This window comes from Hemitrygon akajei, chromosome 14 (genome assembly GCF_048418815.1).
Source record: "Hemitrygon akajei chromosome 14, sHemAka1.3, whole genome shotgun sequence".
Classification (NCBI taxonomy): domain Eukaryota; kingdom Metazoa; phylum Chordata; class Chondrichthyes; order Myliobatiformes; family Dasyatidae; genus Hemitrygon; species Hemitrygon akajei.
The window spans coordinates 103,780,604-104,068,961 of NC_133137.1; the positions used below are offsets into that span (position 1 = coordinate 103,780,604).

Genomic DNA, 288,358 nt, shown 5'->3' on the forward strand with positions numbered 1-288,358 from the left:
TTCCAGCCACAGACTCCCGATTCGGAATCTAACGCACGTGGCTTCCTTCAGAATGGCTTCCCGCTACGACAGGATCACTATCGTGTCTCCTTGGTGCGTCTAAAGGGGTCGTCCCTCCCCAGACCCTCCTTTATACTTCCTCACGGGATCGCAGGTGCCAATCTCTCTCTCAACCAGCCCACTTTGCCCAAGGGCTTTACACGTGGTCTTCATGAGACAATAGCCAGGGTCGCTTTATTCTGCATCCCGGTGGAACGTGGTATTCAGCACGTCTCCCTCTCTCTCCCATTTCCTGTGGCTCTTGTTACGAAACCCCGTAACCAGGTAACTTACCAGCAAAGATAGATGGATCAGCTGAGTCCGATGCTACTATTTTCAAGCGTTTTATTCAAAAAGGGCACACGTATGGTTAATACAAAACATTCAGATCATATACATCGTCAAAACTCAATCTAAAACACCGGTGTAACCATAATCAATCAGAAATAAGCTCTACAGTTGTCTAGGGGTTAATACTGAGTCCAACGGAAAATATAAAGAGTCACTCAGAAGTTTGCAGGCTTTTCCTTTTTTTGGGAACCGCTGGGGTTTTCACGTTGTAGAGAGAAAGAGGTGATTTAGAAAAGATAAACACTTGCCCGTCGTCTTGGCAGAGCAAATCCTTGGAATCAGGGGAGCAGACTTCCCCGTTGTTATTTTAAAGCAGTCTTTCGTTGGTTCTAACCACAGATTCAAATTCGGAATCTAACGCACGTGGCTTCCTTCAACATGGCGTCCCGCTCCCACGGGAATCGATATCGTGTTTCCTTGGTGTCTGCTGGGTGCGTCTGAGGGTTTTCCCCCCCTCAGACCCGCCTTTATACTTCTTCACGGGATCGCAGGTGTCAATCAAGTTGCAGGTAATGCGATCTCTCTCTCAACCAGCCCACTTTGCCCGAGGGCTTTTCACGTGGTCTCCATGAGACAATAGTCAAGGTCACCTTCATTCTGCTTCTTGGGAGAACATGGTCTCTCTCTCTTTTTGGGTCAGTTGACCCCCCTTAACTAGGGTTCTTGCGATTTTCACAAAGGAGGGGGCCAACGGCATAACACCTACCCCCATAAAGGGTTTTTAACCAGCAGTTAAAAACAGGTTGACACAGGATTTTTTTGTTGAATCTACATACTACACAAGCTTTTCTCTTCAGAGTACTACTGTTATACATTCAAGTCGGTATCTAAACAGGTAACAAGTACAGTGCCCCTTTTCTTTAATACCTTACCCTACCGTGCCATGCTAACGCCTGGTAGCATCAAACTTCAGCTCAATAACCACCTTATTTATTTGCTTTCTTCAGCAACATAACTAAGGTGTGATCTTAGCTTACATACATCTACAAAGGTTCATGCAAAAGACAAATTTTTATGTTACTTTCAAACTTAACAGTCAAGCTTCCATGGGTGTTGTCTTTATTATTCACATACTTTGTCAAAATCCCTTAAAACCGGCTTCTGCTATTTTAAAAATCGCGTCCCCATTAACCCTCGCCTTTTTTCCGGTTAATTCCCTCGTGGCGATCTTGGGCACCCTGGCGAAATAGGCTTTCGCCCGCTCCTTTCATAGGAGTTATTTTATCAGCGTGTTCCAAACTTAGACCACCCAATTCCTTAATTTTAGGCAATTTGTCGTTTTTCTCTTCAGGACCCGTCATGCTATTAGTTTCCAATTTAAGATCCGCAAGCGATCCCGCTTTGTTCAGACAGCATTTCAAATTCTGCCTTTTCACACCACACTCTGGAATAACAATAGCGTGTGGGGCCCCTTTACCGTCCAACTCAACCTGTAATGGATTCACAGGTTTTGTGGTACCAAGCCATTGTCTCTGTAGCCTGGTTGTTGCTTTTGATATCAGTCCAGCCTTTAAATTTTCTTCATTCAATTTGGGAACTACACATCCCCCTTTCCCTTGAGTTCCGTGACTAGGTTCAGCACCACGTGCATCCCCATCTTGGACACACTCAAACGGGACATTGGCCTCTTCCAGGCTTTCAACACCCGTACCCTTTTCAAATTCTAACGTCCCCTCCTCCTTCCAGTTACTCTCCAGGCAGCCCCCTGTTGGGGAAGGCGCAACCCTGCGAGCTGAAACAACCTCCTCGGCCATGTCAGCTGACTTCTCCACAGCAAGGATACCCTTCTCCTCTAAGACTGCCCTCATTTCACTCTCGGGACCATCGAGAACATCTTTAGAACTCTCAACTTCTCCAAACAATTCTGCCAAACCAGACAGATCAACCACGTCCAACTCTGGACGTTTTAACAGCTTTATCCGTTTCTCATCTTTATTTCCTACCTCTAGGACCTTTCTCTTCACTAATGGGGGAGCTATCTCCTCGCCCTTACCCCCTTTTACTTTACTACTTTCTGTTTTACCACCCTCTGAACCCTCGTGGTGTAGGGTCGGTAAAAACGTCTGGGCCAATTTCAAACTGCGCGCTGTCCCAGCCGCCGCTCTCGACAGGCTGCGAGTGACCGCGCATGCGCGATAGCTCGGGGACTCCATGGGCGGGGCCTCAACTATCAGGGCGGTTCCCATCTTCCCACCCGCGAGGTCATTACCCAACAGGAGGTCCACGCCCTCCCCCGGTAACTCCGGCAGGACTCCTAGCTCCACAGGTCCCGACACCAACTCACAATCGAGAAAGACCCTATGCAAAGGCACGACCTCGGTCTGATTCCCGATACCTCTCAGGGCTACCTCGCCCGTGCGAGGGCCGAAATTTAACACGTTACAGCTAATTAACGATAGTTCCGCCCCCGTGTCTCTCCAAATTCGTACGGGGATGGGGGGGTCCCCTTCCCTCAAAGACACGGTTCCTTCGGAACTAAATGTCTCCCGCCCCTCCGGTACTCCATCTACCTGGGACCCTCTTGTCCATTTCCTGATTACCACTGCACGCCCGATAGGGGTCGCTGCTCTCTCCCTCTCTGGCTCCTTTCTCGGAGCAAAGCAGTTTGATGCGATATGACCCACCCTCCCACAATTAAAACAGGTTAAACCAGGAGATCTCCAGGTTTCCTGTCTGTTATCCTCACTTTTTCTGCTAGCTCCCGGCGGGATCTCCGCCTCAGCCGGCGGACTTTCCCTACCATTCCGACGGTCTCTCGGGTAACTTTTTGGCGAGGAAAACTTTGTCTTGTGGGTTAGGGCATATTCATCTGCAACCCTAGCCATCTCTGAGATGGACTGATTTGTCCTCTCATTTAAATACATTCGGATCTCTTCCGGAACGCAACCTTTAAATTCCTCAATCAAAACTAACTCCCTGAGACGCTCATAGTTCTCGGCCACCTTTTCAGCTGTGCTCCAACGGTCCAAGAGCACACCCTTCTCATGGGCTAGCTCGGTATATGTTTGATTCCACCCTTTCCTTAAATTTCGGAACCTTTGTCTATACGCCTCAGGTACTAACTCGTAACCTCGGAGAATGGCCTCCTTTACTTGATCATAACTCCCGTCCCTTTCTGGGGGCAGCGTGGCATATACCCGCTGTGCCTTCCCTCGTAACACACTTTGTAACAACGCCACCCACTGCTCTCTGGGCCACTTTTGATTCCTTGCCACCTTCTCAAAAATCAAGAAATAACTATCAACATCCGTCTCCTCGAACGGGGGGACCAACCTCAACGCCCGGCTAACATCAAACCCCTCCTCTCTCTCTTCCCCTTGATCTCTTCGCTCTTGCTTTCGCCTGTTCAGCTCCAATTCATGGCTCCTTTGTTTCTCTTTCTCTTCTGCTTCTAGCTGCTTTAGCTGGAGCTCACGATTCCGCGCTATCTCTAATTCCTTTAGTTTGAACACATGCTCTCTTTCCACAGCCCTTTCCTTCGCGGCTCTCTCCGCAGCCTTCTCAGCTGCTTCTACGTCCAGCTGCTTTACTTTAAGCTCATGGTCCAGCCTTGCTTTCTCCAACTCTACCTGATCTGCCCCACTCGCTAATCTCTTTTCGGGGATATTTTCCAAATCCTCAGCTGCAAACACCTTTTTCCCAACGTAATGCTGTTGTATGACCCTTCGCACTTCCTGCTTTTTCATTGCTGGCTTCACCGCTGTGAGGTCTAACGCCTGCGCCAAATTTACCAAGTCTGATTTTGTAGCCTTCCTTAGCGCCTCTACCGTCGGGTTTCTCATAAATTCACCCACATCCATCTTTGCTGGTTTCCCGTCTGGCTACCTGCGTAACCAGATTTAAGTTTGGACTTACAGCCCGATTCACTGACCCTCCCGTTTGGTTTCAAATCCGGGACGAGAACCCCACTTGTTACGAAACCCCGTAACCAGGTAACTTACCAGCAAAGATAGATGGATCAGCTGAGTCCGATGCTACTATTTTCAAGCGTTTTATTCAAAAAGGGCACACGTATGGTTAATACAAAACATTCAGATCATATACATCGTCAAAACTCAATCTAAAACACCGGTGTAACCATAATCAATCAGAAATAAGCTCTACAGTTGTCTAGGGGTTAATACTGAGTCCAACGGAAAATATAAAGAGTCACTCAGAAGTTTGCAGGCTTTTCCTTTTTTTGGGAACCGCTGGGGTTTTCACGTTGTAGAGAGAAAGAGGTGATTTAGAAAAGATAAACACTTGCCCGTCGTCTTGGCAGAGCAAATCCTTGGAATCAGGGGAGCAGACTTCCCCGTTGTTATTTTAAAGCAGTCTTTCGTTGGTTCTAACCACAGATTCAAATTCGGAATCTAACGCACGTGGCTTCCTTCAACATGGCGTCCCGCTCCCACGGGAATCGATATCGTGTTTCCTTGGTGTCTGCTGGGTGCGTCTGAGGGTTTTCCCCCCCTCAGACCCGCCTTTATACTTCTTCACGGGATCGCAGGTGTCAATCAAGTTGCAGGTAATGCGATCTCTCTCTCAACCAGCCCACTTTGCCCGAGGGCTTTTCACGTGGTCTCCATGAGACAATAGTCAAGGTCACCTTCATTCTGCTTCTTGGGAGAACATGGTCTCTCTCTCTTTTTGGGTCAGTTGACCCCCCTTAACTAGGGTTCTTGTGATTTTCACAAAGGAGGGGGCCAACGGCATAACACTGTTCAGCACATCGCTCTCTCTCTTGGGTCATTGACCCCCCCTTCACTAGGGCTCTTGCGATTCTCGCAAAGGAGGGGGCTGGTATCATAACATACTACTTCCAAAGTAGAAAGTTTTTAATTGAACTTATCGTCCAGGAGCTTCGACATAGCTTCCAAAGTGAGTGGAGATTGTTTAAGTAGTTTAGGATCTCCTTCCACTTCCATTACCGGCTTCCTTGCCTTCGGCTGATGCCTTTTGCCCTCTGGTATTCATTTTTGGCGATTAAAAATCAAAGTTCAGGCATATAAATGTGTTATAAATGCTTTAGTATAAATAGTGAAAGGATGGGAAAAAAATGGGAACTTAGCAGTTTCTGTCTGGCAACATCTGTGGAAGAAAAGTGCAGTCTATGTTTCGGGCTAAAACCCTTCTTCAGGACAGGAGAAAGAAAAGCCCAGGAGTAGATTACTGAAATATCAAGGTTGTGAAAGCCAGTTGGGGTGGGGGGGTGGAGGTATGGCGTGCACCTCAAATAGCCTCTGACAAAGGCTTAGCTGTTAAGCCCGGCGGAACTGTTCCTACTGACAGGAGAAGGGGCAAAGGTGGGTCACTGGGACTGTAAAACTGGTTGCTTCGGGCAGATGGGGCTCTTCAGCTTGTTATTTTTAAAAAAAACAATGGTTTCCAACAAACTCCAACAAAGCACAAAAAACTAAACCTGAGTCACAAGCTCAAGAACTCAAAGCTTGGCATCATCTTAAGCAGTACCTTAAAACAGCAGTTGATAATCAACAAGAGTGTCAGGAAAAAACAATGGTGATTATACGATATACTGCTAAGGAAGGGATGAAATGGTCATGAGCTGCACCCTATTTTCAGGGCTTGGAACATTATTTCTTACATCCTTGCTCTTCTGAAGAAGCTTGTTGATATTTGCTTTCACCTTTCTAACCCTAGCACAGGTACTTTGGTCAGGTAAGCAGCTCTCATCCTCCAGGTCTTTTAAAATTGTAGTCAGTATTTTCTGAAGCCATTCCTTGTCATATTTCGGATAGGAAGAGAGCAGTTCTCCGACTTGCGTTTCAACTCGGTGTAAGAGTTCTTCATCATCTTTGATTTTAGTGATGACTTGAAGCCCACAACATGACTCCTCAACCTGTGCAATGTTTCTTCGTGCCACATCACTGAAGTTGTTTGCACATATACTGAAAACAACAAGGAAATTATCTTTAGCAGATGCTTCAAGTGTATGTATATTCAGTACTGTGCAAAAGTTTTAGGCACATATATACAGCTAAGGTGCATAAACCTTTTCACAGCACTGTATTTGTCAACGTACAGCGGAAATCAAGTTTGTAAATCTAAAAAGTACACAGCAGATGCTGTGGTCAAAGCAACACGTACAACAAGCTGGAGAAACTCAGCAGGTCGGGCAGCATCCGTGGAAACATTGACTGCTCATTTCCATGGATGCTGCCTGACCTGCTGAGTTTCTCCAGCTTGTTGTACGTGTAAATTTGTAAATCTGGTGGGTGCAAAGGATGTTGGGAATGGTGAGGGAGAATTGCCGCTGGAAGGGTGTGGAACAGGTGGCAGAGAAGGAATTCTGGGGCTTTGATTACAAACAATTGGCTTATTGATCATTACAGAATATCTCTCTGATGCTTACCACTCCCTCCCCTCTCCTTTCCCCTTTTCCCAACCATGAGTCCACTCTCCCAGCCCCCTTCCTGTTCTCAGTCCATCAGGCCTCAGACAACAGTCTAGCAGGTTTATCATTACTCACCTACACCCATGGAATTGGGTTTTTTGCAATAATAACATTACTAACCTTAGCTATATACGTATGCCTGAGACCTCTGCACAGTACTGTAAACCAAAAATCAAGAAAACTCAGTTTTGACCACCTGTGCAGGTTGCAGTAAGGCAAGGGTTAACATAATGTCTGGGCATGGACAGACTGCAGAGAGAGTGCAGACAGACCAGGCAATAGAGGTCTTTGAAAAGCATAGCTTCAACGATATATAACAGATTACCAGAGCCATTTTGGCTTCTTGCAGATGAGAGAAGAATAGAACAAAATACACAGACCAACAAAGGGACAACTCCTTTACTAAATTCAAAGTAACATAGCTTGTAGTTTCTATTGACTTTTAACACCTGTATTGTGAATGTCGATTGATGTTGCAAGTTATAAAATTTAAGCATACATAGTTTACCAAATGGTCAATATACATAACTGTGCCTGAAAATAGCATTTTTCTTTCCTGACTTCAGAACAGTGTGGGTGACAAGGGTCACGCTGTTCTACTTGTGCACAAGTAAAATAAAGTATGTTTGAGGAATGGGTGTGTGCTTTCAGAGGCCAGTTGATCAGTGATGACACACCTTATTCACTTCATTGCCCAGGTTTTGATAAACTCAGAATTGTACAATGAGGAAGTGACCCATCAGCCCACTGTGCCCATGCAGACACTTCAAAACTTTCTAACTGGTCACACTTCCTGATCTTTCCAGCAAACACGTGAATCTATTGTTCACGTATTTATGAATCTCGTCTGAAAAGATGCATTAAATCTGCAGAATAAACAGAATTTTCCTTATTTCCTTGGATTTTATTTTTTGTTCAGTATTTTAATTCTGTCCTCTCAATCTTTGCTGAAACAATAGAAACAATTCATAAACACAAGAGATTCAGCAGATGCTGGCAATCCGAAGTAACATACACAAAATGCTGGAGGAACTCTGCAGCTTGGGCAGCACCTATGCAGAGGAATAAGCAGCTGACATTTTGTCCCTCATTAGGACTGGAAAGGAAGGGTGAAGAAGCCAGAATGAGAAGGTGGGAGAAAGGGAAGGATTGCAAGCTAGCAGGTTATAGGTGTGGGTGGGGAGAGGGGATGAAGAGAGATGACGGGAGGTGATAGGTGGAAGACGTGACGGGCTGAAGGAAACAGTAGACCATGTGAGATAGGGAAGGAGGAGGGGGCAGCAGAGGGTGGTGAGGAGAAGGAGTAAAAACAGAGTCAGAATAGGGAATGGAGAAAGAGAAAAGGGGGAGAGGGGAGTTACCAGAAGTTAAAGAAATCCATGTTTTGCCCTTTGTCCTCTTCTGTACAATATCCAAATCCACATCTCTTTTTTTTCATTTGATTACATGAAGCATGTCTCTGCTTTCTACTGAAATACCTCATTTTTGTCAGCCATTGATAACTTGAGGGTCAGTTAGAGATTTGAGTAAAAATGCACTTACAATCTTTCTCTTCTCCTTCCCCTGTACTTAGAAAAACACATTACAGCCATGTCTATCTCTGTGTTACCCGCCGCTCCTTGGCTGTTACGGAACGCCACAGAGGCAGTGATAGGAAAAGAACTCAACAGTTATATTACACGTCTCACACTCAGGGAAAGTGACACACGTTGAGTGGGTAGTTTTGAAATAAACTGCTTATCACAGGCACACACACATCTACCAAATACTTACAAGAGTTTCTCGAGAGTTGTGTTCAGTCTCAGGTACTGGGTCATATCCTTTGTGCCATCGTCTGTAATCCCATTGTCATACAAACGAAGCACTTTGAGACTCTTGTTTCCTGCCAGAGCTTTCCACAAAAACCCAGCTCCTGTGGAACCAAAACGGTTTGTACCACTCCTGAAAACAGAACCAAACAGCAAATATGAGGGATTATGGTTTCGATTGAAATATGAAAAATTTTACATGAAGATTTATGTGATGAAAAATCTCACGATAGCATCTCTATTCTGCATTTTGGGTCTTGAAGGATACCACTCAAAATCTCTGCTGACTTCTCGGTCAGTTTGTTGGAGCTTATCCTGGAAAACAAGGCAATGAAAGCGATTAATTTGGAGAACCCCAACATCACAAACCGCTGACCAGGAGGACTGTCTGAATCGAAACACTTGGGGCACAGTCAGGAGAGCGGAAATAACAAGCAATATCTGTCTATTATTTATAATCTTAGACGGTTAAAATGAGTATAATCTTCAGATGGCTATATGATTAAGAGATCTTGTTTCTGTCGGGGGGAGGAGGGAAATATTTACTACACAGATCAGTTTGAATTCAACTGTGCCCACACTGTGCCCGTATGAATACCCGGTGCCCACACTGTACCCGTACGCACACCCGGTGCCCACACTGTGCCCGTACGAACACCCGGTGCCCACACTGTACCCGTACGCACACCCGGTGCCCACACTGTACCCGTACGCACACACGGTGCCCACACTGTGCCCGTATGAACACCCTGTGGCCCACACTGTGCCCGTATGAACACCCTGTGGCCCACACTGTGCCCGTATGAACACCCGGTGCCCACACTGTACCCGTACGCACACATGGTGCCCACACTGTACCCGTACGCACACACGGTGCCCACACTGTGCCCGTATGAACACCCGGTGGCCCACACTGTGCCCGTATGAACACCCGGTGGCCCACACTGTACCCGTACGCACACCCGGTGCCCACACTGTACCCGTACGCACACCCGGTGCCCACACTGTGCCCGTACGAACACACGGTGCCCACACTGTACCCGTATGAACACATGGTGCCCACACTGTGCCCGTACGAACACCCGGTGCCCACACTGTACCCGTACGCACACATGGTGCCCACACTGTACCCGTACGCACACATGGTGCCCACACTGTACCCGTACGCACACACGGTGCCCACACTGTGCCCGTATGAACACCCGGTGGCCCACACTGTGCCCGTATGAACACCCGGTGGCCCACACTGTACCCGTACGCACACCCGGTGCCCACACTGTACCCGTACGCACACCCGGTGCCCACACTGTGCCCGTACGAACACACGGTGCCCACACTGTACCCGTATGAACACATGGTGCCCACACTGTGCCCGTACGCACACCCGGTGCCTACACTGTACCCGTACGCACACCCGGTGCCCACACTGTGCCCGTACGCACACCCGGTGCCCACACTGTGCCCGTATGAACACCCTGTGGCCCACACTGTGCCCGTATGAATACCCTGTGGCCCACACTGTGCCCGTATGAACACCCGGTGGCCCACACTGTGCCCGTATGAACACCCGGTGCCCACACTGTACCCGTACGCACACCCGGTGCCCACACTGTGCCCGTACGAACACCCGGTGCCCACACTGTGCCCGTACGAACACCTGGTGCCCACACTGTACCCGTACGCACACATGGTGCCCACACTGTACCCGTACGAACACACGGTGCCCACACTGTGCCCGTAAGCACACACGGTGCCCACACTGTGCCTGTATGAACACATGGTGCCCACACTGTACCCGTACGAACACCCGGTGCCCACACTGTGCCCGTATGAACACACGGTGCCCACACTGTGCCTGTATGAACACATGGTGCCCACACTGTGCCCGTACGCACACACGGTGCCCACACTGTACCCGTATGAACACACGGTGCCCACACTGTACCCGTACGAACACCCGGTGCCCACACTGTGCCCGTACGCACACACGGTGCCCACACTGTACCCGTATGAACACACGGTGCCCACACTGTGCCCGTACGCACACACGGTGCCCACACTGTACCCGTATGAACACACGGTGCCCACACTGTGCCCGTACGCACACCCGGTGCCCACACTGTGCCTGTATGCATACCCGGTGCCCACACTGTGCCTGTATGCATACCCGGTGCCCACACTGTACCCGTACGCACACCCGGTGCCCACACTGTGCCTGTATGCATACCCGGTGCCCACACTGTGCCTGTATGCACACCCGGTGCCCACACTGTGCCCGTACGCACACCCGGTGCCCACACTGTGCCCGTATGAACACATGGTGCCCACACTGTGCCCGTATGAACACACGGTGCCCACACTGTACCCGTATGAACACACGGTGCCCACACTGTGCCCGTACGCACACCCGGTGCCCACACTGTGCCTGTATGCATACCCGGTGCCCACACTGTACCCGTACGCACACCCGGTGCCCACACTGTACCCGTACGCACACCCGGTGCCCACACTGTGCCTGTATGCATACCCGGTGCCCACACTGTACCCGTACGCACACCCGGTGCCCACACTGTGCCCGTACGCACACCCGGTGCCCACACTGTGCCCGTATGAACACCCGGTGCCCACACTGTACCTGTATGAACACCCGGTGGCCCACACTGTGCCCGTATGAACACCCGGTGCCCACACTGTACCCGTACGCACACCCGGTGCCCACACTGTGTCTGTATGAACACCCGGTGCCCACACTGTACCCGTACGCACACCCGGTGCCCACACTGTACCTGTAGATACACTGGCTGGCCATTTACTTTTAGATAAACTGTAAACCTGCTCATTATTGCAAATATCTAATCAGATAGTCATGTGGCAGCAACTCAAAGCACAAAAGCATGCAGACATGGTCAAGAGGTTCAGTTACAAACAACGGAAAATCTGCAGATGCTGGAAATATGAACAACACACAGAAAATGCTGGAGGAACTCAGCAGTCCAGGCAGGATCTATGGAGAAGAGTACAGTTGATGTTTCTGGCCAAGACCCTTCAGAAGGACTGGAGAAAAGGAGATGAGGAGTCAGAGTTAGAAGAGAAACACAAGTTAATAGGTGAAACTGGGAGGGGAGGGGAGAAGTAAAGAGCAGGGAAGTTGATTGGTGAAAAAGACAGAAGGCTGGAGAAGGGAGATTCTAATAGGAGAGAACAGAAGGTCATGGAAGAAAGAAAAGGAGGTGGAGCACCAGAGGGAGGCAATGGGTGGGCAAGGAGATAGGGTGAGAGAGGTTAAATGGGATGGGAATGGAGAAGTGGGGGGGGGGGGGGGATTACCAGAAGTTAGAGAACTCGATGTTCATGCCATCAGGTTGGAGGCTACCAAACGGAATATAAAGCGTTGCTCCTCCAGCCTGAGCGTGGCCTCATTGCAACAGCAGAGGAGGCCATGGATGGACATGTCGGAATAGAAATGGGAAGTGGAATTAAAGTGGGTGGCCACTGGGAGATCCTGTTTTCCTGGTGGAGCGTGCATAGGTGCTTGGCACAAGGAACCTCACTCAGGTGATGACCTGCTAAATCTGAGACCATTCTCAGATGAGTATCTACTTATGTAAAATGCCAGACCTCCCAAAGAAGCAATCTGTAATCTCCATGTCTGGTTCGCCTCATTTAACTGGTTTGGACCGGTCAGAGTTGAGAGACACAAATATAAGGCTGGGGTGAGCGGAACTATGAAACGATGTTGGCTGTAGCCCTGTACAATGACCAGTAAGAGGGTGACCCAGGTAGGTCAGGTGACCTTGAGCCAATGGGATGGAGACCCAATGGTTCCATTGATGAGGAACACTATAAGACTCAGGAGCTCTAAATACGCAGGGGCAATAACTCTCCAACAACCAGAGACCAGCCATCATGGATAAGAAGGACCCCATAGACACGTGAAGATCGGGACCATGAGGAACACCTGAACAGCGTAGAATCCTCTCCCGGTAATACCTTTTCTCTTCATTGACTGTTCATAGAGGGTCAGGGATTTCAGAAGGGTGTACACACATCCATGTTCTTTTCAGCTTAGACAATAAAAGTTAATTGTCAGTAAATACAGATTCTCTGTGCCTCACTCTTCATTATTACAAGGGGTGATTCTTGAAACAGTGTGATGTGAGTAGTCAAATTGCTTTGATTCAGGAATAAATGATGAATGCGAATATTGCTGCTGTTCCGTTGAAAGTGCAGTGGACTGCGATTTACAGAAAGACCATATCCCCCAGCAAGTAAATTTGCACCAGACAAAGGAAACGAGACCTCTTTATAGAGATCAATAAAGTCTTTGCAAACAGAATGGTTATGCCATCAGGAATGGTCGAGGGGAGGGTTATGATGGCACCATGTAACTGGTGGAGATACAGTGTAGAACGGGCCTTCCTGGCCCTTCGAGCCGCACCGTCCAGTGACCCCAGCCTAATCATGGGACAATTTACAATGACCACTTAACCTAATAGCTGGTATAACCTTGGAGTGTGGGACGAAACTGGTTCAGCTGGAGGAAACCCACACAGAAACGGGAAGGAACATATAATCTTGCTCACTGAGGGCACTGGAATTGAGCTCTGAACTCCAATGCCCCGAGCTGTAATAGCATCACGCTAACTGCTACACTACACCGGTGGCCTGGTATTTATTGCACTGGTAGTGTCTATGCCATTCTTACTTTGAAAAGTGGCATCGCCACATGAAAGAAGAGACTTTGGTCAGGACAGAACAGAATCACCAAATTCAGGACAGAGAATGTGAACAGCATATACGCAGAGTACACAACAAAATAAATTACTGCAACTTGGGCTTACTAGTCTTAAGAAAAGTATTACTCACCAAAGTGTTTTGCATTTGGAAAGCACATCTGTCAGCTGCTTTATCCCCTCATCACCGATATTACAGAGCCTCAGATCCAACTTTTCCACTGCAGAGTGTTTCATGCAGTAACGTAAAGCAGACAGGTCCAGCGGGCTCAAAGACATATTGAAAAAATCTATACTTTTCATGTATGGAGACACATCAGTTGTGATGCACGGATCTTGCAATTCAAATAGACAATGCATTAAATTCAGGAATTCTGCCTTGTTAATATCTCGCTGAAAGCTGGTTTTAAACCATGTCCTGAGAGCTCTGGCCATAGAAGGAGTGAGAGGAACTGTATAGTTGCACAACTTGCCATCTCTTCCTGCTGTTAAGGAGCCCATGAGACACCTGGTAAAATTGTACAGCTTTTCGGTGTGTTCAGGGCGGAATGACGGCAGATAAAGTTGACTCAATTGATTTTGTGGCCTCTTCCCAAAGCACCAAAGATCCAGACATTTGACCAACTCTACGGGATCGTTATCCAGTAAGGTTGCACAATACAAAGCCGCAAATTGTTCTTTCAGCACCACGTGATGGAACTGAAAAGAACTTTCACCATTACATTCCTTTTCCAGGACAAGATTTGAGAGGTACTTTGAAAGCAGAGATTGGTCTATTCTGTAGGTTTTCAGATCAACTGCATTCATTTCAACTTTTGCTGAAAGCAGGGTGTTGAAGGACAGTTGCCCTACGTTCAGGATGGTGTCTTTAAACGATTTACACTCAGTATCATTGATATCACCAATATCATTGGTTTTACAGTTAATCATACAGTAAAGCAACAATTTAAAAACTTTACTGTTCGTCATTGATGAGTCTGCCGTTACTTCACAGGAGTGGAAACATCTGTCCAAAATGGTGCACAGAATGTAGCTGTTGAGGGGATTAGAAGCCAGGCATTTGATGGTCTCATTCTCTGTAATGCGCTGGTACATTATTGCTGCCTTCTCCTTTTCCCCATAAAACATATCACAATATCTTTTCAACCCATCATTGGAAAAGCCAGTGATAATAAAACGCAGATCAAAATGCTTCTCGTTAACTTCTAACTGCTTTGTATTCCATCGGGAGGTAACCAGCACCTTTGCGTCTCGAAGGAGATGCCCGGATATTAGTTTGGAAACAAGAACACTTACTTCAGCCACACTGTCCAGGTTCAGATCAGAACCCAAAGGATCGCATTGTAGCTGAAAGCCAAATTCATCAAGTCCATCCAAAATGATCAACACATCTTGAGGGTTTTGGAGGACCTGTGTTAGGACTGATGACAAAGGCTTGCACTGCTTCTTCAGAAGCTCCCGGAGAGTGGTCTTTCCGTTAACCTCATTTAAGTCAGAGAACTTGAGAACAATGACACAATACAACCCAGGGCTCGGATGAGATGCCCAGTCTTGCTCCATGCTGTCCACAGCCCAACTTTTTCCGACTCCTGTATCACCCACCAGCAGGAATCTCTTCAATGATTTATCCTCCTGAAGGAAAGGCAGCAGTTGCGAAACTTCCATTTCTTTTACAGTATTCAACTCCCATGCTCTGATAAGGTCACCGTCTGGGTCCTGTTTCTTTACAGTGATGGTATTAATGGGTCTGGCAAATGAGTTGTTGTTCATGAATCTTTTTCGCATTACTGTGCAACATGAACGTGCTTGGTCGTTCAAGATGTATTCCTTGTAATTCTGTATCGCAGCTGGACAGAAAAAGACATTTCTCAGAATGCATAAGTTTTCTATTACAGATTAACAAAATGCTAAAAATGCACAAATCAGAAATGGGCATCATTTATGACAGCAAATGCAATGCTAGCATTCATTTCAAGAGGACTACAATATTAAGAGCAAGGAAGCTAAAGTCAGATGTAACAGTATTACAATGAAGTAAAGGAAACGCTTGGCCAGAGGTGACAGGAAAAGAACACTGGCAGGGAAGACTGCAGACCAGCATCGGCTGGAATTTCAGGAAGCAATTCGGAAGGCACAGGATATGTAAATCCCAAAAAGGAAGAAGTATTCTAAAGGCAAGAGGTCACAACTGTGGCTAGCAAATGAAGTCAAAACCAACATCAAAGCTAAAGAGAGGGCATATAATAGAGCAAAAATTAGTGAGAATTTAGAGGATTGGGAAGCTTTTAAAAACCACCAGAAGGCAGTTAAAAAGTCATTAAAAAGATAAAGATGAAATACAAAAGTAAGCTAACCAATAATATTAAAGAGGATACCAAAAGTTTCTTCAGATACATAAAGTATAAAAGGGAGGCAAGTGTGGATATCAGACCACTGGTAAATGATGCCAGAGAGGTAGTAATGGGGGACAACAAAATGGTTTTAAGTATTTTGCATCAGTCTTCACTGTGGAAGGCTCCAGCAGTACGGTGGCAGTTCCAGGTATCAGGGATCATGAAGTGTGTGAAGTTACCTTAACTAGGGAGAAGGTTCTTGGGAAACTGAAAAGTCTGAAGGTAGATAAGTCACCTGGACCCAGGGTTCTGAAAGAGGTGACTGAAGAGATGGTGGAGGCATTAGTAATGATCTTTCAAGAATCACTAGATTTTGGAATGGCTCTGGAAGACTGGAAAATTGCAAATGTCTCTCCACTCTTCAAGAAGGGAGAGAGGCAGAACAAAGAAAACTTTAGGCAAGTTAGTCTGACAGTGGTTGGGAGGATGTTGGAGTCAATAATGAGGTCTCAAGGTACTTGGAGGTACATGATAAACTACACTGGACTAGAATATAAAAGCAAGGATGTAATGTTGAGACTTTATAAAGTACTGGTGAGGCCTCTCTTGAAGTATTGTGAGCAGTTTTGGGCCCTTTATCTTAGAAAGGATGTGCTGAAACTGGAGAGAGTTCAAAGAGGGTTCACAAATTTATTCCAGGATTAGACAGCTTGTCTCATGAAGAGCTTCTGATTGCTCCAGGGCTGTATTCACTAGAATTCAGAAACATGAGGGGTGACCTAATTGAAACCTATCAAATGGTGAATGGCCTTGACAGAGTGGATGTGAAAAGGATGTTTCCTATAGTGGGAGCTTCTAAGACCAGAGGACACAGCCTCAGAATAGAGGGGCATCCTTTTAGATAGATAGATGGATAGATAGATAGATATAGATACTTTATTCATCCCCATGGGGAAATTCAACATTTTTTTTTCCAATGTCCCATACACTTGTTGTAGCAAAACTAATTACATACAATACTTAACTCAGTAAAAATATGATATGCATCTAAATCACTCTCTCAAAAAACTGAGGAGGAATTTCTTTAGAGAGTGGTGAATCTAGGAATTTTTTTGCCACAGGAAGCTTTGGAGGCCAAGTCTTTATGTATATTTAAGACAGAGGTTGGTAGATTCTTGATTAGTCAGGGCATGAAGGGATACAGGGAGAAGGCAGGAGATTGGGGCAGAGACGAAAATTGGATCAGCCCTGATGTAATGGCGGAGCAGATTCGATGAGCCAAATAGCTTAATTCTACTTCTATATCTTCTGGTCTTATGAAACCTTTCACCATATTTGTCACTGACAGCACCAGGCTTTTCAGGGAAGAGGTCTAAATGGGAATGCAGAACATGAATCTTCAATGCAGTTCAGGGTTTCGTCTGCTTGAAGCACGTTGTCAACCAGCTGCACGTAGCCTGGTGCTCTGGAGTTGCCAAGATTTTCTCTGGTCACACAATAAGTTCTTTGTCATTAATGATCTGTTTGATTTGTAGACCAACACAAATGCCTTCCCTAATCTTGGCCTTATTTACCCTGGGAAACAACTATCTCAAAAGTCAAAATCCTTCGCGGAACTTGAGGGAAGAGCTAGGACAGACAGTGCCAGCGGTTTTTGTAGACCCAGGCGACTTCTTCCATTTCGTCCACAAAACAGCTTACTGTTCTTATCTTTTTCTTTTCTTTTCAAGGTGGCTGGGGTTCTGTCGGAATCCATGATCTACAATTACAGGTCAAACTACGGTTTTCCACAAGTGTCGGGTTTGCGAACCGGCTGTGCGGCCTGGCATTTCGATATCTCCAGGAGAGGCCTGGACGATGCGCACCACTGGGGACGACCCCATTCCTCACCAATTCTGCCAAATGAAGCATCATGGGAAACTGAAACATCAGGACATCAGGCAGTGTGTGCTACTGGCCGAAGAAGGCCATTGTACTCAAGTGATCCCTCTGTCGATCTCTCTCTTGATGGAGAGTGAAAGCCTGTCAGTCATCGAGCTGGAGAAACAACGCAGAAGATTGTAACATCAAAACAGCAAGCTGCTGGTCTCCTGCTGAATACACTGGAATTTAGAAGGATGAGAGGGGATCTGATTGAGACATATAAGATTATTAAGGGATTGGACACGCTGGAGGCAGGAAGCATGTTCCCGCTGATGGGTGAGTCCACAACTAGAGGCCACAGTTTAAGAATAAGGGGTAGGCCATTTAGAACAGAGATGCGGAAAAAACTTTTTCACCCAGAGAGTGGTGGATATGTGGAATGCTCTGCCCCAGAAGGCAGTGGAGGCCAAGTCTCTGGATGCATTCAAGAGAGAGTTAGATAGAGTGCTTATGGATAGCGGGGTCAACGGATATGGGGAGAGGGCAGGAATGGGGTACTGATTGTGTATGATCAGCCATGATCACAGTGAATGGCGGTGCTGGCTAGAAGGGCTGAATGGCCTACTCCTGCACCTATTGTCTATTGCTCTCATTGGTGCAGGAGTGATCTTTCTGTTGCTCACTAGTGAGAACAAGCCTGTCTGAGATACCAAAGTCCTGGGTGATGGGATGTACTATATAATGTACTCTAAATCAAGGCCTGTTCAGGGGCTTTTGCTATTGGTTGCATAGTGAGGGGTGGGGGGGGGGTCAGTGCTTCTGCTGGTACAAGTGGGGGGAGAATGGGGGGGAGGGAGAGGGAAGGGTCGATGCTTCTGCTGCTTGTGTGTGAGACGGGGAGGGGGTTTTATCAGGTTCCGATGTTAGTCATTCATTCTTTGGGGTTTCTTCTTTCATGGATGTCTCTGCGAAGAGTACAAATTTCAGGCTGCATACTGTATACATTCTCTGATATTAAGTTGAACCATTTGAAATTTTTGCAGTTGGTGACAGCAGATTCCATCCCTACAGTCTTGAACCCAGTAATTCTGCTCTTGCCTTTGACAAACCCGAGTCTCTGACCAGCTCATTTAACTCGGACTTAGTTATCAGAAGAGGCTCACTCAACGTAATGGATCAAAATCTGTACCAGTATCAGTGTTGTTTTGCATCCCTGCTCATGCATCATGGCATCTTTGTCTGCCTCCTCTAGACTCCATGTCCTGTTTTTCTAAAGCTGTCCTACCATACAGTATTTGCCCTGCCTTACCAAGCCCTGGAATCCTTGGACAAGATAGAAAACTTTTCAGCTTACATTGTGAGCAACATTTAATTAACTTGAATTATGAATGGGAATAACAAATTAAGGTCATTAAAAAATAGTGTGTGATTTTTTCTCTGGTCCCACAAGAAGTTCTTTGAATTGTCTGTCAAAGTTTCATGGTGATTTTCCTGATCAGCAGCCCAAAATCCCTAAGGTACACCCAAAAGTATTCAGGAAGCAAAATCTTTGTTTAATGTTATTAATCCAAAATGATGAAGAGATGACAAAATTCAGGGAACTTCACTTGCTACCTAAACCCTCATCAAAATGCCAGCATCTGCTATTTCACATCACACAGCAATTTGTGAGGTCATTATAAACTCATTACTAGATGCTGAAAGACATCTATAATTTTGAAACCAGGCTGAAATTCATACCCATGTCAAGAAAGTGAAATCTTTAAATTGTCCAGAAAATCTACATCAAATTTTCTAATTCAATTGGATATACTGGGTTCAAGTAAGGGTTAACAAGTTTGTCCAACAAAGCTTTGAAAGGTTACAGGCTTCCTTGTCTCCCCACTTGCATGGCTCTTCTCTCATGCCTTGAAGAATAAGTAACCACAGAAGAAGTTACTGGATGTTTTCTGAAAGGAGTATGTGTGTCTAAGCAAGTACTGGCCTTTTTAATTACTGGTCGATATATACTTCTAAACATTACTGGATTGTTAAAAATGTATATTTTGTGCCTTCTTTCAGAAGTCTTCATCTTAAACATTAATTCATTGCTAAAATTAGTAACAACACACAGCTCTATGGCTGATTATAGTAGTGGACAAGGAGACCACATATACTACTGTGGGTGGAAACTCTGTGGAATTCATCTCTTTACCTTTTGTGTCTTCTTCCAGTAAACAAACCTCTGAAAAAAAAACAGAATAAAGCACAAGTCAGTGTCTGTTCCCCTGAGAGGATGTTGCATTTCTGTGGCTGGAACTGGTGGGGAGTTGTGATAACGTCAGCACATTACACTGGGCATCTTCAGTCAGGATAATGAAGTTCTGGGCCAGAAAACAATGGGTTGATGGGGCTGAGGCCCACAACTAACGGGCTCCTGGATCAGCTGCAGTGATGACTGGCTTCGTGGCTGCAGACTCACTTTTGTGAACTTAAGTTATGAATGTTATTTGCTTACTTTTTATTATTTGTTGCTTTCTGTATATTGGGCGTTTGAAGGTCTTTTTAATGGGTTCTATTGGCTTTCTTTGTTTTGTGGCTGACTATAAGGAGACAAATCTCAAGATTACATACTTTGATAATAAATGTACTTTGAACTTTAATTAATTTGTCAGGGGTGAACTTAACATAAATATTTAAATACTTGACAAGGTTTAATAGCAACATTAGTAAGCTCTTTCAGAAGTCAAACACAGCACCTGAGTTATCATGACAGAAAACAAAGAACATTGTTATGTGACCTGTGTGGAACAGTATCAGAAGTGGTTCGATATCCCATTTGCTTGGCACTGATGCCACTTGGCTCCCTTTCTCACTGGTGGTAAGTCAATTCTGTAGTCAGGTGCTTAAAGAAGTGTCTTTCACTCCTCAGCCAAGTTACCTGCTGCCTTTCAACTCAACCTTCAGAGAAGATATTAAAAAATCTATGGAATGCCAAATGCTTGGTGGGGAAATCCGGACGACATTAATGCAGAATGCAACCATCACAATAATGTTTGTCATCTAAATACACACATCCAATGCTAAAGGCAATTTCCTTGGCTGATTAACCAATTCATGTAACTGAATCAATCACAGTCTATACCTTACACATTTAACATTCACCAATCAAAGGTGGTGATGAATCAGCATACAGGAGGGAGACTGAAAATCTGGCTGTACCTAATCTAAATGAATATAAGTTAATAATGGGTGGTGACTTTAATTGTTGTTTAAATCCTTTGTTGGATAGAGCTATATCCATTCAGACTTTACCAAATAAGTCAGCCACTTATATCAATTCTTTTTTGATTGACTCCGGAATTTTCGATACTTGGAGATTTCTACATCCTAAGGACAAAGAGTTTTCATTTTTCTCACATGTTTATCATTCTTACTCGAGAATTGACTACTTTTTCATTGACTCTCATCTCATTCCATCTGTAATTGGTTGTAATTATGACATTATAGCCATCTCTGATCATGCTCCAATGAAACTTTCTATTAAATTAATGGACTCAGCTCCTAGTATTAAGCATTGGCGATTTGACTCTACCTTACTGCAAGATCCAGATTTTATTAAATTTATGAAAGAACAGATTGATTTCTTCTTTTCAACCAACTCCATGGATGAAATTTCCTGCAGAACACTTCGGGATACTTTTAAAGCATATATACGTGGACAGATTATCTCTTATTCTGTTGGTTTGAGAAAACATATTAAGAATGAAACTCTTTTATTGGTTGATAAGATTAAAGAAATTGATAAGAAATATTCAATCACTCCTAGTAAGGAGCTTTATAACAAAGAGTTGAGCTTCAAATGGAACACAGTTTATCACTCACATCTTCGATTGAAAATCAATTAAAAAAAAACCAAAAATCAATTAATGAAAACCAGGTAAATTTTACATACATAGTGATAAATCGGGCAAATTGTTAGCTAACCAATTGAAGACTGTTTCGGTTAAACATCAAATTATTAAGATCCGTAAACAGAATGGTGAATTGACAGTTAATCATGATGAGATAAACAAATCTTTTCAAGATTTTTATACTTCTATCACTCTGAATTTCCTCATCTTAATACCATGCATGATTTTTTAGGGAAGCTGAAATTTCCAAAATTATCATCTGAAGAACATTTAATATTAGAAACTCCTATTACGGATGCAGAAATTAAAGGTGTTATTTCCTCAATTAACTCCGGAAAAGCACCAGGTCCAGATGGGAATACAGTGGAATTTTTCAAGTTTTTTTCCTCTATTCTTTCTCCTTGGTTATGTAGGGTTTTTGAAGAAGCAATTAGATTAGGTAAACTACCACGATCTTTTTTATAGTGCTTCCATTTCTTTAATGTTGAAAAAAGATAAAGACCCTACTGACTGTTCATCCTATAGACCGATATCCCTGTTGAATGTAGATTCCAAGATCTTTTCCAAGTTACTGGTGACAAGGCTGGAGAAAGTATTACCTCAAATTATCTCGGAGGATCAAACTGGTTTTATTAAAAACCGCTATTTTTTCAATATTAGGAGATTACTGAATATTGTTTATACTCCTTCACACAGCACCTCAGAATGTGTCATTTCATTAGATGCAGAGAAAGCATTTGATAGAGTTGAATGGCCATATTTATTTACTGTGCTTGAGAAGTTTAACTTTAGTCCGACATTTATATCCTGGATTAAATTGATATATCATACTCCAGTAGCCTTGGTTTTTACTAACAATCAAAGATCTCCCTTTTTTCGTTTATTTCGGGGGTACCAAGCAAGGCTGTCCTCTTAGTCCATTATTATTTGATATTGCTATAGAACCTTTGGCAATTGCTATTAGAGAATCACCTAACAATTTTGGCATTACTCGCAGGATGGATATACATAAGTTATCATTATATGCAGACAACTTGTTATTATACATTTCCGATCCTGAGAAATCCATTCCTGCAGTTATATCATTGTTGGCTCAGTTTAGTAATTTTTCCGGGTATAAATTGAATCTTAATAAGAGTGAATTGTTCCCCCTAAATAGGCAGGTTCCAATTTACGGAAATTTACCTTTTAAATTTGTTAATGATTATTTTATATACTTAAGGATTAAAATCACAAAAAAATAAGGATTTATTGAAGGTTAATTTTTTACCCTTAATTGATCAGATTAAATGTTTGTTTACTAAATGGTCACCATTGTCTTTATCATTGATAGGTCGAATTAATGCTATTAAGATGATTATTTTACCTAAGTTTTTTATATATATTTCAAGCGGGTACCACTTATTATTCTGAAATCCTTTTTTGATCATGTTGATTCCAAAATTTCTTCATATATATGGCAGAATAAAAATCCTAGATTAGGTAAAAAATATTTACAGAAGTCAAAAAAGGAAGGTGGATTGGCTTTGCCAAATTTTAGATTTTATTACTGGGCAATTAATATTCGATATTTGAAATGTTGGTTAAGGGATTTAGATTTATCTCCTAGCCCTCATTGGGTAAATTTGGAAATTAAATCTGTACAAGGATTTTCATTGGGTTCTATCTTAGGGACTTCTCTTCCTTTTGCGTTTTCTAAATTACATAAACGAATTGACAATTCGATAGTTAAACACACTCTACATGGTTTCAATTCCAGAAATTTTTTGGGTTGAATCAATTTGTTTTAGCAATTCCTATCGTATCCAATTTCTTTTTTTATCCCTCTATTATAGACCAAGCTTATTTAGTTTGGAAGACTAAAGGTATACTACGATTTTCAGAATTATTTTTGGATAATTGTTTCATGTCTTTTGAACAATTATCTAAGAAATATAATTTGCCCAGATCTCATTTTTTTTTAGATATTTACAGATTAGGAACTTTTTAAACACTGTACTTCCTATCTTTCCAAATATAGATTCTATGGGCATTTTGGAGAAATTGTTAGTATTAAATCCTTTTCAGAAAGGTGTAATATCAAATGTTTACAATATAATTATGAAAATACATTCAGAGGCCTTTTATAAGATTAAGAATGATTGGGAAAGAGAACTTAACTTTACTATCCCTATTGAGAACTGGGATAAAATTCTTCAACTAGCTAATTCATCCTCTATATGTTCTAAACATTCATTGATACAGTTTAAAGTTGTGCACAGGGCTCATATGTCCAAGGATAAATTAGCTCATTTTTATTCCCACATAAATCCCATATGTGATTGATGTCATTCTGAGATAGCTTCTCTAACTCATATGTTTTGGTCATGTCCGTCCTTGGAAAAATATTGGAAAGACATTTTTGATATTATTTCTACGGTACTGAATATTGATTTACAACCTCATCCTATTACTGCAATCTTTGGTTTACCAATGATGGAGTCAATTCATTTATCTCCCTCTGCTTGTCGGATGATTGCATTCCTTACATTAATGGCCAAAAGATCTATTTTGTTGAATTGGAAAGAAATTAATCCCCCAACCACATTTCAATGGTTTTCTCAAACTATGTTATGTTTAAATTTGGAAAAAATTAGAAGTGTCATATGACCCTTCTATTAATTTGAAAAGACTTGGAGGCCATTCATTCAATATTTTCACATGATGTAGTCGGACCCTGTTCCAATCCTACTTTTTTTTCTGGTTCTGATTTTATATATGTAGAGAGGATTGGAGTTGATGACACTGATGATTCTTTGTCTTTTCTTAGATACTATAAATAGACCTTTTTTTTTCTTTTCCATTAGTGGTTAGTTTGTTAGATTAGTTCTTGTTTTTTGGGGTAATATTTTTTCTCTTTTTCTCTTTTTCTGTTTTTTTTTATATTGATATACCTAGTTTTTTTGTCTTGTCTATATATTTGAATCACGTATGATTTGGGAAGACTTAACTATATTGTACTTATTGCATATGTATCCTTTTGTGCTCATTTTAATTTTGTAATTTTGTAATCCCAATAACTATGTATCAATCTTATCATGTTGATACTAATAAAAAGATTGAAAAAGAAAATCTGGCTAAGCAGTGTCGTAACAACTACCTCTTACTCAATGTCATTAAGACCAAGAAGCTCATTATTGACTTCAGGAGAGGGAAACCGGAGGTTCATCAGCTGGTCCTCATTGGAGGATCAGAGGTGGAGACGGTCAGCAGCTTTAAATTCCTCAGTGTGCAATTTTCCAGTCTTCTAGAACCATTCAGGAATCTAGTGATTCTTGAAATATCATTACTACTGCCTCCACAATCTCTTCAGCCACCTCTTTCATAACCCTGGGGTGTACACCATCTGGTCCAGGTGACTTATCTACCTTCAGACCTTTCGGTTTCCCAAGACCTTCTCTCTAGTTATGGTAACGTCACACACTTCATGACCCCTGACACCTGAACTTTCACCATACTGCTGGTGTCTTCCACAGTGAAGACCAATGCAAAGTATTTATTCAGTTCGTCCGACATTTTGGAATACTCTATAAAATTATTGGCTAGCTTACTTTCATATTCCATCTTTACCTTCTCAATGACTTGTTTAGTTGCCTTCTGTTGGTACTTAAAAGTTTCCCAATTCTCTAACTTCCCACAAATTTTTGCTCTATTATATGCCCTCTCTTTGGCTTTTATTTTGGCTTTGATTTCTCTTGTTTATTTTGGCTTCTGATTTCTCATCTTGCCTTTAACATACTTCTTCCTTTTTGGGATGTGTATATCCTGTGCCATCCGAATTGCTTCCAGAAATTCCAGCCATTGCTGCTCTGCTATCATCCATGCCAGTGTTCTTTTCCAATCTGACTTTAGCTTTCCTTCTCAAACTTCAGGGTGAATTTGATCATATTATGATACATCTCCTAAGGGTTCTTTCACCTTAAAACTCTCTAATCAATTCTGGTTCACTGAACAACACCCAATCCAGAATAGCTGATCCCCTGGTGGGCTCAACCACAAAAGCTGCTCTAAAAAGCCATCTTGTAGGAATTCTAGAAATTCCCCTTCTTGGAATCCAGCAGCAACCTGATTTCCCCAAACTACCTGCATATAGAAATCCCCCATGACTATTGTAACATTGCCCCTTTGACATGCATTTTCTATCTCTCATTGTAGACCACCACTGTTTGGGGTCTGTATACAACTCCCATCAGTGTCTTCTTACCCTTGCAGTTCCTTCACTCTATCCACAACAATTCAACACTTTCCGACCCTATACCACCCCTTTCTAATGACTTCATTTTATTTTTACCATCAGAGCCACCCCCACCCCACCTGTCTTCCTGCCGATCCTTTTGATACAACAGACAGACAGACAGCCAGACTTTATTGGTCCCGAGGGAAATTGGGTTTCGTTACAGCCGCACCAACCAAGAATAGTGAAGAAATATACAATATAAAACCATAAATATTAAATAATAAGTTAATCATGCCAAGTGGACAATATGACAAGCTACAATCTTCTTTCAGCCATGATTCAGTGTTGCCTACAGCAATCATACTTGCCAATTTGTAACTGTGCTACAAGTTCATAAACCTTATTGCATACACAGCGCGCATTCAGATATAACACCTTTCGTCCTATATTCACCCTTGTAGATTTTGTCTGCCTTTTACATTGTAATTCATCTTGTTGACTGTAATTTTGCCCTATGTTCAGCCTCTCCTTACTAGGAGTCTCAGTACACATTGCCTCTGTTTGTAAACCAACTCAACTTCTGTACTATCACTCCAGTTCCCATCCCCCTGCCAAATTAGTTTAAATCTTCCCCCAAACAACTCCAGCCAACCTGCCGCAAGGGTATTGGACACCTTCTGGTTCAGATGTAACCCACCCCAGAAGAGATTTCCACGATCCATAAATCTGAACCCCTGCCCCCCTGCACCAGTTCCTCAGCCACACATTCACCTGCTAAATCATTCTATTCTTACCCTCACTGGCAACAATGCAGAGATTACTACCCTGGAGATCCCATTTCAGAGCTTTCTACCTAGCTCCCTAAAACCTCTCTTCAGGACCTCCTCACCTTGTCTACCTATGTCATTGTGCCAATATGTACCAACACTTCTGGCTGCTCACCCCTCGCTCTTGAGAATGCCTTGGACATGCTCCTAGACATCCCTGATTCTGCTACCAGGCAAAATACCATGCGGTTGTCTCTATCGCTCCCACACAATATTGTCTCTGTTTCTCTGTCTAAGGAATCCCCCATCAACACTGCAGTCCTCTTTACCTCTCTGCTTTTCTCAGCCACAACACCACACTCAGTGCCAGAGACCTGGTCACTGTGGCTCCCCCATTGTACCTATAGTTGTACAGCTTGTGTCGTGAGTGCCCAATTTTCTCAACACGTTACTCACTTTCAGGATCTCCTTGCTTCTTTGATCTGATTTGGAAAAGTAAAATTACAGCTGCAATGAAAACAAATGTCAATACAGGTTGAAGTCCATGACGTTGTCTATCTGAAGCTGGATCAGCGCATCTGCTCCATTAATCCGTGATGTATCTAGGATATTCAGAACAAAACCAAATGGTTAAACTATCTCATAGGCAAAGGAGATGAAACATGATCACAAGACGTTCCACTCAAAAAGAGATGTATAAATGTGGATTACCTTATAGTTAGGAGAAGGATTATTAAAATCTGTCTGATAGCAGCTCAGATTCAGATTTATCATATGGTGTGAAATTTGTTGTTCTGCAACAGCAACTGAGTGTAAGGACATAAGCTTATTATAAATTACAAAAATAGTACAAAAAATGAAATGGGAGTAGTGTTCGTACAGAGTTACACGTAGACAGACGTGTTTCTCAATGACCTCCTGCACTGTTACAACAAGACCCAACGCCAACTTAAGGAACTAAACCTCACCTTCTGTCGCGGCACATTGCAACCTTCCAGGTTTATGGTCTAAAATTCATGAAGGCAACATGGTATAAAGGGATTACATGGAGTTCAGTAAGGCTTTTGACAAGGTCCTGTATGGTAGGAGGATTCCGGAAGGCTAAAGGACAGAGAACATGAAATACGGGGAGAAACTGGATCCAAAATTGTCTCAGAGATAGGAAGCAGAGGGTAACGGGGAATGGCTGATTCTCCGCCTGGAAAAAGACGCACTGTAGATCTTCTTGTTGGAAACTTAGTTGTTTGCAACGTATATAAACGACTTGGATGAGAATGTAGGTGATCTTATCAGAAAGTCTGCAGACTGTTAGAGTCACAGAGAGTGAAGGTGGTTTTCTAATGACAAAGGGACATAAATCAATTGGAAAGTGAGTGGCGGCAGATGGACTTTAAGTGTGAGCTAACATCATTTGGGAAGTTGAACTCTAGTTGGATATATAGTGAGTAGCTGGGAGCCGGTCCGGAGTGCTGATGTCCAGAGGAGCTTCGGAATCAAGTGGTGACATAGGTGGACAGAGCATTTGGTATGTTTGTGTAGCTGGTAGGAATCTTTCCCAGGGTGGGGAGTCTGAATCTAGCATACAGTGAAAGGAGAAATTTAAAGGTGATCTCTCAGAGGGAGGCGGTTATGTGGAACAAGCTCCAACAGTACGTGGCAGAGGCATGTTCAATTGTAGTATCTGAAAGGCACTTACAAACAGAAAGGTACCTGGGCAGGAAAGGCACAGAGGAATGTGAGCCTAGTGGCACTGGTGTAGACAGACACCACAATCGGATGTACAGAATCCTTTTCTGTATGGAGTGATTCAATGTAATTCACTTACTTTGCTTTTACTATCACACCATTTCTTGCACTCACCAATCAATCTTAATTCCACAATGTTCTCAATGTGCTCAGACCCTTCTTCTTCAAATACGAAGCAGGTGTAGTTACCCACGTCGAATAATGTCACGTTTTCCAATTTTAGGTTCGCATTCCCGTTGAAGAATTCCCAGTGAAACAGCTGAGTGCGACCTCTGAACTCTGCAGCTTGATGCTCTGGATGTTCCAATCCAGAGTAGAAGCTGTAAACCACAGCCAGAGTGTCTGTCCGCTGCCACGTGACAATCAGGTTGTGCATATTGAGGTTGGCCGAAACTGTAAAGGTGCAGGGCAACAAGACGTCTCCATTCAATTTCCCATAGGACCGGGAGAAAGACCCTATGCCTAGTAAAAATATCAGGAAATAAAGATATACACATTACTTGCAAATAAAGTTGGAGTTCAATAAACAATCTGGAATCTTGATCTTGAATCTCCACATTCTTGCATCTTGTAAAAGTAATAGAAAATTTTAAAAATGTATTATTTTGTGACTAAAACTGGGCTCATCTACCTCCATAGTCTTGTGCACTAAGGATTTTCACTATAACTTCCAGCACGTCACAAATAGCTCACTGACTTGTTTCCATGTCCCCTGGCTCTCTGTTACACTTCCTTCAGATGTTACTTTACAACAAGGGATGTTAGAACAGGAGACAAGTTACTGCAGGTCTACCCCATCAGCCAGTTGCTCATTGGCGGGAGAAACAGAAGGACATGGACTTGGTGCAGACAGAGGAGTGTCGGATGAGTCAGTCCGCGAAGGCAGTGTGCAGTCTAACAGAGAGTGAGCGTCTTAGTGGCTTCTCCTGTGATCGCAAGACCCTGTTGGACATTGCTAATGTGGAACGCTGCAAGTACCATTCACTGATTTACTGGCTGGATGGCAGGTGAGCTGCACGGATTCGGTCGTAGCGAGACTGGGCCTCAAGCCGCGGTGTCACCTGTTTACAGCCGCCCTGGAGAGAGGCGGAGTTGTTGTGTGCCACCGGAGACAGTTTGGTGCAGCTTGCTGGAGTCAGTCAGTGCTCAGCAGAAAACAAGCGTATTGTGTTCGACTGCAGACTCAGGGTCTTGGATGTATTTTTTTATATGACCGTATTTTACTGATATCTTATACGTGCTTGCTATCTTATTGATACTATATGTCCATTGTGTTGTCTGTGACTGTTGGTACTGTGTGTTGCACCTTGGCTGTGGAGGAATGCTGCTTCGCTTGGCTGTATTCATAGGCATTCATGTATGGTTGAATGATAATTAAACTTGAACTGAGCTGAGAATATCAGAAATTAAGATAAAAACAAGAGAATAAATGACAACAGAATGAACAAATAAATAAAAGGTGTGTTGTCTGCGTCCTGCATATGTATGTGAGTCTGTGTGTGCACGTGTGTGCGTGTCTGTGTGTGCACGTGTGTGTCTGTGTCTGCATGTGTGTGTGTGTGTCTGTGTGTGCATGTGTGTGTGTCTGCATGTGTGTGTCTGTGTGTGCATGTGTGTGTGTCTGTGTGTGTCTGCATGTATGTGCATGTGTGTGCACGTATGTGCGTGTCTGTGTGTGCACGTGTGTGTCTGTGTGTCTGCATGTGTGTATGTGTGAGTGTGTGCATGTGTGTATGTGTGTCTGTGTGTGCACGTGTGTGTGTGTCTGCATGTGTGTATGTGTGCGCATGTCTGCATGTGCATATGTGTGAGTTGTGTGTGTGTCTGTGTGTGCACGTGTGTGTGTGTGCTTGTGTATATGTGTGCTTGTGTGTTTGCATGCGTGTCTGTGTGTGCGCTTGCGCATGTATTATTTCGTTGAGCAAAGGGATTACTCCTCAATCCTTGAATTACTCAATGTCATGGTCCGGTCCGTGAAGTCCATGTTCCGGTCCGTAGACTCCAGACTCCGGATCTTCTGGCTGTCCCTTGTTTCATTTGGGCTTAATCATAGGCACCTGATTCTTGTCTTGGGGCCGGGAATAAAGTGGCCCTCGGTTCAAGTGTAGGCGCTAGTTTGTCTAGTCAGTATCCTGTTCTTGCCTCTGTGGGGTTTGTCTTGTCAGTATCCTGTCCAAACCCCCTATCTGTATCCCTTCCTTTCACCTTCCTCCTGGAGCTTTGCCTTTACTGCTGTCAAGTTCTACCACCGCAGCAAGATAAGGATCTGTCTTTTGTTGTTTTGAACTGTCTCTGTGTCCATGCCGCTAGGTAGGTCCGGCTGTTTGCCACTACCTAGTGTTGGGAACTGTCTCGTCATATTCTGCATTCTGTGTAATGAGTCCTGGCCCTACGTCCTGTACCCAAGGAGGGGTCCTGGCTCGGTGTTCCATGTTCCTGTCTCTCCCTCGACCAAGGCTCTGCATTCCTGACTCTTCCTCAACCAAGTCAAGGCTTCGGGGTCTCGTCCGGTCCTAGCCACGTCCAAGAACCTTGTCCTGTCCAAGCCACGGCTTTGTGTTCTCGTCTTGTCCATGTGCCTCGCCCAGCCCAGGAGTACCTTGCCCAGCCCAGTGCTGGGGTTCCCTTGTCCTGTCCAGGAGTCTCACGTCCAGTCCTGTTGCCTCTCCTCATCCTGTAGCCATGTCTTGTCCTCGCCGGGTTCTGGAGTCTGAGCCCAAGTCAAGACCCAGGTTCTGGGTCCTTGTCCAGTCTCTGGCTCGGAGTCCTAGCCCAGGCTCCTAGTTCCCAGTCCCATGTCCTGATTCCGCTATCCTAGTCAAGTCCTAGCCCAGGCCCGGAATCCTTGTCTTGTCCAGGGCCTGTGTCATGTCCAGCGTACTTTCTTCCCTACTTCCCTTGCTCCCTTCTCACGCCTAGTCCTGTTCCCGGTAGTTTCAGTGTCTGTGTCTTGCATTTGGGTCCGTTCCCAACGCCCCCGTTATGACACTCAAAGAACAACCACAGAAACTTAAGGTCACCTACCTAACTTGTAAGAATCAACCTGACAAACTTATGCAAATCTCTCCACGGAGGCAAACACTCACCCAGTTCAAACTCCCTGAAGAGAACGAACGCCAACAGCATCCTTTCCAAAGTAAAATCCATTGTCCTGAAATTAAAACTAGAATGAGTTACCTATTTTGAAACATCTTCTATAAATCTTTATCAGAGCTGAATTAGGACAAATAAATAATGAAACTAAGTGAACACAGAGAGCTGTGTGTCAGGAATAACCTTTAAATACTCTTGTCCTCAGATGACTCAAGATTGTGATGACACTGAAGGTGATACAGAATTTCAACACTGATGTCTACCTTCATCGAGAGGTGGCTCCCAAGAAAAGAAGTGATCTATACTTCCAGGGTCACATTGTGAACCTTCACTGTCAAAAGGCAGTATCGTAGAGCAGGGCCTGTTTGGTAATGGACTTTAGATTTAAGGATTTTAATTGCAAGATCTATTCTCTCATATTCCAATGCATCAGTCTATGGCGACTGAAGCTCAGTCTTGTGCTAACTACATACTGCCGCTCAGATGTTGAGCTGTAGTGGATGAGAAGAAGGTTGAATCAACACGTACAAACAAGCTGGAGGAACTCAGGTCGGGCAGCATCCATGGAAATGAGCAGTCAATGTTTTGGGGCCGAGACCCTTTGTCAGGACTGAAGAGGGAGGGGGCAGGGGCCAAATAAAGAAGGGTGGGGTGAGGGTGGAAGGTGTCAGGTTTAAAAACCAATCAGAGGAAAGATCAAGGGGTGGGGGAGGGGAAGCAGGGAGGGGATAGGCAGGAGGAGGTGAAGAAGGAATGTAAGGGGAAAAGCACTGATGGGTAGTAGAAGAAGGCAGAATCATGAGAGAGGTGATAGGCAGCTGGAAGAGGCAGAGTGAAAGTGAGATGGAGGGAGGGAATTACCACCCTCCCCCTGCCTTCTTATTGGGCCCCTGCCCCCCCATCAGTCCTGACAAAGGGTGTCAGCCTGAAATGTTGACTGCTCGTTACAATGGATGCTGCCCGATCTGCTGAGTTCCTCCAGCTTGTTTGTACGTGTTGATTTGACCACAACATCTGGGGTAATTATAGACCAGTGAGCCTTTCTTTAGTCTTCTAATGAAGTAGAGGCATTGGTGAGCCACCTTGATGACGACATCAAAGAGGTTAGTAAGGATAGGCTATTTGTGGTGTTCATTCCTAGAACATGAAGCTGTCAACCTCAACACCTTTGAGATAGAGAGGAGCAGATGCATTGCCACCCACCCTTCCTTCCGAAGCCAATGACCAATTCTTTTGTTGACAATGAAGGAAAGGTTGTTGTCATAATACTGTTTCACTAAGCTCTCTATGTCCTTCCTGTACTCCAACTCATTATTTGAGATGCGGCCCACTGCAGTGCTATCATCTGCGAATATATAGATGGGAGGATAGAATCTGACCACACATCATGACATAGGTATCTTTACAGTCCAGATGCTTCAGAGATGAGTGCAGGGTCAGGGAGATGCCATCCACTGTAAACCTGATTGGTCTGCAGGCAAACCGCAGTGGGTCAGTTACGTGGAAATGTGCGCCACGACCAGCTTCTTGAAGCACTTCATGATGGAAGATGTTAGAGCCACTGGAGAGTAGTCATTAAGAGACACTATCTTGTGTTTCTTGTGTAGTTTTTGTGCATCTCCACCACCTCCCCTTCCCTCTCCCACACTCCATTGGCCATGAAGGAATTAAAGTGTGGAAGGAAGCATTTTAAACGCTTAACTGGAATCAGTCAAGGGCAGTGGAAGTAGACAAACCAAGTGACTCTGTACTTGCCACACGGTTAAAGGAATCAAGGTCGCCAATTTGTGAAATTGTTCTGCAATCTCCATTTTGTGAACTGTTTTGTGAATTGGTTTTTATTCAGGAATACTGGATCAAAGAAATTAAATGAGGCCCCCTATTGATAATATGATGAACTAAAGACCTTTTCCAAGTAAGAAGCTGTCTGGGAGATGTTCTTCGGTAAGATAGAACACGCTGGTTTAAGAATAGGGTGATCTGTATCTGTCACCTGTGGATCACTAGAGGCGAGCAACTGACTGAACTGGCTGGACAGGCTGAACTGCTCTGCTTCACGGAAATCAAAGGGAACAATTGAATTCATGCCTTGTGTTGTTGGCCTGCATTCAACATAGTTACATTGGTAAACATGAGAAGTTCTGCAAATACTGGAAATCCAAAGTAACACACACAAAATGTTGGAGGAACTCAGCAGGTCAGGCAGTATGTATGGAAATGAATAAAGAGTTGACATTTTGGGCTGAGACCCTTCCTCAGGACTGGAAAGCAAGGGGAAAGACACCAGAATAAAAACGTGTGAGGTTAATGGGAAGGAGGATAGGGAAAGTGGTAGGTGAAGCCAGGTGGATAGGGAAGACAAAGGGCTGGAGAGGAAGGAATCTGGTAGGACAGGATAGTGGACCACAGGAGGAGGGGCACCAGGAGGAGGTGACAGGCAAGTGAGAGAGTGCAAGGGAATTTTTTTTACTGGGAAGAGAAATTGATATTCATGCCAAAAGGTTGGAGGCTACCCAGACAGAATATGAGGAAAATCTGCAGATGCTGGAAATCTACATAGTACTGGAGGAACTCAGCGAGTCAGGCAATGTCTATGGAAATGAATAAACAGTTGACGTTTTGGGCCGAAACCCTTCATCAGGACCGGGGGGAAAAAAGATGAGGTCAGACTAAGGTGGTGGGGGGGGGGGAGGGGAGGAAGAAGTACAAAGTGGTAGGTGGCAGGTGAAACTGGGAGGAGGGAGATGTGAAGTTAAGAGCTGGGAAGTTGATTGGCGTGAGCAATAACGGGCTGGAGAAGAGGGGAATCTGATAGGAGAGGGTAGAAGACCATGGAAGAAAGGGAAGGGGGAGGAGCACCAGAAGGAGGTGATGCGCAAAGTAAGGCGATGAGGTGAGAAAGTGAAATGGAAATGGGGAATGATGAAGTGGGGTGGGGCAATTACCAGAAGTTTGAGAAATCGATGTACATGCCTTCAGACTGGAGGCTACCCAGATGGAATGTACTATCTATGTTGGTCCTCCAACCTGTGTGTGGCTTCACCTCCATCGTGGCAGGGAGAGGAAGTCATGGGACTGACATGTCGGAATGGGAATGGGAAGTAAAATAGAAGTGCGTGGCAACCGGAAAATCCTGCTTTTTCTGGTGGAGGGAGCGTAGGTGCTCGGCGAAGTGGTCTCCCAGTCTGTCAGGTCTTAACCATATACAGGAAGCCACACCCCAAGCACCAGATTCAGTAGATGAATCCAAAAGACTCGCAAGTGAAGTGTTGCCTCACTGGGGGGAGGGGGAGAGGGAGAGGGGGAGGAGGGGGAGGGGGAGGAGGGGGAGAGGGGGGAGGGAGAGGGGGAGGGGGGGAGGGGGGGAGGGGGAGGGAGAGGGGGGGGAGGGGAGGGGGGGAGGGGGGGGGGGAGAGGGAGAGGGGGAGGGGAGAGGGGGAGGGGAGAGGGAGAGGGGGAGGGGAGAGGGGAGGAGGGGGAGGGGAGAGGGGAGGGGAGGGGGGAGTGGAGGGGGAGAGGGGGAGTGGAGGGGAGAGGGGGGAGGGGGAGGGAGAGGGGGAGGGGAGGGGGAGGGGAGGGGGAGGGGGAGGGGAGGGGGAGGGGAGAGGGAGAGGGGGAGGGGGAGGGGAGGGGGAGGGGAGGGGAGGGGAGGGGAGAGGGAGAGGGGAGAGGGGAGGGAGAGGGGGAGGGGAGAGGGAGAGGGGGAGTGGAGGGGGAGTGGAGGGGGAGGGGAGGGGGAGGGGGGGGGTGGGAGGGGGAGGGGGGAGAGGGGGAGGGGAGAGGGGAGAGGGGGGAGAGGGGGAGGGGGAGAGGGGGAGGGGGAGTGGAGGGGGAGGGGAGAGGGGGAGTGGAGAGGGGGAGTGGAGAGGGGGAGTGGAGGGGGGAGGGGAGGAGGAGAGGGGGGAGTGGAGGGGGAGGGGGGGGGAGGGGAGGGGGGAGGGGAGGAGAGGGGGAGGAGGGGAGGGGGAGAGGTGGTGCGTTGGGGGGGCAAAGCTAAAGATATGTTTGGTGGTCGGGACCCGTAGGAGATGGCGGAGTATGGTGTGTTGGATGCGGAAGCTCATGCAGTGGTAGGTGAGGAGAAAAATAATTAGTTACGTTAATATTTGTGTAGAGACGGTAAAGTGCAGGCTTTGAACTAATTTAGTTACGTAGTGAAGTTGCTGCCGCCTCTTTGCCCGCCATTACCTACCGCTCCGACCTTCTCTTCCGCGCCACTCAGTTCAGTCAGCGAATGCTGCTTTTACTTGACGACGATTTCAACATAGTCACAAAATTCACCGTGTACTATCGTCTCTCGTCGGTTAATCCGACCCCCGAATCCCTCTTGTTCCAAGAGCCAGACTTCAACATGTCTGTCAGAAACGAGCCACCAGGAAGTGAAGGGAAGAGAAACGCAGTTCAAAAAAAAACAAAAAATGAAAGTAAAACTAAATGTCAAACACAAACAAGAGAAAATCTGCAGATGTTGGAAATCTCTTTTCCATAGATGCTGCCTAGCCTGCTAAGTTCCTCCAGCATTTTGAGCGTGTTACTGGGGTATTTTGTCTGATCAACTATTTCTGTGGTAGTGTGTATTTATATTTCAGTAATATTTGAGTAATCTTGTAAATATACTGTTTGATCAAGCATTCTTATCCGTTTAAATAATTCATTAGGGTTATAAATATAGAGTTCAGAGTAAATTTTATTATCAAAGTACATATACAATGTCAAAGTACACCATATACTTTAATACCCTGAGGAGATTCGTTTTCCTCTGGGCATACTCAGTAAATCAATAGAATAGTAACTAATACAGGATCAATGAAAGGTCAACAAGAGTGCAGAAGACAACAAACTGTGCAAATGCAAATACTGTATAAATAAATAAATAGGGAAAACATAGAATAGTACAGCACAGTACAGTACAGGCCCTTCGGCTCACAATGTTGTACTAACCCTTAAACCCTGCCTCCCATATACTCCCCCCCCCCCCCAACCTCAACTTCCTCCATATACCTGTCTAGTAGTCTCTTAAGTTTCACTAGTGTATCTGCCTCCACCACTGACTCAGGCAGTGCATTCCACACACCAACCACTCTCTGAGTGAAAAACCTTCCTCTAATATCCCCCTTGAACTTCCCACCCCCTACCTTAAAGCAATGTCCTCTTGTACTGAGCAGTGGTGCCCTGGGGAAGAGGTGCTGGCTGTCCACTCTATCTATTCCTCTTAATATCTTGTATATCTCTGTCATGTATCCTCTCATCCTTCTCTCCAAAGAGTAAAGCCCTGGCTCCCTTAATCTCTGATCATAATGCGTACTCTCTAAACCAGACAGCATCCTGGTAAATCTCTTCTGTACCCTTTCCAATGCTTCCACATCCTTCCTATAGTGAGGCGACCAGAACTGGACACAGTACTCCAAAGTGTGGCCTAACCAGTTTTATAGAGCTGCATCATTACCTCGTGACTCTTAAACCCTATCCCTCGACTTCTGAAAACTAACACCCCATAAGCTTTCTTAACTACCCTATCTACCTGTGAGGCACCTTTCAGGGATCTATGGACATGTACCCCCAGATCCCTCTGCTCCTCCACACTACCAAGTATCCTGCCATTTACTCTGTACTCTGCCTTGGAGTTTGTCCTTTCAAAGTGTACCACCTCACACTTCTCCATGTTGAACTCCATCTGCCACTTCTCAGCCCACTTCTGGATCCTATCAATGTCTCTCTGCAATCTTTGACAATCCTCTACACCATATATGTCAAACTCAAGGCCCGCGGTGGAATTATCTTTGGCCCGCGAGATAATATCTAATTACTATTAAAGCTGGCCCCAGTAATCGAAGCGCCTATGGCGTATGATATGGCTAATGCTGAGTTTATTCAGGTACCAGGTTTTCAGGGTTTTTAGTGTTTATTCAGCAGTCTTGCTCGGCAGTCTTCTTCATAAGAAACGGAATTTATAAAGTGAAACACTTTGTAGTTATAGCAGAGACTGAGACACATGAGAGCAGGCTGAAAAAACGGAGGCAATGAAAGCTGCGTTCGCATGCGTCCGACTGATCCGGCCCGCATGAAGCTGCATTTTACTCAATCCGGCCCGTGACCTAAAATGAGTTTGACACCCCTGCTCTACACTATCCACAACACCATCAACCTTTGTGTCGTCTAAAAAAACTTGACAATCCACCCTTCTACCCCCCACAACCAGGTTGTTACTAAAAATCATGAAAAGTAGAGGTCCCAGAACCAATCCTTGTGGGACACCACTAGTCACAACCCTCCAATCCGAATGTACTTCCTCCACCATGACCCTCTGCTTTCTGCAGGCAAGTCAATTCTGAACCCACCTGGCCAAACTTCCCTGGATCCCATGACTTCTGACTTTCTGAATAAGCCTATCGTGTGGTACCTTGTCAAATGCCTTACTAAAATCCATGTAGATCACATCCACTGCACTACCCTCATCTATATGCCTGGTCACCTCCTCAAAGAACTCTTATCAGGCTTATTAGACACAATCTGCCCTTTACAAAGCCACGCTGACTGTCCCTGATCAGACCATGATTCTCTAAATGCCAATAGATCCTATCTCTAAGAATCTTTTCCAACAGCTTTCCTACCACAGACGTAAGGCTCACTGGTCTATAATTACCCGGACTATCCCTACTACTTTTTTTGAACAAAGGGACAACATTCGCCTCCCTCCAATCCTCTGATACCATTCCCATGGACAACGAGGACATAAAGATCCTAGCCAGAGGCTCAGCAATCTCTTCCCTCACCTCGTGGAGCAGCCTGGAAAATATTCAGTCAGGCCCTGGGGACTTATCCGTCCTAATGTATTTTAACAACTCCAACACCTCCTCTCCCTTAATATCAACATGCTCCAGAACATCAACCTCACTCATATTGTCCTCACTGTCATCAAATTCCCTCTCATTGGTGAATACCGAAGAGAAGTATTCATTGAGGACCTCGCTCACTTCCACAGCCTCCAGGCACATCTTCCCACTTTTATCTCTAATCGGTCCTACCTTCACTCCTGTCATCCTTTTGTTCTTCACATAATTCAAGAATGCCTTGGGGTTTTCCTTTACCGTACTCGCCAAGGACTTCTCATGCCCCCTTCTTGCTCTCCTCAGCCCCTTCTTAAGCTCCTTTCTTACTACCCTATATTCCTCAATAGACACAGCTGATCCATGCTTCCTAAACCACATGTATGCTGCCTTCTTCCACCTGACTAGATTTTCCACTTCACTTGTCACCCATGGTTCCTTCACCCTACCATTCTTTATCTTCCTCAGTGGGACAAATTTATCCCTAAACTCAACCACATGTCCATCGTACATTTCCCTGCAAAAACATCATCCCAATTCACACCCGCAAGTTCTAGCCTTATAGCCTCATAATTTGCCCTTCCCTAATAAAAAATTTTCCTGTCCTCTCTGATTCTGTCCTTTTCCGTGATTATGCTAAAGGCCAGGGAGTAGTGGTCACTGTCTCCCAGATGGTCACCCACTGAAAGATCTGTGACCTGACCCGGTTCGTTACCTAATTAGTAGATCTAGTATGGCATTCCCCCTAGTCAGCCTGTCAACATACTGTGACAGGAATCTGTCCTGGACACACTTAACAAACCCTGCCCCCTCTAAACCATTGGAACTAATCAGGTGCTAATCAATATTAGGGAAGTTAAAGTCACCCATGATAACAACCCTGTTATTTTTGCACCTTTCCAAAATCTGCCTCCGAATCTCCTCCTTGGTATCTCTGCTGCCACCAGGGAGCCTATAGAATACTCCCTAGAGCAGTGGTTCCCAACCTTTTTTTGGCCATGCCCCACCTAATCACCTCTAAAATCCTGATGCCCCCTGTGGTGATATATAATTCTTATTATTCAAAAAGTGAACTCCTATTCACCTGGAGGAAGCCTAAAAGACCATTAACTTGGTTTAAACAAGCTTCCAAAGAACATGGCATTCATGAAAGAGAAAAATAAAAGAACCAAAGGACTGTTAAAGTTCTGAGGAAGAAATTACTAAGAAATCGTAAAAAAAGAACATTAAGTGATATTAAAATAATAATAATAATAAATAAATAAGACAATGCCGATTCGTTTCTACAGCATACAAAGACAGATACACCGTTTAAAAGAGATGACGCAATGTACACACCTTCACACCACCAAGAACCGAAAGCTACTGCAAAAAGCAGCATTGGCGCGACCTCGTACGAGTTTCTTACGCGTTTGGACTTGTTCATTCGTTCCTTCCTACATCAGTCAATTCATTAATTTAATTATGAAAGCCATTTGATGGTTGTAATGATGGTGATACACTATGTATACAGTACATACGCAATTACACATGTACATACACACAAGTATTTTTATGTATGCATACTGTATATACACATATGTATTAACTCGCACACACACTCATACTCACACAGACTTACTAGAAAAAATTCAGTTAATAACTCATTCTCGAATTGCCCCCCTTAAAAATCAAATTACCCCCCTGTGGGGCATACGCCCCACGTTGGGAACCACTGCCCTAGAGTAAGTGCTTCCTTCCTGTTACTGACTTCCACCCATACTGACTCAAAAGAGGATCCTGCCACATTACCCACCCTTTCTGCAGCTGTAATAGTATCCCTGACCAGTAATGCCACCCCCCTCCCCTTCCCCCCCCCTCTCTATCCCTTTTAAAGCACTGAAATCCAGGAATATTGGTTATCCATTCGTGCCCTGGTGCCAGCCAAGTCTCTGTAATGGCCACTACATCATAATTCCATGTAGGTATCCAAGCTCTCAGTTCATCATCTTTGTTCCTGATGCTTCTTGCATTGAAGTACACACACTTTAGCCCTTCTACCTTACTACCTTTACACCCTTTATTCTGCTTCTCTTTCCTCAAAGCCTCTTTATATGTTAGATCTGGCTTTACTCCATGCACTATACTTGCAGTTCTCGCATTATCTTTATCCTCCTCCACCTCACTATCTGCTCTAGCACTCTGGTTCCCCTCCCCCTGCAAATCTAGTTTAAACCCCCCGGTGCAGCACAAGCAAACCTTCCCACAAGGATGTTAGTCCCCCTCCAGTTCAGGTGCAACCCAAGTTTAAGCGCCCTTAAAGTGAGATCCTTAGTTAGAAATATAGAACCATAGAACATTACAGCACAGAAACAGGCCTTTTGGCCCTTCTTGGCTGTGCCGAACCATTTTTCTGCCTAGTCCCACTGACCACCTGGGTCATATCCCTCCAAACCAAACAAAGTTGTGGGAACATTTCAATGATGAGGGAAGTGAGTGTGGTTATCCCCTTTTATTCAAAAGCCTAATGGTTGAGGGGTAGTATGTGACTGTTTTTGAACCTGGTGATGCAAGTCCTGAGGCTCTTGTACCTTCCACCTGATGGCAGCAGTGAAAAGAGAGCATGGCCTGGGCAGTGAGGATCTCTGATGATGGATGCTACTTTCCTGCGACAGCATTTCATGTAGGTGTGCTCAATGGTTGGGAGGGCTTTATCCATGATGTACTGGACCTAATCCACTACCTTTTGTAGCATTTTCTGTTCAAGGCCTTTGGTGTTCCCATACCAGGCAGTGACGCAGCTGGTGAATGTACTCTCCACTGCACATCAATAATAGTTTGCCAAAGTTGTAGATGTCATGCTGAATATCTGCAAGCTGTTAATGAAGTAAAGAGGCTGCTGTGCTTATTCGAAATTGCACTTATGTGAACTACATGTTATCTTGTGATATGTATGCACCTCGATTAAAGTAAATACAAAGTTAGACCCACATTCCTGGTCTCCCGTGTCTTCCTTTGAATTAGTTTGATGTTTTGAAGTTACAAAACGAACAGTTGTCTGAACCTTTCAACAAGTATTTGGATCAAGTGCTGCCCCACCCATTAAAGTGGGTCTGTGACTAAGACGCTAATATTGCTGTTGATCTGATCCTTGACATCGGACGTTTTTGCTCACGTGGACATTTAGAGGTTTGCAGATCCTCCTCACAAGAGTGTTGGGAAGGAGGAGGCACAATAGTGATCCAAATGGGAAGCAGAGAATGTAGGTGAGGACTTAATCTGTTTGTTCCCTTTTGGGAGAACTGAGAAGACAAGTTCTCTGCACCAGTAACAATGTTAATCATATTGACAACTATGTCCAAGCCTTGGTTCATCTTCTGCCCACACAGATATTGCTGCCTGACCTTGGCATTGAGGTAGACTTGAAGCCAAGTCCTGGGAAGACTCTCTTTAATTCCTGTCCATGTACACTACCCACTCCAGAAAGGTGTTACCACTGCCATGTGCCACCAAGGCCAGTGTGGAATTGACACTGGTCTCAGGTCTCCTTTCCACTCTTGTGCCGAGTGTCTTTACACAGCTGTTACTTACAGCCACCCAACTAGACCGATCTTAAAGAACTGGCATATCCCAACACGATGATTTCAGCAGATGTACACTCAACTAGAACCTAACGAGCAGTCCAGACCTGGCATCAGGGACCAGGCTCGAAGCTCTAACAGTCACTGCATGTTGGAGATGACCTTCACTTCCTTCATGTTCCTGGAAGTTGCTTTTGTTGAAGATTAAGTCTTTGATGTATTAGAATTCCCACTCAGCTCCTCATTTATCATAAACTCATCAGGTTTGGAGCTTGACTCTTGTCTAAAGGAGAAGAAAACAGCATCATCTTTACCCTAATGCTAAGAATCTCTTTCTACACTATAACTTGTGATTGTCATTGCTTAGATCAGCCTATATGTGACAGTGTTCAGCAACTTACAGGCAATGAACTCCCCGTGACTGTCACCACTGGTTAGCTGGACCCACAAAATTTGCATTCTTTCCTTAAACATACTTAATCTACTTGTGCACGAGGAGACGAGCATGCCCCCGTCACCAAACGGTTCTAAGGTCTGAACAAAAATGCTATTTTTATACAGAAATTGGCTAGTTTGATACAGATATTGACCAATTGGTAACCTTGTAACCTTGTGGATGCTCAAATTCCTTAATTGCATTATCACTGGCCAATCACACTACAGTAATACAGACATTAATAGCCAATAGAATCTACACACAAAAGGCCAATAATCTTCAGAATTAATAATTGACCACTAGTATCTGTCACCCAAGAATCCTTCTTTTGCACCCTTATCTTTGAATGCCAAATTGTTTGGCTGAGGCAGATCAGAATGAGCAATTTCAGTTCCTGGGTGTCAATATCTCTGAGCATCAATGATATGTCAATGCAGCTACAAAGAAGACACAATAGTAGCTGTAGTTCATTCAGAGTTTGAAGGGATTTGGTATGTCACCAAAGATGCTTGCAAATCTCTACAGATGTACCATGGAGAGCATTCTAACGGGATGCTTCACCGTTTGGTACGATTCTGTTTCTCTTACTTTTTCTCCCTTCTCTTTCTATGCCAAATTGTTTGGCTTTGTGGTGTGGGGTTTTAAAAGAGCTCAGGGCCTTTCAAGTCAAGTCAAGTCAACTTTTATTGTCATTTTGACCATAATTGCTGGTACAGTGCATAGTAAAAATGAGACAACATTTTTCAGGACCATGGTTTACATGACACAGTACAAAAAAATAGACTGAACTAGGTAATTAAAAAAAACGGAGAAAGCTACACTAGATTACAGACCTACCCAGGACTGCGCAAAGTGCACAAAAACAGTGCAGGCATTACAATAAATAATAAACAGGACAGTAGGGCAGTAAGGTGTCAGTCCAGGCTCTGGTTATTGAGGAGTCTGATAGCTTGGGGGAAGAAACTGTTATCTAGTCTGGTCGTAAGAGCCCAAATGCTTCAGAGCCTTTTCCCAGACGGCAGGAGGGAGAAGAGATTGTATGAGGGGTGCGTGGGGTCCTTCATAATGCTGTTTCCTTTGCGGATGCAGCGTGTAGTGTAAATGTCTGTGATGACGGGAAGAGAGACCCCGATGATCTTCTCAGCTGACCTCACTATCCGCTGCAGGATCTTGCAATCCAAGATGGTGCAATTTCTGAACCAGGCAGTGATGCAGTTGCTCAGGATGCTCTCAATACAACCACTGTAGAATGTGATGAGGATGGGGGGTGGGAGATGGACTTTCCTTAGCCTTCGCAAAAAGTAGAGATGCTGCTGGGCTTTCTTTGCTATGGAGCTGGTGTTGAGGGACCAGGTGAGATTTTCCGTCAGGTGAACACCAAGAAATTTGGTGCTCTTTACGATCTCTACCGAGGAGCTGTCGATGTTCAGCGGGGAGTGGTCGCTCTGTGCCCTCCTGAAGTCAACAACCGTCTCTTTTGTTTTGTTCACATTAAGAGACAGGTTGTTGGCTCTGCACCAGTCCATTAGCTGCTGCACTTCCTCTCTGTAAGCTGACTCGTCGTTTCTTACTGATGAGACCCACCACGGACTTTTCAATGGGCTTCATTCATCACGTGCACTTGCTTGTTTGGCTGTGGTGGAAGATGTGAAGTCCTTGTGGGTAGAGTTAAACAGCAAGAGTAAAAAGACCCTGATGGGAGTTATATAAAAGCCTCATAGCAGTGGCCAGGATGTGGGTTACAAATTACAATAGGAGATTTTGACAAATGCATGTAAAAAGGGCAATGTTCTGATACTCATGGGGGATTTCAATATGTAATAATGGAGCAGATTCAATGGACCAAATGGCCTAATTCCACTGCGATGTCTTATGGTCTTTTGGTCTTAAGGACAAAAGGAAGCTGTGGTCTCAAAGAGCTCCTTTGTCTGGCTTGACTGGACACTGTCTTTAAATTATTCTCGCCTGCACATTACCTTAGCAGCTGCCTAGCTGCAATTTCCGTACTGTTCCAACACCACTGAACATGGTGATCTGCAAACGGGTGAACCCCAGTCACACAGACCAAGGTGTGTGGAAGATCACCACACAGGATATGAAATTATCCTTCCAAACCACTGGTTAAATGGAAGAAAAAAGCACAAGGAAATGGCGCGTCTGTGAAAAGCAACTTGACTAAGAATACAGACTGTTCCATGCTATGTTACTACAAGTGATAGGTTATTTACCATCCACAAAATATTGATAAATATCTCCCTGTAAAGCTAACTGTTCATGTTGGAAATTGAGTTCGTCAGCTGTACAAGTGTATCATGGGATTGAAATCAAGCTTGCCTGTGAACCATGAACCCTGTGCACTATGGCCAGTATGCTCTCAAGCAGTAGAACTCATCCTTTTTCTGTTCATGGTCCACTTGCAACTGTCCCTTAGCTGCTAAAGTTTATTCTAATATACAGTTAATATTTAAGATTTAACAGGTTATATGTATGGTTTACATGATATGGTGGTTGCCCCCTACTTCAAAATGAAATCGATCATACAGGTGCGCAAGAAGAACAGGATGAGCGGTCTCAACAACTATCGCCTGGTAGCACTGTGCTTTGAGTGTTTGGTCATGGCTAGAACCATCTCCTGTCAAAGCAAAGACCTGGATCTGCTGGAAGTTGCCTACCACAATAACAGCTCTGTAGCAAATAGATTCTCTCTGGCTGTCTCCTTGGCCTTTGGACCAGCTGGACAACAGCAATACCTATGCCAGGCTGCTGTTGATTAATTACAGATCAGCGTTTAACACTATCATCCCCTTGATAAGCTGCCACACACGAAGCTTCTTAACAAGACAAACTCTCAGGCAGGAGGCAGTGAGTTGGAATAAAAGGGGCCTTTTCTGGTTGGCAGTCAGTGATGAGTGGTGTTCCTCAGGGGTCAGTATTGGGACTGCTGCTTTTCACAGTGTTTGTCAATGATTTAGATAGTGGAATTGATCGCTTTGTGGCAAAGTTTGTGAATGATATAAAGGTAAGGGGAGGAGTAGGTAGTGCTGAGGAAGCAATGCGACAATTTGGAAGAATGGGAATAAAGGTGGTAGATAGAATACAGAGTTGGAAAATGTGTGATAATGCATTTTAGTTAAAGGAACAATAGTGCAGACTATTATCTGAATGGGGAAAAGGTTCAATCATCAGAGGTGCAGAGGGACTTAGGAGTCCTCATGCAAGACTCCCAGAAAGTTAATTTATAGGTTGAGTCTGTGGTAAAGAAGGCAAATGTAACGTTGGCATTTATTTCAAGGGGAATAGAATATGAAAACAAGGAGATAATGCTGAGCCTTTATAAGGCACTAGTCAGGCCGCACTTGGAGTATTGTCAACAGTTTTGGGCCCCACATCTCTGAAAGGATGTGTTGTCATTGGAGAGAATCCAGAGGAGTCTCACAAGGATGATTCTGGGAATGAAGGAGTTAACATGTGAGGAGTGTTTGGCAGCTTTGGGCCTGTACTCACAGGAATTTAGAAGAATGCGGGGGTGGGGGGGGGGTATCTAATCGAAACCTACCAAATGTTGAAAGGACTAGGTAAGGTGGATGTGGAGAGGTTGCTTTCTATGCACCTCTGTTTGCATGAAGAAACTGATGTCCCTTTTAAATCTGTCGCCTCTGATCTTGTCTTTATTGCATCTTCCATGGGGAAAAAAGCAATGTGCTTTTACTCTGTATCCCGCATGATTTGATATAGAGTACCTCTATTACCACACCCCTCAATCTTCTATGGTCCAGTGAATGAAGTCTTAGTCTCTGCGACCTATCCTGTAACTGAGGCCCCCGAATCCAGTCAACATCCTGGTAATTCTCTTCAGTACTAATTGCAATATGACTTCCCAGATCCTGCATTCAATGCCTGACAGATGAAGGCCAGCATGCCACATGCTTTCCTCGCCTCTGTGAGGAAATAACAAGCAGAATAAACAAAGGAGAATTTATGGGGGACGTATTTGGATTTTCAGAAGACCTTCTGACAAGGTGCCACGCATGAGGCTGTGCAACAGGATCAGAGCCCATGGCATTACAAGAGAGGTATTAGCACAGACAACAGATTGGCTGACTGGCAGGAGGAAAAGAGAGGGGATAAAGAGGGCCTTTTCTGGTTGGCTGCCAGTGACTAGTGGTGTTCCACAGGGCTTGATGTTTGATCCATTTCTTTTTACGTTGTATATCAGTGATTTGGATGATGGAACATGCTTTGTGGCCTTGCGGACAATATGAAGATAGGTGAGGAGCAGGTAGTGTTGAGGGACCAGAAATTCTGCAGATGGAATTAGACAAATTGGGAGAATGGGCAAAGAAGTGGCAGATGGAATATAATGTAAGAAAGTGTCTGGTCATGCATTTTGATAGAAGGAGTAAAATAGGAGGCTAGTTTCTAAATGGGGAGAAAATTCAGAAATCAGAGGTGCAAAGGGACTTGAGAGTTGTCACGAAGGATTCCCGAAAGGTTAACATGCAAGTTGAGGTGGTGGTGAGGAAGTCAAATGCAATTTTAGCATTCATTTCGAGAGGACTAGAATATAAAAGCAAGGATGTAATGCTGAGGCTTTATAAGGCCTTGGACAGACAGCACTTGGAGTACTGTGAGCAGTTTGGGGCTCTAATTGAAGAAAGAACGTGTTGGTATTGGAGAGGGTCCAGAGGAGGTTCACAGCAACTGCTGGTGGTTGGCATCCATCTGACCCGAAGGACAATGGGTGATCACCATCACAAGCTGGGCAGAAGGTATGGAGATCCTGAGATGCCCAGTCATCAGGATCCCCCTCTCAGCCTCACCAGTGTAGTCCAAAGGAAAGCTTATGAAGCAAAATGTTTGGCACTGGCTTGGCTGCAGGAGCTGCTGGACGTCCAGCCATCTTAGGGACTCCACTCTGGATTTGCTGTCTGGGTTCACTGCTGTAGCCTTTGTCCCCCTTGGGGCCCATGATGCAGTGGGGCTATTTACCCGTATTTGGGAATCTGGTTCACGAGCACCAGGGTGTGTCCACACACCAGTTGGCCTATGTGTCACGTGTGCAGGGGCCAGACCTCCTCCCTGTCCTCTGTAGTTCAGCCTGAGTCACACACACACACACACACACACACATCCACACCCACAAAACAGTTTAGTCTGTGTGTGTGTGTGGGGGGTGGGGTGTGTGTATGGGTGTGGGGGGTGGGGTGTGTGTATGGGTGTGGGGGTTGGGGGTGTGTGTGTGGGGGGGTGTGGTGTATGTGTGTGTGGGGGGGGGTGTGGTGTATGTGTGTGTGTGTATGTGTGTGGGGTGGGGGTGGGGGTGTTTGTGTGGGGGGTTGGGGTGGGTGGGTGTGTGGGGGGGTAGGGTGGGTGTGTGTTTGTGTGGGGGTGGGGGTGTGTGTGTGGGGGGGTTGAAGTGGATGTGTGTGGGGTTGGGGTGGGTGTGTGTTTGTGTGGGGGGTTGGGGTGGGTGTGTGTGTGGGGGTGTTGGGTGTGTGGGTGTGTGGTTGTGTGGGGGTTGGAGTGGGTGTGTGTGGGGGTGTTGGAGTGGGTGTGTGTGGTGGGATGGGGTGTGTGTGTGTGGGGCGGTGGGCTATGTGTGTGTGTGGGGGGGGTGGGGTGGGTATGTGTTTGTGTGGGGTGGGGTTGGAGTGGGTGTGTGTGTGTATGTGTGGGGGGGTTGAGGTGGGGGTGGGTGTGTTTGTGAGGGGGGTTAAGGTGGGTGTGTGTGGGGGGGTTGAAGTGGATGTATGTGGGTGTGTGTGGGGGGTGGGGTGCGTGTGTGTGGGGGGGGTTAGGTGTGTGGGGGTGGGGTGTCTGTGTGTGGGGGGGGGTGTTAGGTGTGTGGGTGTGTGTGTGGGGGTGTGGGTGGGGGGTTGTTGGGGTTTTGGGATGTGGGGTGTGTGTGGGGATGGGGGGTTGTTGGGGTTGTGGGTGTGGGTGTGGGGGTGTGTGTGTGTGGGGGGGTGTGGGGGGGTGTTGGGGGGAGGTTGGGGTGTGTGTGTAGGGGGAGTGTGTGTAGGGGGAGTGTGGGTGGGGGTCTGTGTGTGTGGGGGGGTGTGGATGTGTGTGTGTGGGTGGGGGAGTTGTTTGGGGTGTGGGTGTGTGTGTGTGTGGGATGTGTGTGTGGTTGGGGGGGTTGTTGGGGTTGTGGGTGTGGGTGTGGGTGTGGGGTGTGTGTGTGGGTGGGGGGGTGTGGGGGGGTGTTGGGGGGAGGTTGGGGTGTGTGTGTAGGGGGAGTGTGTGTAGGGGGAGTGGGGGTGGGGGTCTGTGTGTGTGGGGGGGGTGTGGGTGTGTGTGTGTGGGTGGGGGAGTTGTTTGGGTTGTGGGTGTGGGTGTGTGTGTGTGTGGGATGTGTGTGTGGTTGGGGGGGTTGTTGGGGTTGTGGGTGTGGGTGTGGGGTGTGTGTGTGGGTGGGGGGGTGTGGGGGGGTGTTGGGGGGAGGTTGGGGTGTGTGTGTAGGGGGAGTGTGTGTAGGGGGAGTGGGGGTGGGGGTCTGTGTGTGTGGGGGGGGTGTGGGTGTGTGTGTGTGGGTGGGGGAGTTGTTTGGGTTGTGGGTGTGGGTGTGTGTGTGTGTGGGATGTGTGTGTGGTTGGGGGGGTTGTTGGGGTTGTGGGTGTGGGTGTGGGTGTGGGGTGTGTGTGTGGGTGGGGGGGTTGTTGGGGTTGTGGGTGTGGGTGTGTGTGTGGGGGGGTTGGGGTGGTGTGTGTGTGGGGGGGTTGGGTGTGTGTGTGGGGGGGGTTGGGGTGGTGTATGTGTGGGGGGTTGGGTGTGTGGGTGTGTGTGTGGGGGGGTTGGGTGTGTGGGTGTGTGTGTGGGGGGGTTGGGGTGGTGTGTGTGTGGGGGGGGTTGTTGGGGGTGTGTGTGTGTGTGTGTGTATGTGTGTTGTGTGTGTGTGTGTGTGTGTGTGTGTGTGTGTGATGTCAATCGTTATCTCTGCTGCTGCTTAATCTTGCACAAGTCGCCGTTCACATCCTGGAAGACACACTCCACATCCGCAGCCAGGCTGATCTGTGAGTCTGCGGCAGGCTGATTTCCCTTCCACCAACCCGTGCCTGTTAGAATACTGAGAAAACGTGACTTGAAGGCGGCTGTCACTGCAGTGAGGTCATTCGCCCTCTCACCATTGCTCCCGCAAAGTGGAGATGAACTGTTCTTGACTCCATACATGGCCTCTTGCATCTGGGCTGGAAGACATCAGAGAAATTGGTTGCACTAAAGTTTGTTTGACATGGCCTCAGACAGGACTGGCGTGATTGGACTGCAGATTGTGTGGAATACCAGTGGGCAAAAGTTAACTGTCAGGTTCATGTGCCGTTGAGTGACGGTTTGATCAAGTCAATGTGGAGCTTGCTGTTCCTGCCCCCCTCCCCCACGGATTCACGCACTTTCTTACCATGGTGGACAGAGGTCGTCCCTCCAGCATTGAAGATGGCCACAGATTTAGCTCGGGCACCTGGGTTGCTCAATTTGGCACCCCATCCAATATTTTCTCTGACCGTGGTCCTCAATTCATTTCAGACTTCTGGTCTGTGATGGCCCAGAACCTCGGTGTTCGGAGACGTCACACCGTGTTTAACACCCGCAGTCCAATGGCCAATGCGAGCAACTTCGCTGCTCCTTAAAGACTGCTCTGAGGGATTCCCTGAGCGATCAGTGTTGGCATGATCGGCTCCCATGGGTCCTGCTGGGGCTCAGAACTGCTCCAAAGGGGTCCTGCAGTCATCTGCGGCTGTGTTGGAATACAGGCAGCTGTTAGAGTGCCAAGTGATTCCATTCCTGATGCCACGACTGCCTGGTCAGCTCTCAACAGCCTTCCACTCTTCTCAGTGAATTCAGTTCCTTTCCACCTATTCCTACTTCCCATCATGGCGTACAGCACTCTGTATTTACAATGGCCTATTCGCCATTTTGGAATGAAAGAAAATACTTCAATCATAGATAAGAGGAGTAAACCAGAACATGTTTCGGTAGATTGCCTTAAGCTGGTCCACTGAGAATTGGAGTATTCCCCTGCAATGCTTCTGGAGTCGCGACATGACCATGAGTGTGTCAACGCACCTCTGGATGAGTCTGTTGTTCCTCCACCCATGGACACAGGACCCAGTTGGAGCTCCAGACAGGCCCACAATATCGGGTTTAGTGAATTCTGCAGGGGGCGGGTGCTGTATAGGGTAGCGTAATTGGTAGAAATGTACATAATTCACAACCACCAGCATTGAGTTCAGGTTTCACTTTAAGAGGCTGGACTGATGTGATAACATAATTAAGTTAAAGGTTTTTAGCAAGCTTTTGTTTTGTAGGTTTTGGAGTGCAATAAAATGTGTTACGGATTTCATTAAACATTAAACACCTCTCTTTGTTTAATTGCAGAAACCTACAGAGGTACCAGATTGGAGAGTGGCCACTGTTGTTCCACTGTTTAAGTCAAGTCAAGTCAAGTCGCTTTTTATTGTCATTTCGACCATAACTGCTGGTACAGTACACAGTAAAAATGAGACAACATTTTTCAGGACCATGGTGTTACATGAAACAGTACAAAAACTACACTGAACTACTTGAAAACAGCACAGAAAAAAACTACACTAGACTACAGACCTACCCAGGACTGCATAAAGTGCACAAAACAGTACAGGCATTACAATAAATAATAAACAAGACAATAGGCACAGCAGAGGGCAGTAAGTTGGTGTCAGTCACGGCTCTGGGTATTGAGTTTCGAAACTCAAAAGTTTCTAAAACTTTAAAAAAGTTTCTAAACCATAAGCCAGGAAATGATAGGGCGGTGAGTCTTTCACAAGCTGTGGGAAAGCTATTGAAAGACACTCTCAGGGACTGAATAGAAAGACATGGACTAATTTAAGATAGTCAGGTGACTTTGTGTGTGCTCGATCACATTTAACCAATCTTACAGAGCTTTTCGAGGAAGTTACCAGGACAGTGGATATCATCTACATGGACTTTAGAAAGGCCTTTGACAAGGTCCCACATGAATGGCTGATCAAGCAGGTTCAATCGCTTGGCTTTCAGCAAACGGAAAGCAGGGCATTGCTTATGACAAAACCATAAGGCATAGGAGCAAAAGTAGGACATTTAGCCAATCGTGTCTGCTCTGCCACAAGTTTTTAGTATATTTTTATATAACTTAAAAAGAGTCAGTCACAACACAGACCACTGTAGAACATCACTAGTCACTGGCAGCCAACCAGAAAAGGCTCCCTTTATTCCCACTCTATGCCTCTTGCCAATCAGCCACTGCTTTACCCATGCTAGAACTTTAAGTTCTTTTCAAGGTGAAACTACCAGAACTACAATTTATTCAGTGATACTAGACCCCTTTATCATTGATGCACCATCAATAACTCATGGAGACGTAAGGCGAGATAGGCTATTATTAGCTGGAAGAGAAAGCTCTGTCAGCAGCAAGAGACCATCACACAACATCCTGGAGACTGAGGGAGGAGCAGTGCCTCCAATCTCCAGTCTGTGGGAGGAGCCACAGGAGCAGTCAGCAGTGGGGGGGGGGGGGCGTGTCCAGACAGGTATATGTAGTTCACCACAATCATCAAAGGGATGTTCTCTCTCTGTTGAGATAAGGTAGGTATCAGTCAATCAGATTGAAACAATCAAATATTGAAAAAAAGCAGATTAGGCAAAACCAATTTCAAAAAAACCATCATACGTAATATGATACATTCCTAGACAGTCCCAGATTAATTCATTTTAATTTATTCAATTGTTTTTTGGTCTTTTCTAAATATTAAAAAATGTTAAACTTTTAAGATTTTTTAAAATAGTTTTTGAATTATTTGGAAAGTTGAACATATTTTGCCCCTTTCACAGGTGTCTTCTTCTTAGGCTCATCACTCCTACAGGGGCATAAGTCACCGACAGCAGCTCACCAGTGTCTTCTGTCCTGGGCCAGTCTTTCAAGTCAGGTGTAGTCTATCAATACATGTTCTAAGGAAAGATCCTTCTCTCCCAGGGATGAGGTATTTGGGACCATCTGTGGTGGTGTTCTTTCACAAGTGTGACAACTGGCAAACCTGGGAACATGACTAAATTGGCCATCAAAATGCTTTTGAGGTGATGTTGCCTTTTCTCAATAAAAAGATTCCAATGTTTGTTGTGCTTTGTTGTTCAACTGGAGCAGCTGAGCTGAGGGGGTTCTTATCTGGGGATCTGCTTCAGGTAAGGTTTGCTTTAGTGAGCAGGCTAACACAGGCAACAAGTTGGTACTTGACAGAATTGGGACAATAGTTTACATTAGCTGCAGAATTCAAAGTTCAAAGCAAATCATATACAACCCTGAGATTCATTTTCTTGCAGGCATTCTCAATAAATCCAATACCCATAATAGAATCAATGAAAGACCATAAGACGTAGGAGCAGAATGGGCCATTCAGCCCATTGAGTCTGTTCTGCCATTTGATCATGGCTGATCCCAATCCCACTCAGCCCCATACACCTGCCTTCTCGCCATATCTTTTGATGCCCTCACTGATCAGGAAATGATCAACTTCCACCTTAAGTATGCCCATAGACTTGGCCTCCACTGCAGTCTGTGGCAGAGCATTCCACAATTTACTACTCTCTGGGCTAAAAAAAAATCCTCCTTTATTGAGGCTGTGCCATCTAGTTCTGGATACTCCCACCTTAGGAAACATCCTCTCCACATCCACAACTAATCCTTTCAACATTTGGTAGGATTCAACAAGATCTCCCTGGATTCTTCTAAACTGAAGTGAGTACAGGCCCAAAGTTGCCAAACGGTCTTAATACGCCTTCATTGTTTGTGAATGATCCTTGTGAACTCCTCTGGACTCTTTTCAATGACAACACATCCTTTCTGAGATTTGAGGCCCAAAATTGTTGACAATACTTCAAGTGTGGCCCAACTAGTGTCTTATAAAGCATTAGCATTAGCTCTTTCCTTTTATATTCTATTCCCCTTGAAATAAATGGCAACATTGCATTTGCCTTCTTTACCACATCTGCCTCTTTTTTGCTTTTTCTTCCAATTTGTCTAATTCCTGTTGCAATTGCATTGCTTCCTCAGCACTACCTACCCCTCCACCTATCTTCGTATCATCCACAAACTTTGTTACAAAACCATCAATTCCATTATCTAAATCATTGACAAACAATGTGAAAAGTAGCAGTCCCAATACTGACCCCTGAGGAACACCACTAGTCACTGGCAACCAACCAGAAAAGGCCCTTTTCATTTCCACTTGCTGCCTCCTGCCTGTCAACAATTCCTCTATCCATGCCAGTATCTTTCCTGTAGTACCATAGGATTTTATCTTGTTAAATAGCCTCATGTGAGGCAACTTATCAAATGCCATCTGAAAATCCAGTAAATGACACCCACTGCCTCTCCTTGGTCCTCCCTGCTTGTTACTTCCTCAGTAGCTTTTGAGGACTCTGGGATGTAGTCCATCTGGTCCAGGTGACTTATACATCTTACAACCTTTGAGTTTGCCTCACACATTTTTCTTTAGGGTGGACAAACAGTGTGTGAAAGACAACAAACTATAAATATAAAAATAAAGAAATAATAACAATATACAGTAAATAGATAAATAATTAAATATCAAAAACATGAGATGAAGAGTCTTTCAGAGTGAGTCCATGGGGTATGGGAACAGTTCAGTGAAGGGGCAAGTGCAGTTGAGTGGAATAATCTTCTCTGGTTCAAGAGCTTGATGGTTCTGGGGTAAGCAAAGGCTAAATTCTTTGAAGAAATAACAAGCAGGATAGACAATGGAGAATCAGTTGATGTTGTGTACTTGGACTTTCAGAAGACCTTTGTCAATGTGCCACACATGAGGTGGCTTAACAAACTAATCTTAGACAGGTTAGGAGAATGGGCAAAGAAATAGCAGATGGAATACAGTGTCGGGAAGTGTGCACTTTTGTAGAGGAAATGAAAGGGTTGACTATTTTCTAAATGGAGAGAAAATACAAAAAAAAACTGAGGTGCAAAGGGTCTTGGGAGTCCTTGTGCAGGATTCTCTAAAGGTTAATTTGCAGATTGAGTCTGTGGTGAGGAAGGCAAATGCAATGTTAGTGTTCATTTCAAGAGGGCTAGAGTACAAAAGCAAGGATGTAATATTGAAACTTTATAAAGTACTGGTGAGGCCTCACTTGGAATAGTGAGAGCAGTTTTGGGCCCCTTATCTTAGAAAGGATGTGCTGAAACTAGAGAAGGTTCAAATGTGGCTCCCAAAAGTGATTCCGGGATTGAATGGCTTGTTATGTGAAAAATGTTTGATGGCTCTGGGCCTGTATTCACTGGAATTCATAAGAATGAGGGGTGACCTCATTGAAACCAATCAAACAGTGAAAGGCCTTGACAGAGTGAATGTGGAGAGAATGTTTCCTCTGGTGGGAGAGTCTAAGACATGAGGACACAGTCTTAGAATGGGGGGGGGGGGGGAGTGGTGTCCTTTTAGAACTTTAGCCAGAGAGTGGTGAATCTGTTGAATTCATTGTCACAGGCAGCTTTGGAGGCCAAGTCTTTATGTATATTTAAGACAAAGGTAGATAGATTCTTGATTGGTCAGGGCACGAAGGGATACAGGGAGGGGCTGAGAGCAAAACTATATCAACCATGATGAAATGACAGAACAGAATTGATGGGCCAAATGGCCTAATTCTGCTCCTATACCTACGGTCTTCTAGTCTAAAATATATCCGGAATTTTTCCCTAACATACATATGACATGACCTTTGACTTTTATTGGGTTTTTCACATTATAACTTCCTAAGTCTGAGGAGCCAATGGTAATCTTTAGAAGTATGGTTGCCGTTGCAATATACACACAGTGGCCACAGGAATGTCCTCCTGTACCTAATAAAGTGGCCACTGAGTGTATGTTCATGGTCTTCTGCTGCTGTAGCCCGTCCACTTCAAGGTTCAACATGTTGTTCATTCAGAGATGCTCTGCTGCACACCACTGTTGTAACGTGTGGTTATCTGAGTTACTGTCACCTTCCTGTCAGCTTGAATCAGTCTGACCATTCTGCGCTGATCTCTAAGCATTTTTGCCCATAGAACTGCTGCTCACTGGATGGTTTTTTTGTGCAATTTTCTGTAAACTCTAGAGACTGTTGTTTGTGAAAATCCCAGGAGATCAGTTTCTGTGAGACTCAAAGCGCCTTGTCTGGCACCAACAATCATTCCACGGTCAAAGTCACTTAGAACTTCCCCATTCTAACGTTTTCTCTGAGCAACAATTGAACCTCTTGACCATGCCTGCATGCTTTTATGCACTGAGTCGCTGCCACATGATTGGCTGATTAGATATTTGTATTAATGATCAGGTGTACAGGTGTGCCTAATAAAGTGGCCACTGACTGTAGCAAATCCAGCAAACAATTTATACACGGGATGTCCCAAAAAAAAGAACAGAGTTGAAAACAAGATAATCTTTTTTAATTATTTCTGTTGAAGGACAAATAATTAAGATGAATTCCTTTGTTCCTTCGATAACATTTACAAGTCTTTTAATATTCACCAGAATAGAACTTAGGAGCTTTGAACTTAAAGAACCCCTTCAGTCCCTTAGATTGAGACAATCAAATCTTGAAATCTCTCAGGAGAATAAGCAAAACCAATTTAGAAATACGTATCATGCAGAATATAGTATATCTTGGGCATTAGACAATAGTTTCACATTAGGCAACGTACGCAAAATGCTGGAGTAGCTCAGCGGGTCAGGCAGCATCTGTGGATGGGAATAAACATCGACCTTTCAGGTCAGGACCCTCTTCAGGACTGGAAAGGAAGGGGAGAAGTCCGAGTAACAAGGTGGGGGGAGGGGAGGAAGAAGTACAATGTGGTAGGTGAAGCTGGGAGAGATGGAGGAGGTGAAGTAAAGAGCTGGGGAGTTGATTGGTGAAAGAGATAAAGGGCTGGAGAAGGGTGAATCTGATAGGAGACAACCAGAAGACCATGGAAGAAAGGGAAGGGGGAGGAGTACCAGAGGCAGGTGATGGGCAGGTATGAAGAGTATGTGTGAAAGCGAAACAAGAATGGGGAATGGTGAAGAAGAGAAGGGAAGGTAATTATCTCAAGTTCAAAAAATCAATGTTCATGCCAACTTGATGGACAGAATATTTGGTGTTGCTCCTCCAAATTGGCAGTAGAGGAGGCCATGGACTGACATGTCGGAATGGGAGTGGGAAGTAGATTTGAAATGGTTGGCCATCGGGAGATCTCGCTTTTTGTGGCAGACAAAGCAAAGATTCTCGATGAACCAGATTAATTAATGTTAATCCATTTAGTTATTTTTCAGTCTTATAATGATTTCATTCTTAAAATATTATAAGAATTTTAGCTTTTTTAATAGTTTTTGAATAATTGTGGAAGTTGAATATATTTGATTGTTTTCACAGGTTTGACAGCTGGTAAACCTGGGAACATGGCTCAACTGGCCATCAAAGTGAAGTTGCCTTTTGTCAGTAGAAAGTTCGCAGTACTTTGTTGTTTAGCTGGAGCCAGCTGACCTGAGAGGGTTCATATCTGTGGAATGCTTCAGGTAAGAATGTGCTTTATTGAGCAGGCAAGTACTGGCATCAAGTTGGCACTTGATAGAATAGGGACAGTAGTTTACATTAAATTCTATCTGTAGAATTTAGATTACTTTTGAAGATTTTTGAAATAAATAGTTTGAAACAATGGCTAAAATATATCCATTTTATTTTACCTCATCTGATTGTATGCTCGCACAGAATAAAGAAGCATAATACAGAAACAATAATGGTACCACCACAATTTTGACCCAGAACATCAATAATTTCTTCCTTCCCCCCATCCAGATGCTGCTCACCCCATTTGGTTCTTCCAGCAGATTGTTTGTTGCTGAAGATTTCAGCATCTGCCATCTCTTGTGCCTCTAATACCGAGACAGCCAGACAGAACAGTAACTTTCAGCACAAGACTAATCCACTAAGGCAGCATGTACAGAACAGACCATATTTTCACCCAAACACAACATAAAGATGGAACAATATACTGACATGATTTAACTAACTCTCAGAAGATGAAAACAAATGATAAACTGTCAATGATATCATTAAAGGATTTGGATGCACAAGTTCGATCCAGGTTTTATTGAAGAATGTTCCGATTGATTTCTAATAAGCTGCTTCATTATTTACAGGTGCCTTCTCCGTTAGTCTTTCAGTGAAGAACTGGGCTGTAGACAACCTCCTCATGCATCCTTGCTCTCTGCATGGTTCCCCATTGTAGTTTAGCATAACAGACCTCTTCCTTACAGTTCTCATTCTAAAAAAAACAGGAAAAGCATGTGCATTCTTTTACTTTTGTCTTTTCATTTTACCATCTCAGGCCTTCTAACTACCAATGAACTGCAATTTAAAGCCAAAGGTTAATATTGTTAAATTTCACAGATGATAGAGAATTTACCTCATACAGAAAATACACCACAGGCAACAATATAATGAGAGAATAGGGATTTAAGTGTATAGTCCTAATTGATGTAAAGCCACTGTAGATACAGATCAAGATGCAACAACTGTTCTATTCAAAGGCAGGTTAAGTGTAAAAAGCAATTTGTACTGTAGATGAAGATTTTCTGATAAAAGCCAGTAAGATTGTTCAAGTACCTCAGAGGACCTAAAGATAGACTTAGAGGGGGTAGGTTTGTTTGGATGTGTCGAAATGAAGCTTCACAGCTATTCCATAATCTCAAGTTTGATTTATCAGCTAACCGAGGATGTTTAAAATGGTATCACATAGTTATACCAAGTGTTCAAAAGATAAGAGTTGTAGATGAAGGAGGAAGACAAAAGGCATGAAATTACAGGCTACTTAGCTTAATGTCTGTCAGAGGGAAAATGTTACTTAAGTCATTATAGCAGGGGACCAAGAAAAATGCAAAGCAAGGTTCACCAGATTGATTGCTGGGATGGCAGGACTTTCATATGAAGAAAGACTGGATCGACTAGGCTTATACTCACTGGGATTTAGAAGATTGAGGGGGGATCTTATTGAAACGTATAAAATTCTAAAGGGATTGGACAGGCTAGATGCAGGAAGATTGTTCCCGATGTTGGGGAAGTCCAGAATGAGGGGTCACTGTTTAAGGATAAAGGGGAAGCCTTTTAGGACCGAGTTGAGGAAAAACTTCTTCATACAGAGAGTGGTGAATCTGTGGAATTCTCTGCCACAGGAAACAGTTGAGGCTGGTTCATTAGCTATATTTAAGAGGGAGTTAGGTATGGCCCTTGTGGCTAAAGGGATCAGGGGGTATGGAGAGAAAGCAGGTACAGGGTTCTGAGTTGGATGATCAGCCATGATCATACTGAATGGCATTGCAGGCTTGAAGGGTCGAATGGCCTACTCCTGCACCTATTTTCTATGTTTAGTCAGGCATTGTCAACATGTCTGTGAAAGAGAAATTGTGATTTGTTGGAATTCTCTAAAGATGTAACAGGTCATAGAGTCATAAAACATGGAAACAGGCCTTGAGGCCCAGCTAGTCCATCCTGAATATGTCATGCGAATGTAACCACCCACCCTGGCATTACCATTGATGAGACTCCTGCAGATTTCTATTGACCAACAATCCAGCTGCCCAAACAAATAAATCCGATGGGCTCACTATGTGATACAAATCTACATCACCATTTCCAATGAGCTGTAACTGTGCTTGTTTGGTAGCTGAGTTTTTGTGTAATTGGAGGTAAAACTTAGCAGTACACCAGGAATCCTGAAGATCCATCCATTTTCATTGCCTATATCCAAACTTAAACTCATTTGAGCGTGCTTCTCCTGATCTGACTGTGTGGGAACACTACAGAATTTTGACAGGCAAATGAACATTGGCTTTGAATTACTAACTACAGAGGTTTAAACTTCTTAAAAATTAATTTTACACTTACCATGTTATTCTGTCCAAGGTCCAATGTTCGATTACTGGCTTGAATTCTCTTTTGCTCTTGAATTTTCTTCCTTTCTACATAAAATGATCATGAGAGTTAATGATTAGTTTTAAAGAATAGTCTTTGAAACTGTAGCAGTGTTGAGGTATAGACCAAACTGAAATATATATTTATGATTTCAAGGTAGTTACATCTGATATTAAAGAACATAGAACAATACAGCTCAGCGCAGGCCCTTTGGCCCAGCATGTTGTGCTGACCTTTTAATCTACTCCAAGATTATTCTAACACTTCTCCCACATAGCTCTCCATTTTCTTTCATACTTGTGCCTACTCAAGAGTCTCTAAAATGACCCTAATGTATCTACTTCTACTATCATGCCCACAGTGTGTTCTACCTCTGACAACCCCCTGTATTTTCCTCCAATCACCTTATAAGTATGTCCTCTCATATTAGGAATTGCCACTCTGGGAAAAAGGTGTTGACTGTCCACTCTCTCTTTGCCTCTTAACATCTTACACACTTCTATCAAAATTCCTCTTATCCTCCTTTGCCCCAAAGAGAAAAGCCCGAGCTCACTCAACTTTCCAAGTTATGATTTGTTCTTTAATCGAGGCAACATCCTGGTAGATCTCCGCTGCACCTTCGCTAAAGCTTGTACATCCAAGGTTTATAGAGTTGTAGCTTTACCTTATAGCACCACCATGGATGGTCTCAAGTCCGGCTGTGAAAGGAGGAGGGTTGGGCTTGGGGCTGTCAAAAGCCAGAATCAAAGAAACACCAACAGAGGTTCCAGAGACCTCATTCCTGGAGAGGAAGGATTTTGGTAGATGGGTTACACCTGGGAACAACTTGAAAGACTGGCCCGGGACAGAGAACTCTGGTGAGCTGCTGTCGGCAGCCTATACCCCCAATAGGAGTGATGGGCTTCAGAAGAAGGAGAAAATTACTTATGGATTTTGAACTTAATCCCCCAACTAGCAAAGGCCAACACTCCGTATGACACCTTAACCACCTTCTCAACTTCCATGGCAACTTTGAGGGATCTATGAATTTGGACCTTAAGAAGCCTCTGTTCCTCCACACTGGTAAGAATCCTGCCATTAACATCGGGCTCAACCTTCCAAAGTGTATCACTTCACACTCTTCAAGTTAGAATTCTACCTGTCACTTCTCAGTCTAACTCAGCATCATGTTAATTTCCTCTTGTAACCTACAATAACCTTATGCACTATCCACCATTCTTTGTGTCATCTGCAAACTCACTAACCTACCATTCCACTTCCTCATGTAGGTTACTGTAATTATAAAAGTCACAAGGAGCTTGGGTCCCAGATCAGATCACTGCAGAACACCTCTGGTCACAGACCTCCAGGTCGAATATTCTCCATATTCGCTCTGGAAAGCTCCCTGCCTTCCGTGGGCAAGGCAATTCTAAATCCTTGCTGCTAAGTTTCCCTGCATCCTGTATCACCTGAATTTCTGATTGAGCCTACCATGGGGAACCTTGTTGAGTGCCTTACTAAAATCCATGCACACCACATCCACTGCTCTACCTTCATCAGTTTGTTTTGTCACACCTTTGGAAAAATTCAATTAGACTCGTGTGACACAATCTGCCCCTCACAAAGCCACGCTGACTATCACTGATTACACTATGCTTCTACAAATGCTGGTAAATCCCATCTCCAAGAATCTTCTCCAACAGTTTGCCCACTACTGATGTCTATACTTCCTAGTTTGTTTAATATTATGATGTTGATTATTAAATAAGACATTGGATGCAAATACAGGTGGATTGAGGATTATGGTGCAGAGTTTGGATAAAAACTGAAAACGGGTAATTTTCCTGAGGGAGGGATATATTAAATTGCCTATGAAATAACATACCGCGTGCACATTTTCTAAGGGAGAGCAGAAGAAGGATAACACAAGTTGTTCCTCCACTTATGGAAAGTAAAATGGAAATCCATTTATAACCTATGGAAAACTGGAATTATTAAAACGCTCATTGCATTGATCATTTAGACAACACTTCAAATCAATTTCAATACATTCAATCTTCTTATCCAAAGCAACTTTATGCAGTGACTCATTACCCTGCACCATACTTTTTCAATTAATCCTTCCAATCTATCATTGCAAAATTAAATATCATTTATAGTTCTGCATTTTCTGAAAACAGTTTTTATATGGAACAAATATATGGATTTCTATACAACTATTATTTAAGTTCCCAATTAGAATCAGAATCAGAGTTAATATCACTGACATTTAAGTTGGGGGTGAATATTGGTAGCTCGGGTTCAGGATTTCCAATACTCACCACTATCCTAAACAACTTCAGACAAGCAACACTGAAACCAACAACAGCACACTGAGGATGTCACTTTGACTGGTGGTGAGACGTCTGTGCAGGCTAATTGCCGAGCTCAGTGAACTCCGCGACATCAAGTCACTGACACAAGTCATTAAATTTGTTGCAATACACAACAAATACTATAAATTACAATAATAAATATCCTGTATGTATTGAACAATAAATTAAATGAGTAGTGCAGAAAGGGAGCAAAAATAGTGAGGTCGTGTTCATGAGCTGGTTCGTTGTCTGTTCAGAAATCTGATGGAGGAGGAGTAGAAGCTGTTCCTAAAACATACAGTGTGTCTCTACAAAATGTCTGAATATTTTGACTTGGCTCATATTATGGATGCTACTTTCAATTGTTTGAATTGAATACAAGCTGCATTTTGACTTCAAATAGTGAAGGAGCACTGGACCTGAAAACTGGATGGAGGTTTGGGGAAAATGCCTCCAGGATAAGAGCTCATCACTGTGGGACAGTTCCCTGGCTGAAATGGTGAAAGTACACGCAGGAGTTGGGTGATGGATGAGCAAGAAAGCCAGTTTCAGGAAGATTATCATACTTTTCGTGGATCATGGACGCACTGGTAATCATTTTCCAATGTTCTATAGATTCAGGAACAGTTCCTGCTGATTGGAGGGTGGCTAATGTTGTCCCACTTTTCAAGAAAGGAGGGAGAGAGAAAACAGGGAACTATAGACCGGTTAGCCTGACGTCAGTGGTGGGAAAGATGCTGGAGTCAATTATAAAAGAGGAAATTACGACACATTTGGATAGCAGTAGAAGGATCAGTCCGAGTCAGCATGGATTTATGAAGGGAAAATCATGCTTGACTAATCTTCTGGAGTTTTTTGAGGATGTAACTATGAAAATGGACAAGGGAGATCCAGTGGATGTAGTGTACCTGGACTTCCAGAAAGCTTTTGATAAAGTCCCACATAGGAGATTAGTGAGCAAAATTAGGGCACATGGTATTGGGGGCAGAGTACTGACATGGATTGAAAATTGGCTGGCTGACAGGAAACAAAGAGTAGCGATTAACGGGTCCCTTTTGGAATGGCAGGCTGTGACCAGTGGGGTACCGCAAGGTTCGGTGCTGGGACCGCAGCTGTTTATAATATACGTTAATGATTTAGATGAAGGGATTAAAAGTAACATTAGCAAATTTGCTGATGACACAAAGCTGAGTGGCAGTGTGAAATGTCAGGAGGATGTTATGAGACTGCAGGGTGACTTGGACAGGTTGGGTGAGTGGGCAAATGTATGGCAGATGCAGTTTAATGTGGATAAATGTGAGGTTATCCACTTTGGTGGCAAGAACAGGAAGGCAGATCACTACCTAAATGGTGTCAAGTTAGGAAAAGGGGAAGTACAAAGAGATCTAGGTGTCCTTGTTCATCAGTCAATGAAAGCAAGCATGCAGGTACAGCAGGCAGTGAAGAAAGCTAATGGCATGCTGGCCTTTATAACAAGAGGAATTGAGTATAGGAGTAAAGAGGTCCTTCTGCAGCTGTACAGGGCCCTGGTGAGACCCCACCTGGAGTATTGTGTGCAGTTTTGGTCTCCAAATTTGAGGAAGGACATTCTTGCTATTGAGGAAGTGCAGCGTAGGTTCACAAGGTTAATTCCCGGAATGGCGGGACTGTCATATGTTGAAAGATTGGAGCGACTGGGCTTGTATACACTGGAATTTAGAAGGATGAGAGGGGATCTGATTGAAACATATAAGATTATTAAGGGATTGGACACGCTGGAGGCAGGAAGCATGTTCCCGCTGATGGGTGAGTCCAGAACTAGAGGCCACAGTTAAGAATAAAGGGTAGGCCATTTAGAACATAGATGCGGAAAAACTTTTTCACCCAGAGAGTGGTGGATATGTGGAATGCTCTGCCCCAGAAGGCAGTGGAGGCCAAGTCTCTGGATGCATTCAAGAGAGAGTTAGATAGAGCTCTTATAGATAGTGGGGTCAAGGGATATGGGGAGAGGGCAGGAACGGGGTACTGATTGTGTATGTTCAGCCATGATCACAGTGAATGGTGGTGCTGGCTAGAAGGGCCAAATGGCCTACTCCTGCACCTACTGTCTATTGTCTATCATCTATTTTCTTTAGAAGAGCTGGTGAGCTCCGAATCTGCCCATTTTGTCAGGTGGACTTTGTTAAAAGAAATGTCCTGTATACCTATAAATGAGGTCATCCACAAACCCACTATTTCTCTTTATGTTGAAGACTTTACAGTGGTGAAAAAAATTATTCCTCATGAACACGCTGTCTGTCTGACTTTGTGGTCAAACTGAACTAGGATATCTTAAATGTTATGCCTTCAATGTAGTTACACTTGATGTTTTGCTTATTATAATCACTACAAAATGGAACAATAGAATGCACAAGGTAAGTGGAATGTCAAGCTGTCTGTTCAGAGTCCAATCAAAATTTGTCATCATCTACTGGAAGGTCACCAACATTTGGGAATAGACTCCCTATTTGTTAAGGCTTTTTGTTTATACCACATATTACACTTAAAAATCAAATCCTTCTGTCCCCTCCTGGACACGTTATATATTGTTTTTATGCTTTCCATTTTTATAACTGTTTTCCATTTGCTGTTTTTAATTTAATTTCCTTTCTTACTAGTTGTTACTTTTTGAGGTGATTTAACAGTGAGACTTCCTATTTTTAATTTCAGTAAGTGAAGTTATTTGTTTCCATAAATTCCTAAATTTTAAAACTATTTTTGATTCTATCAACATACTTGAATAGTTTAATCTGAAAATCCACCTTCCACATAGTTCCATCGTTAAAAACTCAAATGTGTGAAGTTATTTGACTGGACTAGATCTGGTCCTACATCAATTGAATTTCAATTTGCTGACATTTTGATGTAGCACAGTACCCGAAACCACAAAACTTGTTTATCATTAAGAGACGGAAATGGACATATGTTTGTGTAGAAAATTAGCTCCATTTAACTGTTTTCTCGATCTTCTTGTGGTGCAGTAATGAGAATTGTAGTTTTTTATGTATAGAGTTTCTTTAATTTCCTCAGCATGTGCCAGTTACTTTACTATTAATTAACTACCTTGAAATTGCGTAAGAGGTGTGACTTTTAACAACTGAATGAAAGCAATGGGACAACCGCCATTTTCTATTTTGAAACTTAGAAGTGTTATATAAGCAAATATGGTGACTAATTCAAGTATAACAATATTTAGAAAATAGAAGGAAGTTGTTTAATAACATAATCTATTTCTGGTTGATCTTGAACTTGCTGCTGAAAAACCTGTTCTCCTTCACAATTAGTTGCACAAGATCTTTCACTTCCTTTTAACAGGCAAATGAGGTTTTGGGTTAGTGTATGCTCTCAGTTCTGTATTGGAGCGTTCGCCTAGATCTTGTTTATATAGTGTTAAGGGAGCCTGAACTCAATCTTCAAACTCAGCTTAGATGTTGCCAAGTGAATCAAACTTAAGGTTAAGGGGATATTTGCAGGCTTCCTTCAGAGCGTTGCAATACCTTGTTTTTATACTTGTGTTTGGTCACATTTGTTGTTGAACTGTGGTAGCACTATCCTTTGATCTACTGAAAGCACAAGAAATATTCTTTGACATTAAATTATTGGTTCCATTTGCAATCTACTTGTCAGCACTCAAACTTCACTGCCTACTTTCTCTTACTACGGAATCTAGCCTGCACTGTTAAACTTGAAATTTTATCGCTAGAATTCTTGTGGCAAAGTGCTTGAATACTCCATTTAAGAAAGTTGTTTGCATTGGTAAGGAGCTATATTTGCATGCATTCAATTTCTACGTGGCATAGGTTAATGGATGGATCCTCCTCAAATGTATCAGGAATTTCCAGTTTGAGCAGCCAGTGCAGCAGAAGGAATGTTACAACAGCATTTTAAAGGTTGCTTTCAGATATAAGAGATGGTAGGTTCAGACTGAGTTACTCATTAGGGAGTAGCCATGTTTGAGCTGTAAATGCTGTAATAGTGCTGAGAGTTTGATTCAGGACTCTTTCCTGGGAGTAGACTGAGCAACAGAATCTGGCAAGTGCATGCAAGATTCTCCTTAAAATTACTCTCCCTATTGGAGAGCTGAGATGGCAGTGGCAAGCACCTCCTGCAGGACATAGGAGATCAGGGAGAAGTCACTAGGAAGCTCTTGGTGACTTCACCTTTAGGAAGTTTGACTAATTGTCGCTCCGGCTGACTGCATTAGTTCATAGTTTTGTCTGGGATGCTGACGACATCATTGACAAGAGCTTCAGTGAGGTGGTCATGCCTACGATGCAGGTAGCGGTTTGTTGTGTGACCACTAGGAAAGGTAAAGTGACAGGTGGACAGTGCAGATCTCCCCAAATATATCAGGAGACAAACCTAACCAGAACCCCACACAAGTGCTGTCCAAACAACCTCCACATTTCTGTTGTACATTGACCTGAGGTCCCTCACGGCAGGCTCATCAGAAATTGAGCTGAATGGGATCCATGGTGACTCGGTCATTTGGATTCAGCACTGGCTTGCCCTGAGAAGACAGCGGGTAGTGGTCAATGGGACTTACTCTGTGACTAGCGATGTTCCACAAGGATCATATTGGGACCTCTGCTGTTTGTGATATGTTTAAATGACCTGATGGAAATGTAGCTGCATGGGTGAGTAAGTTCACCGCGATTGATGGTTTAGAAGGCATTGTCAAAGTGGGACATAGATCAGTTACAGATACAGGCAGAGAAATGGCAGATGGAGTTCAACCCAGACAAACGTGAGTTGTTGCTTTCTGGAAGACAGTGCAGAGGGACCTTGGGCTCCAAGTGCTGAGCTCTCTGAAAGTGGCTGCGCAGGTTAATAGGGTGGTAAAGAAGTTATGTACGTAAATGGTAAAGAAGACGTTTGAGGCAAGTCATTTACACAGAGATTGGTGGGTACTTGGAATACGTTAGTAGGAGGTAGTAGTGGGGGCAAATATGAAAGAGGCATATAAAATGCACAAGAATGTGCAGGGAAGGGAAGGACATGGACTTCATGCAGGGTGTAGGCATTAGTTTAGTTTAGCACAATATCATGAGCCAAAGTGCCTGTTTCTGTGCTGTAGAGTTCTATCGTCATGTGAATATTGTTGGTTTTATTAGACTTCATGTGTTTGAATAACATCATGTGCAAGTTATCTATGCGTTGTGTTGTAGAATTAAGTGTTCAGGAGAAAGTTCTTGTTACCACTGGCCACCTTTTTATCCTGCTTTCTCAAATATTGATGGCACAGTGCGTCTCCAAAGTATAAAGGCCGCAGAGTTGTTATCGGAGGACTGGGTGTTGAACTACATGTTGCACTGTGTGTTGTCATAGGTGTCTTGGGCATTGAGGGATTTGATTTTCTTCCAGCTGTGGTACATTTCAGCGTTGATATGTCAAGCAATCAATGTAATGTGGATGTAGTCAGTGACATTCTGCACCATTGTGACGACAACAAACCTTCCAAATTTGTGTACTCACTCCACTTGCTGATCTCAAGCAAGAATAAATATATGTTCTGCTCCATGGCAACCATGATTTCCCTCAAACAAAAGTGGAGAGGAAACTTTAAAATGACATGGAAATTTCCAACTATAGCCTGAAAGAAGCCTGACATATATTCCTTTGAGCAAACAGTTTTTATCAGGTGCAGGCAAACTATTTCACATATTTTTGAACTTTCTTAACAAAACACACTTGTGGCTGTACTTTGCAGCCAGAGAATTTTGATATGGCTTACAATAATGAAGAACTTTAGGACTGAGAATTTTTACCAGTTGTATTCCTTATTGATAGGAAGCACTGACAAGCTGCAAGCCTGAATGTTAACCCATTAATATCCAGAGCTGAATTTTAAATTCTAGATGTGTGAAATCTTTGACATTTCCTTCCTCAATATGCATGGTTTTACACCAGGTGTTTAGAGTATGAACTCTAATTTTGATCACTGTCCCACAATCATAAGTTCTTGCCTATTTCCTCAAGTAGACACAACCTTATTTCCTTCTCCCATGCAGCAACCACTGGTGTCATAAGTCAGGAAGAGTGGAACTTCTGCCCCTCGGCCAGAAGATTTCTGAATGGACAATGAACTTATGTAGATGACTTCACTATTTTTATTTTATTGCTCTCTCCTTTTTCACTACTTATTTAATTTACACATATACATATCTCTTATTGTAATTTATAAAAAAACAGCGGTGAATACTTACATTACTTACTGCCCATTACACTGCTAGCATGCCAGCATTTAGGGCAGCAAAGAAGGTCCTCCATCTCTGGAGGGTTTCAGGGCTTCCCTCATCATGTCAGTAGCTTCCACTCAGTTTTCATTACTATCAGCCATGCAAGTCCCGGGTGGAGACTCAGGAATACCATTGCAGTCAAATGCAGAAGAATTCTTCATTGCTGTTTCTGTAACAATTTTGTTTGACCAGTCGGGGTTGTTAGCCCTGAGCTGAACCCTGGAACCTGACAACCGATAGGCCACTCTTAGTCTGGCCTCTACCCTTTGACCTATTTGGCATGGGTGACCCAACCAAGAACCAAAGCATAAAGCCCTGACTCCAGCATGCAAGTTCCCCTCAAAAACAACAAACCTCAATATATACAAATAATATTAAATCTGATTCTGATTGCTCTGAAAAAAGAGCATATGGGAATACAACAATGAACTATTCAGAAAATTAAAGTGTTCCTTGTAACAAAGTAGAATTATAAAAACAGTTTGATTATAAAAAAGAACAAGCTAAACTGGTCTTGCTTATTTATATCTAGTTTGTTTATTTCTAATGAAATGTTCTTCAACATAGTTGAATGGATTCCACCCTACCTTCAGTACCTGCATGCACCTCAATGAGGATAGTAGCATTGATCTTGGTCTGTGATGCTGGGTGTTGAATTACACAAGTGAATTCAGTGGAGTTGGTGCAATTTTCACTGGAGATGCTCACAATTATTGTGCAGTTATAAGTTCCATTGGGATTGGATAAACAGCTTGTATTGATGACCCGTTCGCTGAGACATGTTGGCAATATCCGCCATGTAATACTATTTGGATAAAATCCATATACTAAACATGTGATAGTTGAAGACAAAGAAGCAATCTCATTAGAAGATTTGAAGATGCAAAGAGAAGGACGAGCTGAATGTAAAAAATAAGGCAGAAACATAAATTAGCAATGGGATCATTCTCAAATGACATGGGCTCCCGAGGAAGAGTGGAGAACTTGATTCACAACCATTCTGAACTTATTTTATAACCTACAGACTCTACAACTGTACAGCCTCACATGACTTCAATGCTAGAAACTTCAGTTCAAGGTAGTATATGATGATATATACATAGTCTGATAATACATTTACTTTGAACATATCATATTCAGATTCAGATTCAGTTTATTGTCATTTAGAAACCACAAATGCAATGCAGTTAAAAAATGAGACAACGTCTGAGCTATCAGGATTTCAAAGGTACTAAAACGACTTTATATTTTCTTATGTGAAAATTTCTAATTTTAAGTACAAATTTTCTGTTTTGATTTATGAACATTAAATACAGAATATTTAAATGTTTTCATTTTTGCCTAACCAATATCTTGGTGATTTTTTCCCAATGTAATAACTTTAAATGTAAAGTTTTGCTCTGTCCTCCATTCTAAACCATTCAATCTTGTCTCAGTCATCTTATCCCCACCACTGTTTCAATCCTGTAGGCACTGCCACCTGCCTTGACACTTGTATTTCCAGCCCAATTCCAAAACAATCTCTGCTGCCACATGTTTAATCAGTTTCACTCAAACAACCTTCATTTGGGCTTCTGTGTCTCTGGGTTTTGATCTTGTTACTTTTCCTTTGGTTGTATCAGCCTTTTCAAATTTGCTCTTTCCTCTTGTGTCAAGTAAGTGAAGCATAGTTTTCTCATACAATACCACAACCAACAAATGAATGCCATATTACTCCCATTCAGAGATGTGATTTAATACAAATTCAAGTGATTATTCTAACTGCAGGGATGAAATGGATCAGAATGACCTGTTTGTCTATCTAAAACTGTGGACAAGAAGCGTTTGCAAAAGCCTTGAGTAAATGCAAATCTGCTTTCATTTTCTTTTGTCTGTAGAGCATAAATAAATTGGTTGGTGTTTGTAGATTCTAATTCAAAAAATCACGTTTCTTATGATTTCCTTTTTTATTCCTCTATCTTCAAATCAGCTCCAGAAGTTCCTAACTTGGCCAGTAAGCACATATTGACAATGAGACAGTGAAGTGCCAATTAAATACAGGTAATGACAGAATTTCCATTTCCAGAAGGCAAAATACAACATAAAAATACCCAATGCTTGTCATTCATGAGGGAATGTGGGGATTAAAGGCTATAAACAAAACAGTCATAGCTCTCATACATAAACAAACTCGTGGTGTGTTCTGAATTCAAAGCCACTTATTTTGTAATCATTATGTAATCCTTCTGGCAATTTAGCTCTTACTTCCTAGACACTCGGTGGCCACTTTATTAGGTACACCTGTACATCTACTCATTAGATAGATAGATAGATACTTTATTCATCCCCATGGGGAAATTCAACTTTTTTCCAATGTCCCATACACTTGTTGTAGCAAAACTAATTACATACAATACTTAACTCAGTAAAAAAATATGATATGCATCTAAATCACCATCTCAAAAAGCATTAATAATAGCTTTTAAAAAGTTCTTAAGTCCTGGCGGTAGAATTGTAAAGCCTAATGGCATTGGGGAGTATTGACCTCTTCATCCTGTCTGAGGAGCATTGCATCGATAGTAACCTGTCACTGAAACTGCTTCTCTGTCTCTGGATGGTGCTATGTAGAGGATGTTCAGAGTTATCCATAATTGACCGTAGCCTACTCAGCGCCCTTCGCTCAGCTACCGATGTTAAACTCTCCAGTACTTTGCCCACGACAGAGCCCGCCTTCCTTACCAGCTTATTAAGACGTGAGGCGTCCCTCTTCTTAATGCTTCCTCCCCAACACGCCACCACAAAGAAGAGGGCGCTCTCCACAACTGACCTATAGAACATCTTCAGCATCTCACTACAGACATTGAATGACGCCAACCTTCTTAGGAAGTGCATTCGACTCTGTGCCTTCCTGCACAAGGCATCTGTGTTGGCAGTCCAGTCAAGCTTCTCGTCTAACTGTACTCCCAGATACTTGTAGGTCTTAACCTGCTCCACACATTCTCCATTAATGATCACTGGCTCCATATGAGGCCTAGGTCTCCTAAAGTCCACCACCATCTCCTTGGTCCTTAATGCAAGTATCCAACCAGCCAATCATGTGCAGGAAACTCAATACATAAAAGTATGCAGACATGGTCAAGAGGTTCAGTTGTTGTTCAGACTAAACATCAGAATGGTGAAGAAATGTGATCTACGTGACTTTGACCGTGGAATGATTGTTGGTGCCAGACAGGGTGGTTTGAGTATCTCAGAAACTGCTCTTGCCCTGACATTTTCATGCACAACAGTCTTGAGAATTTACAGAGAATGGTGCGAGAGACAAAAGACATCCAGTGAGCGGCAGCCTGTGGGCAAAAATGCCTTGCTAATGGAGGAGGTCGGAGGAGAATGGCCAGACTGGTTCAAGCTGACGGGAAGGTGACAGTGACTCAGATAACCGCGCCTAACAACAGTGGTGTACAGAAGACTATCTCTGAACCTCGAAGTGGGTGGGCTGGAACAGCAGAGACCACTAACACACACTCAGTGATCACTTTATCAGGCACAGGAGCTACATAACTAAGTGGCCACTGAATGTAAATTCAAAGCAAAATATTGTAATCCTTATGTCAATTCAGTTCTTGCTTATATGACAGAACTCTGGCCAGGTTTGGTTTTAAGGCTTGGCTATGCCTGATCCCGACGCGCTTGCTCTTTTTGCAGGATTTTGGAACGTGAATGGATCTCATTGTCAATCTGGACGCAGCACAACTACTCTGCTAAAGCAAGAGGTTGGACAAACTTCAGCTGTTTCCTCTGGAGTGGCAACACTGAGCGGAGAACTGATAGAATTTTATGAGATTATGCAAGACACAGATAGAGTAGACAGCTGGATCTTTTTTTCCAAGGGTTGAGATGTCTAATACTGGATGGTACACATTAAACTGAGGGGGTTAAGTTCAAAAGAGATATGTAGGGCAATTTTTGCAGTACAAAAATAGTGGCAGGTGCCTGGATGTGCTGCCATCGATAGTAGTGGAGGCAAATGTGATAGAGGCATTTAAAAGGCTGTTATAAAGGCACTTGTATGAGCAGGGAATGGAGGGACATGGACATTGTGTGGGGTTGGGTTAGTTCAGCATTACATTGTGGGCCGAAGGGCCTGTTCCTCAGCTGTACCGTTCTATGTTCCATATTGAGAAAAGTGAGCTTCACCAAAGTAAAATAAAAAAATGTAAGACATCAAGCAACATCTTTGTCCCATTTTTCCTCATTTTAAGCATAGGAGTAAACTAATTGGCATTGATTTGTAGCTATACCTCTCTCCACAGTTTTATTCATGTGTTGTACTCCTCCCCACCGCTGCAATATAAAACATACTTGATTTCTAAATTTTCCCATTTCTGAGAAAAGGACATTAACGTTAATTCTGTTTCCTTTTCTACATATTCGGCCCGACCTCCTCTTTCTAATGTTTCTTTTATTACTGTTATCTCAAAATTATTGTGAGAATTTGCATTAATTTTCCAAATAATACTATAAAAGAATAATTAAAATGTTTAAAAAGTTACCAGTTACACTCAGCAGGGTGCCATTTCCTTGTGCTCTAAAATTCGGTGGTGGTATCTTCCCAAACACCTCACAGAAGTAGGTTCCATTGTCACTGACTTGAACATCAGTAATTGTTAAGGTGAAGGTCTTCAGTGTAGAATTGTGCCTTACACAATATCGAGAATGAGACACCCAAAAATTAATGGATGTTTTGTTTGCAATTATCTTTGAAGTGCGTGACCCATCATTGGAGAAAGTCCACGAAACTTGAAATTTTGATAGAGTTGGCATGGAATAGGAGCAATTTAAAAGGATAGAGTTTCCTTTTGGAACAGTAAGAACACCTGGTTGCTGTAAATCCTGATTAAACCTGTGTACAGCTTAGAAAACAAAATAAGAAAGTGGCATGTTTCAACGTTAAAGTCTTCCGCTGCAATGATCAAACTAAATGTGAGTGTGCATGCTGACCACTTCTGACATTTTCATTTGAGTGATTAACACATTAAATGTCTAAATCAAGCAAAAATTGATGTAAGTTGATTGTAACATATCACACTTTCATCTGTAATTGGAGTACAATTTTAAAGCTGGTTCTGCAAGTTTTAAAAATGCATATGAATGGATTTAAGAATAACAAGCATTCAAATACCATATAACAGCACTGTTTTCGAAATATAAATCTTGAGTGCAGCACTGGAGTCTTTCACAAGATCCATTACTACCATGTAACAATATTACAAAGCATGGAATCGGGGAAATATTTGCAGCAGCTTCTCTACGAACTGAGACTGTAATGGTAATTTAGTGAGAGATCACAACATTGAAACAAATAGCCAAACAACATAACAGTAATGAGGATTCAAGTGACATGGGCGCAAATAATTGCAGCATCTGAGTTCATAAGTTTAGTTGTTACGGATCAACAGAATTCTGCAAGTTTTGGAATGCTTAAATCAATTTTTCACAAATGGTTGTGATATGCTACACAACAAGACATAAACATGACAACAAAATCAGATTAAACTCTAGTAAAGGAAATTATTAAGAAATATATATTCGACACAGTTGACTTATGAAAACTAAAACACAACTGCTGATACTCAAGCTTGTTTGGAATTAAAAGAGAAATTGCAAAAATCCGTGTTTGTAACCCCTATCGATGTAATTGAGCAAATTAAACTCAAACAACATTAGAAACGATAGAATTGCATTATTCTGTGTACATCTATTACAAATGTTGCATTCCACGTTTATTTACCATGTATAGTATAAGATCATAGAGCATAAGATAAAGGAGCAGAATGAGGCCACTTGGTCCAACAAGTCAGCTCCACAATATAAATGGAATGCCTACCCTAGTTTGATAAAGTCAAAACAAGCACAGGAAGTTTGAAGAACACAGTTAGTCAAACATTATATGTGGAGGAAAAGCTCTAAGTTTCAGCTTGAACCCTGATCAGGATTGATGCAGGGCCTTGGCCTGAAATGTTGACTTGCGCCTTTTGCCTCCGCAGATGATGCTTGATACTTTAATCTAAATTCGAAAGCACAACGTGAGTCCTATAACAAAATTCATTCTGTCACCTTTGCGCAAACAATCATCATAGCAATTATTGACCACGTCAGTAATAACAACAGAACGAGTTCTCCCGGCGTTCTATCTATTGTTCTAGATTCCAGCATCTGCCATTTCTTTTGGCTTGCTAAACTCACATTCTGACTGAAGTATCATTCATGGGTTTCATACCTGCACAAGGTATCAGCAGCTGTAGGAATAGATAAAATAAAGTCTCCATCAGACAGGAATCACCGGCGAATTGTGAAATTCTCAGCATACCCAGCACAGCTCACCCGATTTCTTGTAAATCACGAGACATGGACCAATAGGGGGAAAGGATATGAGTGTAGAAGTTGCAGCTATTACTTGACCACCTGCTTTTATGCAAAAGGGGTGGGTATATATGATTGCTGTTCAATTTGTTGACTGTGATTTTGATCTTTTTCACAAAATATAGATTGAAAGTAACAGAGGAGCTTTTGGTGTGGCTATGCAAGTAACTTACATTAAACAAACTTGCAGGATAATCTCTTGCACGTGTCAATGCAGTATGATAATTTAAAAAAATAACATTTAAATCCACCAAATAACGTTCAGGATTCAGGACTTCCTGCCTACCAGTTTGTGGGCTAAATTGTACATGCATCATTTTTCATTTGGAGAAATTCACACCTTCCACAGAATGTCATGCAAAGTTATCTATTTCCCCAGAAAAGACAACCAGAGACTGATACAACCAACATTACTTGCAGTCCAGTAACTATGACGATGCAACTACCTTCCCCTATAAAGGCAGCTGGGGAGTTCACTGTTTATGGAAGTAGTTTGAAAAGGTCTTCACTGGAGCAGCATTTTGAATACAATTATTTCCACTCAGTTTTATTCCTTTTCGTTCTGTTGTTATTACTGACGTGGTCAATAATTGCTATGATAATTGTTTGCACAAAGGTGACAGAATGAATTTTGTTATAGGACTCACATTGTGCTTTCGAATTTAGATTAATTTTTTTGTCATATGTACCAGAGTGTAATGAAATTCCTTGCTCACGCAAAGCTCAGAGTAAACAGCTGAACTTAGCTGCAGCGACCAATTCTAACAAACCAATTGCTGCCACTGGCGAACTAGCACGTGTTGTTATCTTTGTATGATGCGCCCTCCAATCGCTCTAGGAATGATGTTCCACAAAGTCGAAGAAATGTATTTGATCCTTTATTAGCAACTAGTAAAACATACTGTCTTAAAGCGATGTAATTAAGCACCTGTATTATCTCCCAGAAAGGCGAAGGGAGTAAAGGGAATGGCTAGACTGGATGAATGAGAAAGGAGAATGGGACATAATCAGGCACATGAAATTGAGCAATGGAACTCCCAGTGCCATCAAAATGCTGGAAGAACATTTTCCCCAGTCAGCATTTTCATTGAAAAGGTCTCTGGCCCAAAACATTACCCTGTTTCCCTCTTCACAAGTATTGCTTAACTGGCTGAATTCTTCCAGCATTTCTCTCTTTGCATCAGTAGTTTGATTTGTTTTCTGAAGCAAATCAGTTCAGCCAAGTTGTACATGCTTTATCATCCCTCGCAAAGGAAAACAGTGCAATTTCCCTCCCATCTGCTTCATACATCTGAAAAGCCCTAAAACTGGAAGGAGGCGTTGGCTGCCTCATGATCTACTCACAGGTTTCACGGTGATATCTCAATTTTGGATTTCCTTACATATAAGTTTTGGCCAGTTGTCATTTCCCTCTACAATGCTGTTGGCTTTATACCCTATTTTTAAAACAGGAAGCATTCCTTTTTAACATGGCCGAACAAATGGATGGAAATGCATTAAAACAGATGGAGGAGAGAGGCCTGTTGGTCAGGATCGACCGTGGATGTTGCGTCCCAGCTGACTAGATAAGCAAGCCTGGGCAGTGCGATATGGAGAGCAAGCGGTCCCTCTCCGCATGTCTGATGAATCCAAAGGAACAGCAGAGACCGATACAGTTTGGCACCAGCTGCATCGCAGGAGTTGCCAGTCAGCATCGAACCCAATGTAGGGACACCAGCCCCAGGCATTTCCCTCTGGGTTTATTCCCGAAGCCTTCCCCATGAGTGGGTGCAGCTGCAAGGCAGAGGAGGTTTGAGATCAGACCTTTCCTTCTCCTTGATGAGCTGCCAGCCCCGGCTGACGAGCCCCATCTACCCAAAGTGACTTCTCCACCAACAGATTCCCCAAAGGTCTGAGAACTCATGAACTGTACTTTGCTATTCCCCTTTTGCACTGTTTATTAATTTATTTTTATAATTTATAGTAATTTTGATGTTTTGCGCTGTGCTGCTGCCATGAAACAGCAAATTTCACAAGGTATGTCAATGATAATAAACCCCTGTGAACAGTCTGGAAACCTGAGTGTGCTCTCCCCGTATAGTGCCAACTTCAGTGTCGAACATACGAGACCAAGCTTTACAACACCCCAAAAAGTGCCTCCACTTTCAGAGATGCAGCCGAACATTAGATTAAGCTGTGCTGACCCCTCAGAATATTGGGGTCCCATTAATGTGATTTGTGTCAGCAACCTGTTGCAGTCATAGGCTACTTGAATAGGTGTAGTGCCTGCACGGGAAGTGAGTTGTTGAGGTTATCCTTTGGGTGAGAGGGTGCTGAATCAAAATGGCAACCGGAGTTTTTATATATTTATTGAGATCCAGTGGGGAACAAGCCCTTCTGGCCCTTCGAGCCCCACCACCCAGAAACCCTCCAATCCACTGGACAATTTACAATCACCCATTAACCTACCAACTGGTACGTCTTTGGACTGTGGGACGAAACCGGAGCACCCAGAGGAAACCCACGCGGTCACAGAGAGAACGTACAAAATCCTTATGGACAGCGGTGGGAATTGAACCCAAGTCAGCTGAACTGTTAAGCGTTGTGCTAACCACTGCACTACCATGCCACTATGGAACCAAGTTCTGGTTTCCTAGGTTATACACAGTCAATGGTTGTCCAGGACAGCTGAGTAGATTTACATTACCCTGCTTTAAATGACAAAATCAGTGTGAACAATAATAAATGATGCCACTAAGATCAGTTCACAAACTGGTTGGTCTAAATCCCTGACTCTCCCAGCATCTCCTGCAATAAGACCATAAAATATAGGAGCAGAATTAGGCCATTTGGCCCATTGAGTCTGCTCTGATATTTCATCATAGCTGATCCAATTTTCCTCTCAGTCCCATCTCTTGACTTCTCCTCATATCCTTTCATGCCATGACCAATCAAGAATCTATCAACTTCTGCCTTAAATGTACATAAAGACTTGGCATCCACAGCTGCCTGTGGCAAAGAATTCCACAGATACACCACTCCCTGGCTAAAGAACCTCTTCCTCATCTCCATTCTAAAAGGACACCCCTCTTTGCTGAGGCTGTGTTCTCTGGTCTTAAACTCTCCCACCAGAGGAAACATCCTCTGCACACCCACTCTGTTAAGGCATTTCACCATTTGATAGGTTTTAGTTAGGTCACCCCTCATTCTTCTGATTTCTAGTGAATACAGGCCCAGAGACATCAAACACTCTTCATATGACAATCTATTCAATCCTGGAATCATTTTCGTGAACCTCTTTTGAACCCTCTCCAGTTTCAGCAATCCTTTCCAAGATAAGGGGACTGAACCTGGCCACAATACTCCAAGTGAGGCCTCAGCAGTGCTTTATAAAGTCTCAACTTTACGTCCTTGCTTCTACATTCTCCCCATTTAGAAAATAGTCAACTCTTTAATTTCTTCTATCAAAGTGCATGACCATACACTTCCTGACACTGTATTCCACCTTCCATTTCTTTGTCCATTCTCCTAGTCCATCTAACTCCTTCTAGAGCCTCTCTACTTCCTCAAAACTACCTGACCCTCCACCTACCTTCATATCATCTGCAACAAAGCCTTCAATTCCATCATTGACATGTAGTGTAAAAAGAATCGGTCCCAACACAGACCCCTGTGGAGCACCACTAATCACTGGCAGCCAACCAGAAAAGGCTCCCTTTATTCACACTCTTTGCCTCCTGCCAATCGGCCACTGCTTTATATATGCTAGAATTTTAAAATTTTTATCTGCTTTTGTGGGCTCCTAAATTTAGCATCCAATGTCTTAGTTCTTTACTTTATGCTGGGGTAAATGTCAGAAGGCTTTTTCCACTGAGGTCGTGTGCATCTCAGAGGGTGGTGAGTGTGTTGTACAAATTGTGGGCGGAAGTGGTTGGATATGGGTTCGATTTCAACATTTAAGAGAAATTTAGATGGATGGGAGGGGTATGGAGGGCTATGGTCCAGGTGCAAATCGATGGCAGTAGGCAAAATAATAGTTCAGCACGAACTAGATGGAGGAACAACCTGTTTCTGTGCTTCTATGACTCTCTTAATTAGGCATAAATGATTGGCTTCCTCTGCTAAATTTTATTATCCCTTCACTGGTGTCAGGAAATTTCAATATTGTACATGAGATTCTTCATGCATCTGCATTGGGACACATTACAACATTGAACTTAGCAGAAAGAGAAACTAATTGTGATAAATTTGCATGTGGTATAGACTTTGCTTTTGAAGTTATATTAAAAGTCACAGTTCTTTCAACAAAACAAAGGTAAAATTACCACTGCCCACAGTTAAGCAGATTGGTTTTCTAATGTGCCATCATCTTGTTTTTATGTATATATCAGAAAGAAGTGATGAAAAGCAGTGTTTTTAATCTTTGTTTGAAAATGCATTTAAAATATATTGACAATTCATGAAATACTGCTTAAAAATAAAAGCAATAATTCTGACGGTTCTACACTTAGCAGGCAGCAGAGTGAGCTGGAAATAAATCAAAAGCTCAGGAATGCTTCCAAATAAATATATTGTTAAAGTGTTGTGAAATAGTCTCAATACCAAACATGGTCAGAGTACGAAAGCATAGTAAAGCAAAGACAAATAAAATTGAGATTTTGAAGGCTTAATTCAATTGCCTACAATAACAGATTTAAGCACCCAAATCTGTACAATTTCAGTTTTTAAAAGGATTGGGTTCTTCAATTATAAGCATAAGCAGGCACTTGTAGAAGATACTTTAATCAAGGTAGTGAGTGTTATAAAGTGGGAAGCAGAGCAGCTGGTTTGGCTTCCTTATCTATGAGCTAAGGTGTCCCAAAATTTGATCCAGAGACAGTGACGAAGGCTGATATGTAAGTGGGAGATTATTTTGATTCCCAAATGCCTTCTGATTTTGTATTCCTGAGTCAGTCACACCTAAATTAGGACCTGAAGTCCAGTCTGGGCAGCGGCAACTCCTGGACGGAATGCTGAAGTTGGCCAGTGAAGTCCTTCAATATGCAGCAGCTAGTAAATCAAGAATGGGGTCACCTGCTGCACACTCCTCCACACTGCATTCATTCCTGCAAGAGTTCAGTTGACATGCCAAAGAAGAAGCATTCTCTGTACAGCAAGAGGAAAAAGAAGAAGATACAGATGTTCTTACACCACAAGCTGAATACATTTCCGTGAGGCTCAGTTAGGCTTTGACAATGTCACCCGATGAAATTGCGATGATGATGTCTCTTTACCTTATTGTCTTCCATCAACCAACAAATTTGGCTGAGCTCTGATGCTTGGCTCGTATTCACATCTTGTTGAGAGACAACTCGTTTTCAACAAATTTAAGCTTGAGTGTTGAATGATTAGAGTTATCTTTGTACCACTAATGGTGAGATTCTGAAATATTTTTATGATTTTGTTATGGTTATCACCTGCATTTCAACATTTACTTAATTGCTATGTCTTACTTGATAGTTTTATTATTTGTGTTTGAAGGGGCTTTAACAAATATAGAAAGAGTGCAGAGGAGATTTACAAGGATGTTGCCTGGATTGGCGAGCATGTCTTATGAGAATAGGTTGGGTGAACTTGGCCTTGACTCCTTGGAGTGACGGAGGATGAGAGGTGACCTGATGGAGGTGTATAAGAACGATGAGAGGCATTGATCGCGTGGATAGTCAGAGGCTTTTCCCCAGGGCTGAAATAGCTAACACGAGAGGACACAGTTTTAGGATGCTTAGAAGTAGGTACAGAGGAGAAGTCAGGGTTAAGTTTTTACGCAGAGTGGTAGGTATGTGGAATAGGCTGCTGGCGACGGTGGTGGAGGCGGATACAATAGGGCCTTTTAAGAGGCTCCTGGATAGGTATAATGAGCTTAGAAAAGTAGAGAGCAATGGGTAACCCAAAGTAATTTCTAAAGTAAGTACATGTTCGGCACAGCTTTGTGGGCAGAAGGGCCTGTATTGTGCTGTAGGTTTTCTATGTTTCTAAATAGAAAGTTGCACCCTTTGTATATATTTTGAATAAAGGCAAGACCTAACAGACAAGCATCTACTATAGCCATTCAATCACTTTTGTTCAAACAAGTGAATATTGTGAAACTCAGCTTTAGGAACTTAAATCACACCATTTAATTCTGTTCAATAATTTGCGTATACAGCCCGAATATTATTCAATTGTTTGAGGATAGAACAAGTGTGTGCAAAACTGCTACTGCTTAGTTTAATTAGTGGCCAAGTGGATAAGGCATTGGTCTAATAATCTGAAGGTTGCTAGTTCGAGCCTTAGCTGAGTTAGCTTGTTGTGTCCTTGAGCAAGGCATTCAACCTCACACATCGCTCTGCGACAATACCGGTGCCAAGCTGTATGGGTCCTAATGCCCTTCCCTTGGATAACATCAGTGGCGTGGAGAGGGGAGACTTGCAGCATACAACCTTGCCCAGGCCTCAGCCACCATCGAAATTCAATGGACAGCCTAAGAATGAGGACTCTGAACAGCAGAAATTCAGGGCAGTAGCAAATTGTGAGGATGTGTTTGTTTCTTTTTCATAGTATTTTATAAATAAATTTATTTTATAATTGTTAAATGGATCAGCAAGGCAGTTCAGCATGCTTTATATAAGAGAGGAGGGTAGAAATTGGCCTTCAGTCATATGGTCTGTTTCGGGGCCAGGTCCATAGGAACTTTCTTTGACAGTGGTCAGACCAGCATTTGCTTGAATTTGCATTCTGCAAATGTTGTGAGCATCCCCATAATGCTCAGAAGATGATGTAATTAAGCAGGGTTACTACCAAACTGCAGAAACATCTCGCTCTCTGGTCTTAATGACTATTACCCAACCACCAACTATCCACCCTCCTGCCCTTCAACCATTACTTGGTCCCAACAATTATACCAGCTGAACTTGTGCGGAATTCCTAAGTCTTTTCCTGAGAAATTTGGTGAAGATTTCAGTTGCTCACATTATGCCGCCTGGTGCTGGCAAATTCTGGTCACTCATCGGTAGGATTGAACATTGTAGGATTGGACATTGTGACAATATTTCAGAATGATATGGTTCTAAACTCCAGCATTCTAAAAGGTCATGGAGAAGTATAGAACAGAAACTGTCCCTTTGGCCCATCTAGTTCATGCCAAAACCATTTAAGCTGCCTACTCCCGTCAACCTACACCAGGACTGTAGCCCTCCACACCCCTACTATCCATGTACTCATCCAAACTTCTCTTAAACATTGAAATCAAGCTTGCATGGACCACTTGTGCTGGCACCTCACTCCACACTCTCATGGCCCATTGAATGAAGAAGCTTTCCTTCATGTTCCTGTTAAACTTCTCACCTTTCACCCTTAACCCATGACCTCTAGTTGCAGTCCCACCCAACCTCAGTGGAAAAAGCCTGCTTGCATTTACCCTATCTATATGCCTCATAATTTTGTATACCAATATCAAATCTCCTCTTAACCTTCTACATTCTAAAGAATATAGAATTAACATATTCAATCTTTACTTATAACCAGGTCCTCTAGACCAGAAAATCCTTGTTAATTTTCTCTGTACTCTTTCATCCATTGACCTTATTAACTCTGGTGATCTCCCATCCACTGGCATCTGCCTGATAGTTCCCTTACTCCACACCTCCCCGTTTCTACCTTCTACCCAAGATTCACAAACCTGCCTCTCAAGTAGACCTATTGTTTCTGCTTATTTCTGTCCTGCTGAACTTATATCTGCATACCTTGTCTCTGTTTAAAGCCCCTGGGTTCAGTCCTCTCCTCCCTCCATCCGCGACATTTCACACATTCTGAATCCTTTCAATGACTTCAACTTCCCTGGCCCCGAACGTCTCCTTTTTACCATGAATGTCCAGTCCCTATACACCTCCATCACACATCAGGAGGACTTTAAAGCTTTCTGCTTCTTTCTAGACAACAGACCTAACCTGTTCCCCTACACCACCACTGTCATATAGAAGGCAAGAGTTGTTATTGGACCACTGGGAAATGATGCTGATGAGGTAGTAATGGGGTTCAAAGAAATGCAGATGTACTTAATAAGTACTTTGCTTCAGTCTTTACTGCGGAAGACACTAGCAGTGTGCCAGAGGTCCGTGAGTGTCAGGGAATAGGAGTGCTATTGCTATTACAAAAGAAAAAGTATGAGGCAAACAGAAAGATCTTAAGATGGATAAGTCACCTGGACCAGATGGACTACATCCCAGAGTCCTGAGAGAGGTTCTCAAAGAAATAATGGAGGCATTGGCCATGATCTTCTAAGAATCACTTGATTTTGTTATGGTCCCAGAGGACCAGAAAATTGCAAATGCCACTCCACTCTTTAAGAAGGGGGTAAGACAAAAGAGAGGAAATTATAGACCAGTAAGCCTAACCTCAGTGGCTGAGAAAGTGTTGGAGTCCATTATTGAGGACGAGGTTTCAGGATACTTGGAGACTAATGATAAGTTAAAGTCAGCATGGTTTCTGTAAAGGGAAGTCTTGCCTGACAAATCTGTTAGAATTCTCTGAGGAAGTAATAAGTAGGAGAGGCAGTTGATGTCATTTACTTAAATATTTGGAATGCATTTGAAAAGGTGTCCCACATGACGCTGCTTAACAGGATAAAGTCCTACGGTGTTACAGGGAAGATACTGGCATGGATAGAGGAATGGCTGACAGGCAGGAGGTAGTGAGTGAGAATAAAGAGGAACTTTTCTGGTTGCCTGCCAGTGACTAGTGGTGTTCCTCAGGGGTCATTATTGGGACCATCACTTTTCACATTGTTTGTCAATGATTTAGATAATAAGACCATAAGATTTAGGAGCAGAAGTAGGCCATTCAGCCCATCGAGTCTGCTCTGCCAGTCAATCATGGGTTGATCCACTTTATCCAGTCATCCCCACTCCCCTGCTTTCACCCCATACCCTTTGGAATTGATGGCTTTGTGGCAAAGTCTGTGCACGATATGAAGATAGCTGGAGGGGTAGGTAGTGCTGAGGAAGTACTGCGATTGCAGCAGGATTTAGACAAATTGGAAGAATTGACAAAAAAGTGGTAGGTGGAATATAGTGTTGGGAAATATATGATAATCCATTTTGGTAAAAGGAATGGTAGTGCAGACTATTATCTAAGTGGGGAGAAAATTCAAACATCAGAGGTAGAAAGGGACTTGGGAGTCCTTGTGCAAGACTCTTAGAAGTTTAATTTACAGATTGAGTTTGTGGTAAAGGCAAATGCAGTATTGCTATTTATTTCAAGGGAAGTAGAATATAAAAGCAAGGAGATAATGCTGAAACACTGTAAGAACATAGTCAGGCTACATTTGGAGTATTGTCTACAGTTTTGGGCCCCTTATTTCAGACAGGATGTATTGTCATCAGAGACAGTCCAGGTGAAGTTCACAAAGATGATTCTGGGAATGAAGGGGTTAACATATGAGGAGCATTTGGCAGCTTTGGGCCTATACTGACTGGAATTTAGAAGTATGTGAGCAATCTCACTGAAACCTATTGAATGTTGAAAGGGCTAGATGGGGTGGATGTGGAGAGGATGTTTCCTCTGGTGGAGATATCCAGAACTAGAGAGTACAGCCTCAAAATATGGGGGCAACCTTTTACGACAGAAGTAAGGAGGAATTTTTTTAGCCAAAGAGTGATGAATCTGTGGAATGCTCTGGCCACAGACTGAAGTGGAGGAACGTCCGTGGGTATACTCAAAGTGGAAGTTCATAGATTCCTGATTGGTCAGGGCATCAAGGGATATGTGAGAGGACAGGTGTATGGGTTTGAATGGAAACTGGGATCAGCCATGATGAAATGGCAGAGCAGACTCAATGGGTTAATTGGCCTCATTCTGCTCCTATGTCTTATGGTCTTGTGAATGGACTTTAGTGATTGATTTTAAAGGAAGATTTCTAAAAGTTAATGTATTATAGAAGGTATGGTTAATTTCAACTTGTGGTCCTAGTGCAATTACTCAGGTTGAGTATGGTGCTCTCCTATGGGTTGTCTATTGGTGGGTTTTCAGGTGGCTGATCTGGGATCCACATATTATGGTGAGTGTGGGCAAAGCTAAGTGGTACAGACCTCATAATCCTGTCTCCACGGGACTTAAGCTAGGATGTTTGTGTGGATTCCCTTAATGAAGAACACCCGTGTGTGACTTTGTTAAACTTGGGGAGGTTGATACACAGGCTGCCACCGTCCAATCTCTGGCAGATTGGGGTCAGAGTCCAGTGGCATGTAATCAGAATCAGGTTTGATATTACTGGTAAATGTGTTGGCTTTGTGGCAGCAATACCTGATAAATATAGAGAACAAAAAACACTGAGTTACTTTAAGTATATATGTTTACTAAATAGTTAAGTTAAAATAAGTAGTGCAAAAAACAAATCAAAAAGCAGTGAGGTAGTATTCATGGGTTCAATGTCCATTTAGAAATCAGATGGCAGAGGTGAATTGCTGATTGTTTGCCTCCAGGCTTCTGTACCTCCTTCCCAATGGTAACAGTGGAAAGAGGGCATGTCCTGGGTGCTGGGGATCTTTAATGATGGCTGTCGCCTTCCTAAGGCACCACTCGTTGAAGATGTTTTGGATACTACGGTGGCTAATACCAAACATGGAGCTGACTAATTTTACAAGTTTCTGCAACTTAATTCGATATTGTGCAGTACCCCCTGCCCCAAACCAGACGGTGATGCAGCCAGTCAGAATGCTCTCCACGATATGTGTGTGGAAGTTCGCAAGTGTTTTGATTGACAAACTGAACCTTCTCAAACTCTGAATTAAATATAGCCACTGTCTTACCTTCTACATAGCTGCATCATATGTTATATCCAGGTTAGATCCTCAGAGATATTGACAGCCAGGAACTTGAAGTTGCTTACTCACTTCACTGCTGATCCCTCTGTGATTGGTTGTGTTTTTTAACTTACCCTTCCTGAGTCCACAATCAGCTCTTTGATCTTGCTGACATTGAGTACAAGTTTTTTGTTGCGACACCACTCAACTAATTGGTATATCTTGCTCGGTATGCCCTATTGTCACCATCTGAAATTCTACCAACAATGATTGAATCATCAACAAATTTATAAATGGCATTTGAGTTACGCCTAGCCACACAGTCATGGGTGTAGAGAGAGTACAGCAGTGGGCTAAGCACACAGCCCTGTGGTGCACCAGTGTTGATTGTTAGCGAGGTGGAGATGCACAGTTCCAATCCGCACAGATTGTGGCCTTCCGGTTAGGAAGTTGAGGATCCATTTGCAGAGGGAGGTACAGAGGCCCAGGTCTGTAACTTATCGATCAGGACTGTTGGAATGATGATGTTAAATGCTGAGCTGCAGTCAATAAGCAGCATCCTGACATAAGTATTTACATGGTCATCATCTTCTACTAGCTCTGTAACTGATCTCTTTGTCTGGAAACTCCCCCTTGACCTTATGCCACGTATGACCCCGCCAGGACCAAAGTGCCAAATGGCTTAAGCTCCAGATGGCACTGCATTCAGAATCTCAGGAACTCACAAACCTCTCCAACATGATGAGCTAGTGATTCTTGAAGAATTTTAACTTGATTATATGGCAGCGTGACCTTTATTTTTGTTAAAATTCTGTTAAATTGTAAGCACCAATAAGTATGTTGAAGGTCCAAGTTTGGAAAAGTACTGAAACCAGTAGCAGGATAGAGGGAAATTAACTGACACGTATTGCTGAATCATCCTTGAGGGATTTAAATGTGGGATTAAACTCATGACTGAATTTACAAACAGAGCTGGGTGAAATTATAATGAAAAATGCAGAATAAGCAAAGGAATTACGCAATTGCTTTGTGCCTATGGCTAAATGACCTTGTGAAATTATTGATCAGTTACTGCATGCAACAGGGGCATATTTTCTGGTCAAGGTACTTCCACAATACAGATAAGGAGATGGGATCCAGGATTTCAATGTAGTGACAATGAAGGAATAGTGGGATATATATGCAGATCATTATGGTGTATGGCTGTAGGGAGACGGGCAAGTGGTGCTGTTCCCATTTGTCTGAAAACTCTTTTTCCTCTGACAGAGATTGGGGGTTTGTAAAGTGCTATTAAAGAGTTTAGATGAGTAACAGCACTGGAGACCCAAGGAAATGCTGATGCTGGAATTAATCGAGAACAACATGAAAGGCACTGAAGGAACTCAGCCGGTCAAGCAGGATCAACGGAGGGCAATCGACAGTGACCATTTCGGGTTGAGACCTTTCACCGTAACACAAAAAAATGTCGACTTGTCCTTTTCTCTCCATAGATGCTAGCTCACTTGCTGAGTTCATCCAGTGCCTTCTGAGTAACAAAATTCTGTAGATGGTGCACACTGCAGCCACTCTGCCAGTGCTACAGCTAATAAACTTTCATTGTGGTGGATGGGGTACTAATAAAGCAAACTGTTTTGTCATGGAGAGTGTTGAAATTCCTGGGTGTTGTTGGAGCAGCAGCCTTGGGAGTCATAGAGAATGGAACTAGGCTCTTCAGCTCCACTGGTTCATGTCAACCAAAATGCCCCATCCAAGCTAGTCCTATTTGCCAGCACTTGGTCCATAACCTTCTAAACCTCTCCAATCCATGTACCCATCCAACTGTCTTTTACAAGTTGCTATTGTACCTAGACATCCAGTAAGTTTCTGCAGATGCTGGAAATCTTTAGCAACACACACAAAATGCTGAAGGAATACGGCAGGTCAGGCAGCATCTACGGAGAGAAATAAATAAAAGGTTCAAAGATTTATTTTCAAAATATACAACTCTGAAATTCTTCAATTCTCCAGGTAGCTGTGAAACCAAGAAAGAAAAGGCAGCACGATCATTAACCTCCAATTCCCCTCTCCCCACACAAAAAAATGAAGAAAAATGGAACAGGCACATCAACCCCCAAATCTCCATCCTGCACAAAAATCAAGTAAAACAGATCAGGCACATTGACCCCCAAATCCCTCCTCCCGAACAGAACAGCTCAGGCTCATAGATCCCCAAAGCCCTCTCCCGCCCAAAAAAAAACAAGCGAAACAGATCAGGTACATCGACCCCTGAATCTCTCCTCCCTCCTCCCGAACAAAAAAAACAAATAAAACGGATCACTTGACATTTCAGGCTGAGACCCTTCCTCGGATCTCAACCAGTTGCTCAAGCAGCTTATTCCACAAAGATAATGTCCTTTTTATGAAAATGTCCCTCAAAATCCTATCAAAATTTTCTCTTTTCAACTTAAGCATATATTCTCTCATCCTTGATTCCCTAACTTTGGGAAAAAGACGGTGCATTCACCCTACCTACACCTCTTATGATTTCTTCACCTCTATAAGATCACTTCTCAGCCTCCTACATGCTAAGGAATATAGTCCTAGCCTGTCCAACTTCTTCCTATGTCAGTCCCTCATGTCCTGGTAGCATCCCTGTAAATCTTTCCTGCACTCTTTCCAGTTTAATAAGATCTTTTCTATAAGAACATAATACTCCAAGTGTGGCTTCATCAGCATTCTTGGCAACTGCACCAGGACCTCCCAACTTCTACACTCAGTACCCTGACTTACTAAATTCAGCGTGCCAAAAGCCTTTTTCACCACTCTGTCTACCTGTGACTCCACTTCAGTGAATCATGTACTTGTGCTCCTGTTCCACTACACTTCTAGGGCCTTGTGAAAGTTAAACCTGGACCTGACTTTCCAGACTGCAACATTTAGCACTTATCTGAGTTAAAATCAATTTGTCATTCTTCTTCGTTCTCTATACCATCTACCGTAGATTCCAGATTTTAAGCCGCTACTTTTTTCCCACATTTTGAACAGCTTTGAACTCTGCGGCCTTTAATCCAGAGCGGCTAATACATGGTTTTTTTTCATGCCGCCAAAAACATTTTGCCTCGTAACAGTAGACCAATAAAATTGATGAGTAGTTCACAGAGGTCCAATGAAATTGTACGATAAATCAAGCGCACTTTCACAATTAAATTATTGTAAATCAGTCATTTGTACTCACCCTCATCAACATGGAAAACACTCGAAGAAAAGCATTGTGCTGCCTTTATGGCAGTTACTTAGTTTATAATATTTTCGCTTAGTAATTCATGTTAGTTAAAGTTAGAACTGTTTTAACTATATTTGTTTTCTGTACTACATCGCGGGATGCTATGACGTCACAGCCGGTTTCGCCGCGTCTTGTGGGATACCGGTTTGCGATAAACGGGAAGGAGGGGGGCGAGCGGCGGAGCGAAAACGCTGCTTTTAAGTTAAAGGCGATCAATAACTTTTCCTGGTAGGCTGCAGTATATATATTTTTTACCAGTCGTTAGGAGATATTGGAATGTTGTTCAGTAAAGAAGTATACGCAACGTATATTTAAAAGTAGCTGCGTTACAGGCACGGTTCGATAAAAAGCATTTGCAATATGTATTTGTTTATGTTACCATATGGATTTAATTAAAAGTTAAAAAATCCTCACGTGTAATATCTTTCTGTGTAAATATCTCATATTACAACGTGGGACACCTGCGGCCGAAAATCCGGTGCGGCCTGTACAAGTAAAAAATTGATTTTATTTCTAAAATTAGAGCCAGCGGCTTTTAATCAGGTGCGCTCTGTAGTCCGGAATCTACGGTACTTTGGTGTCATCTGCAAACTTACTAACACGCACTGTACATTCTTATTCAAATTGTTGATACAGATGACAAACCGTGATGGGTCCAGTACCAGCCCCTGAAGCACACCACAAGTCCAAATAAAATCTTCTACCAAAACACTTTGCCTCCTACCATCAAGCCAGTTGTGTATCCAATTAGCCAGTTCGCCCTAGATTCCATGCAATCCAGCCTTTCAGAGCAGCCTGCCGTGTGGAATCTTATCAAAGGGCTTACTAAAGTACATATAAACCATATCTACAACCCTTTCTTCATCACCTTTGTTGGTTACATTATCAAAAAACTCAAGTTCTGAAGACATGATTTCCCATGCACAAAGCCATGTGGACCACCCCTAAACAATTGCCATCTTTCCAAATGCATTTATATCTAATCCTGCAGAATCTACTGGAGTATAAAAGTATAAACTTTAACTATGAAGTCAGTTATTTGCTATGCATGTACTCAATTTAGTAGAATGAAATCTTAGGAATGTAGAGGTAGCTAAAGAGCTAAAGAAATGTAGATTAGAACATTGCTCAGTTCTGAGTTTCCTATTTGCTATGCATGTACCCAATTTGGTAGGAGACTGCAGTCTTAAGATGACAATGGTGTGTTAATGAGAGGTATCTAAAGAACTAAAGAAATGTAGATTAGAACATTGCTCGGTTCTGAGTTTATTATTTGCTATGCACAATGTACGTGCAGCACGTGTAAAATGCAACTAGAGATTGCTATAAAAGCTGCAGTGTCCGAGGATCGGTGGGCAATCAGCGACTAGCTCAATGACTGTCTCAGCTTTGATTTGCAAATTAAAGTTTAACCCTTCTTGAAGAATCTTCTGCGTCTCCTGGTCATTTGTAAGGCACGAAAAACCACGACAAATCCTATCCAGGAACATACTTACCACAGATTTTAGACTTCTAGAGCAGAAGAGCATAGTTTCCAGGATGTTCTCTGGCCCTGCTTCAATAAAGGCAATATTTGCTTCCCTGCAGCCTACCAAGATTCAAGATTCAAAAACTTTATTGTCATTCTAACCATACATCAGCTCTGCAGGGCAGAATGAGACAGCGTTTCCCAGGAGCAGTGCAATCATAGCATAACAAACGCAACACTAAATAATAAACATAACAATAAATAGTAAAACACAACAGCCACATGTCAGTAAAATCAAGTTATAAGTGTCCAGTGCAAGTTAAAAGTGTCCAAAGCAGAGTCAGGTAGAGCAGCTATTTAGCAGTCTGACTGCCTGTGGGAGGAAGCTGTTTAGTAGCTTTGTGGTTTTAGTTTTGATGCTCCTGTAACATTTACCTGATGGCAGAAGAACAAACAGTTCATGCAGAGGGTGTGAGGGGTCTTTAATGATGTACCATGTCTTCTGGAGGCATCGACTCTGAAAGAGGTCTTGGACGGAAGGTAGGGAGACCCTGATAACCTTCTCTGCTCCCCTAACCACCTCTGCAAGGCTTTTTTGTCGGCAGCACTGCAGCTGGAGTACCAGGTTGTGATGCAAAAGGTCAGCACACTCTCAACCACGCCTCTCTAGAATGTAGTTAAGATGTTAGTGGGGAGTGATGCTTGTTTAAGCTTCCTCAGAAAGTGCAATCTCTGCTGGGCTCATTTCACAATCCCAGTGGTGTTCCTGGACCAGGTGAGATTATCCGAGATCTGCACCCTAAGGAATTTGATGTTTTCCACTCTCTCCACTGTGGAGCCGCTGATGCTGAGGGGTGTGTGCTCAGGCTGAGACTGTCTGAAATCGACAATCATCTCCTTGGTTTTGGTGACATTAAGCATCAAGTTGTTGTCACTGCACCAGCTCTCTAGGTGGTTGACCTCCTCTCTGTACATTGTTTCATCATTTCACCAGCGTTTGTCATTCCTGATGCACTTCCCAGATGGTGGAAAAGCTTTGGGGCGTCAGGTTACTTGTTACAGGAAATCCACCTCTTATTTTCTCTTGTAAGCAGGATATTTATGTGATTGGTCCATTGAAGATTCTCGTAGGTGGGATGTGGGTAATTCAGCAGTATGAATATCAAAGATAAATAGTCTCTCTTGCTGGAGAAAATCAGTAACTCGCAAATGGCATAAATGCTACTTGTTACCCAGCTGTATGCAGGCATGGTCTGTTAATTTGGGAACCGGAGTGAAGGGACTCAGGATAGGGCAGATAGTAAAAAAGCAAAAATAGCATGCAGTCTGACTGTTAGAAAGGGCAGTCAAAGCTGCAGCCTGCAAGGTGAGTATCAGTGCAATAGGGATGCAGAATCAAAAAGGGTAGCAAATATAGTACAGTACTCAAAGAGTTATATCTCAATGCATGGAGCTTAAGAAATAAGGCGGACGATCTTGTTGCACATTTACAGATTGTTGTGTATGATACTGTGGCCATCACTGAATCGTGGCTGAAGGATAATTGTAGTTAGGAGCTGAATGTCCAAGGTTAAACATTTTATCAGGAGGATAGGAAGGTAGCGTGGATCTGCTGGTAAAGAATAGCATCAAGTCATTAGAAAGATGTGACATAAGATCGGAAGATGTTGATCCTTGTGAGTTAAGAAACTGCAAGGGTAAAAAGACGCAGATGGCAGTTATATACAGGCCTCCAAGCAGTAGCTGGGATATGGACTACAGAATACAACGGGAAATAGCAAAGGTGTGTCAAAAAGGCAATGTTATGATAGTCATGGGAAATTTTAACATGACGGTCGATTGGTAATGGATCTCAAGAGAGTGAATTTGTTGAATGCCTATGAGCTGGCTTTACAGAGCAACTTGTCTTTGAGCCTACTGGGGATCAGCTATACTGGATTGGGTGTCACGTAATGAACTGGAGGTGATTATGGAGCTTAAGGTAAAGGAATCCTTAGGAAGCAGTGACCACAATATGATTGAGTTCAACTTGAAATTTGATAGGGAGAAAGGAAAGTCTAACATAGCAGTATTTCAACGGACTAAAGGAATTAACAGTGGTATGAGAGAGAGTCAAAGTAAGTTAGGAGATACTGGCAAGGGTGACAACAGAGTAGCAATGGTGTGTGTTTCTGGGGAAAATGAGGAAGGTGCAGGATAAATATATTCCAGAAACAAAGAAATATTCAAATGTCAAAATAGTACAATCACAGCTGACAAGGGAAGTCAAAGCTAAAGTAAAAGCAAAAAAGAGGGCATACAACAAAGCAAAAATTAGAGGTAAGACAGAGGATTGGGAAGTTTTTAAAACCCTACAGAAAGCAACTAAAAGAATCATTAGGAGGAAAAAGATAAAATGTGAAATCAAGCTAGCAAATAATATCGTAAATAGAAAAAGCTTTTTCACGTATGTAAAAATTAAAAGAGAGATGAGAGTGGAATGTTACTGGCATGGTTTGGGCATTGGCTGATTGGTAGGAGGCAGTAAGTGGGAATAAAAGGATCTTCTTCTGGTTGGTTGCCAGTGAGTAAATCATAAGACATAGGAGCAGAATCAGGCCATTTAGCCAACTCCGTCATTTCATCATGTCTGATCCCAGATCCCATTCAACTCCAGTCACTTGCCATCTCACCATATCCCTTGATGCCCCGACCAATCAGGAATCTAAGAACTTCCACTTTGAATACACCCACTGACCTGGCCTCCACTGCAGTCTGTGGCAGAGCATTCCACAGACTCTCCACTCTTTGGCTAAAAAAATCCTCCTTACTTCTATCCTAAAAGGTCACCCCTCAAATTCAAGGCTGTGCCCTCTAGTTCTGGATACCCCCACCAGAGGGAACATCCACTCCACATCCAGCTTATCTCATCCTTTCAACTTACGGTAAGTTTCAATGAGATCCCCATGCATTCTACGAAATTCCAGTAAGCACAGGCCCAAAGCTGCCAAACACTCCACATTTGTTAACCCCTTCATCCCCTGAATCATCCTCTGGACGCTCTCCTACTCCAATTATGCCACTTTGCCCCTTACCTGGTCTCACCTATCACCAACGAGGGAAAACCTGTAGATGCTGGAAATCCTGGCAAGACACACAAAAATAAACTCAACAGGCCAGGCAGCATATATGGAAATGAATAAACAGTCGGTGCCTGTGCTGCTGAGGAACACAACAATGTGTTCCATGACGGCCTCGATCATCCTGTCGCCGTGCAGCTCTGCGCGTGCGCGAAGCGATCACGTGATCCGAGGCCAGTTGAGGCGAAGCAGGCACCCCGGGGTGCGACGTGACGCGGTTTGTGGGCGATGAATAATTTATTGGGCGGAAGAGGGAAACGTGCATAGACTGTGTGTTTGTAAAGTGATTGAAAACGGCGGGTAGCAGCTAGTACGGAGTGACGATGGGGTTCATAATTGAGCTCTGGCCGCTGGTAATCATTCACTCAGGAGATGGTGCGGATCCGGTGAAACGCAGGCAGGCAAAACGCTGGAAGAACTCAGCAGCGCCCGTGGGAACGAATGGGGATAGGAACTAAGGTCGTTGGCCACCAGGAAGTTCTGCTTTTTTTGCGGCAGGTGTCTCGTCCAAGCTGTCGCCCGATTTACATCAGGGCTTACCCCCATTCGCGTCCCGATATTTCGGTCCATGCTTCCTCTTCTCCACTCTCAGGGCGGAGGAACAACACCTATTTCGTCTGGGTAGCTTCCAACCTAATGATATGAACATCGATATCTCCTTCTGGTAATGTTCTTCCGTCTTTATAATTTGTCGTCGTCCCTATTCCCCACTCTTGCCTCTTACCTCTTCTCCTCACTTGGTGCACCCTCCTCACTTTTTCTCACGTGATCTACTCTCCTATCAGATTCCTCCTTCTCCAGCCCTTTACCTTTCCCATCCACCTGGCTTCACCTATTACCTTCAAACGAGTCCCCCTTACCTCCCGCCCCCCACCTTTTTATTCTGACATCATCCCCCGTCCTTTCTAGTCCTGATGCAGGGTCTTGGTTTGCAATGTTAACTGTGTATTCGTTTCCATGGGTGCTGCCTCACCTGCTGAGTTCCTCAGGTATTTTGTTTGTGTTGCTCTGGTAATCATTGTTCACAGCTGCTTTCCATTTTGTTCTGTGAGGGAAAGGGGTTTGGGCTTTTTGTTGCGTTCTGTTAGTTTTCTGTGGGGGGGAGGGAGATTTGGGGCGGATGTTTTTGTTGTGTCTTGTGTGTGGGGGTTTGGGGTCAATGTTCTTGTGTGGGAGTGGGGGGGGTGGTTGGGGTCTGTTTTTGTGTGGGAGTTGGGGGTGATGGGGTCAATGTTCAGGATACTGTTATGTGCGGAGGGTGGGTTTGATTCTCTGAATGACAATAGACAATAGGTGCAGAAGTAGACCATTCGGCCCTTCGAGCCTGCACCACCATTCTGAGATCATGGCTGATCATCTACTATCAATACCCGGTTCCTGCCTTGTCCCCATATCCCTTGATTCCCCTATCCATAAAATACCTATCTAGCTCCTTCTTGAAAGCATCCAGCGAATTGGCCTCCACTGCCTTCCGAGGCAGTGCATTCCAGACCCCCACAACTCTCTAGGAGAAGAAGTTTTTCCTTAACTCTGTCCTAAATGACCTACCCCTTATTCTCAAACTATGCCCTCTGGTACTGGACTCTCCCAGCATCTGGAACATATTTCCTGCCTCTATCTTGTCCAATCCCTTAATAATCTTATAAGTTGCAATCAGATCCCCTCTCAATCTCCTTAATTCCAGCGTGTACAAGCCCAGTCTCTCTAACCTCTCTGCGTAAGACAGTCCGGACATCCCAGGAGTTAACCTTGTGAATCTACGCTGCACTTCCTCTACAGCCAGGATGTCCTTCCTTAACCCTGGAGACCAAAATTGTACACAATACTCCAGGTGTGGTCTCACCAGGGCTCTGTACAAATGCAAAAGGATTTCCTTGCTCTGGTACTCAATTCCCTTTGTAATAAAGGGCAACATTCCATTAGCCTTCTTCACTGCCTGCTGCACTTGCTCATTCACCTTCAGTGACTGATGAACAAGGACTCCTAGATCTCTTTGTATTTCTCCCTTACCTAATTTTACAACGTTTAGATAATAATCTGCTTTCCTGTTCTTACTCCCAATGTGGATAACCTCACACTTATTCACATTAAACGTCATCTGCCAAGTATCTGCCCACTCACCCGGCCTATCCAAGTCACCCTGAATTCTCCTAACATCCTCATCACATGTCACACTGCCACCCAGCTTAGTATCATCAGCAAACTTGCTGATGTTATTCTCAATGCCTTCATCTAAATCATTGATGTAAATCGTAAACAGCTGTGGTCCCAATACCGAGCCCTGTGGCACCCCACTAGTCACCACCTGCCATTGCGAGAAACACCCATTCACCGTTACCCTTTGCTTTCTATCTGTCAACCAGTTTTCTATCCATGTCAATATCTTCCCCCCCCAATGCCATGAGCTCTGATTTTACCCACCAATCTCCTATGTGGGACCTTATCAAATGCCTTCTGAAAATCGAGGTACACTACATCCACTGAATCTCCCTTGTCTAACTTCCTGGTTACATCCTCGAAAAACTCCAATAGATTAGTCAAGCATGATTTGCCCTTGGTAAATCCATGCTGGCTCGGCCCAATCCTATCACTGCTATCTAGATATGCCACTATTTCATCTTTAATAATGGACTCTGGCATCTTCCCCACTACTGATGTTAGGCTGACAGGACAATAGTTCTCTGTTTTCTCCCTCCCTCCTTTCTTAAAAAGTGGGATAACATTAGCCATTCTCCAATCCTCAGGAACTGATCCTGAATCTAAGGAACATTGGAAAATGATTACTAATGCATCCGCAATTTCCGGGGCCACCTCCTTTAGTACCCTAGGATGCAGACCATCTGGACCTGGGGATTTGTCAGCCTTCAGTCCCATTAGTCTACTCATCACCGTTTCCTTCCTCATGTCAATCTGTTTTATTTCCTCTGTTACCCTATGTCCTTGGTCCATCCATACATCTGGGAGATTGCTTGTGTCTTCCCTAGTGAAGACAGATCTAAAGTACTTATTAAATTCTTCTGCCATTTCTCTGTTTCCCATAACAATTTCACCCAATTCATTCTTCAAGGGCCCAACATTGTTCTTAACTATCTTCTTTCTCTTCACATACCTAAAAAAGCTTTTGCTATCTTCCTTTATATTCCTGGCTAGCTTGCATTCGTACCTCATTTTTCCTTCCCGTATTGCCTTTTTAGTTAAGTTCTGTTGTTCCTTAAAAATTTCCCAATCATCTGTCCTCCCACTCACCTTAGCTTTGTCATATTTCCTTTTTTTTTAATGCTATGCAATCTCTGACTTCCTTTGTCAACCACTGTGGCCCCTTTCCCCCCTTTGAATCCTTCCTTCTCCGGGGGATGAATTGATTTTGCACCTTGTGCATTATTCCCAAGAATACCTGCCATTGCTGTTCCACTGTCTTTTCTGCTAGGATATCCATCCAGTTAACTTTGGCCAGCTCCTCCCTCATGGCTCCATAGTTTCCCCTGTTCAACTGCAACACTGACACCTCCGATCTGCCCTTATCCTTCTCAAATTGCAGATAAAAACTTATCATATTATGGTCATTACCTCCTAATGGCTCCTTTACTTCAAAATCACTTATCAAATCCTGTTCATTACACAAGACTAAATCCAGAATAGCCTTGTCCCAGGTTGGCTCTCGTACAAGCTGTTCCAAGAATGCATCCCTTAGGCACTCTACAAACTCCCTATCCTGGGGTCCAGCACCAACCTGATTCTCCCAGTTCACCTGCATGTTGAAATCCCCCATAACTACTGCGACATTACCTTTGCCACATGCCAATGTTAACTCCCTATTCAACTTGCACCTAATATCCATGCTACTGTTTGGTGGCCTGTAGACAACACCCATTAGGGTCATTTTGCCCTTACTGTTCCTCAGTTCTATCCACACAGACTCTACTTCTCCTGATCCTATGTCCCCCCTTGCAAAGGACTGAATCTCATTCCTCACCAACAGGGCCACCCCAACCCCTCTGCCCACATTTCTGTCCCTACGATAGCACGTATACCCTTGTACATTCATTTCCCAGGTCTGATCTCCCTGCAGCCATGTCTCCGTTATCCCAACAACATCATAGTTACCCATTCACACCTGAGCTTCAAGCTCATCCGCCTTATTTCTGACACTTTGTGCATTCAGATATAGAATTTTTAGCCCATTTCTCCTCTCTCTGTTTGAATTGCTGCCTATTGTGCTTAACCCAGCTCCCCGAACTCCCTTCGGGCTATATGCCCCTTGAATTTTGTTGCCCTTTCTAAATTTACTTATTCTTTCAGCACATTTAACTCCATGTTCCATCAGACCATCCCTCTGTACATCTGTCCTCCTTATCACTTGTTCCGCCTCACCTTTCTCTACTACACACTTAATATTCCGGAACCGTGTAGTCCCCACCTGTCCTTTATTCTTCATCTCGCTATCCTCTCTCGCTTTCTGGAACCCTGCCCCCATGCAAATTTAGTTTAACACCCCCCCCCCCGAGAAGCACTAGCAAACTTTCCTGCAAGAATGTTAGTACTGCTCCAGTTCAGGTGTAAACCGTCCTGTCGGAACAGATCCCACCTTCCCTGGAACAAAGCCCGATTATCTAAAAACCTGAAGCCCTCCCTCCTGCACCATCCTCTCAGCCATGTATTAATCTGTATAATCCTTCTGTTCCTTGCCTCACTCGCACGTGGCACAGGTAGCAATCCTGAGATTGTTACCCTGGAGGTCCTGCCCTTCAGCTTCGCACCTAACTCCCTGAACTCACTACGCAGGACCCCTTTCATGTTCATGAAATGGCTTTCATGTTCTTTGTTTTGTGGCTACCTGAAGAAGACGAATCTCAGAAGTGTATATGGATAACTACTTTGATAATAAGTGAAGTTGGACTTGAACCAAATGTAGGCAGGTTGATTAGAGGAGAGGCCATTGTGGACCTAGTGCTGAGCCAGGTCAGGTGTCAGACCTCTTGGCAGGTGAGCATTTGGAGACAGTGACCACAACTTCCTGACCTTTACCATGACCTTGGAGAGTGATAGGAACAGAGTATTGGAAAGTATTTGTGTGTGTGTGTGTGGGAGGTGGGGATTATATTGCTTTTTGGCAGGAACTTAAGAGCAGAAATTGCCAACAGATGTACAGTGGGCCCTCCTTATCCGTGAATTCAACCAACTGCGAATCGTGAAAATCCGGAAGTGCTCTTCTAGCACTTGTTGTTCGAGCATGTACAGACTTTTTTTCCCTTGTCATTATTTCCTAAACAATGCAGTATAACAACCATTTTACATAGCATTTACATTGTTTTAGATATTATAAGTAATCTAGAGATGATTTAAAGTATAAAGGGAGGATGTGCGTGGGTTATCGTGGATCGGGATCGGAAAAAATCGGAAGTTCTCTTACTCAGTAAGTTGGAACAGGTACATCCGGTATTATTTAGCGTCAGTCAAACATTTGTCTTAGTACATAGTATATATTTTACCTTTCTATGCATATAAAACACTTAAGAACGTATGTTTCAGCGCCGGGCTCGGGAACTTATTCCCGAGTTCAATCCAGTGACAGATCGCTATCGAGTGCGTTCTCCAATGTGCCGGGTTGATGAGAGGATCAAAAACCCAAAACCCAGTCATTAAACACAGCCTTTCTCTCTTTATCCTTTAAAATTGTTCCGATAGTTGACTGACTGTAGCCTAACGCTTTTCCAATGACCGATGGAGTTTCACCTCTTTCCGATCGCTTTATTATTTCCACTTTATTTTCAATCGTTATCGTGATTATTTTCGTGAACAGAAACACTGTGGATTCAGATCTCTGCCGCTGGGTCCTAATGTCCACCGCACTGAGGTTAAATAAGGTCTGGGGTTCCGCTGGGTCCTAAGGTCCAGCGCATTGAGACAGGTTGAATAAGGGACTTGAGCATCTGCGAATCTTGGTATCCGCGAGGGGTCCCGGAACCAATCCCTCGCAGGTAAGGAGGGCTGACTGTACTCAGGGAAATGTACAATGGAAATATGGCAAATAGGATTAAGGAAAACTTGAGGTGTTGTAACGTATGCTCACACGGGAGGAAGACTGGAGTGAGGATGTAGAAGGAATTAGAGAGGGTCCTTAAGAACATGAGTAGGAGCAGGAGTAGCCGTCTGGCCTGTTGAAGCTGCTGTGCTATTTAATAAGATCATAGCTGATCTGGCCATGGATTCATCTCAAACTACCTGCCTTTTTCCCCTTAACCCTTAATTCCCCTACTATGCAAAACTCTATCCAACCTTGTCTTAAATATATTTACTGAGGTAGTCTCCACTGCTTCATTGGTCAAAGAATTCCACAGATTCACTCTCTTGAAAAGCAGTTGCTCCTCATCTGTCCCCTGAATCTTGAGGCTATGTTCCCTAGTTCTTTTCTCAGCTACCAGTGGAAACAACTTTTCTGCCTCTATCTTATCTATCCTTTTCATAATTTTATGTTTCTATAAGATCTCCTCTCATTTTTCTGAATTCCAGTGAGTACAGTCCCAGGCGACTCAATCTCTCTTCATAGTCTAACCCCCTCATCTCTGGAATCAACCTGGTGAACCTTCTCTGCACCGCCTCCAAAGCCAGTAAATCCTCCTTCAAGTAAGGAGACCAGAACTGCACACAGTACTCCAGGTGTGGCCTCACCAGTACCCTGTACAGTTGCAGCATAACATCCCTGCTCTTAAATCCAATCTCTCTAGCAATGAAGGCCAACGTCCCATTTGCCTTCTTGATAGCCTGCAAACTAACCTTTTGTAATTCATGCACAAACACTCCCAAGTCCTTCTGTACAGCAACATGTTGCAGTTTTTTACCATTTAAATAATATCTGCTCCCTTATTTTTCCTTCTAAAGTGGATGACCTCGTATTTACCAACATTGTACTCCATCTGCCAGGCCCTTGCCCACTCACTTAACCTATCTATATCTCCCTACAGACTCTCCGTATCTTCTGCACAATTTGCTTTTCTACTCAATTTAGTATCATCAGCAAACTTAGATACACCACACTCGGTCCCCTCTTCCAGATCGTTAAAGTATATCATGAATAGTTGCAGGCCCAGGACCAATCCCTCTGGCATACCGCTCACCATTAATTGACAACCAGAGTAACCGCCATGTATCCCAACTCTCTGCTTTCTGTTAGTTAACCAATCCTCTATCCATGCTAATACATCACCCCTAACTCGATGCATTCTTATCTTATGGATAGGTCTTTTATGTGGCACCTCATCAAACACCTTCGTTTCCATTTGTTCCCCTCTATCCTCTACACTCATTATATCCTCAAAGTACTCCAGTAAGTTTGTCAAACAGGATCTGCCTTTGCTGAATCCATGCTGTGTCTGCCTGATGGATCCATTTCTTTCCAGATGTCTCACTATTTCTTCTTTAATGATGGCTTCAAGCATTTTCCCAAATACAGATGTAAAACTTACTGGCCTATAGTTACCTGACTTTAGCCTACATCCTTTTTTGAACAGTGGTGTGACATTCACCATCTTCCAATCCACTGGGACCTGCCCAGAGTCCAGAGAATTTTGCTAAATTATCACCAAAGCCAATACTATAAATTCAGGCTCACAAGTTTGCTTTGCACTACCTCTTTAGTGATAGCTATTGTATTGAGGTCCTCACCTCCCATCACATCCATAACATTTCTCTTTGGCATGATAGATGCATCCTCCACCATGAAGACCAACACAAAATAGTCATTCAAAGCCTCTGCCATTTCCTCATTACCCAATATCAATTCCCCCTTCTTGACCTCTAAGGAACTTGCATTCACTTTAGGGCATCCACCCTTTTTTGCTATAGGTAATTATAAAAACTTTTACTATCCATTTTTATATTTTGTGCTTGTTTATGTTCATAATCTACCTTCCCTTTCTTTATTGCTCACTTTGTGGTACTTTGTTGCTTTTTAAAGTGTTCTCAATCTTTCAGTTTCCCACATCTCTTGGTGACTTTGTATGCACGAGCTTTTAGTTTGATGCCTTCATTTATTTCCTTAGTTATTGATGGCTGGCTCTCCCCACCCTTACTGTCCTTGCTTTTAAACGGAATATACTTTTGTTGAGCACTGCGAAAAATCTCTTTGAAAGTCTTCCACTGTTCCTCAACTGTCCCACCATATAGCCTGTGTTCCCGGTCTACACTAGCCAAATCCTCCCTCATCCCATTGTAGTCTCCATTGTTTAGGCATAATACACTGGTTTTAGATCGAACTGTTGCATCCTTCTTTTGTATGAGAATCTCAGTCATACTGTGATCACTGTTTCCAAGATGATCCCTAACTACAAGATCACTAATTTTACCTGTCTCATTGCACAGGACCGGACATAAGACAGCATGTTCCCTTGTAGATTCAGTAACACGCTGTTCAAGAAAACCATCACGGATGCATTTTATGAAGTCCTGCTCAAGACTGCCTCGACCAACTTGATTGACCCAATCTATGTGCAAGTTAAAGTCCCCCATGATAACTGCTATTCCATTCTTTCATGCCTCAGCAATTTCTCTTTTTATCTTTTATATCTTTTTATCATTTTTATCTTTTGCTTTTTCTTTATCTTTATTCACACTTTTTTAGCCCTATCCATAGCCCTAGTTATGTGATTCACTAGGATCCAGGTCCCATCACGGTTCAGATGGATCCTGTCCCATTGGTATAGCTCCCTCTTTTCCCAACACTGGTGACAATTTACCATGAATTCAACCCCACTTTTCCTTGAGCCACGCATTTAACTCTCTAATCTTTTTGACCCTATACCAATTTGTATGTGGCTCAGGTAGTAATCCAGAGATTATTACCTTTTTGGTTCTTCTTTTTAATTAGGTCCCTAGCTGCTCAAATTGCCTTAGTAGAACCTCTTTCCTTGTTCTGCCTTTGTCGTTGGTACCCACATGGTTTCAGTATTCACTAGTGAGAGGGAGATGAAGATTTGTGAGGATATCGTAAAATAGGCTGATGTGCTACAACAAGTTGATGTTTAGAAAGAGGAAGTGCTGGAACTTCTGGAAAACATTAGGATAGATGAATTCCCAGGGTGGGATATACCCCAGGTTATTATGAGAAGTGAAATGAGGGAAGAGATTGCTGTGCCTTTGGTTATTTTTGTGTCCTCACTGGCCACAGGAATTGTACCAGAAGATTGGAGGGTGACATATTATTCATTTGTTCAAGAAAGGGAATAGGGATCACACTGAAAATTACAGACCAGTGAATCTCACTGTAGTGTTGGGCAAATTATTGGAGAAGATTCTTAGATACAGGGTTTATGACCATTTGGAGAAATCAGCATGGCTCGGTGAGGGCAAAGGTATGCCCTACGAGCTTGATTGAACTCTGAGGATATGACGAAGTATATTGATGAAGGTAGAGTAGTGGATGTGTGTATTTGGATTTTAATAAGGTATTTGAAAATGCTCCCTACGGTTGACTCATTCGGCAAGTCAGAAGGCAAAGGATCCTGGGAAGCTTGGCTGCGTGGATTCAAAATTAGCATACCTATAGGAGGAAGAGGGGGTTGTATACGAAGCATATCGTGCGTATAGGTCATTGACCGTTGGTGTTCTGGAACCCTTGCTCTTTATGATTTTTTATAAATGACTTGGATAAGGAAGTGGAAGGGTGGGTTAGAAAATTTTCAGATGACGTGAAGGTTTGTGTTGTGGGTAGTGTAGAACATCATCAGGGATTACGATGGGATACTGATAGGAGGCAGAGCTGGGCTGGGAAGTGGCAAATGGAGTTCAACCCGGAAAAGTGTGAAGTGATTCACTTTGGAAGATCAGACTTTTGAAGGCAGAATACAGGGTTAATGACAGGATTCTTAACAGTGTGGTTGAACATAGGGTTCTTGGGGTTCACATGCATAGATTTCTGAAAGTTGCCAGACAAGCAGTTAAGAGGGATATGCCTACGTTGTTGGGGGATTGAGTTCAAAAGACACGAGGTAACGTTGCAGCTCTATGAAACCCTGGTTGGACCACAGTTGGAAAATTGTATTCTCTTCTGGTTGCCTCATAGAAAAGGTCTAGAAGCTTTAGCGAGGGTGCAGAGGAGATTTACCAGCGTGCTTCCTGGATAGAGAGCATGTCTTATGAGATAGGTTGAGCAAGCTGGGGCTTTTCTCTTTGGAGTGAAGGAGGATGAGAAGTGACTTGATAGAGCTATACAAGGTGTGATGAAAGGCATATATAGAGTGGAGAGCCAGAGACATTTTCGCAGGGTGGAACATCGGTAGCTGAGCGAAGGGCGCTGAGTAGGCTACGGTCAATTATGGAAAACCCTGAACATCCTCTACATAGCACCATCCAGAGACAGAGAAGCAGTTTCAGCGACAGGTTGCTATCGATGCAATGCTCCTCAGACAGGGTGAAGAGGTCAATACTCCCCAATGCCATTAGGCTTTACAATTCAACCGCCAGGAGTAAGATATGTTAAAGTGCCGGGGTTGATTGTATTTAACGTATTTAAGTAAACTACTTAAGAACTTTTTAAAAGCTATTATTAATGCTTTTTGAGAGAGTGATTTAGATGCATATCATATTTTTACTGAGTTAAGTATTGTATGTAATTAGTTTTGCTACAACAAGTGTATGAGACATTGGAAAAAATGTTGAATTTCCCCATGGGGATGAATAAAGTATCTATCTATCTATCTATCTAAATGGCTAACACCAGGGACATACTTTTAAGATGATTGGAAGAACATATAGGAGATGTCAGTTAATATTTTTTTTTACTCAGTGATGAGTGTATGGAACACCTTACCAGGGTAGTTTGAGAGGGAGATATATTAGAGGCATTTATGCAATTCCTAAATAAACCCATTGATTATAGAAAAATGGAGGGCTATGTAGAAGGGAAGGGTTAGATTGATCTTAGAGTAGGTTAAAGGTTGTCAGGACATCGTGGGCCGAAGGGCCTGTACTGTGCTGTAATGTTTGAAGTTCAGTGAGGTTTGATATCTCATAATTAACTTTTCCTCCTCCTACCCTGATTTAACTGCTCAGATCGACAGTAATTAGCAAATGTCTGCCACCCCTTCTCTGTCAGCATAGATCCATTTTTGTCATTCAGTCCTGTGATCTTCATCTTAACGTTCTCCTGTTTACCCTACCTTCACCTTTCTATGCAAGTTTAAATGTTTGATTTTAACCGTTAGCTAGTTCTGATTGAAAGATCAACTACAATATTTCTTTTTCTTGATCTCAGTGTTTGTTTTATTTTAGCTTTTCAACATTTTTAGACTTTTGCTTTTCAATTCTAGGTAATCAATAAAATGTTCAGTTTATAAATGAATGCAGAAATGAATTTGTAAAGGTGCCCTTTCCCATTGGTATGTTGACAGCTGTTGAAATTGTGGCAATTAAAAAAAAAATCTATATTGCTGGGTTTTTTTTTTGCTTAGCAGTTGTTTAAAATGTAACCTGGAGGATTGATTGTAGATTGAATATTTTGTTACAGGTTTATTTACTATGATTGTGTAATGTTTTTAGATTACACAGTTTAGATTGAAGGGGGAAAAGTTTAAAGGGAACATTGGGGGGGGCTTCATGCAGAGAGAGGTGGGAGTGTGGAATGAGCTGCCAGATGAAGTGGTGAATGCGGGCTCACTTTTGACATTTACAGGTATATGGATGAGAGGGGTTTGGAGGGATATGGCCCAGGTGCAGGTCAGTGGGACTAGGCAGAAAAATGGTTCGGCACAGCCAGGAAGGGCCAAAAGGCCTGTTTCTGTGCTATAATGTTCTATGGTTCACAACCATAGATAACACTTGTAGCAAATCAATGTCATAGAGTTAGAGCATTTGTAATTGTAATCATAATTAACATTTGATTCTTACACACTTTAACCATTATACTGTATCACTGGCTATTTTCTGTTCCTTCGAAGGTGTATTTTTAATCCTTCAAAGGTGAATACTTTTTTACTAAGATGATGGTTTTTTGAAAAAACATTTTTGGTGTTTTTTTAAGATGGCACTATTTTTTTCTCTTGTCTTCTTCCTACAATGCATCGCTTAACACAGTTTAAATATTTTTTGGTTTGTTTGGGTTTTAACCCGGTTTATAAGTTTTTAGTGATTATATTTTCTTCGTTTTTTTTCTACTACCAATTATATTAAGAAGTCTGGTTTTAGTATAGTGATTATAATTTTTAAAGTTTGGGTGGATTTTTTTTATATATATCCTTTATATACGGAGTGGTCTTCCACTGATATGGGGGTAGTGTTAGTTTCATTTTTTCTTTTTCCCAGCCTTTTTTTGGCTCTGGTTTTTTTTCTCTCTCTTGAGTGGGAGGTGGGTGGTCTTTTTTCTAATTCTGTATTTCTTTTACCAGTTTTTTTTAGTTTTTTTCATTTGGGTTGATTTTGAAATACAAATATGTCCGCGATGTCGTCACTTCCGGGTCTGCTTTTTATTTTTGTTCCTCTTCTGGGTGCATGAGTTTATAATTTGGTTAACCTTTTTTATACCAAAGGGTTGATTTTAGAAATATGGTTCAGACCATTAATTTTGTTTCTTGGAATACTAATGGTTTAAACCATCCGATTAAACGAAAGAAGATTTTCAAAGTATTCCAAAGACTGAAATGCTCATATCATTTTTGTACAAGAAACTCATGTGAGGAGGGAGGAGAACTATCGCTTTTTTAGGTTTTGGCGGGGTCAACAGTATCATTTGAATTCGAATGCCAAAGTAAAGGGAGTTTCAGTTTTTATTGACTCCTCTATTGCATTTGTCCAACATGATATCTTTTCGGATCCGAATGGTAGATTTTTGTTAATTACGGGTTTACTTTTTAATAAAAAGGTTGCTATGGTTAATGTTTATGCTCCAAATGTGGATTGTCCTGATTTTTTTTAAGTCCTTATTTACTTCTTTACCTAATCTAAATGAATATAAGTTAATAATGGGTGGTGATTTTAATTGTTGTTTAAATCCTTTGATGGACAAATCTATATCTACTCAGACTGTACCCAATAAGTCGGCCACTTGTATCAACTCTTTCTTGACTGATAATGGAATTTTTGATATTTGGAGATTTCGGCATCCTAAGGTCAAAGAGTTTTCTTTTTTCTCACATGTTTATCATTCTTATTCGAGAATTGATTATTTTTGTATTGACTCTTGTTTGATTCCTTCGGTAAATGGTTGTTATTATGATATTATAGCTATTTCTGACCATGCTCCATTAAAACTTTCTATTAAATTTACGGACACAGTTCCTAATGCTAGACAATGGCGATTTGATTCTACCTTATTGCAAGATCCGGACTTTATTAAATTTATGAATGAACAGATCGATTTCTTCTTCTCAACCAACTCCATGGAAGATATTTCTTACGGAACACTTTGGAACACTTTTAAAGCATATATACGTGGACAGATTATTTCTTACTCTGTTGGTCTGAGAAAACGCATAAAGAAGGAAGCTCTTTTATTGGTTGATAAAATTAAAGAGGTTGACAAGAAATATTTGATTACTCCTAGTAAGGAGCTTTACAAACAAAGGGTTGAACATCAAACAGAATATAGTTTATTACTTACATCTTCGATTGAAAATCAACTGATGAAGTCCAGATCTAATTTTTATATACATAGTGATAAATCGGGTAAACTGCTAGCTAGTCAATTGAAGAATGCTTTGGTTAAACGTCAAATTACTAAGATCCGTCAGCAGAATGGGGATCTGACAGTTAACCATGATGAGATAAATAAATCATTTCAAGATTTTTATACTTCCCTGTATCATTCTGAATTTCCTCAGGATTGTAGTACCATGTGTGATTTTCTTGGGAAATTGAATTTCCCAAGATTATCACCAGATGATCTTTCAATATTGGAAACTCCTATGACTGATGCAGAAATCAAAGGGGTTATTTCCTCCATGAATTCAGGGAAAGCACCTGGTCCGGATGGGTATACAGCAGAATTTTAAAAATGTTTTTCCGCTACTCTCTCTCCTTGGTTATACAGGGTTTTTGAAGAAGCAATTAGATTGGGCAATTTGCCACAATCTTTTTATAGAGCTTCTATTTCTTTAATATTGAAGAAAGATAAAGACCCTACTGATTGTGCCACCTATAGACCAATATCCTTACTGAATGTAGATTCCAAGATTTTTTCCAAGTTACTTGCATCCAGGTTGGAGAAGGTATTACCCCAAATTATTTCGGAGGATCAAACCGGTTTTATTAAAAATCATTATTTTTTTTTAATGTTAGGAGGTTATTGAATATTGTGTATACTCCTTCACATAATATTTCAGAATGTGTTATTTCATTAGATGCGGAGAAAGCATTTGATAGAGTTGAATGGCCATACTTAATTTAATGTGTTGGAGAAGTTTAATTTTAGTCCGACATTCATTTCCTGGATTAAACTGATTTATCATACCCCAGTAGCTTCGGTGTTTACTAATAATCAAAGATCTCCCTTTTTTCGTTTATTTCGGGGCACTAGACAAGGTTGTCCTCTTAGTCCACTATTATTTGATATTGCTTTAGAACCCTTGGCAATTGCTATCAGAGAATCACAGGATATTCTTGGTATTAATCGTGGGACAGATATTCATAAGTTATCTTTGTATACAGATGATTTATTATTATTTATTTCCAATCCTGAGAAATCCATTCCTGTAGTTTTATCATTGTTGGCTCAATTTAGTGATTTTTCTGGGTATAAGTTAAATCTTAATAAGAGTGAATTGTTTCCTTTAAGTAGACCGGTCCCAATTTATGGAAACTTACCTTTTAAATTAGTTAATGACTCTTTTATTTACTTCGGGATTAAAATCACAAAAAACCATAAAGACTTATTTAAGGTTAATTTTGTACCCTTAATTGATCAGATTAAATGCTTGTTTACTAAGTGGTCACCATTATCTTTATCTCTGATAGGTCGGATTAACGCTATTAAGATGGTTATTTTACCTAAGTTCTTATATATTTTTCAAGCGGTACCAATTTTTATTCCGAAATCTTTTTTTACTAATGTTGATTCAAAAATTTCCTCATATATTTGGCAGAATAAAAATCCTAGGTTAGGTAAAATATACTTACAGAAGGCAAAGAAGGAAGGTGGATTAGCATTGCCTAATTTTAGATTTTATTATTGGGCAGTTAATATCAGATATTTGATATGTTGGTTGAAAGATTGGGATGGATCTTTTAGCCCTCATTGGGTGAGCCTGGAAATTAAATCGGTACCAGGTTTTGCACTGGGTTCTATTTTGGGGACTTCACTCCCTTTTGCTCTTTCTAAATTGCCGAAATGAATTGACAACCCAATAGTTAAACATACTCTACATATATGGTTTCAATTTTGGAAATTTTTTGGGTTGACTCAGTTTGTTTTAAATATTCCTATTGTATCCAATTGTTTTTTCCACCCTTCAATTATAGACCAAGCTTATTTGACTTGGAAGACTAAAGGATTACTACGATTTTCTGATTTATTTGTGGATAATTGCTTTATGTCTTTTGAGCAGTTATTTAATAAATATAATTTGCCTAGATTTCATTTTTTTTAGATATTTACAGATTAGGAATTTTTTAAATACTGTACTTGCTACTTTTCCAAACTTTGTGTCTTCAGGCATTTTGGAGAATTTGTTTGAATTAAACCCCTTTCAGAAAGGGCTTATATCAAAACTTTATAATATAATTATGAAGATACGTTCAGAGCCCCTTTATAAGACAAAAAATGATTGGGAAAGAGAGCTCAACCTTATTATTCCTATTGAGAATTGGGATAAAATTCTTCAATTAGTTATACATCATCTATATGTGCTAAACATTCATTAATACAGTTTAAGGTTGTACACAGGGCTCATATGTCCAAGGATAAATTGGCTCTTTTTTATTCCTATATAAATCCTATTTGTGATAGATGTCATTCTGAAATAGCGTCTTTAACTCATATGTTCTGGTCGTGTCCGCTTTTGAAAAAATATTGGAAAGATATTTTTGATATTATCTCTGCGGTATTGAACATTGATTTACAACCTCATCCTATTACTGCAATTTTTGGTTTACCAATGATGGACTCACTTCATTTATCTTCTTCAGCTTGTCGAATGATTGCATTTCTTACACTAATGGCTAGAAGATCTATTTTGTTGAATTGGAAGGAAATTAATCCTACTGTATTTCATTGGTTTTCTCAAACTATGTTATGTTTAAATTAAAAAAAATTAGAAGTGGTGTATTTGACACTTCTACTAAATTTGAAAAGATATGGAGACCATTTATTCGATATTTTCATATGATGTAATATGACCCTGTTCCAAGCCTATTTGATTTTCCAGTTTTGATTTCATATATGTCAAGAGGATCGGAGTTGACGACACTGATGATTTTGTATTTTTGTGAGATATTATAAACAGCCCTTTTTTTTCTTTTTTCTTTTTTCTCTTTTTTGTTTTTCTTCTATTAGTTATTAGATTTTTAGATTAGTTTTTTGCATAATGATTTTTTCTTTTTTCCTTTTTCTTATTTCTTTTTATTTTATATTATGATACACCTAGGTTTGCCTTGTCTGTATATTGTATCATTTACGATGTGGGAATACTTATTTATACTGTAATTATTGTTCTTTTAATCTTTTATAGTTAGTTGAAATATGTACGTTTGTAATCCCATTATCTATGTACCAATTTTATTTTGTTGTTATTAATAATGATAATAAAAAGATGGAAAAAGAAAAAAGAACATTTGATTCATTTTGCATATTTTCATTAGCATTATTTTTGTTTCAACAGGTATGAAATACTTTTGGATGTTACGGTTTGTACGAAATAACTACTCTAATAGCTCCTGCAAAATGAAACCATCCTTTAAAAGACTGCTTACTTCAGGTACGTTATTATACTGTATGAACTTGTATCTTTTCATTCAAATTAAAAATTGACAGTTCCTTGTTTTTTAATGTTTGTAGTCTGCTCAAGTTATTTGTAGGATGAATCGATGATTGTACTTCTGTGACTAAATAACTTGTCAGATTTCTAGCTGGGTGGAATTAATGTTGCAGTTTTAATGTTAGCTAAGGAGTTGTTTAATGACATCTCTAATCCGAATCAGGTTTAATATTGTCGGTATATGTCGTGAAATTTGTTAACTTTTACAGCAGTAGTACAATACATGGTAAATAGCAAGGAAAAAACTAATTACGTTAAGTATACATGTATGGTTAAATAGTTAAATTAAATAAGTAGTGCAAAAACAAATTTAAAAAGTAGTGAGATAGTGTTCATGGGTTCGGAGAGGAAGAAGCTGTTCCTGAATCGCTGTATGGGTGTTTTCAGGCTTCTGTTCCTCCTTCCTAATGGCAGCAGTAAGAAGAGTTTGTGTGCTCACACACAGGGGGATTGCCTCCATTGTTGGGCCTTCTTCCCCTACTAACAGATCACCTCCAGCAATGTTGGGTCCTTCAGTGCTGAGGTTTCTACCTGGCTTTGGGTCCTTCTTGTCTGATCTGCTGCAGCAGTACAATGTTGCTGTTGGCCTTTATCGCTGCACTTCATTCTCCCCTGATGGACTCGTAGCCCCCAATGTATCGTCACGTTCTCCCACCCACACCTTCATTTCTGAAGAATCTTTATCTCCTTGTCTATATTTGTTCCAGCCGTTGTTATGTAATCCATCCTTTTGGGCGCATGTTTCATCCCACCTCTTGGAGGGCCTTCAGGTTGTCTTCTCTTAAAAGAATCTTATTAGAGACATAAATAATGTAAATGTGTTAAGTTGTTGAGAATTTATGAGGATGATGTGGGATTCTAGCCATAGTTAAATCTTTAGGGAAAATAGAAAAAAAATTGAATTAGAGTGGGATCATAATTCAAATAGTGCATTTTATTAGGAAAATGAATGTTCTCAATGTAGTCTAGTAAATTTTGAACAATTTGTCACAAAAGTTATTAAAATTTCTCAGTATTAGAATGTAGAATAGCATAACACAGGAACAGCCCTTCAGCCCACAGTGTTGTATCAAACTCACGACACGAAATGACTAACTACACTAATCCCGTCTTTCTATACAATGTCTATAACCTTCCATTTCCTGCGTATTCATGTACCTATCTAAAGCCTCTTAATCACCTTTTGCTTGCACTAGTTCAAGTGGTGGATGCAAGCACCCACCATTGTGTATTTGCAAAAACTTGCTTCAAAACACCTCCTTCAAACTTAACATGAGGAAATCTGCAGATGCTGGAAATTCAAGCAACACACACAAAATACTGGTGGAATGGAGCAAGCCAGGCAGCATCTATAAGGTGAAGCACTGTCGATGTTTTGGGCCGAGACCCTTTGTCGGGACTAACTGAAAGGAAAGATAGTAAGAGATTTGAAAGTAGGAGGGGGAGGGGGAAATGCGAAATGATTGGAGAAGACCAGAGGGGGTGGGGTGAAGCTGAGAGCTGAAAAGGTGATTGGCAAAAGGGATACAGAGCTGGAGAAGGGAAAGGATCATTGGACGGGAGGGGGAGGGGGAGGGGGCACCAGAGGGAGATGGAGAACAGGCAGAGTGATGGACAGAGAGAAAAAAAGAGGGGGGGAAAAAACTAAATATATCAGGGATGGGGTAAGAAGGGGAGGAGGGGCATTAACGGAAGTTAGATAAGTCAATGTTCATGCCATCAGGTTGGAGGCTACCCAGCTGGTATATAAGGTGTTGTTCCTCCAACCTGAGTGTGGCTTCATCTTGACAGTAGAGGAGGCCGTGGGTAGACAGATCAGAATGGGAATGGGACGTGGAATTAAAATGTGTGGCCACTGGGAGATCCTGCTTTCTCTGGCGGACCGAGCGTAGGTGTTCAGCGAAATGGTCTCCCAGTCTGCGTTGGGTCTCACCAATATATAAAAGGCCACACCAGGAGCACTGGACGCAGTATACCACACCAGCCGACTCACAGGTGAAGTGTCGCCTCACCTGGAAGGACTGTCTGGGGCCCTGAATGGTGGTGAGGGAGGAAATGTAAGGGCAGGTGTAGCACTTGTTCCGCTTACGAGGAACAAGTAATGGTTTCTTTACGCTTGCAGTTTCTTAACTCCATCCACACAGATTCAACATTTTCTGACCCTGTGTCACCTCTTTCTAAAGATGTAATTCTATGTCTTATCAACAGAGCCACACCACTGTCTGTGCCTTTCTGCCTGTCCTTTTGATACAAATGTTAAACTTCCAAATATGACCTCCTTTCAGCCATCACTGATGCCCACAACATTATACCAACCAATCTCTAAATGGGCAATGTGCTTGTCCACCACCTTCTGAATGCTACACACATTTCAATACAGCTCCTTCAGTCCTGCATTCTTCGCCCTCGTGAATTTTGCCTCTGTGGTACAACTTAACTCTTTGCTCTTTCTGCAGTTGAACCCAATCATTGGCTTGTCCTCCCTTACATGTTACATCATCTACTTGTAAACCTGCTGGCTCAGCTCTATCATCCTGGTTCCCAGCTCCCTGCCATATTAGTTTAAACCACTCCCAACAGCTCAGCAAACCTGCCTGCAAGGATATTAGTCCCACTCTTATTCAAGTGCAGCCCATCCTATTTCTGTCCCAGAAATCTGAATTCCTGTCCCCGCTCTAATTCTTCATCCACGCAATTCATCTGCCAACTCATTCTATTCCTATACTCATTGTCACATGGCACAGGCAGTAATCCTGAGATTAATATTTTTGAGGTCCTGCTTCTCAGCTTCCTTCCTAACTCCTTGTATTCTGTTCTCAGGACCTCCTCCCTTTTTCTTTTTATGTCATTGTTACTAATGTGTACCACAACTTCTAGCTATTCAGCCTCCCTTTTCAGGATATTGTGGACACATTCAGAAACATCGCGGACCTTTGTAACTGCTATTACTAATAAGTCCCCTATTACTGCTGCCATCCTCTTCAATTCCCTACCCTTCTGAGCCACAGGGCTAGATTCAGTGCCAGAGGCATGGCCGCTGTTGCTCCCCCCTCAGGTAGGTTCTGTCCCCCGCCCCCCCCCCACACCTTCCCAACAGTATGCAAAATGGAGTACTTGTTGTTGAGGGGATTGCCTCAAGAGTACTCTCCACTATCTGACCTTCCTTCTCCTGTAGCCTTGAGCTAACTACCTCCCTCTAGCTCCTGTTCAGCTTACTTTCCCAAACAAGCTGAAGGTCGTGGAGCTGCAGCTCTAGTTCCCTAACTCGGTCTCTGAGGAACTGCATCTCGATGCATCTGGTGCAGATGTGGCCATCAGGGAGCTGGGAGTCTCCTGAAAATCCTTCATCTGACACCCAGAACACAACACTGGCTCTGCAGACATACTCCCTATTCTCTCATGAGTCAATTCAGAAAATAAGGAATGATGAACTTACCTACTTGCCTTGCCTCTGCCTGTTCTTGCTGAAGCTTTACGTAGCCGAAGCCTTACACTCTGACTTGGACTACTCCAGCAACTGCTCCCACAGTGACTGCTCTGCCAGGCGGTACCTTTCTTTTGTACAGACAGGGCTTTTAAAGCTCTTCACCGGACTTGTGTGGGATCGCATCTGTTGCATGCACGCTGTACTCCAATCGAAGACCATTGAATTCCTCACTTTTGTGAGACTAATCAGTCTAGTTTCTAGGATTATCCCCATTTCTGTTCTTGATTAAAGGAACAACATTAGCTACTTGCTGAAACTCTGAGGTCTTGCCTATGACTAGAGGGCAGCAATCTCATTTCTTGCCTCTCTCAATAACCTGTGGTACATCCCATCAGGCCCTGGGGACTTGACCATCTTAACGTTCTCATCCCAGAATGCCCTAGCAAATTAACATGCTCTATCCTGATCCTCTTCCTCCATTGTTTTTGTTAACTATTGATGTTGTGTACTTATTTAGGAATTCGTTAACCCCATAAATCACCTTTGGAATATTAAAGCAAAAAGCCTGACCTTTTCTGGAGATAAAAATGAACAGAGGTTAGCTCAGGTAAATTAAGACCCCTGGAGAAAGATTCTCTAAGGCAGGGATTCCCAATCTTTTCTCTGCCATGGACCAATATCATTAAGCAAGGGGTAAGTTTTGTTGTGAATTTTGAGTGATCCTTTGAAGGGAAGGAATGGGGGTGATTAGAAAAGTGATTTTGGAAGGTTGAGGGAATGAAGAGCAAAGGGAATGGTGAGTAGCATGTCTAAGATGGAGATAATGGGATGAGTAAAGAAACAAAGGATGTGTTGAGAAGAAATACAGAATGCAATTGCAGAACTATCAACTGCTGTTGAAGTACTAATTTAATTTAATGTGAAATTCTTCTAGTTGCTTTTGATCTTTAGTACAACTGTATCAGAAGGCAAGGACCAAGAAGACAAAAAAGAAATGACATTGGGATGGAAAAACAAAGCAATGGGGAAGTGGAAGCTTGGGGTCATTATGTAGACTGAACAGAGTTCTTCTCCCTCAGTATTGAGGAAGCAATACAGTGAGTGACAAATACAGGCAACTAAATTGAAAGCTGAAAATCATTGTTTCAAATTCAAAATGTATTTGGGCTTTGTATTATGTGGCTTAGTGTCATGTTTAGCTGGTAATGCTTATGTAAAGCACTGAGGGACATTTAGTCACTTTAAAGTCACTGGATAAGTGTAAGATGTTGCAAATTAGCTTATTGTTGTATTATACCTTATTATTAGACCATGGTGAAAGTTAAATTGCTTTGAAAGGCTGATTTTAAAATTGATATTGTATGTAATATTCAAGAACTATTATCATTACATGGATATACCCATGTACACTCTTTGTTATTTAAATCCAGGTACAGCGATAAATTACAGTCAAAATGTGGCACCCATAATCAAAGCAGAGCCAACAAGAGGACTTGTGGATGAATCAGTCAAGATTGAGATCACACATTTGCTCCCAAATCAGCAGATTACATTGCACTCGAAGCTTTTGTCTGAAGATAATGATTGGTGGATGTCATACGCCCATTATGTCAGTGATGTGGAAGGGAACGTCCGAGGTTTGTGCAGCTGAGCTACACCATGCACTTTTTTGCTTTTTCAGAGCACTTTTGTGTAACAAAAATTTAGGAGAAAGTTTTAACTCATGATAGATACTTTCAGCATGGTTGGGAAGAGGGGACATAATCTATTTGTTCTCAGAAAGTGTGTCAGTAAGATTTCAAATTAGAACTTTTAAGGAGACATCCTATCTACATTGTTTATAGCTTATAGATCCTCCTTGAGATCTGGTGAGCATAATTAGCCAAATAATAGATTTATTGAGCCTGCTGCATCAGCCAATAATTTGGATTTGGAATGGGGTGTTTGTTTTACAGAAGTTAGTCAAGTAGGCAGGAAATAAAGTTAATTTATTTTAAGAGCAAGGAAAAGAATAGTGTAGCTTATTTTTTGATGAAAAGTTATACTCCACAATAATTCTGCAGATGGAGATGGTTACATATAATTGCTGTGTATTGAATAATTTTGTCTTTTGCTCTGTTGTGATCATCAAACACAATCAGAAAGGAACAACCCAGTTGTTTTCATTAACCAGCTATAGTGTTCTCATTATATGTAACCTTCCAAACATGCAATGATGATTCATCCTGGGAAGTAGTCAGTTTTTGTTTTCAGTAAAGTTCTGGTGAGTTTATTAATACTAGCACTAAAGGTTTAAAATTTGGCTGCATTAAGTTCAGATAAGATGGACAGGGACATAGATGGAATTTAATCCTGATGGGTGCAAAATGAGGCACATTGGCAAGACTAATAAAGAAGGGATATTAACAATGAATTGCAGGCTTGAAGAATAGAGGGGCCCTACAATGAGTTTCAGGAATGTTGAAGGTGGCAGCATGTAGATAAGGTAATGAAGGCGTATAGGATACTTGCTTTTATTTGCTAGGGCATAAAATATAGGAGTGCATAGGTTATGGAGCAATGGTATAAAATATTGGTTAGGTTACAGCTGAAGTATTGTGTACAGTTATGATTTGTTTGGAGCACAGGAGACTGAAAGGAGTTATGAGGAGCATGGGTAGCTTTTTTTCATAGTGAGTGTCTAAAATTGCTGTGCAAGTTGATAGGGTTGTTGAGGCATATGGGGTGCTGGCCTTCGTTAGTCAGGGAATTGAGTTCAAGTGCTACGAGGTAACGTTGCGGCTCTAAAATCCTGGTTAGACTGCACGTAGAGTATTATATTCAGTTCTGGTTGCCTCATAGAAAGGATGTTAAATCTTTACAGTGGGTGCAGAGGAGATTTACTAGGATGTTGCCTAGATTAGAGGGCATCTCTTATGAAGATATGTTGAGTAAGCTAGGTCTTTTCTCTTTGAGGATGAGAGCTGACTTGATAGAAGTGGACAGGATTCCTAGATAGATACATGGATTATCGAAAAATGGAGGGTTATGTAAGAGAGAATGGTTAGTTTGATCTTGGAGTAGATTAAAAAGTTGGCACAACATAGTGGGCCAAAGGGTGTCTATTGTCCTGTTCTGTTCTCTGTTCTAAATCTATAGAACTTGGCTTTGAGCAAAAGGTTAAGAGGTTTAGAGGGGATCTGATAAGAGCGTAGTTAGAATCTGGAAATGTGCTGCCCGAGTGGTTAGAGTGGTAAATATTCTTGCAGCATTTAAGATGTTTTTATACAAGCACTTGAATTGCCAAGGTATAAACATTATACATCAGGTTTCAGTGAATGGTGCAAGTGTAGATGAATATTTGATGCTTGGCATAGACTTGTTGCAGTGAAGGTCCTGTTTCTATGCTCTATGATTCTGTCTTGCGTAATCTTTTGCATTAACTATGCAATTAATAAATAAACTGCTGTTTAAGAAACCACAGCATGATGAGACTGGTATGACTATGATTATGACCTCGATTGCAAAACTGGGTAAAATGTAGAAGCCTCATTTGGACTAAATTACTTCACGCAATCAAAGTAGCTTGATCTTAAGGGTTTTATTGTGCGGGAAGCTGAAGGCTTTTCATTTGATGTAATCTGCCGTCAATTCTTTGAATTATTTAGTAAAGATTCATGTAATGCATTCAGTATCTAGAGTAAGTTTTCACTTGGATGGAATTTTTGCATGAGAAAACTTGGTTGAAGTTTTTCTAATGTTATTGTTCACAGTTAGCCATGATAAGTCATGGGGAGGCAGTTACACTGGCCAGGAACCGATGGGCTTCATCTGGAGCATGAAACTTGCACCTGGCAGTCGTGAAGGAATGAGGTATAATTTTTTTTAAAGTCACAGGCATTTATATGATATAGACTAGTCACTCTTTATATTAAATGTTGTAGAGGTTTGAAATCTATTTTTTTATAATCTATTCATGAACTGAGGATGTTATGACATGACTTTAAATGTCCTTGGAATAATAGCTGCAATCCTGGTAATGAAGGTGCTCCCAGAATGCTATAAAGTTGGGAGCTCCAGGACTTTGAGAGAATAATGGTAAAGAATCTGTTATATATCTGGGCAAGCATGGTTTGGAATGGAGTTGTTATAAATGCTATTTCTATATAGCCTTTCAGTCAAGATTGCTCCAGCGAACAATGATTCCTCAGAGGACATCTTCCAGAAAGCCAATCTCTTCAATTATTTTACTTGCTTTACATCATCTGTTTGTTCTTTTTGTCTTGTTGGAGCCTGTGATGTGCACTTTGGAATTTGATTGAGTGACCTTGTGCTCTGCTGTCCTGGAGAGGACTGAGCGCATGAGCTGTATCGTGGAGAAGACCAGAGACTGGGTGCGGGACCATGACCATGACCTCGAAGCATCGAGGCAAATGTGGAAGAGGTCAACAGTTGCTTCCTACGGAGGCCATGGGGTCAATGGTGATCGGTAGCTGGGTTGGCAGTGTTCACTCTTCACGGAAGGACTGAGTTCGTGCAGCCACTCTCCTCAATGCTGATGGAAGGATGTTTTTGAAATTCTGAGATTTGTGATTATTGGACTGTAGTTTATATTAATCTCCTTCAGTTTTGTGTTCTCTTTCCTGTTGCGGGTGGGCAGTGTTACTTTTTGTGTGAGGGAGGGGTTGGGGATTTGGGTTCTGATGTTCTTGAAGGTGTTTTTCTGAGTGGCCGATCTGTTAGCTTTTGTGTGGGGGGGTTGGGGTTTGATTCTACTGTCACTGTTCTTTTTTGCGAGGGAGGTGTTTGGGTTGATAATGTCACTTTTTTTGCAGGGAGGGGTATTGGGGGCTTGGAGTTCTTAATATTCTAGCTGCCATTTTCTGGATGGGCAATCTTAGTTTTTGTGCAAGGTAGGGGGTTTGGGGTTCAATGTTCCAGCTGCTGTTTTCCTTGTAGGCGTTCTGCTAGTTTTTTGTGCAAGGGAGGTTTTGGGATTTGATGTTCCAGGTGCCGTTTTCTATGTGTGCGATCTGGTTTTTTGTGCGAGGGAGGAGAAGGGGATTTCGGAGTTTACGTGTTTTATTTTACTTTTTCTTTTCCATGTGGTGGGGGGGGGGGTGGTTGATACATTTTCTTCCAAAAATTCCCATGTTTTTTCTGTCTTTCAGGGCAATCTGGAGAAGACGAATATCAGAGTTGTACAGTGGCTTGCAAAAGTTTGGGCACCCCTGGTCAAAATTTCTGTTACTGTGAATAGCTAAGCGAGTAAAAGATGACCTGATTTCCAAAAGGCATAAAGTTAAAGATGACATATTTCTTTAATATTTTAAGCAAGATTACTTTTTTATTTCCATCTTTTACAGTTTCAAAGTAACAAAAAAGGAAAAGGGCCCAAAGCAAAAGTTTGGGCACCCTGCATGGTCAGTGCTTAGTAACACCTCCTTTGGCAAGTATCACAGCTTGTAAACGCTTTCTGTAGCCAGCTAAGAGTCTTTCAATTCTTGTTTGGGGGATTTTCGCCCATTCTTCCTTGCAAAAGGCTTCTAGTTCTGTGAGATTCTTGGGCTGTCTTGCATGGACTGCTCTTTTGAGGTCTATCCGCAGATTTTCGATGATGTTTAGGTTGGGGGACTGTGAGGGCCATGGCAAAACCTTCAGCTTGTGCCTCTTGAGGTAGTCCATTGTGCATTTTGAGGTGTGTTTAGGATCATTATCCTGTTATAGAAACCATCCTCTTTTCATCTTCAGCTTTTTTACAGAGAGTGATGTTTGCTTCAGAATTTGCTGGTATTTAATTGAATTCATTCTTCCCTCTACCAGTGAAATGTTCTTCGTGCCACTGGCTGCAACACAAGCCCAAAGCATGATCGATCCACCCCCGTGCTTAACAGTTGGAGAGGTGTTCTTTTCATTAAAATTCTGCACCCTTTTTTCTCCAAACATACCTTTGCCAAAAAGTTCTACTTCAACTTCATCAGTCCATAGGACTTGTTTCCAAAATGCATCAGGCTTGTTTAGATGTTTCTTTGCAAACTTCTGACGCTGAATTTTGTGGTGAGGATGCAGGAAATGTTTTCTTTTGATGACTCTTCCATGAAGGTCATATTTGTGCAGGTGTCACTGCACAGTAGAACAGTGCACCACCACTCCAGAGTTTGCTAAATCTTCCTGAAAGTCTTTTGCAGTCAAACAGTGGTTTTAATTTGCCTTTCTAGCAATCCTACGAGCAGTTCTCTCGGAAAGTTATCTTGGTCTTCCAGACCTCAACTTGACCTCCACCGTTCCTGTTAACTGCCACTCCTTAATTACATTACGAACTAAGGAAACGGCTACCTGAAAACGCTTTGCTATCTTCTTATAGCCTTCTGCTTTGTGGGCATCATTTATTTTAATTTTCAGAGTGCTAGGCAGCTGCTTAGAGGAGCCCATGGCTGCTGATTGTTGGGACAAGATTTGAGGAGTCAGGGTATTTATAAAGCTTTGGCATTTGCATCACCTGACCTTTCCTAACGATGACTGTGAACAAGCCATAGCCCTAACAAGCTAATTAAGGTCTGAGACCTTGGTAAAAGTTATCTGAGAGCTCAAGTCTCTTGGGGTGCCCAAACCTTTGCATGGTGCTCCTTATTTTCACTCTAAAATTGTACAAAACAAAAATAATACACTTATCTTGCTTAGAATGTTGAAAAGAATGTTTTATCTTTAACTTTATGACTTTTGGGGATCTGTTCATCTTCTACTCACTTAACTATTCACAGTAACAGAAATTTTGACCGGGGTGCCCAAACTTTTGCATGCCACTGTACATGCATACTTTGACAATAAAATGTACCTTTGAACTTTTCCTCCAGATCATAATCACGTGTTTGAGAGAGATTATCAATAAAACTTGAGAGCTGCTGTAGTGCATCTTGCATCTGGCAGAATAAACAGGTGTTTTAGGTGCTGGATGCTCCGCTTGGTGGTGCAATAATATCAGCGCCGGACTCCGGAGCGAAGGTTCCCGAGTTCGAATCCAAGTCGGGCTGAGCGTCGAGCTAGCAACTCGGCCTCATAAAAACAAGAATAGCTTGCTACGGAAACACCGTCATGACGGTGCCACGATAACTCCACTGCCGAGTTAAGGGCTATTCTTCTTCTTAGGTGCAGGATAATATGTAGAAGCAGTCAGCATCGCCCTTTGTACTTCGTTTGGTCAAATGCTTCCTTGATCTCAAGGATTGGAACTCAGTGCTTGTTTTCTTTTATCTATATTTGGACTAAAGTTGTAATGGGACCTGAAACTCAAACTGCCCTTATTTCAGTTTTAATGGACAGGGGGGCATATTTTCTCACTGTAACTACCCCATTACCCCACTTACAATATGACTTTGTTAACAACTTATCCAATAGCAGCCTCGGGCTCGTTCTGAAAGATATTATCTTTGTCTTATCCTTCACTTCCTGACCCCCTCTGCAATGCATAACTTGATTTTCTTCACAGTTCTGAAATGTTTACTCTGTTTCCATGCAAGCTGTCTGACTGCCTGGTGTTTACAAGATATTCAGCATCTGCAGTTTTTACAATTATTGGCCTTTTCTAAACTTCTACTTTGACAGTTGCAGGTTGTATTTCTGTGTGTGCCAATTTATTTTTCAGGCTGAGAAAGAAGGATGTGACCACCCCACTTTCAGTAACTGTTTCTGTACACAGTGGATGGATTTCTAGTAACTTTGACATGGAAACAGTACTGGCATCAGTTGTGTTAGAACGTTTTTATATGGCCCCAGGCACCACCAAGTTACAGTTCAGAAATGGTCGTGTTGTTGGAACACTCTTCTTGCCACCAGGTAACAGAATGCTGTGCTGTAAAACAGTAATATTCCATTATTTGCCCTCGTACCTAGCTGGCCATGAGCTTGCCTACTGTTATTCTCCAACCTTTCTCGATACCTTTTTATATAATTTTGAGTTTTTTTTCCCCCTTGTCTGATTGCCTACCATGAAAATCTCAGGGGAAAAGAATTGTTTTGCATAGCACTTACTGTACATTTCTGTCTATCAAGGTGGCTTAAATTCAGTGAATTATATTGAGTTGCGTTGTTTGCCATTATGTAGGAAAAGGCAACAGCCAATTTTTAGTTTTCAATATCTTGTGTTCAGATTTTGGTTAATAGCTAGAATAGTTCTATTAGTGATGCTAATTTAGCAAGGAATGTTTGCTTGGGAGCCTGTAATCTGTGCCTTAGAAAAGGCAGATATCCATCGAACTGACTATGTCTTGGAAGGTGCATGTATTTAACTATTTGTCTAGAATTTCCTATTCTAGAATTCTCATTCTCTGGAATTAAGCTTAAATTTCAACCCTTTTAGGGGAGACACTGGTGCATCTCCTCTTCTTTTTCACCACTCTATAACACATAAGCCCATAAGATATAGGAGCAGAATTTGGCCATTTGGCCCACCAAGTCTGCTGTGCCATTTCATCATGACTGATTCAATTTTCCTCTCAGCCCCAATCTCCTGCCTTCTCATTCTTCTAAACTACTTTTGAGCATTGATCCTTTCCTCAGCAGTCAGTCCCATCACCCCAGGAATCGGCAGGGAACCTTCAGAGTTGTATAGTCTCCTTTTTTATTTATTTATTTATTAAATTTTTAGACAATTACAAAGAATAAATGTGATGATAAAATAGTAAGAAAAAGAAAAGTAATATTAATCCTCCCCCCTTCCCTTAACCCTTATCTAAAGAAAGAAAAAAAAGAAAGAAGAGAAAGATTGCCCGGATATCGGAGGATCCCCACATGCTCCATGGAGTTCAAAATAATTTTAATATTTATTTTTTCTTTCCCCAATTACTTTATAATTTTATCTTCAAAGGACCTATGTATTTAATCCTATCTTTTGTAGGTATGGGAGCCAAATTTTCAAAAATATATCATATTCATTTAGATTATATGTAATTTTTTCAAGTGGAATACAACTATATATTTCATTATTCCAATGATCCATAGTTAAATATAAATCAGATTTCCAAGTAACTGCGATAACTTTTTTGGCTACTGCCAATGCAATTTTAATAAATTTTTTCTGATACTTATTCAATTTAAGTTTCGGTATTGTCCCTTCAATATCTCCTAATAAAAATAATATTGGACTATGTGGGAGTTGTACTCCAGTAATTTGTTTCAATAAAAGTCTTAGATTTATCCAAAATGGTTGAATTTTAAAACAAGACCAAGTAGAATGTAAAAAACTACCAATTTCTTGATTACATCGAAAACATTGGTCAGACATATTTGAATTTAATCTACCGTAGATTTCGCACTACAGAGCGCACCTGATTAAAAGCCGCTGGCTCTAATTTTAGAAAGAAAATCAATTTTGTACTTGTACAGGCCGCACCGGATTTTAGGCCGCAGGTGTCCCACGTTGTAATATGAGATATTTACACAGAAAGATATTACATGTGAGGATTTTTTAACTTTTAATTAAATCCATATGGTAACAAACAAATATATATTGCAAATGCTTTTTTTCGAACCGTGCCTGTAATACGGCTACTTTTAAATATACATACGTATCGGTAACACAAACTACGTTGCATATACTTTTTTACTGAACAGCACGAACAACATTCCAATATCTCCTAGGGACTGGTAAAAATATATATACTGCAGCCTACCAGGAAAAGTTATTGATCGCCTTTAACTTAAAAGCAGCGTTTTCGATCGGGTCTAATCAGCTCGCGTAACGCGATCGGGTCTGATGAGCTCGGCTGATGTGCTCGCGTAACACGATCGGGTCTAATCGGGTCTGATGAGCTCGGCTGATGCGATCGGGTCTAATCGGGTCTGATCGGGTCTGATGAGCTCGGCTGATGCGATCGGGTCTAATCGGGTCTGATGAGCTCGGCTGATGCGATCGGGTCTAATCGGGTCTGATCGGGTCTGATGAGCTCGGCTGATGCGATCGGGTCTAATCGGGTCTGATTGGGTCTGATGAGCTCGGCTGATGCGATCGGGTCTAATCGGGTCTAATCGGGTCTGATGAGCTCGGCTGATGCGATCGGGTCTAATCGGGTCTGATCGGGTCTGATGAGCTCGGCTGATGCGATCGGGTCTAATCGGGTCTGATCGGGTCTGATGAGCTCGGCTGATGCGATCGGGTCTAATCGGGTCTGATGAGCTCGGCTGATGCGATCGGGTCTAATCGGGTCTGATGAGCTCGGCTGATGCGATCGGGTCTAATCGGGTCTGATGAGCTCGGCTGATGTGCTCGCTTAATGCCCCCCACTTTCGCGTTTATCGCAAACATTTCCCACAAGACGCGGCGAAACCGGGTGTGACGTCATAGCATCCCGCGATGTAGTACAGAAAACAAATATAGTTAAAACACTTCTAACTTTAACTAACAAATGAATTACTAAGCGAAAATATTATAAACTAAATAACTGCCATAAAGGCAGCACAATGCTTTTCTTCGAGTGTTTTCCATGTTGATGAGGGTGAGTACAAATGACTGATTTACAATAATTTAATTGTGAAAGTGCGCTTGATTTATCGTACAATTTCATTGGACCTCTGTGAACTACTCATCAATTTTATTGGTCTACTGTTACGAGGCAAAATGTTTTTGGCGGCATGAAAAAAATTTTTTTTTTACATTAGCCGCTCCGTAGTAAAGGCCGCTGTGTTCAAAGCTGATCAAAATGTGGGAAAAAAGTAGCGGCTTAAAATCCGGAATCTACGGTATTTATTTTCTGTGGTGTTATATATAATTGATGTAAAAAATTATATTGTATTAATCTAAGTCGAACATTTATTGTATTTATCATACTATCAGAACATAATCTTGACCAACTTTTTCCATCAATTTTAACATTCAAATCAGATTCCTATTTTTGTCTTGATTTATGAATTCCTGATTTAATTGTCTGTTTTTGAATCAAATTGTACATACAAGATGCAAATTTTTAAATTTTTCCTTTTTGAATTAATATTTCTATTTCACTAGGTTTTGGCATCAACATTGTTTGACCCAGCTTTTCTCATAAATAAGCCTTTAATTGAAAATAACAGAAAAGAGTGTTGTTTGATATTTTATATTTATTTTTTAATTGATCAAACGACATCAATATACCTCCTTCAAAAAAATCACCTATATAAAAGATAATCTTTGCAAAGATTGCAGTGGGTTTGTTAAATAAATCAAAACATCATCAGCAAATAAATTAATCTTATATTCTTCTTGATTAACTCTAAAGCCCCCAATGTCTGAATCTGTTCTGATTAATTCAGCTAATGGTTCTATTGCCAATACAAATAAAGCAGGTGATAATGGGCAGCCTTGTCTAGTTGACCTCGTTAAGCAAAATGGTGTTGAAATCTGGCCATTTGTAACTACTTTAGCTTGAGGATTAGTATTTAAGGTTTTAATCCATTGTATAAAAGATTTTCCTAACTCATATTTTTCCAATACCTTTAATAAAAAATCCCATTCCAATCTATCAAATGCTTTTTTTGCATCCTATCCAAAACTGGATCTAAACAAAAATTAAAGTCTCCACCTATTAATATTTTATCGTGTGCATCAGCCAAGTTCAAAAAAACTTCTTGTATGAATTTTGCATCATTTTCATTTGGTGCATAAATGTTCATAAAAGTCCTTAATTCTGAAAAAATTTGACAATGTATAATCACATATCTCCCCACAGAATCAATTACTACATTTTGTATTTTAATTGGTAAAGTTTTATTAACCAAAATTGCAACTCCTCTCGATTTTGAATTAAATGAAGCTGCAATGACATTTCCAACCCAATCTCTCTTTAATTTCTTATGTTCTGTTTCTGTTAAATGTGTTTCTTGTAAAAAAGCTATATCTCCTTTCATTTCCTTAATATATGTTAAAACTCTTTTTCTTTTCACAGGTCCATTAAGTCCATTAACATTAAAACTTTAAAAATTAAGTAAATTCATAATACCTTGGGAACTCTTTGAAATTCTCCATGTTGCTATGAGTCTCTCCCCAACCATCCAGGCAAAAAAGAAGAAAAATAGAAAAAAGATAACTAATATATAAGAAAAAAAACCAAAATAACCCCCAGTAATGTTGCGAATAAAAAGAACACAACATTACCCCCCCCCCCCCCCCATTTTACTGGTCATGGCAATCGCCATGATTGTACACGTGAAACTCGCAGCCATCGATCAGGAACTCCTCCAGCTCCCCCGCAAAAAAAAAAGAAAATGTATTAGTGAAGAGAAAAAAAAGAAAATAATTAATGTCTCTACTCCCAATTAATACTCCTCAACTATTTTTGTTTTCCTTATAAATGTCCGTCAAGTCCAACCTTATTTCAGTCTTCATCATTAGTTCACTTTATTTCTATAATTCTTTAGTCCTCTTCGTGGACATCAGGTAATTCTTGTACAAATTTCTCCGCTTTCCAGTAGTCAACGAAAAATCTTCTTTCTTCGTTATCCAGGAAAATGATCAATTTTGCTGGGTAGCTCAATAAAAATTTATAGCCCTTTTCCCATGAAGATTTTTTCACTGGATTAAATTCCTTCTGCCCCTTCAGAAGATCGTAACTTGTGTCTGGATAAAAAAAAAATCTTTTCCCTTCTATTATCAATGGCCCATTTCTCTTTTTAGCACCTTGAGTTGCTGCCTTCAAGATCATTTCTTTATCTTGGTACCTTAAGCATTTTATCAAAATTGATCTTGGATTTTGATCTTGTTGAGGTCTTGGTCTTAAAGCTCTGTGTGCTCTTTCAATTTCAATTACCGTAGATTCCGGATTTTAAGCCGCTACTTTTTTCCCACATTTTGAACAGCTTTGAACTTTGCGGCCAATAATCCGAAGCGGCTAATGCATGATTTTTTTCATGCCGCCTCGTAAACATTTTGCCTCGTAACAGTAGACCAATAAAATTGATGAGTAGTTCACAGAGGTCCAATGAAATTGTACGATAAATCAAGCGCACTTTCACAATTAAATTATTGTAAATCAGTCATTTGTACTCACCCTCATCAACATGGAAAACACTTGAAGCATTGTGCTGCCTACTTAGTTTAAACTATATTTGTTTTCTGTACTACATCGCGGGATGCTATGACGTCACACCCGGTTTCGCGGTGTCTTGTGGGAAAATGCCGGTTTGCGATGAAACGGGACGGAGGGAGGGAGCGCATTACGCGAGCGGCTTTGGATCTGAGCGAACTCTGCTTTTAAGTTAAAGGTATCAATAACTTTTCCTGGTAGGCTGCAATATATATATTTTTTTACCAGTCGTTAGGAGATATTGGAATGTTGTTCAGTAAAGAAGTATACGCAACGTATATTTAAAAGTAGCCGCGTACGGGCACGGTTCGAAAAAAAGCATTTGCAATATGTATTTGTTTTTGTTACCATATGGATTTAATTAAAAGTTAAAAAAATCCTCACGTGTAATATCTTTCTGTGTAAATATCTCATATTACAACGTGGGACACCTGCGGCCGAAAATCCGGTGCGGCCTAAAATCCGATGCGGCCTTTACAATTAAAAAAATGATTTTATTTCTAAAATTAGAGCCAGCGGCTTTTAATCAGGTGCGCTCTGTAGTCCGGAATCTACGGTACTTGGCTTCCTTCTTTCATTTCCAAAATTTTCGGAATCCATTCTTGAAAGAATTTTATTGGATTTTCTCCCTCTGTACCTTCCATAAGACCAACAATTTTAATATTATTTCGTCTACTAGAGTTTTCAAGCGCATCTATTTTTTCCAACATCCGTTTTCTTTCTATTGTCCAGGCAAGATTATTGTCTTCTATCTTATCTATTCTTTCAGTGTTTTCTTCCATTTTTACTTCCATCTCTTTAACTTTATTATCCATCTTTTGTTTTTCCACCACATTATCGAGTGTATTCTGCATCCTTCTTGTATCTGTTCTTATAGCTTTTAATTCATTCATCATATATATCAGGATATCTCTTATGTCTCCTTTAATCTCCTCCTCCTTTTCCTCTTCTTCATCCTCTGTATTTCCCAAAGAGTCTGATTCCACTTCCGATTCACTTCCAATTTCACTTCCAGCCGTAGTTGGGATTTGTAGTTTTGTTAATATCTGTTCATGCGTACTTGTTTCTTCGCACATGCATTGTTCTTGCCGTTTCTTCTCAGAGACCGCCGACATTGCTGCAACTTCCTGTCCCACATCATCAGAAGTGCCATACACTTCACCGGGAGGAGATCCAACTTGAGTCCGAGGCTTTGCCGAGACAGTTAGGCCTTTTTCCCCGCCGATTTGCGCAGTCTTCGAAGTAGTAACTTTCTTCTGTTTCGGTTTAGGAGCCATATCCAAAAATAATCCTGAGTTGCTTATAAACAGTTTCTAGTAGGTATTTATTAACTCTTCTTCATTTAAACCCTATTTCATTACTTTTTACGAGGGAGCTGGATTCCCAACATCTCGACCCTACGTCATCACGTGACGCCCCCATAGTCTCCTTTAATAAGGGAACCAAAATTGTACTTCATTGATTTTGAAGTACTTTAGGGCATACTGTGGGCATCTTATGTAAGATGTGTTGTCATGTATGTATAAATGCGAAGTGTTCCATAATATTTGCCTTCATTGTGTGCAGTGTTTGTCATTTAGATGCAGTACATAGTAAGACCATAAGGTAGAAGAGCAGAATTATACCATTTGGCCCATCGAATCTGCTCCATCATTCACCATGGGGATTTATTATCCCCCCAACCCCATTCTCCTATCTTCTCCCTATAACCATTGACACTCTGACTAATCAAGAACCTATCAGCCTCTGCTTTATATATCTAGTCAATGACTTAGCCTCCACACCTACCTGTGGAAATAAATTCCTGATTCACCATCCACTGACTAAAGAAATTCCTGCTTGTCATAATGTTCTACTATATTCTAGCAATGTGTTAACTCATTTTAAAGCTATGTATTCTAATGGCTTATTAGGACCTGGACCATTTCCTGCAGTTCTGGACATGTGGGGTGGTGGAGGCGGTCTTGTAGAATATCGAGCATCTCTTTTTGCATCCAGGGGATTTGCAGCCCTTGCCTTGGCACACACAGGACATAAGGACCTTCCACCAGCACAGGAAATCTTTGAACCAAGCCTTTCTTACTTTGAGGTAAAGAATATTTCATTGGATTTAAGTACCGTAGATTCCGGATTTTAAGCCGCTACTTTTTTCCCACATTTTGAACAGCTTTGAACACTGCGGCCTTTAAAACGGAGCGGCTAATGCATGATTTTTTTTCATGCCGCCTCGTAAACATTTTGCCTCGTAACAGTAGACCAATAAAATTGATGAGTAGTTCACAGAGGTCCAATGAAATTGTACGATAAATCAAGCGCACTTTCACAATTAAATTATTGTAAATCAGTCATTTGTACTCACCCTCATCAACATGGAAAACACTCGAAGAAAAGCATTGTGCTGCCTTTATGGCAGTTATTTAGTTTATAATATTTTCGCTTAGTAATTCATTTTCTAGTTAAAGTTAGAAGAGTTTTAACTATATTTGTTTTCTGTACTACATCGCGGGATGCTATGACGTCACACCCGGTTTCGCCGCATCTTGTGGGAAAAATGCCAGTTTGCGATAAACGGGAAGGAGGGGGCGAGCGGCGGAGCGGCATTAGATCTGAGCGAACGCTGCTTTTAAATGCCGTTTGCGATAAACGGGACGGCGGGGGTCGAGCGGCGGAGCGAAAACGCTGCTTTTAAGTTAAAGGCGATCAATAACTTTTCCTGGTAGGCTGCAGTATATATATTTTTTACCAGTCGTTAGGAGATATTGGAATGTTGTTCAGTAAAGAAGTATACGCAACGTATATTTAAAAGTAGCCATGTTACGGGCATGGATCGAAAAAAAGCATTTGCAATATGTATTTGTTTTTGTTACCATATGGATTTAATTAAAAGTTAAAAAATCCTCACGTGTAATATCTTTCTGTGTAAATATCTCATATTACAACGTGGGACACCTGCGGCCGAAAATCCGGTGCGGCCTTTACAAGTAAAAAATTGATTTTATTTCTAAAATTAGAGCCAGCGGCTTTTAATCAGGTGCGCTCTGTAGTCCGGAATCTACGGTATTTCCATTACAAAGGTGAGGGAGAAGGGCCAGCATCCTGGTGAGGTTGAGACAGCATGCTAATTGGCTGCCGGTCCCTAACATACTCCTGGCTAACTTTCAGTCCCTGGACAATAAGCTGTGTGAACTGAGAGCCAGAATCTCCAATCAGTGGGAAACAAAGGAGTGTAACGTTTTGTGCTTCGTGGAGACCTGGCTGACGGAGGAAATACCAGATCATGCCATTGTGCCCTCTGGGTTCTCCCCCCAGGCGGACAGGTCGAAAAGCCTCTCTGGGAAGAGTAAAGGAGGAGGGGTATGCTTCACTGTCAGTAATGCTTGGTGCGACCCCCGGAGTGTGCATGCCCTCAAATCCCTTTGTTCCCCGGATCTGGAGTGCCTTGTGCTGCTGTGTAGACCGTACCGCCTGCCTAGAGAGTTCACGGCTGTTATTATCACAGCTGTGTATATTCCACTGCAGGCTGATACTGACATAGCTCACAAGGAACTGTATGAGACCATCAGCACCCTGGAGACTGCACATCCAGAGGCTGCCTTTGTTGTTGCCGACTAAAGTCTCTCTGAAGTTTTGTCAGTACATCCAGGTGAGCAGACAGGGAGATAGCGTACTCGACCGCTGCTACTGTCCCTTCCGCAATGCTTCTCGGCACCACTGTGTGGAAAGTCGGATCACTCCTCCATCTTGCTGCTGCCAAGGTACAGGCAGAAGCTGAAGCGAGGTGGCCATAGTTAAAACCGTCCACTGTTGGGCCAACCCATTGGCCTCCATGCTACAGGACTGCGGTGATTACATCAACTGAAATGTTTTCATGATGAGGATGTTTATGAGTTCACGGAAGGGGTCATGAGTTTCATCCAGAAGTGCATCGAGGATGTTGTGCCCCTGAAATCGGTTGGGGTCTATCTAAACCTGAAACCCTGGATCAACAGTTCCGTGCGAGCAGCACTTAGCACACACACAGCTTGTGTTGCAGGTGACCAACAGGAGCTCAAGAAATGCAGCTACGATCTTCACAAAGTCATCAAGGCAGCGAAACAACAATACAGGAACAAGATCCAGACACAGTTCTCCACCAACACACGCAACCTATGGCAAGGTCGGCACACCATCGCAGCTAGACACCGGAGTTTCCAACATCGCTGCCTCTCTCCCAGATGAGCTAAATCTTGTTCACCCTGAGCCCCTGAGGCAACCTTCAGCTTGGTCATTCCTGAGGCTGAAGTACACAGGTGTTTCCAAAGAATGGACAGTCACCAGGCTGCGGACCGAACGGCATCCCAGGGCGGGTACTCAGGATGCGCACGGCCCAGCTGGCAGGTGTGTTTACAAACATTTTGAATCTCTCCCTCTCCCTGTGTAGAATGCCCTTCTGCTTCAAAACATCCACCATTGTTCAGGTACAAAAAAAACCCAAGGTAACATGTCTAAACGACTGGTGACCTGTCACACTCACCTCAATAATAAGCAAATGCTTTGAGAGGCTGGTCAAGGTCTACATCTGCACCTTGCTACCACCCACACTGGACCCCTACAATTTGCCTACCGACACAACCAATGGACAGATGATGTAATAGCCACAGCTCTACACACCATCCTTACACATCTGGAGGAGAAGGATGTTTATGTGGGAATGCTGTTCTTGGACTACAGTTCAGCATTCAACACCATAATTCCATCCAGGCTTGACAAGAAGCTCAGGGACCGCGGCCTTCACCCTGCCTTGTGTAGCTGGATCCTGGACCCCCTGTCCGATCGCCAGCAGGTGGTAAGAGTGGGCTCCCTCACCCCTGCCCCTCAACACAGGTGCCCCTCAGAGCTGTGTTCTGTCCCATCCTTTACTCCCTGTGTACCCATGACTATCGCCACCCACAGCTCTAATCTGCTAATTCAACTTGCTGACAATACCACATTGATTGGCCTAATCTCAAATAATAATGAGGCAGCCTACAGAGAAGTCGTCACCCTGACACAGTGGTGTCAAGAAAACCACCTCTCCCTCAATGTCACAAAAACTTAAGGAGCTGGTAATGGACCACAGGAGGAATGGAGACAGGCTAATCCCTATTGAACATCAATGGATCTGGGGTTAAGAGGGTGAACAGCTTTAAATTCCTTGGCATACACACCACTGAGGGTCCCACCTGGTCTGTAAACACCTGCTATACGGTGAAAAAGGCACAACAGTGCCTCTTACACCTCAGACAGTTAAAGAACTTTAGTATGGGCCCCCAAAATCCTAAGAACTTTCTACAGGGGAACAGTTGAAAGCATCCTGTCTGGCTGCATCACTGCCTGGTATGGTATGTACTTCCCTCTCTACTGGACTCTGTAGAGAGTGGTGCGGGCAGCCCAGCGCATCTATAGATGTGAACTTCTCACTATTTAAGACATTTACAGAGACGGGTGCGTAAAAAGGGCCTAAAGGATCATTGGGGACCTAAGTCACCCCAACAACAAACTGTTCCAGCTGCTACCGTCAGGAAACGGTACTGCAGCATAAAAGCCAGGACCAACAGGTTCCGGGACAGCATCTTCCACCAGGCCAGCAGACTGATTAATTCATGCTGATACAATTGTATTCATTTTCTTGCAGGCGTTCACTGTAAGAACAAAGATATACAGTATAATAAATGTAAAACTACACAGAAAGACTGACAAACAATATGCAAATGAAGACGAACTGTGCAAGTATAAAAAAAACAAAGTTCAAGAATGGTTCCGTTTAATATCTGAGAATGTATATAGTGTACAACCTGAAATTCACACTCTTCGCAGAGACGTCCGCAGAACAGAAAATTCTGTAAGGAATGAATCACAGGAACATCTGAACTCCAAAGCCCCCTCACGCACAAGCATCAAGCATCCCCCCAGTTGTGCCAACAAACACAATGACTCCCACCATGCCAGCAGTAGCAAAGCCACCTTGATCCAGAGACCATCAAAAATCACAGTCCATCCCAACACCTCGGCCTTTTAGATGCTCTCTCACTAGCAAAAAGACGTCTCTCCTGCAGCAAGAGTAAATTATTTAATTCTAAAAATGTAAACTGTTTTGAAGTAAAAAAGCAACAAGGGGATTGGAATGGTTCCTCTTTGTACTGTGAAAGCAATCAATGTGGTGGTGCTTAAAGGCCACCTACAAATAATTCTACCCAGAATCTAAATGGGCCAAATTCAGGCACACCCACATGACTTATGGCAGAAGTCATGTTCGGTCAAAATTACAATGTGTTTAATGTTAATCATTCTTGTTAAGTGATGATGTTGTTTATGTTGCTCATTGACACACAGGAGGCCTTTGTTGCTCTTGAGAACCATCCAAAGATTGCAAAAGGGAGAGTTGCCCTTGTAGGGCTTTCACTTGGATTTACAGTGGCACTCCTGATGGCAACGGAGCTCAGAAATATTCATGTAAGTTTAGTAAACTATGAAAATGGTTTGCAAATGAGGAATGTTAAGTTTGGCATCCAAATGGAAACTTGGTACAAGATTCAATTTAACATCTTAAGTCATTGTACTACTATGAGATTGAAACTCGTTTTAAGCCTGTTCACTAAATTTTAAGTGAGAATCCAGCCATTGCAAAGTATTTTTGAATCATCTGCGGAAAATTCGCAGTTTTAAGGGTCAAAATGAGAATTCTTTGTTCATAGATATATATTTTCAATCAGATTGTTTATTCACTTGTAGTTTTCAAACTAAGAATCTCTATGTTTTGAAATGAATCTCTATGTTTATTCAATAAATCTTGTCTTTGCAAAGTAGTTAAACTGACAAAGCAGTTAGTTTCCCAACTAAACTGAATTAATTTGCTGGAAATTGGTTTTGTGAATCTAGCGCTTTTTTTTTTACAAAGAATACAAACTTGTCTACAGATCTTGTTTGTTCATCCATTCCACTTTACAATTTTTCTTTCAGCCCAAATGTTTAGTCTGCATCAGTGGAAGTCATTTTAATCTGATCCAGAATGGAGATTCAATTTTGTTTCAAGATGAGAATGAGTAAGTTAATCTAATTTCTTGTAATTTTCTTCTTTTATATATTACAGCTGTTCTTCAGTAGCTATTGCATCCTTAGAGTGCAGACTTTATTGAATATATCATTGTATTTACGGTAAATAACTGAGTGAATTGGTTGCCTTCTGCAAGGAAGTTTCAATTTAGAAAGTTCCTACAGTGCCTCAAACTCTGTGAAATTGGTAGCCTGTGCAAACCTATATTATTTTAAAAGAGAGGAAGGATTTATAACACAGTATAAAGTAAAATGTATTTTGGACTAATTAATCGTGTATTTTTCTTGTCTTTTCACCAAGTCATGCAGATAAAGTTAAGTTTGCAGAGGATGGCGCTATGATATGGAAATACATCCCTTTGCCATTCACAGATTCAAAGTCCATGGTGAAGGTGAAAGCTTTTATTCATAATGTAAATAATAAAAAGGAAAAAAAAGGCTGAGAAATAAATTAGCATCTGTGCAGCCGACCAAAAAATATTTTGTTTGTGAACTTAATTTTAATTGGCCGAGTCAAGGAAGGGTTGTGGAAGGATGAGGAATAGACATGATTCCCTAGTACAATAAGATGGGCTGTTAACCTTACAGTCAATTTGGAATTGGATTTACAGTACAGGCAGTCCCTGAGTTACGAACGTCCGACTTACGGACAACTCTTACTTACGAACCGAGGAAGGAGAACACCATCTGCCATTTTAAGTCGGATTGTGACGCCGTCTGCCATTTTAAGTTGTTGCCGTTGTCACTGTGTTGAGTGTTTAACTTTGTATTTGGCTTAAATTTTTCTTACTAAGATTCACCCTGACCCCGCGCCCCCCCACCCGTTCCGGTTGGCTGGAGAGCACCGGGCTAGAGAACCGAGGTTCCCAAGTTCGATTTAGTGACAGACCACTCCCATGCCAGGTTGATATCGATCCAGTGATTTCCGTACCATCCGTGCTGGGTTGATGTCGAGCTCGCAACTCAACCTTGTAAAAAAAAAACACTCACACCTCCAGTTTAAATTCCCATGCGGAATATTGTGGAGGATCAAATACCCAAACCCAGCACAGCCCCCACTTGTCCCATTTAGCCTGTCTTAGTGCGGTGCAGTTTAGGACCTGGGGAATTCAGTGCTGTGGTCCTTAGGACCCAGCGGACCTCGGGAGCCGGCGCAGCTCGGGACCCGCCGCCCGTGGTGTTTCTGTTCCATTGACAGGAAGCGATCGTGATTGAAAATAAAGTGGAAATAATAAAGCGTTTGGAAAGAGGTGAAATGCCATCGGTCATTGGAAAAGCGTTAGGCTACAGTTGGTCAATGACCGGAACAATTTTAAAGGATAATGGATAAAGTGAGAATAATGGAGCATGTGAAAGGCCCTGCCCCGATGAAAGCTACAATTATTACTAAGCAACGCAGTGGTTTAATTATTGGAATACATACATTTCTTAAGTGTTTTATATGCATAGAAAGGTAAAATATATACTAAGACAAACGTTTGACTAACTGACGCTAAATAATACCAGATGTAATTGTTCCTACTTACATACAAATCCGACTTAAAGACGGACTCAGGAACGGAACTCGTACGTAACCTGGGGACTGCCTGTATTATTGTCTTAGGACATGAAATCTGTTGTTTGCAATAACAGTGCAGTACAAAGACATAGAACTACTATAAATTACAAAATAAATAATGCAGAAACATAGAAAACATACAGCACAATACAGGCCCTTCGGCCCACAAAGCTGTGCCGAACATGTCCCTACCTTAGAACTACCTAGGCTTTACCCATAGCCCTCTATTTTTCTAAGCTCCATGTACTCATTCAGGAGTCTCTTAAAAGACCCTGTTGTTTCCACCGCCGCCAGCATCCCATTCCACGCACTCCCCACTCTGCATTTAAAAAAAAATACTTACCTCTGACATCTCTGTACCTACTTCCAAGCACCTTAAAACTATGCCCTCTTGTGCTAGCCAGTTCAGCCCTGGGAAAAAGCCTCTGACTATCCACACAATCAATGCCTCTCATCATCTTATACACCTCTATCAGGGTCACCTCTCATCCTCCGTCACTCCAAGGAGAAAAGGCACTCAACCTGTTCTCATAAGGCATGCTCCCCAATCCAGGCAACATCCCTGTAAGTCTCCTCTGCACCCTTTCTATGGCTTCCACATCCTTCCTGTAGTGAGGCGACCAGAATTGAGCACAGTACTCCAAGTGGGGTCTGACCAGCATCCTATATAGCTGAAACATTAAAAAAAGGAATAGTTGAATAGTGTTCATGGATAATTTAGAAATCTGATGGCTGAGGGCAAGAAGCTGATTCTGAATCGTTGAGTATGGGTTTTTCAAGCTCCTGTACTTGTACCCTGATGGTAGTAACAAGAAGAGGGCTTTTTCCAGATGGTGAGTGCCTTTAATGACACATACCACCTTCTTGAGGCTCTCACTCTTGAAATCCTCGGTGGTAGGGATGCTTTTGCCTATGATGGCTGGCGGAGCCTACAAACCATTGTGCCTTAGAGCCTCCCTACCAGGTTGAGGTGCAGCCAGTCAGAATGCTCTCCACTGTGCATCTGTAGAGATTTGCAAGGGTCTTTCATGACATTGCAAATCTCCTCAGGCTCCTAACAAAGTGGAGCTGCTGGCGTGTCTCCTCTGTGGTTGCATCAGTGTGTTGAACCTCCAAGATGTGTAGGCCTTGCACTTCGTTGTGTGCCTGCACTGCAGTGAAGTGTAACTGTAACACTTTATTCTGCATTTTGGATTTGCTTTTTCCCTTGTACTACCTCGATGCAGTGATGTGATGAATTGATCTGCATAGATGACATACAAAACAAAGATTTTCTACCGTAAACACGAGGAAATCTGCAGATGCTGGAAATTCAAACAAAAACACACACAAAATACTGGTGGAACATTCCACCAGCATTTTCTACCGTACCTCGGTACATGAAACAATAATAAGCTGGTTGTATGCTCGTCTCTAAATAATCGTCATTGGAGGCAAGACTCTGATAAATAGCTCCTGATTGCTTTTAACAGTGCCTTCCATGCAGACCAGATACCACAGATTTTTTTAAAAAAATGAATTTATTTTAATAACTGCTATAAATATTTTTATTTATTTAGAAATAGAGCTCAACAACAGGCACTTCTGGCCCAACAGGTCTGTGCCACCCATGTGCACAGTTAATCTCCTCATCTGTATGTCTTTGGAAACCTGTCAGGAACCTTGGTGCCGTAATGCTAACTGCTACGCTACCATGATGTCCCCCCCCCACCCAGACTGTTTCTGCCCAATTTCAACTGAAGACCTTTCACATTTCGGGCAAATGTGATAATCACTACACTGCAAAACAATCACAATATAGATCCTGTTGCAGTGCATCAATCGGATAAGTGCATTGATCGGCATCAGTGGAGTTTTATAAAACTCCATTAATCTGCAGCACTTGGAACATTGATGTCGAACTGACAGATTATTGTACCATCGGAAGTTACTCCTTTTAATATGCCATCACCTTTAAATTCACTTTATTTATAAAATAAATTCTACAGTAGTATAATAGATTTTTTTCAGTGAAGCACATGAGTTGAAGGAAAATGGGACCTCCAAATATCAGGATATTGGATTATCAATGTTTTAATGTACTTTTAGAGATCATAGACCCTTAATTTAATTTCCATTAACAGTAGATAACCTTTGTTTTGTACATAAAAATACTTGATTTGTTTATGGCATATTTCCAGGCCACAAATCCAGGCAAAATATCAGGTGTTTGAGTGCAACTAGAGGTTTCAATGAAAAGATGCATTTTACAACATATCAGCTGTCTCATTTTTTCCCTTTATTTGTAAAGGCCATTCAATTTAGACCTATAAGTTGACCGTCTTTCTACTAAACTGAGTTATCAATGGTAGGAATAGATAATTTCGCAACTGCATGGGCAGTTACATCCAGTAAGTGAGAAATCAAAAATAAAAAATTTATTTGCTGATATGCCATATTTTAATACAATAGTTGAGCAAACTCTATTTATGAATCCCAAAGATTCATGTAGAAAGCTACTGGCAGAATGGTATATGAATATATGTAGAAGGGATATTTCTACTTGCTCATGCCTTCAGATTTTTGCTTTAGATCATTTCATACGTACTTGCTGTTAATACTTCAAAACCTCAATTGTCTTTGTTTGAAAGGTGGATAAAATCAGGTGCCCCTTATTGATTATCTGTGGTGATGATGATCAAAACTGGCCTGCATTTGAATCTGTTTTTGAGGTAAGTGCCTGTTATGCCCACTTAAATGAGATTTCGAGGTTTTTGGCGAGAATTATTTGTAGCTGAAAGCTTGGTTGTTCTTCCTCTCAGATACAGGATCTGATGAAGGCGGCAGGAAACGATCATTTGCTCACAACAGTCGTGTATCCTCAGACTGGACATCTAATTGAGCCTCCTTATAGCCCCCACTTCAGGACGACCAGGTTTAAGATCAATTCTATAAACAAAATAGGTGAGATATAATACTACAAATGATAATGTTCATTCCCAGTAATTAGATTGCAATAGCAATGAGCATTCTTTCCCTTTTTGTAATTGAATATATTCAGTTTCATGTATTTAAAATGGCACAATGGAACCACTGCCTCATAGCACCAACAACCCAGATTCAATCCTGACTTCTGCTGCTATGAGTGGAGTGACTCCGTGGGTTTCTCCCATGTCTTAAAGTCATGTAGCATGGGAGGTGAATTAGCCGCTGTAAATTGTCCCTTGGGGAGATGATGAAAATCTTCACACTTCACACAGAGAGTGGTGAATCTATGGAATTCTCTGCCACAGGAAACAATTGAGGCCGGTTCATTGGCTATATTTAAGAGGAAGTTAGATATGGCCCTTGTGGCTAAAGGGATCAGGGGGTATGGAGAGAAAGCGGGTACAGGGTTCTGAGTTGGATGATCAGCCATGATCATACTGAATGGCGGTGCAGGCTCGAAGGGCCAAATGGCCTACTCCTGCACCTATTTTCTATGTTTCTATCTTGATATAGGTGTAAGATTAGAGTATGTGGGCGACTTGCGCTTGATGGGTTAAAGGGCCTATTTCTGTGTTTTATAACAGTATATACTTCATGTTCTTTAGTGTGATATTTAAAACTAATATCCTGCATTTCTCTTTAATAGGGACAATATCTAAATAAAGAATAGATTGCCGGCAACTACATTTCAAATTATTATTGATAGCATTGGTTAGAATGAGAGGGGAAAAATAATTTTGCTTTTAATCTTGATGCATGATGCTGCCAAAACAGACAATCCCCCCACCCTTGGGAATTTCCAAAATTGGGTTGCAGTACTTTTAAAGGTTTAATATGCATGTGAATTGGTTAGGAGCAGGAGTAGGTCACTTGGCTGATCACCACCTCATCTCTGTTCTACCAGTAGAAACTATTCATTCCCTCTGCTTAAAACCATTTCTGCTTCCATCATCCTTTCAGTAAGAGTAACAAAAGCTTGAGACGCTTAGGGAGAGTGGAAAATTCACCATAACTCACCTGGACAACTCCTTATTTCTAAACATTAACTTATTGTTCCAGATACTGCATAAATATAAACATTCTTTCCACATGCGTCCTGTCAAGATCCCTCTGGATCGTAGATTTTTTTAATCAACCCCTTGCTATTCTAAGCTTGCTTACCCTATCAAAACTTTCCTTAAAAGGTAATCAGCCCATTCCAGATATCAGCCTAATAAACCTTCTCTGAACTCTTTCGTATTAAAATCCTTGCTTAAATAAGGAGCCTATTATTGTATTGACACAAAGGAGCTGGAGGAGCTCAGTGAGTCAGGCAGCATTTATGGAGAGACAACGTTTTGGGTTGAGACCACCCATCAGAACTGGGGGAAAAAAGAGGGGACATAGCCCATATAAAGAGATGGGGGGGGGGAGTGTGGAACAAGAGCTGTCAGGCAATAGGTAGATCCAAGTGAATGGGGTTATGATGGGCAGCTGAGGGAAAGGGAAGAGCGGAAATGATGTAAGAAGCAGGGAAGTGATTGCTTGGAGTAATAAAGGGCCGAAAAAGATGGAATTCAATATGAGAAGACAATGAAGAATGGAGTAAAGGAAAGGTGCTGAGGAGGAAATTAGGGGGAATGTGTGAGTGATGAGCAGGTGAGGGGAAAGAAAAGGGGTGTTGGGATCAGTGGGATAAGGGGAAAAAAGGGACATGGGGAAGTGGCTGGCAATTAGAGAAATCTATGTTAATGCCAAGACAAAATATGAGGAGTTGTTCCTCTAATCTGTGTGCACATCAACTTGGCAGTGAAGGAGTTCCAATCTAATCCGTCGTATTCTTCTTTGGTAGAGTCTAACCTAACCCTCATTCAAATTGATGCCACAGTTTGTGAAGCTAGCTATAATGTAGACTTGGCAATGATACTTGGCTCAATCTAATTATTCTGCTTTTTCTTCCTAAAGTAAAGATGTTATGGGGAGGAACAACAAAACCTCATTCAGATGCTCAGGAGGACTCCTGGAAAAAGATTCTGGCATATCTGGAAAACCATCTTGTACTTGAACATCCTGCTGTGAACCGGTCCAAACTGTGAAAGTTGATTTTGTGTGAAATTACTAATAGTGCCTTCAAAAGAAGCAACTTTGTTACTTTGTCTGTTATGTAGGCATTTAATTCATAATTCACCTTCTGTTGCAAAATTTATACTTGGTTGGATTAGAGTTGTAAGCAGATATACATGGGAGGTCACTATTTGGCCTGTGACAAGTCAATTCCCTAGCAGAGCTGCCCATATATTTTCATTACCTACCTATTCCCCATTACTTCATTGAGTGTTAATAACATTGAGTGTTTCCAGTAGCTTTTCAGCACTGATATGGGAAGAGAGTGTAGTTCAAACTCATGAAATTTGTGCCCTCTAATTACTGTCTCTTCCATTTATCTTCTCTGCTGTAAGGTGAAGAACCTTGTGTCTCTGCTCTCACAGGCCTTTCATCTGTAACACCAGCCTTTTAAGAAGAGGTATTCTTTAAAGGGTTGTGTATATATGTATTTTGCCTATCCCCCCCCCCCCCCCCAAGAAGACTTAAATTTGGTCACTGAGAATATTTATTTAAAGTTCAAGTGAAAAGATTTTTGGTTCATGAGTTGCTGCTGAGAATAGTATAGGTTTTGGGGATCTGAGGGAAAGGGGCAAGCTTGTTGTAAAATTGCTTGGTGGGAGGATATAAGAGTTAAAGTATAGTGCTTTAAAGTTTAAAGTAGAGTTTATTGTCATGCACAAATAATCTAGGCACAAGTGCATTGGAAAACTTCCAGCAGCACCATAGACACACAGCATCACATCAATAACATTTACAAGAAAACATCATTTAACATAAATTATACATATTTACAAGAGCACAATTGGAACTTTATTGCAAAGTATTGTTAATATGTAGTGTTTAGTGTTTTGCTGGTTGGTTCAAGAACCGAATGGTTGAAGGGAAGTAGCTGATCTTGAACCTGGTGGTTTGGGATTTCAGTCTTCTGCACCTCTTGCCCGATGGTAGCTGCGAAAGTTCAAAGTAAATTTATTATCAAAGTTTATATATGTCAACATATATAAACCTGAGATTATTTTCTTGCAGGCATACGTAGTAAATCCAAGAAACATAATAGAATCAATGAAATATTACACTCCACAGGACGGACGAATGACCAGTGTGCAAAAGACAATAAACTGCAAATACAAAAAAAGTAATAATAATAATAAATGAACAATAAAGTGGTATGGCCCAAATGGTGAGAATCTTTGATAATCATGCCTGCTGTAGCTAAACTCTCTGCAGCTTATGTGCATTCAGAATGATGTACAGTGGCATGCAAAAGTTTGGGCACCCCTGGTCAAAATTTCTGTTACTGTGAATAGTTAAATGAGTAGAAGATGAACTGATATGTTAACATCAGGAATTTAAAGCTGCCGTTGATTCCCAATGTAGGCTGATACTTGTCCATTGAAAGGAGCAGTCAACGTTTCGGGCCAAGACCCTTCGTCAGGTCTCAGCCCGAAACGACTACTCCTTTCAATGGATGCTGCCCGACCTGCTGAGTTCATCCAGCTTGTTTGTACATGTTTATCTGACCACAGCATCTGCTGTGTACTTTGTGTTTACATGGATAGCTTTTTCAGCCAATATGGATAGATTGGGACAAATGGCCTTTGATATAAATGTCTGATATGGGCATGGGGTGAAAGGTAGACAATCAGCCATGATATTCAATGGTGAGGCAGTCTCAAAGAACTAGACAAAAATGAAAATCTTGTTTTTCTTGTTCCATGCTTTGGTTCTCCACATAAATATGAAATCCAAAATTACACATGTCCTTGTTAACTTGTCTTAAAATTATTTTGTGCATCATTATTACATGTATAATTTTATATTTAGAAATTAACAAATTATATTTAAGACTATCATTTTATATTGAAAGATTCAAATTTTGTTTTCTGTGGTACTTTAATTATTAATGTAATGATATGGTGTATTTTTCTCCTGGGTATGTGCTTTGTCTTCACATGATGTACTTTATATGAAGATATTCAATTGATTAACTTGTAATGTGATTTCCTGTGCAATTACTCTTTGAATAAATTGCTCATAACTTCATTCCTGAGAATGTCATGCTATTTTGATGGTGCCAAGTTTACAGTTTGCTATTTCAAAATCACTTTATTGTTGTTATAGTTTTGAGGTATCTTTCAAAATAGCTCTGTAAAGGGGGTTTCTTATTTTTCTTTGTTACTGCATATGTTAATCAAAATGGCTTCTTTGTTAAAAGTAGGAGTGCTTCGTTGTTGCGAGAGAGTGCTGGAAGCTTGTTTGGGTTAAAATTTACTGATTACGAGAATTGTATTCCTTTGTTAACCAATTGGGATTAATGTTGTTCTTTCTTCTGAGTCTGTAAGCTATTGTTGGCGGGCTTTTGGGGAGATCAGTGCAAGGGTGAGAGAGAGAGAGAGGACGCGATGCTGTAAACTGGGCAGGGAATGGACCCCAAGCGGGGGTCCAAGGCCAGGAGGTACCCCAAAGAGAGGAGATGAAGATAGATGTGCTTGGTTGACCACCTCAGGTGGTCCTGAGCGAGTTGAAGAGTTCGGAGGGGATCGAATGGTGGACAGAAGACTTCAGTAATTGAGCTCCAACGGTTGTGCACGAAATGGTTTGGACTTTGATAAGTTTGGCGCCTTTTCTTTATTTTCTTTTCCTTCATGTATACTGTATCATTATTAATTACCTAGTTATAGTAATCTTTATAAACTGTAATCATTTAATCGCATATGGTGTCCTGTCTGTTCTTTGGCGAGGCAGGGACATCACACAGCATTCACACAAGCTGATTACCCAGTTTGGCGGGGCCGAAGGCTGCTCCCCCTAGACGAGAACGAGCTGAGCGACCCAGAGGGTTACAGCTCTAAAAAATTTTCAGTAACTACAGCTGCTTTCTCAGGAAGATGTACTTTGTAAAATGTCTGAAGTACTTTATTTTCTAATGTGTTTGAGTTTCATTGCTGAATGATCATGTAATTATGACTTTAATACTATTGCAATTATACTAAAATTTAATGGTTCTTTCAACCATTTGATATATAGATTTTTGCAGTTTATATTGTGGATCTTCAGTTGTTTCAACTTGTAGCCACTTAAAACTGCTGACCCATGAAATTGGAGAATGTATTTGTTACTTTTGCTATTAGTTGAGGGAGGAATATTCTCCAGGACACAACTAAATAGGGTCACAGGATTTGAAATATCCTTCTTTCCCAGGCATTCTTAGGCATTTGTGCCCAAGAATGGATGTTGAATTGATAAACTTCTAGTTTACAGGTGAGAATGCTACAGGTTAACTAATCTTGATATCTTCCACATACACCGCTACAAATTCTTGCCAACCACACATGTAGGGAGTGGAAAGATCATATTGAAAATGTACTGAGATCACAATTAAAATTTCTGATTTCTGTATGTTAAGATGCTGTATTTCTCAGGCATCCAAGCGAACTGATCAAGTATTTTGGAATAGTCTTCGATATGGATGACACTAGCAGTATGGCAGAAGTGCAAGAGTGTCAAGGGGCAGAAGGTGCCATTACTAGGGCCAATAGCCTGACCTTAGCGGTAGGGAAGATTTTGTAGTCAATTATTGAGGATATTGTTTCAGGATACCTGTACTTGGACGCACATGATAAAATAGGCCATAGTTGGCATGGTTTTCTTGAGGGAAAATCTTCCCTGACAAATCTGTTGAAATTCTTTGGAAAAAATAGCAAGTAGGAAAGTCAAAGGAGAATCGTTGGATATTGTGTACTTGGATTTTCAGAAAGCCTTTGACAGGGCGCTGGACATGAGGGTGCTTAACAAGTTACAAGCCCATGGTATTACAGGAAAGATTCTAGTATGGATAAAGCGGTGACTGATTGGCAGGAGGAAAAGAGTGGGAATGAAGGGTTCCTTTTCTGGTTGGCTGCCTGTGACTAGTAGTGTTCCAGAGGGGTCTGGTTTGGGGCCAATTCTTTTTACGTTATTTGTCAATGATTTGGATGATGGAATTGATGCTTTTGTTGCAAAGATTGCAGATGATATGAAGATGGGTGGGAGAGCAGGTAGTTTTGAGGAAGTAGGCTACAGAAGGATTTAAACAGATTAGGAGACTGGGCAAAGAAATGGCAGATGGAATACATTGTCGGGAAGTGTATGGTCATGCACCGTGGTAGAAGAAATAAAAGTGTAGACTACTTTCTAAATGGAGAGAAAATACAAAAAAACTGAGGTACAAAAGGAATTGGGAGGCCTTACACGGGATTCCCTATAAGTTAATTTGCGGGTTCAGTCTGTGGTGAGGAAGGCAAGTGAGATGTTAGCATTGACTTTGAGAGCACTAGAATATAAAAGCAAGGATGTAATGTTGAGATGTTATAAAGCACTGGTGAGGCCTCACTTGGAGTATTGTGAATAGTTTTGGGCTCCTTATCAAAGAAAGGATATGCTGACGTTAAAGAGGGTTCAAAGGTGGTTTACAGAAATGATTTGGGATTGTCATATGAGGAGCACTTTATGGCTCTGGGCCTCTGAATTCCAGTGAGTAGAAGAATGAGGGGTGACCACATTGAAATCTATCAAATGTTGCAAGGCTTTGATAGAGTATGTTTTCTATAGTGGAATATAAGACCAGAGGACGCAGGCTTCAGAACAGAAAGATGCCATTTTAAAATGTAAATTAGGAGGAATTTCTTTAGCCACAGAGTGGTGAATGTGAGGAATTCATTGCCACAGGCAGTTGTAGAGCCTGAGTCTTTAGGTATATTTAAGAGGTTGATAAATTCTTGATTGGTCAGGGCATGAAGTGAAATGGGGAGAAGGTAGGAGATTGGGGTTTAGGGGGAAATGGTGGAGCAAACTCAATGGGCCAAATGACCTAATTTGGCTCCTATAATTATGGTCTTTTAATGCAACAGGAAGGAAGCAACTACTCATTTTTAGCTTTATGCACATTGACTGCCATATTTTATAAAGGATTTCCAGGAACAATAAAAATCCATATCAGAACTTGTTAGAAATTTAAAATTATTTGTCATGTTTTCTTGATTTTTTTTTGCCCCGGGAGATTTTCACATAACTCTTGCTGAAAGAATTCACACAGTGTTTACTGTTACTTACTGTTTTAATACTTGATACTGAAGTGCTGGACAATTTTTGGCTCCCCCCCCACCCCCCCCAACTATGCTGGGTTCATTGTGGCTTCTGATGGATTTTGAGTTGTATCCTTCTGTTGGCTGCCTTAAAATGTAGCAAATTGCAGAAATGGATATTCTGGGGGGATTGCAGGAGCAGTAAGGAACAAGGAATTCAGTAGAACACAGGAGGTATTTGAAAGAAGCACCAGATAACAAAAGGTCTTTCATGTAACTACTACCTCATCACCAGTGAGTATTGTCCATGGAACCTTTACATTACCAAGGAGGCTTTCAGCAAATTATTTTCACAATTAGGGCCGTTCCCAGGTCATGGACAATGCTGTCTAGCTCATCCTTTATTTTCTATTTTAAACTTCAGAAAGTTGTTATGTTGACCTATCTCAATATGCAGCTAACCACTGGCAGGTTGGTTCCTGAGGCTTTCTATACCAAGGAAAATATTTACAGCTTCTTTCCTATTAACAATGTGAAGCAGGATGAAAAAAATTAGCTTTCATCTTCATCCAAGTACTACTGCATGAAGTTCACAGTAAGTGCAGCAACAAGATTTAAAAAATATATATATATATTGCTCATTCCTTGACATATCAGCATGACGTCATGGAATAGGTGCCTCAACTATCTGGAGGGATGAGCAAATCTATATTTGTTCTTCCTAGAGCAATGAAATTAAGGAAAGATTACAAAAATAAAAAAAGATTAAGGCATGTTATTGATGGGGAAAACATGTTTCAAATGGAAGGAGGGTGACAGCCAGAACACTTAAAATCTCAATAATTGGAAATGCTCCCAGCTGAATTTCCCACATACTACATAGTTTTATAACCATATAAAACAATATAACAATTACAGCACAGAAACAGGCCATCTTGGCCCTTCTAGTCCGTGCCAAACGCTTACTCTCACCTAGTCCCACTGACCTGCACTCAGCCCATAACCCTCCATTTCTTTCCTGTCCATATACCTATACAATTTTACTGTAAATGACAATATCGAACCTGCCTCTACCACATCTACTGGAAGCTCGTTCCACACAGCTACCACTCTGAGTAAAGAAGTTCCTCCTCGTGCTACTCCTAAACTTTTGCCCCCTCTCAACTCATGTCCTCTTGTTTGAATCTCCCCCTACCTTCAATGGAAAAAGCCTATCCACGTCAACTCTATCTATTCCCCTCATAATTTTAATTACCTCTATCAAGCCCCCCTCAACCTTCTATGCTTCAAAGAATAAAAACCTAACTTGTTCAACCTTTCTCTGTAACTTAGGTGTTTATATTTAAGACTCTACTTTCAGATTGAACTGGATCATTATCACACTGTATATGTGATCATTCCCCAACGGCCCATCAAGATCATCAATGGACTAGACATAGGAGCAGAATTAGGCCATTTGGCCTATCAAGTTTGCTCCACCATTCAATCGTGGCTGATCCTTTTTTTTTCTCCTTCCTTAACCCATGCCCCTGGCCTCTCCATAACGTTTGATGCCGTGTCCAATGAAGAACCTGTCAATCTCTGCCTTGAGTACACCCAACTCACCACCCTCAGGCTAAAGAAATATCTCTACATCTGTTTTAAATGGACATCCCTCTATCCTGAGGCTGTGCCCTCTTGTCCTAAACTCCCCCACCATGGGAAACATCCTTTCCACATTTACTCTTTCTAGGCTTTTCAACATTTGAAAGGTTTCAATGGGATCCCCTCTCCATTCTCCAGCAAGTACAGAACCAGATCCATCAAAGATTCCTCGTATGATAACCCTTTCATTCCTGGAATCATCCTCGTGATCTGCTTCTGGACCTTCTCCAATGCCAACACATCTTTTCTCAGATGAGGAGCCCAAAACTGTTCACAATACTCAAGGTGAGGCCTCACCAGTGATTTATTAAGCCTCAGCATCACATCCTTGCTCTTGTATTCTAGACCTTTTCAAATGAATGCTGACATTGCACTTGCCTTCCTCACCACGGACTCAACCTGCAAGATATCCTTTAGGGTGTTCTGCACAAGGATTCCCAGATTCCTCTGCATCTCAATTTTTTCGATTTTCTCAATTTAGAAAATAGTCTGCACATTTATTTCAAACACCAAAGTGTATAAACATGCATTTTCCAACACTGTATTTCATTTGCTACTTTCTTGCCCATTCTCCTAATCTGTCCAAGTCCTTCTGCAGTGTTCCTGTTTCCCCAACACTACCTGCCCCTCCACAATATTATCTGCAAACTTGGTAACAAAGCCATCTTTTCCATATCTAAATCATTGATATACATACTAAAAAACCTGAGGAACACCACTAGTCACTGGCAGTCAACCAGAGGAGGATTCTTTTATTCCCAGCTGCTTCCAGATTCCTCAGGAGAAACATGAGGGTTGCATGGGAAAAGCAAGTTATCCCCAAAGCCTGGAGAAGAGCGGGGGGAGTTCTGATCCCAAAAGAAAAGAATTCATCCACCATTGAACAGTTTCACCAAATAAACCTTCTCAACATAGAAGGCAAGATCTTTTTCAGCGTGTTGGTGCAAAGACTTACAAAATATCTGAAACAAAACTGTTTCATTAACTCATCAATCCAAAACCCTGGCATAGCAGGCTTCTCGGGATGCCTTGAACATGCCAGTGTCATATGGCATCAAATCCAGACAGCTAAGAAAGAAGGATCTGCATGTCTTGTTCCTCGACCTGGCCAACGCCTATGGATCAGTTCCTCATTCCTTGCTGTGGACTGCTTTTGAATTCTTTCAGGTGCCTGCAACAATAACAAATCTGGTAAAACACTACTTCCAGGATCTGCAAGTTTGTCTCACAACATCAGACTTCATCACAGCTCGGCAACCACTGGAAGCAGGCACCATGGCGGAATGCACCATCTCCTCATTGGCCTTCACTATGGCAATGGAGCTCATTATCAGAACCTCAAAATGGGTTGCAGGAGGAAAATGGCTACGGTTTGGTCAAAGGTTACCACCGATATCAGCCTATATGGACGATATAACAATACTGATGACAACTGTCCCCTGCACCAAGAGACTTCTGCAAAAGCTTCATCAAAATAACACATGGGTGAGGATGAAGATTAAGCCCAGCAAGTGCAGAAGCATCTCCATTGTCAAAGGTCAAGTCACAGATCAAAGGTTTCATATTGATGGAACACCTGTCCCAACTGTTTCAGAAATTCCAGTGAAGAGCTTGGCTCGATGATATGATGCTAAGCTCAAGGACACCGAGCAGTTTAAACTACTCAAAAAGGATTCCATCACGTACATAGCTCACATCAACAAACCTTGCTGCCAGGAAAACTCAAGCTGTGGTGCTCCCAGTTCGGCATACTCCCAAGGCTTATGTGGCCTTTAACAGTGTATGAAATCCCCATCAACAAGGTGGAAAAGCTCGAAAGAGTGATCAGCACACATGTAAAACAGTGGCTTGGACTTCCACAATGCTTAAGTCCTGTTGGACTGTACGGGAAAGGCAAATTGGAATTACCAATTGCAAGTCTTGTGGAAGAATTCAAATGCACCAAAGCAAGGTTGGTCATTACCCTCACTGAATCTGAAGATACTGTTATTCAAACAGCGGCCCCCTCGTGTGGCAACAGGGAGAAAGTGGACCCCATCTGAAGCCGTTCAGAGAACTAGGTCTGCTCTTCACTTCAGGGATGTGGTTGGCCAAGTCCAATATGGGAGAGCCGGTCTCAGGCTTGTCCCAAAGGCTCCTCAATGGCACAAGGCAACATCAGTGCAGAAGAGACGGCTCGTGGTGGAGGAGGTGAGGAGACAGGAGGAGGCAAAGCAACATGCCAGAGCCGTTTCAATGGCCAAGCAGGGTCAATGGACTAATTGGGAGAGCCTGGAAAAGAGGAAACTCAGTTGGCGTGACATCTGGGAGATGGAGGGATTTCGGCTAAGTTTTGTCATTAGAGCCACTTATGACCTCCTACCAACACCTCAAAACCTGAACCAGTGGTGGGGAGAAGACCCCACTTGCTCTCTTTATCAAGCACCTGGATCTCTAAGGCACATTTTAACAGGGTGCACCATGAGCCTCAGCCAGGGACAGTATCCTTGGTGGCATAACCAAGTTCTCAGACAGCTGGCATCAATCTTGGAACAGAGGCAAACCACCGTAAATGCTCTCCCACAAACATTGGCAGGAAATATCCACATTACACGATTTGTACCAGCAGGCCAACCTCCAGAGCACTAAGTAACATCAAAGGACATAAGCATTCTACATGTTGCTTGGGATTGGAAAATGGACGTGGACTTGGAGAAAAAGCTTGTGTTTCCCCCAGATATTGCGGCTACAACACTCCGGCCAGACATAGTCCTGTGGTTCACAACAGCCAAGCTGGCATATGTTGTGGAATTGACAGTACCATGGGAAGATGGTGTTGAAGAAGCTTATAAGAGGAAAAAGACCAAGTACTCTGAACTGGCAACTGAAGCTGCTCAGAACAGCTGGAAGATCAAGATTTTCCCTGTAGAAGTGGGATGCAGGGGATTCGTTGCTACATCTACGACCAGTCTATTGAAGAAGGTGGGGGGGTGAGGGGTGTCTCCCTCCAACAAGCAATCAAGTCCATGTCAAACACAGCAGAGGAAAGCAGCAATTGGATTTGGGTTAAAAGGAAAGACAACAACTGGGCTGCAAGATGAAGACAGGAGGGTACGGAACTGAGGGGTTGTATCTGGGACGCCAGGTAGCACCGTTGAGCTCTCTGGAGACGTCATGGGCTTATCAACGAAACGTCAAAGGAGGGTGCCCACCTGATGACCCCGATGATGCAGCTACCCTCCTTGTCACCACTCCAAGCCACTGCCAACATTGAGAGTGCCAACTTTATCATTAGGATTGAAACATCAAGTCCTAGTAGCTCTACTATTCTACTCCTACCAACCAGCCAATGCTCTAACCAAGTTAGTAACTTTCCTGTAATAACTTTTCCATAGTTAACTTCTCAACTCAATGGTTCAGAAAATCCATTGTATTTACAGAAAGGAGCAGTTGATTTATAAAATGTGACCAGATATGAGTGATTAGCACCAAGAATTCAATACAATTGACAACTATGTTACTGAGGTGTGTCACTGAGGCAACAACCACATCAGATTATTCATTAATAAAATCCACACATGGAATTACTGGCATGGTTGTAGTCAATAGTTTCAGAAGCAGATAGGATAGGGGTCATCGCTGCCCTGCAAGCCATGGGTTTGTTCCTGATAAGAGGGCTTGATCTTCCAACATTCCTTTCTTTCCATCTGTAAAGGCTATGCTCTTGCATTGAATGACATTAGTGAACTGCATTAATCAAGTCTGCCTTCACTGATGGGTGACTTGTAAAATATTTGTCCATTTTTCCCTCATCATGCATTTGTTGTTGAAAGGTGTTCTACAGTGAAATAGAACAGTACAGAGCCTTTGTGGTTAAAGTGAAAACTCCTCTCTCCCATTTCTGAGCTGATAATGACTTCGCCTCTCATCATGCACAAATGCAAGTGTCCTTGGAGCTGCAGTGAACATAATTTAGTTTAAGTTTTTATTTGTATAGACACAAACACCAAGTTATTGGAGATAAATTGCTGTGTCATGGCATGAGAAACTGAGAAGTACTGGATTGCTGTATTTGCTCTATACTGTATATTCAAAAGGAATTCCTGGACTCCCAAGTTACAGGAATGTTGCAGAGGCTGACCTATAGTACAACACTGCCATCTAGTGCTAGAAGACTTAATTCTTGGATGGAATACAGTACAGAGAATCCTTGCTCCAAACCTACCCATGTTCCTGACCCCACTCATATCCATACTGCACATCCTCAGCTCTGGTCAAAAAGACCATTAGTACTCCAGACTCCAGCTTGCATTGTGAACTATAGTGAGTAACTCAGACAGCAGACGATCAGGATGGCCAAAAAAATTGCATCTCAGATTGTCAAGAGTTTTACTGTATCTATTTGTGAGATTTTGAACAGCATGTGATATCACAAGGAGCTGCCAGTTGAACAGCTTGCAAGGCAAAGCATTCACTTCCACTCTCCATAAAGATTAATCTTCCTTTCAAAATTCAACACTACCTCACAACTCAACTTTTTTGCATGCCCATTCAAAACATGATTCTTTGCTGAGTAATAAAACAATACTTTCCCCCAATAAGCCAAAATGAATACAGTAGCACATTCAAAAGGTCTTTTGTATTGGTATTGGGGGAATGGTTTAAAACTGCATTGAAAGCAAAAGTAAATTCTCTGAAAAATAAACTTTTTTTTCAGATTGGATTTTCTCTCCATCCACTTTCTCTCTAGAAAGAAATCTGAGGTGTTACCAGGACTGAAGGGCTTGGATTATAAGGACAAGTTGGATAGGACTAATTTTTCTCCTGGATTGTAGAAGGCTGAGAGGTAGTAGAAGTTCATAAAATAACAAGTGGCATAAATAAGAATGAATGACCACGATCTTTTTCTCAGAACAAGGGAGCCCAAAATTTTACGTAACTGTCAAAAGATTTAAAAGGTACAGTATATGGAGGCAACGTTTTTCCCCCCTCAGTGGAGAGTGAGTATAGGGAACAAACTGCTAAAAGAAGCTTGGGTACAAAGGAGATGGGTACAATTACAATGTTTTATAAGACATTTGGACAGGTACATGGATAGAAAAGGTTTCCAGCAGGGGTCCCCAACCTTTTCTGCCATGGAGCCTTTTTTGTTAACTGAAGGTTCTGTGAACCCCAGGTTGGGAGCCCCGGGTTTAGAGAGATATCAGCCAAATGCAGGCAAATGGGATTAACACAATAGACGATTTGGTCGGCCTGTGGCCATTAGATCATGGGGTGTTTTCATGCTGTTACACTGTTGTCTGTTCCCAAGTGGCAGAATTTTCAACTGCGTCATTAGAAACGGGGATGGTGCCAGAGGATTGGCATATTGCTCATGTGGTTCCATTGTTTAAAAAAGGTTCGAAGAGTAAACCTAGCAATTATCGGCCTGTCAGTTTGACGTCAGTGGTGGGTAAATTAATGGAAAGTATTCTTAGAGATTGTATATATAATTATCTGGATAGACAGGGTCTGATTAGGGACAGTCAACATGGATTTGTGCGTGGAAGGTCATGTTTGACAAATCTTATTGAATTTTTTGAAGAGGTTACTAGGAAAGTTGACGAGGGTAAAGATCTATAGAGCACTTATAGATAGCGGGGTCAAGGGATATGGGGAGAGGGCAGGAACGGGGTACTGATGTGTATGATCAGCCATGATCACAGTGAATGGTGGTGCTGGCTAGAAGGGCTGAATGGCCTACTCCTGCACCTACTGTCTATTGTCTAAAGCAGTGGATGTTGTCTATATGGACTTCAGTAAGGCCTTTGACAAGGTTCCACACGGAAGGTTAGCTAGGAAGGCTTAATCGTTAGGTATTAATATTGAAGTAGTAAAATGGATTCAACAGTGGCTGGATGGGAGATGCCAGAGAGTAGTGGTGGATAGCTGTTTATCAGGTTGGAGTGGTGTGCCTCAGGGTCCAGTGTTGTTTGTCATTTACATTAATGATCTGGATGATGGGGTGGTAAATTGGATTAGTAAGTATGCAGATGATACTAAGATAGGTGGCGTTGTGGATAATGAAGTAGGTTTTCAAAGCTTGCAGAGAGATTTAGGCCAGTTAGAAGAGTGGGCTGAACGATGGCAGATGGAGTTTGATGCTGATAAGTGTGAGGTGCTACATTTTGGTAGGAATAATCCGAATAGGACATACATGGTAAATGGTAAGGCATTGAGGAATGCAGTAGAACAGAGTGATGTAGGAATAATGGTGCATAGTTCCCTGAAGGTGGAATCTCATGTGCATGGGGTGGTGAAGAAAGATTTTGGCATGCTGGCCTTTATAAATCAGAACATTGAGTATAGTAGTTGGGATGTAATGTTAAAATTGTACAAGGCATTAGTGAGGCCAAATTTGGAGTATTGTGTACAGTTCTGGTCATCAAATTATAGGAAAGATGTCAACAAAATAGAGAGAGTACAGAGGAGATTTACTAGAATGTTACCTGGGTTTCAGCGCCTAAGTTACAGAGAAAGGTTGAACAAGTTAGGTCTTTATTCTTTGGAGCGTAGAAAGTTGAGGGGGAACTTGATAGAGGTATTTAAAATTATGAGGGGGACTGATAGAGTTGACGTGGATAAGCTTTTTCCATTGAGAGTAGGGGAGATTCAAACAAGAAGACATGAGTTGAGAGTTAAGGGGCAAAAGTTTAGGGGTAACACGAGGGGGAACTTCTTTACTCAAGAGAGTTGCAGCTGTGTGGAACAAGCTTCCAGTAGAAGTGGTAGAGGCAGGTTCGATATTGTCATTTAAAAAGAAATTGGATAGGTATATGGACAGGAAAGGAATGGAGGGTTATGGGCAGAGTGCAGGTCGGTCCGGGGACTAGGCAAGAGTAAGCGTTCGGCAAGGACTAGAAGGGCCGAGATGGCCTGTTTCCATGCTGTAATTGTTATATGGTTATATGGTCAGAGGAAATACTGCCAAGAGACTACAGTGGATAAGTACCAAAATTCAGCAAGAGCCAGACAGAGAGAGATGCTGGGCTGGATACAATTCAGCTCACCAAATGTACAAAGATTCCACAAAACTTTCTGCAGATAAGCAAGTTTTCTCTAATCTTAACATTTCACAGTGAAACTACCATGGCCTTCTTCAGCCATAGGGTCCCACTTCCCCAATAAACACAGCTAAAGGACGAGTACGAAAGAGGGCAAAAAGCAGTGGTGTTTAGGGCAAGGGAACACGATGGCAAAGGATAAAACGGTAAGCGAGCTAAGGTCTCTGGCCTACAGCAGGAAAAGGCAGGGAACAGTAGGGTGAATAACAGATACCAACAGATTCTACGACAAAGGCACTAAAACTGATGGGTTTGAGTGGAACTTGAATGGGGGAAAACACACATGCACCATTTTTGTTCAATAGTTCATCAAAAAAACTATTAAGTCTCAAATACTTCATATTTTACTCAAAAACTAAAAAAAAGTTCCTCCCATTCAACAGACAATTCAGAATGTCCTTTATCACGCCAATTATAATATTTCAAACAATAATAATTACACTTCTGTTAGTGTGTAACCGGCTAGACCAGCATGCAGGTACCAAGGCCATTTATCCCACTGATTTTCAAAGCCGTCACTGTCACAATTGGGCTAGGAGCTCAGAGAGCAAACATCAGCATTGGAAAGAAATGGTTGTTAATTGTACCCTCAGTAAAACTGCAGTCAACAATGATTTACTTGGTTTACAGTAAGGTTCTCAGAGCTCTGATTTTCAAGTTCCATTACACCATCCAGAGCAGCAGATGTAATCGCTTGACTCCCACCAGGATGTTCTTCCATGACACTATTCAGTTCTTGATTTGCGTCTCCATTCTCCAGGTCACTAGCCTCACCCTCCGAGGCTGAGGTAATATTGGGCTCTTTATCCTGCACCATCATCAAATCCGGACCTTCTTCAGACATCACTCTGTCCCCAGTGTTCATCGACCTGTTGCGGTTTCGAACAAAGGTACAGATCAAGCCAGGCCTACGTGTGAAGTCATTTTCCTTGATCTTCAAGTACTCTATCCCTCCTGGATAAAAACAAGGTAACAAAATATCACAAAAAATTCAGGCCTATTTGCAAAATAAAAGGCTGCTACTGATAGAAATAATTGGGTAAATGTCACATACTTGCACAAACCAAGCTATCCACAATAGAATCCCAAAGGTCCTTTATTTCCAGCCACAGACAGTGCTGGCATCTGTCAGAGTCTAAATTGTTATTTTTCTTGTAGTTTAACTTTGTTTGCTTATGTTCATATAAATCACCTGTAATTGTTCAGTGAATTTTCTGTAATTTAGTATAGCTGGATCAGCATCCTTACTGTAGTTTCTCTGCAGCCTGGGTCATGCCACTGAACCCCACTGTTTCATAGTCTTGTCCCTATATCAAATGGAATTTCTCTCGTCTAGTTTGAACTAGTTTTTAGCGTAAAAGACAGCCACAACCTTTGTTCTGTCTTTCTCTTTTCCTTTTGTTATTTCTTTTCATTTCACTGTTCCTTAAGTGTTACTTCTTTATACCAAATTTAACCGCTGTAACCACAAGATTTACACCTCATTCTTGATGTCCTAAGAACCTTCTGGATCAGATCATTTCCAGATCCAACAGAATGTTCAAGCCCCATTCCAAAGCCATGAATGCAAAGCCGAGGCCGGAAGGACAGCGTAACTGAGGTACACTATGCTACCTAAAGACGGCTTTTTTTTAGATGAGATGTAGAATCAAAGCCTTACTTGACCTTCAAGGGATTATTCAAAGATAAAAAGGTGCTCTGGACAATATTCATCCATTAACCAACATGGCCATAAACACTTTCTCTTTGGAACATGTTCAGAATCTCACAGGGTTATTTAGTCATTGAGAGAAGATCCCTATACATTGTGGCTGTCTTCATCAGATTAGGTATTAGATCAAAAAATGGATGAATACATGAAGTTTGAAACACTTTCAACCAATTCTTGAATACATTCATCTTAATACATTTTCAACCAATTCTTCTCCAGTAGTGTGCTTGGTTGCTCTCAAGTGATTTCAGAATTTAAACCTCTACTATCTCTGGCAAACCATTTCTGAGAAAGGGATTAGTATGAATAAAACAAGAACTTTGTAGAATGATTTCTCATTGTCTAAGATTTATGGTATTTTGGATATGACTAATCTATTCCATTAACAGTCTTTCCTGAACAACTTTCATTTACAAAATAGCTTTACCATAGTACCACAGGAAGAATAATTGCCAAAATTTGGTGCTAAATCACATGAGACCAAGACAGGAGACATATTCTAAAGATTCTGGCCCAGTGAAGATACAGCTTATGAAACAAAATGGGGAAACAAAGAAATTCAAATGTGCATAAGAGGTCAGAATTGAAGGAATAAAGGTTCTTAGGGTTGCTTGTGTGGAAGGGAAAGGCTATGGTGGAACTGTGAGGTCACATTTATAATAATGGTTAGTAAGTACCATGCCAATAATTCAAAATGTGGAAATATCAAATGGGACAGGAGAAAACCTCAGTTGTTGAATACAGAGAAAAAAAATGCAAAGAGTGAATGAACTATCCAAGAAATATACAGAATCTGGAAAAGAACGTTATTCCAAACAATGCACCACTGTAAATTCAGCCATGGACCTTAGCCCTGACTGATGCAAGCACTGTGCAACAAATGAACCAGTTGATCAGTCCTGCACATCAGCTTGGAGGAATTCTAGACCATTCCTCCTTACAAAACTGCTTCAACTCTGGTTGAATGTTAGAGGGCTTCCTTGCATGAACTGCTTGTTTCAAGTCCTTCCACAACATTTCTATAGGTCAGGACTTTTTGACTTGGCCACTCCAAAATGTGACATTTCTTCTGCTTTAACCATTCTTTAGTAGACTGACTTGTGTGTTTAGGATCACTGACCTGCTGCATGACCCACTTTCTCTTGAGCTTCAGTTCACAGACGGATACCCTGACATTTTCCTGTAGATATTGTTAGTACAATTCAGATTTCATAGTTCCATCAATGATGGCAAGCAGTCCTGGTCCCAAGGTAGCAGAGCAGGCCAAAACCATGACACTGCCACCACTTTTCACAGATGGGATGAGGTTCTTATGCTGGAATGCAGTGATTGCTTTTTGTCAATCATAACTCTTCTCACTGAAGCCAAAAAGTTCTATTTTGGACTCGTGTCCACAGAACATTCTTCCAATAACAAACTTCAGACGGGCAGCAATTTTTTTCTTGGAGAGCAGTGGCTTTCTCCTTGCAATCCTACAATGCACACCATTGTTGTTCAATGTTTGCCTGATGGTAGACCCATGAACACTGACATTAGCCAATGCAAGAGAGGCCTGTAGCTCCTTAGATGCTACCCCATCATTCCCTGTAACCTCCTGGAATATTACATGCTTTGATCTTGGAGTAATTTTATTGTTCAGCCACTCCTGGGGAGAGTAACAACAGCAATTAATTTCCTCCATTTGTACACCATCTGCCTGACTGTGGATTGGACTGCAAACTCTTTAGAAATGGTTTTGTATCCTTTTCCAGCCCAGTGAGCATCAACAACTTTTTTTCTGAGGTCCTCAGAGAATCTCCTTTGATCAAGGTATGGCACACTTCCAAAAACCTATGGTGAAGATCAAACTTTGATAGTGAAGACCCAGGTTTTATGTTCTTTATATAGGGCAGGGCCTCTCACACTCACACCTGATCGTCATCCCATTGACTGAATCATCTGACTAACTTCCCCTTTAAATGAACTGATACTCCTAGAGGTTCACATCCTTTTTCCAACATATACATGCAATATTGGATCATTTTTCTCAATAAATAAATGAACAAGTATAATGTTTTCTGTGTTATTTATTTAATTGGGTTTTCTATCTAGTTTTAGGACTTAAGTGAAGATCTGATCACATTTTAGGTCATATTAATGCAGAAGTAAGAAAATTCCAAAGAGTTCACAAACTTTCTAGCACCACTGTAAGTATAAACAATTCCCTTCAAAGGAGGGGTGTCAGGGAAAAGCAGATTCAGACCTGTGCTCTCTTCTCCCTCCTTCTTCTCACTCAAGAAGGTTCGTTTCATCAGCAGCTTTTTTGTTGTGTGACATTTGTATTTGAGCAATTGCTGGTCCTCCACCTCTTCATCTGCAACAAAATCAGTTGACATTATAAACTCAAGAGAAATCTGAAGATCACAAACAAGAGAAATCTGCAGATGCTGGAAATCTAGCAACACACACAAAATGCTGGAGGAACTTGGCGGGCCAGGGAGCATCTACGGAAAAGAGTACATTTCGGCCTTCAGTAGGATCGAAAGATGCTGGAAATCCAGAGCAACAGCCAAACGAAGGATCTTGGCCTGAAGCGTCAAGTATTTATTTTCCTCCATTGATGCAGCCTAACCTATGAACTGTTACTTGTTTAAACATTCATTCACAAGACATGGGTGCCAATGGCAAACCAATAAATTGTATTTATTGTCCATCTTTAAAGTCTGGCCATTTCAGAAGGAAATTAAGAGTCATTTGGATTGCTATGCACCCAGAATCACAAATTTTTCTTCACTAAAGCACTTTGATGGACTTGTATTTTCTTGTAATGACTATACAATCATTTAATGATCACTACCAATGTTTCTAACTTTATTTTATATTAATATTAACCACATTTGCATTATTGAGTAACAAAATTATGCACTATTTTTAAAGTGGACTTTTGCACCTCCTTCCCATTTTCTGCTAATATACCCACAATCTGCATTTTGATTTATTGTAACATCATGCATCATATTTCATTGCTCAGCCAAGGCGTAGCAGGCAACATTCTCACTGCCAAGTCAAAAGACAATGGACTCAAGCTCCATTCCAGAGTTCACAGTATGGGAGCACAGGGGAATAAGGAGAGATCTTATAGAGGTATACAAAACTGACGGGTTTAGATAGGGTAAATACATGCAGGCCATTCCCCGAGATTGGGCGAGACCAGAACTAGCTCCAGAGTGACAGGTGAAATATCAAGGGGAAGTGAGATTACTCAGATTTCTGTGAGAGTGTGGAATAAGCCGCCAGTGGAAGTGGTGGCTGCAGGTTCAATTTTATTGTATTTTAGCAATACAATGCAGAGTAGGCCCAGCAGGCTCTTTGAACCACAACAAAACCCCTGATTAATCCCAACTTAATCACGGGACAATTTACAATGGCCAATTAATCTACCCGGTATGTCTCTGCACTGTGGGAGGAAACTGGAGCACCCGGGGAAAGCCACACATTTCACAGGGAGGAGGTACAGAGACTCCTTATAAAATGGCACTTTTATTTAAAAATCCAGATGGTTAATATGGCTTTAGGGTTTTCTATAAAGCTTTCTGTACGCTCAATCACCAGAAGACCGAGTCAGCTTACAGAGAGGAGGCGCAGCAGCTAATGGACTGGTGCAGAGCCAACAATCTGCCTCTGAATGTGAACAAAACAAAAGAAATAGTTGTTGACTTCAGAAGGGCACAGAGCGATCACTCCCCGCTGAACATTGATGGTTCCTCGGTAGAGATCGTTAAGAGCACCAAATTTCTTGGTGTTCACCTGGCGGTGAATCTCACCTGGTAACTCAACACCAGCTCCATAGCAAAGAAAGCCCAGCAGCATCTCTACTTTCTGCGAAGGCTGAGGAAAGTCCATCTCCCACCCCCATCCTCATCACATTCTACAGGGGTTGTATTGAGAGCCTGGTTCAGAAATTGCACCTTCTCAGATCGCAAGACCCTGCAGCGGATAGTGAGGTCAGCTGAGAAGATCATCAGGGTCTCCCTTCCCGTCATCACGGACATTTACACTACACGCTGCATCCGCAAAGGTAACAGCATTACGAAGGACCCCATGCACCCCTCTTACAATCTCTTCTCCCTCCTGCCGTCTGGGAACAGACTCCGAAGCATTCAGGCTCTCACGACCAGACTATGTAACAGTTTCCCCCAAGCTATCAGATTCCTCAATACCCAGAGCCTGGACTGACACCTTGCCCTACTGTCCTGTTTATTATTTATTGCAATGGCTGCACTGTTTTTGTGCACTTTGCACAGTCCAGTGTAGGTCTGTAATCTAGTGTAGTTTTCTCTGTGTTGTTTTTTTACGTAGTTCAGTCTAATTTTTGTACTGTGTCATGTAACACCATGGTCCTGAAAAACATTGTCTCATTTTTACTATGTACTGTACCAGCAGTTATGGTCGAAACGACAATAAAAGTGACTTGACTTGACTCAAATGCAGTAATACAGTTGCAAGTAATACAGATAAAGCATTTGACTTGGCTTTATCAAATGCAGTAATACAGTTGCAAGAAAAAGTTTGTGAACCATTTGTAATTAGCTGATTTTCTGCATAAACTACTCATAAAATGTGGTCTGATCTACAAATGTTTGTACATCTTAGTCATAATAGTAGACAAACGCAATCTGCTTAAACTAATAACACACAAACAATTGTACTTTTCAGGTCTTTACTGAACACATTGTTTAATCACTCATAGCCCAAGCTGGAAAAAGCCTGGAACTCTTGTATTTAATAACTAGTAGAACCTCCTTTAGCAGCAATAACCTCCACCAAACGTTTCCTGTAGCTGCTGATCAGACTTGCACCAGAGAGAGGAGGAATTTTAGACCATTCCTCCATACAAAACTATTTAAGTTCATCAATATTTCTGGGATACCTTGCATGAACAGCCCTCTTCAGGTCACTTGGGCTAAGATCGGGACTCTGACTTGACTATTCCAATACACAATATTTCTTCTTTTTAAACCATTCTGTTGTTCATTCACCCTTGCATTTTCATTCATTCTTACTTCAGTGGTTGGTAAGTTGATGGAGAAGATCCTGAGAGGCAGTACTTGAACATTTGGAGAGGTATAATATGATTATGAAAAGACAGCATGACTTTGTCAAAAGCAGATCGTGCCTTACAAGCCTGATTGAATTTTTTGAAGATGTGACTAAGCACTTTGATGAAAGTACAGCTGTAGATGTAGTGTATATGGATTTCAGCAAGGCATTTGATAAGGTACCCCATGCAAGGCTTATTGAGAAAGTAAGGAGGCATGGGATCCAAGGGGACCTTGTTTTGTGAATCCAGAACTGGCTTGCTCACAGAAGGGAAAGAGTGGTTGTAGATGGGTCATATTCTGCATGGAGGTCAGTCACCAGTGGAGTGCCTCAGGGATCTGTTCAGGGACCCCTTCTCTTTGTGATTTTTATAAGTGACCTAGATGAGGAAGTGGAGGGATGGGTTAGTAAATTTGCTGATGACACAAAGGTTGGGGGTGTTGTGGATAGTGTGGAGGGCTGTCAGAGGTTACAGCAGGACATTGATAGGACACAAAACTGGGCTGAGAAGTGGCAGATGGAGTTCAACCCAGATAAGTGTGAGGTGGTCATTTTGGTAGGTTAAATATGATGGCAGAATATAGTATTAATGGTAAGATTCTTGGCCGTGTGGAGGATCAGAGGGATCTTGGTGCCCGAGTCCATAGGACACTCAAAGCTGCTATGCAGGTTGACTCTGTGGTTAAGAAGGCATAGGATGCATTGTCCTTCATCAATCATGGGATTGAGTTTAAGAGCCGAGAGGTAATGTTGCAGCTATATAGGACCCTGGTCAGAACCCACTTGGAGTACTGTGCTCAATTCTGGTCGCCTCACTATAGGAAGGACGTGGAAACCATAGAAAGGGTGCAGAGGAGCCTGGATTGGGGAGCATGCCTTATGAGAATAGGTTGAGTGAGCAACGGAGGATGAGCGGTGATTTGAGAGGTGTACAAAATAATGAGAGGCATTGATTGTGTGGATAGTCAGAAGCTTTTCCCCAGGGCTGAAATGGCTAGCATGAGAAGGCATAGTTTTAAGGTGCTGGGGAGTAGGTACAGAGGAGATGTCAGGGGTAAGTTTGTTTGTTTGTTTTTTTTTTTTACACAGAGAGTGGTGAGTGTGTGGAATGGGCTGCCGGAGACTGTGGTGGAGGCAGGAACAATAGGGTCTTTTAAGAGAGTCCTGGATGGGTACATGGAGCTTAGAAAAATAGAGGGCTATGGGTAAAGCCCAGGTAGTTCTAAGGTAGGGACATGTTCAGCACAGCTTTGTGGGGCGAAGGGTCTGTATTGTGCTGTATGTTTTCTATTGTTTCTATTGTCTTGTTGCATCATCCAACTTCTATTAAGCTTTAAGTGATAGACCGATACCCTGACATTCTCCTGTAATGTCTTTATACAATTTTGAATTCATTGTTCCCTCAGTGATTGCAAGCTGTCCAGGCCCTGAAGCAGCAAAGCAGCCCCAAACCATGACACTCTTTCCATCGTGCTTCACAGTGGGATGAGGTTTTCATGTGCAATGCCCTTTTCCCTCCAAACATAGTGATGTGCATTTCTGCCAAAATAGTTCAACTTTGTCAGGTGAGCTTTTGCAAACTTGAGACATACAGTAATGTTTTTTTTTTGGAGAGCAGCAGTTTCCTCCATGGTGTCCTTCCATGAACACCATTCTTATTCAGGGCTTTTCTTATAGTAGACACATGAACAGAGACTTTAGCAAGTTCTAGAGATTTCTGCAGGACTTTTGCTGTCAACCTTGGGTTCTTCTTCACCTCCTTCAGCATTGCACATTGTGCTCTTGGCAGGACGCCCACTCCTAGGGAAAGGAGCAACGGTACTGAATTTCCTCCATTTGTAGACAATTTCTCTTACTGCAGACTGATGAACATTCAGATCTTTAGAAATGCTTTTGTAGCTTTTTCCAGCTTCATACATCTCTACAATTGTTCTTCTAAAGTTCTCTGAAAGTTATTTCGATCGAGGTATGGTGTATATAAACATATCTTTCTTGAAAAGAGCAGGCTCTGTCAGTAACTTGACTTTGGGTGTGTCTTTTTTACAGGGCTGGGTACCTCTACAACCAACACCTTCAATCTCATTGATTGGAATACCTGACTCCAAATAGCTTTTGCAGAAGGCATAACCCCAGAGGTTCACATACTTTTTTGACTGTGACTGTTCAAATGGGATTGATGAAAAGTCCAATTGTTTTGTGTTATTAGTTTAGGCAGATTGTTTGTCTATTATTGTACCTTAGATGAAGATTAGACCACATTTTATGAGTAATTAATGCAGTAAACCAGGTAACTGCAAAGGGTTCACAAACTTTTTCTTGCAACTGTAAACGCTGCACTTCTTGGCAAAAACAACATGCAACACATAAATCAAAATGTTAGAAATGGAATTTGACTGAATAACACTTCCTCTATGTTGTCCAATAGATCACTTTAGGGCAAATTCATCTTGGTTTGAACTCCCTCAATGCTGTCTCTGAGGACTGGTCCCTCACAAGTTATAAACAGAATGAAGATTCTGTTGAACACTTATAGAGTCTTAATCTGACACCAGAGCAGTGCCATTTATTAGAGTGTGGAGTTTCCATCTCTTACATCAATGAACTTGAAAAAATATTGTACTAAATTTGGTAGTTTGATGCTGCAATATCAAACACAGTGAAAATCAGTTTGAATCTGATTTGACCACCGTTGCAAATGGATGTTGAGCACATTTGATGATATGTATTTATGCAACCTTTACACACCTGGTTTAAAAGTCTCTTCAAATACCACACATGTTCCCAAGGCATCTATAATGGAATATGCAGCAAAATTAGTAGATATTCAATGATTGATTGGTGCATATACAGACCACATAAAAGCTCAAACTGTCGCTTAGTTTCCCATCCAGCATTGTGTTGAATGGGAAGCCATCTCCCGTCAACAATCTATTGCTGTTATACAAAAAGCAAATTGTGCAGCAAACCTATTGATGTTTTACCCTAAGGAGATGATACCATTCCTTTAGCTTCTTCCAGTTACTTTTTAAAAGCAACTTAAGCATAAGTCGAAACTCTCCCCTACTAAGTCTCTACAGAAGAAGTTGGATGTCAGTAAAAACTCTACACTCTTCAACTCTACACAAGTGATAACAAGGCAGCCGTTAAAGTCCTTCCCTGATCACCTACTTGATTTCTATATGGATTGTGAAGCTATTTCCATATTTGTGTAGGTTAGGAAGCCCCATTGTTCTAACCAAGAAAACACCAATAATCATTCACAGGGATCTTCCTGGTAATCAGGACCTAAAACCCTCAATAAGACATATGTATCCACACCACCAGATAAGCTATTCACCCACGATGCCCCAAAAATACATTAAGTGGTAAAATACCTGCCTTCGTACTCTCCGGCAAACACCAATCTATCCACCTGCATGATGGGCTGCTCAGTATCTATACCCTGGGAAGAAAAGAAGAAAGCTCGATACTTGAGGTGATTTGGAAATTACTCACAAAAACCCATTTAATAGACTACATAAAACTTAAGTCTTAACAGTCATAGGAAAGCAAGTCAGCTAGAAACAAAGCTGTTAGCTCCTAGTTTCGCGTATGTTACATGACCATCATTTAGTCCATGACGCATGCACACCATTAAGAGAACCTCAAAGTCTAGAGGCTCAGGAACACTGGACCAAACACCCTGCTCTCCCATCCGTTACACCAGCCATTTAATTATCTCACACTATACTGTTTTACACATCCCTGGTTCTAAGTCGTGTGGGATGATACAAATCAGCTCCTACCAAAATATGCAAGGCCGATGTTAACGCTGTGATTAACAATGACTCAGAGGAGGGTCAGTTCACTTCAGGATCTTTCTTGTTTTTTAATAAAGAATTTTCATATTTGTACTTGCATTTAAGGGAAACTTGAAAGGGCTTCAGTTCAAAGTACAAACTATTAACATAGGGAGGCAACCTTCTCTTCAGCCCTGGATTAGTACATTAGAAGGCAGAGGTAATTACATAGCAATGAACAACTATCAAATGTGAAGACAATTCATGGACTTGGGCATAAAGACCTACATTGAGAGCACCATTTATATCTTCAGGATGCCTCAATATATTACCTATTAAAAAAATAACATCACATAGGACACCTGGCAGTTAGCTCTCTACAATAATGAAGTAAAAAAACACACACAGATGAGATCTTTTGTGGAGAGATACACGTGACAGATCAAAACTTGGTTGGGGGGGGGGGGAGGGGGAGGGTGGAATCCTTAAATATTCCATTACAGCATCAGACTAGATTTGGGTTTGAGCTCAATACTTAACTGATTTAGACACAGGTCAAGGCAAATGGGCAATTTCAGCTCGGAATTATAACCACTAGACATTAAAGCTACTTTTGCATGGTTGAAAAGACAAGCAATACGTAACAACCACCCCTTCCAGCAAGGCTTTCAAGTTACCGTAGATTCCGGACTACAGAGCGCACCTGATTTTTAGCCGCTGGCACTAATTTTAGAAATAAAATCATTTTTTTAAATGTAAAGGCCGCACCGGATTTTAGGCCGCACCGGATTTTCGGCCGCAGGTGTCCCACGTTGTAATATGAGATATTTACACAGAAAGATATTACACGTGAGGATTTTTTTAACTTTTAATTAAATCCATATGGTAACAAAAACAAATACATATTGCAAATGCTTTTTTTCGAACCGTGCCCGTACGCGGCTACTTTTAAATATACGTTGCGTATACTTCTTTACTGAACAACATTCCAATATCTCCTAACGACTGGTAAAAAATATATATACTGCAGCCTACCAGGAAAAGTTATTGATACCTTTAACTTAAAAGCAGAGTTCGCTCGGATCCAAAGCCGCTCGCGGAATCCGCTCCCCCCTCCTTTCCGTTTCATCGCAAACGGCATTTAAAAGCAGATTTCGCTCAGATCCAAAGCCGCTCCGCCGCTCCCCCCCTCCGTCCCGTTTCATCGCAAACGGCATTTTCCCACAAGACGCCGCGAAACCGGGTGTGTCGTCATAGCATCCCGCGATGTTGTACAGAAAACAAATATAGTTTAAACTAAGAGGGTAGGTAGCACAATGCTTCGAGTGTTTTCCATGTTGATGAGGGTGAGTACAAATGACTGATTTACAATAATTTAATTGTGAAAGTGCGCTTGATTTATCGTACAATTTCATTGGACCTCTGTGAACTACTCATCAATTTTATTGGTCTACTGTTACGAGGCAAAATGTTTACGAGGCGGCATGAAAAAAAAATGCATTAGCCGCTCCGGATTATTGGCCGCAAAGTTCAAAGCTGTTCAAAATGTGGGAAAAAAGTAGCGGCTTAAAATCCGGAATCTACGGTATCTGTTTTTACCACTCACCACAATTTTGCATTCATTTCTACACTTCAAGAGGAAATCTGGGTCAATAATCCCAGACAGCTCCACCACCACCAGTTGTTCCTGTGGGGATTGGAAAGGAATAGTCAGCTAAACAATCCAAGGCTGTAACACAACATCTAATATAAGCAGGAAAAAAAACAGAATTTGCTAGAATACTCAATGCCCTGGAATTCTTTTTCTTTCTACACACATGGTCTGACCCTCTGAGTAGTTCCAGTGCCTTATTTTTAATTTCAGTTTCCCAATGTCTTTTTTTTGTTCTCTGAGAGCCAATGGAGGCATGTCCAACAATGCAGTTAATTATTCAGTTTCTACATGATAGTGTCACTTATAAGGCATAGGAGCAGAATTTGGCCATTCAGCCCATCAAGCCTACTTCACCATTTGATCATAGCGGACTTATTAAACCTCTCACCTCTATTATCCTGTTTCCTCCCCATAATCTTTGACACTTTTACTAATCAAGGACCTATCAACCTTCACTTAAAATATACCCAATGACCGGACCTACACAACAGTCTATGGCAATGAATTTCACTGATTTACTACCCGCTGGATACAGAAATTCCTCCTCATCTCCCTTCTAAAAAGATATCCTTTTATTCTGAAGCTGTGCCCCCTCTCCCACTATTGAAAACATCCTCTCCACATCCATCCTTTGCAGGCTTTTCAATATTCAGTTGGTTTCAATGAGATGTCCCTCATCCTTCTAAACTCCACCAAGTACAGACACAGAGCTGTCAAATGCTTCTCATACATTTAGCTTCTCATCCCCATGATAATTCCCGTAAATCTCCTCCAGACCCTCTCGAATGCCAGCATATCCTTCCTTAGATATGGGGCCCTAAACTGGACAATATTCTGAATGTGGTCTGACCAACTTCTTAAAGCCTGGAAACTCTCCAAGGTGCAAATCCATGGTCTATCGAGACTAATGGAGGCCTACACACGCCAACTCAACCTGCAAGTTAACCTTTAGGGAATCTTGCACAAGATCTCCAAGTCACTTTGATTTTTGGATCTTCTCCCCATTTAGAAAATGTCTATGCCTTTATTCCTTCTACCAAAGTGGATGACATAACATTTCACTACGTTATATACCATCTGTCACTTCTTTGCCCACTCTTCCAAACTGTACAAGTTCTTCTGCAGACTCCCTGCTTCATATGCCTTACCTGCCCTTCCACATTCCTTTGCATCATCTACAAACTTGGCCAGAAAACCATCAATTCCATCACTCAGGTCATCAGCGACAGTACACCAGGAAAGGGTTCCTGTATTCCCCCTCTTTGCTTTCTGCCCGTCAGTCAATCTTCTATCCATGCCAGTATCTCCCCTATAATACTAGGGATTCCTATCTTGTTTTGGCAGCCTCACGTGCAAAATCATAATCAACCGACTCATTTGTCAATCCTGCTTAATACTTCCTTAAAGAATCACTAAAGTCAGGCTTTTCCTGACAGGAGTGATTCTTCCAAGATAATAATCGAATGCCTCCACAATTAATTCAATTACTTCTTTCAGAACTCCAGCCAGTCCAGGTGACTTACTCACCTTCAGACTTTTCAGCTTCTCATCTCCTTAGAAATAGGGATTACACTCACTTTGGTACCCTGACTGTCTCAAATTTCTGGCACGTTGCTGGTGTTTTCTACAGTGAGGTTTAATGAAAAACACACATTAAGTCTGTCCTTCATTTCATTGTTGTCCCTCAGCAACATCTTTTCCTGCTCTCTGATGTCCACCCTTGCCTCTGTTACTCTTTATATATCTGATAGAAACCTCTAGCGCCTCAATGTTGCATTCAGATTTACATATTTTAGAATAGGATTTTACACTACAACCTTCTGACTTAAAAAAATGGAGACGCAGAATCCAAATGCTAAAATTATAAAGCAGGAAATAATAGGCAAGATTACAAAAAAGTGGTTAGGATAACCGTTGATCCATCTTTTACTATGACAGCGGTTGTGAGAGGCATACGGGCAGAAACTTCAGCCACCTGAACTACTAAAGTAGGTAGACCAATTCCGGTTCATGGCCAGCACTTCATTTACCGAAGGGTCTCGACCCGAAACGTTGACTGCTTCTTTCAACGGACGCTGACCGACCTGCTGAATTCATCCAGCTTTTTTGTACGTCTTGATTTGACCACAACATCTGCAGTGTACTTTGTGTTTACTTCATTTACCGTAATAGGTACACTACCGGCTCCGGCCCTTCCGCCGCGAATTCTGAGCCGAGACCGGGCCTTTCTCCCCTCATCACCCCTTACCTCCTCTTCCCAGTCGCCACTCTCTGACTGCTGCAGACTCCTCGCCACCTCAGCAGCCATCTTGCGAACATCCTTCCAGTACTACCAATCAAACAGTAAACAATCGTCAAACTGCACCTCCAGCTCCTCCAATCGAACACCGAACGGGACCGCCAACTCCTCCAGGGAGAAGTTGCTGATCTTTCCTCCAGTGAGGCAAATCAACCACCGATCTGAAGCAAGCATTCAAAGTTCTTTTCCTTCGAGACGTTGCCTAACCTGCATAAGTTTGTTGCACAAAATTAATTATGTACCGATGGGATCATAGATTATGGGATAAATTGGAAGGTACCAAATGTAAAGTTACCATTTAGGATGGGGGGGGGGGAGAGAGAGAATGAGGGGGGGGGAGAGAGATGAGGAGAGAGAGAGAGACGCAACATGACTGGTCTGGAAAAATGTAGAATCTATCATTCAGAAAGTGGTTAAAGATTATAGAACACAATAAAGGGAAGAAGGGGAAATTGTGTAATATTAAACTGCTCTTTTAAGATTGTACTTTACAGAATAAATAAAGGGAAACCTGTTGATGTGGTGTGTTTCAATTTTAGGGTACCACACAAAAGGTAAGTTATTTAGGGCATGGATTGAGAACTGCTAAATGGACAGAAAACAGATCCTAAGAATAAAAGGGAAATTATTGTGTTTGGAGACTACAGCCAGTGATATATGCGAAGATAGATATAATGGCTCCAGCTATTCAGTGTCATCATCATTGTTCGGGGTGATGATATCAAGTAATACATAGGGTGGCCACTTTATTAGGTACACTTATGCACCTGCTGATTAATGCAAACATCTAATCAGCCAGTCGTGTGGCAGCAACACAATCTGTAAAAGCTTCTTCGGTTGTCAATTGGAATCCAATGACAACATCCACTCCTTTAACGGTGAGATCTTTGATGACTATACAGTCCTATCCAGGACCCACAAGTTCTATTGCAGGTGGGACATGTATACAGCAGCAGAAGAGCAACACTGGGTTCCACTCCCGTATTTAATAACTTGACCACTGAATGTATGTCTACACTGGCTGATGATACAAAGCTGACAGTATGGGCTGTAAGGAAGGTGAAGAGAGGATATAAACCAGCTAAGGGAATGGGCAACAGCAAGGCACGTGGAACACATCCTGGCAAAATGAGGCATCAGCCACACAGATGGAAAATAATGGAACTTTATTTTTAAATGGTATAAGATATAAACATATTGCTATTCAGAGGAACTTGAGTGTCCTTATGTATGAATCATTGAAAGTTAGCATGTGGGTACAGTAAGCATTTAGGAAGGCAAACAGTAAGTAGCTTTTATTGTAAGAATTTGAATCCATAAATGGAGACTTTATTGTGATTACTGTATATAGATCCCTTGTGTTAATCCCTTGTGTTATATCCCTTGTGTTATGAAGAACCAATTGCACGGGTCAGTTTCCCTAATGATGGAAGGATGTAGTGTGATAAAGGGATGATTGTGAAGGTTCACAGGGTTAATAATTGGAGAGATTGTACTAATTAGCATATAGACAATTGGGAGGTGATCTTATTGCAATATAAAAGTGCTTCTTAGAGGCATGACCTGGCTGACAGGTCAAAATAAGAGGAGGGGAAGGAATTTCTTTACCCAACAGTAGTAAATCTTCAGAATTGTTGATCCATGATGGTTGTGGGGACTCGGTATCTGGGACACATCGATAAATTTTAAGATATTGGAGAAATGTAAACTGTTGACTGTAATTTTATTTTATTTATTTAGAGATACAGCACTTTGAGCCGTGCCACCCGGCAACCCCTGGCAACCCCGATTTACCCTGAACACGGGACAATTTACGGTGACCAGCTAACCTACCTGGTATGTCTTTGGACTGTGGGCGGAAACCAGAGGACTTGGAGAAAACCCATGTGTTCCACAGGGAGAATAGACAGAGACTCCTTACATAGGATGCAGGGATTGAACTCGAAATTCCAACACTCTGAGCTATAGTAATGGCGCACTAACTGCTACACCACTATGGCGCCCATTGGAGGCATGTAAGTTTTTAATAATGATGTTAGAGATGTCCATATTGAATGATCTGATTCATCAAATGCAACATATGGTCAATCTGTTGGGCAATTGCTGTTTGATGAGGTCAGTTTCCTTTGGGAGGGATATTGTAAAATTTTTGCAAAATATATATTCTGCCTTTGTAGCAAATTGCTAGTTAGATGAGGGTAGAATGTTACTAAGGGACTCAAGCACAGATAACACTTGCATCTTGGTTGTGGGTTTATATAAAGCACTGATAAATATTCAAGTTTTATGGTAAATCCGAGTAATTGGCCATTTCCATGAGGAGACCCTGTCTTTATGTGCCCAGTGTGGCCCAACGTGCAATACAATGCAATTCCATGAAGATCTTCACTGTATTGGACAACAAGCTAACAGATAACCTCAATGAATTGCAAGAATTTGAATGAGGAAACTAATATCTTGAGATCCCAGTTGGAGTAGAATTTTTTTTAATTAATTGAGATACAGCAAGGAACAGGCCCTTCTGCCCACTGAGCTGCACCGACAACAATTCCCGATTTAACCCCAGTCTAATCACAGGACAACTTACAATAACCAGTTAACCTTTGGACTGTGGGAAAAAGCTGGAACACCCGGAGTAAACACCTGCGGTCACGGGAAGCATGTGCAAACTCCTTACAGACAGAGGCGGGAATGGCAGTGCCACATTAATATGTAGGTGGTTATGATACAGTATTTGAAAAAGGGAGACCTTTCACCAACCCCACTCCAGTTTCTGGTTACTCTATGATAATCTACCATCTTTAATGAATATCTTTCAAACATACAGAATAAAAAACAGAGAATGCTGGAATACTCAGCAAATCAGGCAACATTGCTGGTGTGTGATGAGATGAACATTTTCAACAATTTTTAATTTTATTTCTTATTTCCAGCGTCTACATTTCTTTTGTTGAGAATTCATCCGGCTCCCTTTAAAGACCTACAGAGAGATTGTCCTTAATACAAGCTGTGGCAGTCCGATCCAGAGTGCAATGACTCTGTGCCAATTGGAAGGAAGAGAGACACTGCTTGGATATTGGTTGACCTGGTTTTTATGTTCACAATTTACAAGTGCCATCAGAGTAATGAACATAAAAAAGCTGCAGATGTTGGAAATCTGAAATTAAAAACAGAAATGACAGGAAACATTCAGCAGGTCAGGTAGCATCTTTGGAAAGAGAACCGCTCTGTTGAAGTATTCCAGACCTGAAACGTTATTTGACTCTCATTCCACATGGTGCTGACCTGCTGAGTCTTACTAGTATTTTATATTTTTGCTCCTTTTACAATAAGCTGAGCTACTCATCGAAATGTTTCTTCCATTAGTTAAAAAATTTCCTATCTCCACTTAGACGGTATTTCTGTAATGAAAGTAGCTCTAACCTCCAAAGATTGTTGATAAAATATTTTGTCTCTCATTATCATGAACTCAGACTCATTTTGTGGAAGTCTTTGAATATTGCTGCTCAGCAGATGTCTGACAGTCTTGCGCCTGTGGCTGTGCTGTGTGAACAATGAGCTTAGAAACAGAGACACGGCTTATTAAGTTTTCAAGCAGATTTTTATGAGTGTGAACTTCAATTAGACTCTTGAACTGTAAGTCATTTTGAACTGATTTTAAGTTAATTAAATTCAGTTAATTAAGTTGATTTTAAATCAGCTGCAATGTTGGCCGTGGCCCAGTTGGTGGCATCACTGCATCAGAAATCAATATGTTTAATCCCACTCCAGAAATTAAAGCAAACTGTCGCGGTGTGAAACACAAAATATTGGAATTGTTTTGCATATCAGGCAACATCTGTGCAGGAAGGAAGAGAGTTCATGTATATGTCAATAATGTTTCATCAGATTGTTCTTTAAAAAGATCATCAATTTGGAATATTAATTACACTGGACAACAAAGACTTTGCTTCCTGAACACTTCTGGGTCTATCTTATGAATTTTGGGCTGCTGATCATAAAAAAAAAATCACCATAGAATTTCCCTATCATGCACAATTTTTTTGGAATTGCCTATATTTGGTATTTCAATTTATAATTCAAGTCAATTAAAATGTAAACTGATAAGTTTTCTATCTAGTCTAGGCATGGCTGGGCATGTTTAGGCAAGGCAGGTGCTGCATGGCAGGATAGGTTTTAGAAAAGCTATAAATTTTCATGAAGGATTTAGATATTTGAGACAGATATTTCCCAGAACAACTAGTGCACATATTAAGGAAAGCATTTTTGTTGGTCCACAAATCAATGACAGGCAATTCAAAGAACTTGTAGTGGGACTGGAGAAAATTGCATGGAAGGCATTGAAAGATGTTGTTGAAAATTTTCTTGGCAACTGCAGAGCACCAAACTATGTGCAGCTGGTTGACAACATGCTTCAAGCAGACAAAACTATGAAGTGCAACGTGTAACTAAAGATTTATTTTCTGCATTTCCCATTTAGACGGCTTCTCTGCAAATCTTGCTGCCGTCAGTGATGAGCATGGTGAAAGGTTTCACCAGGACATTGTGGTTATCAGAAACAGTATCAAGGCAAATGGAACCCACCAATGCTAGCTGATTATTGTTGGATACTTAAGTGAGAAGCCTCAGGCACAGAGTACAAATGAAAATCATCAACAAAACGTTTTAGCTTAGTTGAATATTCCAAAGCGTCAGCACCGTTATGCAATTAAGCACATTATATTCAATAACAGTTAATTTATTGTTTCTCCAAATTCCTACGTGATACAAGTAGTCAGAAATAATATGTGTTCAGTTTCAAATGGTCTATCATAAACAACAAAAAATTATGAGGAAGAAACACTTTCAAAAAAGTTTATTGCTCAGTGTAATCTTAGTCTCTCTGTAGATTCTGGTAGACTTAGTAAGTATTTGGAGCATCTCCTCTTTATTAGCTGTTACATGGCCACTGTAAATTGTTTCCAGTGAGTAAGTGATTGATAGAATCTGAGGGGGGAGGGTAATAAGCATGGTGTTCAGAGTGTGGAGTGAATAAAATGGTAAATTAATATAAAATTATATTGTGAATGAGTGATGGTTGTCGGGATTTGGTGAACCACTGTGCTGATTTTCATCTAAGACTCTTTATTTCAGATTCTCAACATCTGCAATATTTTGCATTTGAACTTTGTCTGACACTGCATTGCAGTATCAAGGTCAAAATTCTTGTTCAAGGTTGCATGACAGTGTTGTAAAGAGCAAGGGATCTTGCTCTATCCTGAACTGGCCATTATTTGTTCATCCTCCAAATTCACTGAAAATGATGACTTAGTTATTAGCACTTTGCTATTTGTTAAGCCTTGTGTACGAATTAACTGCCATGTTTGGTCAATTATTACTGTACTACTTTTACTGTAAATTACATTAGGAATACAATGTATTTTTATGTTATCTTCTGAAGTCAGAAAGGAATAATAACATACATAGAATCTCTTTTGTAAAGAAGGGAATGTAGGCCAATAGCCTTGAGATATATGGCCTGATAATAATTTTATTTAGTGGGGTTGTGATAATGTATAGGTTTTGTCCAAGAACCAAGAGGAACTCTTTGCGCAAGTACAGTACTATTGTTAATGTCCACCTATAGAAGACAAAAGAAAACTTGTTAAGCATTTTATCCAGAAGTTGGCACCTGCTACAATGCAGCCGCACCTTCGTATAGCATTGGAATGTCAGTGGACAGTCTGAACTCAAATCAAGTCTGTCCAATGGGTCTTGGATCACAGGCAAATGCTCTATCACGGAAGCATGGCAAAGATGTGTGGTTTACTGCATAAGCATGATGTGGACATTATAGTGACTTAGTGGACAGACAGGTAAGTCAAGGACCTTGGGGAGATTATTTACCAAGGAGGTGAAAAAGTGATTTGATCATTGCAATGTGCCAGAGAATTATAGTTACATTGAGAGATCTGGTGGCTAAGGTGAGGAACCAGATGAGAAATTAAATATATATTTCATGTAGCACCTTTTTGTCATCTTAAGATATTCAAAAGTTCCCAGAATATTAAGACTTAATAATGCAGGGAAGACAGTGAGAGATAAGATCTGTGCAGAATGAGTGCATGAAAATCTCCTTGTCTTCTAGTCTCATAACTGCTAAAAACAATTACATTGTTCTGACTGATTATATTCTACCTTCACCTTCACTCAGTTTGTGGTACCATTATTGAAGGGGATTCTGAGCTAGAGAAAGGTGCCATTGGCTCAGAATTTTCAATAAAAATGTTTACTATGCTCTTCTTGGAGTAAACCTGACAACAACAAAAATAATGGAGTACATGAATGTTACTGTACATTGGAACCTACCTTGTCTGCTCCTCACAATGCATGCTATTTTGTGACTGTCTCCATTGTGACAAAGGACCCCCAAGATTTAAGTATCATTCTTGGTGAAGCAAATCCTCTGAAAGTGACGTACTTTGTTGGAAGGTGGATTCTAACTCTTGCTAATGTGCATGTCAAGTCTTTTATTTTTGCTTAATAACTTTTCCGACTATAAAAATAGTCTACATTTTATGTATCAGTTGACATTCCCTCAAAAATACTTCAAAATTACATAGATTTTAGAATAATAATTTGAACATTTTGATGACATTTCAACTTCTTTCTTAAATTATTAACTTTGTGCTCTTCAGGATGTGAAATTGTGCTTTTAACATTTCTGTTTACTAGTTATGGGCAATTTTCATGAGAATGGTTCTCAGTCATCTTGATGATATCATCATTGTTGGACACCAGTGATCCTTTGTTAGGAGAGAAAAACCAAACCACAGAAATCACTAGGACTTTGTGTGAGGTTTTCTTCAAAGTTAGTCGAGAAGCTGTTGGCTCGAAGTCCAACCCATAGCTGACCTTTCAGTTGTGTGTCAGGTGTTTTGCAGCTTGCTGATTTCTTAGACCAACCAGAAATATATTAAGGCTTGGCAGACAGCTGATTTTCACCTCTGCATCATAATATGGCAACTGAACTGAGAAGCTAGTGCTCAGGAGAAGAACAGGCATCTGCCTGCTTCTTACATCATTCTAGGCTATGCAGAATGATCTACCAGCTTCAAAGCTAGAGTCATCCATGTGTGATCTGTTTTAATTCATATGGTTCTGAGTAACGATGAGTAGCATTGCACGTCCAAGGGTAAGTGAATGAAAAAGAAAGTTCATTCAACTAGTGAATTTTCCTGTAATAACAATTATTTTTGCGGCTGTTTTGAGTGTTGACTAAGGTCAGGGAAGTTTATTCAGATTCAATTTTATCTGTTACAATTTAGAACGTGTAGTATGGGTTAAAGATCACAGGAAATGTCTTTGAATTAGCCCGTGAGATTATGCAGCTCAAAATGCCTACTTCACTACGGGCCAAATGAGACATTGTGGACTGTGTCTGATCAAGTGATATATTACACCTTGCTTTCAAATGAAAAAATGTTCATCGCATAAATATTTGTTTGTAAACCCAAGTTTACCTACTAGGAATTAAATGTGAGATGGCAGGAGACCAGAGGAGTAATTCTGCATCATGAGCTATGATCATGAGGGTGTTTGATTTGAAGCTTATTTTGGGAAGTGGAATTAATCTCCAGGGCTTTAGTCATTGATGATATTGATTTCATTCCACTCTCAGTTTAATGAAGACAAAGAGAAAAGTTTAAATACCTAAATGGGGTTAGAGAGATTTACCATCAGTGACAATGTATCAATAAACCACCCTAAATGTTTAGGAAGCAAGCTGCTGCGACTTCCATTCTCAGGAATGCAAAAAGAAAATTCATACAACTAGTGAATTATCCTGTAATAAATATTTTTGCAGCCATTTTGAGGTATGGGTGCTTGTTATCCATGGTGTCAGAATTGTGACTCCCAACACTAAGAGATTTAGCAGTTCCAACAACTTATTTCCCAAATTATTTTTTGCCTTTTGCCAAAACATGGAGGAAACAAGTGAATTCTAGGATATGAAAATGCACAGTTATGTCAACAAGCCTTATAGTATGATTGACTATAGCACCTTTTGGGAAATTCAAAGTTCAGTGCATTCAGGAATTAAAGTGCAGAATTTAATGCCTAATTGGCACTGTGCCTGGCACCTTGTTGGATCAGATTTTTGACTGAATGAGTTATTAATTGAGTGGATGCAATTGGTATTTTGTAGGCTAAAACCAAAAGGCTTGGAGGTTTTGGAAATCTGAAATTTAAAAAATACAGAAAATGCTGGAGATATTCAGGAGGTCAGGCAGCATTGACAAGGCAAAGAAACAAAGTTCAAATTGATGTTTCATTAGAAGGAAGAGGGAGAAGGGAACAAAGGAAAGTGTGAGGGGATGAGAGTAAATGTTGATACTCTGTAAGAGAGGGTGATGATGAGAACTGGTGGAATTAGAGACAAGGACAAGTATATGACCAGCTGTTCAGATTGACTAAATGCACATTATCAGTCTTGGTATTTTTTGATGAATCTTTGCTGTTGCTGACGGCCCTTTCTCGTCAACAGTGTAGCTGGAAATCTGGCCACATACTGCCCAGAGTGTTCACAGTCAAAAACCATTCACACCTGAATTTACACCAGCAAGAGTATCCAAGGGAAAGAAAATCAAACAAATTTAAGATTTTGGAAATCTCAAGTTAAAAATTGAAAATGCAGGAAACACCCAGCATCTGTTGAATGCAAAACAGTTAATGTTTCAGATCTTGGACCCTTCATCAGAATATCCTAGATATAATCCCTTGTCAACCTATTTGGACAATGGCCTGCTTGATTGGACAATATATGTTGCCTCAGGCATAATGACTATGAGAATCTGAGGAGCAGTTTTTCCACATAGACGGGGGTGGTTATATAGAATGAGCTGCCAGAGGAAGTTGGAGAGGCAGGTGTAATTACAACTTCGAAAAGGTATTTGGGTGGGCACTTGGATAGGAACGGAGTAGAGGCATATGGACAGCAAATGGGATTTGTGTAGGTGGCCATCATGGTTAGCATAGATGAATTGCACTGAAGGGTTCTGTTTCTGCTCTGTAGGGCTCATTATTAAAGCAGCAAAAGGCAGCAGTGTCTTGAACACTCAGCGTAATCTTGGACAGAGTATCCACCATTTCTTGTTTTCAGCAACCTCCAAACTTCCCTGGAGGGAGCATCATGAAGATATAGCTTTTGTATTAGCCAATTAACAATAGTTTTAAATTTAATCCCTTTTCAGTCAAGAACCTGCAGCAGTAAGATTAAATGTGCCAGTGTTTATTACTGTAAAGAATGGTGGGTCAGTTCTGATATTCTGTCTGAGAGGCTGCTGGATGTAGACCTGCCCAGTGATGCTATCTGAACCCATTCAGTGAGGATTGAGAAATATTTGATCAGAGCAGAGGCACATCTAGTTGGCACACTACTGTCCATGCACTGTTGCACTCTCGGTAAAGAACAGCCTAGGCTTACTTCTTGTTCGCTAGCTTAAACTGAGGTCAGTTTGTTTGCCTAACAGCAGTCTAACTGAGCACCAGCAGTGGTTTCTCTTGGTGTTCATGCTAAGGGTATAGGGCTACTCAGACGGATAGCTTCTGAAATGGTTGATACCCACACCTCAATTCTAGAACACAGAACTCATGGAAGAGAACAACTGGCAACAACGCTAGTTAACCAAGAACTTTCACTTTGGCTATCTCAGAAGCCTAGTTTCTCAGCACACCATGAGCACAGCTTTTCACTATATGTACACATTTCATAGTTGCAGAAGTTCTATGGCAACAGTATTAGTCTTGGGAGATAGTGCGAAATAAGCTTTAGCGTGCATTATGCCTTACACCTGGTATTCTTTTCCATTCAGAGTAATGAAGGGTATGAAACGCATTCCGGATTCCCAGCTTTACTACCACTCAAGACCAATTTCATGTTTGTATTCTGAGCCCAGCAATCTCTGATCTTTTGGTTGGAGTCATTACATGTCTTCTTCATTTCAGGAAGTAAATATCCTTGTAAAAGCATCTCCAAATATTAAACAGGAGGCAAAGTAGAAATAGCATGGACTGGAAACTGTCCCAATGCCAGACTCACAATTCAATCGTGTCACTGCTAATACTCAGCTGGTCAATTTGCCTGCAGATCTTCATGAATTCAGCTTGCGTTGCTGATTCTTGGAGATCATTGTTGTCCATGTTGTCTGGTGCAGGCAGAGCCTGGAACTGGTTTGTAATCTGGGGAAGACTTGTTTCAGAGAAGTTCCTGTAAACTTTGTGCTCAGAGCTGATGGTTGGGAAGTCCTGTCTGTTTGGGTTGGAGCAAAGTGCTAGTGAAGATCCTCCCTGGGACATTCTGCAGACTGAACTTGCAGAACTATCCTCCCATCTATCAACAGACAAGGCTTGAATCACATTGAGCTTCCTAAAGGTGCTAGTGATTCCCCAGCCAACCTCTGGTCTCTCCATCCCAGCACAAGATGAAGTTCGATACAGTCCTCTATCCGCTGCCTTCTCCTTGAGGACTTCGCTGCTGCTCGGAAGAGACCTGTTCTCACAGAGGGACATGTTGCTGGAGCTGTGTAGCCTTGACCAATGGAAAAGACCTTCAGGAATGAGGGCCTCACTAAAGAGAGCTTCATCTATACTGCGCCTTAAGTTAATGGGAGAAGGGGGTCTCAGGTCAGCAGTGGAATCGCTGTCCACCTGAACGCTGATAAAAGAAGAGGTCCTGGAGGATCCACCGCACTTCAAACGGAGGTCCAGATTTTTTACCTCACTGCTGTGATAGATCAGGTTGATCTCCTCACCACTACTTAGTTGGTTGTCAGACAATGTGTAGAGTGGAAGGCATTCGGATTCACTTCGTACAATTGTGTCACAGCTCAGTGGCTTTGCCTGGTGAGAGGTAGACCACTGGTAGCTGTTGGCAAGTATAGGGGCTTTCATGGAAGCATGAGTTGGGGAAAGACAAAACATTTTAGTACAACAATTATGGTCTGGTTGTTTATGGTTGCAAAATAAAGGGTAGATACCAAAAATGGACATGGTGAGAGACATACCCACCTCACACAAACTGGTGCCAAATTGGAAAATCCACCAGGGCCAAGGCTGGAAAACATGATCTCCAGCCAAGCCTAGTCCATACAGAATAGCATACAACTGAAATGCAGCGCAGCACAGGCCAAATACTGCAGTCCACATAGCTAACTTGGCCATCCTTCCCCAATGCTCAATGTCTCCGAAGGACTGGGTGTTAAAGGCTTCCATGGAATGTGTTGAGGACTTCACATTATAAACATGCGTGTCAGCCATATGGATGTGACAATATACTGCAAAAAACAGGATGGATAGAATGGTCACCAATACCACAAAAATCCCATGTGATACAAAGAGGAGGAAGGGAGCTTGCTTTAGCATAGTGATGACCAGAATTATGCTCACACTGAGTGTGAAGTGGAGAAAGACAAGAGCAGCTAATAGGCATGATCGCTGGAATTTTGATGACACAACCTGCCTGCCAGGTCTCACAGAAAGAAGTAAGATTATGACTGCAAAGGCAGAAGTAAGACAAGGGAAAAACAAGTCATAGAGAAGTAAGGCAACAATTGCAGGTAATTTGTCCTGGTAACAGTAGGCATCATAAAGGAAAGTGAAAGTTCTAGTTGAGCTCGTCAGGAAAAGCAGTCCATTCAAAACCATGAAATAACCGAAGCCTGGTGGAGATCTGAAGGGGAGACAGAGGATACCGAGTGCAGACATGACTCCCGCAAAGCCAAAAGCCGAAGCTAATCCATAGACATGGAGATCCCAAGCCAAGCCCCATTCAGCCAGCGCTGTGTTCCAATCAGTATGGAGGATCACAAACAATGGAGGGACAACTAAGAAATGAGGATATAAAGAGGTGTCTTTGGTTCCTTTGACATCAGGGTAAAAGGAGCTCCAATCTTCACATGAACTGCAGTTTTGTTTTGAGCTATAGCTGGATTCAGTGGGTGATGCGGAGGATTCTATGCCCGAAGAATTTTCAATTCCAACAATAGAATCTAGATAGAAGAGAGAAAATAACAATATAAAATGGAATAGCCAGAACACAAACACCTTAATATTTTATCCACTAATAAATGTACTTTAAATACTTCAATTATGGCATTTGCATCCATTACAAGAAAATGAATGGACGAAATAGCATTTTTTTCTAATTGTGTAAAATTCTTATAAACAACCCAGTTTTTAATAACAATTTAGTTATTGGATGTGAACAATACAATAGACAATAGACAGTAGGTGCAAGGGTAGGCCATTCGGCCCTCCTAGCCAGCACCGCCATTCACTGTGATCATGGCTGATCATACACAATCAGTAATCCGTTCCTGCCCTCTCCCCATATCCCTTGACCCCGCTATCTATAAGAGCTCTATCTAACTCTCTCTTGAATGCATCCAGAGACTTGGCCTCCACTGCCTTCTGGGGCAGAGCATTCCACATATCCACCACTCTCTGGGTGAAAAAGTTTTTCCGCATCTCTGTTCTAAATGGCCTACCCCTTATTCTTAAACTGTGGCCTCTAGTTCTGGACTCACCCATCAGCGGGAACATGCTTCCTGCCTCCAGCGTGTCCAATCCCTTAATAATCTTATATGTTTCAATCAGATCCCCTCTCATCCTTCTAAATTCCAGTGTATACAAGCCCAGTCGCTCCAATCTTTCAACATATGACAGTCCCGCCATTCTGGGAATTAACCTTGTGAACCTACGCTGCACTCCCTCAATAGCAAGCATGTCCTTCCTCAAATTTGGAGACCAAAACTGCACACAATACTCCAGGTGGGGTCTCACCAGGGCCCTGTACAGCTGCAGAAGGACCTCTTTACTCCTATACTCAATTCCTCTTGTTATAAAGGCCAGCATGCCATTAGCTTTCTTCACTGCCTGCTGTACCTGCATGCTTGCTTTCATTGACTGATGTACAAGAACACCTAGATTTCATAAGACCAGCATTCTTTGACCATTCTTAACTGCTTTTGGGACATTGGATAGGGAATTCTAGAAATTAGACCCAATAGAAAAAGTAAAAAATTGATATATTTTCAAGTCAGAATGGTGCTTGACTTGGTAAGAAGTTGCAGATGGTAATATTCAATGTACCTGTTATCCTGGTCCTTCTACATAGAAGGTATTCTTGAAGAAGCCTTGAAAAGTTGTCTCAATGGGTGAGGGAATGTATATACTGTAGAAGATGATGGATAGGATGCCAATCAAGCTTGTATTTTGTAGTAAGCAGTGTTGATAAAGTTACAATTAACTATGCACCATCATCAATCGTCTACCTAACATTTTCCTTGGAACTATTCATTGCAAACACAGAAGAGGCTACATCCTTTAACCTCCAATCACCTAGGACCCAAATAGTTTTTTCAGATGAAATAATGTCTTAATTGTATTTATTTCATAGAAGCATATTACATTCAATCTTCACAATATCATTTCCTTTAAATTAGAAAAATAAATGCAGGTTGGACAACAATTTTGTGGAATAAAATTCATTCAATTCACAAACATGGTCCAATGTTTCCAATCACTTTAATTCTTTGTCCTACTCCCATCTTCATCCCACTCGCAATCTGTTCTTCCAGTCCTTGACCATGTACAGTGTTCCAAACAAGTTTAATTTTGACAAGACACATTATGCTTTCTGGACTCAATATTGAATTTAACAGTTTTGGAGAATAATATTGACATTCCCACGTACACCTCCTCTACACTGATTTTGTCACTCATCGTTTCCTTTTACCGTGGACCTCTATTTCTTTTTTGCCCTCTGATTTTTGTCTGCATTCAAGCCCATTACATCTTCCTTTTTATTTTATCCTTTTCTAACTTACTCTTTAATTTTAAGCACATTTATCTTTACTTTTTCCAGTTCTAGTGAAAGGTTATTGACTTCAAATTTAACCCTGTTTCTTCCTCCACAGATGCTGTTATCATTTTGCAGCATCTCTACTTTTTTAACTTATTATTAAACTTCAATGTGATCTCCCAGGAAACTATTGAATACTTTAAGAGTATGATTAGAGGATGTGTCCTTTTGAAACTAGCTCTGAGATCAATATGGGTGGTTCATCCTGTTACACTCTTAAATGGTTTGAACTAACTGCTCCATATAACTCAAAGGCTTGCCACTGCTAGTTGAGAGGGAGGTTGAGAGTCAGATAAGAGCCACACTAAGTAAGGATAGCATATCTCCTTCCATGAAGTAGGCGTGAACAACTTTTCTGTAATATTATAATCATCCTTTAGAGGCTACAATTTTTATTTCAGATTCCTGTATAATTACATTTAATTTCCCTGCCTGTCATGGTGGAATGAGAACACATGTCTTCAAGTATTAGTCTAGATACTAATCACTAAACAAATTTTTAACCATGATACGTATTAATAATGTTCATTATCTCTATTCTAATACATCTTAAGGTAGGAGAGTTGGGCAGAAGAGCTGCCCTTATAATTTTCTAATTCAGGAGGTTAATGAGAAGGACTTTGTGGTGTTGACCTGCAGTAATTTTTTTCTGAATTTACTCTTGAAATAATAGAGGTAAGTCTGCAGAACCAGTGTTCTGTTCTGGGTGTCAGATGTCTCCCCAGTAGCCACATCTGCACCAGATGCATCAAGATGCAGCTCCTTAAAGACCGATTTAGAGAACTGGAACTGCAGCCCGATGACCTTCGGCTTGTTAGGGAAAATGAGGCAGTGATAGACAGGAGCTACAGGGAGGTAGTCAGCCCAAGGCTACAGGAGGCAGATAAATGGATGACTGTCGGGAGAGGGAAGGAATAACATCAGATAGTGGAAAGCAACCCTGTGACCATCCTCCTCAACAATAAGTACTCCATTTTTAGTACTGTTCGGTTGGATGACCTACCCGGGGGAAGCAACAGTGGCCCTGCCTCTGGCACCAAGTCTTGCCCTGTGGCTCAGAAGGGAAGGGAACTGAAGAGGATGGCAGCAGTTATAGGGGACTCTATGGTTAGGGGGACAGATGAGTGAGTCTGTGGATATGAAAAGGAAACACAGGTAGTTTGTCTCCCAGGTGCCAGGGTTCCAGTGTCTCTGAACGTGTCCACAATGTGCTGAAAAGGGAGGGTGAGCGGGCAGAATTCGTGGTACATATTGGTACCAATGACATAGGCAGAAAAATGGAGGAAGTCCTGAAAAAAGAATACAGTGAGTTAGGAAGGAAGCTGAGAAGCAGGACCTCAAGGGCAGTAATCTTGGGTTTGCTGCCTGTGCTACACAACAGTGAGGATAGGAATAGAATAAGGTGGCAGATAAATGCATGGCTGAAGAATTGGAGCAGGGGGCAGTGATTCAGATTTCTCGATCATTGGGACCTTTTCTGGGACAGGTGTAACCTGTACAGAAGGAACGGGTTGCACTTAAATCTGAGTGGGTCTAATATCCTTGTGGGCAGGTTTGCTAGAACAGTTGGGAGTGGTTTAAACTGATATGGCAGGGGGATGGAAACCAGTATGATAGAGCTGAGGATAAGCCAGCAGGTTTACAAGTAGATGATGAAATATGTAATATGAATGTAAGGAAGGACAAGCCAATGACTGGGTACAACTGTAGACAGAGCAAAGAGTTAAGTTATACCACAGAGACAAAATGCATTAGGGTGAATAATGCAGGACTGAAAGTGCTGTATTTAAATGCGCATAGCATTCAGAATAAGGTGGACGAACTCAAGGCGCAATTAAGGATTGGTCAGTATGACGTTGTGGGTATCACTGAGTTGTAGCTGAAAGAAGGTCATAGTTGGGAGTGTAACATTGAAGGATACACTTTAAACTGAAAGGACAGGAAGGAAGGCATAGGTAGTAGTGTGGCTCTACTGGTAAGAGATGGAATTACATCTTCAGAAAGAGGTGACATAGGGTCAGACAATGTCAAATCTTTGTGGGTAGCATTATGAAAACTGCAAAGGTAAAAAAAAGTATTATGGAAATCATATATAGGCCTGCAATTAATAGCCAAAATGTGGGGTTGAGATTGTAAAGGGAGCTGGAAAGGGTGTGTAATAAGGGTAATGTCACAATTGTAATGGCAGACTTCAATATGCAAGGGAATTGGGAAAATCAGGTTGGTGTCAGATCACAAGAGGGAGAATTTGTTGAATACCTATGATATGGCTTTTTAGAGCAGCTTGTGCTTGAGCCTACTCAGGGAAAAGCTATCTTAGATGGGTGTTGTGCAATAACCCAGATTTTATTAGGGAGCTTAAGGTAAAGGAACCCTTAGGAGACAGTGATCATAATATGATTGCTTTCATACTGCATTTTGAGAGGGAGAAGCATAAGTCACATGTATCAGTATAGCAATAGAATAAAGAGAATTACAGAGACATGAGAGAGGAGCTTGCGCAGGTGGATTGGAGACAGATACTGGTGGGGATGGCAGCAGAGCAGAAATGGCTGAAGTTTTTGGGAATAGTTCACAAAGCGCAGGATAGGTATGTCCCACAGAAGAAGTAATTCCCATGTGGTAGGTCTAGGGAACTGTAGCTGACAAAGGAAGTTAAGGACTACATAAAAGCCAAGGAAAGGGCACATAATGTAGCAAAAATGAGTGAAAAGTTGGATATTTGGGAAGTTTTAAAATCCAACAAAAGACAACTAAAAAAGCTGTAAGAAGGGAAAAGATGAAATATGAAGGCAAAGTATAATATAAAGCAGGATACTAGAAGTTTTTCAGTTATATAAATAATAAAAAGGCAAGAGTTAATATTGGACCACTGGAACATGATGCTGGTGAGGTAGTAATTGGGGACAAAGACAGGGCAAAAGAACTCATTAAACACTTTGCCTCAGTCTTTACTGTGGAAAACAGTAGCCGTATGCCACAGCTCCGTGAGATTGTGTGTCATTGCTATTACAAAGAAAAAAGTGTTAGGCAATCTGAAAGGTCTTAAGGTGGTAAGTCACAAATAAGAGGAAGTCTGCAGATCAATGGAGAGGGATGAATGGACAAGGAAGTTGCATAGAGAGTGATCCTTGAAGAAAGCAGAAAGTAGGGGGGGAGGGAAAGATGTGTTTGGTGGTGGGATGCAGTTGGAAGTGTCGGCAATTTCAGAGAATTATGTGCTGGGTGCGGAGGCTGGTGGGGTGGTAGGTGAGGACAAGAGGAACCCTATCCCTGGTAACGTGGCGGGAGGATGGGGTAAGAGCAGACATGCATGAAATGGAAGAGATGTGGTTGAGGGCACGTTGATGGTGGAGGAAGAGAAGCCTCGTTTTTTGAAAAAGGAGGACACCTTCATTCTAGAATGAAAAATCTCATCCTGAGAGTAGATGCAGCAGAGACAGAGGAATTGAGAGCAGGGGGTGTCATTTTTACAAGTAGCAGGGTGGGTTTCACCTATTGCCTGGTGTTTCTCTCTCCCCTACCTCCCCCTTTCAAATCTACTCCTCTGCAGTTTTTCTCCAGTTCTGCCGAAGGGTTTTGGCCCAAAACGTCGACTGTACTTTATCCACAGATGCTGTCTGGCCTGCTGAGTTCCTCCAGCATTTTGAAGGTGGATAAGTCACCTGGGCCAGATGGACTACATCCCAGAGCCCTGAAAGAGGTTGCTGAAGAGATAACGGATGCATTGGTCATGATCGTTCAAGAATCACCTGATTCTGGCATGGTCCAGGAGGACTAGAAAATTGTAAATGTCACTCCACTTTTTAAGAAGGGAGGAAGACAAAAGAGAAGAAATTATAGACCAGTTAGCCTAACCTCAGTGGTTGGGAAAGTTTTGGAGTTCGTTATTAAGGATGAGGTTTCCAGGTACTTGGACACTAATGATAAAATCAGTCAAAGTCAGCATGGTTTCTGTAAAGGGAAACCTTGCCTGACAAATCTGTTAGAGTTCTTTGAGGAAGTAACAAGCAGGGTGGACAAAGGAGAGGCAGTGATGACACTTACTTAGATTTTCAGAAGGCATTTGATAAGGTGCTTCACATGAAATTGCTTAACAAAAGTTGGCAAAGTTTACAGATGATTCAAAGATAGGTGAAGGGGTGCATAGAACATAGAATAGTACAGCACATTACAGGCCCTTTGGCCCACAATGTTGTGCTGACCCTCAAACCCTGCCTCCCATATAACCCCCCACCTTAAATTCCTCCATATACCTGTCTAGTAGTCTCTTAAACTTCACTAGTGTATCTGCCTCCACCACTGACTCAGGCAGTGCATTTCACGCACCAACCACTCTCTGAGTGAAAAACCTTCCTCTAATATCCCCCTTGAACTTCCCTCCCCTTACCTTAAAGCCATGACCTCTTGTACTGAGCAGTGGTGCCCTGGGGAAGAGGCGCTGGCTGTCCTCTCTGACTATTCCTCTTAAGTAGGTAGTGCTGGGGAAGTAATGCAATTGCAGCAGGACTTAGACAAATTGGAAGAATGAGCAAAAAAGTATTTGGAAATTTATGATAACGCATGTTGGTAAAAGGAACAATAGTGCAGACTATTATCTAAATGGAAAGAAAATTCAAACCTCGGAGGAGCAGAAGGACTTCGAAGTCCTCATGCAGACTCCCAGAAGGTTAATTCACAAATTGAGTATGTGGTACAGAGGCAGATACAATATTGACATTTATTTCAAGTGGAATAGAATATAAAAACAAGGAGATAATGCTGAGCCTTTATAAGACACTAGTCAGGTCGCACTGGAGTAATGTCAACAGTTTTGGGCCCCTTATCTCCGGAGGAAGAGAGTCCAGAGGAAGTTCACGAGGATGATTCTGAGAATGAAGAGTGTCTGGCAGTTTTGGACCTGTACTCAATGGAATTTAGAAGAATGCATGGGGATCTCATTGAAACCTACCAATAGTTGAAAGGATTAGATGAGGTAGATGTGGAGAGGATGTTTTCTGTGGTGGGTATATCCAGACAAGAGGGCACAGATTCAAACTTGAGGGATGACCTTTTAGAACAGAGGTAAGGAAGAACTTTTTTAGCTGGTGGAACAATGGAATGCCCTGCCACAGACTGTGGTGGAGGCTAAGTTCATGGGTATATTCAAAGCGGAAGTTGATGGATTCCTGATTGGTCAGGACATCAAGGGATATTGTGAGAGAGCAGGTGTATGGGATTGAATGGAAACTAGGTTCAGCTATGATGAAATGGCAGAGTGGTCTCAATGGGCTGAGTAGCCTAGTTTGCTTCTATATCTTATGGACCTAGCAGATTTGTTTTTGTAATATATGGTGCAGAAATCTGGTAGCTTGTGTGGTTTTGTTGTTAGTTGTCATATTCCTGTACACTCAATGTATAACCCTCCCACAAACAAAATCCTTAATCATATTTAGTTTTCTTATTACATACTCCAGTTTAGATGATCAAATGCAAACCAATCTTGGGACTTGGGCACTCTGCAAGAATGTGACAGTGCTCCTTTTCAAACAGGAATTTTGAAGCTGTGCTCTGATATGTACCAGTAAAAAGAAATGTTCCACTGTCAACTTGAAAGAAAGTAAAACTTCCTCCAACCCATCTATCAAGACATCCAAAGTCAGAAATAACAATGATTGGATAGAAAACTTCAACACTCAAATCCAAAGAAGAACCACCCACTGCATTGATGTGATATTTCTATTTCTTCATTATACAGTCAATTTAATTCCAACATCTCAGTAGTTTTTTTTTTTGGGGGGGGGCGGTTTGGCAGATGTTCACTGCATATCGGGTTGAGGTAGCACTGGAGTAATTTTGCTTATAACTCTTCAGTGATGGGGGTCTAAATAATCCAGGTTGTACATTTAATGGAGCTCTCACAAGAAAATAGTGGAAGCATGGGAATATCAATTGACCCTTTGAGCCTACTCTGCCAATCAATAAGAAAATAACCAAGATCAGCCATGAGAACTAGTGAGAATTCATGGTTATACATGGTAGAAAATTTTTAAAGTTCTCACCCTTCTCAGTAAGAAAAATTTTCTCTGAATATTAAACTACATCCTGAGACAATATCCTCAATGCTTAAACTTTCCAGACTGAGATTACATCTTGTTAGCTTCCACTGTCAACCCCTAATAAAAGATTCTACTTTTATATTTCAATAGGATCAACTTGCATTTTTCTGAATTCCATGAAGTACATGTGAGCCTGATTCACTCTTCCCTAACAGGAAAAATCCCTGACCCAGGAATTAGTAATAGGTATCTCTAGTGTAATCTCACCAAGGTATAATCTACCATTGGTATTGTGTTCCTTGTAGCAATAATTAATCTTGGCCAAACATAACTGAACATTCGGGTGGGTTGATGAAGTTCACAATGTGAGTAATATATAGAGGTACAATTATTGCAGGGTTGCTAACAATGCAGTTTAGGATAATCACAATATACTAGGATATTAATACAGAATGGGCTCTACTGATTAACAGTGAGACTTCCTTAGGCTTGTATTCATGAACTCTAGCTCCAACAGTCCAACATTTGGTTTGCCTTTCTACTTGTTTGCTGCACCCATATGTTACTTTTCTGTTCACTTCATTCTCTCTTTGTGCCACATTTAGTTTCTCACTGTTTAATAAAAATATATTCATTTCCTATTCCCACCAAAATACATTTAACACAGCTCACTTTCCTTCCTAGATATGTCTCATTTAGAAACTTGGATGAGTTATATTTTTTTTATTGAGATACAATGCACAGTAGGTCCTTCTGGCTGTTTGAGCCTTGCTGCCCAGCAACCCCTGATTTAACCCTAGCCTAATCACAGGACAATTTACAATGACCAATTAACAACCTACCAACCTGTACATTGTGAACTGTGGGAGGAAAATGGACCACCCGGAGGATACCCACATGGTCAAGGGGAGAACGTACAAACAACTTACAGACATCAGTGGAAATTGAACCTGGGTCACTGCTATGTAAAGCATTGTGCTAACCTCTACACTACAATAAAAATGACAATCCGGTACTAATCCCTCATAAACCCTCAACCTCTAGCTCTTGAGTCATATTTTTACAAGCTATATGATCATATTTGTGGTTGAGAGAAGAATGTTGACCAAGAGACCGCTATATTCTGGCATCTCCCAAATCCTCTCCTCTTCTCAGGTAGTCCCTCTGATGATGTGCATCTACTCCAATTGCCCTGGTTCTGAGGCGGCTGATAATGTCAGTACATGGAGGTGCTTGAGAGAGAGTGTGGGGGGTGGTGTGCTCCTGCTGTTATTTATGCTGAGCGTCTGTGCACTTCCATTGAATGGATGAGGTTCTCACTGCCACGCTGAATGCTCATTCTCCATTGTAAGCAATCACAGACCAGAGATTCCCATGAATTACACTTCTTCAAGGAGATTTTGAGAACATCTTCAGATCACTGGTACATTCATTTCTGATATTACTAATTATTTAGAGAGCAAGAGAATCAAGTAATTTGGGGATGGAGCAGGAAGATGGATTAAAAGGTAGAAGTTCTGCCATTATTTTTGTTAAACAGTAGAACACAGTAGGGCAGCAATTAGCTTAATGCTTTACAGTGCCAGTGATTCAATAACTCTGATTCAGTGGGTTCAATTCCCTCCACTATCTGTTAGGAGTTTGAATATTCTCCCCTGACCAAGAGGACTTCCTCCTGGTGCTCTGGTATCCTCCCATATTCCAAAGGCATAAGGATTAGTAAGTCATGGACATTTTATGTTGGCACTGGAAGCTTGCCAACACTCTTGCACATCTTGGACTGAGTTCGTTATTGATGCAAACGATGCATATCACTGTATGTTTCACTGTACATGTGACAAGAAAGCTGATCCTTGTCCTTATTAAGCTAAAAGGGCTGTGTGGCATATTCCTATTTCTGCCTTTTACATTAGTTTTCCAAAAGAGCCGCAGTGAATTTACAGCCTAGATAGCATTCTTGAGGTCACAGAGGCTGGCTTTGAAATCAGAGCTGGGATTGAATAACTGAGAAAAACAACTGAAAATTGTACTCAGACAAGAACCTCATTCCTCATTTGTCTCATCCCCTTCATTTTCTAAAAACACAAACACTATTCCAAATGTCATTATCAAATTGCCATCTCTGAATCAATTGAGTTTCTCTCCACGACTTTGACGGTTAGGATCTTCTGCACCATAATCCGTGGCCATTTCCCTGGGTTTATCATTAGAAAAGAAGCAGAAACAAAGAGCGGTCAGGAGATTGACGCTGAGTGTAACCTAGTCATTTTTCATATTGTGATCATTCTAAGCTGCATTGACTGGAACCCTCCAACAAAAATATTTACACTTACACACAAAATACTGGAGGGACTCAGCAGGTCAGGCTGCCTCTATGGAAAAGAATGAACAGTCGATGTTTTGAGCCGAGACCCTTCTTTTACACATACTAATCATATCAATATCAATGCGTGATTATTAATGCTCCAAACTATGTTTCATTGCACCTCAAAGTTCAAGTCATCCTGAAGTTCAGATCTGTTTGGTCAAGATTTATTGTAAAAAAAAACTTTTATTGCTCAAGAAAGAACAAGTGTCAAGGAATGGTTTTTACACTTTAAGGAATTTGACCAGGTTAGATAGCCATGCCAGTGAATGGAAGTGTCTGATGTATGAAGGGTGAATACACAGATAATGAACAAACAAAATTAGGCCAGTTACATATTAACAAGGATAGGAAAAGGGAAAATGACATGGGAGAAGAACAGGCCATTCAGCCCATTGAGTCTGTTCCACCATTCGATCATGGCTGATGTATTTTCCCTCTGAGCCCCACTTTATTCATTGATGCAAGTGACAATGTGAGGGCAACAATCAAACACAACATATACAGAGCAGAACAAAAGGCAAACAGATAAAGGAGAACAGTAGGAAAATGAGTGAATGGAAAGGAAAATTTGAGGAGCAAGATTGAAGCTGTTGAGGAAATGTATTGGTGTGAAGAGCAGTGTCATGAAGGTATCATCAGCTTGTCTGAAGACCAGCGAATAATAGTAAACCTTGTCAATTCATGAAGCATTCACAGAGATTTGATGTAAGTTAGATACACAATTAAGTACTCTCTATGTGACTCCATTAAATACATTAATCAGATACAGAATAAAGCTTCCTTTACATTCTTTCAGAGAGGAAATGAAGAGCAACCAGCATTCCTGATCCTAATTAGCCAAGGCTGAAAATGGAATTGTTATATGTTATGAGGAGCAAAGAGAATCATTTTAACCTTCACCAGATGTTTGAAGGCCTGTGACCTAAAGCTGGAAATGACTGCTGTCCCATGTTATTAGATTGCCAAATATGGCATTGGGAGTGATTCAAAATTTGTACATTTGCAGAGAGGACCCACAGAATGATTTCCACAGTTGCCTGTGGTAACAAATTCCACAAATTCACCACCCTCTGGCTAAAGAAATTTCTCTGCATTTCTGTTTTAAATGGACATCCCTCTATCCTGAGGTTGTGCCCTCTCATCCTAGACTCCCCCATCATGGGAAACATCCTTTCCACATCTACTCTGTCTAGGCCTTCCAACATTCGAAAAGTTTCAATGAGATCCCCCCCCCCATCCTTCTGAATTACAGTGACTACAGACCCAGAGCCATCAAACGTGCCCCTATGTTAACCCTTTCATTCCCAGAACCATTCTTGTGAACCTCCTCTGAACCTTCTCCAATGCCAGCACATCTTTTCTTAGATGAGGAGCCTAAAACTGTTCACAATGCTCAAGGTGAGGCCTCACCAGTGCTTTATAAAACCTCAGCATCATATCCCTGCTCTTGTATTCCAGACCTCTTGAAATGAATGCTGACAAGGCATTTGCCTTCCTCACCACCGACTCTACCTTCTCGGGTTAATCTTTTGGGTGTTCTGCACAAGGACTCCCAAGTCCCTTTGAATCTCAGATTTTTGGATTGTCTTCCTGTTTAGAAAATAGTCTGCGCATTTATTTCTATTACCAAAATGCATGACCATGCATTTTCGAACATGTATTTCATTTGCCACTTTCTTGCCCATTCTCCTAATTCAAATCCATTTCCTCAACACTACCTGCCCCTCCACCAATCTTCATATCATCTGCAAATGACCTGCTGACTTCCTCTAGCACTTTGTGTATGCTACTGAGATTAGATCTCTGCTTCTTTGGGATGACAGTATTCCTGTTCCTGAATTCAATTTTAAATGTGAATGGGCTACAATCCTCCACTTCCCATTGCCCACCACTTCTGATCCCCCTCCTGCAGCGTTCTTTGCAGTGTGAGAGGAGGGCACTGCGATCTCTCCATGTGGGCAAGAATTGTCTGAGCCCTCGTCACAAAGGATGATGGTGAAGTGTAAAAATCCTTAGGGAACGGTTGAGTGATTGAGAATTCTGTTCACAGGCAAGGGTTAGGCCTGATAAAAACTTGTAACCTTACCATAAAGGTGGAACCAACATCTTACACTAACACTGCCCAACAAAGGTAGAAACAGGTACATCTATTATCTCGAAGGTTAAAACAGGTACATCTGTTGCCTCAAAGGTTAAAACAGGTACATCGATTGCCTCGAAGGTCAAAACGGGTACATCTATTGCTTTGAAGGTTAAAACTTAAATACTTACTACTCAATGCTAGCTGATTATTCCTATTCCTTTGCTATTTTATTAATGGGCTTCACACACACACACACACACACAAATACACACACAACATACATACAGAAACAAACACATGCACATACACAACACACATACATACAGACACACACACACTAACACCCAAACAGACACACCCATGCACACACAGACACTCTCACACACACACACACACACATACATACACAGACACACACAGTTTCCGGTTATCCAATATCACCATCATTGTCCAGGAATTTTCTGATGATGGAAGTTGGATGTGGGGTGGGGAAGGGAAGGCATACTTAGTTTTCCCCTCCTGAATTAAAAGGTCATCACTAAAAATACATTTTTAAATAACAACTGCTGAAATTGACTACAAGAGGGAAGGAAATAAGTTGAGAACAGGAACTGCGATAAAAATTTTATAATAAGATAATGAAAATTGGTAATTATTTCTTTTTATGAAAGGAATGCTCTAAATTGAATACACACAGTAAGCTAGGAACCAAACTTCCCATGTGTTTGCCTGTTGTTCTGCAGGTTCCCAGAAACAAATATTTTATAAACTTAATTGCCCACCGAATAATTGAGAAGACCAGCAAGGAAAGAAAAGCAAATATTTACAGGACTCTGATTAGAGCCCAATTAGAATAATGTGTTCCCTTCTGGCCCCTTCATTTCAGGAAGCAGTCAAGGCTTTGAGAGGATTCAGAGATTAACAGAACAATAAGGAAGATGAGAAATTGGTGAAGCTGGGGTTCTTTGCCCACTTTGAAAGGGAGAATATAACTTCAGCTATGAAGATCCCTGCTGCACCTGATGACCCTGTGATCTCTGTCTCAGAGGCTGATGTTAAGATGTCTTTAAAGAGTGTGAACCCTCGCAAGGCAGAAGGTCCTGATGGAGTACCTGGTAAGGTTCTGTAAACCTGTGCCAAACAACTGGCAGGAGTATTCAAAGACATTTTCAACCTCTCACTGCTATGGGCGGAAGTTCCCACTTGCTTCAAAAGGGCAACAGTTATACCAGTGTTATACCATCTTGTAGGCAGATGCAATTTCAATGGCTCTCCACATGGCTTTAGACCACTTGGACAACACAAACACCTACATCAGGATGCTGTTCACTGACTATAGCTCAGAATTAATACCATCATTCCCACAATCCTGATTGAGAAGTTACAGAACCTGGGCCTCTGTACCTCCCTCTGCAATTGGATCCTCAACTTCCTAACCAGAAGAGCACAATCTTTGCGGAATGGTGATAACATCTCCTCGCTGACGATCAACACTGGCGCACCTCAGGGGTGTGTGCTTAGCTCACTGCTCTACTCTCTATATACCCTTGACTGTGTGGCTAGGCATCAAATGCCATCTATAAACTTGCTCATGATGCAACTATTGTTGGTAGAATCTTAGGTGGAGACGAGAAGGTGTTCAGGAGTGAGGTATGCCAACTAGTGGACTGGTGTAATAGCAACAACCTTGCGCTCAATGTCAGTAAGACGAAAGAGCTGATTGTGGACTTCTGGAAGACGAAGGAACACATACCAATCCTCATAGAGGGATCAGAAGTGGAGAGAGTGAGCAGTTTCAAGTTCCTGGGTGTCAAGATCTCAGAGGATCTAACCTGGTTCCAACATATCAATGTAGTCATAAAGAAGGCAAGACAGCAGCTATACTTTATTAGGAGTTTGAAGCGTTTTGGTGTGTCAACAAATACACTCAAAAACTTCTATAGATGTAACATGGAGAGCATTCTGACAGGCTGCATCACTGTCTTGTATGGGCGCGTGGGGGGTGGGCTACTGCATAGGACCGAAAGAAGCTGCGGAAGGTAGTAAATTTAGTCAGCTTCATCTTGGGGTAACAGTGTACAAAGTACCCAGGACATCTTTAGGGAGCGGTGTCTCAGAAAGGCAGCGTCCATTATTAAGGAACTCCAGCACCCAGGCCATGCCCTTTTCTCACTGTTACCATCAGGTAGGAGGTACAGAAGCCTGAAGACACACACTCAGCGATTCAGGAACAGCTTCTTCCCCTCTGCCGTCCGATTCCTACCTCACTTTTTTAGTATATGTTATCTGTTTTTGCATAATGTTTAATCTATTCAATAAGCGCACACTGCAATTTATTTACTTATTCTATCTATTGCATTGAACTGCTGCTGCCTGCTAAGTTAAAGAATTTGATGACACATGCCAGTGATAATAAACCTGATTCTGATTCTCTACAGGTCAGAGGAGATTGAGAGCAGACAATAGACAATAGACAGTAGGTGCAGGAGTAGGCCATTCGGCCCTTCTAGCCAGCACCGCCATTCACTGTGATCATGGCTGATCGTACACAATCAGTACCCCGTTCCTGTCCTCTCCCCATATCCCTTGACCCCACTATCTATAAGAGCTCTATCTAACTCTCTCTTGAATGCATCCAGAGACTTGGCCTCCACTGCCTTCTGGGGCAGAGCATTCCACATATCCACCACTCTCTGGGTGAAAAAGTTTTTCCGCATCTCAGTTCTAAATGGCCTACCCCTTATTCTTAAACTGTGGCCTCTAGTTCTGGACTCACCCATCAGCGGGAACATGCTTCCTGCCTCCAGCGTGTCCAATCCCTTAATAATCTTATATGTTTCAATCAGATCCCCTCTCATCCTTCTAAATTCCAGTGTATACAAGCCCAGTCGCTCCAATCTTTCAACATATGACAGTCCCGCCATTCTGGGAATTAACCTTGTGAACCTACGCTGCACTCCCTCAATAGCAAGAATGTCCTTCCTCAAATTTGGAGACCAAAACTGCACACAATACTCCAGGTGGGGTCTCACCAGGGCCCTGTACAGCTGCAGAAGGACCTCTTTACTCCTATACTCAATTCCTCTTGTTATAAAGGCCAGCATGCCATTAGCTTTCTTCACTGCCTGCTGTACCTGCATGCTTGCTTCCATTGACTGATGTATAAGAACACCTAGATCTCGTTGTACTTCCCCTTTTCCTAACTTGACTCCATTTAGATAGTAATCTGCCTTCCTGTTCTTGCCACCAAAGTGGATAACCTCACATTTATCCACATTAAACTGCATCTGCCATACATTTGCCCACTCACCCAACCTGTCCAAGTCACCCTGCATTCTCATAACATCCTCCTGACATTTCACACTGCCACCCAGCAGATATGTTCAGAGTTAGGGAAGCCATTGATAAAATGGAAAGGTGGCCTTAGTATCAGCTGGAAGGATTTCAATTATTATTTTATTTGGAGATACAGAGAAAGACAGGCCTTTGTGGCCCAACGAGCTGCGGTGCCCAGCAACCCAACTTTTTAACCCTAATTAATCACAGAACAATTTACAATGACCAATTAACCTAGTAACTGGTACATCTTTGGAAGGGAACTGGGACCCATGGAAGAAACCTGAGGGGAAAGCAGGCAAACTCCTTACAGATAGAGCTGGAATTGAACCCAGAACTCTAGAACACCTTGAGCTGTAATAGTTGTGCTAACTGCTACAGCACCAATTTAAGGTGTTTGAGAAAAGACTGGGAGCAAAATCGGTTTATAAAGTAACTCAATGTTGTCCAGAGTCTACTGCTTGGAAAGAAGTAAATTAAATATTGAAATTTTAAATTGGATTTCAACACATAAAACTTGAGACAATATTATGGTAGTGTGACTAATTGTTTAGCTCCTTCATATAGCACAGGCTTCATAGTTGAATGACCTTCCTCTGTAGATAAGAATGTTTCATTTGTACAATCATTCCACTATTACATGCAACCATTTCAAAAACATTTCTAAGAGGTATTGATAACTGTGACATCATCCTTCTCCCTACTCCTGCTGAAAGGGATAGTGGTTGGAATGCAGTGAACAAAGGTAATGATTGCTGTTGCCTTCTGAATCTCAAATTCATTTCAAATTAAATTGTAAACAGTTTTTTTAATACCACACATCTTAAAGCTGGGAAGCACTTTGATTTGTAATCCCATTCAATTTCACCAAGTTAATTGCAAATGGAACTTATTGTGTGTGGCATAGGAACAGGAAGAGGGTCTATCTGATGACTAGTAAACCAGGAAACTAGTACATGTATGTAATATGTCTGTAACAGCTGAGTAAATATATTGCTTGATTAATTATTTTTTGTTTGTTTACATAATTCATTATGGGTTATATGTACAAAGTATATGAATGGCACAAGTCGTTACTCCACCACATCATATGTGAGCATTTCATTTTTTAAAAAAGCAAAAATAACTTAGTAGACATATTATCCTGGCCCCTGTGTTTTTCTTTCAATTAGTTTCTGGAGTTACAAAACATAACAGTGGTAACGAGGATAAGATTAAATAAATCCCAGACTACTACCTACTTATTGAACTGCAGCACATTTTTCTTCAGAAGGGGAGAGAGATGTTCGAGTTGGAAAAAAGGCAGAAAATGGATGAAATTAACAAACAATGAGTACAGCAGGTTCATAAACAGTGAGTACTGGATGATCATACTAATAAATTTCAAAAAGCAGAAATAGCTGGCTACATAGGAAAGATAGACACATTCGATTGTACAACAGATAACCGGATTATGTATGAGCAATATTTAGAAGCAAATTAAATAGACAATGAGAAACAAATGCCCACATTATTGAGTGCAACAGGTGGAAAAACATACAGTTTGCTTAGATGTTTAACCACTCTAACCAAACCAGCCAAAATTAGATTTGCTGATATTGTGCATGTAATGTAGGAACATTTAGACCTGAAGCCATTGTTGATTGCAGAATGCTTCAGGTTTCATAAGCAGAATCAAAAGGAAGGGGAATCCATTTCAGTTTATGTGCTTGAATTGAAGAAATTATCCCAGCAGTTCAGTGATGGGCTTAAGGATGCACTGAGAGATCATTTAGTTGTGGAATCTTACAAGAAAGCATTCAAAAATGGCTCATAACTGAAGCACAATTCACATTTAAAAGAACAGTTGAAATCGCTGTATCAATAGAAACAGCAGCCAGAGACATAACTGAGTTAGTAGAACATAAAACACAGAAATTTACAGCACATTACAGGCATATTGGCCCACAATGTTGGTCAACCATGTAACCTACTCTAGAAGCTGCCTAGAATTTCCCTGCCACATGGCCCTCTATTTTTTAAGCTCCATGTACCTATCCAAGAGTCTCTTAAAAGACCTTATTGTATCCACCTCCACCACCATTGTTGGCAGTGCATTCCATGAACCCACCACTCTCTGTGTGAAAAGCTTCCCTGGACATCCCCTCTGTACCTACTTCCAAGCACCTTAAAACTAAGCCCCTGGTGTTAGCCATTTCAGCCCTGGGAAAAAGCCTCTGACTATCCACACAATCAATGCCTCTCATCATCTTATACACCTCCATCAGGTCACCTCTCATCCTCCGTTGTTCCAAAGAGAAAAGACCAAGTTCACTCAACCTATTCTCATTAAGGCATGCTCCCCAATCCAGGCAACATCCTTGTAAATCTCCTCTGCACTCTTTCTATAGTATCCACATCTTTCCTGTAGTGAGGTGACCAGAACTGAGTTGATTCAAGAATGAAGGTGAACATGAACAAAATTGCAACATCTAAACAGAAACCTGCTGGGCCGAACAAATTGTGTTAGCATTATGGCAGGAGCCCACATACACAGACCAATGCAAGTTTAAAGGGAAAACTTGTAGAAAATACAACAAAGTAGGACACATATAAAGAGCCTCTAGGGCAGACAAACATAAATGTACTGCACAACAGAGAGAAAAGATAAAAAGTCAAATTGCAGTTTCACAAGGAGCACTAATCTGCATGCAGTTGATGAAAAATCCAATGATGAGATCAACACAGGACTGAGTAGCCTTAAGATTTACAATGTGAAAACTAATAAGAGACAAACAATATGGTTTACAATAGAAGTGAACAGCAAATTAATTAAAATGGAATTGGACACTGGTTCGGCCGTTTCAGTCAGTCCACAAAATGAGTTTGAACAGCACCTCAAAGATACTGAACTGAAGCCTGCAGATATCCAACTAAGAACTCATACAGGAGAAAAGATCACTCATGTGGGAATGTCATTCATAACAGTGAAATACAACAACCAACAAACCACATTGGGCTTGTATGTGGTAAAAACAAGAGGCCAGCATTGTGGGGCCATGATTGGCTGAGAGAACTACAACTTTATAGAGATCAATACGCCATTTGCATGCCACATCCCTTGCAATAGAGTCAACTGAAAGCTAATTAAGAAAGATACTGGATGATGCCACAACAGTGTTCAAGGTTGGCAATGGAAAACTCAAATATTGAGGGCAAATAGTGGGAAATGACAATGCTACACCCAAGGTTTACAAATCCCATATACCATTCATGATAAAGTTCCTTGAACCATCCGAAATAAAGAAGCCAGTGAGCTAGATCGCATGGAGGCTAAAGGAAATCATATGGTTGAATGGAGCCCGTGGGCAATGCCAGCAGTCCCAGTAGCCAAGAAGGATGGGTCTGACAGGATCTGTGGTGATTTTAAGGTCACCATCAACCCAGCACTGAAAGTAGATTGATACCCTCTGTCCAGTGTAGAGGATACCTTTGCAAACCATTTTGAAGGGAAACACTTCAGCAAAGTGGGTTTAGCTGAAAATCTCCAAAATCTCAAGACAGTGTTAAAAAGATTAGAAGATAATTGCTCAGAGCATGATGTGACAAGTGTGAATTCTTTAAACTAAGCATCACTTACTGCGGTCACCCCATTGAAGCACAAATATTACACAAGTTTGCTGAGAAAATTCAAGCCGTGATGGATGCCCCAGAGCCACAGGATCTGTCACAGTTGCGGTCCTTTTAGGACTTGTCATTTACTATGACAGGCTCCTGCCAAGTCTAGTGACAATGCTCCACCCTTTGGACTCATTACAACAGATTGGGAAGAAATGACAATGGACAAAGCAGTGTGAGATGGCTTTCCAAAAGACAAAGGAAATGGTAACATTAGTCTGTACTCACAAATTATGATCAACATTGTCCAGTGAAGCTTGCCTGTGACACCTTGCCTTATGGGTATAGGTGCAGTAATGTCACATGTCATGACTGATGGAAGTGAATGTCCCATAGCCTTTGCATCATCTCCATTTATCACTGCACAGAATACCCACTGGAGGCCTTGAGTCTGATTTGGGGTGTAAAAGGTTTCAACCAGTATTTCTATGGGTGAGAGTTTACCCTCATTACTGATCGTCAACCACTAGTATCCATTTTCAATCCACAGAAGGTTGTTCCACTAACAGCAGCGGCACAAATGTAGAGATGGGCTCTGTTTCTTGGAGGACACAATTACAAGATTGGATTCAAGAGGATAAATAATTATGGAAATGCTGGTTGATTGTCCTGCTCCCCCTTGGAAAAGGAAATACCTGAAAACTTTACAAAATAAGACACTCCTCTTGACGTATTCTCCCCAATGCAAATTGAAAGTCTCCCTATTACAGCAGAGATGATCCAAAAGGCTCCAAAGACCCCACACTGTCCCAGGTCTACATGGCCACCCAAAATGTGCAGCAGAAATTCCAGTTTCCCCATTTTTACCAGCACTGGGATGTTCTTGCCCTTGATGGGGGTTTGTGTTATGTGAGGATTGAGAGTTGTTGTACTATCCAAGCCAACAGCTACAGTGTTGGAGGAGCTACATGCTGGTCGTCTAGGTGCGGTTAAAATGAAAGCATTGGCTCGAAGCTCTGTCTGGTGGCCTGGGATAGATCAGCAGATTGAGCAGCTTGCCATCCTCTGTTTGGGATGCCAACACATCCAGAAGATGCCAAGAGCAGTGCCTCTGCACCCCTGGGAATGGCCTGATTGCCCTGGCAGAGGATTCATGCGGAATTTGCTGTATCATTCATGGGCACAAATTTGTTAGTAGTAGTGGATGCTGCTCCAAAGTGGCCAGAAGTGTTCCCAGTGGCCTCCATTACAGCCTTGTGCACTGTTGATGTGCTGAGGCCTCTTTTCCAGTCTGGTGTTCCAGAACACTTAGTCAGTGACAATGGACCACAGTTTGTTGTAGAACAGTTTCAGTCATTCCTGAAAATGAATGGAATAAGACATTACATCTGTACTGTACCACCCAGCTACAAATGGCTTAGTAGAAAGGTTTGTCCAGAGTCTAAAGAACGTACTGTGAGCAATGTCAGCAGAACACACACACTGACACTGAATCAGAAGCTCACCAATTTCCTCCTTGCACATCGCAGTGCAGCACACTCCACAAACAACCAACTCACCAGCTCTGCTGTTCCTGGGTCGTCCCTTGAGCTCTCGCTTGGACCTCTTCAAACCCAATCTCAGAAGGATTATGTAGGAAAAACAGCTGAGACAAACTGAGGGCTCCTCAAACAAGGAGGTTCAATGTTTCACTCCGAGGCAAGCAGTCCAAGTGAGGGACTACAGTGATGATCAAAATAGAATGTATCATTATTACAGTGCAGTAAAGGAAATTACAGAGGCATGAGAGAGAAGCTGGCCGAAGTAGATTGGAAGTGGACACTTGCAGGGATGATGGGGTCTCTGGGGGAAATTTGGAAGATGCAGGGAGGTACATCCCAAGATGAAGAGGTATTCTAAAGGAAGGATGAGGCAACCGTGGGTAGCAAGGGATATCAAAGACAGCATAAAATCAAATGAGAGGCATATAATATAGTAACAATTAGTGTGAAGTTAGAGGATTGGGAAGCTTTTAAACACCAATGAAAAGGCAACTAAAATAGCCATAAAGAGAGAAAAGATGAAATATGATGGTAAGAGTTACAGGAGAATGTGAACCAGAGTGCCAGAACAGTTAGTGGAAAGGTTGTGGAGGCAGATATTGGCAAGACCTTAGACAAAGTTAGCAATCAAAAGTTTGAGAATGCAGCAACTAGTGTCGAGAGCTGCATATATTTCAATACAAGAAGTATCGCGGGAAAGGCGTATTATAGTGCTGAAGATGAGGTAGTTGGTTTACAAACAGAAGCAATGTGTAGTGAGGAGAGGCTAATGATGGGGCAAAATTGCAGTCAACAGAATGAGTTGCAACGTAAAAGGTGGACAGAGTCAAAGAGAGTGAATACAGGACTGAAGGTGTTGTATCTGAATGTGTGCAGTCTGCGGAATAAGGCAGATGAACTTGCAGCGCAGTCGCAGATTGGTAGATAGGATGTGTTAGGCATCACTGAACCATGGCTGAAAAAGATTATAGCTGGGAGCTTTATGTCCAAGGATACACATTGTATTGAAAGGACGGGCTGGAAGGCAGGGGGTCAGTTGGTAAAAATTTAAATCAAATCATTAGAAAGAGATGTCTTAGGGCCAGAAGGCATTGAATCTTTGTGTATAGAGCTAAGGAACGGCAAGGGTAAAAAAAGAGTTACATACAAGCCCCCAAACAGCAGTAAACATGTGGCCTACAACAGGAGATAGAAAGTCATGGAGGACTTCAGTATGCAGGTAGATTGGGAAAATTAGGTTGGCGCTGGACTCCAGGAGAGGGACTTTCTGGAGTGCCTACTAAATGACTTTTTAGAGCAGCTTGTGGTTGAGCCCGCTAGCGATCAGCTATTCTGGATTGGGAGTTGTGCAATGAAACAGAATTGATTAGAGAGCTTAAGATAAAAGAACTCTTAGGGGAAAGTGATCATAAGATAGTTGAATTTACCCTGAAATTTGAGAAGAATCTAAAGTCAGATTTATCAGCATTACAGTGGAGTGAAGGGAATTTCAGAGGCATGAGAGAGGAGTTTTGACTGGAAAAGGACACTGACAGGGTGACAGCAGAGCCGCAATGGCTGGAATTTCTGAAGGCAATTCAGAAGGCACGGGAAATATACATCCAAAGAGGAAGAAGTATTCTAAAGGAAAGATGACACAACCAGAGTGGGAATAAAGGGAGCCCATTCAGGTGACTAGTAGTATGCCACAGGAGGCAGCTTTGAGACCACTTCGTTTCATATTGTATATCAATGATTTGGTTGGAGGAATTGATGATTTTTGGCCAAGTTTGCAGATGATATGGAGCTGGGTGAAAGGGCAGGCAGTGTTGAAGAAGCAGGGAGTCTGCTAAAGGTCTTAGACAGGTTGGCAGAATGAGCAAAGAAGTGGCACGTGAAATATAATGTAAGAAAGTGCATGGCATGTACTTTGGGAGAAGGAATGAAGGTATAGACTATTTTCTAAATGGGGAGAAAATTTTGAAAGCAGAAGTGCAGTGGGACTTGGAAGTCCTTGTGCAGGATTCCTTAAAGGTTAAGACGTACAAACAAGCTGGATGAACTCAGCAGGTCGGGCAGCATCCATTGAAAGGAGCAGTCAAAGTTTTGGGTCGAGACCCTTCGTCAGGTCTCCCTTGTGTTCCCTAAAGGTTAATTTGCAGGTTGAGTCTGTGGTGAGGAAGGTAAATACAATGTTAGCATTCGTTTCAGAGGACTAGAATACAAAAGTGAGGATGTAATCCTGAAGCTATATAAGGCATTGATCAAACTGCATTTGGACTTTTGCGAGCAGTTTTGGGCCCTTTATTTAAGAAAAATTGTGCTGGCATTGGAGAGGGTCCAGTTGAGGTTCACAAGAATGATCCCAGGAATGAAAAGATCGAGATAAAAGGAGCTCTTGATGGCTCCTGGCCCATGCTCACTGGAGCTTAGAATGAGGAGGGATCTCATTGAAACTTATCGAATATTGAAAGATCTGGATAAAGTGGATGTGGAGAGGATGCTTGCTATAGTGGGGGAGTCTAGGACCAGAGGGCACAGTCTCAGAATAGAGGGGCGTCCATTTAGAACAGAGATAAGGAAAAATTTCTTTAGCCAGAGGGCAGTGAATCTGTGGAATTCATTGCCACAGACAGCTGTGCAGGCCAAGTCATTGGATATGTTTAAGGTGGAAGTTGATAAATCAGGGCATCAAAGGTTACGGGAAGAAGGCAAGAGAATTTGGTTGAGAGGAAAAATAAATCTAGCCGTGATGAAATGGCAGAGTAGACTTGATGGGCCAAATGGCATAATTTTGCTCCTATATCTTATGGTCTTATGATGTACATCTGAATCAATATTGATTGCCTGACTATCACCATAAGTTAATATTATTACCAACTTGGCTCTCTGATCAGGACAGAAATTCTCTTCCTCTGGAGACATATGCACATTCTAGATGGGAAACTTTGCTCCATCCCCAAAATCATATATTGTAAATAACATGAGATCTATGCCTCACCTGACTTGGTGTATTTCATGTATCACACCATTTCACATATCACTTCAACAATCCTCTAAATGCTCACTTCAGATGTTTCTGCACCTGATCCGCTTATTTTTGATATATGTTAGCTACTGTCAAAGATGTTTCCTTAAGGTGTGAGAGCTGGGGGTGGGGTTGGTAATGGGGTTAAGCTTCCACTATTAAATTCTCCCAATGGTAAAGGTCCAACTCCTGACCTTTACATGTGACTTAACTGTTTCTACGGACAGAAGGGGAAAGGACAGATTACTGGCACCTTAAAACCAACCACTTTGGGGAAGTGGTATGGAAATACCAATACTGTTGAATGGAAATTCTTGCAAACAGTAGTGGATACTGCCCAGTCCATCACAGGCAAAGCCCTCCCCACTAATGACAGCATCTACACAAAGCCTTGTTGCAGAAAAGCAGCACCCATAATCAGGGACTCCCAGCACCCAGGTCATACACTCGTCTTGCTCCTGCCATCAGGAAGAAGGTACAGGAGCCTCAGGACTCACACCGATAGGTTCAAAAACAGTTATTACCCTCAACAAGAGGGCTCTTGAACCAAAGGGGATAACTTCACTCACTTGCCCCGACATTGAAATGTTCCCACAACTTATGGACTCGCTTTCAAACACTCTTCATCTCATGTTCTCGGTATTTATTGCTTATTCATTTGACATTCCTTTTTTGTTGCATTTGCACAGTTTGTTGTATTTTGCACGCTGGTTGAACGCCCAAGCTGGTGTGGTCTTTCATTGATTCTATTATAGTTGTTATTCTATTATGGATTTATTGAGTATGCTCACAAGAAAATGAATCTCAGGATTGTAGATGAAAACAGATATGTACCTCAATAATAAATTTACTTTACAACTTTTTGTGATTTATTTTGTTTGCTTAATATTGAAGTATATGCATGCAGTGTATTTTGAATGAGAAATTTTCTACCAAAATTAGTGTGTTGGTCTAAAATAGTGCATTCTAAGTCACGCCTATGGTGTTAGCCATTTCCACTGGACATCACTGTTCAAACAGAGCAGAGCAGCTTCATATCAAATCCCCGGATATTGTGAAACTATGTGAACTTCACTGGGAATGTATAAAACGGATTTGTGGCTTTTTAGAATTTTACAGACTCAGCTAAATCCGTCCATTTACTCAATCAGAAATGGGTCCTAGTTTAATAACACACTCAAGATGCTGGAGGAACTCAGCAGTTCCTAGTTTAATAACACAATTTTTGACTGAATGAATAGTAATACATACGGTTTCTAAGCAGGTAGTGTTCAGTTGAACAGCTGAGGCAGCTACCCCCTGTGGGCCCTGCAGGTGGCATATGGCTAGGAGAATTCTTATGCCTTCTGGGTGATTACTGCTGGTGATATTAAAAAGCTGAGCCACATAAACCAACTGATTCTTTTGGCAGGAGATTACTGCTGGAATCTTATAATCTTTCACTATAAGAGCACAATTTCAAATATGCATGAACTGTTCCATTAATTCCAAACATTTGTTTTAACTTCTTTTGTTGTCATGAGAAGGAAAGCATGTGTCTATAAAGGAGCTAAAACTATCCCAGCCTCATCAAAAGAAGTGAAAGCCTCTATTAAAAACGTAAGCTCTGTACTCTTTACTGATTTTGCTTCCAGCTCAAAAAACGTTCCCCATCTTTGTCACTGAAAAGGAACCTATTTATTGTTTATTTAAGCCACGCCACTCAGCAACCTCCCGATTTAATCCTGGCCCAATCACGGGACAATCTACAATGAACAATTGACTTGCCAACCGGAACATCGCTAGACTGTGGGAGGAAACCGGAGCACCCGGAGGAAAGCCCCGTGGTCACAGGGAGAACGTGCAAACTCCTTGCAGGCAACAGCATCTGAAGTGATACAAGGAACTAAATAATACCAAAATAGTTCCAAAGGGTAAAATAAGAAAACAGTTGAGGGGACAGATGTGATGTTCAGGATAAAAACATTAATAAATAGTTCTAAATGAAGAAGCCATTTTTACTACATTCAAAGCAACACACACAAAATACTGGAACAACTCAACAGGTCAGGCAGCATCTGAGAAGATGTATAAAGAGTCGACATTTCCGGCTGAGACCCTTCCTCATGACTTAAAAAGGAGGAAGATGCCAAAATAAAAATGTTGACTGTTTATATGGTTTTGGCACAGACTAGATGGGCCGAAGGGCTTGTTTCTGTGCTGTACATCTCTATGACTTTATTTATTTCCATACATGCTGCCTGACCTGTTGAGTTCCTCCAACATTTTGTGCGTGTTGTTTTAGAGTTCCAGCATCTGCAGAATTCTTTGTGTTCAGGATTTACCACATTCATCCAAGAAGATTCTGGCTGTTCAATTTCAGCGTCTCACTCAAATTGGAATCAGGTTTAACATAAGTCACACTTAAGTAAAGTAGGTTATGATAACATAAGTCATGAAATTAGTGTTGAACAGCAGCAGTACAGTGCAGACATAAAAAAATTAATTACATAAAGTTACAATAAAAAAGAAATAGTGGAAAAGAGGAATAGTGAGGTAGTATTCATCAAATCATGAACTACTCAGAAATCTTACGAAGGAGGGGAAGAAGTTGTTCCAGTTTCCAGCTTTTTGCATGAACTATTCTCTTTGGACCTTACGTCCTTTGATGCTTAGCTAACAGCAATTTGCATTCTTATTGTGCACTTTCTACTCCAATTAGAAATAAAAGTGTTTAGAACAAATGGCCCGAGATTTGGAGGAGTGAAGGCAGTGTCACTTTCCTTAATGGCTTCAGTTGTCTTCTCAGGTTGTTTGAAGGGATTTGAAAAGCAAATACATGATGTAAAAATGAGATGAAGGAAGAACAGTGGGATGTGGATCATGCAAAGTATAAACTCAGCATAAGTATATGACTGTATTATGACTATAAATATATTCCTATTCAGAAAAGGGCAGAGCTACTCCCTCCATTATCCTGGCCGGTTTTAACACATAACAAACAGAATTAAAAATAAACGTTCCAACCACTTATCTCACTAGGGTTTGTGGGCCATGCTGTGCTTGAATTAACTCTCATTTTTCCTGCATTCCACATCAAAAGTACTTACTGGCTGCTTTGGAATATCCAGAGGTTGTGAAGGGGACAATATAAATGTAATCATTCTTTGTGTCTCAGGGCTAACGAGTAGCCTGATCATTGTTCTGCCATCAACCATAGCAAGGGGAATCAGTGACTCCCTGCATTATTTTGAAGTGGCATTGGGTAAGTCAGGTGGTCCTCAAAAGATTACCTGCTTCTAAAAGTGTGGACACAGCAGTAGTACATTGTCAGTGTTTGAAGATGAAGTGGGGTGAGAAAGGGGAGAAAAAAATATGCTCTTAACAAAGGTCCAAATGCTGAAAGTTATGGTGGCAGAAATAGATGGGTGTGATCCTTTTTATGGATTTGCTTGCACACTGTAGTTTTCTGGAATGAATAAGAACTTATACTTTTCAAGCTTCTAATTCCATCTTCAGGGCCTCTAAAAACAGTATCGGCAAAGAAGAGCTTCAGTCTCAGGAGACTTGAAGAACTTTCTAAGTCTGGAAATCATGGTTTGCTAATCCAGATGCACATGGGCCACACATAGAGGACGATGTCAAAATAAGAGATAATACTTTGCACTAACTCCTCCTGTAAGGCTCACCTGTGAATTCTGTTGACATTGCCCAAGAGGTGGCCGGGGTTAAAGGCTGTGGATTGATGACGGAGTCCCAACCGTTGCTGTTTCCCATGTTGGTGATTGGCTCAGGGGTAGCAAAGGTGTCATGTGTGGGCGTGGTTTCCATTGGCACTGCATTATTAGAAAGAAATTCAGAGATTAGAAGTCACTGAAAGACAGTTGTTTTAATACAGGGTGATTTGGAGCTGGGAATGGGAGAGGCCTAAAAATTTATAAATCAGGGAGTAATCCACCCATGTGTTCCCAAGAAGCATCCTTGCAAAGGCGTCTCATTGTAGGAAGTTCCCAGCCAAATCTCTGCCATGCCCCAAAGTTTATTATCATGTTTCACGCCAGAAAAAACATGAATGATCTTTAATCGTATTACACTTTTAAAAACTATACAATTACATTTCTTGGACCGTTATCTGGACATTGTTAATTTGCAACTTGTGGGATTGTTCTGTGCTCACAATGGTTGCTGCATTTCTGAGATTAACAGTGATTACACCTCAGAAGTGTTCTCAAGGTTGTAACGATATTACAAAAACATGAAAGATATAAGTATCAGTCTGTGTATAGAATCATTGCTTATTCCGGACACAAAGGATTAAACTAGTAAACGAAACAAATCTATTGACCACTTCAGATTGGTGTTTGCTTCAGGGAACACTGAATCAACCTAACAGATAATTTACTGCCCGAGTTGGCCGTGGCATATTCTAGGTAAACAGTACAGCTGGATCCCGTCAGATCACCGGCAGGTGATAAAAGTTGGCTCCCTCGCCTCTGCCCCACAACACAGGAGCCCCCCCCCCCCCCCGAATACCCATGACTGTGTTGCCACCCACAGCTCCAATCTGCTAATTCAATTTGCTGGTGATGCTACTTTCATTGAACTTACCTCAAATAATAACGAGGCAGCGTAGAGAAGAAATCATCACCCTGACACAGTGGTGTCAAGAAAACAACTTCTCCCTCAATGTCACAAAAACAAAGGAACTGGTTGTGGATTACAGGAGGAATGGAAACGTGCTAACCCCTATTGACATCAATGGATCTGGGGTTGAGAGGGTGAACAGCTTTAAGTTCCTCAGCATCCACATCACCGAGGATCTCACATGGTCTGTACACACCGGCTGTGTGGTGAAAAAAGTGTAACAACAGCGCCTCTTTCACCTCAGATGGTTGAAGGAGTTTGGCATGAGTCCCCAAATCCTAAGAACTTTCTACAGGGGCACAAATGAGCGCATCCGGACTGGCTGCATCACTACCTGGTATGGGAACTGTACCTCCCTCAATCGCAGGACTCTGCAGAGAGTGGTGTGGACAGCCCAGTGCATCTGTAGATGTGAACTTCCCACTATTCAGAACATTTACAAAGACAGCTGTGTAAAATGGGTCCAAAGGATCATTGGGGACCCATCACCCCAGCCACAAACTGCTCCAGCTGCTGCCATCTGGGAAACGGTATTGTAGCATTAAAGCCAGGGCCGATAGGCTCCGTCCAGGACAGCTTCTTCCACCAGACCGATTAACTCACGCTGATAGAATTGTATCTCTGTGCTATATTGACTGCCCTGTTGTACATAATATTTATTACAAATTACTATAATTTGCACATTGTACATTCAGACCAAGACGTAACGTAAAGATTTTTACTCCTCGTGTATGTGAAGGATGTAAGAAATAAAGTCAATTCAATTCAATGTTAAAATTAACTTTAACATACAACTCAAGACTATGGCCCCGCTATCTACATTATCACCTGGGTGTGGTGTCTGAATTAAATTGAAACAATATGCCTGGCAGCTAAATTAAGGGCAAATCCACACAGGGGTTATCTGCAGTTGGTGATAAGAGAATCAGGAGTTGAAATTGTAAATACTGAATTGCATCAGTGTAAAAATATCATAGGAATTTTCCTGTTTATCCAGATAGAGCAATGAATTAATATTGGACTCATAATATTTATTGTTAAGAGTTATTGCAGATCTGGGGATTTGGGTTCTCCCTGGGCCTACAGCAATTCATCTCTGAACTCTGCCCAAGGGCTTCATGATGTAATAGAGATATTTATTATGTAGAATAACAGCCACGTGGAGCAATCCTAGCAAATTACAAATCTGTCTTGTCCTTGCTTCTGCTATTGCTTAATAGTTCAAATGGGACACCTTCAGTAATTTCCTCTACATGATTTTGAGAAGAGGAAAAAGAGAGTTGGGGGAAGAGAGAGAGAGAAGGAGAGGACAGGGAGAGTGTGCATGTGAATGAAGGTGGAGCGACTAGCAAAAGAGGGAGATAAAAGGAAAAGAAAGGATGTAGGCTGCCAGAAACTGAGAGAGAATGTCTTAGTGTAAGAATGAGAGAAGGAATTTGAATGAGCAGACACAGATTTATGTGTACATGTGCTGGATTTTAATATGTTCTTTCCACAAGCCTCCAGGGAGCAGATGACATAAATCAGGTATAGTTATGCACTGAATACTGATAAATGCCGCAGTGAATATGTGATCTTGTGAGGTTCCTTTGTTAAGATTTTTCTCACATTTTCGACTGTTTCTATTTTTTCTCTTAAGCCATTCACCTTTCAGTAAACAAGTAAGTGAAGGGGAGAAAAGGACTGCGTGTTATCCTTTTGGGTTGTCTCCTACGACCTCTGCTCTTTTCCAGAAACTCACAGCTGCAGTTCCACAAGAGCCAGCATCTCTGATGCCTCAACACCTAGCCATTTTTTGTTTCTGAGCCTGGACTGTGAGTGTCGAGAGGCTGTTAGACTATGACTGCATGGAATTCTTTTCTCCTGCTAACCCAGGGAGCACCCAAGTCTGTCCATTACAAATAGGATCACAGAGTCATGGAGAAGTACAGCACGGAAACAGGCCCTTTGGCCCATCTAGTCCATGCTGAAACCATTTAAACTGCCTACTCCCGTTATGTTATATTTCTATGGCCCTTCTAACATGATATCTTCTCAGGAGGGAACATCAAGCAAAATATGAGTCAGAGGGATGTGATGGGCAGGTGACGAGAAGAGGAGGAATGAGAGGGTAACCAGAATGGGGAACAGTAAAAGAGATGGAGGGAGTGTGGAATTACTGAATGTTAGAGATTGGAGAGTGCCCAGACAGAACGTGAGGTGCTGCTTCTCCAGGCTGAGTTTGGCCTTATCCCGGCAGTAGAAGAGCCATGGATGGTTGTGTCAGTAGCAAGTGGGAAGGTAAATTGAAGTGGATAGCCAGTTCTGTCTGATAGCATCCAACATGATGGCGTGAAGCACTGATTTCTCTGACTTCGAGTAATTACCCTCCTCCCCTCATTCTCCCTTTTCCCATTCCCTATTCTGGTTACTCTTTCCCTTCCTCCCATGGTCCACTGTCCTCTCCTATTAGATTCCTTCTTCTTCAGCCCTTCGCCACTTCCACCTCCCAGCTTCTTACTTCATCGCCTCTCCCCCAGCCACCCACCTGCCAGCTTGTACTCCTTCCCCCTCAACCCACCTTCTTATTTTGGCTTTTGCACCTTTCCTTTCTAGTCCTGATGAAGTGTCATGGCCAAAACATAAAATCTATTTATTGCCCTCCACAGATTCTGCCTGGCTTGCATTGTGTGTGTTGTTCAAGATTTCCAGCATCTGCAGACTCTCCTGTGTTGGTAATGCTTCTACACTGTTTACCTCATTCATTCTTTTCTCGTTCTGTCTTCTCCATAGGTGGAAGTATTTTCTGTGTATCCATTTTATTAAAAACGTCCATTATTTTAAGGACCTCAATTAGGTCTTTTATCAAGAGAAAAGGCTCCCATTCACCTTAGTCACTAACAATCTATGTGTAATGAAACCAGTCATAACCTCAAGAGAAGTGGAATACAAAGAAGAGGAAGTGATCATTCCATTGAACAATGCCTTCTGTGAACCCCCACAGGGAATACATGTTTAAATTTGGACACCATATGAAAGGAGGATACTTTGACTTTGAATTCAATAGAGCAAAGTTTAAGGAGACACATGGAGGGTGTATTCACAGGTAGTTAGAAGATTGAAAGATTATCATATTTTGCTGCTTAAAATTAAAAACCTTTAGCCCAACAATTATAATTTGGAAAATTCTGGAATACATTATTCAGGAAGCTATAGCACGATATGTAGAAAAATTTAATAGTTCAGCACATTTGGCATAGTTTTGTGAAAAAGAAATTATGCTTGACATTTAGAGTTCATTGAGAATGTTATCAGCACTAATTGGGGTATTTGGAACATCTCAATTACCACAATAAGAACATTCGATACAATGACACACATAAATGATTGACGTTGGAGGTAATAATTTGTGGCATTGGATAGTGGACTGACTAACTAAATTAAATTTTCTCTAATAAAGTGGAAGATGGATTTATGCAATATCTACAAGATTCCTGTTGAGGCACCAGCAAGGGGAAAAGTTGGTCTGCAACTCATTTTGTGCATTGAGAAAGGATTGAAACTTCATTCCCCTGAGTTCCTCCAGCATTTTGCGTGTGTGTTGCTCAAGATTTCCAGCATCTGCAGAATCTCCTATATTTATGATTGATAATCTTGTTGTCAAGGGGATTTTGGGGAAGAGTGACAATAATATGGGTCTTAATAAGGGGACCTTGATCAGTTTGGTATGTGGGCTGAGGACTGGCAAGTGGCTTTCAGTCTGGATAAGTGAGATACTGCATTTAGAGAGATCAAAACAGAATAGTTCTTATACAGTGAATGGTAGTGTTAAGGAGCAGAGGGATCTAAGATTGCAAGTGGCATCACGGGTAGATCGGGTGGTAAATAAAGTGTTTGCATGCTGGCCTCGCCAGTCAGGGCCTTGAGTAAAGGAGTTGGGAGCTATGATGCAGTTGTATGAGACATTGATGAGGCCAGTATCATGTACAGTTTTAGTTGCCCTGTTATAGGAAAGATATTATTAAACTAGAGAGAGTGCAGAAACATTTACCAGGATGTTGGCTGGACTCAGATGTCTGAGTTACAAGGAGAAGTGAAATGGACATTGTGGGAGATTAGGGGGCAACCTGATAGAGGTCTATATGATCATGAGGGGCAGGGGCAGAGTGAAAGTATGTGGTCTTTTACCCAGTGAATGGGCGCTACAAACAAAAGGAAGCAGGTTTAAAATCAGAGGCAAAAGAGTTAAAAGGGACATCGAGGCAGTGTCTTCAATCGAAGTTGGTTCATCTTCATAATAAACTGCTAAAAATAGTTATTGACATGGGATTGTGAGCAACATTTAAAAGCCTCTAGGTAGTTGGATGGGTAAGAAAGGTTTAGTGGGCTACGTGCCACATTCAGGCAGTTTGGACTAGCTTCGCTGGGCAACAACATGGTCAAATTGGACCAAAGGGTCTGTTTCCATGCTACATGACCCTAACATGATAGAATTTCACACTAACTTTGTAAATAATGCAGTTAAATGCAAAACCAGGCAGTGGTGGAAGCCAATACAATAGGGTCATTTAAGAGTCTCTTGAATAGGTACATGGAGCTTAGCAAAATAGAGGGCTATGCGCCAGGGAAATTCTAGGTCGTTTCTAGAGTAGGTTACATGGTTGGCGCAATATTGTGGGCCAAAGGGCCTGTAATGTGCTGTGGATTTCTGTGTTCTATATTCTATGCCGGTGAAAATAAACCTGATTCTGATACTGACATGCAATGGTTAGCAGTTAACTAACTCATGCAAAAGTTGGAAAAAATATGTACTTTAACTTAAGAAGCAAAAAGGAAAAGTGATCCATCTGTGGCTGAGAAGAGAAATTATAAACTGTTCTAAATCAAGGAGAAACTTATAAAAGTTGCCAGAAGTGGCAATGCATCTGAAGTTTAAAGTGTTTTGAAACTCATTAAGGGAGAACTGAGAAACTGGAAAAAAGGCAACATAGAAATGGCAAGATAGATTGGAAAGAAAGGTAACAAGACTGTCAGAAGGAAACATTAATGAGAACAAATGTGGGACCCTAGACAAAGAGAGCAGTATAAAAGGAAATAGCAGAGGAAATAAACAACCATTTTGCTCTGTCCTCATAGAAGAAAACACAGAAAACCTGTCAGATATATTAGAGAACTAAAGATAAAGTGAGAATAAGAAACTGAAGGAATTAACTGTTGGTCAAAAGTAATTCTAGAGCAGTTCTGGGGCTTGAAGGCTGATTAATCTGCAGGACCTGATATTTCACATTCCCAAGTTTAGAAAGAAAATCCTATGGAGATGGTGCATATTCCAATTGTTATCTTCTAGGCCTCTATAGTTTCTGGAACTGTTACTGTGAGTGGAGATGTGACTCCACTATCAGCAATGAGAGAGAGAAAGAACAAAGAACTAACAAGACTTTAGTCTGGTGTCAATGGTAATGATAATGAATAACATATTAACAGAACACTTTGAAACGAGTACATATAGGCAGTCCTACATACAGCAGGGTTCTGTTCCTGAGCACTCTTTATAATCCAAGTTGTTCACAAGTTGTAAATGAATAAAATCAGAGTGTGGGAGAGGATCCCAGAAACAGCTGTGACAGGGAGTAAGCGTGGCCACCAGCCAGCCTAATGACCCTCAACACTGCCACTTCTGCTCGGCTCGACCCAGACTCTGACTTTTGCGGCATAGAAACCACCCTATGTGGATGCAGAATGGCTTGGTATGGCAACTGTTCTGCATGCTACAAAAAGCTACAGAGTTGTGGACTCATCATCAAAACCAGCCTCCCCCCACCCCCGAGTATTTCTCACTGCTTCAGTAAAACATTCGGCATACGCAATCGAAAATCTCACGCATCCCGGGCATTCTCTCCTCTTCCCTCTCCCAGTGGACAGAAGAATTGAATTGAATTGAATAGACTTTATTGCTTACGTCCTTCACATACATGAGGAGTAAAAATCTTTACGTTACGTCTCCGTCTAAATGTGCAATGCGCAATCATAGTGATTTATAATAAATAGAACAGTCAATGTAACATAGAAATACACTCAAATCAGCGTGAGTTCATCAGGAAGAAGCCTGTTGGTCCTGGCTTTTATGCTGCGGTACCGCTTCCCGGGTGGTAGCAGCTGGAATAGATTGTGGTTGGGGTGACTTGTGTCCCCAGTGATACTACAGACCCTTTTTACACACCTGTCCTTGTAAATATCCTGAATCATAGGAAGTTCCGCACTACTCTGTGCAGAATCCTGCAATTAAGGGAGGAACAGTTCCCATACCAGGCAGTGATGCAGCCAGTCAGGATGCTCTCAGTTGTACCCTTGTAGAAAGTTCGGAGGATTTGGGGGCCCATGCCAAACTTCCTCAAATGTCTGAAAGAGGCACCGTTGTGCCTTCTTCACCACACAGCCTGTGTGTACAGACCATGTGAGATCCTCGGTGATGTGGATGCTGAGGAACTTAAAGCTGTTCACCCCCTCAACCCCAGATCCATTGATGTCAATAGAGGTGAGCCCGTCTCCATTCCTCCTGTAATCCACAGTCAGCTGGTTTGTTTTTGTAACATTGAGGGAGAGGTTGTTTTCTTGACACCACTGTGTCAGATAGATGACTTCTTCCCTGTAGGCCACCTCGTTATTGTTTGAGATTAAGCCAATCAATGTAGTGTCGTCAGCAAATTTAATCAGCAGATTAGAGCTGTGGGTGGCAACACAGTCACAGGTACACAGGGAGTAAAGGAGGGGACTTAATTCACAGCCCTGAGGGGCTCCTGTATTGAGAGTCAGAGGATTGGAGGTGAGGGAGCCCACTCTTACCACCTGCTGGCGATCGGACAGGGGGTCCAGGATCCAGCTGCACAAGGCAGGGTCAAGGCTGAGGTCTCTGAGCTTCCTGTCGAGCCTGGATGGAATTATGGTGTTGAATGCTGAACTGTAGTTGAAGAACAGCATTCCCACATAAGCATCCTTCTTCTCCAGATATGTAAGGACAGTATGTAGAGCAGTGGCTATTGCATCGACTGCCAAATCAGTTGTCAGTAGACGAATTGTAGGGGTTCAATGTGGATGGTAGCAAGCTGCAGATGTAGTCCTTGACCAACCTCTCAAAGAATTTGTTTATTATTGAGGTGAGTGTGGCAGGGTGCCAGTCATTCAGCCATGTTACCTTGGTCTTTTTTGGTACAGTGACAATAGTGGATAATTGGAAACAGAAGGGCACTCTACACTGGGAGAGGGAGAGATTAAAAATGTCAGTAAACACACCTCCCCACAATACCTTATCTCCCGCCTAGGTAGCCTCCTACCTGCCGGCATGAACATCCAACTCACAGACCTCCATTGATACCCCTGCCCCCCCCTTACCCCCATCCCTATCTATTATTTTAGACTGGTTCTCTTTCTCTCTCTTTTCCCCCCCCTCACTATTATCTCCCCCCAGCCCTACCTTTCTTTCTCTTTTATTTCCCATAATACTCCACCTTCACCCTAGCCCATTTCCCTCCAGCCTATCACTTCCCAGCTCTCTACTTTATCCCTCCCCCCACTTCTTATCCCCCCTTGACCATCCCATGTTACTTCACTCCTGATGAAGGGTTTCAGCCCGAAACGTCGTCACTACCTCCTCCCATAGATGGAGTACTTGCCCTGGGATGCCGTCTGGTCCTGCGGCCTTGCGACTGTCCGCTCGTTGGAAACATCTGCATACCTCAGCCTCAGAGATGACCAGGTTGCAGGTTGTAGCGGTGGCTTTCCTCGGAGGCTCGGAGTTAGTGACATCGAACTGAGCATAAAATCGATTGAGCTCATCTGGGAGGGAGGCTGCGATGTTGGCGGCACCACAACGTTTGGCTTTGAAGAAGCGATGGTATGCAACCCTCGCCACAAGTCACGTGTGCTATTTGTTGTGAATCTTGACTCAATCTTGTCCCTCTGTTGTTGTTTCGCAGCCTTGATAGCTTTGCACAGATCGTAACTGGTTTCCTTGAGCTCCTGCTGATTGACGGCAATATAAGCTCTACGTCGCACGGTAAATGCTGGTCGCACGGAACTACTGAAACAGGGTTTCTGGTTCAGGAAGATCCTGCCCGACTTCTGGGGAACAACATCATTGATGCACTTCCGGATGAAGCACGTGACTCCATCCGTGAACTCGGAGACATCCTCATCATGGAAGACATTCCAGTTGACGTCATCAAAGCAGTCCTGCAGCATGGAGACCGATTGATCGGACCAAAGGTGGACAGTTTTAACTATGGCCGCCTCTTGTTTCAGCGTCTGCCTGTACATTGATACGAAAGCCCGGAAGCACACACCACCAGGCTCAAGGACAGCTTCTGCCCCACTGTGAAATGGTCCCCCAGTACGAAAAAATAGACTTGACCTTACAATCTACCTTGTTATAATCTTGAACTTTTCTTGTTTACCTACACTGTACTTTCTCTGTAACTATTACACTTTATTCTGCATTGTAATTGTTTTACCTTGTTCTACCTCAATGCACTGTGAAATGATCTGATCTGTGTCAACAGTATGCAAAACAAGCTTTTCACTGTAAATTGGTCTATGTGACAATAATAAAACAATTCCAATCCCAGTTGACTGGTGGAAGGTAGGAGCGAGGCAGTGTAGGGAGAGAGGGCATGTGTTAATGCCCCATTACCACCTGGTATGAAATTCCTGCTGCCCCACTGCAGCCAGAAAATCCATTCCATCCACCCTGCTGATCTACCAAACACTTGTTCATCTCTACAGAGTGTCGATAAGTCAAACATTAGTAAGTCAGTAAGTCAGGTAGGACCTATAATAGGATTGAGCAGAATCAACATGGCTTTATGAAAATAAGATCATGTTTAACCCATAAGCTCCTTGAGGGAAAGAGTAGATAAGGTACCACAGTAGAATTTATTTAACAGTGTTAAAGCATCTGGAATTTGGGGTAATATACTGAAATGGACCAACAATTGGTAATTGCTGAGAAGGCAAAAAGTGTGAATGATCAAGTCCTTCTCAGATTGGATCGGGGTGGCACAGTGACCAGTACTTGTTTGCCAGATACTCACAATATAATTCAGTGAGGAGACCAAATATCACATTTCCCAGTTTGCTGAAGAATCTAAGTGAGGTAGGATTGTGAATAGGGGGAGGGTGGGTTTCCAGGGGATGTGGACAAAGTGAGTCAGTGTGCGGACAAAAATGTGGCACATGAAATATAATGTTGAAAAATATGAAGTTATCTACTTTGGCATACCTAACTAAAAGCAAAGTATTTATCTGAGATTGAGTGGCACAGCAGCAACGCGAACAAACAACGCTGCTGCTGGCAACTCCACAGGGAGATTAGACAGCAGCGCAATTGCAGTAGAAGTGTGCCACATAGGTCCGGGGCGGAGCTTGAAAAACCCAGGCTCCATAAAAGAGAGGTACTGTCTAGCAGAGCGGTCATCATGGGAGTAGTCTGAGTCAGAGTGGTACGGCTTTGGGTCAAGAGGCTTCAGCAAGACCAGGTGGAGGTGTGGTAAGTAGGTAAGTTTATTTCTTATTTCTTTGTCTTATTTAACTCTTGAAAGAATGGGGGGTAGAAGATCAGCCCTAGTCTTGTTAAATAGCTGAGCAGGTTTGTAGTCTCTTTTCATGTTTATTATGTTCCAAAAAGGATTATTTTCTGATTTTTAAGTTGCAACTGAAGAGGTACCACATGCATTGGTTACTTACTGTACAACCTATATGAATGAGCACTGAATAGACCCAATGTTTGGTAACTAAGTTTTCTGGTGATATGAAAATAAATCAAAGCAAGTTGCAGAAACATGAAGTATTTATAATAGGAGATAGAAAAGTTAAGAGATTGGGCAGATGATGTGTAATCTGAGATAGTGTAAAATTACCTGCTTTGGTTGGAAGAATTGAAAAACATTAAATTGTTTGAACATTTACAGATTGCTGTTGTACAGAAGAATGTGGATGTACAAAATGAAACAAAACAATTCATCATGAAAGCAATTGGAATGTCATTTCTATTACAGAGGTGGTGAGTACAGAATTTGCAGCAATCATTCAGGGTGATGGTAAACCTATAGCACAAATACTGTGTACAGTTTTGGTTGCTTGGTTTAAGGAGAGTCTTACTTACCTTAGGGCAGTTCAGAAAATTAATCACATAGCTGATTGGTGCATTTCAATAGTTTAAACAATTTAGGCTTACTCTATATAAAGAAATTTAGAAGAGTGAAATGTGGACTTGCTGAGATATAAAAGATTGTGAGGAGCTGGACAGAGCAGATGCTGTGAGATTATTGTTCCTCACTGAGGAATCTGGAACTGGGGGTGGGTAGGGTGGGGGATTGCCTATTTAAGACAGATGAGGAAAACTTTGTTTCTCACAGGTAGATTTTAGGGAGCTGGAGAGGCTGAGATCGGGAGTCTGTAACAGGAAAGTGGAGATAAGTGCCATCTCGGATTGAATTTGATATTGAATGACAGACCGGACTTGATGGATGCTTCTTTTATAATCTTCTTATTTTTCTATCTTCAAAAATATTTGGCAGAGGAGAGTGTTTTTCTCTGAGACTATTTTTTTGCTTTTACTCATTTTTTCCTGTGTTAAAGGTCAAAATAGGAATTAATACTTCATTTTCTACCTTTTTATCTTTATGTTATCCTTCTTTAGAATATTCTGGATGGTATTGCAGTGAAACCGTTCATTATTGGGACAGCAATTCATGTGGCTTTTGGACAAGTGCCACATTAATGGTCAGATGGGATTTTCTGCAACTTGGAAGTGGTGATTTTTATTAAAACATTGTTACTTACCTGTCGCTATTCCTGACAGCTCATCAACCTTCATTTGCTGAGTTTGGTAGGCTGGAGTAGAAGAACGCAATGTTGTGAATAAATAATCCAATGTTCCTTTGTCAGGAGAGCTGGTAAGATGTGATTTGCTGGTTGGTTCACTCCTTCCCGATGCACTACTAGGAGCTGCAGTATTATTTAACACCATGTCTTCGTTGAATTGGGTAATGCCCGAGGGTGTTGCTTTTGATGTTGACAACCCATTGTTGAAATTGTCATTAGTTGATGTGACAGTCTGATGGGTAACTCCTTTTGGGGATGGGCTCAATATCCCAGGTGGCAGTTCAGACACCGTAAAAAGCACAGAGTGGTCAGAGGCCATTTGAATTGGTGGCTTGTTCTTTCTTGGCACCTCCGTATTTTGAGTGGTGATGATCGGTCTTACTGTGGCTGGTCTTTTCTGTGTGCTCGGAAAGGTATAGATTGGCATCATTGATCTCTCTTGAAGGGGTTCACGAATGGTTCCCAACCTTGCAGGATACATCAAGGATGTAACTGAGGACCTTGCTGGATGCAAACTAACAGTGGACAAGTTTGGAATGGAAATGTCAGTGGAATTGCTAGATTTGTTCATTAATTCTGGAAAACCAGTAGGAGTGGCTCCCCCAGGACTTCTCGTGATAACTGCGTCATTGATCTGGTTTCCATCTGAAAATGTTGCAGCTTGCTGTTGTCTGGCATTTTTGGGAGAGCCAATATCATCTTGGTTGACTGATTCACTATTTTCAGAGCTATCATCAGTCTTTAATCTGGTATGTGGCACTAACAATGGCTTTGTATTGATGTCCTTTTCAACAGGTAGCACTGTAGGCACCCAATGGATGAAAAGTGGACTCATACTAGCCTGTCTTTGTGCAGGTGGTGTTGACAGCTGAGCGTGCAGCAAAGGATTCACATTACTTCCTGTTTCTGGGGGCGATGGCGATGATGGAAAAGGTAGCTTCTGTCCAAATCCCTGATGACTTGTGGTAGCTACATGGTTGAGACCAGTTACATCTGATTGAAATGAGAGACTGGAGGCCTGAGGTACTTCATATTCCGTAACTCTAGCAGCTGTAACTTTTGATTCCATTACGAAAGAAGAAATAACATGCACAAAAATAATGCTGTTGCTCAGCATCTTGATGTACTCCAGGCACTGTGAATTTTGGAATGGTAGTCAGAAATCCTGAAAAACAGAGAGATATTTATCAAGGAATGTAACAAGCTTATAGTCTTTTCAGCACCAGCTCATATGCAAAGAATTAATGGCATTATTTTGGATCTAATGAGTAAAAGGTTTTGTTCAGTGTCCAGCCTCAACAAAAACATAGCTTGCAAGTCTCCCTCCATCTCAGCTAGGTCGATAATGGATGTCCCACCATGAGGAAGAACCTAGGTACCGAGACACCGCAGTACACCATCCTGTCAAGTGGCTGTCAGGTGAAAATATTAGCTTTTATTTTGGTAACTTCTGAAGCAGGATAACCTATAAGAGTCCACTGCCTCAGCTTAAACGTGAAAGTCTGGGCAAGGCAGTGAAACGCAAGTATCATGCAATTACTGGGTAGGAAACGTCAGGAAAATGGGACAAGAAATCAAATTGCAGATGTACTTCAGAATCTACCTTTATATCAAAGCATTTTTCACCTGCCGTGGCTTGTTTACAAACATGTCTTTCTTCACATTGATTTTAGAATATCCATATGTTTAACAACTAGTGTGGTTTTTTTAAGTCCGCAGGCTATTGCATGCACGTTCCATATTGGATTTCGGAAAACAAACCTAGAATTGTCCAAGGGTCTCCAGAAAAGCTGGATTAATCCCCAGCACAATTGTTGTGAGCAGAACCCTGGAGAAAAACCAAAGCAACACTGAAAAATGACACCATTAGGAATAAAATTAATATAGATGGCAAATGGCTGTTTGGCAACTATCTGAGAATCAGGCAAGCAGATAATGCAGAGTGTTTGTGAGGAAAGTAGGACACGTGAATAATGGCAGGAGTGTGGGGATAGTGATTGGAGGCTGGGGATCATGTTATACATAAATACCTCTTCAGATCTGCCCACCTCTGCTGTGATGTGGGTAAAAGCCAAATATTGGCCCGAGTGAGCAATTTCACCCATACTAAGAAACAGAGAGAGAGAGAGAGCTTCTGAACACTTGCACAGATGGTTATTAACTTTGTACAGGCATTAACAGGTACAAGAATTGCTGACATTAGAATTAGGATAGAGTACTGCAAAATGTCAATGAGAATAGGGGATTTAATTTTAGATTTGCAATGGTGCATGACTTTTTAATGAATGTTGGTTGGGTATTGTTCTTATAAACATATTTTTCTGACTTGTTCTCCAGTGAGTAGTTGCTGAATGTTCGGGGGTATGGTGGGGGATGGGTGGGGGGTGGGTGAGGTGTCTCTAATGCTCTAGCTTGGTTTTCTTGCATATCTTCATCATTTTCATCTCTGAGGTCACACCTTCAGTTGCTTGAGTCTAAGGACTGTAGGTCCCCTTTTCCATTTGCACCTCTTCTGCGTTAACTCATTTTTAATATAATTGGCAGAGCTTTTCATTGCTTATCCTTAATATCTCTTAATGTTGCTTGGTGTCATTGGTGTACTGGATAAAATCCAGTGACGTGCATTGCGATGATTTACGATATTGAAGCAGGTGAATAAATAAACGTTGTTAGGGAGTGGTAGGGGTGCAGCAAGGTCTCCTTCCCTTCTAAAACTGCCTTGGGAAATTCTAATTACTTTTATATTAAGAATGTAGAATATTTCTGTTCACAGAAATAACATATTTTTACCAAGGAAAGCATAGTGTTATCGTTGCCTGTCATGGTACAGGGATCAATGCTTGGGTCTAACAATATGGCTATTCTCTGCAGGATATTGCTGGATTGGCAGTGACATTTCCATCCTGTCTGTGCATGTTACAAGACATTCTGAGTTCACAGATTCTACATTTCTCTTTGGCAGCTTCTGCCAAAGACAAACAGCATGCAGTGTCTAAGGCAGATGTCTTGTACACTGGTCTGATGAACAACATTAAAACAAGGCTCTCAGGATGCAGGAACAAGTAAAGGAGCTTTGAATTTAGACTGATACATATTAACAGCACCAATATGCTGCATATGCAAACATCCCTGACAGCAATGTTCACAGACGTGTTCAGAATCAGATCAGGTCTAATATCAACGGCATTCGTTGTGTGGCAGTGGGAATGAGGCAATGAGTTAGAGTACAGGAAGGTAATGGAGAGCTTAATGACATGGTGTCTTGACGACAACCTTTCCCTCAATGTCAATAAAAGGGCTAGTCATTGGCTTTTGGGAGGTAGGAGCTGTTCACATGCTCCAGCCTGCTTGCAAGTTTTCTTTCTTTTTCTTTTTTATGAGGGAGGAAGGCCTCAATGACTTCCATCATTTTTCTGTATTTTATGTCTGTCTGGAGAAGACATATTTCAGAGTTGTATTCTGCATACACGCTTTGAAAATAAAATGAACCTTAGAACTTTTGAAATTCATGGAAGCACCAATGCCTGCCCAAGAATGGAAAAGCCTACAAAAAGTGAAACAGCCCCGTCCATCGCAGGCAAAGCCCTCCCCACCGTTGAGCACCTTTACACGGAGCGCTGCCACAAGAAAGCAGCATCGATCGACAAAGACCCACACCGTCCAGGCCACGCTGTCTTCTCGCTGCTGCCATCAAGAAGGAAGTACATGAGCCTTAGGTCCCACACTACACAGCTCAGGAACAGTTACTACCCCTCAACCATCAGGCTCCTGAACCAGCATGGACGGCTTCATTCATCTCCACACCGAACTGATTCCACAATCTGTAGACTGACATTACGAATCATGTTCTCAATGTTATTTAATTGTTTGTTACTTTGTATTCTTTTATTTGATTTTGCACAGTTTGCAGTTTACCTAACTGGCTCTCCCTGGATTCCATGGGACCTAACCTTCCAGAACAATCTACTATGCAGGACCTTGTTGAAGGCTTTGCTGAAGATCAAATAGACTACATCCACTACCCTACCCTCATCTACACTTTTGGTTGACCCTTAAAAAAAAAGCTCTAAAAGATCTGTTCTGAGCGTTACCAGGAACTTGATGAGCTGAATGGCCTCCTACGTCATGAGAAATATGAAATTGCTAAACCCATCAACTACTCGTGTCCAAGTTAACAATAATGCTAAATATGTTTTTGTAAATTTGTAAGATGCACGTTTAAAGCAAAAATATTCTATATTCTTCATATTATAAATGGAATTTAAATTTACCAGGACAGGGTCAGAGATGGAAGCGTTCACTTCCATCAAAAAAAAATGCTTTTGTATTGGAGTGAAACTCAAAGGCCCTTGTGACCTCACAGTGTGTAACAAAACCGTCACTCACCACTGTCCGGCTCAGCCCATCCTTTGCTGAAATGCAATGCTCTGTGCAGAGATACAGCGTTTGTCAATGAAGGAAGTGTCCAATGGAGATAATGAGGTCTTATGTCTCATTTTCTTCTTTCACTCTCCCAACCAAACAGTACCACGAGCAGTCCAGCATTAGACTTTACAACAGGAGGATAATGGGAGAACTTGGATGACATGTAGACCCTGTGCCTTTGGACACAGAGCCCCCCTCCCATAGTCAGCCTTCAGACAGTGAAAAGCAGAACGCTGACCCACGCCTGGCCCTAGAGAGTGAGCGACTGCACATTAGCGGGAGGTGCAGAGTGAGCACAGACGGGGAAATCAGCCTCTCTCTGTTGTGGCTGGTACTGGCTCTTTCGTGGAACCGACTGCTCTTCTGCAAATGGAATCTTTGGTTTTACTACGTTCAAATGAACAGGCAGACATTTCATCCAAGGGGCTCAGTATGACGAACCTGCCCTTCGTGAGGGTCTGAAAATCAATGTCATTCCTCAAATCTGTTTCAAAATCACCAAAAGCAAATCAACAAGAGTTTAAAAATCACCAGTTAATTACTTTTTAATCAGGAAGAAAAACGAAACAATACATGCTTTGTTTAATGAGTTAGTCTCTCTAAATATAACACAACTGGTATTGTACAATGTGCTAACTAATATCACTCGCCAAAATTTTAAAATTAACCAGCATCCTTTAATGAGTTAACTAGTGCCACAAACAGATCACCAATTTAACCGGAATTGTATAATAAATTTACTACTACTACCAACCGAATACTATTATAATAAACATCCAATATAACTGGTAGTTTAACGTCTTAACCGACCAAAGCTACAACATACTTTACATAGTTTAATGAATTAATGACTGCAGGATAACATTGTAATGTTGTGTAAACTGACAACCAACAAGAATTTGTGGACGAGTTAACCAGTGTAACCAGCTGTAAAATGTGTCATCAATTAATAGATTGAGGAACTGTCAACCGGACAGAACTGGTTTACGAAATATTAACCAGCCGGCAAAAACAATAAAGTCCTTTGTAAAGAAGATCATCTCCACGGAACGCTCCAAGTCTATTTGCTGGTTTATTTACTAAAAGTTCAACAAAAATACGCAGCAGATCTGCCGGCGCGGCTCGGAATGCCGCCAGCAGCACCGGTCTCCGCAGAGACCCGAGGCCATCGCACAAGCTGGCCCGCCGCTCCGAGGAAGAGCATCCGTCCTTGTTTTGTGCTCCTGTGCCCGGGAATGAATTGTCTGGGAGACATGTTTTCAATAGATCCTAAATCTGGTGCGAACATCTGCAGAAAGGCACGGTTCGTTTCCGCGGTCCGTGTTCAACCTGCGCCAGTGTGGGTCACTCTCTGAAATCAAAGACCTCCATCCTCCCCACCCCCAGCTCACTCGCTCTCACGCAACTGCACAGGCATGTAATGCTGAAGTATTTCTACTACCTTATTCCAGGAGCCTTGCGACAATGCTGTCTCCTCAACGCGCTTTCCTCTCGCCACCACACAATAGGCGAACAGACTATTCTGCAGTATCAGCCAGCTGTCAAAACCGGTGCAGAACCCTGGGAAAGAGGCAGCGAGAAGGGAAAGGGTGGATGAGTGACTGCAGTCCTTTGTGTTTACTCTGGCCAGGACAAGGGAGTGCGGTTGGTGTCAGGAGAGAGAGTCCGTGCGTGAAGTGCGGGGAGAAACGCTTTGGTGCTGTCAGATCTGGAGCTTGGCCACTGCGAGCTGGTCACAAATTGGGAGCACTCGAGAGTCCGTCAGATCATTATTTTATCACACATTCGAACTCAATCTGAGCGAAGCTCGTAACTGGAAAGAAAAAAGTAGACTATCTTTTATGCGGCATATTTTCACTTCAGCGAAACATCTTACATGCATAACCATTTTATACACAATGGGTTCCGCTTTTCGTTTTTCTGCAAAGGAAGATCCCACCAACAAATTCCAGATAACCGATTGGTCATAATCTTACATGCCAAGCTGCATTTTTCTATTACAACTTTTTAAAAATTGCATTCTAAACAATTGCGTCCATTGAAGACAGCACGACCCCGTGACTCTCCAAACAGATTTATGGCCAGTGAAGTACCATTGAATCTGAGTTACAGCTACGCTGACCTGAAGCGTTAACTCAGTTTCTCTCTCTGCACAAATGAAGCCGAGCCTGCTGAGTTTCGGGGCTCCGCAATGTGGGGAAATGGGGTGACCGATTTGCAAGCTGCAGGCGCACGCGTCCTCTCTCGTCCTCGCCATTGAAGTCACGCGTCTCACTGGTTATCCGCCCCGAACTGGTGAAAGACCTGCAGGAATAGCGGAGATGCAGCGGGCTTCGTTCTGATGATAATGTATTAATTAGCGATTTTGCCCAAGACATGAATATTGGCCAGCACTTGGAGGGAAATTCGACTGCTGATTTCAAAGTATCCTTTGCAGTCACCCGGGAGAGAAGATGGTCCCCTGGTTTCATGCTCCATCCGAAAATGTTATGTCTGTCATCAAATTCCGACATTGCAGTCAGTGAATTCGATTTGAAATGAACCCTGAGGTTATATAAAGAACACATTTACAGCCGCTCAGTGTTGTGTGTATGGTCCAGCTCTCTCAGCTGGTGAGACGTGGACCCGCCGTTAGAGCTGTACGTCGAATATCCGGTGGGGACACAAGCGACTGCAGATGCAGGAATCTGGAGCAAAACAAACAAAAAAAAACACAATTCTGGTAGAACTCCTGCCGTTCGTTTGGTACTAAAAGTTAAAATTCCTGATCACTGGCTAATAACCGGCAAGAGATCGGAGGAGTCGAGATAGAGTGAGTGGGGTGAGTTGTCATTCGGAAAGTTCAGAGAGAGTGTATCAGGAAAACCTACAACGAAGCCCACTGCTCTTCTGCAGGTCCCCAACCAGGGTAGGATGGATGGGTCATAAACAAGAGAAAATCCCAGCAAGGCACAAAATGTCGCAGGAACTCAGCAGGCCAGGCAGCATCTGTGGAAGGGCTTCGGCCCGAAACGTCGACTGTACTGTCTTCCACAGGTGCTGCCTGGCCTGCTGAGTTTCTCCGGCACTGTGTGTGTTTTGCTAGGATGGATGGATGACCAGTGAGAAGAATGGCCGATACAGTGGCGAGCAGAAGTAATTCCACTCACTTATATCAAGGGGCAGGGCTTGAGCCTTCCCCGGGTTTTTGGGTCATTCTGTGGCCGCGGTTCCATGCACATTGTGACAGGAACAGTTATCCCCGGACCGGATTGACTATATAAGCGTATCAAACCATCTTCCAGTGCCCAGAGGTTTCTATATCATTGTTCTCCTTTTCCGTAATAATCCCATAGAATCACACGTCCTGAGAAGAAGCCGTTAGTTTTTTTTTGGTTATCCGCAACACTTTTACCGAACCCGGAAAATCCCCCGTGCGTGCCTTGAGATAAGCCTTGAATGAATAACTGCTCGTCCCGACGAGAGAGAATGGTATTAGTTGGGTCAAAGGAAATTAATATGCGCACAAAAGGTTAGTTACCTAAAATAATGTAGTAATTAATAATTATACTTATTGAAAGTAATCTTTTAGCTAAATGTTTCTGTTAACTAGTTAGTCGGTTTTTCAAATACCACAATGCACGTCACTAATTTACCTCACCTCACACCGTCTAACACCGATTGATTCACTTCATTTTGCGCGGGGTAAAATCACCACGGTAAGAAAGCAGTATCCGGGAGACAATGTTTTGTGGAGTGAGAAAGTTAAAGTTTTGCTAAGCCAACGTGAAGAAAACGTCACAGTAGATACAAGTTCGCTGATGACTTTTATAAATAGTCTTTGTGTTCACTTAGAAGAAAGGTTTCATTAAGATGAGGGACAAGAATGGTCAGTTTTTGATTTCTCCGCAATTACAGATTGTGATTTCACATTTGGCGACGGACAGGTTAATGCCTTATGTCTAAAATATCATGATTTTCTAGCTGAAAATATTGTAATAGACAGTTTAATGATTTCAAATTTTCCGTGCCAGAAAAAAAATTAAATCCAAACTAGTTTCAAACTTTATTCAAATAGTGGCATTTGTACTTCAAAATGAACAGTTTTGCGACCTTGCACAGTTGATGGACATTGGGGGAACCTTTCTTGCGTCTAGTGCGGACTGTGAGCGAGGTTTTAGCCTAATGAATCAGCTCAAAAACAAGCTGAGAAACCGTTTAGGTGAATGTCATTTGGATATGTGAATGAGAGTCAACAGCTATCAATTAGTCTAGACAGAGTTTACAAAGAATGGGTAAATGCCAAAGACAGGAGAGAGAAAAAATAACTGAGTGACTTAAATATGTATGTTATTTTGTTGTTATTCTGTGCAGTTTCATGTCAAATATTTACATAAACTGTGCCATGTGTGCATTCAGAGCGCATGTACTTTTGTCACGGGAAGAAAATTTGCACCACATGAGATGTTTGCGCACACTGACTACGTACTAAAAATTGGAAGGAACATTGGTGGAAGGGTAAGTAGTTTTGGAGAAGTAGAGAGACTACAGAGGATCTAAACAGATTAGGAGAATGGGCAAAGAAATGGCAGATGGAATACAGTGTTGTGAAGTGTATGATCATGACTTTGGTAGAAAAAATGAAAGGGTTGACTATTTTCTAACAGGAGAGAAAATACAAAAAAAACTGAGGTGCAAAAGGACTCAGGAGTCCTTATCCAGGATTCCCTAAAGGTTTATCTACAGAGTGAGGATGGAAAATGCAATGGTAGCATTCATTCCAAGAGGACTAGATATATAAAGCAAGAACGTAATGGTGAGACTTTATAAAGCACTGGTGAGGTCTCTCTTGGAGTATTGTGAGCAGTTTTGAACCCCTTACCTTAGAAAGAATGTGCTGAAACTGGACAGGGTTCAAAAGAGGTTCACAAAAATTATTCTAAGATTGAATGGTTTGTCATATGAAGATGTTTGATGGCTCTGGGCTTGTATTCACTAGAATTCAGAAGAATGAGAGGAGACCTCATTGAGATCTATCAAGCGGTGAAAGACTTTGATAGAGTGGATGCAAAGAGGATGTTTCCTATGGGGAGAGAGTCCAAGACCAGAGGACACAGCCTCAGAATAGAGGGGTGTCCTTTTAGTACAGAGATGAGGAGGAATTTCTTTAGCCAGAGAATGGTGAATCTGTGTAATTCTTTGGCATAGGCAGCTGTGGAGTCCAAGTCTACATGTACATTTAAGGCAGAAGTCAATAGCTTCTTGATTGGTCAGGGCATGAAGTATACAGGGAGAAGGCAGGAGACTGGAGCTAAGAAGAACATTGGATCAGCCATGATGAAATGGAGGTGCAGACTCAATGGGCCAAATGGCCCAATTCAACTTCTATGTCTTATGGTCTTATGAAATTGGAAAAAAAAGTTCAGTAGTTAAGCCATTAGGTTGTAAGCTACACAGGTAGAGTATGAGATGTTCTTCCAATTCGTGTTTGGCTTCTTCATGGCAATAGGACGGACAGATCAATATGAGAGTGAGAAGAAGAAATATAATGGCATGCATCCAGAAACTCGGCTTTGCAGGCAGGCATGCAGGCATGGCGAGGCACTCAACAAAATGGTTGCTTAGTCTATACTTGTTTCATCAACATGGAGGAGGCCGCATCAGGAGCACCAATTGTTCTGTAGAATAGTCTTTGTTTCAAGCCTATTCTGGCACACACACCCAGATCTCTCTCTCTCACTCACCCACTCACGTTTTTGGTCCAGCACAAGTATCAACAGTTATAGAACCAAAGGCAAGTCAGTGGAGTTATGATGCAGAGCAACAAGATCTTGGTGAAAGATGGTAGAAGTTTGAGAAGCTAAATAGCCTTGTTCCTATAAGACAGTGAATGGACATTCAGAGGCAAAACTGGAGACAGTATTAACTTGCAACCATGCTGTACATATCAATGAGGCTGCATGAGGGGTGAATCAAATTGGTGTTACCCTGGAAGCAAATTCCTTGTGCCTTGAGAATAGTCCATTGAGAAGAAAAACAAAAGACAGTTTTATGAATGTAAATAAGTACTGTACCATTGTCAACAGGCTATAAATCCGCTCATTGTTACTCTGTGTACTCATTTGATTTGTTTGTTTCCTTTCTCTGCTGCCCTTGTGCAGTTTGACGGATGCTCACAAGTGCTGCAGGTCTGTAGGACAGCTGGTTCTGCAGACCTGCCTGTCTTTACATGGGTTTTCTGATCACTCTTATCTAAATGAGTCCATGCAATGGCTGTCACTGGAGAAGGGCCAGAGTACATCCTCAGAAAGTGCTGTTCTGATATAAAGATGTGATTTCCAGGGTATTTTTATGAAATGCATTTTTTTTAGGATCTTGACAGCAGCAGCATTTATTGTCCATTGCTAATTGCCCTTGAGATGTTAATAGTGAGCAGCCTTTAACAACTGTATTGCTTGTGTCGAAGGTGCTCCCGCAGAGATGATGGTAAAACCTACTGTTGAGAAAGAGTTCTGAGATTTAGATCCAGCAACCATGAAGACCAGCAGTATATTTCAAAGTCAGAGTTGATGCACAGCTTTGAGAGACACCTGTGGGAGGTGGTATTTCAATGCATCCTGCCGTTGTCCTTCTGGTGGTAAGGAATTGCAGTTTTGGAAGTTGCTGGCGTAGTAGCATAGGAGTTGGTTTGACAATAACCAGGTAAATGGAGACTATTCCTTTACACTCATTATTTGTTCCTTCCATCTGTTCCAAGGGTGACAGAAGCTGGGTAGATGCCAGTGTTGGAACTATATTGGAACAGCTTAGACTATTTACTGATATCACATGGATGAATCCAATTACCCGGAGATTGGATCCTGTCATTGCAGGGATCTCAGGAAGACCTGCAATAGCTGTGTAGTCCTGCACCTCAGAGTTTTTTGGCATGGTTGGTGCTGCTGCCAGCAAAGCCCTTTTGCACACGTTCAACCAGGGATGATTTAAGTTGCCAGTTCATCCTGAGGTCATGCCACAAAACACAATGTAGGGTGTCCTCAGTGAGTACACTGGACTTGGTCTACAGAAAGACTGGGCCCAGTCCCGAGAGCATATTGAAGTGGCGGGGCCCGGGTCTGAGAGCAGGGAATGACCTGCTGTTTGGCTGATTTAAGTGCCAGGTCAGATTGGAAAGGCAGGTACTTGCCTACCTGAGATGGGGGGTTGGGGCTGGGCTTAAGAGCATATCAAAGTGACAGGGCCCAGGTCCAAGAATGAGGAACAACCCAAGGTTTGCCTGATTTAAGCACCCATCCAGATTGAAAAGGTCAGGGTGTTGGGGCCAGAGGAGAGGAGAGGCCAGTGTTCAGTTCGCTACTAGTGAGGTTTACTCACCTTTGTGCTGAACTGAGACTGTAGCATGCAATTAACAGGCTCCTGGATTAATGACTGGCCTGGCTTCGTGGCTGTGGGTTCACTTTCGTGAGCTTCAGTTCTGAATGTCATTTGCTTACCTTTATCATTTGCATGATTTGTTTTTCTTCTGCACACTGGGTGTTTGAAGGTCTTTTTTTAATGGGTTCTATTGGGTTTGTTTTGTAAGAAGACGAAGCTCAAGGTTATACATAGTACACACACTTCGATAATAAATATACTTTGAACCTTGACTGTGCAGTTTTCAATTATACCAATCATAGACAGGTGCATCTGCCACAGGAGGAAATGATCAAGTCGGCTTACACCTCAAGTTGGTTCACCCGCTTTCTGCTGCAGACTGCTCTAACATTCAGGAATAGACTTGCTCAGTTTGTGGTGGTGACTGGAGGCCACTCTTGATAATAAACATTGGAGTGTGTTAAATTTCTGTGCCTTTGCTACCCTTAGTGCTTCTTCCAAGTGTAGTTTAACATGAGGGAGTACTGATTCATCAGTGAGTGATAATCAGATGGAGGTGTTCCATGCTTGGCCAGTTGCCACAAGACTTCATGGAGTGTGGAGTCAATGCTCAGGACTCCAAAGCCTATATCCACCCACCTGTAAAACATCATGTTTGGTGGGACAAGGCATGCCCAGGGTTTGTGATGGAGGAGTCCACTGGTTCCTCTTGAGTTGTTCAGTGCCAATCAGCTATTGCATAAAATGTTTAATACCTAGTTCTCCACTGAAACAGTGAGGGCCATGGTGCATAGAAGGATGAGAGGGGATCTGATTGAAACATATAAGATTATTAAGGGATTGGACATGCTAGAGGCAGGAAACATGTTCCCGATGTTGGGGGAGTCCAGAACCAAAGGCCACAGTTTAAGAATAAGGGGTAGGCCATTTAGAACAGAGTTCAGGAAAACCTTTTTCACCCTGAGAGTTGTGGATCTATGAAATGTTCTGCCTTAGAAGGCAGTGGAGGCCAGTTCTCTGGATGCTTTCAAGAATGATTAGATAGAGCTCTTAAAGATAGTGGAGTCAAGGGATATGGGGAGAAGGCAGGAATGTGGTACTGATTGCAGATAATCAGCCATGATCACATTGAGTAGTGGTGCTGGCTTGAAGGGCCGAATGGCCTACCCCTGCACCTATTGTCTATTGCATTAGGGACTATCTTATGTTACTACCTAATCATCAGTAGATTGGTACTTTTGTGACCTTCTGTTCAAGATGGCGCCTGTATACAACGCTCCTTCAGTCAACTTTTTCTGGATAGATCATGAAACCCATATATTTCACTTCTTTCATGTCTTTTATGTTTGTTTTTCATCTTGGATGTGCCACATGTAACTTGCTGTTTGGAGATCGTTTGGGTGCTTCAGCGCTCTGCAGTCTCCGAGCAGATTCTGGCAGGCAGGCAGAGGCAGTGTGTGTGTACCTCATGGCGGGCAGGCTGTGGGATAGGGTGCAAGCCAATGTTTGACTCCATTTCGCTGATTAAAGCTTCCATTGTTCGTTGATTAAAGCAATGAGGAAGATTGAAGCAGAGGGTGAGCGCTGGTTGCCTGTCTTTTGATCAGTTGTTCTGTACCGGAGAGGGGAGATCCTGCCCCTCCAACAACAGAATGTTGCCCAGATTTTCTGCGTCTTGTATATGGACTTGGACTATGGAGTTTACTTTACTCTTACAGTTTTATATTCTGCGTTTTTTCCCTGATCTCTCTCACATTTTTGTGCAGGGAAAGGAATTGGGGGGGGGGGGGCAGAGTTGATGTGCTTGATCCATTTTGCTTGCTTTTTTGTGCGGGGGGGATTTGGGGATTGATGGCCTCTTCTATTGTTCTTGTTTGGCATGGGGAGGGGGGATTTGGTGGTTGATGTGACTGTTCCATTCTTGTTCATTCTTTCATTCTTTTGTGCAGGGTGGGGCGATTTGGGGGTTGATGATCATGCTTTTTTTTCTCTCTTGGTGTCATGGTTACCCAGGGAAGAATTTCAGAGTTGTATACTTCAATATTCAATGAACCTTTGAACCTTTTCTCTGTTAGGGCTGTGATTAGCATAAGTATGTTAACTGACCAGACTTACAGTATATACAATTAGTGAACCTAGTTACTAACATGCTGCCTGTTACACCGCTGGATCTTAGGGCAGCGATGAAGGTTCTCCATCCCTGGTGGTGTCCTGGGCTTCTTTCATCATGTCAGTAGCTTCCTCTCGGTTTTCACTACTGTTAGAAATGCAAGTCCTGGAATACCATCACACTCAGATGTAGAAGAATTCTTCATTGGTGTTTCCGTAACAATTTTGTTTTACCAGTCAGGGTTGTTGGCCCTGAGCTGAACCCCCGAACCTGGAGGACCGGTGGACCACTCTTAGTCTGTCATCTGCCCTTTGAACTCCAAGTCATTGAGATACGCAGTTTCCAAACCACAACAAGGTTGTGGTCCTCTTGGAGGAAGAGGTAAACCTGCCATTAAAATAATCTTGTCCTTTTGTAAAAATATAATATACTGATAACAACTAAAATTGTTCCCGAAAGAGGTCCAACCACAAACAAGAGAAAATCTGCAGACACTGTAAATCTTTTCTATGGAAAAGAGTATTCTGGTGTCCTGCTGAAGGGTCTCGGCCCGAAACGTCAACTGTACTCTTTTCCATGGCTGTTGCCTGGCCTGCTGAGCTCCTCCAGCATTTTGTGTGTGTTGCTCGGTTTTCCCAAAAGAGGCCATTGAGACAATACAGAATGGATGGAAGCGCAACCCCTTTCAAAACAAAACCAGTTGTAGTGAGGGGTGGAGAGAATAAAAATCCAATGCTCATCTGCAAGCGCAGTGCCACCTGTTGTAAGTTGTATTTTTTTAAGTTCCTGTTTTTTTTATTGATAATAAACTAAACAGAAGTTCATCTTAATCAGAGCTGTGGGTGTTCCTACAAATCATTTAATTATTTACCTGCTGAGTATAGAGAAAAGCTACAAGATAACAGTCCAAAAATTGATGGATTCAAAGCATTGCAAGGTTATACAAAAGTTTAACTTTGATTTATGGCCCTGAAATCCTACTCATTTAAGGAGTCTTTTATCTTGTTATTTCGTGCTCGTTATTCATTGCTATTTATTTATTAACTGCATTTGCACAAATTACTTACAGTTTATCGTTCCTGATGTCTACAGTTTACAGATCCTGTTTAGTTACTGTTTTATAGATTTGCTAAGCATGCCCACAGAAAAAGAATCTCAGGGTTATATGTGGTGACATGTATGTATTCTGATAATAAATTTTAGTTTGAACTTTAAAAGACAGTGAGTGTGTACAGCGAGATCATTTGCAGGCCAGACTTGATAGGCCAAATGAACTAATTTTGCTCCTGTGTCTTATGTTATGGACGTGGCATGAGCGAACAATGCAGCTAAGGACAACATCCTCCAGACAGTTCACAAAACTACTTCTTTTATGTCTTCTTTTTCTTTCAAATGTGGTTCTCTTCTGTTGGAGCCTATAGTTTACATACTGGTGGTGTGTTTTTGGGCCGATCGAGGGATCAGGCACTTTGCTATGTCCAAGGCTGATTGTGGGGCATGTGGCCTCAAGGCTAAGAAGCCTGGAGACAGGGTGCAAGTCCATGATCGACTCCATTTCTCACTGATTAAAGAACTGACGAAGATTGAAATCATCAAGGCGAATGCGGAAGGTGTGCGGGTGTTCAACGCCGTCAGTCAGCCTCTCGCTCGCTGCCGACAGAGGAAGGTCCCCAAATTCAGATGATTTCTCTCTCCCTCGATGCTGTCAGAGGATGGTGCTGGAGTTCAGGATCTTGGGCAAGGTTTAGTCAGCACCATTTGTGGGTTGGACTCTGCAGTTCATGTTATGAAGTGTTTCTAGTTTTGGGACACTCCTTTCTCTGTTGTTACTTTGAGTGATTTTAAATCGGGCAGCCTGCAGATAAGAAACACTGAGCTGAACTGAATATGCCTGGACTCTTTTAATTTGTGTTTTATATCCTGTGTTTTTTTGCTCATTATTTTTTGTTGCCATTTGCATGATCTGTTTTTTAGCATGGAGGGGGTTTTGATGTATTTTTTGTATGGGTTCTGTGTTTTCTTTGTTTCATGGCTTTCTGTGGGGTTGTATACTGCATACATACTTCGATAATAAATGTACTTTGAAAGTTGATGAAATTATTGCACAATGGTAACTACACAAATATATTCTCGCAGTTGCTACACAATTACTTCAGTGTATTGAACCAATATTGACATAATTCAGAGACAGTTGTTATCAGAGGTAAATCTAACCTTCGATAACGCTACAAAAAAACTTCCAAACAGTGTATTGACAAATAAAATCAGTCAGGAGTTGTTTGAAGTTATCTGAACAACACTTTCAAAGGATAAAGAAAGACTAGATTCTATGGGAAAAGTATGTTCTGGCTGTTTGCTGATTCAGAAGAATGTTGTGAGAATTGTGTGTTAAAAGACCAGGGCTTGTACAAATCAACATGAACTCGACCAAGCAAACTGTAGACAAGAAACAAAAGGAAGGCGCTCAATATTTCCATTTTCCACCATCCTCATGTAGATGAAGCAAATGAAGACTGTACAATAGAGGAAGTGTTATCGTGTTCGATGTAAAGGGCTCTCTCTTAACAAGAAGACTCTTGACTGTTATTATGATGATAAACATCGGGTGACATTTAAGCAACACTAGATGAATGCAGAGTTACACTGATGAGCCAGGTGGAAAATGCAGCAACTTGGCCAGAAAATGCTGCACCTGAACATCGAAACAGCTGGAATCGTGCGTGCGACCACAAAATACCAAAGATCATCAACTGCTATTGCAGGCTTTAGACCAAACATGTTGAGAAGAAAATAGCCAAAAGAAATTTATTGGATTGGAGAAATATGTCATCATGCAAAGGTGGGCGAGGCTGGAATATTACAGGTGGCACTTCGAAGACAGTAGGTTCTCAAAATGAGCTGGGCACATTGCGGGCATCAAAGTCAATCTCAATGTTCCACCATGGTTCTTCAAGATAAGACCAGTGTCTTATGCAAGCAAACTAAAATTAGAGAGAGAGATTGACAAGCATCTCAGTGAGAAAATATTTGAAACTATCAATATCCGATGTGAATGTCCCTCTGTTCCTAGAATTAAAACCAAATGTATTGGATGAAAGTTTCACATGGGGAACTGATAAACAAGTGCGTGAGAATTACTTGGATGAAAGGGTTAACCAGAGTGTAAGCTGAAGTACTCGATCTTTCTGAAGAGGATATCATTACTGGTAACTGGTGCTTATTGAAAGTCAAAGTAAATTTTATTATCCCTGAGATTAATTTTCCTGTATTCAAAGTGAATGGATATATTTCAAGATTATCTTAACATTATGTGCTACAATTAAAAAGGATTAGTGTTTAAAGATTGCCTTGTCAGTTAGTATGAGACAATTGAAGTTGCTTCACAAACTGGAATTCAAGAATTTCAAGGTAGTATATATCATGTGATAGTGACAGTCCTGAAGAAGGGTCTCGGCCAGAAACATTGACTGTTCATATCCATGGATACTGAGTTCCTCCGGCACTTTGAGTGCATTGCTTTGGATTTCCAGCATCTGCAGATTTTCTCATGTTTATGTCGTGTGATGTCTGCTTCTTTCCTTCCTTCATCCAACAAATTGGCAGAGAAAATTGGATAAAATTTCAAAGAAAAAAATAAGGAATTGTAAGGAGACAGCATTGCAAAAAAGTGATCTGATACTTAACGGGAAAGAATCCTGCAGAGTTATTCATCACAAGGAGCTTGAGGTCAGCTTTAGATAATCTCATTCTCAATCTGAAATCAAAAATACAATACGTACAGTTAAAATGAAAGAATATCACGATAAAAGTGTAAGACTAAGGAGCTTTTGACATGGAGATGAAATCTTTTCATGTAACATCTGTTTTGGACTAAGTGGATTTCTGCTGTAGTTGAGAAGGGTACAGGACTAATGTCATATCTAGTCATTCTAAGAAATAGATGACTCGTCTGCCAGTTTATAGACCAATTCCTTTAAGACTCGAACCCTGATCTGTCTTGAAGTGTCTTTGGGTAACTCTACATCACTGAGATGTTCATTTGAGGAATTGCTGGGATATCTTCTGAGATGGTTGGGTTAAAGGAGGTTTCCTCTGCAGACAAGGGAACTGAGAAGCAACATGTTCTGTTTAATGTCAGTTGCACCAGACAGAGGAGATCTCCGGTATATTTAAAATATTTTGTTAGACAATATGAGATCTTTGTTTTAAAAAACTATATTGGAGTGTGGTTTGCTGAATTAGCTTTGAGGGATTAAGGAATATAATAAAGTTTAATTGTTAGTTCTCCCCCCAGTCAGTTTGGATTCACAACAACATCTCCTCCATAATCTCCATCGGCACAGGTGCACCACAAGGCTGTGTGCTTAGCCCCCGCTCTACTCCCTTTACAATCATGACTGTGTGGCTAAGCACTGTGCCATATTCAAGCTTGCTGACACCACCACTGTTGCAGGTGGTGATGAATCAGCATATAGGAGGAAAACTGAAAAACTGGCTGCACAACAACCTCTTACTCGATGTCAGCAAGACCAAGGAGCTGATTATTGACTTTAGGAGAAGGAAGCCTGAGGTCCATGAGCCAGTCTTCATCAGAGGATTAGAGGTGGAGAGGGTCAGCAACCTCAGATTCTTTGGTGTTATTATTTTAGAGGACCTGGCACGTAAGTGCAATTACAAAGAAAGCTGACTGCTCCTCCATTTCCTTAGGAGTTTGCAAAGCTTCACCATGACATCTAAAACTTTGACAAGCTTCTATAGATGTGTGGTGGAGAGTATATTGACTGGCTGCATCACAGCCTGCCATGGAGACACCAAGGCCCTTGAATGAAAAATAATACAAAAAATAGTGGATCCAGCCCAGTCCATCATGGGTAAAGCCCTCCCCACCACTGAGCACATCTACACGGAGCAGTATCACAGGAAAGCAGCATCCATCATCAGGGACCCCCACCACCCAGATCATGCTCTCTTCTCACTGCTGCCATCAGGAAAAAGGTACAGGAGCCTCAGGACTCACGCCACCAGGTTCAGGAACAGTAATCACCCCCCCCCCCCCCACCAAATGGGGTAACTTCACTCGCCCCATTATTGAAATGTTCCCACAAGCTATGGACATACTTTCATGGACTCTTCATCTCATGTTCTCAATATTTATTGTTTATTTACTTATTATTATTATTATTATTATTATTATTATTATTATTATTTCTTTCTTTTTGTATTTGCACAGTTTGCTGTCTTTTGCACACTGGTTGATCACCCAAGTTGGTGTGGTCTTTCATTGATTCTATTACAGTTGTTATTCTGTCATGGATTTATTGAGTATGCCCACAAGCAAATGAGTTCCAGGGTTGTATATGGTGACATATATGTACGTTGATAACAAACTTACTTTGATCTTTGAGCTCTTGGGGTCATTGTAGATTGGAGATTCTCCAGTGTTACTGCCTGATCTCTGGCAGACACCATTTTTCTCTCAAGGTTGTGGTTAGCAGGTCTGGTGCTGGCTCATCAGGCTTTCAAGCAATAAATAAAATGGACAAAAAAGTTAAAACTCAGCCTACTCATTTTAAAATTAAAAAATGATTGAACAGGAATATTTAACTAGATCCACAATGGCTTCTTTGTGCAAATAATCCATCTGAAGACAGAGCAAAGGAATCAAAAGTATGGAGCCCATTATTTTACTTCATGTTTTCTAAGTGGAAGAGAAAGAGTGAATATGAATAAATTCTTTATTTTATGGTCTTCCTCTTTCTGACAGGAGGTACCTCACCTAGTTGCTGTCACTGTTCCAATTCTTTGCTGCTGACTGATTTTAGTTAGGCTGACTTGGAGTTCCGCATGAAAGAATCACATTGGATTAATCCCCCCGTGAAATGATGACAGGATGCGTTTTTGAACAAACACAGCACAATGGAAGGACTGTGTTCAGGGGAAAGATATGATATCAGCCCATGTCATAAGAGCTATATTATGTGAACGTTTATGCCCTGCAACTAGGGAATAACTCTGTCCTTTTATGAAATTTACAGATGATAACTTAGTAAAGTCCCATAGCCTATTTTGACGGGATTGCCATACCCTCCATTTTCTTCTTGGGCCATCAGCTCTCAGTGGAGCAGCGACCATTAACGTCCTTCCGTCCCTGTCGTCCAAAGTCAATGGTATGGTTGGAATTCATCAGTGTTCCTGTAAGCTACTGTATCAACTGTACAATGGACTAGCTTTTACACGTTCACCAGAACCCTGTTGGCCAGCCTTACCCATTCCCACCTCTCACAACAGGGACGTAGGGATAGACTTTGAGAGTTGTTTACTATGACATGTTACATTGTAGCCACAGCCACCTCCTTAAAATAATCACTCTGTTGACCCTTACCTCAGTCGACTAACTTAGCTCTGGTAAAATGTCCACACAGATCCTAATGAATTCAAAACTCACAACTATACTGCATCAACTCTAAATTGTATCAATGTAAATATCCATAAGTTATGTTGACCCCCAGTCAACAATTTCTGATTGTAATTGTTCCTTTAATACCAGTTGATGCACCATCAATAACTCTCGGAAACTGGAAGTGAACAATAGGCTTTATTAACAGCAAAAGGGAGCACGACATCTCGGAGACTGAGGGAGGAGCAGTGCCTCCAATTGCCTTTATACAGGGGTCTGTGGGAGGAGCCACAGGAGCAGTCAGCAGAGGGGCGTGTCCAGACAGGTAGACATAGTTTACCACACCAGTACTCACCAAAACATACTTCTCCCACTTACAACACCAAAATAGGGGATCTCCCTTTGGCTTAATGATTGATCGTTCTCCTTTCACCCTGCCCCAGGTCTGGGTATTCTTCCTTGTGATATTACTATTCTGTCTCTGAAATCCTTCATCTTAGAAACAGAGAAAACCTACAGCACAATACGGGCCCTTCGGCCCACAAAGCTGTACCGAACATGTCCTTACCTGAGAAATTACTAGGCTTACCACAGCCTTTTATTTTTCTAAGCTCCATGTACCTGTCCAGGAGTCTCTTAAGAGAACCTATCATTTCTGCTTCCACCACCATCACTGGCAGCCCACTCTCTGCGTAAAAAAAACTCACCCCTGACATCCCCTCTGTACCTACTTCCAAGCACCTTAAAACTGCTCTGTCATGCTAGCCATTTCCGCCCTGGGAAAAAGCCTCTGACTATCCACACGATCAGTGCCTCTCATCATCTTGTACACCTCTATCAGGTCATTTTCTTTCTTTTTCCTTACCTATTTTGCACAATTGCTCTTCAATTAATTTGCATCTGACTTATCTGGTTAAACCTCCACCATGGACGGTGGAGGAGGGTTGGGCATGGGACTAGCAACCCCATCCCATAAAAATCAAGAGCTGCAGAAACACCAACAGAAGCCTCAAAGACCTCGTCCTTGGGACAGGAAGGGTCTTCAAAGATGGGCTATATCCGGGGGTAACTTGGAAGACTGCCCAGGACAGAGGTCTCTGGCAAGCTGCTGTTGGCAGCCTACGCCCCTGTAGGAGTGACGTGATTAAGGAAGTAAGTAATCTGGTTAACTTGTGTCCACTTTTCACTAGCTCTGGCCCAAGGCAACAGGAGCATTACCTCCTGCATCTTCTCCCATCAGGCTATTTCATACCAGTTACAGTCAGACACTGGGCTCAGTTCATGGATACAGACATTGATCTATGGACCTCCTCCATCCACCGACTTTAGTCTTGGCCTCAGCTGTTAAATAGCAGCAGTGGATCATTGTCATTGGCTACAAAATGATTCAATATGAGAGAAAAACATCTCATAGTAGGGGATGCTGATGAGATCTGATGAAGTGTCTTGGCCCAAAACTTCGACTGTTTATTCCCATCCATAGATGCTGCCTGACCTGCTGAGCTCCTCCATCACATTGTGTGTATTGCTCTAGATTTCCAATATTTGCAGTACCTCCTGTGTCCCACAAGAATAACCCTTTGCTTATAACATGGGACTCAGAGGGAAAAGTAGTCTTCACATTACAGAAAATTCTAAGGGGTCACCCCAGCATTATAAAAATGTTTCCCAGCGTCGTGCCATCTCACTTTGCAAGTAGAGACAATAATTACACTGGTTCTGTGAGGTGCTTTGGACAGGGCAATTGCAGGAGTGCTATTTGTGGTCTGAGTACCCTAAGCTAGAATGGAGAGGATGAAAACTCAGGTGATACACATGCCACCAATTATGAAATAATAAGCTCTGCTGGGAAAAGTGCACACACAGAGATTTCAGTTCCAAAGCGTCAGAGTCAGCTGGGAACAAAAGGAAAATCACTCCCTCAAGCTTGTGCGACACACACCAAATGCTGGAGGAGCTCAGCTGGTCAGGCAAAACCTATGGAAATCACTAAATAGTTGATGTTTCGGGCTGAGAACCTTCATCAGGACCTGTCTTCAGTTTGATCAGTTTATCTGTAAATTGGCATGTTGATTTGGTATTTCTTACAAAAACAATATTTTCCTTCTCAGTTTAGAAATGTTTGAACGGCCTCCAGCCTCAATAGCTTTACTGAAGCAGTTCCAGATGTCCTCTGTTGAAATGCATTATCTCTGATCAGCTGAGCTCCAGTTTTGAGTTCATGGCCCTCGATTACATGGCAAACAAAATCGTTGTTATCAGTATCTGTATAAACACCTCCCATGGGTCAATATGAACTCTCCACATAATTTAACACATATTTTTGCTGAATCTACTTTGACAGTAAAATCCTTTGCTGAAACATTTCCCCCTCAATAACTGTTCTATAAAGGAGAGGCAAGGCAGAAATGAAAATGCAGTACTCACCGTCGAGGACACAGTCTGCCCTCTAAGGTGCCCACGGGATCCTACACATCAGCAGAAACCTGGAAACAAACATAATCGTGAAGAGGCAGGCAGTGAGGGTGTTGAGATTCCTGGATGGCGTTGCCAATGGCCTTTCTGACCAGCTCTTGAGCAGTCCAATGAAAAGGTCCTCAATCAGCCCCTGCCCTCACACTGCATCTGGTGGGTCAGGAGACCAGACATCATCCAGAGGTAAGGATGTATTTAGTCAGGGATGTCTGCAGGACTGCACCCCAGTAATGGGTCCACTGTGACAAAGGAAGGGGAAGAACTGGGATAAATGGTGAAGGTCACTAAAGTACCAGGCAAAGTCTCTGATGATGCGTGAACATGAGTAAAGCAGGAACAGAACGAATTTCAGCCTACAGGCAGTGATTAATCTTTCACTGGTGCAGAACAATCACTGCTGTCCTTGGAGTTTTAAACATCAAGCTCATCAACATACTAATGAAGTTTTCCCTCCAGTGGTTTGAATCCTGGCAGAGGGCTGCCCATCCCCCTCCCCCCTCCCCCCACCTCTCCGCATTTGAGCAGAGTGTGACCTCTCTCAAAGGCATCACATTGGACTAATCTCTCTGTGAACTAATGACAGGCAGTGACTCAGAAAATCGTTACAACACAATGGAAAGACTGTGGATGGAGCAAAGATATGGCATCCGCCTTTTCCACTTCCTCAGACAGTCCCTCGGAGTCAAGAATGAATTGCTTCCACCCTAGTGTTTTTTTTATTGAGCTACAGTGTGGAACAGGCCCTTCTGACCCATCGAGCCACACTGTACAATGACCCTCCAATTTAATCTGGGCCTAATCACGGGACAATTTACAATGACCAGTTAACCCACCGTGGAAGGAAACCGGATCACCCGGAGGAAATCCACGCGGTCACGGGGAGAATGTGCAAACTCCTTACAGGCAATGGTGGGCCGGTTCTACTGTAAAGCATTGTGCTAACCACTATGCTATTGTGCCACCCCAGTCCTTCGTAGGGACAGAAAGTTACAGAAAAAGTGCAGATGCTTGAAGACACAAAAAAACTGCAGATGAAGGGTCTCGACCCAAAAAGCCGACTGGCTAGTTCTCTCCACAGGTGCTGCCTGACTCACTGAGCAGAAGCTTGAAATATGAAATATGAAATAAAAATGGAAAATACTGGAAATATTCAGCATGTCAAAGAGCATCTGCAGGAAGCAAAACAGGTAACATTACCACATCCTGATGAAGGGTCTCAACCCGAAACTTTGATTTATTATTCCTTTTCCATAGATGCTGCCTGACCTGCTGAGTTCCTTCTGTATTCTGTGCACGTTACTCTGTGTTAATGTTATCGGTAGGGCACCTTACCAGGACAGTGAGAATCTCAGACATTACCATGGATAGGGTAGGAGGTGGCTAAAGAGCAGATTGTGAGGTGCCCCTTGCCTTGTGGTTCTTTTGGGACCTGGATCCCAGCGAATTGCACAACTAGGGCTGTGGATAGGGCTTTAAACTTGATGCACCATCAATAACTCTCTCTGAGACATGACGAGATATCGGCTTTTATTGACTGGAAGAAGGAACAAGCAGTGGTTGACCACCATACTACATCCTGGAGACTGAGGGCCGGGCTCAGGCCTCAATCGCCTTTATACAGGGGTCTGTGGGAGGAGCCACAGGAGCAGTCAGCAGGGGGCGTGTCCAGACAGGTATATGTAGTTCACCACAAAACTAAACAGTAGGGTATCGGTTCAACAGATTGAAGAAACAAGGATAAAGTAAGAAAGAAAAGTGTGGATAAAGATAAAGAAAAAGCAAAAGATAAAAAAGAAAAGTAAGAGTGGAGTAAAGAAAAGTCAAGTGCAAAAGAGGAAAAGATTACAAGATTTTTAAAAGTACAGTGAGTGTAAGGGCACTTTATCTGAATGCCCATGGTATTCGAAATAAGGTCAGTGACCTTGTGGCACAAATCAGCACAAAGGGGTATGATTTAGTGGCCATTACAGAGACGTGGTTGCAGGGTGGAGAGGATTAGGAATTAAATATCCAAGGATATCAGGTAATATGGAAGGATAGGCAGGAAGGTAAGAGAGGTGGGGTAGTGCTCTTAATTAAGGATGAGATCAGGGCAATAGTGAGAGATGATATAAACGCTAAGGAGCAGAATGGTGAATCCATCTGGGTTGAGATTAGGAATAGTAAAGGGAAAAAGCCACAGTGGGGGCTGTCTGTCAGCTATCGAATAATAACATTACAATGGCAGAGGCAATAATCAGAAATGTCTGGGGCGTGTAAGAGTGGAATAGCAGTTATCATGGGGAACTTTAACTTGCACCAAGTTGGTCGAGGCAGTCGTAGAATGCATCTGTGACGGCTTTGTTGAACAGCATGTTACTGAATCTACAAGGGAACATGCTGTCTTGTGTCTGGTCCTATGCAATGAAACGGGTAAAATTAGTGATCTTGTAGTTAGGGATCCTCTTGGAAAGAGTGATCACAGTGTGATTGAATTTCTCATACAAATGGAGGATGCAACAGTTCAATCTAAAGCCAGTGTATTATGCCTAAACAATGGAGACTACAATGGGATGAGGGAGGATTTGGCTAGTGTAGACCGGGAACACAGGCTATATGGTGGGACAGTTGAGGAACAGTGGAAGATTTTCAAAGAGATTTTTCGCAGTGCTCAACAAAAGTATATTCCGTTTAAAAGCAAGGACAGTAAGGGTGGGGAGAGCCAGCCTTGGATAACTAAGGAAATAAAGGAAGGCATCAAACTAAAAGCTTATGCATACAAAGTCGCCAAGAGTAGTGGGAAACTGGAAGACTGGGAAACTTTGAAAGCAACGAAGAATGAGCAGTAAAGCAAGAGAGGATAGATTATGAAAATAAACCAATACAAAATATAAAAACTGAAAAAAAATTATAACTATGTAAAGCAGAAAAGTGAGGCTAAAGTGAATGTAGGTCCCTGCTTGGAGGACAAGAAGTGGGAATTGATATTGGGTAATGAGGAAATGGCAGAGGCTTTGAATGACTATTTGTGTCAGTCTTCACGGTGGAGGACATATCTAACATGCCAAAGACAGATACTATGGATGTGATGGGAAGTGAGGACCTCGATACGATAGCTATCACTAAAGAGGTAGTGCTGAGCAAACTTGTGGGCCTGAAGATAGAGAAGTCCCCTGGTCCTAGTGGAATGCGTCCCAGGGTACTGAAAGAAATGGCAGAAGTTATAGAGAGACTTTGGTGATAATTTACCAAAATTTCCTGGACTCTGGGCAGGTCCCAGCGTATTGGAAGACAGCGAATGTCACGCCACTGTTGAAAAAAGGATGTAGGCAAAAGGCAGGTAACTATAGGCCAGTTTAATATCTATAGTTGGGAAAATACTTGAAGCTATTATTAAAGAAGAAATAGTGAACAATCTGGAAAGAAATGGATCCATCAGGCAGACACTGTATGGATTCAGCACAGGCAGGTCCTGTTCATCAAACTTAAGAGTTCTTTGAGGATATAAAGAGTTCAGTGGAGAGAGGGGAACAGATGGACGTTATTTACTTGGATTTCTAGAAAGTCTTCAATAAGCTGCCTTATAAAAGACCTAACCATAAGATAAGGATGCATAGAATTGGGAGTGATGTATTAGCATGAATAGAGGATTGGTTATCTAATAGAAAGTTAGGAAAGTTAGGAAGTTAGGAACAACGAGTTAGGAAACAAGGGTGTTAATCTGGTTGGCAGTTAGTGGTGAACAGCGTGCCACAGGGGTCAGTGATGGGCCCGCAACTGTTCACGATATACGTTAACAATCTGGAAGAGGGGACCGAGTGTAATGTATCTAAATTTGCTGATGATACTAAATTGAATGGAAAAGCAAATTGTACAGAAGATACAGAGAGTCTGCAGAGAGATACAGATAGGTAAAGTGAGTGGGCAAGGGTCTGGCAGATGGAATACAATGTTGGTAAATGTGAAGTCATCCACTTTGGAAGGAAAAATGGAACAGCAGGTTATTATTTAAATGGTAAAAAATTGCAGCATGTTGCTGTGCAGAGGGATTTGAGAGTGCTTGTGCATGAATCACAAAAGGCTGGTCTGTAGGTGCAGTAGGTTATCAAGAAGGCAAATGGAATGGTGGCCTTCATTGCCAGAGGGATGGGATTTAAGAGCAGGGACGTTATGCTGCAACTATACAGGGTATTCTTTTCCCAGAGAGTGGCGAATCTGTGGAATTCCCTGCCCAATGAAGCAGTGGAGGCTACCTCAGTAAATATATTTAAGACAAGGTTGGATATATTTTTGCATAGTAGAGGAATTAAGGGTTATGGGGTAAAGGCAGGTAGGGGGAGATGAGTCCATGACCAGATCAGCCATGATCTTATCGAATGTTGGAGCAGGCTCGATGGGTCAGATGGCCGACTCCTGCTCCTATTTCTTGTTATGTTCCTTGAGTACTCAGCAGGACAGGCTGCATCTATCGGATCTTTGTAAACTACCCCAAACCCATTGGAAGAGTGAGTAAACCAGCCTTTACTAGGGCAGTTAGAGATGATATTAAATGTTAAAATTGCCAGTAATGCCAGATCCCTAAATATAAACCAGAAAATATTTCCCACACTATCATTTCAGAACTATTACATCTTCCACTCACCACTTTAAGATGCTCTGAATCTGCAAACTGCATTGCTTAAATGTACTTTTTATTTCTTTCAAACACAAAGAGGGAAGGAGACTAAATGGGGCTCTGACAAATAATATTGGCTTCACCAGAATAAATCAAAAAGGAAAAAGCCTTTTCCTACAATATGAAAAGGACAAGGGTTTAACTTTCAAAGTTTTGCAGTTGATAAAAAGTCATTGAACTGAGATCTGAGTTTCAAATGGTGAGGCAACTTTTAGAGAACCATAGACATTATAAGGGCATGGTTTGATTTAGATCATTTCAGGAAGCCTATTCTAAATTTAGAAAGTCAACAACCCTGCTCAGGGAGAGGGAAAGCAGCCAAAAATTCTTCAAGTACAAAAATTCACCACTGGATAACTCCTTCCATGAGTGTTTAATTAGTTCATCTAACCAAAACATAGTTACATATAAAAAAAGGCATCAGTCAATTCCTGCTGGCTGACTTGTTGATTTATGATACAAGAGCTCCAGACTTGTGTAAAGGTGACAGTAGAGTAAATATATCAGCTGTACAGCACAGACACAAGACATTCCAATCCAACATATTTCTGCAACACAATCCCTCCCCCACCCATTTTCCATCAGCATACCCTTCTATTTCCCCCTCTTTGATATGTTTAACTGCCTCTCAGCCACTTCCATGCATTTTTTTCAATTGCTCTCTGCTGGCAATTGACTATTTTCTGGTCCGTGTATTTTGGTAAAAAGGTTTCTATTGGATCGTTCCTTGGCCTCCTCGCTTTTTTTGTCAAGGTGGTGCTGAGCTGCGGTCTCCATCGTAGCTCCATGTATTAAGTTCGTAAGGCTGGTTTTGGGCACCGAGGGAGTTATAGGTCAGGTTAGAGTTAGGGGAGGAGCAAGAGACCAGGCCTCCACTCCACATTCCATGTTCAAGGTCCAGTGATGTGGATGGATGCTGGGCTATGCCAGTCACTGAGTCACAGGACTGGATATCCATGTGAGCAGGAGGAACGTGGACTGAATAGTCAGTGAGCTCAGAGTTCAGGGTTCTGTCATCGGCTTGTTCAGGGGTCAAAACCAAAGATCAGAGCCCAAAATTTGATCGGTAGCCCAGAAGTCAAAGACCAATGGCCAAAGCCCGGAAACTGGAGGCTAGAGGCCTGTCCTGGAGTTGGAGGGAGGATAGGGACTGTTGCTGTGGCTGTTTTCTTGCTTGTTGTGTTCTGGTTTTTTTGTGTGTTCTGTGTTATTCTGCTGATCACTGAGGCCATGCTACATTGGCAGCGGAATGTATAATGACACTTGTGGGCTGCCCCCAGCACATCTCTAGGCTCTGTTAGTTGTCAACACAAACAATACATTTTTCTGTATGTTTCAGTGTAAATGTGATTAGTAAATCTGAATCTGAGTGAAAAGAGGCTGGTTACAAGGATATAGAAGCAAAGTTTTGGTCAATTGTGCCTGTTCCAATACCTAGTAACAGCATGGCTAATCTTTTATTCACCTCTAGTAATACCTCATTCTCTTAACACCCAAAATTCACTTGGTCTGCCACACTTCAAGTTCTCCACTGTAAACGACATGTATTCTATGGTAACAAGAAGATATGGCTCCATTGTGAAACGTCATGCCTTCCTCCAAGACAAGGAATACCGCCTTGTTGTTGAGTTCAGGAAGGTAAGGAGGCTGAACGTATATCAGTCTATACTGGGAGATTGGCAGTGGAGAGAGTCGGCAGCTTTAAATCCTGGCTGTTAATATATTGGAGGGCCTGGGCCTGCAATCATAAGGAAGGTGCGACAGTGTCTTTACTTTCTTAGAAAGTTAAGTAAGTTTGGCTTGTTGTGGACATTGTAATAAACGTCTACAGATGTACCGTTGGAAGTATCCTGACTGGTTGTATCATGGTCTGGTACAGCATTTCGATTGTGCAGGAACATAAGGAGCTGCAGAGCATGAGGACTCCACTCAATATATTCCTCGTGGGCACATCCCTCCCCTCCATCAGTAGTATCAATGAGGGGAGGGTGCAGCCTCAAGAAGGCAGTGCCTTCTACGGATTGAAGATCCCCACCATCCAGCCCGGGCCATCTTTTTGTAGCTCCCATCCAGCAGGATGTTGAGCAGCCTGAAGTCTCAAAAAGCATGGAAAAGAACAATTAGAAACATAAAAAAACCTACAGTAAAATACAGGCCCTTCGGCCCACAAAGCTGTGCCAAACATGTCCTTACCTGAAAAATTACCTAGTGTTACCCATAGCCCTCTATTTTTCTGAACTCCATGTACCTGTCCAGGAGTCTCTTAAAAGACCCTGTCATATCCGCCTCCATTACCGTTGCTGGCAGCCCATTCCAGTCTCTCACCACTCTCTGCATAAAAAACTTACCCCTGACATCTCCTCTGTACCTACTTCCAAGCACCTTAAAACTGTGCCCTCTCGTGTTAGCCATTTCTGCCCTGAGAAAAAGCCTCTGACTATCCACACGATCAATGCCTCTCATCATCTTGTACACCTCTATCAGGTCACCTCTCATCCCCTGTTGCTCCAAGGAGAAAAGGCCGAGTTCACTCAACCTATTGTCATAAGGCATGCTCCCCAAACCAGGCAACACCCTTGTAAATCTCCCCTGCACCCTTTCTATGGTTTACACATCCCTCCTATAGTGAGGCGACCAGAACTGAGCACAGTACTCCAAGTGGGGTCTGACCAGGGTGCTATATAGCTGCAACATTACCTGTCGGATCTTAAACTCAATCCACAATTGATGAAGACTAATGGACCATATGCCTTCTTAACCACAGAGTCAACCTGCGCAACAGCTTTGAGTGTCCTATGGACTTGGACCCCAAGATCCCTCTGATCCTCCACACTGCCAAGAGTCTTACCTTAATACTATATTCTGCCATCATATTTGACCTACCAAAATGAACCACCTCACGCTTATCGGGGTTGAATTCCATCTGCCAGTTCTCAGCTCAGTTTTGCATCCTATCAATGTCCCGCTGTAACCTCTGACAGCCCTCCACACTATCCACAACACACCCAACCAATCAGCAAACTTACTAACCCATCCCTCCACTTCCTCATCCAGGTCATTTATGAAAATCACGAAGAGTAAGGGTCCCAGAACAGATCCCTGAGGCACACCACTGGTGACCGACCTCCATGCAGAATATGACCCGTCTACAACCACTCTTTGCCTTTTGTGGGCAAGCCAGTTCTGGATCCACACAGCAATGTCCCCTTGGATCCCATGCCTCCTTACTTTCTCAGTAAGCCTTGCATGGGGTACCTTATCACATGCCTTGTTAAAATCCATATACACTACATCTACTGCTCTACCTTCATCAATGTGTTTAGTCACATCCTCAAAAAATTCAGTCAGGCTCGTAAGGCACGATCTGCCTTTTGCAAAACCATGCTGACTATTCCTAATCATATTATGCCTCTTTAAATGTTCATACATTCTGCCTCTCAGGATATTTTCCACTTCACTTCAATCATTCAATTTCTGAACAAACCGGCAAAATCCGAATGACTACAGTTCAGCAACACTATGCCCTGAAATGGACTTGGTTCTGTTTCTTCTAATTGTGTTTTCTTGTAAAAATTGTGTATAATCTGTTTTTCTCATGAATGCTGATTATATAACCCAATGTGTCTGTGATGCTGCTTCCAAGTTTCTCATTACACCTTTGCATATAATCATTTGTGCATATGACAATGAACTCAACTTTGATTTTGATATTGCGGCCTAAGAGGTGATCTGTTTAAAGTGAATGAAATGATAAAGGGAAATTATTAAATGGAAACCATTTTATTTACTGTGGAAATCCAATACCTTTAAACCTGACCTTAACATTTAAATTCCTCGCTGTCATCATTTCAGTGGAACTCTCCTGGACTCAACACATAAGTGCAATTACAAAGAAAGTTCAACAGCACCTCTACTTCCTTAGGAATTTACAAACATATGGCCTGACACCCTGAACTTTGACAAACTTCTATAGATGTGTGGTAGACAGTATATTGACTGGCTGCATCATAGCCTGGTATGGAAACACCAATGCTCTTAAATCAAAAATTCTAAAAACAAAATGGTGGATATTGCCCAGTCCATCACAGGTAAGGCCCTCCCCACCACTGAGCTTATCTACACAAAGCACTGTCACAGCAAAGCAGTACCCATCATCAGAGACCCCCACCACCCAGGTCATGCTCTCTCCTTGCTACTGCCATTAGGAAGGTACAGGAGTTTCAGGAACAGTTATTACCCCTCAACCATCAGGTTTTGAATCAAAGGGGATAACTTCACTTGCCCCATCACAGAAATACTCTCACAAGCTATGGTCTCACTTTCAAGGACTCTTCATCTCATTATCTTGATATTTGTTGTTTAAGGATATTATAGCCAGGGGACAAGCTCCCACTACCTATCAAATGCTCCAAATGGCGTGCGCCTCAAATAGCTTCTGACAACCAAGTCCAGCTCCTGTCTTCACGTATGGCTTAGCTACTAAGCCTGGTGGAACCTTTTCTACTGACAGGAGAAGGGTCAAAAGTGGGTTACTGGCTCCTTAAAATCAGTCACTTCGGGCCGACAGGACTCATCAGCTGTGATTGGTAGCTCATCTAGGAGAAGGAAAACTCTTATCTCAAACCTCCACTGCCTTGTGGCTATACCCACTCACGGAGAAGGCTTCCGGAGTGAACCCTGAGGGAAAAATTCAGAGCTGGAGTCCCTAAGACAGTCCTACGTTGAATTCAACGCTGACTGGCAACTACTATGACACTGCTAGACCAAACTGTATCCGTCTCTGCCGTTCCCTTGGGTTCATCAGAGGCGTGGAGAGGGTGAGCTTGCTACATGGGGAACAGCTTGCTCTCCATATCATACTGGCCTGGCTTGCATATCTAGACAGCTGGGACGCAAAAATCTATGGTCTAATCTATCCGATGGAAGCCTCACTCACATTTATTTCTATTATTATTTCTTCTTTCTTTTTGTATTTGCACAGTTTGTTATCGTTTGTGCACTGGTTGGAGAGCCTTTCATTGATTCTATTATGGTTATTGGATTTATTGAGTATGCCTGTAAGAAAATGAATTTCAGGGTTGTATATGGTGACATAACACACAAAATGCTGGTGGAACACAGCAGGCCAGGCAGCATCAATAAGGAGAAGCACTGTCGACGTTTCGGGCTGAGACCTTTCGTCAGGACCAGCATTTTGTGTGTGTTGTTTGAATTTCCAGCATCTGCAGATTTCCTCGTGTATGGTGACATAATATTTCTTTTGATAATGAATTTACCTTGAACTTTGAAATTAGTGTTAGACTATTTGGAAATGAAATCAGAAAGCAGTTTTCCACTCCAAGGATTCTAGAAATGCAGAATGTTGTGAATGCTGAGACGCAATTGAAATTGCCAACTGTGGACTCATTTGTTCTTGTAAGTTCAGGGAAATAGACTAGAGACAAGTATGTGGTGTTGAGGGTGATGCCAACAGTGATCCATCTGAATGATAGAACAGTAACAGAGGCTTCTGTTGCAAATGCTCTGGTCTATTAGCCTCAGCAATGTGATTGGGCACTAAACAGGGCCTGTTCAGGAGTCAGCCTGTGCTGGGGATGAATGAGAGGACGAAGGCATCAGAACACAACATTTTGGAAGAGGAGTGGTGTATCAGAGGCAGCGTTGTTCATGATGGACCGGTAGGGGCACTGTGTTTTGTTGGATTATGGGCTTGAATAGATTTGGGATTGGGATGGGCTTTGATATGAGTTGGGGTGGAGAGAGATTGGAAAGAGAGGGACAAGTGAGGATGCAGCAGATGTGGATTCAGCGATCGCATGGTCAGGACCTGGACTAGAGACCAGTCTGCTTTGGGGGAGTTGGTGCGGGTCATGGGAGAGACCTGAATGCATCTGACGTTCTCCCCAGGTTTTGTACATCCGATGGGTGACACTCCCCGGATCCCAGGGACTGTTGGACTGAAGAGCATGTGAATGGCTACAATGAGATGATCAGAGCACATTACTGGAAAGGGATTAATACTCCTGAAGTTTACATACATTTCTTACAGTGTCTGAGGTGGTTGTCTTTTTCATACAATTGGCTTTTTTCAAAACTCTGCTGATTTTTTCCTTTGTCCTCTTCTCCAATAACGCATATCACAAGATTTCACCAGTTACTAAATCAATATCGATGATGAAAAGACTCTTTTATCTCCTCCATAATAAGATTGTGAAACATTTGCCTGGTTGTTTTTTAAAGCACGTTCCTAGCAAAATTAAATTTGCTCAGATCCTGGCGCAACATGTGCAGATTACTTGCATTTATACCACCAGATCATAACTTTTCCCACAATACTTTAAATCATGGCTAAAGCAGGCCAGTGTTTGGTTTCTCCATTGTGAGATGGGGCTTTCAGCTCAGCTCATTTCTATGAACATCACATTCTGACTTCAGGATGAAAATCAAAAACTGCAGGTGCTAGAAATTTGAAAAAAAAATGCTGGAAGCCCTTGGGCTGCCAGGCAGTAGGATTAGATAAAAAGATCCTAGAGCTGAAACATTAACTCAATCTCTCTTTCTGTTGATGGTGCCTGACTTACAAAGTGTTTCCAGCATGTTGTGTTTAGCTGCAAACTTCCAGGAAACTGGGATCCAAAAGCAACCATATTCAGTTGCCAGGCTGCAAAGCTACTTAGATGCAGCATGACTGGAGATTGGACAGGAGTCCATAGCTATGGCAGTGGTGGACCCATTCATATGACACAGCGTCCACACCACCAACACTAGACTCAAAAACAGCTACATCCCCCAAGCTATCAGGCTGATCAACACCTTCAGCCATGAACCCAACCCACCACCACTACATCCACAAAACTCCCTCAGCACCCTTCACCCCGCCATAATCTGCCGCTTTACGCTTGCACTCCACACCTCATACCTGAACTGATACAGTCACTGTCCTAGTGTGTTTACTTTATCATTTCCTGTTAGCCACTATGTTCGGATCTCCTGCACCTAGTAACACTTTACGTACATGTTGTTGTGACCTATAACAGTCACCAGAGAGACACTGAAACTCGTGGATATAGATGTGTTTTATTCAACAAAATGAGCAACAGGCATCATATTGAGACACACATGGAGGAAGAGGCCTCCCAACCCAATATTTTTATAGGCTACACACACAAAATGCTGGAGGAACTCAGCAGACCAGGTAGCATCTATGGAAAAGAGTAAACAATTGACACCTCAGGCTGAGACCCTTTGTCAGGTCTTTTAGGGATGCTTACCCTGAAGAAGTTTAAATCTTCCCTTTGATGGGAGGTCAGTGAAATTCTTCCTCACTGCTCCCCCTCAATGATCTCTGGTATCCTCTGACTTGTGTACTTTTTCCATAGATGCTCCCTGGCCTGCTGAGTTCCTCCAGCATTTTGTGTATATTGCTTGGATTTCCAGCATCTGGAGATTTTCTCTTCTTTGTGATTTTTATATGCTAAAGATCAAAGGTAACAGCAGGACAATTTGATAGTTACCATGTATCTACAATGCTTCCTTTGAATTACATATAGTTTTCACACACCTTCTTCACTCCCACACTCCAGACACCCAAAACGAATGTTAATCAGCAATGTCTGGTTTGCAATCAACTCCAGTCCACAGCTCCAGCTTTTCAGGACTGCATTTTTAATTCAATCTACAATCTATGTTCACGTCTAAAGATTGGTTGCTGGTGAAATTAATATTTGCTATATACCCTAACTCCAGAATTCACCCTAACAAATACAATCAGTCTATGTATACAAGTTAATTTTATGTATATTGGCCATCCTCAACAGTTACTTAGAGTCATAGAGAAGTACAACACAGAAACAGGCCTTTCAGCCCATCTAGTCCATGCCAATGCAATCTACCTGCACCCAGACCACAGCCCTCCATATCCCTACTATCCATGTACCTATCCAAACTTCTCTTAAAAGTTGAAATCAAGCTCACATGGACCACTTGTGCTGGCAGCTCATTCTATTCTCTCAGGACCCTCTGAGTGAAGAAGTTTTCCATCATATTCCCTTTAAACTTCTCACCTTTCACCCTTAAGCCATGATCTCTGGTTATAGTCCCATCAAACCTCAGAGGAAAAAGCCTGTTTGCATTTACCCTATCTATACCCTTCATAATTTTGTATACCTCTATCAAATTCCCTCTCAGTCTTCTACATTCTAAAGAATACAGTGCTAACCTATTCAATCTTTCCTTATAACTCAGGTCCTCCAGACCTGGCAACATCTCAGTAAGTTTTCTCTGTATTCTTTCAATCTTATTTACATCTCTCCTGTAAGCAGATGACCAAAACTGCACAAATTCTCCAAATTAGGCCTCACCAATGTCTGATACAACTTTAACATAACATCCCTTCTTCTGTGTTTAATTCATTGATTTATGAAGGCCAACGTGCCAAAAACTTTCTTTATTACCATATCTACTTTCAATGAATTATGGACCTGTATTCCCAGATCCCTTTGTTCTACCACACTCCTCAGTGCCCTAACGTTCACTGTGTAAGACCTACTCTGATTGGACCTACCGAACTGCAAACCTTGCACTAGTCCGCATTAAATTCCATCTGCCATTTTTCAGCCCATTTTTCCAGCGGATGCAGATCCTTCTGCAAGCCATGATAACCTTTCTCACTGTCCACTACACCCCCAATCTTGCACTGATCCCTGCGGCACTCTACTAGTCACAGGCCTCCAGTCAGAGAGGCAACCCTCTACTACCATTCTCTGGCTTCTCCCACAAAACCAATGTCTAATCCAATTTACTACCTCATCCTGAATGCCAAGTGACTAAACGTCCTTGACCAACCTCCCATGTGGGAACTTGTCTAACGCCCTACTAAAGTCCATGTAGACAATATCCACTGCCTTACCTTCATCCACTTTCCTGGTAATTTCCTCAAAAAATTCTGTAAGACTGGTTAGACGTGATCTACCACGCACAAAGCCATGCTGACTATACCTAATTAGTCCATGTCAATCCAAATATTTATATATCCAGTCCTTTCAAATACCTTTCAATAACTTCCCCACTACTGACGTCAGGCTCACTGGCCTATAATATCCTGGTTTCTGTTTAGAGCCATGTTTAAACAGCGGAACAACATTAGCTATCCTCCAATCCTCTGCTACCTCTCCTGTTGCTAAATATCTCTGCTAGGGCCCAGGCTATTTCTGTGCTATCCTCGCACAGGGTCCAAGAGAACACCTTGTCAGGCCCTAGGGATTTATCCACCCTGATTTGCCTCGGTAGCAAACACCTCCTCCTCTGTAATCGGTGCAGGGTTCTTGAGGTTGATGCTGCTTTGCCTCACTTCTATAGACTCTGTATCCATCTCCCAAGTGAATATACTGTAGATGTAAAGAATTCCTTTAAGATCTCCCTCATCTGATTTGGCTCTACAGGTGGACTACCATTCTGACCTCCAGAAGACCACTTTTGTCCCTTGCAATACTTTTGTTCTTAACATATCTATAGGATTCCTTAATTCTCCTTCACCTTGTCTGCTCGAGCAACCTCATGCCTTCTTTTAGTCCCCCTGATTTCTTTAAGTGTTCTCTTGCATTTCTTGTACTCGATAAGCATCTCATTTGTTCCCACTTGCCTATACCTGCTATGCACTTCCTTTTTTCTCTTAACCAGGGCCCCAATAGCTATTGAAAACCGTTCCCTACACTTGTTATTCTGACAGGCACATACAAGCTTTGTACTCTCAAAATTTCGCTTTTGAAGGCCTTCCACTTTCCAAATACACCTTTCCTAGAAAACAGCCTTCCAGATAATTTCTGATACCATCAAAATTGGCCTTTCTCCAATTATTACCTCAACCCATGGACCAGACATATCTCTTTGCATATTTACTTTGAAACTAATGACTTTGTGGTCACTGGATGTAAAGTATTCCCCTACACAAACTTCGGACACCTGCCCTGCCTCATTCCCTAATAGCAGATCCAGTATCATACTTTCTCTTGTTGGCACTTCAATGAGCTGTTGAAGGAAACTTTCCTCAGCACATTTGGTAAACTCTATCCAATCTAGTCCTTTTACATTATAGGATTCCCAGTCAATATGTGGAAAGTTAAAATCACCTCCTATAACAACCTTATGTTTTTTGGAACAGTCTGCAATCTCTTTACAAACTTATTCCTCTAAATCTGTAGGACAGTTGGGTGTCTGTAATATAGCCCCATTAATGTGGACATACCTTTCTTATTTCTCAGTTCCACCCATAACGTCTCACTAGTCGAGTTCTCCAGTCTGTCCTGATGGATCACTGTTGTGACATTTTCCCTGACTAGTAACGCCACCCCTCCTCCTTTAATTCCTCCCGCTCTGTCACGTCTAAAACAACAGAACTCCCACAATATTGACAGGCCAGTTCTACCCCTCCTGCAACCAAGTCTCACTAATGGCTACAACGTCATAATTCCATGTGTTGATCATGCCTTGAGTTCACCTTCCTTTCCTACGATACTTTTTGCTTTGAAATACATGCAGCTCAGAACATTAGCTGCACCATGCTCATCAGTCTCCACAACCTCTCCACTAACTGTTCTGGCATTCTGGTTCCCATCCCCCTGCAATTCTAGCTTAAATCCCACCGTGCAGCACTAACAAACCTTTCTGCCAGGGTATTAGTCCCCTTCCAGTTCAGGTGCAAACCGCCCCTTCTGTACAGCCCCACCTTCCCAGGAGGAGAGTCCAATGATCCAAAAATCTTCTGCCCTCCCTTCCCACACTAACTCCTTAGCCACATGTTAAACCATATAATCTTTCTCGTTCTGGCTGCACTAGCACGTGGCACGGGTAGCAATCCTGAGCTCACAACAAATTAACATAGCACCCAACTCCCTATGCAGAACCTTGTCAATCATCCCACCCATGTCATTGGTACCTACATGAACCACGGCCTCTGGCTGTTCACTGTCCCACTTGAGAATGCTGAGGACTCGATCCGAGATATCCTGGACTCTGGCACCCAGGAGGAAACATACCATCTAGGAATCTTGTTCTCTCCCATAGAACCTCCTGTCCGTCCCTCTAACTAATGAACCCCCTATCACCACAGAGTGCCCTCTTCTCTCCCCTTCCATTTTGAGCCCCAGAGCCAAACTCAGTGCTAGAAACCTGACCACCGTGACTTTCATCTGTTAGATTAACCCCCCCCCCCCCCCCAACAGTATCCTCTGCACTCTAACTCTGCACTGGCTCCTTAACCCCTTTCCTTTTGCCGACTGTCACCCAGTCTCCTGTGTCATGCACCTTGGGTGAAACTACCTCTCTATATGTCCTATCTATCACCCCTTCATTTTCCTGAATTATCCAGACTTCATCCAGTTCCAGCTCCAACTCCTTAGCACAGATTGTTAGAAGCAGCAGCTGGATGCACTTCTTGCTGTTGTAGTTGTCAGAGACACCGGATGTCTCATGTTTCCTACATCCTGCAAGAGGAGCATTTCACTACCCTGCCTGGCTTCTCCACAGTCCTAACTGAGCAGATATAAAGGGCAGGGGAAAAAAGGATAACCTAAAGCTTTTCTTTACTTTGCTTTCTCTGGCTGAAGCCTCAAAAGCCTAAAACTCCAAGATCACTACTCTGACTCTGCCCACTCAGATGATGGATGCTGCACTCGCCCCCACCTTCCTTTAATTTGCTGTTGCTATTCAATTCCAAACACTGATTGGTCACTGGTCAAAGCTCTGTTATGCTGCTGTGACCCGCTGCCGCCTTTTTCTACTCGGGCGGTGGACCCAAGTTAAATCCCCTCCTCCCAAACTTCTGAAGCCCCGAGTGGTTACTGGTCAAAGCTTCATGCTTGTACATGGTGTTTCATAGCACTGCTTCAATATTTATGTTTACTGTGTGTTTTTTAATGTTGAATTTGGATCACTTTGTCCTCTTCTACACGCTACACTCATGTACCGAAAATTTTTGATAAACAATCTTGAAATTGCATTGTCTAAAATGCCGGACATAATCAGAAGAAATCCTGATTTCCCTGCTTCACCCTTAGCCCTGTAAAATCTGAGCTTTTTTAAAAATTCATTTTATGGGATGTGGGCATTGCCAGAGAAGCCAGCATTTATTGCCCATCCCTAGTTGCTCTTGAGAAGGTGATGATGAGCTGCCTTCTTGAACCACAGCAATCCCAGAGGTGTAGGTACACCCACAGTGCTGTTAGTGCTTATTCATGTAATGGGTAAAATTTAGTTTACACCTTACAGCAGCCCTTCTCAACCTTTTTGCACTGGGGGAACCCTTGAAATAATTTTCAGCTCTCAGGGAAACTCCACGTAAAAATTATTATATCTGCAACTCATGGTATATTAGCATGATCAGTAAGTTGAAGATATAATAATCCGAAAATAATTGTCAATGCTATTTTGAGTAGAGAATGAACTGTTAGCCAACCTTTCCTGAAGAAACAGGTAGTTAAGCTTGGCTTACCTTTCTTTAAATTAATCTCTTTCCTTCCCTTTCATAAAATTTTAAAACTCATAAGTCAAACATAATAAGAAGTACTCCATTTTGAGTACTGTTGGGGGGGAAACGACCTACTGGGGGGAGCAACAGCAGCCGTGCCTCTGGCACTGAGTCTGGCCCTGTGGCTGAGAAGGTAGGATAGGGAACTGAAGAGGATGGCAGCAGTATTCAGGGGACTCTGTAGTCAGGGGGACTGACAGGCGATTCTGTGGACGTGAGAAGAAAACACAGATGGTAGTTTGCCTCCCAGGTGCCAGGGTCCACGATGTTTCTGAATGCATCCACAATATCCTGAAATGGGAAGGAGAGCAGCCAGAAGTTGTGGTGCATATTGGTACCAACAACATAACTAGAAAAAGGAGGAGGTCCTGAAGAAAAGATTACAGGGAGTTAGGAAGGAAGCTGAGAAGCAGGACCTCAAGGGTAGTAACCTTGGGATTGCTGCCTGTGCCTCGCGACAGTGAGGATAGGAACAAAATGAGGTGGCAGATAAATGTGTGGCTGAAGAATTGGAGCAGAGGGAAGGGATTCAGATTTCTGGATCATTGGGACCTCTTCTGGGGCAGATGGGACCTGTACAAATAGGACGGCTTGCACTTGAATCCAGAGGGATCAATATTCTTGCAGGCAGGTTTACTAGAGCTGTTAGGAGTGGTTTAAATTAATATGGCGGGGGGTGGTAACCAGTATGATAGAGCTGAAGATGAGCCAGCAGGTTTACAAGTAGGTAATGGGTGTAACATGAATGTAAGGAAGGACAAGCCAATGATTGTGTACAATTGTAGCAGAGCAAAGAGTTAAATTATACCACAGAGGCAAAATTCAAAAGGGCAAAGAATGCAGGACTGAAGGTGGTGTATTTAAATATGCATAGCATTCGAAATAAGGTGGACAAACTCATGGTGCAATTAGAGATTGGTCGGTATGACATTATGTGCATCACTGAGTCGTGGCTGAAAGAAGGCCATAGTTGGGAGTTTAACATCAAAGGATATACTTTGTATTGAGAGGACAGGCAGGAAGGCATAGACGGTGGTGTGGCTCTGTTGGTAAGAGATGGAATTACATCTTTAGAAAGAGGTGACACAAAGTCAGAGAATGTCGAATCTTTGTAGGTGTAGTTAAGAAACTGTAAAGATAAAAAAAAATGGGTTAACATAAAAGGAGCGTTTGGCATCCTTGGGCCTGTACTCACTGGAGTTTAGAAGAATGCGGGAGGATCTCATTGAAACCTACCAAATGTTGAAAGCACTAGATAGGGTGGATGTGGAGAGGATGTTTCCTATAGTGAGGGTATCCAGAACTTGAGGGCACAGCTTCAAAACTGACGGGTGACCTTTTAGAACAGAGGTAAAGAGGAATTTTTTTTTTGCCAGAGAGTAATGAATCATTGTAACATTCTGCCACAAACTGTGGTGGAGACCAAGTACATGGGTATATTTAAGATGGAAGTTGATAGTTTCCTGAACGATCAGAGTATCGAAGGATATGGCGAGAAAGCAGGTGTGTGGGGTTGAATGGGATTCAGGATCAGCCATGATGGAATGGGCTAAGTGGCCTGATTCTGCTCCTATGTCTTATGGACACAGTTTTATACAAATCTTTGAAAAAAGATTTTCTTACTAAGTGATATGATCATAGAAATCCAGAACTTGTCCAGGGGCAGGTCAGTAAATCTCATCTTGAGTGTATGATCAGACTGCAGCTCACAAAGTTCCTCCTCCTCTCTCAAAGTCAAGTTTTCAGGTTGAGCAGAAGATTCAGAGAAAAAGTCCCTCACCCAGTCATATACTTGCATTGAAAGGGAGAAAAAATATTGTTCAATTTTGTTCTGCAGCTTTTTCAAGTGGTGTTCAATAAAACTTGAGGCTTTCTGATAGCCTTCCTCATTCTCAATCCCAAGCAGCAGTGGAAACATTTCAAGATTTCCTTTTGCAACATGATTTTTCCAACAATTCAATTTCCTTTTAAATCCAAGAATCTTGTCACTTGAAGTCAAGTTTTCTCCAGGGCCTTGCAGAGACTTGTTCAACTGGGTCATATGATGAAACATGTCAGTTCAGCTGGCTAGTTTCTGCAGCCATTTTTCATCTTCAAAGCACTTAGCAAAATCTGGCCTACAATTTTCTTGAAGGTACTCCTGCAACTCACCTTTCAGCTCAGACACCTTATTGAGAACTCTTCCTCTGCTAAGCCACAGGATTTCTGTCTGTAGCAAGAGACTGCTGTGCTCTTTGTACCGGTTTTCACACAGTTGTTTTAAACATTCTTGAGTGAACTGGTCTTTATTTAATAAAGTTAACCATTTTTGTAGCATCATCCAGAACTTCTTTCATTTCATCTCCAGAAGTTTTTGACATCAGCACCGTCTTTAGAATGAAAATTTCCCTCTAATTTTCTACTACACCTGTAGAGTTTTTTTGCTCCCATAAGTGGCAAGTTGGGGGAGGTAATTCGGGAGGGAGAGGCTGACGTCACAGCCCAAATTGGGTGAGTCCATTCAGTGCTCGGAAAACACACTTTATCCTCCTCATCAGCCTACCATCCCCCCCCCATGCAAAACAGCGCTCATCAATTATCAACAGCCTCCCCTATCTCACATCAGAAACTGAGAATGGACTCAAGCGAATAAGCACAGTCATACAGGGCTGAGAGATCTCTAACGAGATTGCTAACGGGGCTGCTCAGTCACTACCCACCACTACAAGCACCAACATCGCGCCAAGTTCAAAAAACGGTGTTTTTTTTTAATGACAATCTCTCACGGAATCCCAGTTGAGAAATCCTGCCTTACAGTGATTGAATTCATTAGATGTTCATGAAAGTGCCGAATATTTGGCACAAATATCAGCACATCTGGGCAGCCATTTCAACAATTGAAAAGCCCAAAGACATTAATTAACCGAACCATATAACCCAGGTAACCTCCACTTGAACCACTGTCCAATGTTAACTTAGTGCTTTATATCCTTCCTCATTCTGTATTAAAACATAACAACATTGATAGAGTTGTGCAAGAGAGACAACAGAAGGTGCAAACTTGGAGCAGCATATATGAAATGCTGGAGGAACTCAGCAGGTCAGATAGAATCACTGGAGATCTGTTCCTTTTCTAGGTGCTGAGTTCTTCCTGCATTTTGTATGGGAGTTCTTCGTTTACCTCTTCTGTTTAATGGCGGTTGGCAGACCAACATGAGATGCCTTGTTGCCATCTACTAAGTTGGAGTGTGGAGCAAAGAGACAGGAAATCTCTAAATTTCCACCCCCCAATCAAATAATATCAAAAAGTCTAATGCACTTATTATATACATTCCAATGGAAACAATATCTTAATAAAATTTCCATGTTGATCTCTGTCTGTCCCAAAGATCTCAATTTAGTAATTAAATGTTTCCTTTGTACCTCATAGGATCTGCGTTCAAACAAAATGTGCTGCACTATGATAGGTGCACTCCCTAAAAATACCTGTACCATGCATATTAATTCAGAACAGGGAATTATTCAACCTAGTATGTCCAATATGTAAATGTGTAAGTATAACTTCTCTCCTTTCATACCCATCTACCAGTTGCCACCGTGGTCAAATAGATTTTTTAATTATGGCTTTCATCTCCCCCTTATGCAAAGACACTGTTACATTTATATCCTTCATTTTAAGTGATTGCTTGGCAAGAATGTCTGCCACCTCATTTCCTTCAACCCCGAAATCGGCAGGAACCCATGTGAAATGTATACATAGGCCTAGACACTGCAGCCTCAGTAGATGTCATCCAATCTCAACAAGAATGTCTAGCCTATAATTTGAAGTACTTGTTTTAATAGATGTCAAGGCCAAGAACCAATTACAGCACAGGAGTACATAATCAAGACGTACTTCTTCAACCCATTCCAAGGCTAAAATGATAGCAACCATCTCAGCCATGAATACTGATAATTTGTCTGATAATCTTTTCATAATTATCACCTGAAACACTGGAAGATAATCAGAAAAATCTGCATGATCTTCACTGAATCTTTTGAACCATCTGTGTAGATATGCAAGAATCCATAATATCTGCCTTGCATATACTGCTGAACTTCCTGTGTCACTGATAAACAATTACTCCTCCTCTTGATCTTCTCCTAAAGACTCAGATCAACTATAGGCAAGGATTATAACCATGGAGAAGTGACAGATTATGGGTCCATAAACCACTTTAAACAACCCTAGATTTAGTGCACATTCATTTCCCATCCACCCAAACAGTGCCCTCAACATTCTACTAATGTTGCCAATATTGGATGACCAGCTTTATGCCCTCTTACGTGAACCCAAGAAACCATTGCTAACTGCGTAGATATAAAGGTACTTCACTCATTTCTACCAGTAATTCTGAAAATGGGATGATTTAATAGCATTGCAACATAATCTCAGTGTTTCAGCTTGAATTTTATCTAGGGGCTGGTGAAGCTGATCCATAAGCAACACATCCATAATTAAAAACAGATTTGATTAAAGCAATATACATTTGTTTAAGTGACCTCCTACTCGCAACCCAATCATACGCAACTCAGCACCTAATCACATTGAGGATTTTTTTGCACATCTCTAGAATTTTATTCACATGCACCTTCCATGTTAGGGTTGTGTTCTTCCACATGCCTAGAAACTTGAGTCTTTGCAACAGAAAATTTTAACCCCCACCGATGTCCCCCATTCCTCTACCTCATTAACAGCTGCAGGCATTTTCCAAACCATATAATTTATAATTTATATTCCTGCCTCTCTTCCACACTGCACCATCATCAGTATATAATGGTTTGAAAATGTCTGAGCCAACATTTAAGAAAATATCATTAATCATCATATCAAAAAGGAGTGAGCCCCATTCTCTATCTCATACTCCTTAGAGAATGTTGTTTCCACCCTGATTGTATCTTACTATCACATAAAACATCTTGAATCCATTGATGATTCTACTAATTCCCATCTTTTGCAGTTGTCCATAACATATCAAAAGCTTTCTCTACATCAAAGAAAATTCTTACTACCAACTCTTTATTAACTTGGGCCTTACGAATATCACATTCCAAACTTAACCCTGAGTCCACAGTCATTCTCTCTTCATGAAATCCACATTGGTATACACCCAATTTTCCATTAACTTCCACAAGATAAGAAAACATCGCTATAACCATTCATTCCATTACTTTACATGTGAATCTAGTGAAATAGGTCTATAACTGGAGCAACACACAGAAAATGAGGGAGGAACATCACAAGCCAGGCAGCATCTATGGAAAAGAGTAAACTATCAACATTTTGGGCCAAGACCCTTCATCAAGACTGGAGAAAATGATGAGTCGTTAGAACAAGGAGATGGGGGAAGGGGAGAAAGAAATACAAGGTGGGAGGGGTGAAGTAAGTAAAGATGGGGAAGGGAGAAGGGGTATGAGGGAGAGGAAAGGGAGGAGGGAAGGGGATAAAGTGGCGAGGAAGGGGACGGAGGGGGAATGAAGGGTGGAGGGTAGGAGGGAGAAGTGAGACAGGGTAAGGAGGAGGGAGAAGGGGAGGTGAGAGGTAGGGGAGGGAAGGAAAAGGTGGGGGAGGGGAGAGGAATGGGTAGGGGAGGGAGAAGTGGGGGGAGGGGGAGCAAAGGAGGTGGGGACTGGAGGGAGAAGTGGGAGGGGGAAGGGGAGGGGAGGTTGGTCACTGGTCGTAGATGCAAACGACATATTTCACTGTCTTTGGCTCTACATGTGACAAATCAAGCTATTTTCACTCACTAATCTTCTTGAAACAGTGGAGTACGTTGCCACTCTTTCAGGTTTAACGAACGTTTTTGTAATTCCTAACATCCTGGGGGTGACCATGTGTGCCTCGTATACAGGAAATATACTGATATACTTGTATTTTTCCTGGTAACTCTAATTCCCTCTGATCTTGTAGCTCTTCAAGGTGTTTCTAATCCTCCAATTCTGTCTCCTTGACTATCCCAGGACATAGTTACAGCCAGGGTTTCTCTCCATACACTTTTTGCCGTCTCAGTAAAGCGGCATTAAAAATAGGAAACGCTCGGGAGACCGCTTCACCGAGCACCTACGCTCCATCCGCCAGGACAAAAAGGATCTCCCAGTGGCCACCCATTTTTATTCCACTTCCCATTCTGATATCTCCATCCATGGCCTCCTCCACTGTCGGGTTATGGCCACACTTGGGTTGGAGGAACAACACCTTATATTCTATTCGGGTAGCCTCCAACCTGACGGCAGGAACATCGATTTCTCAAACTTCCAGTAATGCCTCCACCCCCCCCCCCCCCACCTTCAGCATTCCCCATCCCCTCATCCCTCTCTCATGTTATCGCCTTGCCCGCCCATCACTTTCCTCTGGTGCTCCTCCCCCCCACTCCCTTTCTTCTTCCCTCCCCCTCCAGGTTTCACCTATTGCCTGGGGCTTCTCTCTCCCTTCCCCCCACCTTTCAAATCTGCTCCTCGGCCTTTTTTCTCCAGTCCTGCCGAAGAGCTTGGGCCCAAAGCATTGACTGTTATCAGAATCAGGTTTATTATCACCAGCATGTGACGTGAAATTTGCTAACTGAGCAGTAGGAGTTCAATGCAATACATAATCTAGCAGAGAAAAAAAACACAAAATAATTATTACAGTATGCGTATATTGAATAGATTAAAAATTGTGCAAAAACAGAAATACTATGTATTAAAACAAGTGAGGTAGTGTCCAGGGGTTCAATGTCCATTTAGGAATCGGTTGGCAGAGGGGAAGAAGCTGTTCCTGAATTGCTGAGTGTGTGCCTTCAGGCTTCTGTACCTCCTACAGTGAGAAAAGGACATGCCCTGGGTGCTGGAGGTCCTTAATAATGGACGCTGCTTTTCTGAGACACCGCTCCCTGACGATGTCCTGGGTACTTTGTAGGGTAATAGCCAAGATGGAGCTGACTAGATTTACAACCTTCTGCAGCTTCTTTCAATGCTGAGCAGTAGCCCCCCCCTCCCCACCCCACCATAACAGACAGTCAGACAGTGATGCAGCCTGTCAGAATACTCTCCATGGTACATCTATAGAAGTTTTTGAGTGTATTTGTTGACATGCCAAATCTCTTTAAACTCCTAATAAAGTATAGCCGCTGTCTTTATAGCTGCATTGATATGTTGGGACCAGGTTAGATCCTCAGAGATCTTGACGCCCAGGAACTTGAAACTGCTCACTCTCTCCACTTCTGATCCCTCTATGAGGATTGGTATGTGTTCCTTCGTCTTACCCTTCCTGAAAACCACAATCAGCTCTCTCATCTTACTGATGTTGAGTGCCAAGTTGTTGCTGCAGCACCATTCCACTAGATGGCATATCTCACTCCTGTACAACCTCTCGTCACCACCTGAGATTCTACCAACAATGGTTGTATCATCAGCAAATTTATAGATGGTATTTGAGTTATGCCTAACCACACAGTCATGTGTATATAGAGAGTAGAGCAGTGGGCTAAGCACACACCCCTGAGGTGCGCTAGTGTTGATCGTCAGTGAGGAGGAGATGTTATCACCAATCCGCACAAATTGTGGTCTTCTGGTTAGGAAGTCGAGGATTCAATTGCAGAGGGAGGTACAGAGGCCCGGGTTCTGTAACTCCTCATTCAGGATTGTGGGAATGATGGTATTAAATGCTGAGCTATAGTCAGTGAACAGCATCCTGACGTAGGTGTTTGTATTGTCCAGGTGGTTTAAAGCCGTGTGGAGAGCCATTGAGATTGTGTCTGCCATTAACCTATCATGGCAATAGGCAAATTGCAATGGGTCCAGGTCCTTGCTGAGGCAGGAGTTCAGACTAGTCATGGCCAACCTCTCAAAGCATTTCATCACTGTCGATGTGAGTGCTACCGGGCGATAGTCATTGATGCAGCTCACATCATTCCTCTTAGGCATTGGTATAATTGTTGCCTTTTTGAAGCAAGTGGGAACTTCCGCCCGTAGCAGTGAGAGATTGAAAATGTCCTTGAATACTCCTGCTAGTTGGTTGGCACAGGTTTTCAGAGCCTTACCTGGTATTCCATCGGGACCTTCCACCTTGCGAAGGTCCACTCTCTTTAAAGACAGTCTACCATCAGCCTCTGAGACAGAGATCACAAGGTCACCAGGTGCAGCAGGGATCTTCACAGCTGTAGTTGTGTTCTCCCTTTCAAAGTGGGCATAGAAGGCATTGAGTTCATCTGATAATGAAGCATCGCTCCCATTCATGCTGTTGGGTTTCACTTTGTAGGAAGTAATGCCTTGCAGACCCTGCCAGAGTTGCCGTGCATCCGATGTCATCTCCAACCTCGTTCAAAATTGTCTCTTTGCCCTTGAAATAGCCCTCCGCAAATCATACCTGGTTTTCTGGTACAGGCCAGGGTCGCCAGACTTGAATGCCACAGATCTAGCCTTCAGCAAACGACATATCTCCTGATTCATTCATGGCTTTTGGTTTGGGGATGTACCTGTACGTCTGTGGGCACGCACTCATCCACACAGGTTTTAATGAAATTGGTAACAACCACAACATACTCACAAGTACAGTCAGGTGATCAGACTTTCCTTAACTGAGGGCGTGGAATATAGCATGGTAGGCATTCTTGATGCTGGTGTGGCAATGGTACAGTGTTGTTTCCTTTGGTATTGCAAGTGATCTGTTGACGGTAATTGCTTAGTGATTTTTTTTCAGACTGGGCTGGCTAAAATCTCCCAAAACTATGGTGAAGACGTTGGGATGCGCTGTTTCGTTTTTTCAGGATGACTTATTTTTCCATAGATGCTGTCTGGCCTGCTGAGTTCCTCCAGCATTTTGTGTGTGTTACTGTCGATGTAGCGTAGGAAAGTTGAGGAGCGATATCAGTATAGGCTTGGAACACAGACTATTCCACGTAGCCGACAGCGAGCGAGCATAGGTGGAACCCACATGAGTGTCCATTGCGGAACCTTTTGTTTGAACGAAGTGGAGGGGGGGGGAGCCGAAGGAGAAATCATTAAGAGTGAGGGCAAGTTCCGCCAGGCGGAGGAGAGAAACTTGGGTCTGGTGTCTGAAAGGAAACGGAGAGCTTTGATGCCTTCCTGGTGGTGGTGGGGGGAGTATATGGACTGGACATCCATGGTGAAAATAGTTAAGTTTTTTGGAGACGCTCCCTAATGTATTGGCTTTCATTCCCGCCCTCTATTGCATTTAACTCTATTAAACCCATCATTCTCTCCTCGGCAGTGAAATTGGACGTAAGTGTCTCTGTTTAAATGCTTCCTACTGCCAGGTAAACTCATTTGCAAGAACCTCTTGGTTCCTCATGCTAATATTCTCCGGTTGAAAACTGCTTCGTTCTCTGAATGAATTGGGTGTTGTTTCACTCGCTGCATTTGGTATTTCTTTAATCTTTTCTTGCCCGGGTGTGGTGTGGCGTATCAGAGTAACGTGACTCAGTTGGACTTGTATGGTCTAAGGAAGTTTTATAACAGCAGGATCGAAGCTACCCTTGGAATGAGTCTGTAAAAATGAGAAACATGCATGCAAAATGCTGGAGGAATCCAGCAATTCAGGGCCAGGCAACGTTTATGGAAGGAAATGCAGTAAACAGTCAACCAAGCCCGAATAAGCAGGTGGGGGAGGGGAATAGGTGAGTCGAAGGGCTGCAGAGATCTCCGAGGAGGAGAGGAGTGACTAGTCTGGAGGGCGGGTTCCTTCATCCTGTTGGCCGCTTTACTGAGATGGCAGAGAGTCTGTGGAGGGAACCCCTGGCTGGAATAATCCAGGAGACAATTGGAGGATTAGAAACATCCTGATCAGACAGTTTAGAGTTACCAAGAGAAATACAAGTATATAGGTCTGACACAGTGGTCAGCAGCACAGGAGCGCCACAGGGAACCGTACTCTCTCCGGTCCTGTTCACCCTGTACACATCTGACTTCCAATATAACTCGGAGTCCTGCCATGTGCAGAAGTTCGCTGATGACACGGCCATAGTGGGGTGTGTCAGGAATGGACAGGAGGAGGAGTATAGGAAACTGATACAGGACTTTGTGATATGGTGCAACTCAAACTACCTGCGTCTCAATGTCACCAAGACCAAGGAGATGGTGGTGGACTTTAGGAGATCTAGGCCTCATATGGAGCCAGTGATCATTAATGGAGAATGTGTGGAGCAGGTTAAGACCTACAAGTATCTGGGAGTACAGTTGGACGAGAAGCTAGACTGGACTGCCAACACAGATGCCTTGTGCAGGAAGGCACAGAGTCGACTGTACTTCCTTAGAAGGTTGGCGTCATTCAATGTCTGCAGTGAGATGCTGATGATGTTCTATAGGTCAGTTGTTGAGAGCGCCCTCTTCTTTGTGGTGGCGTGTTGGGGAGGAAGCATTAAGAAGAAGGACGCCTCACGTCTTAATAAGCTGATAAGGAAGGCGGGCTCTGTCGTGGGCAAAGTACTGGAGAGTTTATCATCGGTAGCTGAGCGAAGGGCGCTGAGTAGGCTACGGTCAATTATGGAAAACCCTGAACATCCTCTACATAGCACCATCCAGAGACAGAGAAGCAGTTTCAGCGACAGGTTACTGTCGATGCAATGCTCCTCAGACAGGATGAAGAGGTCAATACTCCCCAATGCCATTAGGCTTTACAATTCAACTGCCAGGACTTAAGAACTTTTTTTAAAGCTATTATTAATGCTTTTTGAGTTAGTGATTTAGATGCATATCATATTATTACTGAGTTAAGTATTGTATGTAATGAGTTTTTGCTACAACAAGTGTATGGGACATTGGAAAAAATGTTGAATTTCCCCATGGGGATGAATAAAGTATCTATCTATCTATCTATTTCCTGTATACAAGGCACACGTGCTCATCCCCAGGACGTTAGGAATTACGAAAACTTTCATTAAACCTGAAAGAGTGGCCACTGTTTAGCTTGATTTGTTACTGTAGTCATTGAGTCTGTCCTGTGCACCTCCATCATTGTGTGGTTTAGAGCCGCCACCAAGCAGGATAGAACCAGACTACAGCGCACAGTGAGGACTGCCGAGCGCATTATTGGAGCCTCGCTGCTCTCTATTGTGGACCTGTACTCTTCCAGGTTGAAGAAGAGGGCGGGGAACGTCATAAAGGACTCCTCCCATCCTGTGCACGGACTGTTTGATCTGCTTCCGTCTGGTAGGCGCTTCAGATCCCTCCAGACTAAGACTAATAGGCACTGGAGAAGTTTTTTCCCTACTGCGGTCACTTTGCTGAACGGTTAACTGTCAGCTAACTATTACTTGGATTGCACTACCTGTATGTATAATTTATATTTTCATTTATATTTATCATTATTACTGTTATGAGCAGAGAGACAACATCTGCCGGAAGTAAATTCCTTGTATGTGCATAGGTACTTGGCGATTAAAGTCTGATTCTGATGTAGAGCCAAACTGTGTCAACGACCAACGCAGTCCGAGTTTGGCGCCAACGTAACCTGTCCACAATTTACTGACGTTATTGGGTGTGGCGGTCACCTGGAGAGTGTCAGACAGCGGCGGGGATCGCTGATGTGGTAATCACAGCCCGCCAGAACAGGAACAGGCAGTTGCGTAACATGCGATGCTGAGGAAATGAGCATTAAATATCTAAATAAGATTAGACAACGTAAATCTGAAGTTTGACAAGTGAATTATATTCGAGAAATTATTACAGCTCTCTGTTTCAATCTGCAGGAGAGACTCGGCAGGTCAGGGTGGGGTGGGGTGGGGGGGGAATGGCTGATGTTTCAGAATGAAACCCCAGCATCAGGACTGAAAATGTATTTGAAAAGAGTAGACAAGTGGTGTTGGGAACCTTGAAGTACTTTTATAAAATACAATCTAAGAAGTTGGCATGCAAACTTAATGGACATTGTGGGTATAGTGGTGTAGAGTTTTCAGAAGAGGAATTGATTGCAAATAAATGGTCTCTGCATTGGCAGGCAGCAGAGACCAGTGGAGTAGAGTAAGGATCAGAGCTTGTGCTGCAGATACTTATAACCTGCACCAGTGGTTTGGATAAGTGAACCAATTCTCATAATGTAAATTCACCCATGATGGTAAAGTGGGTGGGATTGAGTTGTCAGGAAAGTATTGTACGTAGAAGCTTCAATTCATACAAGTTGAACAAGATGGCAATAGCCACAGATTAACATGGATAAACCTGAAATTGTTAGCAAGAATGGTGTGCAAAGATTATACTATTTAAATAGTGCTGGATTTGAGAAATGGGATCTTGTTGTCCTTGTGCACCAGTCATTAAAGGCCCAGCAAGCTGTTAAGAAGGCAAATGATATGGTCATCAGCTTTGCAGATCAAAAGGCATAAATAACCAATCCACAGTTAGATGCTTCATCATATGATGTAATGCCCAGGGAATTAGTCCATTTTGTTCCAGGATAGTCATCATTAGTCACAGACAGCCAAGGCCAGGCTGGAATCTCACTGAAGTAAGACTGTACCACTCTTCAGCACTCCAACCCAATTACCGACCACAGGCCCAGTCCTCAAATGCCCCATTCTCTGATTTTTCCCTATTGTTCAGAGCCAGTTTCTCCCAGCTCTCCATTCTCCCTCATCACTGATACGGATTGCACCCCCTACCCTGATAGTTGGCCCTTCCCATCTGCACCTTCCCCCTCACTCTCACAGCCTTAGTCCTCATTGTGGCCTGAGCTACTGAAGATCTTGTTGTATTGATGTGTCCTTGAAATAATTTTTGCCCATTCTACTCATTGAAATGGTTGCATTTTTGTAATCATGGCTTGTTCTTTATTAAAGTACAAAGTAATTTTATTATCAAAGTACATATATGTCACCATATACAACCCTAGGATTCATTTTCTTGTGGGCGTACTCAATAAATCCAATTACCAATGGAAGAGTCAATGAAAGATGCACCAAAAGGACAGCCAGCCAATGTGCAAAAGATAACAAACTCTGTAACTGCAGAAGAAAAACAAGAAATGATAATAATTAAATAAGTAGTAAATATTGAGAACATGAAATGAAGAGTAGGTTGTAGAACAGTTCAGTGATGGGGTAAGTGATGTTATCCTCTCCGGTTCATGAGCCTGATGGCTGAGGGGTGATGACTGTTCCTGAACCTGGTGGCGAGAGTCCTGAGGCTCCTGTACTTTCTTCCTGATGACAGCAGCCAAGAAGAGAGCGTGGTCTGGCTGGTGGGGGTCCCTGACGATGGATGCCGCTTTTCTGTGTCAAGGTGCTCAATGGGTGGCAAGGGATTTACTTGGACTGGACTGGGCCTTATCCATTACATTTTGTAGGTTTTTCCACTCAAGGGCTTTGTTGTTTTCATGCTAGTCAGTGATGCAGCCAGTCAATATACTCTCCACCACAAAGCTATAGAAAGGTATGGTAGTCATGCTGAATTTTTGCAAACTCCGAAGGAAGTAGAGGTGATGCGTGCTTTCTCTGTAATTGCACTTGTGTGCTGGGACCAGGACAGGTTCTCTGAAATAGTAACACCAAGGAGTTAAAGTTGCTGACCATCTCCACCTCTGATCCCCTGATGAGAACTGGCTTATGGACCTCCAGTTTGCTCCTCCTGAAGTCGATAGGCAGTTTCTTGGTCTTACTGATGCATTAGATAAACTTGGCAAGGGGATGTCAGATGGGGAGGAGATGACAATGTGAAAAGGCATAGGGAGCAGGAATGTTGGTTGGGCACAGGGACTGGAAGACCAGGATGTGCTCTGGGAAAGGGGGTCAGATGTATGTCGCTGTCGACTCGTGGTGACCCTATCCATAGATTGCCAGGACTTTGTTCCTCATTGATACCGCTGCTGCAGGGTTGGGACTTGGCTGGATTCGAACTCGGAACCATCTGCCTCGAGGTCCAGTTCTAATGCCACCATGCAGCGGCCGGCCCAGATTTATACTGAAGCAGAAACATTGAATGTACGTGAGGACTGGAGTGATGGGTTCTCAAGGGAAAGGGGATGTTGAACACACACCATGTGCAGAGGCAGAGCATGGATAGGTAAGTGAAGATTCTGGAGAAATGTATGAAAATCTGGAATTTCAGGGATCACAGGAACTGAGGTCCAAACCACTGGAAAGCCAAATGAATACAGTGTCATTCAGTGTGTATAGTTTTGGGTGAAATAAATAGTTGACTGGGTGCTGGTTATCTTTGAAATCTCAGAGGAATGGATCGGAGGAAACGATGTGCATGCAGGTGCCTTTGTACATTAATATTGTCTTTTTTCTGACCCATCACCACTCCCCCTTTAGCTGGCTGATCTAATGTCAGTACTTGAACCTACTGCTCAGACCTTTGTGATGAAAAGGCTGTCAAATACCATCACACTGTACCAAAATAATGGCAAATACCTGACTGGTGGCCCCAGGCCTCTACTCATCATGCTTCCCTGGTTCCGAGCCAAGTCTCCTGCTGTGGAACGGTACCGACAACTGCACCACCCATACGGCTTTGATATCCTGGTCGTGGAAACCAACATGCTGCATTTCCTCTGGCCACGTTTCGGCTTGTCCTATGCACAGCAAGTGGTGGACCTGCTCCAAGAGGAGTCCTTCGCCTCCAGTCCCATCGTCATTCATGCGTTCTCCATTGGAGTTTTCCTGTTTGCCAATATGATTGTGGTTTCAAGAAATATTCCGTTGTACTCAAACTTCAAGGCCAGGGTTGTAGGCCAGATCTTCGACAGCCTGGTAATGGGAAATCTGGACAGAATAGCAAAAGGTGAGACACTCTTATCTTTCAAAAAGCAAAGGTACGTGGCATGGAGTGTCTCCAGGTTTCATTGGTGTAACTGCAAGTAGAATTGGCTGAGCTGGAGCAAAAGTATCAGAGAACTTAGTGCCCATTCTCTGGATGTCATGATTTGTCATATAGAGACATAGAAAACGTACAGCACAATACAGGCCCTTAGGCCCACAAAGCTGTGCTGAACATGTCCTTACCTGAGAAATTACCTAGGGTTACCCATAGCCCTCTTATTTTTCTGAGCTCCATGTGTCAACCTGTAACTGTTAACTGCTCAGTTGAGGAAAAACACCAGAGACACAAAATTACCTCTGAAACGGTTTTTATTCAGAGAGGAGTTCGCAGCTCCACGCACATTGGGCGTAAGGTAGCCAACTCCCAATTTGTCAGTTTACAAAGGTCATACTTATACCCAAAAGCAGGGTACTACATTCGCAAATATGGTTACCAATTCAAATTCATCAATTGATTGGCTATTGCATAGCTAAGCATGCGAAATACTCAGAATTTAGCAAAGGTTAAAGTGTAATACCTAGAATTAATACTGACGTACTTCAGGACACTTGAAATAGGTATCCTTAAGATATTTTGCCAAGCACATTGTCTTGTGGTCGCAGGTTCCCTTTTCCCTGTGGTCTCCACATCTGGCCTGGCACCATATTTTAGCTACCTCTCCTTACTTTCCCAATGACGTACCTCTCTCTTGTCCTGTCTACATAGTTTGCTACACGTACCCCTTGCCCACCCCCTCTACACGTACCCCTCGCCCACCCCCTCTACACGTACCCCTCGCCCACCCCCTCTACACGTACCCCTCGCCCACCCCCTCTACATGTACCCCTCGCCCACCCCCTCTGCACGTACCCCTCGCCCACCCCCTCTGCACGTACCCCTCGCCCACCCCCTCTGCACGTACCCCTCGCCCACCCCCTCTGCACGTACCCCTCGCCCACCCCCTCTGCACGTACCCCTCGCCCACCCCCTCTGCACGTACCCCTCGCCCACCCCCTCTGCACGTACCCCTCCCCCACCCCCTCTGCACGTACCCCTCGCCCACCCCCTCTGCACGTACCCCTCGCCCACCCCCTCTGCACGTACCCCTCGTCCCCCCCTCTGCACGTACCCCTCGTCCCCCCCCTCTGCACGTACCCCTCGTCCCCCCCCTCTGCACGTACCCCTCGTCCACCCCTCTGCACGTACCCCTCGTCCCCCCCCTCTGCACGTACCCCTCGTCCCCCCCTCTGCACGTACCCCTCGTCCCCCCCCTCTGCACGTACCCCTCGTCCCCCCCTCTGCACGTACCCCTCGTCCCCCCCTCTGCACGTACCCCTCGTCCCCCCCTCTGCACGTACCCCTCGTCCCCCCCTCTACACTTACCCCTCGCCCACCCCCTCTACACGTACCCCTTACCCTCTTCACATTCTCAATCCCTCCTGTGATCATGAAATGATAACTCATCAATATCGTGCAAATCCTCTGGTGCAGGTTCGAGGAGTTCGGTGGCCTCGACGGTTGCCCGTACTAACATCAGTGGCTTAGCTGGCAGCAGGTCCCCTAACGAGGCCATCATGCGGTTCAGGACACGTTTGACAATGGCGATACAGACAAAAATCCCTATAATAGCCGTCAGCGTGTAAATAGCCCCATTGATCAACCAGTCCCTCCATGCACTTAGTCCCCAGTCCCCCCATCCTGCCCAACCTGTTCCTTCCTTAATGGATCCTAACTGTTCATCTATTTTGTTCATATTCCACGTTATGTTGGCAGTGGCATCGTCTAGCCCCATTATGCATTTGTCCTTTACGATAGCACAGAGCCCACCCTCCCTGGCGAGGAGGTAATCAAGCGGTTTTGCATGAAGAGCCGCAGTTGGTTAAGGCTGTCAGTGATGAGTCTTAATGCTCCCCTGGTGGCATTCCCGAGGCTCATGAGACCACAGGCCAGATAGTTCCGATTGTGGGCCGCCATAGTGGCTCCTGATGCCCCCGAAGAGAAAAATCCAGCTGCCCCGTATCCGGCCACCTGACCTGCGGTTATGGTGGTCAGGACTTGGTAATCTGCACAAAATTCTTGGGAGACCTCTCTCTTGTACCTTCCAGATGGGCGGGACAGGGGATCCCAAGTCCCAGGGCAAGGGACCGTGGTGGGGAGGAAGGTGCCATAGGCCACCGAGGAAGGGTATGGGTACTCCAGGAAGTTGGTGGCAATGCCGTTATAGAAGAAAAAATACCCCGGGAGGGTATACATGGTCTCAGTGCAACCCTTACCCTTTAGGTGTATGGCATCACTCCATTCTCCTATTTCGGCAGAGGCGTACACTCGTTTGGTACCCCTGCGATATTCAGGTCGTAGGAATACATGATCATTGACTCGGAGGTGGGTGCGGTTCCCCTCCCCACAAAGAAGTTGCACCCCCTGGGTCAGGGACTGGCACTTTGTCTCATGGCAAGAGCAAGAGATCCCTAAGGGGTCCTTGGTGGAGTGACACTCCCTTTTCCTACAGGGCTTGGAGAGGCAGGTGACGTCGTTTGAGACATACACGTCTGAACATCCCCACCCTGTTCCGAAGTAGCAGTTCTCAGATACTCGGTCACCTTTCGGGGGCTTGGGATTCCCCTCCCACCAGAGATCTTTTCTCATCCACCTGTTGGACGGGGGGGAGTAAACAGTCCGCGACAGGGACCGTGGAAGAGTCATAGGTGAGTTCCACCCTCTTTCCCTCAGGCAATGTTTTACTGGCAGGGGCACATCGGAAGGGTTGATTGGCACGATCCCAGTGCGGGAAAACGGTAAAGAGCGAGGAGACACTGGCGGGGTGGGGATAGCAAACGATGGTTGTAGTGCCATACAGTCGCTTGTGCACATTTTGGAAATAGTTGCCACTTATAAACTCCGAGGAGGGTCTTTCAAGGGTGGGGTCTTTGGGGAAGCCCCAATCCCTTTTCTGCCTTGAAATGTCCCCCTTCGATCCTTTTAGGGGTTTTGGTTCCTCGTCCAGCCGTCCCTCAACCTCTGTCCTATACCCCACTATCCCTAAAAGAATATAGATAACCAAGAGCATCCTACCTTCCATTGCCAGAGCACGATGTGGCACCACAAGGGAAAAGGAATTTAAACACACAACAGTTCAATCAAGTCCGCTTATCAGTCCCTTCATTTATCTGTAGTTTCTAGTGGGTCCGAGGTCCAGCGCTTGCAGTCGCTCAGATGAATCCAACGTTCTTGTCCCTTCACCTTGACAGCAGAGGGGGTCTGCCGGAGGACCTGGTACGGTCCTTTCCACCGGGGTCCCAGCTTGGGTCAATCCCAGTTCCTCATTAACACCCAACCTCCTGGTTCTGCTCCCTGCCACTCGCCTTCTCTGTCAGGAACAGGTCTTGAGGCTTCCTTCACCGAGTATGTAGAAACTTAAGAGACAAAGTTAAATGCTTGAGGTAACACTGCAGTTCCTCGCCCATCATTTGTAGATCTACTTGTATTGGCGGGGGGTTGTGGTCACTGCCCCATGGGGTTCTGTTTGAGCGCCCATAAACTATCTCAGCAGCAGTTAGCCCGGTACCGGTTTGAGGTGTAATGCGCATGTGATACAGTGCCAGGGGAAGGACTTTAAGCCAATTTAGTCCTGTTTCAAGGGTCAGTTTAGTTAGTTTATCCTTCAGGGTGCCGTTTGCACGTTCCACGATTCCTGCGGCTTGGGGGTGACAGGCACAGTGGAATTGTTGTTCAATCGCAAAGTTCTTTGTTTACTTTCCCAATGAAGTGCGGACCGTTATCAGATGATAGTCTTTGTGGGATACCGAAACGAGGAATAACTTCTTTCAGTAGCATCCGCACTACCGTGGAAGCCTTGTTGTTCGTTGTGGGGAAGGCTTCAATCCATTTACTAAAGACGTCGATTATAACCAAACCGTACTTGTAACAATTCACCTTGGGTAACTCGATAAAGTCCATTTGTAATGTGTCAAACGGTCCTGCTGGGGTTGGGGTGCACCCTTTATCACATCTAATAGATTTACCTGGGTTTACTTTATGGCAAATTAAGCAACCCCTTGCCTGTCTCTCCGCTGCCTCATTCAAACTGGGGGACCACCATGTTTTTAATAACAACATACACATTCCCTCCTTGCCGAGGTGGGTGTCAGAGTGGAGGCGGTCGACCAGGACATGCAGGAGAGTATCAGGAATACAAGCCTGACCTGATGGGGTCTGCCAGAGGCCCGTTGCGTTATTAATAATACAACCATGTTTTTTTCCAACATCAATCTCTGCTGCAGGGGCGTCCCCCTGTAATCGCGCGATGTCGGATGTGCCTGGGCTATCAACCGGCTGCCTGGCAGGCAGAAGGCGTGGGGTCGAATCCACAGTTAATGCTTTAGAGGAGGAGGCTTGCTTGGCTGCCAGGTCTGCCCTGGCATTGCCTTTACTAACGGGAGAGTCATCGGATAAGTGGGAGATAGTTTGTGTTCTTCTCACAGGCGTACTGAGTGTCACTAGCCAAAAGCAGGTCATCAACGTACTGGATGAGCGCTGAGTTTTTGGGGAAGGTGAGGTCCTTCAGTTGGCCACAAAGGGTCTGTGAGAAAATAGTGGGGGAGTCCCTAAAGCCCTGGGGAAGTCGGGTCCAGGTGTATTGGCGATCCTGGAAGGTGAAGGCGAATAAGCAGCGCGAATCCTCATGTAGGGGTATGGAGAAGAAGGCGTGTTGTAAATCTGTAATGGTGAACCATCGTGCAGTGGTGGGTATCTGGCCCAGAATGGTTGCGTGGTTGGGGACGGCGGCATGCAGGGGAGGGATTATGTCATTAATTGCCCTTAAATCTTGCACAAGGTGCCACTCGGGGCATCCGGGCTTTGGCACTGCTAAGATCGGGGTATTACAGGGCGAGAGGCAGGGGACCAGGACGCCCTGTTCTAAGAAGGAGGTAATAAGTGGGTGGACACCCTGAATGGCTTCCGATTTGAGAGGGTACTGCGGGATCCGGGGCAATCGTGAGTTGGGCTTTACCTGTATCTGGACGGGGGCTCCCGGGGTAAGGCCTACGTCGGTCTTGGAGGTTGCCCAGATCTCAGTGGGGGGTTCGCAGCAGGGGTCAGTCGGAGGCTGATGGTGGTGCAGGGTCCCTGAGGTGTCACATTGCTTGTCGAAGAAAAGAATACTACAACTATCCATTTCCTGCGGGTTTCCCGTCAGGGAAGGGTCTGCCTGCTGCAGCACCCTAAAGACGGCAGGGCCTAATTCCTTAGCTGCATGACCCTCATTTACGCGGAGGGTTATATGGGGGATATTCCAGGGGATTGCTGCCACTGGAAGTCGGGGACATGGGCAGCTAGGGCTACGCCTGCCTCCGCAGTCACAATGGCAAAGACTGAAATTGGGAATTCAGTTCCCAAGTGTGGGGCGAATAAGGCTGCCAAGACCTCTGAGCGTCCTGAAGGTTCGTACGCAAGGGTCACATGGGGAGTGTATGGGGGCTGGGCGACTGGCGAGCAGGAGGGGAGGTGGGTGAGGTCCAATGCCCACCATTGCAGGGGAATGTGAAGCCAGAACGCCCAATGGGTAGGAGGTTTGGTCAGGGTGAGACCATCACTGGTGCAGGTGACAGTGAGATGGAAACGACAGAGAATGTCCCTTCCTGCCAGGTTGACGCCCAAATTGGGGGTTACCGCAAATCTGATAAGGGACTCATGGTGGTTGTAGCGAGTGGGGAGTTCTTCGGCCATCTGGAACTCCTGCACCGGAGCTGACAATCCCGAAAAGGGAAGTCGGGAGTGCATGGGGGGGGGGGGGCGATCATGGGTCAAGGGCACAGGGGGGCGGAAGGCTCCGAAGGTACAGACGGGGCGGGATTCGCAGCCCTCACCAATGAAGGGACCTGCTGCTCCTCCTCAGTGTCCTCATTAGGTTCAAATAGGGTCTGCAGCCCAGTCATATCCGGTGCCGGCCTTTTATCACCAAGTTTTACATTATGATCATCAATCCTACGCTGTTCATCATAGATTTCACACAAGGCCTTCAATACCGGCCAGCCCCTGGGTTTTCCGTCACTATCATTGATGGGTATTTTCCTGTTTTTTGCATTCACCTCCCAGGAGGTCTGGCGGGAGCGCTCATTAAGTCTGCTGGTCACGGTATACCAACGCGTAATTAGATCTTTCCATTTCTGTGAGACATTCTGTCGCCACACCTGTCCCTCTGCTCATTTACACTTCTCAAGATCCCAGGTTCCCCAACTTCTAATTCATCCGCGCGCTCAGTCTCCGTAAATCTGTCTCGTTTTCAGGGAATACTTTACACATTTTCCATAATGGTGTATTTGGTCCTAATTTATCTAGAGTCTGGCCCATTTTGGTAACTTACTCTTGCATCCACTTCAGTTTCCTGACCTTCGCGTGGCAGATTTCTGCTCTTCACAACCAGTCTAAGGCAGGATGTGGTTTCAGTTAGATGTTGGAACCAGACCTTAATCAAATTAAATATGTATTGCTCCGGAGCTTCCAACCCCAAACCCCATGCAGGGACTCTAACCCCGCTTCCTATACCAGTCTTCCTATACCAGGGGTTTCGAACTGGGGACCACTCACCTCGACATCCGGAGTAGATGTTGTTATGCCACCAGCCAGCTCTTGGTCTATTGGATGGTTGATATATGGACATGTGCCCAAAACCAATCAGGAACTCCATGAGTATAGAGCTGTTACAACCTTGAAATCAGAAAGCATTTTACAAATTTAAAATGCACAAAGTGGGTCAGTTAAGTTACCTTAAAACAGCAATGGGAGAATGACCAGGAAATTCCATTGTTTATTATTGATGTTGGCTGGAGGTAAAATCTTAACCAAGACCAGAAAGTCTTTATCGGTGAATGATAATCAATATTGTGTAATCACTGGTGAAAACCACATTTCTAATTGCATGTTAAAAGAACATGCAATTCTAGAACTCTGCAGGGATGTCCTGACATGAGGGTAGTTGACCACCAACAATCATAGCTTTGGATGAGGTACAGCTCCAATTACCAGAATACTTTCACTTTGCCCATTCGCTTCAATTTTATCAGGATGACACACTTGGTCAAACACTGCCTCGATGATGAGGACAATTACTTTCACTGACCTCTGAAATTCAGCTTGTTGATTCACCTTTGCATGAAGGCTGTGGTAAGGTCTGGAGCTGAGATGTTGCCCAGTCTCATAGTCTGCTATATCAAGAGCTCTCAGGCCTTTTGAAAAAATATATTATCAATGGATTGAATTGAATTGGCTGGAGACTAGATTTTCTGGTGCTGGGGTTCTTAGACGAAACTCAGGATAGTTGACCTGTACCTCACTCCTGAATGTGGTTGTGAATGCTTGTGGGATCCTGCCACAACTGAGAATGGGGATGTTTTTGGAGCCACCTCCTATTATCTGTTTAATTGTTGACAACTATTCATGATTAAACATGATAGGTATGCAGAGCTTGAGTCTGATCTGTTGGTCGGTGTCATTTGGCCTTGTCTTGTGCGTGCTCTTTTCGTCACACCAGTCTCACTAAGCTGGAACTTCATTTTTAGACACTCCTGACGCTGCCCCCAGAGTGTCTACCTGCACTCCTCAATGAACCAGGGTTACCTCCTGGCGATATATGCCTGCCCATGAGGTTGCAGAGTGAGGTAATGTACTTGTCTGATGCTAATGACTCATAATGCTTGGTTTTGTTCTGCCAGATCTATTCTGAGTCAGTCCCAGTCAGCACATGTTGGGGTTATTGGTGTGAAGATGGAGATTTGTCTCCACAATGATGGTTACTTCTACCAGTGCTGTCATGGACAGGTGTCCTCTGCCGTTGATAAATTGCTGATGATAATGTCAATTGCATTTATCCCTCCATGTTGATTCACACAGTGCCTGCCACAGACCAAATCTGGTGACTGGTTTCTTCAGGAATCAGTCATTTTGGTCCTGAGTGAAGGACACTGAAGCCTTCCTCCCAAAATACAATCTAGGAAAGATTGAGTAGGTTAGGATTGTATTCTTTAGAACGTAGCAGATTGAGAGGAGAGTTGACAGAGGTATACAAAATTATGAGGGGTATAGATAGGGTAAATGCAAACAGGCTTTTTCAGCTGAGGTTGGGTGGGACTACAACCAGAGGTCATGGGTTAAAGGGTGAAAGGTGAAAAGTTTAAGCAGAACATGAGGCAAAACCTCTTCACTTAGAGGGCCATGGGAGTGTGGAATGAGCTGCCAGCACAAGTGGTGCATGGGAGCTTGATTTTAATGTTTAAGAGAAGTTTGGATGGGTATATGGATAGTAGAGGTATGTAGGGTTGTGGTCCATCAGCAGGTCAACAGGAGTAGGCAGTTTAAATGGTTTTTGCATGGACTAGATGGGCCGTTTTGCCCGACGCCGGCCCCCTAGGCCTGAGTCGATGTAGTAGTAGTAGATGGGCCAAAGGGCCTGTTTCTGTGCTGTACTCCTCTGTGACTCTATGTGCTTCTTCCAAACTTCGTTCCATACGGAGGAGCCGTGATTCATCAGCTAGCGGGGAGAGCAGTGTTAACTAGGAGAAAGTTCCCTTATAAATTGATGCCATGAGACTTCATGAAGTCCAGTGTTAACATTGAGGATTCCAGGAGCAATTACCACCCAGTTAGCTCCCACTGTGCTGGATGTAGCCATGGATTGTGTTGGGAGGTGGCTGTCACATTGTGTGTGAGAGAGATTTTTTATATATATATATCTATCTATCTATGACGGTCACAGCATAGCTTGATTAAACCTGTAGGACAGTTCATCCAACTGAGACACAAGTACCCCAAGTACCCAGATACTTCAGAGGAAGGCTTTGTGACGTGCTTATGAGCACTGGTCCAATCCTTTGTCATCAGGGCTCTTTTCAGAAATGGTCTGTTCACACAAAGAGTGGTGGAAATGTAAAACTTTCTCTAAAAGATTTGTTGAAGTACAACATTGTTAAAACAAAATCAATTGAGAAGTGTGTTCGGTAATGAGGATTATTGAAGTAAGGTGAATAAATGGACAGGCTCATGAAGCCAAAAGTATTTTCCAGTGGGTTAAGAAAGAGCCAACAGGTACTTACTTGGCTCGACTGGGGCAATGACTGCCGACAGCAGCTGGCCAGAGTCCTCTATCCTGAGCCAGTCTTTCAAGTTGCCCCCAGGTGTGGCCCGCCCATCTTCTTAGATCCTTCCTCTCTCAGGGATGAGGTCTTTGGGGCTTCTGTTAGCACTGGATTTCTACAGGATGGGGCTGCTGGCCCCATGCCCAGTGCTCCTCCTTTTACAGCCAGGCTTGGCACCATCCTTGCACAGTTCCAGCTAGTTTACTATGATATAAATAATGATTCTTTCCTCATTATTTCATTCAGCGTTCCTGTGTACATCACTGCTCATTGGGTTCTTGCAAATGTAACAGTCTTAGATTGATAAAGCACATAAAGAGACCCTTCAGCCAACTGGGTCTACACTAGCTGTCAAACATGTTTTACACTTCAAAGTTCAAAGTGTGTACTGCATACATTATACAATCTTGAGATGCATCTCCTAACAGGCAACCACTGAACAAGAAATCTGAAAGAACCTATTTAAAAAAAAGATGGGGGTGGGGGGGGAGGAGAGAGAGAGAGAGAGAAAAACGAGCACACAATGAAAGCAAGCAACAGCATTCAGAACGGAAGTGACTGCATAGGCACGAGGTCCGGAGCAGGCTTGCAGCCCCAGCCTGAGTCCATTGCACAACTTGTCTATTTTATTCTGCCCACGTGCTTATCAGCTCCCCTCCCCCAGAGCAGCTACACACTAGGGAAAATTTCCAATAGCCAATTAACCTATCATTCAGCACACCTTTGGGATATGGGAGGAAACTAGAAGAACAAGCAAACTCCATTCAGACAGCAGCAGAGTTCAAATTTGGGTTGCTGAGCTGTGAGACAGTAAGTTTACCAGATGTGTGTTGTCCATTCTACTGGGGAAGGTGTCTTGTTTTTGCCCTAGTTCGAGCTTTGCCTCGGTGATACAACCTCACGTTTGCTGATTGGCAGTAATGAGCGTAAATCTGAAATGTCTATTTTTGTACACTTCCCAGGTGTTTCCCAGATTTTGGCTCCCCCCTTCCTTCAGCCTGTTCTGAAAAGGATGACACTTTTCTGGCTCATGAGAAGCTATGTCAACAGCTACCACCAAGCTGCAATCAAGCTGTTTTGGGATCATCTGTACCCTGCACCCATTTTGGTTTTCTCCAGCAGGAATGACCCACTGAGTGACTCAGTGGAGTTGGAAGCTTTGTTGCAAAGTTGGCGGAAGAGGGGCATTCCTGTAACCGGGAAAAGCTGGGATATATCCCGTCATGCTGGACACTTGCGGCAGCATCCTCAGGAATATCAAAAAGTCCTGAAAAGCTTCCTTAATTCACTTAGCCCCTTCTGTCTACCTTCCAAATTGTGAAAGAGCAGGGAAGCCCAGGATCTTGCTGATTTGCATAACACTGGTTTGTCCCAGAATAGAATCAGGTTTATTATCACCGGAAGGTGACATGCGATTTGTTAGCTTGGCAGCAGCAGCTCATTACCATGCAAAATATAGAAGAAAAAAACCAAAATAAAATGATAATAAATAAATAAAATACTGTATACAGGAATGGATTAAAAATTGTGCAAAAAAACAGAAATACTATATATTTTAAAAAGTGAGGTAGTGTCCAAGGATTCAATGTCCATTTAGGAATTGGATGGCAGAGGGGAAGAAGTTTTGCTGAGTGTGTGCCTTCAGGCTTCTGTACCTCCTTCCTGATGGTAATAGTGAGAAAATCGCATGCCCTGGGTGCTGGAGGTCCTTAATAATGGACGCTGACTTTCTGAGACACCACTCCCTTAAGATGTCCTGAGTACTTTGTAGGCTAGCGCCCAAGATGGAGCTGACTAGATTTACTACCTTCTGCAGCTTCTTCTGGTCCTATGCATTAGCCAACCCACCCCCCATACCAAACAGTGATGCAGCCTGTCAGAATGCTCTCCACAACACATATATAGAAGTTTTTGAGTGTATTTGTTGACATGCCAAATCTCTTTAAACTCCTAATAAAGTATAGCTGCTGCCTTTATAACTGCATTGATGTGTTGAGACCAGGTTAGGTCCTCAGAGATCTTGACACCCAGGAACTTGAAACTGCTCACTCTCCCCACTTCTGATCCCTCTATGAGGATTAGTTTGTGTTCCTTCATCTTACCCTTCCTGAAGTCCACAATCAGCTCTTTCCTTTTACTGATGTTGAGTGCCAGGTTGTTGCTGCAGCACCATTCCACTAGTTGGCATATCTCACTCCTGTATGCCCTCTCGTCACCACCTGAGATTCCACCAACAATGATTCTATCATCAGCAAATTTATAGGTGGTATTTGAGCTATGTCTAGCCACACAGTCATGTGTATAGAGTAGAGTAGTGGGTTAAGCACACACCCGAGGTGCACCAGTGTTGATCGTCAGTGAGGAGGATGTGTTATCACCAATCCACACAGACTGTGGTCTTCCAGTTAGGAAGATGAGGATCCAGTTGCAGAGGGAGGTACAGAGGCTCAGGTTCTGCAACTTCTCAATCAGGATTGTGGAAATGATGGTATTAATTCTGAGCTATAGTTGATGAACAGCATCCTGACATAGCTGTTTATGTTGTCTAGGTGGTCTGAAGCTGTGTGGAGAGCCATTGAGATTGCGTCTGCTGTTGACCTATTGTGGCGGTAGTTAAATTGCAATGGGTCCAGGTCCTTGCTGAGGCAGGAGATGATGGGCAGATGGAACCACATGGGGAGGAGATGATGGGCAGATGGAACCACATGGGGGGAGATGATGGGCAGATGGAACCAGATGGGAGGAGATGATGGGCAGATGGAACCAGATGGGGTGGGGTAAGATGGAGGGCAGATGGAACCAGATGGGAGGAGATGGAGGGCAGATGGAACCAGATGGGGAGGAGATGATGGGCAGGTGGAACCACATGGGGAGGAGATGATGGGCAGGTGGAACCAGATGGGGAGGAGATGATGGGCAGGTGGAACCAGATGGGGTGGGGTAAGATGATGGGCAGATGGAACCAGATGGGAGGAGATGATGGGCAGGTGGAACCACATGGGGAGGAGATGATGGGCAGATGGGAGGGAGATGATGGGCAGATGGAACCACATGGGGGTAAGATGATGGGCAGATGGAACCAGATGGGAGGAGATGATGGGCAGATGGAACCACATGGGGGTAAGATGATGGGCAGATGGAGCCACATGGGGAGGAGATGATGGGCAGATGGAACCAGATTGGGGGGGGGGGTAACATCATGGGCAGGTGGAACCACATGGGGAGGAGATGATGGGCAGATGGAACCAGATGGGAGGAGATGATGGGCAGATGGAACCACATGGGGAGGAGATGGTGGGCAGGTGGAACCACATGGGGAGGAGATGGTGGGCAGGTGGAACCACATGGGGAGGAGATGATGGGCAAATGGGATCAGATGGGGGGAGGGCATAGCAGAAGGAAATAAAAATGAAGAAATGAATGATGTGGATGGGTGTTTAGGTTTTGGTGGTGGTTGGGGGGGGGGGGGGAATCTCACCAGGGCTGAGGGTGATCTTAAATTGGAAATACAGTGTTCATACCATTGAGTTGTATTTTACCAAGTGACATTATGTGCTTGGGTTCTGCACTGAGGCTTGGGAATGAGTGTATTACTGAGCAATTGAATATATTAATTTATTATGCCAATGTACTTTTGTAATTATTTGTTTTCATCTTTTTACTTCAAGTGGAGATATTGTTGGTTGTTCAGTTCCTGCTGTACATTTGAATGTTTGACAGTGAAACAGATGAGCAACGTAATCCATGTGCAATGACTTGCCTTGCAATGCAATATACAGTTGTTTCATAGAGCTCTGAGGTACATGATTTCAATAAAGATCAGAATTGAATCAATTTGTTGAAGGCTACAACAGCAGCTAGGTGCCAGCAGTAATAGAAAAGGACCCTGCAGATAACACAGAGATGGGTGCTGTCACAACTATTGAACTCGAGCAGTAAATTGAAATGCCATTTATCTCAGTCAGCCTTGGCAATGTGAATTTATGTGAAGCGTTTAACATGATTAAATATTCCAGGGTGCTTCAGATCAACATTAACAGGCAAATTTAACAATGTGCCGCAATTAAAAGCTCCAATTAGCTCCATTGGGCAACTTGGTCAGCATCACACACAAAATGCTGGAGGAATTCAGCAGGCCAGGCAGCATCTCTCAGATTAACATTGACTCTTATACCAACGCCATCCTTGAGCACATCAACAAGTGTGTAGATAGAGTGACATCACAACAACAAATAAAAGTTTTCCCCAATCAGAAACCACGGATGAACAGAGAGGTTCGCCTCCTCCTCAAAGCCAGAGATTCAGCCTTCAGGGCTGGAGACTGGTAGGTTTACAGCTCAGCCAAGGCCAACCTGAGGAGGGGAATCTCTCAGGCTAAACACATATACAAACAGAGAATCGAGGAGCAATTCAACTCCTCAGACCCCCAACACATGTGGCTTGGCATACAGGTCATTACAGACTTCAAACCACCTAGCACTGTGACCCCTTCCAGCTCTGCTTCCCTCCCTGATGAGCTCAATTACTTCTACGCTCGCTGTGACCGAGAGAACAAGGAGGTCACCCTCAAAGCGGATCTCCCACCTGGTGAACTGCCTCTCTCACTTTCCACCTCTGATGTTTGCGCCACCCTGAGCAGGGTGAATGTACAGAAGGTAGCTGGTCCGGATGGAATACCCGGCCGTGTGCTCAGAGTCTGTGCAGGGCAGTTGGCCGGGGTCTTCACGAACATTTTCAATTTGTCCCTGGCCAAGGCAGTTGTCCCTACAAACTTCAAGATCACCACCATCATGCCAGTGCCGAAGCATTCCACTGCCACGGGCCTGAATGACTTCTGCCCAGTTGCACTCACCCCCATCATTGCAAAGTGCTTTGAGAGACTGGTTCTATCACATCTGAAATCCTGTCTGCCCACGACCCCAGACCCCCATCAATTTGTCTATTGCACCAACAGGTCAACACAGGATGTCATCTCCATGGCACTTCATTCTGCCCTGACCCACCTGGACAGCCCCAACTCTTGCGTCAGAATGCTGTTCATTGACTTTAGTTCGGCATTCAATACTGTGACCCCCTCCAAGCTAATCGCCAAACTTCACCAGCTTGGTATCAGCTCATCCCTGTGCATTTGGACCTTGGACTTT

General features: G+C 42.5%; 6 protein-coding genes and 1 long non-coding RNA gene across 23 annotated transcripts; 3 read left to right on the forward strand and 4 right to left on the reverse strand.

The window, feature by feature from the left end:
• Positions 1-4,365: 4,365 nt before the first annotated feature.
• On the reverse strand, positions 4,366-35,805 carry LOC140738880 (NACHT, LRR and PYD domains-containing protein 1 homolog). The gene is made up of 9 exons (XM_073066873.1): positions 35,429-35,805; positions 31,230-31,294; positions 28,242-28,605; positions 26,854-26,978; positions 19,716-19,745; positions 13,459-15,172; positions 8,821-8,907; positions 8,558-8,725; positions 4,366-6,278 (listed from the first exon to the last, which is right to left on the reverse strand). Exons 2-9 carry the CDS (start codon positions 31,288-31,290, stop codon positions 5,909-5,911), a joined length of 2,919 nt encoding a protein of 972 aa, XP_072922974.1. The 5' UTR covers positions 31,291-31,294; positions 35,429-35,805; the 3' UTR covers positions 4,366-5,908.
• A 19,673-nt stretch (positions 35,806-55,478) lies between these two features.
• LOC140738878 (immunoglobulin lambda-1 light chain-like) lies at positions 55,479-93,376 on the reverse strand. 9 transcript variants are annotated; one of them, XM_073066865.1, is made up of 9 exons: positions 93,175-93,313; positions 92,600-92,638; positions 86,630-86,716; positions 72,749-72,887; positions 72,120-72,479; positions 68,178-68,489; positions 60,865-60,954; positions 58,974-59,047; positions 55,479-57,354 (listed from the first exon to the last, which is right to left on the reverse strand). In XM_073066865.1, exons 4-9 carry the CDS (start codon positions 72,822-72,824, stop codon positions 57,250-57,252), a joined length of 1,017 nt encoding a protein of 338 aa, XP_072922966.1. In that variant the 5' UTR covers positions 72,825-72,887; positions 86,630-86,716; positions 92,600-92,638; positions 93,175-93,313; the 3' UTR covers positions 55,479-57,249. The 9 variants fall into 9 exon arrangements, with proteins under 9 accessions (XP_072922966.1, XP_072922965.1, XP_072922969.1 ...); XM_073066864.1 differs by having other exon boundaries at positions 92,590-92,638; XM_073066868.1 differs by lacking the exon at positions 92,600-92,638.
• Positions 92,770-141,774, forward strand: LOC140738877 (acyl-coenzyme A thioesterase 3-like). Of its 7 annotated transcripts, none has more exons than XM_073066860.1 (12): positions 92,770-92,851; positions 109,437-109,532; positions 114,450-114,656; positions 116,772-116,871; positions 120,641-120,831; positions 127,964-128,139; positions 132,402-132,521; positions 133,029-133,111; positions 133,423-133,513; positions 137,310-137,390; positions 137,481-137,622; positions 139,591-141,774. In XM_073066860.1, the coding sequence occupies exons 2-12, from the start codon at positions 109,439-109,441 to the stop codon at positions 139,719-139,721; spliced, it is 1,416 nt and encodes a 471-aa protein (XP_072922961.1). In that variant the 5' UTR covers positions 92,770-92,851; positions 109,437-109,438; the 3' UTR covers positions 139,722-141,774. The 7 variants fall into 7 exon arrangements, with proteins under 7 accessions (XP_072922961.1, XP_072922960.1, XP_072922956.1 ...); XM_073066859.1 differs by lacking the exon at positions 92,770-92,851 and adding an exon at positions 92,859-92,987; XM_073066855.1 differs by lacking the exon at positions 92,770-92,851 and adding an exon at positions 92,873-93,009.
• Positions 141,775-153,846: 12,072 nt separating this feature from the next.
• On the reverse strand, positions 153,847-168,133 carry gtf3c6 (general transcription factor IIIC, polypeptide 6, alpha). The gene is made up of 6 exons (XM_073066872.1): positions 167,992-168,133; positions 165,696-165,776; positions 163,689-163,752; positions 163,056-163,100; positions 157,474-157,584; positions 153,847-154,474 (listed from the first exon to the last, which is right to left on the reverse strand). Exons 1-6 carry the CDS (start codon positions 168,049-168,051, stop codon positions 154,125-154,127), a joined length of 711 nt encoding a protein of 236 aa, XP_072922973.1. The 5' UTR covers positions 168,052-168,133; the 3' UTR covers positions 153,847-154,124.
• A 51-nt stretch (positions 168,134-168,184) lies between these two features.
• On the forward strand, positions 168,185-171,613 carry LOC140738881 (uncharacterized). Of its 3 annotated transcripts, none has more exons than XR_012101472.1 (3): positions 168,185-168,318; positions 169,783-170,057; positions 170,976-171,611. It is a non-coding gene; the product is annotated as an uncharacterized lncRNA (long non-coding RNA). The 3 variants fall into 3 exon arrangements; XR_012101473.1 differs by having other exon boundaries at positions 168,186-168,257; positions 170,976-171,612; XR_012101474.1 differs by lacking the exon at positions 168,185-168,318 and adding an exon at positions 168,610-168,920 and having other exon boundaries at positions 170,976-171,613.
• A 59-nt stretch (positions 171,614-171,672) lies between these two features.
• prrt4b (proline rich transmembrane protein 4b) lies at positions 171,673-226,184 on the reverse strand. The gene is made up of 5 exons (XM_073066853.1): positions 225,943-226,184; positions 225,262-225,633; positions 219,354-220,560; positions 207,584-207,730; positions 171,673-180,071 (listed from the first exon to the last, which is right to left on the reverse strand). The coding sequence occupies exons 3-5, from the start codon at positions 220,510-220,512 to the stop codon at positions 178,120-178,122; spliced, it is 3,258 nt and encodes a 1,085-aa protein (XP_072922954.1). The 5' UTR covers positions 220,513-220,560; positions 225,262-225,633; positions 225,943-226,184; the 3' UTR covers positions 171,673-178,119.
• A 42,359-nt stretch (positions 226,185-268,543) lies between these two features.
• LOC140738882 (transmembrane protein 53-A) lies at positions 268,544-286,579 on the forward strand. The gene is made up of 3 exons (XM_073066875.1): positions 268,544-268,569; positions 273,597-274,065; positions 284,177-286,579. Exons 2-3 carry the CDS (start codon positions 273,609-273,611, stop codon positions 284,533-284,535), a joined length of 816 nt encoding a protein of 271 aa, XP_072922976.1. The 5' UTR covers positions 268,544-268,569; positions 273,597-273,608; the 3' UTR covers positions 284,536-286,579.
• The last annotated feature ends 1,779 nt before the right edge of the window (positions 286,580-288,358 follow it).

Coding starts and splice junctions, on each gene's coding strand:
- LOC140738882 (XM_073066875.1), top strand. CDS start 273,609: ATGTCAGTACTTGAACCTACTGCTCAGACCTTTGTGATGAAAAGGCTG. Junction 274,066..284,176: donor TCTGGACAGAATAGCAAAAG/GTGAGACACTCT, acceptor TACACTTCCCAG/GTGTTTCCCAGATTTTGGCT.
- LOC140738880 (XM_073066873.1), bottom strand. CDS start 31,290: ATGGATTTTACTTTGGAAAGGATGCTGTTGGCGTTCGTTCTCTTCAGG. Junction 28,606..31,229: donor CTTCAGGGAGTTTGAACTGG/GTGAGTGTTTGC, acceptor TATTTTTACTAG/GCATAGGGTCTTTCTCCCGG. Junction 8,908..13,458: donor TCCAAATGCAAAACACTTTG/GTGAGTAATACT, acceptor CTTGTTTTCCAG/GATAAGCTCCAACAAACTGA.
- prrt4b (XM_073066853.1), bottom strand. CDS start 220,512: ATGCTGAGCAACAGCATTATTTTTGTGCATGTTATTTCTTCTTTCGTA. Junction 207,731..219,353: donor GCTGTCAGGAATAGCGACAG/GTAAGTAACAAT, acceptor CTAATAATGCAG/TGCCAATGGAAACCACGCCC. Junction 180,072..207,583: donor AATGTCAACAGAATTCACAG/GTGAGCCTTACA, acceptor TCTTCTATCTAG/ATTCTATTGTTGGAATTGAA.
- gtf3c6 (XM_073066872.1), bottom strand. CDS start 168,051: ATGGCTGCTGAGGTGGCGAGGAGTCTGCAGCAGTCAGAGAGTGGCGAC. Junction 163,753..165,695: donor GAAATGAATGCAAAATTGTG/GTGAGTGGTAAA, acceptor TTTTCTTCCCAG/GGTATAGATACTGAGCAGCC. Junction 154,475..157,473: donor GGAGGGAGAAGAGAGCACAG/GTCTGAATCTGC, acceptor GTTTTTATCCAG/GAGGGATAGAGTACTTGAAG.
- LOC140738878 (XM_073066862.1), bottom strand. CDS start 93,283: ATGTTCATATCATTAGGTTGGAAGCTACCCAGACGAAATAGGTGTTGT. Junction 92,639..93,174: donor ATATCGGGACGCGAATGGGG/GTAAGCCCTGAT, acceptor GTGTCTTGCCAG/GATTTCCAGCATCTACAGGT. Junction 68,490..72,119: donor CACCCTGCTGAGTGTAACTG/GTAACTTTTTAA, acceptor TTTTACATTCAG/CTCGTCCTTCTCTTTGCATC.
- LOC140738877 (XM_073066854.1), top strand. CDS start 93,569: ATGTTAACTGTGTATTCGTTTCCATGGGTGCTGCCTCACCTGCTGAGT. Junction 93,624..109,436: donor TCACCTGCTGAGTTCCTCAG/GTATTTTGTTTG, acceptor TTGTTTCAACAG/GTATGAAATACTTTTGGATG. Junction 114,657..116,771: donor TGTGGAAGGGAACGTCCGAG/GTTTGTGCAGCT, acceptor TATTGTTCACAG/TTAGCCATGATAAGTCATGG.